Genomic DNA, 279069 nt, shown 5'->3' on the forward strand with positions numbered 1-279069 from the left:
TCGTATACTTGTTCCTAGCAAGTATTATTGATGTTGTAAGCTCGACTGGTGGTCGTATATTTGTTCTATGCAATGGTGGTGTACACTTGCTACCGCGACTGGTGGTCGCATACTTGTTCATAGTAACTGCTATTGATGTTGTTAACTCGACTGGTGGTCGTATACTTGTTCCTAGCAAGTATTATTGATGTTGTAAGCTCCACTGGTGGTCGTATATTTGTTCTATGCAATGGTGGTGTATACTTACTACCGCGACTGGTGGTCGCATATTTGTTCATAGTACCTGCTATTGATGTTGTTCACTCGACTGGTGGTCGTATACTTGTTCCTAGCAAGTATTATTGATGTTGTAAGCTCGACTGGTGGTCGTATATTTGTTCTATGCAATGGTGGTGTACACTTGCTACCGCGACTGGTGGTCGCATACTTGTTCATAGTAACTGCTATTGATGTTGTTAACTCGACTGGTGGTCGTATACTTGTTCCTAGCAAGTATTATTGATGTTGTAAGCTTCACTGGTGGTCGTATATTTGTTCTATGCAATGGTGGTGTATACTTACTACCGCGACTGGTGGTCGCATATTTGTTCATAGTACCTGCTATTGATGTTGTTCACTCGACTGGTGGTCGTATACTTGTTCCTAGCAAGTATTATTGATGTTGTAAGCTCGACTGGTGGTCGTATATTTGTTCTATGCAATGGTGGTGTACACTTGCAACCGCGACTGGTGGTCGCATACTTGTTCATAGTAACTGCTATTGATGTTGTTCACTCGACTTGTGGTCGTATACTTGTTCCTAGCAAGTATTATTGATGTTGTAAGCTCGACTGGTGGTCGTATATTTGTTCTATGCAATGGTGGTGTACACTTGCTACCGCGACTGGTGGTCGCATACTTGTTCATAGTAACTGCTATTGATGTTGTTAACTCGACTGGTGGTCGTATACTTGTTCCTAGCAAGTATTATTGATGTTGTAAGCTCCACTGGTGGTCGTATATTTGTTCTATGCAATGGTGGTGTATACTTACTACCGCGACTGGTGGTCGCATATTTGTTCATAGTACCTGCTATTGATGTTGTTCACTCGACTGGTGGTCGTATACTTGTTCCTAGCAAGTATTATTGATGTTGTAAGCTCGACTGGTGGTCGTATATTTGTTCTATGCAATGGTGGTGTACACTTGCTACCGCGACTGGTGGTCGCATACTTGTTCATAGTAACTGCTATTGATGTTGTTAACTCGACTGGTGGTCGTATACTTGTTCCTAGCAAGTATTATTGATGTTGTGAGCTCCACTGGTGGTCGTATATTTGTTCTATGCAATGGTGGTGTACACTTGTTACCGCGACTGGTGGTCGCATACTTGTTCATAGTAACTGCTATTGATGTTGTTAACTCGACTGGTGGTCGTATACTTGTTCCTAGCAAGTATTATTGATGTTGTAAGCTCGACTGGTGGTCGTATATTTGTTCTATGCAATGGTGGTGTACACTTGCTACCGCGACTGGTGGTCGCATACTTGTTCATAGTAACTGCTATTGATGTTGTTAACTCGACTGGTGGTCGTATACTTGTTCCTAGCAAGTATTATTGATGTTGTAAGCTCCACTGGTGGTCGTATATTTGTTCTATGCAATGGTGGTGTACACTTGCTACCGCGACTGGTGGTCGCATACTTGTTCATAGTAACTGCTATTGATGTTGTTAACTCGACTGGTGGTCGTATACTTGTTCCTAGCAAGTATTATTGATGTTGTAAGCTCCACTGGTGGTCGTATATTTGTTCTATGCAATGGTGGTGTACACTTGCTACCGCGACTGGTGGTCGCATACTTGTTCATAGTAACTGCTATTGATGTTGTTAACTCGACTGGTGGTCGTATACTTGTTCCTAGCAAGTATTATTGATGTTGTAAGCTCCACTGGTGGTCGTATATTTGTTCTATGCAATGGTGGTGTACACTTGCTACCGCGACTGGTGGTCGCATACTTGTTCATAGTAACTGCTATTGATGTTGTTAACTCGACTGGTGGTCGTATACTTGTTCCTAGCCAGTATTATTGATGTTGTAAGCTCGACTGGTGGTCGTATATTTGTTCTATGCAATGGTGGTGTACACTTGCAACCGCGACTGGTGGTCGCATACTTGTTCATAGTAACTGCTATTGATGTTGTTCACTCGACTGGTGGTCGTATACTTGTTCCTAGCAAGTATTATTGATGTTGTAAGCTCGACTGGTGGTCGTATATTTGTTCTATGCAATGGTGGTGTACACTTGCAACCGCGACTGGTGGTCGCATACTTGTTCATAGTAACTGCTATTGATGTTGTTCACTCGACTGGTGGTCGTATACTTGTTCCTAGCAAGTATTATTGATGTTGTAAGCTCGACTGGTGGTCGTATATTTGTTCTATGCAATGGTGGTGTACACTTGCTACCGCGACTGGTGGTCGCATACTTGTTCATAGTAACTGCTATTGATGTTGTTAACTCGACTGGTGGTCGTATACTTGTTCCTAGCAAGTATTATTGATGTTGTAAGCTCGACTGGTGGTCGTATATTTGTTTTATGCAATGGTGGTGTACACTTGCTACCGCGACTGGTGGTCGCATACTTGTTCATAGTAACTGCTATTGATGTTGTTAACTCGACTGGTGGTCGTATACTTGTTCCTAGCAAGTATTATTGATGTTGTAAGCTCGACTGGTGGTCGTATATTTGTTCTATGCAATGGTGGTGTACACTTGTTACCGCGACTGGTGGTCGCATACTTGTTCATAGTAACTGCTATTGATGTTGTTAACTCGACTGGTGGTCGTATACTTGTTCCTAGCAAGTATTATTGATGTTGTAAGCTCGACTGGTGGTCGTATATTTGTTCTATGCAATGGTGGTGTACACTTGCTACCACGACTGGTGGTCGCATACTTGTTCATAGTAACTGCTATTGATGTTGTTAACTCGACTGGTGGTCGTATACTTGTTCCTAGCAAGTATTATTGATGTTGTAAGCTCGACTGGTGGTCGTATATTTGTTCTTTGCAAAGGTGGTGTACACTTGCTACCGCGACTGGTGGTCGCATACTTGTTCATAGTAACTGCTATTGATGTTGTTAACTCGACTGGTGGTCGTATACTTGTTCCTAGCAAGTATTATTGATGTTGTAAGCTCGACTGGTGGTCGTATATTTGTTCTTTGCAAAGGTGGTGTACACTTGCTACCGCGACTGGTGGTCGCATACTTGTTCATAGTAACTGCTATTGATGTTGTTAACTCGACTGGTGGTCGTATACTTGTTCCTAGCAAGTATTATTGATGTTGTAAGCTCGACTGGTGGTCGTATATTTGTTCTATGCAATGGTGGTGTACACTTGTTACCGCGACTGGTGGTCGCATACTTGTTCATAGTAACTGCTATTGATGTTGTTAACTCGACTGGTGGTCGTATACTTGTTCCTAGCAAGTATTATTGATGTTGTAAGCTCGACTGGTGGTCGTATATTTGTTCTATGCAATGGTGGTGTACACTTGCTACCACGACTGGTGGTCGCATACTTGTTCATAGTAACTGCTATTGATGTTGTTAACTCGACTGGTGGTCGTATACTTGTTCCTAGCAAGTATTATTGATGTTGTAAGCTCGACTGGTGGTCGTATATTTGTTCTTTGCAATGGTGGTGTACACTTGCTACCGCGACTGGTGGTCGCATACTTGTTCATAGTAACTGCTATTGATGTTGTTAACTCGACTGGTGGTCGTATACTTGTTCCTAGCAAGTATTATTGATGTTGTAAGCTCGACTGGTGGTCGTATATTTGTTCTATGCAATGGTGGTGTACACTTGTTACCGCGACTGGTGGTCGCATACTTGTTCATAGTAACTGCTATTGATGTTGTTAACTCGACTGGTGGTCGTATACTTGTTCCTAGCAAGTATTATTGATGTTGTAAGCTCGACTGGTGGTCGTATATTTGTTCTATGCAATGGTGGTGTACACTTGCTACCACGACTGGTGGTCGCATACTTGTTCATAGTAACTGCTATTGATGTTGTTAACTCGAATGGTGGTCGTATACTTGTTCCTAGCAAGTATTATTGATGTTGTAAGCTCGACTGGTGGTCGTATATTTGTTCTTTGCAATGGTGGTGTACACTTGCTACCGCGACTGGTGGTCGCATACTTGTTCATAGTAACTGCTATTGATGTTGTTAACTCGACTGGTGGTCGTATATTTGCTCTAAGTAATGGTGGTGTACACTTACTATCGCGACTAGTGGTCACAAATTGGTTCCTAATAAAAGTGATGTTCACATGCATGCGCGACTGTATCTATAGAATAAGATATGTAAGCCCAATGATGGCTAGTAACTTAGTAGATATGTTATATCAAAACAAGTAATAACAGTCAAACAAGTCTTTGAGTGAGTAATTCCGTGAAAGTACGGTGGATTGAATGTACAACAAGATGAAATTCAAACACTGATGCTACTCTGTTGAACGCATATATGTCAGTTTATTAATAGCAATATTTTGTCCAAAATTCATCTTAGATATGTCATTTCATATAATTAGCTTGCCGTTTCTAATGTATGGAACGACATTCGACCGATCAATAATTTCAACGCCGTTCTGATTGCGTATTCTACAGCGGAAAAATGTTTCAAAGTCGCATGTACAAGTGAACAGTTGAAATATGAAACAGTATACATCGGTGAAGTTCTTAGCGATGTGAAATATACTTCCTGAATTCCTGAAAGCTTTCGTGATGACGGAAACGATGTGAAAACTCATCACTTCAAATTTTTTTTTTCCTGAGAAGAGGGAGGATGTGTGGTACTGAATGAACATTGTCATAGATCTTGTCTTCCAACCCTGTTATGATGGTTGACAATCAAAAGCCTGTTGAAAGAACTCCGAGAATGTAACATCGGATCGGACATCAAACGATCTAGTAGGCATGGCACAACTTCGACGCCTCACTCCTATAGTAATGTCAGAATGGAATGCAAGGTTCTTCGTGGTGCTCCCGCTTGCCAACAACGATTCTGAGCTTCACAATGCTACAACTAGATAACTCGAAATTTTGAGTTTTTGAGTTGATTCTACCAAAATATTGGACTTTACTAGCTGGAGAACAGAGAGGGCAATAATGCACAGTCCGTCTTTGAGTCCTTCTCTGGTACTCGCACGATGATCAGCCGCCCCTGACATGGGGAACAGAAGCTGTTGTGAGCCGCTCCTAACATGGAGTACAAACACTCCAGGTTTGCAGAAGCAAACCCTCCTTCCCTGTCACCATACAAACAAAGTTTCTGGGTTTGCTACTCGATCTTCCCTAAGATTGCTCATCCCCCGGCCAGTACCGTGAGAGGGAGGGGATTGTAGTTGCTGGGCAGAAGGTTGAGGATCCAACGAAGGGGTCTATTTCTCGCGCTTAGTATCATACAGGCGTATCTGCAGTGATCGATTTCTCTTCATCGACTTTCTCTTTGGATTAGTACGGGGTGTTCGATCGATTTTCGGAATATTTTACGATGCAGTATGACGAAGGATGATGAGTACTGTCTATTGAACCAAAAATATTAAATGAGAACATTCTCACGGCCAAGTAATAAGCTAAAGAGAAAATCGATGAAGAGAAATCGATCACTGCAGGTACGCCCTTATGATACTAAACGCGAGAATTTATTCCTGCAGGTACGCGAGGTACCACTGGGACCCCATGTTCTGCATTTACAACCCTATTTAGTTCAAGAACACATTTTCTAAATCAACTTATGCCTAGAATCACTATAATCTCCTGTGAAACTAAACTGTGAAAAAAATTGCTTGGATGGAAGGCCAACCCTTCCAAATTTAAGTCTAACTTTCTTCAATCAAAGTTTACAGATTTCGGTTTCCAATAAAATACTTTGCCCGGCGTCAACTTAAAAGGATTGCTGTATTTTTCAAATAAACTTTTATGTCGAAACCAATGTTCGGTGGGTGGTTCACTGCTGGTTTCATTCCAAACATGTACTCACATAAGCAATTTCAGCTGTAGTGTAGCAGATGTGATTGAACTTCGAACCCCATTCCACTTCCGCTCAGAATCGATTCCACCAGCCTGACACAGACAGTGGAGAAAGTCTGGAAACAAAGCATAAAAGTCAGAGAAAAAATAAAAAATGGCAGGAAAATCTGTTCCACCGAGACAGGTTGAAACAGAACAGAGGCCACAAAAGCAACTCAGCAGGAAGGATGAACGCGCCAGGCCAGATACGGTTTTATAAATTTGTCCCCTCATACATTATGCAATTTTCCATTTGACATACTTTGAGAATGATGAGGCAACACAACTCCAGCGTTACTCGTCGGAGGAGTGCCGGATGAGGCGTGAGAGGATAAACTGCAGTATTTTCCGCGTTTCACTTCTTCACATTTGTGCACTTATATGCATGCATCTGTATGGAGTGAAAGATCCAGCTGGGCTCTGACCAGTTTCATCATTTTTCACTGTCTAGCGAGAGCTAGCCGGGATGCTTGTGTAAAATGTATAAGTTGGAAAATACTATGCAGCGAAATACCATGATTGTCGATGAAGAACATTTGACTTACCATATACAGTTCAATTGCTATTAAATTGAAGGTCAAGAAATAATACAATACTTCAAATCAACAGAACAAGAACAATTAAAATCAACCCATTATGGCCTAGCACACAAAATCATATTGCAAGTGTTTAAAACATTTTGGTTATCCTTGTGAACATTTTTCGAATCTTTATAAACGAGATGTTTAGTCTTGGTCATTTCCGAAGAAAGTCGTCACTACAACTTTTAACTAATAACCCAAGTAACCCTGCTTCTTATGCCACATATTAAGCATTTCAACGGTGTACATAAAGCAAGGATTGCAGTAGTTGTAGCTAAACGTTGATATAAAGTGGAAGAAGGCCTCGTGCGAGTTCTACCCACGGTGATTCCAAGGATCCTTAGACGGTTGGTCTTCGGAACAGCGATCCGATCGATGGTGATTTCTCGTGCTGGCCCTCGGCGTGCATTTGGACTACAATAGAAATTGTGCGACTTTGTTGCAGACATGGTAAGTCATACACTCTTTGACTGCCCTTCTACGCCTACTTGTTGCATGTTCTATGTAAACCTAATGGGCCGCGGAACAAATACCGTTTTGTCTCAAATTCCGAACAGACTCATATTCCGAACACTCGGTTTTTGTATGGCGATTTGGTTGAAATATTTCGCTGAAATATGTCATCAAATAACCAGAAAATGGCAGTCAATTGCAATTATTTTTTAACGTCTTAAATATAATTTATACCGCGGGAGTAGTGCTGATTCTCTAGTTTGAGACCAGTAGAATCAGCTCAGATAAATTTATTTGCGAAATTATTCATTTGAATACGGGTTTTTCGTGCTGTTCGGAATTTGAATCAAGGTGTTCGGAATATGAGACAGAATCAATACAGTGTTCGGCATTTGAATCAAAATATTGTTCCATACTTTTACGTAAAAACAATGCTAAAACTAATTAAATCAATATTAGTATCGGTACACCCACCAGCTAACAGTTAGGCTTTGCGAAGAAATTAAAATTCACACAAATATCAGCTAATTTATGCCAATCAGATGCATTTGAAGTCACTGTTGGCCTTAAGTGTTCGGAATATGAGTCAAAACGGTATGCGTAGAACGGCAGTTGAACACTTGTCTACTGCTTCGTCAGCAGCCTGTTGTTTTCTATGTAACCCTTCGGTTTTTGGTCGTCGTACAACAAGAAGATTATCGTCGGCATAAAGGAGGACGTCGCCTGCGGTGGGTACAACTCGGAAGATGGGCTGCATCGCGACGAGGAACAGTGTTACGGATAGCTGGTGTTCACGGGACAGATGTCCTCCTACAGTTCCTAGTTCCTTAATCAAACGACGATTGATGGTGCGCTCAAACAACTTCGCCATGCAGCTGGTGAGTGAGATAGGCCGGAATCCAGGCAATTCGGTTTCAGAATTGGAATGATAATAGAATTCCACCAGCTGGCAGGAAACTGGCCACTTCGCCAGATTTTATTAAGCAGCTCATGAAGTGTCATCTTTACAGACAGGGGAAGACGTTGAAGAAGAGGGTACCCTAATGAATCGGCACCTGTTGAGGCACCTAGCCCTTTGTCGAGAGCCTTCAGAAGTTCGGCTAGGGTGATGTCGATGTTATACACATCGCTGCACAGAAAAAAAAACCGTTCTCGTATCCGTGAACAGCAGACGAGAACTCGTCAACAAGCAAAAATACACCGTGAGCTAGATCATGTTTATGTGATCATTGGTGATAGTTCATGGTGTATTTTTGACAGTTCACGTTTTCCAGAACTCATTTTTGAGCGTGTGGTGTTGGGCGAAAAATCCATGGACTTTCATTCAGCTACCGTTTTTGCCATCTGGAAAGATGGAGGGTAGCTTGAAGTCGCTGATCTCTCGCTATAGTACTTTGCTAGTTCTTCCTCTGCTTCTTCGGGGTTGTCTGTAAATCCGTTCACCTTCATGAGTACTACCGGTTGATGTTGCCGGTCGCCACGCAATGTGTTGACCGTGCACTACAGTTCGGTCGTCATGCTGCTTGATGATATTATCCCACGACTGCTGCTTAGCTTGTTTCACCGCTTTTATCGCATCTGCTTTAGCTTCCTGGAAACTCGCCAATGCTTCGGGTTGGTTCGGATTAGAATGCTGAAGACGTCGAAGGGAGCGCAGACATTTTCGTCGCCAACGAATTGCCGCCTTTACGTCAGGACACCACCACAGCCCGATGCGGCCGCTAGAACGCGGTGAGGCCTTCTTTGCTGCTGCTATAATCTTCTCCGTGAAGCAGTCTACGTCCCACTCGACATTTGAGCGAATCGTTTCGTTTCGGTGTGGTCACCGTTATCGAAATCTGGTCGCTGTTATTTGTTTCCGATAAGGTAGGTACCTCAGGTGAACTGTCGCACTTAGCTTTCAGAGCAGATGGATATGTCGATTGCTGAGGTGTTTCCCGTTGCCGAGTCTATACGAGTAGGGGAACCGTCGTTTAGAATCACCAGTTGTTTGGTCAACGTCGTTTCGGCAGTGAATCGGCCAAGTGCATTCGACTGGTGAGACCTGAAAAAAGCGGACCTTCTAGCTGCTCAAAAAGATCTCCCAAAGCGGTATGGCATTGAACTGCACTCGGCGGCATACACATCGAAACGACGGTCACCTGGATAGGTGTGAAGATGCGTACAGCGACGAGATGCTAAGTGGTGTCAATCAGTACACGCTCGAAGGGTATACCTTCCCGAAAAGCAAGGCCTACCCCGTGTTGTCAGTGTGTACGGTGTAAAATGCTAGCAACAACATGTATTGCTTGCTGAAGTAGTCGGGAGAAAGTACGTGCTGGCCGACTTTGATTTCTTGTAGTGCTATCACGCAAGGTTCCAGGTCGGCGATGAGGAGCTTTATTTCGCTGATATTGGCCCTCAGACCACGAAGACTCCATTGCAGAGCGAAGCAGTCGCCAGGGCTACAATCAATGGTTGAACGAGAGCTGGACGATGATGTTGATGCCCTTCGTGGGATCGGATCCACTCGAGAAGAAAGGGGTGCCGCAGTAACCTCTGTTAGGCATTGAACGGGATTACAACTTGCCTGTGGGACGCTTTGTCCCACAGTGCCAGCCGCTGTCGAAACTATTACACTAGATCCACCAACACCGACAACAGCCGACACTGGGGAAAAGCATTGTGGAATGTTAGTTCGATGGATTCCGGAAGGACCATCTCCTGGAGACAGAAGTGATACGTGATGATCTGTAGAACGTCTTGTCCCACAATGCCAGCCATTGCCGAAACTACTACCGATTGCTTCCAGAAGCACTGGCAATAGCCGACACTGGGAAAAGACAGTGCACTATGGTCCAGGAATCAGTTTTACGCGGAAAGATGCATTTTGAGCTTTAAAATGAAACATTAGACAAAAACGGTCTTCTACAAAGTTGTTTGTATTAGTTGAGCCCTTTGTTTGGTGTTATTGAAAATTAGGGTGGACCACATTTTCATAGAAATTATGTAACTAACTTTCTTATTTGTAGAAATTATATTATACATGCTTCAGCAAAGTTGTAGACCATTCAATTTCAAGCAACTTTGCCAAAAAAAGTTTTTTTGTATCTCTTAAATTGACCGATTTAGAGCTTTTTTCCTACGGTGACATAGGGTGGTCCGAACAAAACTGGTTTTCTGGCTCTAGAGTTTTCCATTCAAATTTCTCATCAAAGTAGTCTAAGAAACACTTTTGGAGCTTTGAAAATTGCGTAATTTGGTGAGTGAAGAAACTCGCTATCTCCTTCCGTTTAGGAGTTATTGTTGTTTTTCTCTCAAAATCATGCCTACTTTGATTGTGAATATCTCTGATTGGGGCAAACATAAAAAATATCTTTTGACGGCGTTCAAAAGACAAAACAAAATTGTATATTATGTCAAAAAATTACAGATGTGTTATTTTTGTAACTCTAATAAAACGTCTTGAAAATCAAATATTTTTTATCACAAAAACTTTAATAACTTTTGATCTAAAATAGATATCATCAATATTTTTGCATGAAAATTTGCGTTTTGTTAAGTTCTAAAAGTCGTTCATAGACGACTTTGACGAGAAAATAATATTAGAAAAACTAGAGTTGAAAAACTTATTTTTGTTGGACCACCCTGCGATGATTAGGAAAAAATGCTCTAGATTGGTCAAATTTTGAGCTACAGAAAAACTTTTTTTGGCAAAGTTGATCAAAATTTCAAGTTCTACCGCTTTGTCTAAGAGCATATACCAGTAATTTTGCAAATAAAAAAGATGATAATAAAATATGTGTGATATTGTGGACCACCCTAGTTTCAAATGACACAGTATGTAAGCTTACATTTTGAGAAACAATTTTGTAGAAGATCATTTTTGTCTAAAATTTCATTTTCATGCTCAAAATGCAAAATAGTAAAGAAATACATACTATGAAAATCTTCAAAATAGTTTTAGAGCCCTATCTTTCTTATTTCGGATTTCTCGTCAAAGCGGTCTATGAACGACTTTAAGAACTTAACAAAACGCAAATTTTCATGCAAAAATATTGATGATATCTATTTTAGTTCAAAAGTTATTAAAGTTTTTCTGCTTAAAATCCTTTGTCTTTCAAGGCATTTTATTAGAGTTACAAAAATAACACATCTGTAATTTTTTGATATATTATACAATTTTGTTTTTTCTTTTGAACGCCGTCAAAAGATATTTTTTGTATTTGCCCCAATCAGAGATATTCACAATCAAAGTAGGATGTTTTTGAGAGAAAAACAACAATAACTTTTAAACGGAAGGAGATAGCGAGTTTCTTCACTCACCAAATTACGCAATTTTCAAAGCTCTAAAAGTGTTTCTTAGACTACTTTGATCAGAAATTTGAATTGAAAACTCTAGAGCCAGAAAACCAGTTTTGTTCGGACCACCCTATGTCACCGTAGGAAAAAAGCTCTAAATCGGTCAATTTAAGAGATACAAAAAAACTTTTTTTGGCAAAGTTGCTTGAAATTGAATGGTCTACAACTTTGCTGAAGCATGTATAATATAATTTCAACAAATAAGAAAGTTAGTTACACAATTTCTATGAAAATGTGGTCCACCCTAATTTTCAATAACACCAAACAAAGGGCTTAACTAATACAAACAACTTTGTAGAAGACCGTTTTTGTCTAATGTTCATTCTAAAGCTCAAAATGCATCTTTCCGCGTAAAACTGATTCCTGGACCACTGTGCAGTGTAGTATCGTCTGTGTTCTCGTTGTGCTTGCGTTGCTGTTGGTGGATTATGGTGGTTGGTGGAGATAGGCTGATGTTTTGGTGGATTTGCGATATCGTGGTGTGATATAAGGTTCCATCGGCTACGGAGGAGAATTCGTCACCTACGGGTTGGGGTACGACGCACAGTGCGTTGAATGTATGGGGACGCAGGACAAAAATCAAAACTGGAAGATCAAGCTATTTGAGCACCTTGGTATGGAAGGGAAAGTTGTTTCTGGTCAAAAGAGCTTCTTCTTCTTCTTTCTGGCGTTACGTCCCAACTGGGACAAAGCCTGCTTCTCAGATTAATGTTCTTATGAGCACTTCCACAGTTATTAACTGAGAGCTTTCTTTGCCGATTGACCATTTTTGCATGTGTATATCGTTTGGCAGGTACGAAGATATTCTATGCCCTGGGAATCGAGAAAATTTCCTTTACGAAAAGATCCTCGACCAACGGGATTCGAATCCACGACCCTTAGCATGGTCATGCTGAATAGCTGCGCGTTTACCGCTACGGCTATCTGGGCCCCAGATACAATTTACATATGACTTATAATATACGCATAGTCGCAAAAATGTCCCAAGCGCCAATTTTATTATTTTTGAAGAAAACCCATGCAATTTGTACTTTCATTGTCCATAATGATGTAAAAAGTTATTTGCAAATATGTCTCTTCTCACTCGTAGCTGCAAAAGTGACTTATACGCCTTCATAAAGAAAATTCGATTTGTTATTCAATGTTTTCAGTTTTTATATAAAATTTGAATAACCGTAGACCTCCAGCGTAATATCGTCGGCAAAGCAAATGATGACCACACTTACCGGGAATTTAATCTCAAAACCTCGTCGTACATGGCATTCCATAACACCGGACCCAGAATGGAACCTTGTGGGACTCCTGAGGTTATGTGAAAGCACTTCCGACCCACCTCTGTGTCATAGATTAATACCTGATTCTGGAAGTAAATCCCGAGAATCTTGTACAGGTACTCTGGTATCCCCAGACGCAGGAGCGCATCAGCAATAGCCGCCCAACTAGCACTATTAAATGCGTTCCTTACATCCAGAGTCACTACTGCGTAGTAGCGAATCCCCCTCCTTACGTTGGAGTGCTATATCACCGGTTTTCTTAACCGTCAGAATAGCGTCTACGGTGGATCTCCCTTTCCGGAAACCGAACTGGTTGCTTGAAACACCATTTTCACCCTCGGTGTACCTCAACAGTCTGTTGAGGATGATCTTCTCGAGCACCTTCTCCGCCGTGTCGATCAAGCATATTGGTCTATACGCCGACGGATCACCGGGTGGTTTTCCCGCCTTTGGCAATAGTACCAGGCTCTGCCTCTTCCACACATCTGGAAATACTCCCTCGTCCAGGCATATCTGCATAGCAGATCTGAACATCCCGAGAGCCTCTAAGATTGTGACTTTGAGGGCCAAGTTTGGAACTCCTTCCGGACCTGGTGCCTTACCTATACTGAGGGATTTTGCAATCCCTACAAGTTCCTCATCGGTTACCCTCTCCTTATCGCCAGCCCCAATCCCCGGCTGTTCTACGAAAGGAGGCCAAGGGCTAGGGTTGTGGCGCGGAAAGCGCCCCTCGATGATCCCCTCCAGCATCTCTGGAGATTGCTCTGTAGGAGCCATTGCACCTCTTGTCTTCGCCATAACGATCCTGTAGGCATCGCCCCACGGATTCGCATTGGCACTCTGACAGAGTCCCTCAAAGCAGGCCTTTTTGCTTTCCCTTATCTCAGACTTCAGGGCGACTTTGGCAACGGTGAACACCACCCGTCGTTCTTCACGCTCCTCTTCGGTACGTGCTCGCTGCATCCGCCTCCTGGCCCGTAGGCAAGCACGGCACAGGTTCGCAATCGCTTGAGTCCACCAGTACGTCGGTGGTCTCCCATTCCTAGGGTGGACTTTCCTAGGCATGGTCGCATCGCATGCACGCGAGAGCACCGCTACCAGTTCGTCCCCGCTTAGACCAAGTAGGTTACGCTCACGGCGGAGCGCCTCTCTAAGTACTTCGTCATTGAAGTACGATGTCTTCCACCTTGGCCTCGACCTAGCCGCTTCCTCTACTCGCTGCCTGCTGTTCGGCTAAAGGTACTTTTAGTACCAACATTAGCCAGATCGACATCTAGCACGGCCAGTGCCTCTAGCAGGATTTGAGCCCGCTGGTTCGTGATACGGCTTCCCCATTCCACGGCCCAGGCATTGAAGTCACCCGTTATTACTACTGGCCTTCGCCCTGTCAGCACGGTCGTCATACAGTCCAGCATCTGCGTGAACCGCTCGGTCGACCAACTCGGAGGCGCAAAGCAGCTACAGAAGAGGACCCCGTTTACCTTGGCGATCACGAAGCCCTCGTAGGTAGTAGACACCAACTCCTGAACGGGGTATTTACCCGTCGTCCATATCGCCGCCATTTTTCCGGATCCATCCACGACCCAGTTGCCGTTTCCGGCGGGTACTCGGTATGGGTCCGATATGATGGCGATATCCGTCCCCCACTTAGCAACTGCCTGATACAGCAATTGCTGAGCTGCGTCACAGTGGTTCAGGTTCAGCTGCGTTACCTGCACTGTGACTTTTCATTTATGGCTCTTTTAAAGGTCGGGCAATCAATCGATTATTGATGTAACGTTTTGTAGTCCTAACCTCATAGGCATTATGAACTGACGCGATGATGACGGCTATACTCATAGTGATCATCAAGCGATTCGCTATAGTATAACGTTTGGCGGGCGGAGGGCACTGGGATGTAACTCTTATTAAGTCCGAGGTTAGAAAACAGCGCGCCATGATTACGACGTATTCTCTGAAACCCTGAGGCGCGAACGGAACACTCTGGACTAAAACGGTGAAGAGCTAGTTGCTGTGATATCACGAGCATGTGATGCTTTCATGTGAGAAAAGGCAAGTGTTCCTACCGGTACCGTCGGAGAAAACCCTAGTTCGGACTTACAGAAATTCGTTTCTGTCCACTCTAAACTGCACACGCGATGTACTGATTGAACGAAACACTTTATTGAATATGAGAGAAAACTACAACTTTAATTCTGAGCTCGACAGATTTGTAACAACTTCAAATTTATTGGATGCTCATGCGCGCACGGGCGTCTTTTCTTAAGTTTTATGATAATAATATAATTGAATCCTAAATATCTTGAAAACGGCTAGTTTTAGGAAGATCATTGTTATTAGCATTTTGAATTGTTTTTGGGTGAAGAATCATATTATAGCATCAAAACGTCTTTTCTACGGCCAGAAATTGAATTTTCCCTTTTTAACCTCTCCTATGGTCGGTGGGTCCACAGCTTGATCGTCATCATCTATGTTCATCCTGTTCCTGCGTTATATATGGGATTTCATCTTCGACAATATTCCCAGAATATCTGATATGTATTAGAAGATAGTTCAGTACTGTCTTTGACGATGTTTTAGTACATGATACGACCTACCTTGAAGAGTTGAGGATTATCCTTTTAGCTGAGACCTTGGCCAGAAGAGTGCTGCTTCTAAATGGATTAATGTGAACCTTACAGAAGAAGTATGTTCTTCTTTTTCCTGGCGTAACATTCCAACTGTGAGAGTGCCTGCTTTTCAGCTTAGTGTTCTTTTGAGCACTTTTACAGTTATTAACTAAGAGCTGTCCTCGCCATTTGACCATTTTTGCATGTCCATATCGGTGGAATGTACGAAGATACTCGATGCCTTTGCAAGTAGAGAAAATGTCCAACCCGAAAAGATCCTCCACCGGTGGGATTTGCACCCACGATCCTCAGCTTAGTCTTGCTGAATAGCTGCGCGTTTACCGCTACGGCTATCTGGACTCCCACAAATATGTAACATAGGATTTCCTTTGGGGTTGTCCATTAATTATGTAATACAATTTTTCCGATTTTGAAACACACATTGAAGAATGGTAAGCTAATCCCAAGCCCCATTCATTAATTCCCTGTGCAACTTCGATTGCTCTAGTCAATCACGGAGTAGCAACTACGAATTGTACGGTCATATATGCTCATGCTCAATACAATTTTTCCGATTTTGAAACAAAATATAAAAAAATCAAAAGGCGGAAATTCCAAAATGCGGAAAATACTTAGGCCAAAAATACCATAATAGGTAGAAAAAAAAAGAATGGCAAAATTTTCCAATAAACAGGAACCGCTACAAGGCAGAAAACCATGGGGGTGTAGAAGGGTTACAGAAAAGTGAGTTATCAATTCTGACTCCACTGACACCCCTACAAGAATCTTACATGCCTCTCCTAAAAATACTTAACTAAACTCGATGTTAAGAAGGGGCTAGAGGTATTACTGAAAAGTGTGTTATGAGTTCTAACCACATTGGATGCTCAGACTAGAATACAGCATGTTCCTCTGAAAAAACACCGAACACAGGCTTGAAACTCAATTCGACGAGATCTCACAATGCGTGATGTTTGTTTGCAGAAAATATTTTACTGAAAGCCAGCTGACAAACGTCATTTATTGCTATTATATATGGATTCGTCCGTTCCACGCTGTAAGGAAATGGTTTCATGTATTGAAAAAAAAGGTGTAAATCGTTCAAATACGATGAGCTAACGGCGGAGACAATAAAATTCTTGTACAGTTCTTATGCAGAGATTGTAGTAGGTAAAACCATGCATCTTTTGTAGGTAACAGTGGAATAAGTGAAAATGATATGAATATTTTACTGAATATGTGAATTACGGTTTAAAATCATGAGTAGACCGTTGAGGCCATTCATATCATTACGAAGGGTAAGTGATTCCTGAGATTGTTCAACCACTATTGCATAATTGTATAAAACCTGTCAACTATTTTTCCGTAACAGTTTTAAACTGAAATAAAAAAAAAGTTTTTGGAATTAATTTGACGTTGAACTAAAAATAACTAGGTTGACACACCGTCAATTTTCTAATAACGTGGGGCAAGTGAAAAGTTTAGCATTAGAGATTGAATTTGTGTTTGCTCTTTAGGTAGCTATAAGTAAACTAAGTTTGCTATTATTGTATAAAAAAAAGTACGTGCTGATCAAACAAACACTTAACTCAAAGCCTTAAAAGCTTTAAGAAATCATGGAACTTCTCTAAAAGAGGTTGCCAAACATTACGATATTAATGTGTCTACCTCGGACAACCAAATGAAAGGAAGGCGTTAATTGAAATGATCCAATATAAGAACACATGTAAATCTCGTAAAGCCATTTCAAAACATAAAAATAGGGTATAGGTCTATCAACTTAAAAAAAGGTTCTGAGTACTTTATTTAATGATTCCGTTCCAAGAAACGATTAAAGAGTTATCCGACGTTATCTCCAACTTTCGTAAAAACAAATAACAGATTAATAATAAATCTACAGAGCAGGAATGCAATTGCTGTCTCATGATGTAAAATTCAACATTGAAATTGTTGTAGTTATATTATTGTCGAATCATTTAAACGAACATTCAAATTGCTTCATTTGTGACACAAGCGAAAAGGATAAATACATTTTTCAAAAAATTGGCTGTATTTTTTTTCAATTTTACATAAAAATCAATTGAGCATACCGCTTATATTTGGCGGTAGTCAAGTTAAAAAATATACCTTATTTATTTCAATTTAAAGTCTTTAGAATTTGAAGATACTCAACTATACACTTTCCATTACCCACTTGCGTGTACATGTTCCTTTCTTTCTTTCTTTACTGACATTACGTCCCCACTGGGACATAGCCAACTTCGTAGCTTAGCGTTCGTATTAGCACTTTCACAGTTATTAACTGAGAGCTTTTTTTGCCAAAGTTGCCCATTTTACATTCGTATATCGTATGGCAAGGTACGGTGATTCTTTATGCCCAGCGAAGTCGAAGAAATTTCCATTGCGAAAAAATCCATCCCCGATACCATCAACTTGGCTTTAATTGGTAGCTGCGGACTTAACCACTTGGCTAAGGAAGGTCCCATACATATACATTGTGGTTATATAAATTATGTTGGGAACACTGGCCAAGTTCTCAATTAAAAGGATGATCATTAACTCTTTAAGGTAGATTTAAAGAGTACTGAAACTCCGTCGAAGACAGCATTGAGCTATCTCTTAGCACATACGAGATATTCAATAACACAGCGTAACAAAAATAACATTTTTGCGTGTCTCAAGGATCAAATTATGAGTCTCTAGTAGATTTGGAGTTGCTGAATCTGATGCCGTTCTCAGAAATGTTCCAGCACGTCACAATTTTTAGCCAAAGTTGTATAAAACACTGATGTTTACATGCAATTTAAAGTACAATCTATCGAACTTTTTTGTAACCTAATCCACCAATCATGCAAAATAGAACTTAAACTTTAATTTCAGATATAATTTGATTGAAATTGCACGATTAAATTTCGTTTAAACCGATTTTTTCAACAAGCTTGAATTCACCATACAAAATTCTTCGTTTCTCTTATATGGCAAAATACAATAATATTCTAAACCATCAAAAAATATGTTTTCCGCATTGAAAGTATAATGGACTTTGATGAAAAGTATTGTTATACACATAAATTTTGAATTCTGTAGCAAATTAAGCAAATAAATTGCCGTACAAGCTGGCAAACTTGCATGCAAGTTGGCTGAAATAGTGATTTTTCGCATTTTCAACAGTAAATATCTCAAAAACTAGACGTGCTATGATATTTCTGAAAACGGCAATGGATTCAGCTAGCCTCAATTGAGTGAATAGCGGTATATTGGTGCTGGAGACAAAATCGTGTTCCGCAGTGTAATACCTCAAAAAATGCATTCTCATAAGTTCTAATGTTCGCGCAGTAGTAGTACACCTAATTGGAGACCCGACTGTATTCGCATGTCAACTGGACACGAAAGGAGAAAAGCATACTGTGGAGCTGATGTATCACATAATGCTATCCCACTTCGTCCAGAAGAGTATCGAAGTTATTTTTAGACATGGCTGCGTGCGTTTAAGTTTAAAGGGGGATGTTTGCATGTGTTGGATAAAATGAAGTAAAACGTTATAATACAATGAGCTGCCGGTAGGCACAATACAATTATTGTATTGTTCTTATGCAGAGATTGTATTAGGTAGGACCTTGCAATTTTTGGAAGAGATTTCTATTTTGCGTGTACGTTTTCAATTTTTAGCGAAGAAAAATAGAAATTAAAATTCTCAAATCATGAAGCATTTATGCTGGAACCATGAATAAAATTCATGGAAACATAAACATCATTCATGGATTTAGTCATCTGTCATTTATGATTCCTGTTTTTGATACGAAAAGTGGCAATTTCGGTAATGAAATCATGAAGCAGGATCTGATTTCATGAACACAGGTCATGCAAACATAAGCACTTTTCATGTATTCAGATGCCTGTCATTTATGATTCCAATTTTGGTGCTGAAAAATGGCAAGTTGAGTCATGAAATCATGAAGCAGGATCCCTGAATCATGAACTCAGTTCATGAAAACGAAACATTATACGTCAATTTAGATCCCAGTTTATATTTGCCATAGGTAAACAAATAAAATAAAGATTATTTTTTACTACTTTTGTGCTGATAGTTTCGTAATAAACCATGGAAACATTCCACAAAGGGGCTGTCCATTAATTATGTAAGGGTTTATGGGGGGAGGGGAGGGGGGGTTGAGATTTCTTACGCGCCATACAACTTATTTCTAATTTTCATACAAAAAATCTTACCATGGGGGGAGGGGGGATGAAAAACCCCGAAAATTGTCTTACGTAATTAATGGATCGCCCCAAATGTCAACCTAACGAGTGTGACATCTTTAGCAGGAACGCGAGCATTCGGGTGTTAGGTTTGTACGCAAAATGTTGTTTCGAGCATCAATTGAATTGGTAAATGGTCCCTGGGCTGGTGGATTGCATGAGTCATGAAACACTCCTTAACAACTCTGCGGATGTAGAAAGTGGAACTGGATCATCCGGCTGCCGAAGGCCTTTTGTGACCTGCTCTGTTATAGGACGTGGGGTATGCATCACTTCCGAACAGTTAAAATCGCCGACGAGCTTGTCAAGCAAAATCTTCGCTCAGAGTGAAACATTGCCCGGTTCTGCAATACTGACTTTAAGTAAGTACATTGATTGTGTCGTGAAACAATGTTGGAACTCACGAGAATTTCACCAAGAATGTCATCGATATGATGACAAGGTTCCGAAGAATTTGAACTTTTTCAGAACAAAACTCTTTTTTATAATTTCACAAGAAAAGATCACCGATCGCCACGAGACACGTTGACTAAGGTGAAGAAAGTGACACTTAAATTTGTGTAACGTCCTGAGCATACGAATTCTTGCATAATAGTCACGATTTCATGACTTTTAGTCATGATATCACGAAACATAAAATTTTATGAAATCATGACATGAATTTTTGTTTATGAATCCGGCAACGGATTTTTTTTCCGTGTGGGTTCTCAGTAAAAAATAATGCATAAGTAAATTACAGAGAAATGGAGCCTCCAATGGCATGTTTCGTTGCTGCCACGAGAACGAATAAAAGTTCTTCGAATTCCTACGACAAGTATCCCAGCAGTTATTTCGCGTTTCTTTTATTTCCTTCACGACACTATAAAAAAGGTATCAAGACTTTCATCGGTCTTTGCGATGCATTCCGTACCATTATCGATTGCAGTAGACATCCTATTTATGTTCGGACAAGAATGCTTCTTCTCTGCGTTTTTGCTATTTTCGTTATGCTGGGTAGTAAACATATATATTGCATCAAAGCCGGTCAACCACAAACCAAATGATGTGACCTCATGAAGTATATTTACTACTTTTTCTGAAATTCGTCTGTCAATTGAATAATGTTTACACAGCGAACCGGAAAATTCGTACTTCAGTTATGTCTATGTTTATTTTCATGAAAAGTAGGGCAATCATTTTTTGAAGACACAAGTCATCAACATGATTTAAGTACATATTTGAAATTGGAATATAAACAAATACTCCCATTCCTGCTGTGGTCAATTTGAAAATGATCGTTATCTCTTCTACTACCAAGCGGGTGAAAACTTATGCCAACTACCTTCTTCTTCTTCTTGGCATTAACGTCCCCACTCGGACAGAGCCTGCTTCTCAGCTTAGTGTTCAATGAGCACTTCTACAGTTATTAACTGAGAGCTTTCTTTGCCAAAGCTGCCATTTTCGCATGCGTATATCGTGTGGAAGATGATACACTATGCCCAGGGAAGTCAAGGAAATTTCCGTCAATGTCAAGGAAAACCAACAGGGCATCGAACCCAGACACCTTCAGCATGGCTTTACTTTGTAGCCGCGGACTCTAACCACTCGGCTAAGGAAGGCCCCTACCTGCCAACTACCTAGGGTATGCTAAAAGTCAGGAGTCAATCTCCGTCGTTTCAAAGCGATTTTCAGTAATAGAACACATTGTCGACTAAATTTGTACTAATTGCCTACATCACACTGGGAGCTTTCCTGGAAAGCTGCTCTTATTTATGACATTCCATAGCATTAATCGTTTGATACTCACTGTTGGGGAACCGGGGAATCACCTCCTTCGACTGGGTGGGATGGCTCCTCAGCACTCGACCAGTGTATGTGGTTGGATTGGGTGGGCAACAATTATCCTTTGCGGTAGAAGGCTTCCTTTAAGCGAACACTGAGCATTCTTCTTCCTTGGCAATAAAGAACTCGCGGTACAATTAAAACACTATATTTGTTCTAAAAAACACACAAAACTACAACGGACTACATTTATTGGACTTATTCTAACATCGATTTCTTAAACTTAAACACGTAACATTCAGATACGGCCGTGCGTAGGCCTCTAACCGGCGCGCCTGCTATCGGAGGGAAGGTTCAATCTAAAACTGATTTCTACGACACCAAAAGGTCATTCCTAAACCTGCTGTAGGGATCTCAAATGATCGAATTCGGAGATGAGAGTCGTAACATGAGAGAGGCATCTCCTGAAGCATATCCACCACTGCGATATCAAATGGACAGCTCTCCAACGATCTCACATGCTATCATCAGCTATCTCGCAAGCTATGGCAGTGGTCATCCAGCAAGGCAGGTAGCCACGAATGGTTGTTTACCATCAGCTTGTCTGGTCTCTTTCCACTGCTATCTATAGCCTTCCTGGCTGATCTGCAGCTATTGTGTGGTTCAGGCTGATGTTCGCAGTTGGTTTGTCTTATCCAGTGATGTAGTTCGAATGGGCTTGGGGGTGCGATACTACTTCCCTACATCCTCACCCACCCAGGAATTGCTTCAATTTCTGAAAAGAAAAAATGAAATCTCCTCTTCGACAGGGAAGGAAAGGGTAGGGTTTCGCTCATTGATATTGATGAGTAGACGTTGACTCCGGAAATGGCAAAAGACAAAGTTTCTCCACAGGACGTTTGAAGTTGCCTGAAGCTGTTTTTAACGTAACTACCCTCACGATACCATCGGTGCCTGGGTGCACCTCGCTTATACGACCTAGTTTCCACCGCATGGGGGGTTGATTCTCGTCCCGAATGATGACCAGCTTGCCAATCTCGATTGCAACCGATGGCTTCCAGCGTTTGCTTCTCCCTTGAAGTTGGCACAAGTATTCACGCCGCCATCTCTTCCAAAAATCTTGGGCAATCTTCTGGGTCAGTTGAAAACGGTCGAGACGATTCATTGGCACGTCTTCCAATTCTGTATCCGGTAGGGACTGAAGGCTTGAGTTAATCAAGAAATGCGCCGGCGTTAACGGTTCCAAATCATTTGGATCGTCCGACATGGGCGTCAACGGTCGGGAATTTAAACAGGCCTCCACCTGTACGAGCAGCGTGTTCAAATCCTCCGGCGAGAGTGGTGTTTCTCCTATAGCCTTCAGAAGGTGGGATTTCGCAGACCGAACCGCGGCCTCCCATAGGCCTCCAAAGTGCGGGGCGCTAGGCGGATTGAAGTGCCATTGAATCCTCTCTTCTAGGCAGCAATTTGTAACGCTTTCTTGGTGATTCTTTGAATCCACCAAATTGTAGAGTTCCCGTAACACGTTTCGCGCTCCAACGAAGTTGGTACCATTGTCCGAGTACATGTCCTTCGGTCTTCCTCTCCTAGCAGTGAATCTACGTAGGGCTTGGATGAATCGATCGGTAGTCAGATCGGACACGATCTCGAGGTGTACCGCCTTTGTACACAGGCAGATGAATAGCGCAACGTACATCTTGACGACTGGTCGCCGGGGTGCTGGTCGAACATAAAACGGTCCACAATAATCCACTCCGGTTTGCGAAAAAGGTCGCGACAAGGTGACTCGTGGCGCTGGCAGCTCTCCCATAAACTGCTCAATGGACGATGGTTTAGACCGAAAGCATTTCATGCACCGGTGTACTATATTCCGCGCTACACTTCTTCCCCCCAACGGCCAGAAATGTAAGCGAACGTTAGCTAGCAGTAACTGCGGCCCAGCGTGCAGCAGTTTTTCGTGGTAATATCGAAGGATCATCTTGGTAAGCTCATGACGAGCTGGCAAAACCATCGGGTGTTTGGTGTCCTCAGCTTCTTGGGAATGTCGCAGTCTTCCTCCTACTCGAATAACTAGGTCCTTGGATATAAATGGATTATACCACCGCAATGGCGACTTCCTTGGAATAGGTTTCCCTTCAGCTAGCACCTTCCACTCCTCAACGAAGAACTCCTGTTGAACATTCCGAACCAGGGTGATCTCCGCTTCTCTTAACTCCACAGACGTCAGGAACTTCGATGGATTTCGCTGATCTCGAGGAGTACGTAGTTGTTTTAGGTACCGTAAGCAGTACGCCGTGATTCGTACGAGTTTGGTATACGATGAAGTTCGTCCTAGATACCAGCTGTTGAACTCCGCCTCTGGAGAACTGGTGCAAGCGACCGCTGTACGTCGCCTTTCTTTATCGACCTTCTCAACGTCCTCTTCATTCCATGATTCCGGTAGTTTTGGCCACCCTTCCGGATTTTCCGCGAGCCATCGTGGTCCATTCCACCAGAAATCATTGTGGATGATGTCCTCCGGCAAGACGCCCCTTGAAATAAGATCGGCCGGATTCTCCACGCCAGGAACATGTCTCCACCTTTCCGGATTGGTTAGTGTGTGGATCTTGGAGACTCGATTGGCCACGTAAGTGGTCCAGTTCGTTGGTGAAGCTTGGATCCAACGAAGAACGCAAGTAGAGTCTGTCCAGAAGTACCTCTGCAAGGGAATTTTGAGGGATTCTTGAACCTTTTCGAAGAGTTCCGCCGATAGAACAGCTCCGCATAGCTCCAATCGAGGAATTGTTTGGCAATTCAAGGGTGCCACTCGCGATTTCGACGAAAGAAGCCGAACCTTGATTCCCCCTGCTGCATCTACACTCTTCACGTAAATACAACAGCCATACGCCTTCTCCGAGGCATCCGAAAAACAGTGGATTTCCATGGAAACTGCGTTGGGTATGATGACGCAGCGATCAATCCTGATCTCGTTTAGCAGAGGAAGTTGTTGAAGGTACTTTCTCCAATCCTCACCCACCGTCGAAGGTATCGGGTCGTCCCAACCCAGCGGACGATCGTCGATATCGCGATATTTCCATAGAAATTGCATCACGATTTTCCCAGTGACTACTGCTGCTCCGAGCAGCCCTAAAGGATCGAAGAGAGTGGCTATGATGGATAGCATTTCCCTTTTGGTGAATTGCTGGTTTGGTAGCACCGCTGGAACGTCGAACTTGAACTTCAACTGATCACTCTTCGGCATCCATGTTAGTCCGAGGGTCTTCACAGACGGGTCAGGATCCAAATTGATTCCGTCTGCCGCTCTAATTGCCAGGTTGTCCTCAGTAAGCCCTTCCAAAACCTTGGAGCAGTTTGAAGCCCACTTTCTGAGCCAGAATCCACCTCTGTTTGTCATTTCGCTTATTTGCTGCCGTAGTTCGCAAGCTTCGTCCACAGAATTCGCACCCGTGATGACATCATCCATGTAGGTATCTTCACTTGCCGCCTGTGCTCCTAGGGGAAAAGTTGTTGCTTCGTCTATCGCCAACTGTTTGAGGGTTCTTGTGGCTAGATATGGTGCCGGCTTGGTTCCGTACGTAACGGTCTTGAGCTCATATACGCTGACATCTTCCTGGGGATTGGAGCGCCACAAGATGCACTGTAGGTGTCTGTCGTCCGGATGCACCCATATTTGCCGGAACATCTTTTCGACGTCTGAGACGAGCATGATCTGCTTGGTACGACTCCGCAAAATGATCGACCTTAAATCCTCCTGTATTACTGGCCCAGTCAGTAACATATCGTTAAGTGACACGCCGGATGACGTAGCGCAGGAAGCGTCAAACACCACCCTGACCTTCGTGGTAGTGCTGTCCTCTTTGAAAACAGGATGATGAGGTAGAAAACACCGCCGTTTCGCATCTACATCCGTCACATCGATCCTTTCCATATGTCCCATTGACTCGTATTCCTTCATGAAATCGTGGTAACTCTTGTGGAGGTTTGCGTTTCGAGCCAATCTTCGTTCGCTTCCTTGAAGACGCCGGGTTGCGATTTCCTTGGACTCGCCCAACCGTGTGACAGCGCTTTCTTCTTTAGGGAGTGTAACAGTATATCTACCATCCGGATTCCTTTGGACTGTATTTTGGAAAAGGTCCTCACACCGTTTTTCCTCCGGTGAGAGTACTCGAAGCGATCCAACCTCTTCACTGGACCAGAACCGTGTAACCAGAGACTCCAGTTTCTCCGTTGCTGAAACGTTGCAAGTGATGCGCAAATCCTGACTTGTGTTAGATAAGCCTCCACACACCACCCATCCAAAAACCGATTCGTTCAACGTTGGCAGTTGGTTGCCTAACGTCATCCTTTTCCCAGTTTCGAAAAAGTCGAAGAACGACTCTATTCCAAGCACCATGTCTACTCGTCTGGACTCGAAGAAAGCGGGATCAGCCAGTTTGATCCCTGGAGGTATCGACCAACCATCCGTGTTGATTGTAGCAGTTGGAAGATTCACGGTTACCTTGGGGAGAACGAGGAAACTCATCGATTGCGAGAATGGAGAAACTCGCGAGCGCACCACCGCTTCGATTTTGTGCCTGACCTTGGTCCCTGCTTGACCGATTCCACGCACCGCTATGTCCACCTTCTGTTTTTGAGTCTTCAATCGTTGACTTAGCCACTCCGTGATGAAGTTGCTCTCTGAACCCGAGTCTAAGAGAGCCCGTGCAGGGAATCGTATTCCTTCATCGTCTTCCACGACGACGACTGCAGTTGCTAATAAGACTTGCGACGAATACTGTTGAGCCGCACTGGAAACCGAGATGTCCGTGGCCACCATGTTGACCACTTGAGATGAACTAGTTCCCGATGTTTCGCCGACTTCGGAGGACTTCCTTTGATGTGAAGGATGGTTGTTCCCAGCAGCCGCTGCGACCCTTGCCGAACTATCCTTCTCCGACTTGAAACACACCAGAGTGTGGTGACGACCCTTGCAGTTCCAGCAGTTGAACTTGGACTGGCATTCCCTGGAGATGTGACCCGTTTTGAAGCAGTTTCTGCACAGCGCATGGGTTTTCAGCACTGCATCCCTGTCAGCTATAGACATCCGTTGGAATGTTGCACATTGGTAGAGAAAGTGATCTTCCTTACAAGCTACGCATCGCTTCGTTGATGATGATTGCGTAGTGTTGTAGCTGACCTTCACCGATGATTGCTTCTGCTTCTGGAAGTGTGGCTGCGACTGTTGAGCTCCCTTTGACTCAGCAACTTTCGGTGGAAGAGACTCGAGAATACGAATCCTTCGTTGCAGGAATTCCGTTAGATCCTTCAAGGTATCCTGTTCCTTTGTGGACGAAAACTCTTCCCATCCTCTGCGGGTGACCGGGTCCAAACGATTGGTGAGAATATTCACTAGTAGCAGGTCCTTGTAGTCCCCTGGTTGGACTATTTGATCGAGTGTTTGTACAATTCTCTCGAACCCGTCGACTAGAAGGTGCAAATCGACGATCGACTCCTTGGAAAGCGAAGGTAAACTAAACAACGACTGAACCTGCCTCTTTTTAAGCTGCTTGCTGTTATTATAACGCTTAGTAAGAGTATCCCACGCGATTTGATAATTAGCCTGCGTAATCTTCAACGGATCGATTAGAGCCTTTGGTTCCCCCTGAAGACACCCTTTTAAATAATGTAACTTCTCCACCTCTGGTAGATCGGCTCTCCAGTGGATCAGAGAGGTGAACAAATCCCGAAAACTAATCCACTCGTCGATGTTGCCGTCAAATTTCTGCAAATTGATCTGTGGTAGCCGCACATGTTCGAGGACACCATTCAGCACAGACTCATTAGCACGGTTTGTTGAACGATCCAGGTCTGGTGTAAGCTGCAATGCCTTCGCCTTGTCCGTGAGGGATGACTTCGATCGGTAGTAGCGGTCACTGTAGACCACACGTTGGCTACTGAAGGTTTCGTCGTCAGAATCGTAGTCTTCGTGGCATTTAAGTTCGATTAACGTCTCGCTATACTTCGTCCAGAGCTCGTCCACCCTAGACAAGGGCATGTAGACGTCGGTAGCTGTGACATCTCCGGGGTAATTTTGGGCGAATCTCCAAATATCGTCCAACTCGATTTGGATCTCCTGTAGCTTGACGGTGAGGATCTTCAGCGGTGACTTCTTCGGTGCCATGTTGGTAGACGTCACTCAGGCAGGAAACGAAAGTAAGGTGGGGTAGAAGGTGTAGTGATCCACGTGATTCCTTGCTTCGGCTGGCATATACTGTGTATATTTACCTGGCACAGTGAAATGCAGCACCAAATCGAACGAAAAGTTAAACAGAAACACGTAGTCTCTAACGAATGATCGATGACGTCACGAGAATCGTAATACAGCAAGGCTCACGATCCACCAGTGTATATGGAAGAAGGGGAGAGGGCACTTATGTAGTATCCAACAGACCTAGCCACGGCAGGCCATATACTATAGTGTTTACCTTCACAAACTATCAGCAATACCCAATTCGAAATTGTAAAATCGTAATCCAAAGTTCCAGCTTGCAGGTAATTAGCAGCAAGGCTCAACGTCAATCAATGATAGGGCGTGGTAGCAGGAAGAGGAGAAACGAGGGTGTAATATCCAAAATGTTTGCTTCGGCTGGACATATACTGTAATGGCTTACCTGGGAAACCAACCAGCAGCGCAAATGTCCAAGTCTATCGCAGTTCCCCCCAGATCGGGTTCCAAAATTGTAAAACGGCACAAAATGTGCACTCAGGGAATCGTCGCAATGAATTGTCGAAGAGGATTTCAAATTAATTAAAAAACGTGTATTTTCAGTCGTCCCGCTTCGGTGACATATACGTTCTTTGTGACTCACCTGGGCAGGTAACTGATGGCGCGACCTCTTCTATCATTCGTCCTCACACGTATGCACACGTAGCCAGCGATGATTCGTACAGGTGGTAGTCCAAATCGATCGTAATAACGGGCATTCAATCGTTACGTCGGGGTTTGCAAGCAGGATCCTCGAAATCCATTAAACGGTAGAACAGGTGGGCAGGACCAGTACCAATTACCGATCCGATCCGTGGCAATCACCAGGTAGCCTTGCCGGTAATAGGTGTCGCTCCTGAGAGAAAAACCACGTCACTAATTCAGCTGTTCGGGAAGCAGACACATCCAAAGGGCGATGAAGTATCGATGCAGGCAATTCCGGGATGATTTCTAGTTTAAGGCATGTACATAGGGTTCACGAAGAATTCCAGGTCGGAATATTTCGCATCCAGCATCAACCACCGTTGTGGATGCTCGGTAGATCCAAAAAACGCACTCCTCAGGTTCAGTGACAATATATCACCATCACTCACAGGCAGTTTCACATGCAAGAATTTGAAAGACCACTTGTTAGTAACGAATATTTCGTCCAAGCTTCGGCAGGACATATAAATGGGTTCCACTCACCAGCAGAAACAGTTCAATCGACGGATGTCCAAAACCGAAGCCAAGCCAGTGGGATGAAGCGCGCAATCCAATTGTGTAGCTTCTAAAAGGTCCAATCTGATTGTCCGCGAGTGTGATGGCGGGTTGACAATTGTTCGCCTGGGGAATGGCGATTGTCTCCTTGAGCCCGTCCAGCAATGATGGCGCGATGTCACGCGGGTTTCGGCTACTAGCAATCCAGAAGCTAGTTCCTGTCCTTCCAGGGTCCTGACCACATCCGGCTCGAAGGACCATAAATGTTGGGGAACCGGGGAATCACCTCCTTCGACTGGGTGGGATGGCTCCTCAGCACTCGACCAGTGTATGTGGTTGGATTGGGTGGGCAACAATTATCCTTTGCGGTAGAAGGCTTCCTTTAAGCGAACACTGAGCATTCTTCTTCCTTGGCAATAAAGAACTCGCGGTACAATTAAAACACTATATTTGTTCTAAAAAACACACAAAACTACAACGGACTACATTTATTGGACTTATTCTAACATCGATTTCTTAAACTTAAACACGTAACATTCAGATACGGCCGTGCGTAGGCCTCTAACCGGCGCGCCTGCTATCGGAGGGAAGGTTCAATCTAAAACTGATTTCTACGACACCAAAAGGTCATTCCTAAACCTGCTGTAGGGATCTCAAATGATCGAATTCGGAGATGAGAGTCGTAACATGAGAGAGGCATCTCCTGAAGCATATCCACCACTGCGATATCAAATGGACAGCTCTCCAACGATCTCACATGCTATCATCAGCTATCTCGCAAGCTATGGCAGTGGTCATCCAGCAAGGCAGGTAGCCACGAATGGTTGTTTACCATCAGCTTGTCTGGTCTCTTTCCACTGCTATCTATAGCCTTCCTGGCTGATCTGCAGCTATTGTGTGGTTCAGGCTGATGTTCGCAGTTGGTTTGTCTTATCCAGTGATGTAGTTCGAATGGGCTTGGGGGTGCGATACTACTTCCCTACACTCACTATACACATACACTATACATAAATTTCCCGAAGATTAGCTACGTATAAAATATCCTAATAGTTTGATAGCTCAATAATTTTCAGGTGGCTTTTTGACCATCTCCTACATTTTATCATACCTTGTCAAAGCTCATAAAGATTGATAGTTACTTGATTTATTCATAACTACATCATCATATCATACACTCAGGCAAATTAATTAACGAATTCCATAAATTTTCCCTTATGAAGCATTGAAAAATCTATAAAAACCTATTTCAGAAGGCTAATATGGATTTCATATCGTAAAAATGGTAATCATAATTGAGAAATTAGGTAATTATAATGAACATTTACAAATTTCATTGCGCGCCTTATGATTTCCATTGCCGTCATTAGTCATTTCCTCAATGATACCATCTTTCATAAGGCTATTATGGATTTCATATTAGTTCGATGAAAAGCATAATTGTGAAGCATGATAGACCTCATTAACATGTATCAATTTCATTAGGCTACCTTATGATTCACATAGCTGTGACTAGTGTGAAAAACTCATAAGGTTGTTATTATGAAAATTTGCAATTGGAAGCATTGTATTGGACGCTGATTGCGGATTTATGTACGGAAGCACCATCATTTTGTTCGGATGTTTTCAAAGGTAATAAGTTGTCTAGTTACGGGGGAAGGAACTATGGCAATGCACAAAGGTGGAAATTGTAAAAAAAAAAATAGAAAAAGAAAAATTAGTTGAATAAAAGGAGAATGAGGGTTCTGATGTATTGCATATTTCATTATTATCTGTTTTGCTTTGGCTGTTAAAACGTGTTAAAATCGAATTTTTATCCTTCGTCGCGTCGCAGCTCAATATGCATCAGTACTTTACTACGTATTGTTGTAAATCGAGTAGCAACACGACAAAGTAGGTGGAAATTCGATTTCCACACGTTAGGAAATCAGTTACCTAATATTAAGTAGATGAACACATAGGAAATTCTGTAAATATTCAGAATGAAAATTGTTGTATTGTCCACGAGGTATAAAAAACGAACTGTGGAATAATAATTAGTGTCATAAAAACTAATGTAGTTTATACTGCTAATAGAAGAAATTCTTAAATTATCATTTCAATTTTCATAATGCTGTTTTATGAAATGAGCAAGACACCCCATTGGCATGATTCAGATCAATTCATAAGGTGAATCAATGAAATACTTACCGATTTCTTGTGGCAAATAAACATAAGGGAAAATAATGGATATTCATAGTATTTTTGCCTGAGTGTACAATCTACTTCGATCTCATACTATAACAAAGAAAATGAAGGGACAAACAGGAGAACCTAAATTCCACCCTATCCACACGGATGCTGCAGCCGATCTGAAACAATAATGAAAATTATAACGTTTTGTGTTGGGGAGAACTTTCTACCCTCGTATGAGACGAAAGAATGAAAACAATGGCTGTAACCCAGAGAGCTTGATTCAATGTTTGAGATTAGTTGCTCCTGGCGTCTGAAGTAAAAAACATCCCCCTTGTTGCGTTATTCTTCTCTCTTTTGATCGATGCACCCAGGACACACGGAAAGTTTTACAGAATTAAAATTTTGTTGCGATTGATTCGTAACACTCCCAGCGGCGGGAACCGAAAGCTTATTCAATTATTGATACATCCGTATAGCGAAGGAGAATAACAAAACCTTGAATCGGGATACAATATGCTTTGCTATTCAAAAGTGTACGAGTGATATTTGGCCTTCGAAAATTATTTCTACCTGAATTGTACGATCTGGATAGTTTTATCCAAAACCTGTTTTTGTTCAGCCAACATTTTATTCTTTTTGGTAAAACGTTCCATTTCCGGGATAAACATACCGGCACTAGATGGCGCAAGCAACGAAAGCGCAGGATAACAGTCAATGTTCAAACCAGAAGGATATTTTATCTGTTCTAGTACAACATTAACCACCCCTGTTTCAATCACTTCCACATAGGCGGCATCCACAAATTACGTAACGCTCTAGGGGGAGGGGGGGGGTAGGCTCAAGCGTTACGGCTCATACACAAATTTTAAATTTTTCATACAAAAAGCGTTACGGAGGGGGGGAGGGGGTCAAAAATTTCCAATTTTAGCGTTACGTAATAAATGGACGCCGCCATATAGCTAATCCTTCAAATGGGACGGTGCTACCCACTATCCTCCCATCACGGAACAAAATACTCCATAAAGGGGTGGCTAGTTCGTTACCGGGTACCCCCGTTGGTTTGACCACTTTTAATCTGAAAACTTTTTAATTTGTACCCCGCTGATATGCGCATCGTTCAGAATAAAAAAGGTTCAAACGTCATTTAGCTCATGGACGGAGTAAAGTGGAATGGAACGTTGTGGAACGAAACGCAGAATCAAAACAAAACAGTTCAGTGCGCATCGTACCTTCGTGCTGTGCGTACACGAATTCTCTCTGCTCTTGGAAGTTTTCTTAAAAACTACCTAAAGCAATAAAACAGTACTTTTCAGTGCTACAAAAACAGTACTTTTCAGTGCTAAAATTCAAAACAGTACTTTTCAGTGCTACTAAAACAGTACTTTTCAGTACTATTTTTCTACTATTGATCCCTTTACGATCCTTGTTTGGACCCGTGCCTTCGAATTTTCGTTGGACCCGTTGGCGAAAGCTAGCGGTGGTAATCCTTCTTGGACACCGTCTTGGGAAAAAACCTCTCGAAGGTCACGTCTTCTTATTCACTAAACATGGTTGCAACAACAAATAAAAGGAAGGGTGAATCTCTGAATTCACAACTTCCTTCCAAAAAAGTGGGATTTAAAACTGTCACTAAACGTGGCAAGAATGGAAGAAAGGACGTTTCTCCGGAATGCGAACTTTCTTCCAAGGGTGAAATGAATAATTGTATCGAAATGAGCAATCAGTTTGATGCTCTAGACAAATTTTCCGAACACCAAATCGAAGCAGCCTCTAGCCCAGGCTCTTTGATTCAAGCGAGGAAGCAAAGAGTGCCGCCTATCGTGGTCAGTTGTTCCGAATTTGCGGGATTTAGGCAGGAGATCTTGAACTCCATTAAGGGAATCAAGGTTTCCTTCCAAATCGCAAAGAAAGGAGACTGTCGCGTTTTGCCGGAAACTCTTAAAGATCGCGAAATTCTTCTCAAACATCTTGAAGAGAAGAAGCACAATTTTTTTACTTATGATGACAAAACTAAACGTTTGTTCAAAATTGTCTTGAAAGGTCTCTCAAGTGACTATAAGTCACCTGAAGAGATCAAAAATGGAATAAATGATTTACTTGGATTTTCCCCAGTTCAAGTAATCATTATGAAAAAGAGAACCCAATCTGGCATTGTTCGGAAAGGGCTTTCTCAAGAATTTTATTTAGTTCACTTTAACAAAAAAGAACTAAATAATATTAAAGCTTTAGAAAAAGCTAAACTTTTGTTTGATGTCCGTGTGACATGGGAACATTTCCAGAAACCTGGAGGAAATTACCAGAGCCCCACTCAGTGCCGTCGGTGCCAAAAGTGGTACAAAAAAATGTCTCATGGATGCTAAATGCATGATTTGCGGAGGTTCTTCTCACGCTAAGGACGTCTGTCCTGTGAAAGAAGATACCAGAGAGTTTGAATGCGCCAATTGCAAGGGCCCTCATAAAGCTAACTTTTGGGAATGCCCTTCACGCAAGAGAGTCATTGAGGCTCGTGCCAGGCAGATGAAGGATAATATCCGTTACGATAACGGTCGTTTCCGGAATTTGCCTGGTAGAGTATCGAACAATGCTCATTTTTCAGTTAACGATCGCTTGATCATGAATCATACCCATTAGGAAGATCATAATCATGCTCATTCACAAACTAATTTTAATCCGTCGGGTAGCCTTTCGAATCTTTCAATTTCGAATGTATCTACCCACGAGAAATCCTTTGCCGACATCGTAGCAGGAAATTCGAACTCCTCCCATGTTCAATCCATGGGTACCCATTCTACTTGTTTCAAATCAAATGAAAAAAAAACCCTACCGCCACAGGTAACTCCGCATCTTCGTCTACCGGTAATTCTAATGGGAAATGACATGACATGTCTGCCTCTGATTTTAATTTTCTAACTGAACAATTGAATCTAATGATTGATGCAATGTTCAAAGCCACCACTATGACTGAAGCAGTCCAAGTAGGTGTAAAATTTACAAATCAAATTGTTATTGGATTACGTTTTTCTAATGGATCCAAATAATAATTTAAATATTTTAAATTGGGATGCTCGTTCTCTGAATGGTAAAGAGGACGAGCTGTTTAATTTTCTTACGGTTAATAACGTGCATATAGCAGTTATTACCGAAACGTATTTAAAACCTGGATCTAAACTCAAAAGAGATCCTAACTTTTTTGTTTATCGTAATGATCGACTTGATGGAGCATGTGGGGGAGTTGCAATCATCATTCATAGGCGTATAAAACATCAACTGTTTTCATCATTTGAAACTAAAGTTTTTGAAACTTTAGGTGTTTCTGTTGAAACACAGTTTGGTAAATATACTTTCATAGCTGCCTATTTGCCTTTTCAATGCTCTGGACAGCAAGTTAATTTGCTCCAAACTGACTTGCGTAAATTTGAATTGCAATAAGTCAAAAAATTTTGTCATTGGTGACTTTAATGCCAAACATCGGTCATGGAATACTTCTCAAAGTAATTCCAACGGCAGAATTTTATTTGATGAGTGCTCTTCAGGATATTTCTCAATTAAAAACCCTGTTAGCCCCAAACGTGAGGAGAAGGCAATTTCAACGCACTCGCGATCCTGCTATGAAAATTATATGGCAGGGTTTGCAGAAAGAAATCAAGAAACGTTTTGCTTAATTAAGAAGAAAATAAAATTTCTCAATTGGACCCTGGCTCTAAGCCCTTTTGGAAATTATTTAAAATCTTGAAAAAAACCTCAGAAGCCAATACCGGCATTGAAAGGGGAAAACAAATTATTACTAACTAATTGCGAAAAAGCTCAAAAACTTGCTATGTAATTTGAAAGTGCGCACAATTTTAATTTAGGACTTACTAGTCCAATTGAAAATCAAGTTACTCAGGAGTTCGAAAATATTCTCAATCAAGAGAACGTTTTCGAAAATGCCTGATGGGAGACTGATTTGGAAGAAGTGAGAACTATTATTAAAAACTTCAAAAATATGAAAGCTCCTGGCGATGATGGAATTTTCTACATCCTCATCAAGAAACTTCCAGAAAGTAGCTTATCATTTTTAGTTGATATATTCAACAAATGTTTTCAATTAGCATATTTTCCTGACAAATGGAAAAATGCTAAGGTTGTTCCAATTTTAAAACCAGACAAAAATCCTGCAGAAGCTTCTAGCTATCGTCCAATCAGTTTGCTTTCCTCCATCAGTAAACTTTTTGAAAAGGTTATTTTGAACAGAATGATGGCCCACATCAACGAAAATTCAATTTTTGCCTATGAACAGTTCGGATTCCGCCATGGACATTCGACCACTCATCAACTTTTACGTGTAACAAATTTGATCCGTTCCAACAAATCTGAAGGCTACTCTACTGGTCTTGCTCTTCTAGACATAGAAAAAGCATTCGACAGTGTTTGGCATGAAGGTTTGATTGTAAAATTAAAAAACTTTAATTTTCCAACATACATTGTTAGAATAATTCAAAGTTATCTGTCAAATCGTACACTTCAGGTTAATTATCAGAACTCCAGATCTGAAAGACTTCCTGTAAGAGCTGGTGTTCCTCAAGGCAGCATTTTGGGACCAATATTATACAATATTTTCACATCTGACTTACCTGAGTTACCTCAGGGATGCCAAAAATCTTTGTTTGCGGATGACACAGGCCTCTCCGCCAAAGGACGAAGCCTGCGTGTCATCTGTAGTCGATTGCAAAGAAGTTTGGATATTTTTTCCTCATACTTGCAAAAATGGAAGATTTCTCCTAATGCTTCCAAAACTCAACTAATAATATTCCCACATAAACCAAAAGCTCTTTATTTGAAACCTTCAAGTAGACATGTTGTCACGATGAGAGGGGTTCCAATAAATTGGTCAGATGAAATTAAATATCTAGGGCTCATGCTAGATAAGAATTTAGCTTTCAAAAATCACATTGAGGGCATTCAAGCCAAATGTAATAAATATGTAAAATTTCTCTATCCCCTTATTAATAGAAAATCAAAACTTTGTCCTAAGAACAAGCTTTTGATATTCAAACAAATTTTCAGGCCAGCCATGTTGTATGTTGTACCAATATGGACTAGCTGTTGTAATACCAGGAAGAAAGCTCTGCAGAGAATTCAAAATAAAATTTGGAAAATGATTCTGAAGCTTCCTCCCTGGTATAGTACCAATGAGTTACATAGAATATCCAATGTTGAAACATTGGAACAAATGTCAAATAAAATAATAAATAATTTCAGGCAAAAATCGTTACAATCTTCTATTGCCACGATTAATGCGTTATATGTTTAGGTTAAGTTAGGTTAAGTATATTCAAAGCGTTTTTTTCTCTTATAAACAGGTGAAATCTACTCACCTGTAAAAAATCTGAACTGCTACGGCAAATGAAATGTAATATGTTATTAACAAAATGTTAATTAATTCTTAAATTTGTTTTACCAAATTAGGATGATAGTGTTGTCTAATAACACAGAACACCTAGATATAAGAAATGAATGTAATGTTTGGAATGATACTAATAAAGAAAAAAAAAAAAACAAAATAGTGAAAGCGGCAACCAGAAACACGTTTCTAGGGTGACTTGATGTTCAACCTAAAAATGAACCCCTATGGTTTGCATGAGGTACCGTTCAAACTAACGGGGGTGTACGGTATATGCACAACTGTAAATTTAAATGACTCCAACCTACTACTTTCGGTTTTATTATGGGTCCTAAACAAGGGTTAAGAGTGCGCGAATCGCATTTAAATGTGTATGTAACACTATCATCCTAATTTGGTCAAACAATATTAAGTTTTTATTAACATTTTGTTAACAACATATTAGGGGCCGTCCATAAATGACGTAGCATTTTTTCACTGATTTTTACACCCCCCTCCCCCCTCGTAGCATTTCGTCACAAATGCTGATACCCCCCTTGGAAAATACGTAGCATATCAAGCAACACCCAAACCCCCCCCCCCCCCCTATCATTTTTTAATTTGTTTTCTTTAACAATTGAGTCAAAACAAAAAAAGTTTAATACAAAGTTTGATATCCATTACTGACTGAAACGTAAGGATAATCTTACGGATAATTGTTTGATATACAGTAGCGCTCAAGAGTAACTTGCAAAATAGTTTTGAATAAAAGATGTTGGCTGAATTGTACTACTTTTGCTGTTGTTACCACAAAAAACTAGTTTACAACAGAAAATGTAGAAAAAAAAGGAAAAATCTTTAATTGGTTTGATGAACCTAACAATAACGAATAAAATAGATTGTTTTTAAATTATTCTCTGTTTGGAAATAGATTGCAATGCAAATGATCATTATTATTGAAACATCTAAGGTACCCCGGGGCAAGTGAGAATCCGGGGTAAGTGGGGCGTTTCGTCATAGCTCAACTAGGAAAAGTTTTTCATGGGGGTATTCTTCTAGAAAGTTGAAGATACAATGAAAAGGAATGTATTTAGTACTAAACATATTGTTATTTTTATTACCATGTTGTTCATGTAACAGTTGTCAATTCAGCGCCATTTTCAACTTGCATGATAAATTGTGACACGTTTCACGTCTAGCATTGACTCGCAAAAAATAAATGTGTTTTTAATCGAATTTCCATCAGTCAGCTATATTTTTAAGTATTATTACAAGCTGCTAACGATAAACCAGTATTTTGTTTTCATTTCATATGAAATTTTCGATGGTCTGTCTTACCCCAAAATATATTTGTACCTGGGGTAAGTGGGACCTATCAAAACAAAAACCAGAATCAAAACATTTCGTACACGTTTCATACATTTTCCTAAAGAGTAGCACTAAAACATTCAAAAATAATAAAAATCATTTGATTTTTATAAAAAAGATCAACCTCAAATTACGTAATTGCATAAAAGGGAGAAGAAACGTGTTATTATTCTTCATTTTTTAATTTATTTTTTATTTTTGAAATACGACTTCAAAATTGAACAAACACACAGCTGAAATTTGAAATACATCATGATAAAAATTACTTTTCTATTTTATTTGAACTTTATTTGTTATTTCTATCAAAATTAAGTAGTGATGGAAAACAATTCCATCCCATAAGGTGGTTTTCTGCCATGCATATAAATAATAACAAAACATATTTATAATTTCGTCAATTATTGATTGTTTTGAGCTACATTTCAATTAACAACTTATAAATGATATATTTTGAACATGTTTAATTCCTCTTTACGCTTTTAGTAAGGAATTTTCAGTTCATATTAAATGTGAGGTAACATACTATTAAATAAAGGGTTTCTTCCTAAAACGTAACGTATTTTACGGTTGATCCCTTATGTACATCGAATATGTACTTAACATTAAAAAGCTATGACTTATCAATCCTATTATTGTAATGCTTGACTTACTGATATGGATTGACGCATGAAACTGGATGTGTCCCACTTGCCCCGTTTAGCGAGGCAACTGCGTCCAATGGCTCATTCTAAAACTTTCTTCCAAGGTTTTCACAATTTCGAAATTATTCGATTAGTTTCATGCACACACCAGCAAATATGTTGCCAAAACGTGATTGTGTTGTTGGATTTGAAAAATATTGACATTTGAAAATGTTATTGAACAATTTGTTTGAACTATCGTTTATTTCGTTCCCACTTGCCCCGCGGTACCTTATATTTGAAATGGATATTCATCATTATTATTCAAATGCAATTCGATTCAGCAATCAGTGGCCAGATATATAAAATATTACACTTATAATAATTGGAAACTTAGCGATTATTGTACAAATTATTCATCTTTATTAATATGTCAGCTAAACTTCATTATCGTTCCCCATACTGAAATAATGTTGCACAACATATATGAAACAATTATATAATGAAACTAATCTTTCTTCAAATTACCGAGTTTTTAAGAAAATTGAATGATAGAACAATTTCGATAACACTCGAATCTATTGTTCAGGCTATTTCATCAAGATTATTGATTATTGATTGATCAAAACAAATTGATGAGTTGATAGGGTGAAGATCTTCTACAACATTGAAAGCATAAATCACGGAATAAATATCTTGTTTTCATGTTATATTAGCAAGAATGAACATATGTTTTTTAAAGCTTTGTCAGAAAATCTGAATAAAATAATAACAAAGTGATCCAAGTCGTTTAAGCATTGATTTTTAATTAATTTATTTAACTTTTAATTTGTTTATTTATAAATAAATTTATTAGGACATAAATAAAATATAATGTTTACATGATTATTTGAAGCTTTAAAGAAATTTGTTTGATCGCATTTCATCAGAGCAGCCATGGACCGAGTTAGTTGGCGAAACATTGTGGTGCAGGTCATGTCTTGAAGGACGTAGAGCCAGTAAAAGTAAAAGTAAGTTGATGGCATTTATCAAGAAAATCTGAAATTTCTTAGATTTTCTTCAATCTTGTCATATGAATGTTATGAAGCTGAATCATCATTTAGTAACCCAACTTTATAGGTAAAAAAAAAAACAAGTTTGATAAAAAATAATTGTGTGTCATTTTTCAGCGCCTCTTATTTTACCAAAGTGATTTAGAATGCTACGTCCACTAGCTAGGCCCCTTCCCTCCCCCTCGTCACACATCGTCACAAATTCGTGAAGACCCCCCTCCCCCCTAAAAAGCTACGTCATTTATGGACGACCCCTTAGGGATCGTTCAAATATTACGTAACGCAACAGGGGGAGGGAGGGGGTCTAACATAGTGTTTCGGTCCATACAAAATTTTAAAATTTCCCTACAAAAGCTGTTACGTGGGGGTGGGAGGGGGTCTAAAATTGACAAATTTTGCGTTACGTAATATTTGAATGAACCCTTACATTTCATTTGCCGTTGCAGTTCAGAATTTTACAGGTAAGTTGATTTCACCTGTTTATAAGAGAGACGAAAAACAGCTTTTAATTTACTCAATCTAATTTTACCTAAATATATTAAGCATTAATGGTGGTAATAGAAGATTGCAACGATTTTTGTCTAAAACTATTGAGTATTTTATTTGACATTTGTTCCAATGTTTCAACCTTGGATATTCTTTGTAACTCATTAATGTTTTACCAGGGAGGGGGCTTCAGAATAATTTTCAAAAGTTTATTTTGTAGCTAGTCCATATTGGTACAGCATACAACATGGCTGGCCTGAAAATGTGTTTGGCGATCAAAAGCTTGTTCGTAAGACAAAGTTTCGATGTTCCATCAACGTCGGTTGTTATTATTTTGAGTGCGGCTTTGGAGTGGTTATGAGCTTCCGTTTGATACATTTTCAATACAAGTTTATCCTTCTTTCAAACATTGGCCGTTTTTTGGAACTAGATGTTATAGGGATTTTATACAGTTGTGTTGCTTATATCGACTTGTATATTCTTTTAAATATCGACTGTGCTTCATAGATTCCTTTATACCGTATTTACATTATACGTTTTTCAAATTAAGCTTTGCACTCTTATAAATATCGGCCGTTCTTTATGTTCTGGAGTGCATGTTTTAATGGAGGATTTTTCTTCTTTTGAAGTTTTGCTGTTCTTCAGGGTGTTGCATCATAGTACTATCTGTACTATCTAGCATCAGGGACTAATCATCATCCTTTTTCTGGCAACTGGGACAACGTCAAATTCTCCTGACATGCAACTGACTGAGGAGCTTTGCTTGTCATTCGATCATTTTTCCATTTGTGCATTGTGTTTCTTATACGGAAAATGGTCCAACCGGCGAACTCCAGATTGGTGCTGCGAAGTCAATATGTGGTGAGTAGCAAAACAGGTCAAGCATGTAAACCATTTTACCAAAACATGGCCAACACCACCACACAAGAAAATATAGTAATCTTGTCAGATTTCTGTAGTCGGTTGAAAATTGTATGTGCAGTTCTTAATTTTACCTTATTTTTTTATTTTAAGTCACTACAATCAAATGGGACCATGAATTCGGTATGTACAACAATATTTGTTTGCGTTTGCCCTAATGCTTGCTTGGTACATGTGAAAGGTACAAAGAAAAGCAGTTCTATAAAATAAATTATTTATAGCATCGTTCTTCTCTGATTTGAAAACTCAGAGGATGTTTTCATATATGGATAACTCACATCCTATATTTGGCTTGTACTAAAACACGTCTTTAAGAGCATAACGCATACCTCACATGTAATTTCCTACTAGTTACAGCTTTAATGCAAGCTATGTCACTCCATCAAATGCATATAATCTTGCTTGCAAGTTATTGCATAGAAGATTCTATCGATATTTTATAGCTACACTGAAACAAGCTTTGAGGTAAAAAAATACCATTTTGGGGGTTACTATTGACAGAACAGCACCAACGATTTTCAACTGAAGTTATTTAAGCTTTAAAACAACAAGATGTAATGTATATTTTACTACCATTGCAGTTTTTTATAAAGATAGTAATTTTGACCACATTGTAGTAAAATTAACTGTTAGTTGTACTATTAGCTAGTTCATTTAACCATATCAAATTGTTAACATGAATAGCCAAAAATTGTAATATATTGTTCGTTTAGTTGAGGAATAGATTATCGTACACATCATCAACGAGGAAAAATAAATACTCACACGTCAGTTTATATGGCACTTTCATAGAAGCACGCACCTTGCATTCAATGTACAATCCAACATAATGCGTTACATGTGCGTTACTTGTTGATTTTGTTAGCTACGACGCCATCCAATATATGGCAAACATGGTGGGAGAATATTTTGGTGGGACAAAATTATTTAGGTGTGAGTCTATTGGAGGGCAAAATCCTCAATACAAGTAATTATATTTAATTTATACCATGTTGCAGTAAATTTAAGAATGGATATTTCTACAGAAATACTACAGCATAGTAAAAAAGATTTCTTGATAGTAATTTTATGGTAAAATAAAAAACCACGATGATTTTAGTTTTTTTCTTTCTTTATTTTTGTTACAAACACAAAATACTTCTTCATTCGCACAAACTTATTTTCCCCTACTGTATACATATGAATGGAAGGACCATCGAAACAGTTTGTGTTTCTAATACTATATTTATTGAGTGGATTTTGAACTAAAAATGAAGCATAATGATTGGAGTATCCTAAAACCTCCCATTCGCGACAAATAACAAACAGCTCATCTTGAGAAGTTATTAACATATCATGAATCTCGCAGAGTTTAATGTTCTGCATGTTCACGGTGGATTGCGTCAAAAAGTGGCCTTTTCTATACTGTATACCCCTGAATTTTACTTTGTTGACTGCCCTTAACGATAAGGTCATTAGCTTACTACTGACATCAATAAATGGAAAATAGGGCATGTCTATTAATTTAATTTGTATGGCATTTTTAAACACGAGTTCATCGTGGAAGAATTTTGAATTATTTAAGTTTTCGAAAAATATTAGGTTTGCTTTCGTACAATGGGTTGAACAAATATTTTTTCGTGAAGTTATGTTTCGACAATAACGTTTGAAAACTTGATGGAATGCTTCATAACAGAAGCTCCACGTATATTGAGGAGGCCCTACTGTTCTTATAGTATCAACATAATGAATCAAAATATGGTATTTTGGCTTGAATTTTTCGTTAAACAATTTTTTGTACAATGTATGATGTTAGATTATTTGTTCCCTCAATGTTTCTAGGGTGTCGTTATCAAATGCTGGTAATAAGATCAAATCTGTCAATTCCACTAATGACATCACAAAGTTCCAAACATCATTGTGCTCTGGAAACATATCACCAAATAAGAGAGGGAAATAGTGAACGAACAGTTGTATTTCTCTTGCAGTCATTTTAAATGAAGCATTTTTTTATGTTTTCACGAGTAATATTTCGGAACATATTTCTCTTTTCTGTGTCACCGTAGTCAAACATCTGAATTCGATAGTTGATAGTATGAAGCGAAATGTTTAGATTGTTCATCATGTAACGAATCACAAGTGCTAAATCGTACCCACATATACCATGCAAATATAAATCATGCATCGGATCTACAACTGAATGTTCGGCCACGTGATAAAACTTCAACTTATTGAATGCCGATTCTTCTTTTATGCCAGTTTCCTTGAAATCTCTAAGCAAATCGTTTTCATAGTTTTGTTTTGTTCGTTTAAGGTCGTCGCTCAACTGAATCGAGGCCTGTGCATCGTATTTATTCATTTTACAAAATCTGCAATACAATAAAGCGCTAAACGATGGACTAAATCCCATCAAAATATTTATTCCAACACTCTTAAAAATAATGAAAATTACTGTGGACGTAATTCTGGTTATGACTGAATGACACATGATGTAAGTGATGGAACAACACAAAAATATGTCCATGAAGATGTATTGAACAAAAAATGTAATTTTACATGCTAATGGACACGAAAACGATAGAATTGTGATCGATATTTCCCGAATCAGACACTAACGTATTTTAAATTCGACACAAATTTACGTCATTCGGCTCGCTTCTTTTATGTGCATCCTAAAAGACGTAAATCACATGAATTTTTCGTAGTGTGAAGATTATCTCCTAAAATTCCGGCTAACACGAAATGTACTTTGATGGTTTCATTTGAAATTGTCAATAATAAGCCATTTTCTTCTAAATCGATAAAAATATCGATTAGATCATTGAGCGCCTTTGAGGGCCCATGGTGTGACATATCACTGGCTTTGACGAATCCCGCGACAAACATATTGTCTAATTTTCCGAGATACTGAGGTGGGATGGTTGGAAACTAATAATAAATGCCCCATACTTTATGTGTTCCAGAGTGTGCTCCAATTGCGTCATTCATTTCCGCTTCATCACTGAATAAGAAAAAAGGTATGACAAACTATTTTCAAACTGCATTTTGGTGGCTTTCCACATATTTCCATTGATAACATTTGCAATTACATTATTCGCTTCTAATTTTTCCATGTGCTCTACTGTTTCTTTAAATACTGTCCCTGATTCGAAATACTGTTGGAACTGATTTTTGAGTGGCATCAGACATCCTTTAGAAATACTTCACCTGAATCATCCTCGAACTCAATCGTATGCGTCGCGTTATCTAAGCCTATTTTCTTCATTTGCGTTTTTAATTTTTGTTCTGTTGAAATAAACTGCCACGGATCACAAATATCATCAATCAGACAACTATATTTCGTACTCTCAGGAAAATGAACGATTTGCTTGATAGCTTCACAAATTGGTTTAATTATAAGGTTTGTTATGTTTTGTTGCAATTCAAATACATCTTTCCTCGTAAAGTGTTTCTTACTACACAGGTGCATCGAAAATTTCATAAATGATTGTTTTAAACTGTTGCTTAAATCTAATATTTCTTCTTCATTGTCCATTACATTGTTTTGCGATTTCTCTATATTATCATCATTACATCGATTCAAATCTTCTATTAGTTGAGCAGTTTCTTCGGAGTTTTGATGGTGCATTCCCGACGGACAGCTACTTGGTGCCATTGATGGAGCTTCATTGACTTCTTCGATTGCTTTTCCCGTTTCATGTGCTGCATAAAACTCATTATGTAAAATTTTTACATGCCTTTTGAAACAGTTCACATCAGGAAATGTTGTAGACGGTTGACAAGCCGTGCACTTGTAAAAAAAGATGGACGGTGTGCTATGAAATATTGTAAGATGATCCATGAGGTTTTGGAATGTTGTCATAAGCTCCATACATAGAAAGCACTTCATTTTTCGCATGAATTTAGGAATGCAATCAACTGTAATATTTGAGTGTTCTTCGATTTCTGCGTGTACTCAATATCGTAAAAATATTTGCTGATAAACACCCAGAACAGTTCACTGCTTTCTGGGAACTGCAGATCTAATGTAAACTTAAGCTTCACGACTACATCCAGGCAACGTACTAGCGATGGTAGTCTATACCGCAGTTTATTCGTTGCTACATAGAAGTATTCGAAATTTTCGATTGCGCCGACTGCGTATATTCTTGGCGAGAATTGTGTGCCGTTCGACTCTAATTCTTGTCGTTGAGAATTCAGTGCATCCGTAAATTCCGCTTCAGTTTCACAAACATGGCATGTATCAATTTGCGCTTGAAGGATCGTAGGCAGCTTTTTAGCGGACGTTCTCACTGGCTTGAGTAAACCAAGGTACCTTTAGGTACAGGTACAGCAATCTAAGCAGTCAGTGGATGCGGGGAGTGGTAAACAGCGAGGGGAGGAAAATGACAGCTGGTGAGTCGGCGAGCTGGCGAGTTTGTTAATACAATTTTCCCCTCCATCGATTGCTATCGTCTCCATAGTGCCGTAATGTTTATTATTACGTGTTGAAAATTCAAAAGGAACATTTTCTGCAGGTACCAACGACAGTTTCAGAGTACAGGTAAAATATAAGTTTATTCCTTAGATTAGGTCTAAGTATTAATTCTATTTTTCTGTTGTTCAGGATGCTGTGATTCCACCACGCGAGAAATTAATTGGAAATAAAACAAATTCCTAATATGAGGATGACACAGACGATTGCGTAGCCCAGCTCATGATTCGTTCGGCTCGAAAAGGACAATTTCAATTACGGAGGATATTATGTACCTACTACAGAAAACCAAATAATTTCATATGCTTCTTCACAACGTGCGTTTTGAAGATGGGAATTGGAGCAAAACAAGCATTTGTTTTTATGGAGAGTTGTGCTATTCCCGTGTAGTTCCAGTGATATAGTGACACAATTCATAATGTGTCGAAAGTATATGAATAAAAATTTTATGCTAGAAAAGAAACTTAAAGTTACCAGAATTGTTTGAATGAGCACACCTTCATTATATTTTTATTCAAAAACCAGAGGTTGAGGAAAAATCCTTATTCTCTTTATGTCGACGATAGACAGCTGTAAAAATGACGAATGTGATTCCTGTGACTTTTTCCAACCTAATTCTCATGTTGTCATCATAATGAATAATTGCTTTTGATTTTAATATTAATCAAAGTTTTACACATGGGTTGTTGATTGACATGTTGATTGACGTTCACGAAACAAAATAAAAATTGAGGGGAAAAAGTTGCTAGGATCTCAAGGCTTGCTAACCTGATGGAGCAACACAAACTTGCCAGGTGTCAAATATCTTTCCAATATGGTGGAATGATCTAAATGTCAGATTGCATTACCTCCCTTATAAATACCTTGGAGTAAACCATGAAATGCTGCACACACCACGAAATCCCTTGTACCATGGTGAATCAAAATCCGGACGGTACCAATATCCGGACACTTAGATAATATTGATTAATTTATGCATATTTAGAATGTTTTTATGTTTGGGATTTTTTCATAGTCTATACTTTAAACATTGAAGATTATTATACTATAATTTTCAATCTAGTTAACATTGCCAAATAATTAATAAAAATAACAACATCTTAATCGTTGCTGTCGGACGTCATTTCGTCGTGGTAAATGTTAATTGAAGATTAACGATCTTTGAACGCACAACCCAAACCAAAGGTTGAAGAAAGAGTGTGTGAACTAGTGTAGTGGAGTGTTTTGAACACAATTTAAAACAGAAACATATTTTCAATGTTTCGCAACAAAGCTGTTGTGGATTATGAAGCAAATGTGTATTTAAAGGACTACAAAGAGACTGTCCGGGATTATGGGTCAGTGTTTTGAAACCCGGACATCGTGTGGAAGAACTACTTTTTACTAGTGTAAATGATTTTTTGGATATATAAAACAAGAGAAGACTTGAAATATATACATATGAAGTGTTGTGAGTTATAAGAAAATGGTGTACTGTAAGATTAATTGTGTATATCTGAGATTCCAGCCACACGTTCACGAGTTCAAGCCACACTCGCTGCAGTTCAGGTAATGAAACCACTAATATTAGTTACATGTTGTTCTCTGTGACATTATAGGGAAACATATACGCCCAATTGACTAAAAAATATTATTTCGACGAGTTTGTATGATTTTCTTGAAAATATATGCAAAACTATCAAATAAAAACACAGTTGTCCGGATTTTGATCCAAAAGTGTCCGGATTTAAAAACATCATTTGATCAGGTGTCCGGATTTAAAGACAAGACACGCTCCAATATTTCGTTGATTTACTTGTAAAAATCATGAATAATATCGAAAATTTGGTCACTTTCATGAAGATCTGAAGTGTAAAAACATGTTCAATAATAGCACTTCAAGAATATTTTAACCAAACATACCTAAATCTAAGTTTGAGCATTTCTGTCGACTTAAGCGTCCGGGTATTGATGCAGCACGGTATCTGAAAAAAAAAACGGTTAATTTATAAAATCATTTAGTATCACTTTGTAAAGTACAATCTGACTTGAACATTTCAAACCATTTTGTCTTACAATAGAGTCAATTCTCTTTAACTCAATATTAATCTCGACATCAAATTATGGAAACATCGTTCAAGTTAGTTTCCATGACTACCTCGGTGGTTAATATGGAAAATTTACTATGTGGAATACAAAACCAGGGCAACTGAGATCCAAGAAATCATCGAAATAGCAATGGAAATCAATGGACAATTGAGACCGTCAAAAGAAATGTACTAAACATGGCTGTAAATAGTTTTTTAAAATATAAAAAATATCAAAATTTTAACCTGCTTGCCCACAAATTAAAATTTAAATTGAAAAAATGTAGCTTTTTTTACATTGAATTGATTGTAGAAGTCAAGCAAATGAGTTTAAGTAAAACTATTTTTTTAATACATATATTTAAAATTTATTATTTAAAATAACACAAAACTCCAATTTCTTAAAACTAGTTTTATGTAAACAAAATTTAAAGCGATGACATATAGTTTTGGCGGATATTGACCGTTGCACGATTTTTTAGACTCTAATGAGATTGTTCATTTGCTAGGTATAATTTACACACTCACTAACAACAGCAGGCGTATGCTTTGAAAACTATCTATGACGTTTCAAAATAGTTCAAAACTGTTCACGGCAGTCAAGCCAAGCGTTACAGTTCTTACAAATTTTTCAGAAGGCTTGTTGCATCGCTTACGAATCGTAAGTTACGATAATCATTCGCACAAAATCAAAGCAAAGATGAAAAAAGTTAGTATCGAAGCATGCTGCAAAACTGTAATGTGAGTGTAAGTGTGCGGTGTGCAAATGTTCACTGTGCAAAAATGTTCAAGGAATTTCCTTACTTTTCTTGAGCGAAACAGCATACTTAGCTTTAAGGGTTTATTCACAAATTTCATAACCGCCAAAAATGACCATTTTCGACACCCATCCTCCCCCTCGTAACACTTTTTGTATGAATATTTTAAAGATTTTGTATGATCCGTAACATCACGAGGACACCCACCCACCCCCTTTAGCGTTATAAAATTTGTGAATGGGCCCTTAACCCTCTCTTTCCCATGGTAGCACAGGTGATCGATCGATTTTCGACGAACGCTAACTAAAGCGAATTGCTACGATTAGCTTAATAATCATTGGAATAAACTTATACGCTCATTTGTCTCATCAAACATCGAAATAAGTGACCTAAGTGTCAAACTATTGAAAAACAATCAAAATTTTTTATGATGATCTATATAAATAAAAATGGAATGGTGTTTGTATGTCACGAAATGGCTTACGAACGGGTCAATTGATCTGAATGATTATTTCTCCGTTTTGTTCGTCAAGGGTTCCGACGTGTTTGTGTGTATAAAAATCCCAATATATTCACCGGGAAAGTCGGAAAAAAGAGAATGGCCGGAACTGTCATTTTGTATGGGACGATCCATAGCGTTTATCAACAGCCTACTTGATGGCAACTTGCCATTGGCAAGACGAAGTTTGCCGGGACCACTAGTTTTGAATAATATAGCTCATTTGCAACAACTTTTGTTCAAGCACTTTTTTTTTTGAAACCCCATTTTGGCATTTAAATTGTTGAACAAAGCTGTGGGAAAGAAAAAGTTAAAGATCAAATAAATAATAAAAAAGGTTTATTCAAACTTCTACCTGATATATTTAGTTTTAAATATTTAGTTTAATTAATAGTTCTACGACAGTTATATTTAAGTAATCAAACAAGTTTTTCTATCGAACTCAAAAGAAGTTTTCAGTGAACCTGGCAATCAACTTGTGTGGAACATAAGGTGATACAGACAAGTTAACTTTTACAATTTGTTCTGTATTATTGTTAGAATAATTCAGAATAATTGTTTCAGAGACGAACCAGCTCAGGGCTGAAAGTCTCTATAATAAGGCAAAAAAAATAATAATTGTAGAATAATTCGATAAGGGCTAACCCGTTAACTTGTTAGGTCATATGGTCGTTAAATGAAGAATTGAAAAACAATATTTGCATTTTGCATTTTGTGAATAGGGACCACATTCACAAGGAACCTCAACTTGCTGATACAAACCAATAATTATTTAGCTGTCGAAACATTTACTGGATCAAGAATGTCTGCGTCAGAATGCCCAAACTCTAACTTTAGGTGAGAATTATAAACGGTTCCTTCACCACCGCTTAGATTTTAAACTTTATGGGAAAAGGTAATTTACGGCTTGAGCGAAGGTGAAGATTTTTTTTTTTTGTTTAGAGAGACTTTACCCAGAAGGGGCATTCGTCTCTATGGTGAAGATATTAGCTCTTACAAATATAAATGTCGTACACAGAGTTGGATAATGTTGAATTGCGTGTAATGATTCCAACTATATTACTAAATTAATCCTTTTGATACCATGGTTGACCACTCTACCCCCACGAGAAAAAAAAAGTATGCTTTCGGACATGACTTTATAAAAAGTGTGAACTAACAAGTTATCATAAGAATAGATAAACAAATGGGGCCTTCCTTAGCCGTGTGGTTAGAGTCCGCGGCTACAAAGCAAAGTCGTGCTGAAGGTGCCTGGTTTCGAATCCCGGTCGGCCCAGGATCTTTTCGTAAAGGAAATTTCCTTGACTTCCCTGAGCATAGAGATCATCGTACCTGCCACACGATATACAAATGCGAAAATGGTAACTTTGGCAAAGAAAGCTCTCAGTTAATAACTGTGGAAGTGCTCATAAGAACACTACGCTGAGAAGCAGGCTGTGTCCCAGTGAGGACGTTAATGCCAAGCAGAAAAAGAAGAAGATAAACAAATGACAAATTAAAAACAAACAATTTCTATTATAAATTTGAAAAATAATGATTAGGTAGGTCTAGACAGCTTGTATGTCAAGCAACAATGTATAATCATTTAAAATCTAAACTACTTAGCTGTCCCTGATCTTAAGGTGAACATGAATCGAAGCCAAACCTCAAATTTTCAAGAGCCCAAACCTGTAGAGCCAAACAACAGTTTAAGCTGAAAACTTAATCGATTGGTCGCTAGCTGGTGGTGACCAATTTTTTAAGTTTTCAGCTCAAACCGATGTTCGGTTCTCCAGATTTGTGCTCTTGAAAATTTGAAATTTAGCTTAGATTCATCTTTACCTTAAGGTGGTCACTTAACCTCCACTACCCCTATGTAGAATATTTTCATTTATCAGTTGAAGAGTCAAAATATACGACTGTTAAATAAAGTTTTAAAACCGAATGGCCTTTTTTAAGGCGAATGACGTTCAAAAATATTTGTAACGTTTTCTGACAGTTAAACATAATAATATAATTTATGAATATTTTTTGTATATTATGGTTTATTCACAAATTTCATTACCGTAAAATGGGGTGTTAAGGGATGAAAAAAAAATTTCACTTAAAATTCGAGCAACTTCTAGTATGCCAATAATTGAACAAAATACAGTCCTACCATTCTCCCGGCGGGTATTTTAAAAGCCAATTACAATGAAGACGATTCTATGGCAAATTTCTGAGATAATCATAAAAATGTGTGATTTTGGCGAAAATGCAAAATGGGGTGTTAAGGAATTTGAGCTTTGTATTGTTCGTTTTGTTGAGGAATAGATTCCCGTTCACATTTTGAACGTGAAAAAATAAATACTCACACGTCAGTTTATATGGTACTTTGATAGAAGCACGCACCTTGCATTCAATGTACAATCCAACAGAATGCGTTACATGTGCGTTACTTGTTGGTTTTGTCAGCTACGACGCCATTCAATATATGGCAAACATGGTGGGAGAATATTTTGGTATGACAAAATTATTTAAGTGTGAGTCTATTAGAGGGCAAACTCCTCAATATATAAAACTATATTTTGCCAACAGCAACAAAAATATTTTGGTCAACATCGTTGATGTGTTCCTTCAACTCTAAAGGTCTTATTCAATCTAAAGATGATATTACTTCAATATAATTCAAGTTGGAACTCCTGAAAACGCAAATCGTTTGATTTTAACTGCTAAATCTCTCATACCTATTGATTCTATTTTCAAGCATGCAGTGCATCGCACAATTGTCTTGAAAAGATTTTTCTACTTATATGCAGTATTCGTATCCTAAAACAGTGCAGAGCAATCTTGTCATAACTTGTCAAAAGAAGGATAATTTCAACAAGTTTTAAGTGTGAATAGGGTAAGTGTCCAATTTGCCTTTTAAATAAAGCACCTCACCAAATTCAGAGTTTCTTAATATCAAAAGTATCAGCTCTAAAACTATCAATATCACTTGCGAGCTATCAATATCACTTTGATTTGACAACCAACAACATTAAAGCGAGATAGCAATTTAGATCATAATCACTGCAGAATGAGTGATTACGTGGTAATTATCCATGCTTTTAAGGTTTTTTAGTGACCAAAACGTAATTTCAATCTGTTTGCAGCACTGTCAAAAAATCATACTAATAAATTGCCATTTTATTTGCCTAATTTTAGGTTAAACTTAACCCATCAGTGATATCCATAGTCTATCGCCATCAATGCACTGGTGATGGAGTAGACAGCATGATGTTGATGTGATATGGAATGATCCGAATAGTATCGCATTCGGCCTGTACAAATCAACAAATTTTAAACGTTGATAGTGACAGCGAGCAACTCTGCACCAAATAACGGATTTGAATGTAACACCTAGTGGCATGATCGAAGAAAATCCTGACGAAAATTTTCCAATATAGAGCGGAAATCGCTCACACTATATATTTTCCAAAAAGAGCTCGGAAATAATCTTATATTATAATTGTTTATCTATGTCCTAGCTAATGCTTAAAAGAATTAATAGCTCCAAAACCATCTCAAATAAGATAATCATTCTTATATGCAAACTTTTCATAAATGTGAACAGCTTTTGAAAATATTATCATGAAAAACCCACATTCACATTAATCAGTTTTTATCTACATTTTCCTGGCAATTTTACCAAATTTTGAAATAAGTCATTTTTGGAGATATTTAGTGACTTACTAAATAGATCCCTTAACTTTACGTTGTAGTTCAACTTCACGGAACAACTCAAAACTATATTGAAATATATTACGGCATAAATTTAATGAGTTAAGTTACTTAGAAAAGTCAGAATAGATAATTCCTTAACACCCCACTTATTTTCAAAACGAGACTTTTTTCATAAAAGTTTCTAAAAATCGAAACCCAGACATAATTTTAAGAAACTTCTGTCTGTACTATAATCTCAATTAAATTTCCTTATCATCTCCCTTACTCGCGAATTTTTCTCAAATATATTTCATGGTTTTGTAGGTAAATGTTTTTGGATCATAAAATTTGAACAAAAATGTTTTGAAAAGTTTCCAATTTCTAGAAACCACAATACTTCATATTAATAGACAGCTCCTATTACATAATGCAGTTCACAATCCTCTGAACAAACGAGCATTTCAGATGACTTATATATCGACTTTCTAGGATTCTATGATTTGTCGAACTTGGTTGAGAAGTTCAATCCCTTAAAACCCCAAGAGTCCTTAACACCCCATTTTACGGTAACGCCAAAAATGACCATTTTAGACACCCACCCACCCCCTCGTAACGCTTTTTATATGAGTGTTCAACACATTTTGCATGAGCTGTAACACGATAAGGACAACCCCCCCCCACCCCTTCAGCGTTATGAAATTTGTGAATGGGCCCTTAAATATTATTTATAATTACCTTGTGTACAATCACCGTCTTCAATAGAGGTAATTAACTGACGTGAATAATCATCTTTGACATCAGCTGACGAAAGGTATTTGAGAAAATGGGTACAAAACCATTCCCATTCGTCGAACAGTTTGCTCTTCTCATTTGCCTTCTGGAAATCGAAGGAAATCGAAGTCCACATCAACCTGAAAAAATCGTATGTTTTTTGCAATGATGCATGTATATACATAGATAGCCCGATTTTGTCAACCCCTTTTTTTGAGACGTGTTTCAGCTACCCTTAAAAAAGTAATCAATTCAGTTTTGTTTCTTTTCTAAGACACGCACATTCATTGTCTCTTCCACCTGGTCGTAAAAGGTTTGTAGGAAATTTGTTTTAAAAATTATGGTAGCCAAAAGTTTGCCATGAAGAGATGCTGACAAAATCGGGTCAGCACTGTATTAGGTTTTCGGAAATTTTACAATTGTTGCGCGATGTACCATTTCCAGCGAACCAGCAGCCGATACTATTACATTCAACTAGATATTTACCAGTAAGTATCCGTCTTCGTCCAAATAACGAGGCCACTCAGAAAGAACGGTTGGTTTGTTTTTATCCTTATCGTGTTGAATGCTTCTCAACCGCAGTTGAACGGACTGCTTCCACCGACTCAAAACTTGTTCACCGGGCGCACAATTATTCCGCAACCATACTTTGTTAGACTCCATATGACGAATTTCTACAAATAAGTTCAATTTTAGTTTAAGACAACACAAAATTTTAGATGTTAGGCTTACTAAATAATATCGGTATACAATTAAAGCACAGCTGTCAATTTACTACAACACACGGAAAAAATGATGTCTAAAATTTAGAGAGTCTACAAAAGAGTGTCTACAAAAGAGGGAGGCTAGTTTTTTTTTGAATCTTTCCTTATATTTGTATAAAGTACCATCGTAAGCAATCTAATTTAATGAGTGCAAAAGGCGAGGTTGAAACGCTTTACAAGGGAGTGGGTGGGCGTCAAAAATGTCTATATTTTGTGTCTTCAGCGCACTTTTTATGGGGCCATGCATGTCTTGACAGCTTGACAAGTCCTATACATAATTTTCACATGCCTCATACACAAAGCTTTACAAGGAGAAGTGTGGGGGGCGAAAAAGTTTAAGTTTAGCGTGACATAATTTGTGTGCCATCCCTATAAAGAATGAATACTCTGAAAATACCTCTTCGGTTTGATGCAATCGTGCACTCTTGAAAAGTGAATGCATAAAATGCACAATAATGTTTCTCGTTTGTTTTGAATCCGTACTACGTGCTGAACTAATTGTTGACCAATATGTATAGATAAGTTTTAATATTTTACCTGTCTCAGATATCTTCAAAGCAGCTTGCTCTGAATGGATGGTTGGTTCAATTAATGGAACACTTGAAATTGTTGACGCAGATGTTTTCTTCCTATTGTAGAACCGGTCGTATAGCATACCTGATGGATGCTTCTTATTTGCCGAGTTGCTGCGGGGATTGTAATACGTAACCTAAAACGATATCATGAAGAGATTTAACTAAACAGTTGAATGATTACTCTCATATGACGTACAGCTATTTCAGATGGAAAACGTTCAGCGATTAGTTCTGCAAATCTGGACATGTCCGGAAGTGCGAAATACTTCTGATTCGCAATATAGTAGTCAACAATGGTATGTGACAAAAACTTTCGATGCTGTTTGTCAAGTCGACTGTGTAATTGATAATACTTTGCCACGATCTTTTCTTTCTCGTTTCGCTCCAAAATATTATCCAATAACGCTCTCGAAACACTTGTCGGAATCAGCTTACGTTGCGGTGATACGGCTGCCGATGAAGTTGCCATGTTATGAACTGGAACTTGGTAGCTACAGCTTGCTACAGGTTCTGTGTCGCCTTCACGGAAAAGTACACTTTCTTTCCAAAGCGTTAGTTTTTGGCGGAGTGCATGTTTATGAGCCGTCCATTTTGTGATTGAAAACACATCATTCAGAGCCTTTTCGTCCAGAGTTTTTGCATACTCCAAAGTATATCCATGGGCTGAAAATATAGCTTGTAAAAAATAGTGCATTTAGAGTATTTTTCAACTAAATTACCAATCAGTATGTCATAAACTACTCGATCCAAACACCAAGTTTCGGTTATCAACTGCAGAAGCTCGTAATTGTCCCCAGCGTCCGAACCAGCATCTAAAAAAACAACAAAAGCGAAGTAATCTTAAAATGTAAAAGAAATGATAATTTTTAGCCTTACCATCGGTTAATTCGATATCCTCCGGATTAGTAATAATCAGCTCCACCAATTTTCCGTCAGAATCGTCTTTTATATCCATTTTCGCATGAATTTACGCAACTTTTAAAGGAGTTAAAGAAAATGTCCGCACGGTTTTACTAGCAAATGAGAGTGAATGATAAAATGGTGGCTCGTGCGTAACAAAACACTGAGATAAATTACTACCTTGATACAGTTGATTTGACTGTCAAGCCACTTCGGTTGAATTTTGTTGGTCACATATTCTTGATTGTACTATGAATATGGTAAAATTTACAACAACGAATATTCAAACAATGATGCATGCTCAAATTTAAAACTAATGTAGTTGTTTATACTATAAAATGTTGTCAAATTGCATGTTTGTTTTGACTACAGCTTGTCGTTAGGTTTAACATATTTAGATGATTATAAACATTCTCAATACAATGAAATGGCAGTTAATTTTAATGATTTTATGCTATTTTTAACGACAACCATGTAATGTAAGTTTAACTACTCAAATAACGTGCGGCTTACAATGCAATTCATTTCAGTGTACGATTTGAATCACGGTCTGATCCTTACTGTAGGGGTAGGCGGGACAGTGAGAACCCTGCATTATAACCGTGAATTTCCTTTCAGTGTACCGTTTTGACTCATATTCCGAACACTTGAGGCCAACAGTGACTTCAAATGCATCTGGTAGGCATAAATAAACTGAGATTTGTAGAAATTATAATTTCTCCGCAAAGTCTAACTGTTAACTGTTGGATGTGTCCACAAAATTATTCATTTAAGCTGGTTTAGCATTGACGTAAAACGTTTAACGTAAAAGTTTGAAACAACATTTTGTTTCAAATACCTAACACTGTGTTCATTTTGTGAACATATGAATCAGCACTTTTAATATAAATTTCTCGAAAACCGTTTATGAGTTTTTATCTAGTATAACGATTGTTGAAATACATCAGATTTTTCACTGCACCAGATATACCTTGTCCTTAACTGAGCGAAGATATAAAACCTTTTAGCTTAATAGGATCTCGAGATATGGATCATTGAAGAATATTTGTTACTAATGATACCGGCTAGAAAGGGGTGGTACACAAATTATGTCACGCTAAATTTTAACTTTTTTTGAGCACCTACAACAACCACCCCCCCCCCCCCCCCCCCACACCTTTGTCACGTATTTTGGATGAGTCCTCCAAAATTTTTGTAAGGCTTGTCAAGCTTTGCTTGATCCCCTCTCCCCCCTCGGAGCGTGACGTAATTTGTACATGACCCCATAGCCCTTGGTCTGTTAAACATCTTTGACGAAGACATTACACTTCTAACGTATCAGTATCTCAAGATATAGAAAATTGAAAGAAATTTGTTACTAGAGTCTCCTAGCCAATCGGATTTATCATTGACAGATAGCCTTTGATCTACTGATCTGAACAAATGTGCAGAAGACATCAATCTTCTACACTGAGGCAAAAAAACTTAATGGTTTCTTAAGGAATAATTATGATTTGGCGCCACAACGATTATTGTTGAAATATTTAAGTTTTACTTATGATTTTTATGAAATATTACATTACCAAAACTCAAAAGTCAATCAATGAAAATTTGTATTAAACGCAATGATAATAGCCTAATTAAAATTATCATTCGTTAATAGAGTCCTTAAGTATTTAATGAAATCTTGTTTTTATTTAATAACACGAAAGTGCATGTTACTGCAACTGCTTTAGCAATTTTTCCTGCTTAATTAACGGCTATATCATATTTAAACTTTAATTTATAAATTGGGTCCATAAATGAACCTTGACCCATTTGATCATGTTTGACGTTCGCTTAGTCGACAAAAAACCACAGGGCTTTTAGTTTTAACACTGCACGGAGAAATATTTTTACCTAATTTTTTAGTTTACTTTACCGAAAATTAAGTATATCGATTATAGTTTCAACCCAAAATCTCTCGGTTTTCTATTTCTCCCACACGAATGTTGTCAAAAATAGAGAGAGCTGCATCTACCCAATGGAAGTACTTTGGCCCAATAAGCCAAATTTGGGTAAATGTACCTTTTCTTATGTTTGGGTTGAAAGAACTCAATTTTGCGTTAAATCAACCCAAATATCGATTAACTTGCACCCAACATCGAAAACGGAGCAGTTCCTCTAGTGATTGCTAGGAAAATAATTTCAAGATATGGTTCTTAAACATTTCAAAGCTCTCACTTATGAAACTTATGATCCCATTTTTGAAATGGTTAAGCGTGAATAATTTATTACTGAGTCTGACATAAATCGATTCGTAGTTCCGCAAGTCGTAATAAAATGTATATTTAAAAATAAAACATTTCTGTACACTTTATTTATAAAACATGTTTATATTTTGAAGGGGGTTTCTTTCCATTGAAACTAATTATTAATTTTCTCCATTATCACTATTTATTAGAAAGCACTAAACATAAGTTTAACATCAAAAGACAATAAATACAGAAAGGAAACATCTAACACTGGACTGACTACCTACATTAGTAGCACCTCTAAACCATCAAATGGTCAACACTGGTGATGAGAATAAACTTTAAAAACATCTAGCTTACACCTAAGGAGTATATTTAAATAGCTAACTCTACAAAAGCTGTATACTCCAATCCATCCATTGTTACAAGAATTGTGTGAATTAAAATAAAATAACATCATCCATCACTAGAATTTCCGTTTTCGTTTCCGTTTGTATTTGGCAGAAAAAAAATAAGGAAACAATATCCTTCACTCTCACCCACAAATGTGTGTGAAAAGTGTTGTTATTCCTATCGATACAATTCTGAGAGCTTTTATTCAGTTCACCGACTGAATAAAAGCTCTCAGAATTTTATCGATAGGAATAACAACACTTTTCACACACATTTGTGGGTGAGAGTGAAGGATATTGTTTCCTAAATTTTTTTCTGCCAAATACACCCTATTATTCAATGCGGTTCTCTATTTTAAATATCTAGGGGGATTAGGGGCATAATGAACATACGGGGCGAAATGGACACCCTCTCAATATCTGATAATACACATATTTCATCAAAAGTTCATTCACTGCATGAAATCTGTAATGCATTTGAAATGCTTGACGGTAAAAAAAAATATTTTTTGCTTCAATTGTTCTTTAAAATTTGACTTAAAATTTTTCTCAGTTTCAAATTGGCATATAAGCAAGACCGTGGAAGAATCTAATTTTTGAGCAAAGTAACGAACCCAGAAAGGTTCTTTTTAGCTATTATGATTGAGGGGGAGTCCTTTTGCATATCGGAATGATTGACAGTCATTGAATATGTTAGAATAACTGAATTTCATACAGGTGTTCATTTCGCCCCGATACCTTTTTACCAGCCTTGTTTTCGACCCAATTTTCTATCTCGCTTTTCTGACATATGATATGATTTTATCACTATGAATGAATGTGGCACGTCGTACTAACATCAAACTTGAAAACTAGCCGGGGGTAAATTAAAAACATTGCCATTTAAGGGTCTTAAAACGAACATTTGCTTAACGTGTCCATTATGCCCCTAATTCCCCTACTGGCTCACTGGGCTTCTCAATCGATATGAACTACACTGGAAATGATTTTCAACATATTGTGTGGCGTCAGAAAAACCAGAACATTAAGTAAATATTACCATGTCTGATCGAGTGGAAGTTTTTGTTGCTCAAGGAAATGGTCTATTGTTATCACTAGATGTTTGTTGCATTTATGACTGCTTTCTATGGATGATTTAGTTCAATTTCAAAAGAGTTTGGTGGTTAAACAAACAACTTTAACGGAATGAATTCAAATGATCGATGTAAGTGGTGAGTATTCCTTTTTTACAGATTTATGGACGGCAATGAAATCTCTTGTTACGGATGTTGACGGTGGTTGACAGTAACTGGAACGACTTAAGCTACATTGATTTTACCATAGCCTTTATCTGTAAAGATAGAAAAAAAATGAATTAGTTAAGATAGTTGTTTGACATACAGAACAATGAAACAATGATTCATGAGATGTGATACAGTGAGCTAAAAACTACCCTCTAAGATAAGACCAAATGAAAGTCAGTACTGCATATTAAATTAATTGACACATTCATGTTTAGTTGCTCATTAGTTAATCAATTAGTGATCTAATTAACTAGTTAAATTGTTGATTTTTACATGGAATTCATGAATTGGTTAGATAATGATATGGTGAGGACAAAGCATGACTTCAAGAGTCATAATCATGTTTCACTATAAACGTCATAGCTAGAGTGGCGATGATCTTTTCCTTAACTCATTTGCATCAATCACCTACATTCACATACGATGAAGTGGTTGTGTGGTGGTGTTCTTGGCTCCAAACTGGAGGGATCTTAAATTGGATTTCCTTCTTGCATTACACTGTGTATTATTTTGTTGATTTCATGCGCGTCAAAACCGTTGATTTTAGCGATATATTTTGTTCGAAGAAGTTTCTTGGTATATTGAAGCGCATCATTTGAAGCAAAAAGTTTTGTGAGAAATCCACCTACCAGTGAGATAGAAAAACTATTGTTTTATAACAGTTAGATAGACATTTGGTTGTAGTACTGGCAATTTAAAAAAAAAATTGTCGAAGACACGATTTTTCTATCTTTTATACTTTTTGAGGTATAACCTGTAGCATGTGAAGGGCCTCTTAAAATCATATTTTTCATCATAACTTTTTTCCAAGGTTTTTAACTTTTTTTTTGTGTTTTCTACAAATATGTGTGTCATCAAAAAAAGATGTGTTTTTGCTGATCGTTAATTCCTTTACTTTAAGAGATAGAGGGGTGCGATATTCAGCAAAAACATGCGTTTTAAGATATCTAACAACTTTGTACCGTGGTGCATCAATACACGGACGCTTAAGACGACATGAATGTTCAAACTACGATTTAAGTATGTTTAGTTAGAATTTTCGTAATGTTTTATTATGTAACACATTCTTACATTTCAGATCTTCATCAAAGTCATGGAATTATTGGAATTATTCAAGGTTTTTACAAATAAATCATAAAATATTGGAGTCTATCTTGTCTTTAAATCTGGACACCTAATGCAAATGATATTTTTAAATCCGAACACTTTCGAATCGAAATCCGGACACATATGATATAATATGAAATATCAGTATATCTTTTCAGGGAAACTTCACAAACTTATTTAAATATCTTTCTTATATCAATTCGATGTATGTATTTTCCCTATAATGTCACGAAGAACATAACGTAAGTATAATTAGAGCTTTAATTACCTGAACCAAAGCGCGTGTTGTTCGAGCCTTTTTACGTGTGGCTTGATTGTGATAACGAAAGATGTACACGATTAATCTTAAATTGTCCCGTCTTCTTATAACTCACAACTGTTTATGTATACTTTTCAAATCTTCTCTTATTTTATCTTCCATGGAAAAAACAGTTCCACTAGTGAAAAGTGGGTCTTTCACACGCTTTCCGGATTTAAAATCACTGGCTCGTTATCCCGGACAGTCCCTTTATACACTGTTAAGGCGAAGTAGGCCGTCATTGAAATTTGTATGCATCGTTGATGATTGTTGCTAATTCATCTCACGATTTCGAATCAAAGAAAATCAGTTGGTTTTGCACTGACACAGCTGAAAAAGTATCAGCATACTTTATGCATGTAAGCGCGTACAGTGATACATTTTCAAGTCAATATAAACTATCAAGACTGAGTTTTATCACTTTAAAATGCAAGCTGAAAAGTCACCATTGTTGCCAAAACGAATGACGGGCTATTTAGCCTTAAATACACATTTGCATCATTTTTCACACCAGTAGTGTTATCGAACATTGAAAGTATCACTTTGCACTTAATTTTGTTCAAACACTCCACAAAACTGTACTTCACGCACTTTTCATTTAACTAAACGTTGTTCGTGCCTTGGCTCATGCGTGCAGAGATCATTAAACTTGAACTAAAATGAACCGCGATGGAATGACGTCCGACAGAAACATCTAACTTATTGTTATTTTTAATAATTATTTGGCAATGTTAACTAGATTGAAATTATAGTGAATAATCTTCAGTGTTTAAAGTAAAGAGTAAGAATAAATTTCAAACATATTAACATTCAAATTAAGCTGAATTTGATGAATATTAACAGAGTGTCCGGATATTAGTACCGTCTGGATTTTGATTCACCACGGTAGAAGACATGAAAAAACGTAAAAAAATCTTGTAAGAGAGTTGCGAATTTTTGAACAGAATGTACACTAATTTGTACGAAAGAACTCGTTTAAAACCGTTTTTGTTCTTTACTTTTCACTAAGATTTATTGAATTTTTTATGTTATCTACAAAGTTGTTAGATATCTTAAAACGCGTGTTTTTCCTGAACATCGCACTTCTCTATCTCTCAAAGTAATAGAATTATCGGTCGTATTCGTTTTGATAGGGCTTATTTGTTTGATAGTAAAAACCCATGAAAAGACGCTTATAGACAATCGTTTTTATCACATGCCGACAGGGAGTGAAAAAAACGATACGCCATTTTGCGGCGAAAGCAGTTATAGGGACCAAAACTACCCCTTGAGAAAAGAGTAACTCATAAACAGATTTGTTACTTCAAAGCATACGGTGCATACGATGCAGGATGACGAATGACGATGAGAACATTCTACTGAATCAAAAATAACAGTCGACAAGAGAGTCGAAGAGAAATCGATAATTGCAGTAACGCTCTTATTATACTGAACGCGACATTTGCAAGATACAATAGTTTACCAAATCTTCGGAAAGCATCTTTTTGATAACTAAATTATTAACATTTTCGTTGATTATTTCATACTAAAATCAGATTTCTGTAGTAAATTGAGCACATCAATTAGCATACAAGTTGGTAAACTTTCATGTAAGTTGACTGATATCGATAAATAATGTAATTTTCAACAGTCAATATTCAAAAACAGACTTGCTTGGATATTTTTTTAATGCGACAAAAGATTCTGCAATATTGCTGTGTGCGTTTGAAATGCAAATATCAAATGCGGGAACACCAAACGCGGTAAGATTTTTCACAAGAAATGCGGTGTCAAAGAAAGATTTTTCTTGCTAGGGCGGCGGTGATTTATACAATCGTTGCTAGGTGTTCTTTGATTGCTTTGAGTTACCGCATTTGGAGGACGTTTAGTTAAGATTTGCATTTCAAATGCAAACAGCAATATCAAATTAACAACTACCGAAAAGCTAAACATAACATATAATTTGCAATTGGATTAGATGGACAAATTGCAAATTATATGTAATGTTTAGCTTTTCGGTAGTTGTTAAACTTCCACTCGGCTGGTTAGCCGTAAACCACGATTCATAATTAAAAACAAGTATAATATCAAATTATGTAAACAGCGGTATAATGGTGCTTAAGACAAAAATTTGTGCCTCAGTATTATTAGCATCATAGCGCTGCAGGAGGTGTGCTCGACAGGAGCAATGGTGCGAACGTTTAGAAGTAACTACCCGCCTATTCCAGGACAAAAAATGAAAGAGATGGAATGCCAAAAGATGGAGTTGCTGTACCGTTCTCAAGAAACGCGGAAGCTCTATCAGAAGCTCAACAGATCCCACAAAGGCTTCGTGCCGCGAACTGAAATGTGCCGGGATAAGGATGGGAGCATTTTGACGGACGGACGCGAAGCAGTACTACGATGAACACCTGAATGGCACAGAGAACACATACACAAAAGGTCAGGGCTAGAGATGTGCAAAACGACTCATTTTAGTGATCGTTACAATCTTCTATTGCCACGATTAATGCGTTATATGTTTAGGTTAAGTTAGGTTAAGTATATTAAAAACTTTTTTTTTCCTCTTATAAGCAGGTGAAATCAACTCACCTGTAAAAAATCTGAACTGCTACGGCAAATGAAATGTAATATGTTGTTAACAAAATGTTAATAAAATCTTAAATTTGTTTTACCAAATTAGGATGATAGTGTTGTCTACTAACACAGAACACCTAGATATAAGAAATGAATGAAAAAGAGAAAAGAAAAAAAAAAGAAAAAGAAAAAAAAAAAAAAAAAAAAAAAATCATTTTAGTGAATGGATCAGATCCGAATCACCCATTTTGGTGAACCGTATCTTTAGAACGGTTAAGTGGCTCAGCGGCTTGCAAAGGAAGAGCGAACCGAACCGAGCGAACGGGAAAAAGAGCGGTTCACTCCCTGTTGCGCGACATACGTCGTCTCGTGCCTTTCATATCTTTCGTTCTCTCATTCTTCGCACATTCTTTCTTCCAGCTCACGATTACTTGGCCAATTACTCCTACCCAAACCAAGAGGAAGAAGCAAAAGCGTTTTGCTATTCATGTGGGATTTCTCTCTTCTCTATGCAAGTTGGCGGGGCTGAGTATGCTGAGTGTACTGAGAGTGCAGAATTGCAACAACCTGTGTTTACATGTGTGACGTGGCGTGCAGAGCAAGGAACATGTCAAGCCAAGAAACGAACGAAGGAAAATAGAGAAAATAATAGCTTCGTTCTAATACTGGGTTACTTTTTGTCTGATCCGTGCTGATCAAATGAACTGACTCTCACTAAAAAAGAGCCACGGATCACTCGTTCTTTTGAGTGATCCGGATATTTTAAACGGTTCTGATTTTTTATTGCCCATCTCTAGTCAGAGCAGCGAATTCGATGGCTACCGCAGCACAGCGGACAGTAGAAATCAACCAGCTCTCACGATGGGGGAAGTTAAGGATGCCATTCAACAGCTCAAGAACAGTCATGAACCGAGTAAATTGGGGAAATATTGTTGGCGAGGTTTTATCAAGTCAATTGATGTAATACCCAATAAATGGAAGTAATACCCTTCAGCTAAAATTATCAATTTGGTTCGACAAATAAGTTTGAGCATGAGCATGATTGACCGCCCGCAGTTGCTACTCCGAAATAGGGTAACGACTGTTTATTTCGTTCTTAAACGCTAACAGTTGGCGCTAGCGGCAAAAAGTACAGGCAACAACCTTTCGAACATTCAGTTTCTTTCACTGGCCGCCGAGCGACGACACTGTTGTTTGTATTCCACTCACTGATCGCTCTACGATGGATTCCCAAATTTCTCAAACTTCCAACACAAGCGCATGGAAAAATGGTAGTCGAATGCTGTCAAAACGTATGGAAAATAATGAAAAACGTAAATTACTAGCAATTAGGAAACTGGATCAAAAATGTAGTGATTAGAAATCAAGTGCAAAGTGAATACATAACTTTTTGTGTTTAGTTCATCTTCCGTGGTGTTTTCTGTGCTTCAGGATTTCGTTCTTACTACCACTGAAAAAGTTTTAAATATCTCCCTATTGCAAGAACAGCTGTACTAACACAGGGAACCAACAGACGCTACTCAGGATCAGTAGCATCTTCAATGTGTAAGTACTGGTGCTCTCATTATTATAACAAGCAATACCGGCGCTAGCTGCGTCCGAATGCAGGTCAATTTGGGAATGGGAGGAAAATGTTGACGTGTTACTTGCTTTACGGAAGCCGAGGAGTCCTCTGCACTTCCACAAGAAAACCCTGGGAGTTTGGATATAAGAAAGGATCCATTTCGGTAAACAATGAAGATATAATTTTAAATGGATACATGATTATATACACGAATGATCGTTACCGATAGTGCGGTTACTACGCGAACCGGACACAATTGATCCGGATTCCGTCTCTCGCCCACAAAGGAACATGTAACAGATTCAACGGACCAAACATTCTTTGGTTCGATAAAAAAGTTTGTAGAATTACGCTTATTCAATTAAATTGGTTACTTAAAAATCATTTTAAATGCATAATATTTCGAAGTAAATAGGTTGTGTTTGATGTGGCAATGGGCGATTCGTACTTTATACTGTTTAGTACTTTATGGACATTTATATTCGATATGATTAAAATGGATGTACAGTCGACTCTCCACAACTCGATGTTCTATAACTCGATATACTCTATAACTCGATGGATTTATCGGTCCCTTCAAATTTCCATACATCGTGCTCTCCATAAGTCGATATTTCTTTAACTCGATATCTCCACTAGTCGATGTCACGTGAGAGGGAAATTTCTCTCCATAACTCGATATCTATTTTAAAATCTATCTTATTTGGGGAAACGTGGTCTAATTCTTGTTTGGAGATGAAAAATACTTGCAAGTTGTAATAAAAGTTGAAAAAACATGAAAATAAAAAAAGTTTTCAAACAATAGTTAGTAAAGTACAATCAACAAAATAATATTACTTTCTTACATAGGCGATCATTTATGTATTAGAAATAAAAAAAAATGTTCCTTCGATTCTGTAATTTTTTGTTTCGATACATTCTATAACTCAATAATTCTATAAGTCGATGGTCCCTTGAATATCGAGTTATGAAGAGTCGACTGTATATAAATATAAATTCGATTTTGGTGCGTTTTCTAAAGTTATAAAAGTTTTTCATAGACTAGCTTAAAAATTATGAAATTAGCGCTCGAGACATTCTCGCGATTGTCATACATGCAAATCACAGAAGACCAAGAACATATTTATTTTCCATTCAATGGTGTTGAAACAGCTTGGTCTTCCAGTTCTATTTTTTGTCCCGCATCTCTTTACACACGCAGCATCGTTAGTTTCTGACGAACTCCATCCACAAGAAGTCGAAACTATCGGAAATCTTCATCGAAAATCTTAAATTTGAGTTTATTTTAAACATGCACAGTAGAATAAATGTTACTCATAGATAAATCGATCATTTTGACTCCTGAATATTTTCTGAAACGGCCCTAGAAGGTTCTACATGCAATTTATTTGAAACATTCTAGCTCCGAAATGATTGATTTTAGAGGAAAACGTTCTATGGAGAAGTTGTAGTAAAACGTTTGGGCAAGAAGAAAAAATATACATTGGAAAATATTTTATTTTAAGTCATGAAAAACTTAGAAATAAAACGAACAATTATGTTTTAATACACTTGAAATTTTTATATACCAATTTTTGAGTAATTCCAAGTTTAATGCAACTATTTATTAAGTTAATTATATAACAGGCCATTTTCGTTAGTAATGTGCAATTCTTCATCAAGAACAACAAGTTTCCTAGGCTCTAGGGTTTAAATCATATTTCCTAATGACTCATTATTATTGACAGAGAATCGCGATTTACTAATAAAAAAGGCATATTTTGTTATTTAAATAATGCATTTTTACATTAAACTTAAAATAACTTGAAAATAGTTACTTCTAGAAAAGTTATCATGATATTCATTATGGTTCACAAATATTTCAAGATTCTTATTTTATCGCCAAAACGTGTTTATTTATATAAAACATCATATTTTTTTAGGAAAAAATATCAATAAAGTTTAAAATCAATAAAATTTTTTTAATGTACGTTTTAATGACAAAATAAGAATCTTGAAATGATTGTATACCAAAATAATCAGCATCATTTTTGAGTAATTACAAGTTTAATTATTGACTGATTCTCGTATACTCTGAGATAACGCCCTAAAAGCCATTGGTAACCACGAGCGTAGCTCGTTGCTTCTGAGCAAATGAAAGAAATAGCATCCAAACCAACATCACGGGCTGGTAGATATTGATCCTTTCTTCCCCATAGCGTTGTTAAATAACATGAAAATCCATTCAAATGCTCAGAAACAACGAGCTACACACATGGTTACCAATGGCCTTTAGGGCGAGATCAGAAGTTATGCGAGAATTATATTAATTAAATAATAAAATAGTCCACTTTCATAAGTAATTCGCGATTCTCCATCAAAAAGAATGGGTTTTCTAGGGAAAATGACAGTTTTCCTTTTACTGACTTATTGTTCTTGATGGAGAATTGCGATTAACTATTGAAAATGGCCTATGTTGTTATTTAAACAGTATTTTTTTTTTGCATTAAGCTTGTAATAACTCGAATATGGATATTGATCGAGAAGTAATAATGATTATCAATTAAGTTCCGAATAATTTTAAAATTCTTATATTATCATCAAAATTTTGAAAATCGACTTTAGGTTGTTCCCAAAAAAAAACTTTTGTTCTAGACTCTATTATGAAATTTTGTTCTAAGCATCCTATTCCTATCAAGACTTTATGCTAAAAATTCGAAAAATGTTGAAACTTGTTTTTTTATTGCAACTTCAATTTTAGTTTTATTTTGAATTGTTCGTGATATAAATCAAAAACATTTAATCCAAATCGATGGTGATCGAGCACGATTTTTGATAATTTCGACCAATTGTGGATGGAATTAGTCATATTTTTTTTTTAATATATGAAATTGCATTAGCCATTTGTCAAAATACTAAAACTGATTTTAATAAAAAAAAATCAAAAATGAAAACTAAATTTTAAACTACACTAAACCTCCATTTTTTTTCAAATTTTTATTACACTTGAAATAACGTTTTTAACAAGAAATTTGTTTTAAAACACCATTTGGTCGATTTTTAAAATGTTTTATTTTTGTTTCTGTTAATATAAATACGTTTTATTAATAAAATACCAATCTTTTTTTAATGACAAAATAAGAATCTTGAAATGATTGTATACCAAAATAATCAGCATCATTTTTGAGTAATTACAAGTTTAATTATTGACTGATTCTCGCATACTCTGAGATAACGCCCTAAAAGCCATTGGTAACCACGAGCGTAGCTCGTTGCTTCTGAGCAAATGAAAGAAATAGCATCCAAACCAACATCACGGGCTGGTAGATATTGATCCTTTCTTCCCCATAGCGTTGTTAAATAACATGAAAATCCATTCAAATGCTCATAAACAACGAGCTACACACATGGTTACCAATGGCCTTTAGGGCGAGATCAGAAGTTATGCGAGAATTATATTAATTAAATAATAAAAAATCCACTTTCATAAATAATTCGCGATTCTCCATCAAAAAGAATAGGTTTTCTAGGGAAAATGACAGTTTTCCTTTTACTGACTTATTGTTCTTGATGGAGAATTGCGATTAACTATTGAAAATGGCCTATGTTGTTATTTAAACAGTATTTTTTTTTTGAATTAAGCTTGTAATAACTCGAATATGGATATGGATATTGATAGAGAAGTAATAATGATTATCAATTAAGTTCCGAATAATTTTAAAATTCTTATATTATCATCAAAATTTTGAAAATCGACTTTATGTTGTTCCCAAAAAAAACTTTTGTTCTAGACTCTATTATGAAATTTTGTTCTAAGCATCCTATTCCTATCAAGACTTTATGCTAAAAATTCGAAAAATATTGAAACTTGTTTTTTTTTATTGCAACTTCAATTTTAGTTTTATTTTGAATTGTTCGTGATATAAATCAAAAACATTTAATCCAAATCGATGGTTATCGAGCACGATTTTTGATAATTTCGACCAATTGTGGATGGAATTAGTCATATATTTTTTTATATATGAAATTGCATTAGCCACTTGTCAAAATACTAAAACTGATCTTAATAAAAAAAAAAAAATCAAAAATGAAAACTAAATTTTAAACTACACTAAACCTCCATTTTTTTCAAATTTTTATTACACTTGAAATAACTTTTTTTAAAAGAAATTTGTTTTGAAACACCATTTGGTCGATTTTTAAAATTTGTTTTATTTTTGTTTCTGTTAATATAAATACGTTTTATTAATAAAATACCAATCTTGACATTATTTCGATTGATAATGAAATTCATAATCACTTCTCTTGATGTAGTTATTTCAAGTATAATGCAAAAATGAATTTATTAAATAATAAAATAGGCAATTTTTGTTTGCTGATAGTGCTTCTTGTTCTTGATTCAAAACGATCGATTTATCTATGGGAAACACCTATGCTACCATACCGCAAACAAGTGTAAAGTTTATCGCAAATCGATATTGTTGGAGTTCTTCAACCTACCGATTCGACATGCACTTCATTCCGTGTTCTTTCGACGAATGCGATTTGTGTTGCATTTGTTTGTTTGAAATTCAATTGTAATAAATAATTATAAAGTAAGTCATGAAAATAACTTCAAGTTAAGCATAATCATACATATTCTTTTTTTCACTGTGAAAATAATCACGAATTAAATAAACCATTTTCAAACTTGATAAACCTTCAAACGGCCCACAGAAACATTTTGATTAATAGGATAGGTGAATGACCAATAATTAATTTGCTTGTATGAATGTTTCCGTAGTCTTGAGAGACAATTGAGTGATTTAATAAACAACAAAAAAAAGAAACGTGTTGCTAAAATCGAACCTTGCCAACGGGCACTGTACTTCTTTCCATATCAAGAGTTAGGGGAATATCAACTTACAAAACATAAAATCGGTGCAACTATCTACTGCGCAACTACAGTTCAGGCCATCGGAGTAGTCATGAGAATAAACTTTAAATAAGTATCTATAACTCGATATCGAGAAACAGAATATCGAGTTGTTGAGAAATACCTGGATGTACGTAAAATACATTTCCAAGACTTATTCAAGAAGTTTTTGGTCTACCGATATACATTAGATTCAATACTTAATAGTGCATATATTGTTGATGATTTGGGATCTAAACAACATGTATCATCTTCCATGATAATCAATGTATGGCTTGTGGATAGAGATGTAGAATTCTTTGACAACTTGAGAAAGTTGATCAACGCAAGACTTGAAAAATAGTCAGGTCTCCTATTAAACGCTGCCACCCAGTTTACGCCCACCGCAATTTCTCACCTACTGTCCCATGGATTATGATAAAATTTGGTTGAAAAAAGCTCCATCCCATGAGATACTGCTGAAAGATTTCCGAGGGATTAAAGTGAGTGACAGCGTTTTATTGGAAACCAGACTAATAGTAACCTTTTTCAGTAATCTCCAAGAAGTTAGTAATTACGAAAACTGTTAGAAGACCTCAGTTTTCAGTAATATAACGATCGGTTAACAATATTAGCGTATTTCCACTTGTGTGTTCTCCATGGTAAATATTATCCTGAATGTAGATCAACAATAAAATCTAAATAAGTCTGTGAACCATGCTTTCATGAGATATCAATTAATTCTAGGAAAAATAGCATTTGTTCAAACTACTAGGCGGAATGGACATCAGCCGTTTTATAGCTATGTTATATTGCTATGAAGTGATATTTTTTGTGTTAATAATCACACTACATTCTCTCTTTAACAGCATAACTACGCAATAATGCCATCCCATCGCGTTTTATCAGAAGAATGACAATAATTGAAATAACAAACATTAATCTTTCAATGGTAATGCATAATGCTTATTCCTTATGATAAATCGCAAAGGGTGGCGCACGCGTGCTATGATAGATTCTTGTATTACTTGGTGTGCTACTCTATCTACGTTGCTTCTAGCTACCAGCAAAAAAAAGTGTGTTAGTCAAACAGTCACGCTCTACGAACATCAACAGTGCTGTGAACACAAATTCTCTTCAGACATTACCTGGAGTTTGGTGCCCAATGTGTTGGGGAATGCACTAGATCCTACTACATAGTGTTTTGGTCAGTCTTTACGTCTTGGTGAAAGTCTTGCTGTCACTGTCACCGCTACTGCTGCTGCTTGAGGCTTTGTCACTTTGTAACAGCTCTCGCTTGTCGTCAGATCGTCGACTCAAGTCATGGATAGAAGATGCCAGGCTGGAGACGTCCACTGGGTCGTTAATTTCGTAGGTCAATGATTTTTGCACCTCAATACCGGGTCCGAATTTTGAGCTCAAGTCGTGGAGTTGTTGTCGATGGATTTCTTCGTCGTCCAGGTGTTGAAGGTGTTTTTGTTCGGTAGTCAGTGCCGTCGGCTTGGGAGGGGAAAGATAATGGGATACGGAATAGGTATGTGGATGGGTCGAAGAACTACCATAGGTTTTCTTCGACCGGGGGTCGGGGAAATTGGAATGTGATTGGTGAACTGTTTTGTCTTTCTTACCGGCCATTTTGACACTCATGGAATGGTAGATATCGTAGGAAGGTGGATACTGGGGTTGTTGCTCAACTTCTTCCACTTGTGGTGAGTTGTACGCAGCGCCAAAAGAGGTCGTTATGGACTGGGAATGGGTAACGGATTCAATTGGACCATGGGGGAGGCCATAGAGCGGTGGCAGGTATTTGTTGGTGTTTAGTGGCTTGAATGGTGGGGGATAGGATTCGACTGGGATGTCATGCTGGGAGACGACCTTCTTCTCGTACTTTCCAGGTCCCGTCGCTTGCTGGTAGCTGTTATAGCTGTAGCCCGTCTGTGGCACTTTTTTATTCAGAATTTGCCGCAGCACATCGGATGCCTCCACGACATTGGATTTGCTGGGAGTTGGCAGAAAATGTGGGCCCGTTGGGTATGCTGAGAAGATAATTGTGTTATTAATTGGTCAAAACAATTCTGAAAATCAATGATATATATCCAAAAAAAAAAAACATAATTATAGCAATAAAAACTTAGGAATCATTCTAAATTAAAAAAAAAAAAACATTCACAAACCATTATTCACTGTCACTTGTGAAATAACATAACAATTTTGGAACAAATTTCAATATAAGATGATGTCTATAATCCAAGTGACTTTATTTTTAAATATCCCCTCTTACCATCTCTCTCGAAGACTTTTCATTATCCCGATATTTGAAAAATATAGATCGACCTTGATTCATGGCGCATCTTGGGTTATAAACTCCCTCGATAATTCTGATAAGATAATTGGCTGCCATTATCTTTAAAAGCTTATTTCTTATACGCGTAATAGTACAGCGGTTATACTATTACGGATCACCCACTATTAAAGGTCATTTCTATTCGAATAGCATGTGAAACAGATTGACGAATAATCGTGACTAGGTGACATACACTACCCATCAAAGGTATGCAATCGTTGCTATACTGAGTATCGCAGCACTAAAGTTTAGCATCACCAAAAACATAGTGAAAAAAGTTTTCTCAACTTAAATTAAAAATATTAGTGACTATGCATAGGCCGCATATAAAAAGACAATTTCGAAAACCATATTAAAATTTCTCTTTGCAGTCTCGGAATAATCTCGCATAATCTTTTAAAAACGCTTTTAACTGATTATAGTTTATTCTGTTTGTTCTCATTCAGTTATGAAATTCAATTTTCAAAATTAAACCACCAATTACATTAAACGCTATCTACTGTCATACCTGCTACTAAGTCAGTTTCATTACTTGAACCTTAAACAACCAAAATGGCTAAAACCTTAAACAGCAAAAGAAAATTGGGAAGAAGATCATAGAGATGGAGTCCTCAGAGTTATATCTTGAAGGACCAGGTAGCGTCACGGAATCAATATTGATAAATGATTTTACAACTTACGTACGTAAGCCACATACGAGCATGTAAACCTTCTCAATGAGTTCCTCCTGAGGGTTTTTAATTTAGGCATGTTTTCGCACACATCACCACACATTCGTGTAATTATTCAACCAGCCAGCCCACCAATGATTCCTTCACGGGTTACTTTATGAACCTAATTTTATAGATTACCTAAATATTCTACAAGAGTTTTAAAAAGGTCAACTAAGAAATTTCTCAGGAATATTTATGGGATATGAGATAGAGAGAAATAATGAGTTTGTATTTCCATATTGAGTAATTTTGTACAGGTATACTAACCAAAGGTCGTAAGAAAAACAGGACGACTCAAAAAAAAAAAAACTAGCTAAACTACCAAGGTTTGCTTCAAGAGCGCTAACTCATTGTGAAAAAGAAAAAAAATAAACAAAAAAACAAGGAAAAAAGCGGTGTTTACACAACATTTTTGAATCAAAATCCGGACGGCACCAATATCCAATATTGTCTAATGTTCGTTATGTTCAGTCTGTGCAGCCTATGGCTGAAGATGGTGTAAATTGTCTTTTTCTTTTTTAGATTCACTCTTCTGAATTCAGTTTCACTTAATAAGTGTAGACAGTGGACAGATACTTATCAGGTGATATAAAGTTCCATAATCGGAGTCACAACTATCACACACAAATGAGTCAGCACGCTGAATATTTACCATTTGATAGTTTCGTTCACTTGGAAATCCTTAGATTTTGCAAGGATTTTGTTCAGCCGACTGACTTCACTCAAATTGGAAACATTTGTACAAAGGTTTTTCCAGCCGAATCGTTCATCAGAACGGATAGGCTTCTTGTAAACCTTGCGAGCCGATTTGAACGACTCTGAACCAGCTGAACGGCGTCCGTTCCAACTCCTTCTACATTGTTGCCTCAGTCTAGTCAGATCGGAATTCCACCATGGGGTCCCTCTTGTAGTATTCACAGACCGCAGAGGACATGCTTCTTCAAAAGCTTCCATTATACAGGATATTGTAGGATCAACGGCATCATCCAAATCACTTGGATTTTCAATGGACGGAGAATATCCATAAAAATTGGTCGCAATCAATTCAGTGTAGAGTGCCCAGTTTGTTGACCGGAGATTCCTTGAACGCAAAGTCCACGCAGTTACATTTGAATGATTAAAGAAGATGTAGTGATGATCAGATGCTGATTACTCATCTGATACGTGCCAATTCGTTAACTCGTGACTGATTCTATTCGAGCAGAGCGTTATGTCTAACACTTCTTCTCTAGAAGATACCGATTGCCTATATTAACCTTTCGTTCGTCGCGCGAATTTTTGTAACGCGAGTAGTCGCGAATTGTACTTTGTACAACACCCTTGGTTTTGCAAATATCCCAGGAGTCTGACAACTTAGAAAGATGGCGTCTTCGACAAAATTGTTCAGTAGCTTAAGGGCTATTATTATTATAGCCAAGAAATTCGCAATTTTGCCACTAGGCGGCGCTAGTGAGCATGAAACTTTTGTTTCTCAGATCTCATGATCCTGACCACTTAGAAAGATGACGTCTTCGGCAAAGTTGTTCGGTAACTCAAGGACTATCATTGTTTGAGCTAGTTGATTCAAAATTTTGCCACTAGGCGGCGCTAATGAGCATAAAACATTTGTGTTGCAAATATCTTAGGAGCCTGATCACTTAGAAAGATGGTGTCTTCGGCAGAGTTGTTCAGTAGCTCAAATTCTTTCTTTGTTTAATCCTTAAAGTACGAGACTTTCTAAAATAATGATAGTCCCTGAGCTTCTGAACAACTTTCCCGAAGGTGCCTGTCTAAAAAGTCGAGATCCTGCAGTATCCGCAAAACAAAAATGTCATGCTCACTAGCGCCGCCTGGTGGTAAAATACCCTATTTCTTGGCTCAAATAATGATAGCCCATGAGCTACTGAACTACTTTGCCGAAGGCACTATCTTTCTAAGTGGCCAGGCTCCTGAGATATCTGCAAACAAAAGTATCATGCTCACTAGCGCCGCCTAGTGGCAAAATTTTGAATCAACTAGCTCGAAAAATGACAGTCCTTAACTTACTAAAAAACTTTGCCGAAGACGACATCCTTCTAAATACTCAGGATTCTGGAATATCTGCAAAACAAAAATAAACCTACCATGCCCACTAGTGCCACTTAGCGGTCAAATTCCGAATTCAATAAGGTACCATCAGATAGCGCTTCACCTCCAGAACAACTTTAATAAAGACCCCCACGTTCCTATATTATCTGAATTTTAAGATATGACGATTTCAAACTGTGGTTTCCTCGAACCGTCCATAGTGCGTTAATTCTTATGCGACTTCCATGTACATTTGTTGATTTTACCGTATTATAATGGGCCATACTGTAAATAAAAACTGTCGAGTATTGTTCTTAAGAAGATTCTTGAGGAATACATTTTGGTTTGGTGTCGATAGATATCTTTGTTGCAAAATGATAGCATATAAATCACAACTGTTGTACAAAGTACAACAGCGCGACAGCCCGAAGGTTAAGTAAACCACGATCTGTACTACTTAAAAATTCTACCAGACCTGAGCCTCTCAAATCAATATATGAGCTGCCTCAGATGCTGCGATGAGCATTGGTATCACTACCCACAATCAGTGGAAGGCCTTTTGTTACGCAGTTTACGGAAACTCGTTTTAAATCATCAGTTCTGGATGATTCATCATCCCAAGTAGCACACATGTTATAATTGAAGCAGAATAACTCTTATATGGCCAGATCTGGTCATATAAGAGTTATTCTGCCTCAATTATATGTAACATGTGTGCTACTTGAGATGTGGTAAATATACCAATCAATAGACGTATTTCCTATTGAGCTTACCAACAGAAACAACGATTGTGAAAGCACAAACATCTCTGCACAGAATCATACATCAAGCACAGAATGCACTGTGTAAAACGCATAATGCGAAACCATATAGGTGATAATTCAAATTAAATAACAACATATTCATAATACCTCCCTTATTTAGTCTCAGGGTGGATATTGAAGGGCAGTGGATTATTTCAGAGAAATACCTACACCATTGCTCCATGTAACACAAGAAGAGCACACTACTGCAGAGGGCGCCCTGGTACTTCACAGGATCCGTTTGCGGATAGGTTTTATTTAGAACCCCCTAATCATTCTATTCTATGCAGGGTATGCATCACACCATAAATTAGGGGTCACTTGTGAGGTGGACTTTTACCACCGAAATAGGCAGACCGTAGTGTTAATTCTTAGCCAATTGAAACAACCACTAGCGATACTACGTTACACTCTAGGCTCCAGAAATGGAGGTTCGTGCTCTAGCAGCCCTACACTAGGGTTGTGAGGGAGCCGAAAAAATCCTCAATGGGACGGCACTGGAGCAAATTGATTGGGTTTGGAGCGCAAAGTAACTTTCGTCGTCCGTGCTGGACGACGTCCCGCGATAGCTCTTTGTCATCCATCGGGGGACCGAGTTTTCTTCCGACAGATGATGCCCTCCATATTGAGGGTTCCGTGAATCAAAGTATGGGAGCAGTGATTTTTGCGACCAGCGTCATGCAAACTCGTTCCGTCCTTGTTGTCGAACAGCTTTTTCAACGCTTCTTACATCCTTTCCATCCAGGTTCCCAGGTTGCCAGGTTCCGGTAAACTGGTCTCACGTGTTTTCGCCTCGAAAGTGGTATACCGTAAACTTTTTTTTCTAAGATGACCATGAGTTTTGTATAACCGTACAACACGCTCGCGGAGCACTAGATGTTTCCATGCCATCTTCTATTGAATGGACAGAACCAGAGCGAAAACACACATGCCCCTCATTTTTAGCGAATCCAGAGAGCAATCCTCTTGGTGAGAAAAAAAAAATAACACAGCGTGTCTCAAGGATCAAATTATGCGCCTCTAGTAGATTTGGGGTTGCTGCATCTGACGCTGTTCTCAGAAATATTCCAGTACGTCACAATTTTTAGCTGCAGGTCGCCAAAGTTGTATGAAATACTGCTTTCATTGATGTTTACATGAAATTTAAAGAAGGAATTATCAAACTTTTTTGTAATCTAATCCACTGAGCAGAATATGACTTAAGCTTTCATTACAGATATAATTTGGTTGAAATTGCACGATTAAAGTAAGATTCAATCGATTTTTTCAACATGCACAAAATTCTTTGTTTCTCTTATATGAAAAAATACAATACTTTTTGAAACCATCAAAAAATATTTTTAGAGCATCGAAATTATTATGAACTTGATTGATAAGTATTATTATACACATGAACATTGAGTCAAATAGTCAAATTTTGCATTTTCAACAGTAAATATTCCAAACACTAAACGTGGTATGATATGTTTGAAAACGGCAATGGATTCAGCAACTCTTAATCAAGTGAATAGCGCTATTTTGGTGCTTGAGACAAAAACGTGTTTCGCTGTGTAACGCTCTTTACTCTGATTAAAGAAAGGTATCGAAATCATTCTCATTTTAAACTGAACACCCGTTAGCAGTACTTTTCTAACCATGCGCCACGGCGCTCTGGGGCAAGTTGATCCAAAACTCAAAGTACTAACAAAATTTCAATAAAAATCAATTTTGGCGAAATAAGCATCATCATTTTATATATTCAATAATCATTCAAAAAGATTCTCTACAAAATTACAAAAAATGTAAGCATGGATTTATTATCACACAAAAATGATCCATTGTTTAAGGACAGTTCATTTTATAAAGTGGACACTTTTGAAGGGCTTAATATCAAATTAAGGAAAAATGCTATTTCCGTCTATCTGGATCAGGGACGAAATTATCAATCTACCCCGCCTATTCTGTCACTCGCCGGGTTGAATCTTTTTATATTTTTATTTGAATTCACAATAAAGAATGTCGAAGTGCTTGTCAAAAGATTGTGAGTTCCATTTCAATTTGCTGTTCCTCCATCGCCTATGAAACTTCATTTTTTACCGCAATAAACATATGCAAACCTTGATAACTTTTTTGTTTCTCGATATGTTTGCACCATTTTTTCACAAGTTCTCGAAAAACACTTCTAATTTGAGAATCTTTGACGATATCTGTCATTGGTGTTCTGGTTTTAAAGATATTTCGATGTTTCTTGGGGGACCGACATTCTCCATATAATATGATAACCGTTTTGTTTTACGTCAGTTCATAAATATATATGAAATGTGGGCTACACAAAGCTGGGTAACAATAAGCTGCTCTGAAAAAATCATACAAATCAGTTTAGTATTCTAGGATATATCTGAAAATTACGATATGATATTTTTTTAAGATTTTAAGATTTTAATTAGGTCAGCGTGGTACCAGACACATGAATGCTTATTACACAAAGACGGATGCACCAAATTGCTTCATTTTTCCACAACAAATTATCATTAATGAATTGTTCCGAGGAGTGAATATCCTAATAGGATAAAAATTCTGTAGCCTGAGATATTTACGTGGGTAATAGCTACGCGTCGGTCCCCCAAGGAATTTTGGAATATCTCAGGATCCAGTTGACCAATGAACAATATTGACACAGATTCTAAAACTAGAAGAGTTATTTGAGAACTTGTTAAATAGTGTTGCGAAAGTATCGAGAAACAAAAAACAGTTGGAGGTTTGAATATTTTAATTGCGTAAAAATATGCAGCTGCCGGTAGAGGGGCTAAGCTCATTCCAGCCAGTTTGACTTTTTTCATTTCGCTTCAGGAAGTTTTTAAATGAAATTGAAAAAAAAATGGGAAAATCTGCTCAGATACTATCTATACATTATTTTCGACGCCTCGCATATGTTCAATTAACAGATACCTTTTCAAGTCGCTTGTGGTTCAATGAACCTCAGGATATCATCAGAAGGTAACCGTCAAAATCATGAGCCAAAGGCATTGCCATACGAACCACTTATAATGCCGCAATGTGTAAATATCATTATTACTTGGTATAAATTATTATGAGCATACAAAACAACATGAAGTACGTATGAAATAAACCTAGTCAAACACCTAAATGCTAATCACGGAGAAACCACCAACTGATCTATCATTTTTCATGAATAATGTGATTAAAAAACGATTTGCAAAACAGCCGGAAACCACATTTTCGCAACAGATTAGCTTGATTTGAATATGGCATGGTTAACTTCACATGCATTGCTTATGTCAACAATATTGAACGATCATCAAACTGTCTTCTAATCATTTCCGCTGATGTTAAGGGTTTTCAACACCAATGCGACAGCTTTACAGCGATGTTAGGCTTTCAAACTGTCAACCGTTGAATAAAAGTCTAATCCAAATCAAGTAGATACGTGTTTCTGTGTCGAATTTAGCATACAAGTTAGACAAAGTTTTTTTTTCAACGGATATCGCATTGGTTTGAAGACACTTTTTCCGACATGGATCGTTGCTTTATGATTCATGCCGTGAGTAGGTTCATTAGATATCAGTTGATTATTAGGGTGTTCCAGAAAAAAATGGGTGAAAAGTTAAGGTGGTCAAGTATTAAATAAAGATTTGATTATTTATAGCGTTTTTGTAGAACATATGAACCTTAGGAAAAAATTGTTTATAGGTTTTAATATTTTTTCTATGTTAAATATACAATTTAAAATGCATGTATGATATGCTATTCCAGAACTTGAAACCTTTATCCGAAAGCACTTTTTATAACGAACGCTTTTGTAAACAAAAAAACTTGGACACCCTATTGGTATGCTGCTTCAAAGAAAAACAAAAAAAGTTGGCTTGATGCACCACCATGCATCACAACCACTCCCACTTGTATGATACGGTAGACCTTTGATTACAGTAAACGGTATTGCAGTTCTACGGTTCATTGCGTCCAATGGTCAGTGGTCAGCACAAACGATTCATTCAGCAACCGAAAAGGTTTGTCATTGGAAATGGATAAGTGCTACCCACGCATCCAGGAACTATATTGCACGAATGACACATGTGGTACAGCTTCATTCATAAAACGTTCGGTTTTCACCAATATCGTTCGGACAATCCCATGACATTTTCAACTGGACGGCTTGGTGTGGATGATACAAATGCTCATTCCAATCAGCAGCGTGCAGGCAATATGATATGCACAATTTCAGTTTGTTTGCATGAGAGGAACATTTCATGCTTCTTTTCGTTTTTGGATCTCCACCCATCCATCAAAACTGGCTGTGTAAATGTGCAACATTATTTGATTTGTGTCGATTACATATTGACATATTATAGACACAAACAAACATAATCTATCAACTTTTGATTGCAACGGCTGTTTGAGATTATTAACCCCTTTACCGGCAGCTTACTTTTGTCACCACAAAACCATATTCAAATCGCGATAACTTTTTTGTTTCTCAATATATTTGCACTATTTCTTCACAAGTTCCCAAAAAAAAACTCTTCTATTTTTGGATTCTGTGTCGGTTTTAAAAATTGATCATCTAGTTTTGAAGATATTCCGGTATTCCTTGGGGGACCGACATATCCCATATAAAATTTCTTTGTCCTCCATTTTGTTTTTAGTTGATTTATCAAAAAAAAAAAATGCAGGCTAAACAATGTCAAGTAATAAGTAGCTTCTCTGAAAAAAAATCATTCAAATCGGTTAAGTTGTCTCCGAGAAATCCAAAAATTACAACATGATGTTTTTTGAAGCTTTTACGATCTTGTCACGGCCGGAGTGGTACCAAAACATAAAAGCTTATTACTCAAAAAAGGTTGCACCGATTTATTTAATTTTTTCACAACAGACTCTCTTCAAAGTAAAGCCAATAACCGAACATGAGAAAAAATCTGTAGAAATTTTGGAATGTCTCCGCATTCAGATGACCAATGATCAAAATGTTTTGGTTTTATTATTATTATTAAAATAGGAGAGTTTTTTGAAAACTTATGAAAAATAGTGCAAATATATTGAGAAACAAAAATGTTATAGCGATTTGAATATTTTCTTATGGCAGAAAGTTGAAGCTGCTGGTAAAGGGGTTGAAGAACTTCGTTGAATACAGGACTTCAGATCAACAAACGTTATTATAAATTCTTTGAACAAAAAAATATAAACACTCATGTCTGCTCATAATATTATGTTCGACCAAGTGACCGGAAAGTGCGACTACCTTTTCCGGTTATCATGGAGCACCTTTGTGCAATGGTTTCTAGACGAAAAAGCAGTAGTTAGTGGTGATCATGTACAGGCAAGATTAACGAGTCAGAATAATACTCGAACAGCCGTAGTAAAATAAGTTCTACTCAAGTTCAAAGAGAATGCGAGCTTCTTCAAGAACTTTAACTCTCAAGCGCCCAAAAGTGAAATGTTATAGATAAAAATGGAGGTCCCAAGGGGAGGTGAAACGTTATGCTTAATCTTGTTTTATGATGAACCGGTTCACTTTCGAACAGGTAAAATCTTTTTTTTTTATTTCAGGAGATAACCGCTGAAGTTTGCTGCTATAATTTGGAAGCCGTTTAATCGTAAACTCAAATGTGTAACTTTTTGAACCATTTCATTCTACCGATTCACTTTTGAACGGGTTGAAAAATGTATTTTTAGTTCAGAAAATGTTCCGTGAAGTTAACTGTTAACATTTGATAGAAGATTATTCCTACAAATGTAATGTGTAATTTATTGCACCGGTTCATTTTACCGATCAATTTTTGAACCGGTAAAATATTGTATACAAGATAATTAGAAAAAAATACTGTTTTATCATTATGGATGAAAAGTCGTTCGACTGAAATGTGTCATATTTTGTACCGGTTCATTTAACCGATTCACTTTTCAGCCAGCATATAAGGAAACTTATGCAGTAAGTGATCACCAAACCAAAGTTTGCTGCTATAATTTGTAACTTTTTGAACCGATTCATTTCTCAGATGCACTTGTTAAGCAATAAGTTTTTTTTTTTTCATTTCAGAAAATAACCCGTAAAATTTACTGTTATCAATTGATAGCAGATTATTCGTACAACTGAAATGTGTTGTTTTTAAACCGGTTCATTGTACCGATTCACTTTAAAGCTGGCATATAAAAAAACTTGTGCAATTAGTAATTCTTCAGTTAGACGATAATGATGAAATATGTTTATAATAATGAAATCGAAGTATAATGATAAATCTTGTTATTGGATGAACCGTTTTAGTAGGTGAAATGTTGAGAAAACCTTTCTTTTTGTATCGGTTTACTTTTGAAGCGGAGTTGGTAGATTAAGCGGATTAGCCAACTCATCCATGATATTTTACGTTTTGGCTGTTCTTCAGTTAGACGATAATGATGAAATATGTTTATAATAATGAAATCGAAGTATAATGATAAATCTTGTTATTAGATGAACCGTTTCAGTAGGTGAAATGTTGAGAAAAACCTTTCTTTTTGAATCGGTTTACTTTTGAAGCGGAGTTGGTAGATTAAGCGGATTAGCCAACTCATCCATGATATTTTACGTTTTGGCTGTTGAGTTGCGTGAGCTACAATCAATTCGTGAAAAATCTCAAGTAAAAGGTATGAGCATTTGAGAGTTTTTGCAACGCTGTTTAGACGATAATCGTTGTACTTTGCTGCTATAATTTAGTATACGTTTTATCGTACAACTGAAATGTGTAACTTTTGAACCGGTAATTTTTATTTTGCAGAAGATAACCCGTCAAATTTACAGTTATCATTGGATAGCAAATTAATCATACAACTGTAATGTTGTACTCTTTGTATTAGCTCATCATTTCTGATTCTATATATTTTTCATTTTTAGTTTTTAAGATACTCAGTAAAGTTTGCTGTTTTATTGTGATGGAAGTTTGTAATTTATATGTAACTTTTTGAACTGGTTCATATTACCGTTTCGCTTTTGAACCGGTCACACCATTCATTTCTTATATCAGAAGATTTCTTCCAGAATAAGTAAAGTTACTGGCATTATTTGATGGATATTTAGTCGTACAACTGAAACCTTTTTGATCGGTTCATTTTACCGATTCCCTTTAGATTCAGTAATATCATTTTTATTTCAGAAGACGACAGCTAAAATTTGCTGTTATAATTTGAAAACAGTTAAGTCGTACAAATGTAATGTGTAACTTTTTGAACCGGTTCATTTTACCAATTCACTTTTGAACCAGTAAAATAACAATATCGGCATTGAAGGGAAGTTGTGCAGTTTGTGATTTCGTATTTTCATAATAGTAATGTAATAACATCTTGTTATTTGATGAACTGGTTGTTTAGTCATGCCGATTTACTCTTGATTTGGTATTATTGTTCTGTTTGCTAAAAGAAATTTGATTGTTCGACTGGAATGCGTACTGAAATGCGTTACTGATATGTTTATGAAACGGTTTAAACAAATATGCCATTATAAAATTATATAAATCATGTTTATGATTCTATTTTTAATATATTTTTAAATTTTCACCATAGAGTCTTGATAGTAAAGAGATGTTTGGGACAACGTTTCATGATGGAGAAGTTTTTAGTAAACAAGTTTTAATATGAATAACGTTTGGCCGATTTTCAAAATTTTGTGTTTTTGTCAAAATAAATACGTTTTGATAAAACAATAAGAATCTTTACATGATTCTAAACCATTATGATTATAACGATAATTTCTCTAGAAGTAGCCATTTTGGAATTATATCGAGTTTAATGAAAAAAAATAGTTATTAAAATATTAAAATAGGTCATTTTCATTAGTTGTTCGCGATTCTCCATCATTAGTAATACGTTTTCAAGAGTAAAGACCATATTTCTTTCCATTTACATATTTTCCTTGATGGAGAATCAGGAATAACTAATGAAAATGGCCTATTTTATTATTTAAACAATATTTTTTTCATTATATATAATTCGAAAATTGTTACTTCTAGAGAAATTAGTCATGTAATCATTATGGTTCAGAAAAATTTCAAGACTCGTGATGTATCATCAAAACGTATTTATTTTGTCAAAAAATCAATATTTTAAAAATTGACCAAAAGTGGTTCTTAGAAAAACTTTTTTATTAAAAATTTCTCCATCATGAAACTTTGTCCCAAACATCTGTTTACTATCAAGATTCTATGGTGAAAATTTAAAAAAATATTAAAATTAAGGTTTGGTGTAATTTAAAATTTAAGTTTAATTTTTGATTTTTTATGAAAATAAATGAATAACTTTTTCAGTGTGTATTTTTTTCTTATAGTCCCAACGGTTCACAACAACTTTTTCATAAAACATTTTTCTTTAAAATCAACAATTTCGGAGTTAGAATTTTTCAAATAATTAGCTTGCAAAAATTCATAGGCTATTTTCAAAAGTGATTCTTGAGTCAAAATGATCAATTTTTCTATGGAAAACACTTATTCTACCACAGCAAAAACATACGTATAAAATCTAACCCCAACTCATTCTGGATGGAAGTCGTCTTTTGGGACCCTGAGGTGCTTCCCAAAACAGGTTCTGGGTAGTATAATAAAGACCGCGGTGACCATTTCTGATTTTTCTCGACATCTTACAACTATTATTCATCGCTTCTTACAGTTACTTTTTGAATATTATTGCAATCCATTGCCATGTTAAATGCATAGACGAAAATTTGTCAGAGATGAAAAAATCAGAATAAAAAGAACATACTGTGTTCAAAAATTTAATACCTCAAATATATTTGAAGCACAGTTGAAAACAATGCAAACCACGTTTGTTTTGAAATAAAATTTCGTTTTGATTTCCTGTTATAATAGAAAACAGAAATTGGACTTTTTCTGCTTGGAGTCGATTTCCGGCGGCCACTCCGGATTGATGTGGACCACTTCAAGCAAAAATCAAACTAGATAAGTATAGCTTTCATTTACATCTGATTTCACGGAAATCAAAGAAGAATTAGATTTTTGACAAGCAAAACAAAACAGGTGTCACCTAGAGGTGACACTGGGCGGTGGGGGGGTTAATGATAACAGAACATCGAATTTACAGGTGTATCGTTATCGAATAAGTTTCAAATTTAGGCCATCTCGAAAAAAACATAACCAATCATATTTCAAGTTTAAACGATTCGTTGTTAAAATCTTTTTTGAGTGGAAACCTTTAAATCTACAAGAATAATCTAAGGAGTTATAGAATAAATAAGCAGTTTTTGAATAATCTCAAATTATCGCTGAACCATAAACTGGAACGAACTTAACTGTATGAGTCCTTATGGGTATTATCATGGTTCGCATTGTTTTGAAAAATCACTCGTTATGCTAGTATTTCTAATATCCTGTACTCCAAGTAGTTTTTTCAAGACCCGAAGGACTCGTTGTTTTAAAATATTATCAAATTATGGGTATCGATTTTGTCTGCAATGCTTCGGTAACGCTAAATATGAAGGCATACATTTAAAAGACGTTTTATAAGCTGCCTATTTCTATAATAAGACTTTTTGGCTCTTGAACTTAAAACTTGACAGAATATATTTTCATAATAGTTTTTGGGTTAAAACACTATTCATAAACCCTCGATACATCACTGGTTACGTTTAGAGATCTGAAGACCTACCATAAGGAGTTATCGGATAAACTTAAATTACCGTTGTACTCAAAACTTGGTATAAATTAACTTATATGAGTCTGTATGGATATTATCACTAGTCACTCGTTACGCGTCACTCGTTACGCGTCACTCGTTACGCGTCTAGACCTGGTTTTCACAGTGGTGTTCGGAAAACCTTAAAGAGTTTTTGTACTAAAATCTTGGTACAATATAAATAAATCAACTCGTCAGGGTACAGTCTTGTCCGAAATCTCTCGACAGATAATATGTTATGCTTGTATATCTGAAGTCCTGTATTCAGGGATGCTCGTGTACAACCTTAAACAGTCGTTGTACATAAAACTTTATATAATATATTTTCATGAGCCTTTTTCGACATTGGTATTGTTCAGACGCGTATAATACACCGATTATTAGGGGTCGTCCATTAATAGTCCATTAAAGGGTTTAGGGGGGGGGGGTTTGAGATTTCTTATGTGCCATAGAAAAAAATTTCGGTTTTCATACAAAAAATCTTACTATGGGGGGAGGGGGGTGTCTAAAAACCGCCAAAACTGTCTTACGTAATTATGGACCACCCTTTAGACTTGTAGATCTGAAGGCTTGTTTTCTATGGAATTCGTTGCTTATCTAGAATACTACAAATTGTAAATTAGCATATGAACTCAAACCTCTTTCTACGACCATTTTTTTTAGGATGGTTCTTTTTACGAGCACTTTTTTACGACAGAAATTCAGATTGACGATAAGTTTCATAAATGATCAATATCTTAAGGTGAAGATGAATCGAAGCCAAATTTTCAAGAGCACGGATCTGGAGAACCAAACATCCGATTATGCTGGAAACTTAATCGATTGGTCACCAGCTGGTGGTGACCAGTCGATTAGGTTTTCAGCTTAAACGGATGTTTGGTTCTCCAGATCCGTGCTCTTGAAAATTTGAACTTTGGCTTCGATTCATCTTCACCTTAAAAAGACATCATAATAGAGTTCAGAAGATAAATGGCTAACATGCTGCCATCATTAGAATGCGGAATTCTGCCACTAAGTGGCGCTAGTGGGCATCGATGGCACACCTATCTAGTTTCTTAAAGTGGCCAGAGAAACTTGAAAATGTTCCTGTGGCCGGAGTCATTCCGGTGGGTCACTGGGTCAGGTCGGGAAAAAGGGCTATTTTTGGGATATGCCAAGTTATCTTCATTTATTTGTAATGACTATAGTTTTAATTTGCATAAATCGTTAAAATCTCATATTCAACATTATACTTGAACAGTCTTGCTCCATTTAGAATGTACCAGAGATGCCACTTGGACTTAATGGCCTGAAGAACCGGTTTTAGATTTGTTGGATAATACGCTGTTTCAATTCTCGAATAGAAAATATCAAACATAATAGATCACTAAAATGCATTTCCTTAACCTTCCTTAGTCCCTAACAAAAAGTTACAAATTGTGACATAGGGTCGTTTTCGACCCGAAAACTTAAACAGCTTGCAAAAATCAGTGTGTTGATTGAATTTGGTTCTGTTGGGCTTAAATAAAAGGCACACATGTTTAGAAACCCTCCCGGAGATCCGGATTCGGTCACTGTGGCCACCGGGAACCTACTACATCTGAAAAATGTCCCTTTAGAGACCCTTATTTTGACAACCTGTAGTTTCGTAACTAAACAAGTAATCTAAACCGTCTTCATATTGTTGAATAGCTATTCACGTGGACTTTGAATAGAGATTCTCAAATCACTTAGTAATTCCACCCGTTTCCGGAAACCAGGAACATCCGAAAAGTAAGTTTCCTACGCAGATTTGTATGTGTAATTCACATCGGTACTATTCGGTTGATGAATATTTTGGCATATTTTTCCCCTGAAAAATTCGGTCCAGTATGTTCCATGCGGAACCGGTTCTTGGTGTCCCGGAAGGTGGCCAATCTGGACAATCGGATGAAATTACTCAGATTTATGCCCAAAACCAAATGAATTGTGCCAAATTCTTTACGATTTTTATGTTTGGATGTATTTTGCTAAAAGAATGAATGGATGGTTATTCTGGTCCTTTAGGTGCACCGGAATGGCCACCGGGAAACCCGTAATATGGGACCACAAAGTTTTAGTACCAAAAGTAGGCATGCTACGGCTCAATCTTCATGATTTTGGATACCTGTGATTCTGCTAAATCAATTATAGATAAATGGCCACTTTGGTTCTTCTGGGCTACCGAAATAACCCAGAAATGACCAATGGAGATACCCGTGTTGTATATCAGTGATAAATTTACGGATTTTTATAATTTCATTGGATTTTCAAGCATGGGTCCCACTAAAAGTTGGAAGCTAAGGTTTTGGCAGGGTGAATTGATAAATCCAGCACACGGAAAGTTAGCTGGTATCCAGACGAAGCGATTGATGTTAAGAAATCTAAAATCCGTTGATATTTACTCAACTTTTTAGGAAATCTACGGCGTTGCTATTCCCATCACTCCGAGTATACTAAACAGCTATGAGAACGTACCAAACTAAAGAATTAAGAAGAATTAAGAAAACATTTAAGTAATAATCCGTGAATGGAATAACGTTAAAAGAGATTACGTGGGAAGAGGTAATTAAGTACACTACAAACATCGCACCATCAAAAGTACCATGACCCCACAGTTATGGATCAAATAGTGTGGAGTCCAACCTATAAAATTCAATAAAACAACATGGAAAACGTAAAATGATAATTTAAAAGCACGAATCGAATCGTTTCAAATTGGAACTTCGGTTAGTAAACTATTTTGAGTATAATATTTACATAGGATTGCATAAAAAATTAAAATTGTATCGGTTTCTGAAAACCATATTATGGATCAACGTTCATATTATGGATCAAATTGTGACATATTACGGATCAGTGCGCAAAACCAAGACATTTTCAACTCAATTTATATGTGTTGCATGTTTTGACGAAAGTTAACAATGCGTCATATATTACTGCAAAAAATAGCAGTGTTCGAGCTGGAAACAAGGGTAAAATGCCTTTTGTTTGTGATGCTGCATTGTAATAACTGAGACATGAACTGTTTTCGCTCCACACCAAGCTTTTCACCCATTTTTGTCGGCTAAAAAATGAGATTTACAAACCTTGATGTTTTATCCTTAGTGCTATTGTCTGAAAATGTTGAATCCAATGCTTAAAATGGCAGAAATCTAGATTCTTTGGAAGTGATCCATAACCGTGGTAAACAATCATTTCCTGATCCATATTATGGATCACTAGTTAGAAGTGCATGTTTTCCAAAGATGAATTCATACTCAATCGAAACGAATGAGTATGTTTTATGCTATAATATTTGAATTTTACCACCTGTGCACAGCTGTGGGAGCTTATGAATGCTGGCGGCACTTCTTACAGAAAACGAACATATAATGATAGCTGTGTGGTACCAACTAAACATTTGTCAAATACACCGCTATTTAGCGGTTGAACGTTATGCTTAACACTACAAATGATAGAAGACAAATAGTATAACATGGGAAAAATATGTTTTACGTCATCTTTTATGTTTTGAGCGAGTTATCCGATGTTGAACGCCAAAGTGATCCGTCACTGTGGGTGATCCGTAACTGTGTGGGCATGGTATCATCCAATTCCAAAAATACATCCCTTTTAACTAATGCTTCTTATATATTTTATACAACAATTGAAATATGACAGCAATTTCAACTAGAATGTTTTCACAATTGCCAAACTAAACTGTAATAAACAACTCTAGGACCAATATGTAGGAGTGATTTAAACGATCATGTTCTCACTTGTTTATGTCCGAAGTCATTGCCATCTGACGCAGAAAGAAGTCTATGCATATATTATAATGCATTCATACCGAGCAGGGGTCATTAAGCGATTGCGTTGCATGGAAGGTTTTTATTCATGCTTGAAAATTGCATCATCCGTCTGCAATGAATCTATCCATCACATTATCGTGATAGGTAAGCGCGAATCAATGTCAACCACTATCGTTTGCCCATTTTGTTTTTCCATCGATGATGATGGTAATAGATCTCCTGCTGACATGATACGTTAAGATTTTAAATTTATTAATAATCTGTATAGCATATTTGCATAACAATTATGCCAGCACAATTTAGCAAAAAAAAAACGCTTTTAACTAAAAACAACAGTCAGTTGCGATACGAATAATCTATTTTAGTGAACTATTCCACTTGCCAATAAAGCTGATTTCGAAAAATCGAACCCACAATACTTTATCATCAAAATACAGCTCATAATGACTTTTGGAAGCGTTTTTTAATCACTTACAGCTGGTATTGACATGATGTTACATGTTTTTAATGAGATTATGCCATTTTCGCTGAAGCAATTAGCAATTTGGGGTGAAACAGAAATGAGCCCAGGTATTAACCCTCAGAGCCAGTTCGGTATTTATCTAGCTGCTTACAATGTAATTGAATTTCGATTTTCCGTATGAACGAGATCCACATGAAATGTAATAAAAAATATTAAACTGATGCAGCACAAAAACGATTAATTAGCATTATTTTGCGGAGCAAGGCTTTCACTACATGTGTCTGAAATTTACATGGATCTGATTATGGCACTCAATATTGTTAATGAAATTACTACAATTTATAAGCTTTATCCTGTTGCAATCGAATTTTTATTTGTAATTTTCATTTATTGTTGTATATACAACGCTCTGTTTAAACGTTGTTGTGCAGGAATTTTAACGAGCATCTCTCGTACAATTGACAAACAAACTTGGATAATCTATTTGAAGTCTCTGTGAATACAATTAGTGAGGAAAAAACGTCTGTTCTAATTCCTGGCAAAATATCTGGAGCTTGGAAAAGTTTTTAGTTGATCACTTGGTGGAATTTTTGGAAGAATTCCTGGGGTAATCCTAAGAGAAAATGGTAGATTGATACTTGAATATTTTTACCGAAGTCCTCCAAGAAAATATAGGTACAATCAGAGCCGAAACTCCTAGAAATATTCCTAGATAAATTACTTAATAATAACTTAATACTAATTAATAAAACTTAATAATAATTCCTCGCGCAATCCAGGATCCAGGGCAATTCCTTTAAAAATGATTCAAAGGTTTAATAAAGATCTTTCAGATGCACTTATCAAATTTATAATATTTTCTTGGTTGAATCACTAAAATACTTGCAGGAGTGGATCCGAGCAGAAATCCCGTAAGAATCTCTAAAGGAACTTCTGTTAAACAATTTGGTCTTCCTAAAAGAATATTTGTAAGAATTGAAGAAAACTGTAAAATTGAATACCAGGAAGAATTTTTTTGAAGAACTTTTTGGAGAAATTCCAATAGATATTCTAAGAGGCATATTCGGAATAATCCGTAAAATGAATTATGTTGGAATCCTTGGAAGGATTCTTCGAAAAATTCCCGAAATAAATTGGAATAATTCCTGCACGAACCACTACAGCAATCTCTTTGAAATATCAGTATAGCAACCATTAAATAAACGAATAGAGTTACGACTAGAGGAATCCTTAGATAAAATCGGGAGCAATACTTGCAGCAATCTCAAAAGCAGGGAATATTAATTTAAGAATTCCTAGAGTAAAGCTAAGAAGAAAAATGAGTAAAAAACAATAAATAAATAAAATGCCAATTGAATCTCTACAGGCATCCCTGGTTGTGGACCTCTTCGAGGAATGCGTCAAAATAACATTGAAGGAATCGATGGATTAAGGAGGAGTTATTAGAAGAATCTTTGTAGCAACCCGACTAGCATAAAATAGGGTAGGTGAACCAGTTATGGACATTGTGGTTCCCTATATGGCCATACGTAATTATTTCAAAGTCTTCCAATTTTGAAAATTTGTATGTGTTGTAGTAGTTAGATTTAAGATAAATGGTAATGTTGAAACATTCAAAAAGATTTGAAATGTAAAAATTATCAAAATTTCACATATGTCCAGATAGGAAACCACTATGGCCATAACTGGTACACTTTCCCTATAAGAATAATTACTTGATTTGGAATCAAGTTACGCTCATTTTTTGTAACGACGGTTGTTATACATTAGATGCAGAAGGCTGATAATAACTATAATTTTGCACTACAGCATATCGAAATTGTATCATATGTTGTTCCAAATAACACTTTGGATAAAAATCTATTATGGTTCAATCTATATAAATTTTTCTCTTACTTTTTAGAAAATATTCCTAAGTGTTCAAGTTTTTTTTAGAATAGAACTGAGATAAAATTAGAATGCTTTTATATTGTTCCTAAATAAAATTTACCGGGAATCGAGCCAAGATATGTACTAATCCTCCGAAATGGTCTTAACCATTGAGTGAAAGGTGATACAAGATTAACTTCACTCTTTTTAAGTAAAGTTACAAGTCACCCGTGCGGTTAGCGTCGTCTGTAATTAAGGCGTATTGAGAGTGCCGCGAAGCGTGGGTTCGATTCCCGCTCTTGTCAGTGGAAACTTTTCGTCAAACGAAAAATTCATCACTGAGCTACTGGGTGTTTCGTGTTGTCCGTTGCCTAATGAACGTGATTGTTCAGTCTGTACAGCATTTGGTTGAAGACGGTGTAAACTGTTGAGATAGAGTAGTGGCAGCTCCCTGGTAGCACATTTGAAAAAGCCAGTAAGCTTAACCTCCTGGTTGATTACATGACAACTGACATTTGCATAGGTGTTGAGTGTGTGAGTGTGTTACTTAATTTAACAAAGCAGTTATGCTGGTGGATATGTATTTTTTGCTATTGTTTATTTTAGTCCGTACTGCTTACTCGTCATGAATAGATGTGAAACGAGAATGTAATCGTTGTAATTTACTTTCATCCGATCACGTGAATCCAGGGATGGGTATGGTTTGTTTTGCGTAACCGTGTCCACTGCGCTGGGATCCAACATAAACTGTCTTTTTTATATACAATCGGGCTTTTCTGGACCAGAACAACGCACTTTGGGCCTTTAAGTGACCAATAAACGAAAACCTGATTTTCTGATAGGTATTTCTTGTACATCATTACATAGTAAACACTTCTATTAAGGTATTCCTGCAATATAAGAGCAAGATCTTTTGTAGTTTCATTGATACAGTATATCAAAGTTAGAGGTATACTTTGAATGAAATATACTGCGTAATCTTTTTTTTTTTCTATCTTTATTAACGAGATTTTTAGCCCTGGGCTAGTTCATCTCGGGACCAACGGCTTTGCTTCCCTTCCGAAGGAAGTCGTCACTGAAATTTTTAGTGACTATCTCTGGGATGGGATTCGATCCCAGGTCCTCGGCGTGAGAGGCGTGTGTTCAAACCCCTACACCAGGTCCGTCCCCGTACTGCGTAATCGTAATATTTCATACAGAGCTTTATAAACTGTTTGAAATGCTATCTTAAAAAAGTGAAATGAAATGAAAATTCGGGTAATTGCGAGGAAAACAATTTACACATCTCATACTTTTTTGTCCCAAGCTTAAACTTATTTTGAGGAGAAGGGAAAAAGTACTAATTTTCGACCTACAAGAAATCTGTGCCTATTTTCGGATTTATGTATGAACAAAATAGGCCAAAACCTATAAATAGGTCGAAATATAGCGCTACGTTGAAAATAACAACTCTTACCCTACAATAAAGTGTAAACAAAAGGATTATGAATAATTTAGCTGCACACATTTACACTTTTTTCATCAATTTCTTTTTGACTTTTTCCAATAATTTTCCTTTTATAACAGCAAAATATTATTCCAGGGGATAATTTAATATCGCAATATGATTCATATCATCAAATGGCTCATATGCATCTCTAGTAACATAACTCATAATTTTACTATAGACTCTTTTCAAAAGGTTGTCTCGAAAATTTGGTTTTTGAAAACAAAACATTACATTTGCATAATTATTCTTTACATTACGTCCTCACTGGGACAGAGCCTACTTTACACACACCTTAAGCATGGCTTTGCTTTGTAACCGCGAACTCTAACCACTCGGCTTGGGAAGGCCCCTAAGATTTGCAACATAAAACTCATGTATTTGACTGCCAGCCTATATGGAAGGACAAAAGGTCGAAGTACAAATACGAAGTGACAGAAGGTCGAAAATCTTTTTCCAAAGGAAAGATCCCCCACCATGCAAATAATTTTCGATCTTTTGTTTTTTCGATCCTTTGTCCTTTCGACGTTTTTTTTCGACCGTTTGTTCATGAACCCATAACCAGCTACGATATAATTTTGTTGTAATGATAATAATTTAAAATTCTGTTCCAATTATAACAAAATTGTAACAAGATTTTTATGTGTCATGACGTGATATTGAAATGATTGTAACTAATTGCACCTAATATTGCACCTTGTTATGAAGCATTAAAAAAACATGTGATATCTACGTGTTATCAACGGTAATCATATCTCAACATGATATAATTTTAAAATGATCTGCTATTCGGGGATGCTTTCAAATATCCTTCTTTGAGCTAAGGAAGATGCATGAATGAGTTTCTTCAGCAGTCTAATTGAACACTAGAATCAATGGAATGGTAAAAGTAACTACCCGTAATTTTTAAATGAAAATGGTTTGATGAACATTCTTTAATTTTGATACTGGCTATTATATTGAAAAATCTACACCGATTATGAGGGGGATCATATTATGGTTTATATAAAAAAATCTTCTGGAGAAGTATTATCGTACCTGCTACACGATACACAAATGCAAAAATAGTCAATTGGCATATAAATCTTTCAGTTAATAACTGTGAAAGTGTTCATAAGAACACTAAGCTGAGAAGCAGGCATTGTCCCAGTTGGAATGTTAAGCAAGAAAAAAGAAGAAGAATTCCAGTCTATCATTCCTTATGAGTCCTCAAGAAGATACAATGCACTAAAGTTTGTGTTTGATTCTAATAGGTTAGATTTCCCATATACTTAGAGCAGTAAAGAACTACCTTTCATTACAAAAAAGCATCCACTTTCAGTTCATTATGATTTCGGAACTGCATCCGCTATAACCTAGACTTTTTAAGTCCGGACATGAAAGAGAAATACCTTTGTCCCATCCCTGGAAAGAAGCAAAAAAAGAGTGTGCATTTACATTCTTAGCAACGCCACTTCCAACGATTTTACTCACTTCCCCTTAAATTAAACGGTTGGTATGGTTGTCCCTGTTTCTTCTCTCATAAAATTGAAAAAAAAAAAATCGTCTATCGCGTTATTCATACGTGAATAATTTGATCGCCGTTGATTTTTTTGATTATCTTCAAACCCAAGTCTGCACAGTGGGCCTGGCCATTTTAATATTTGTAACATATTGACGATATGCTGCAAATATTAATGATGCCAAGAAAATACTGGAATAATTTCCATTTCATTATTGGCTGTGCAAGCGCTTAGATTAGATTAGATTAGATTATGATTTCGGAACTGCAACGATTTTTTTTTTTTTTTATTTTCGAGTTAGATCTAATACTAGACTATTACCTGTTAAGGTGAAGATAAATCGAAGCCAAACTTCAAATTTTCAAGAGCACGGATCTGGAGAACCAAACATCCGTTTAAGCTGAAAACTTAATCGATTGGTCACTAGCTGGTGGTGCTCTTGAAAATTTGAAGTTTGGCTTCGATTCATCTTCATCTTAAATCAAGGGAACGATGTATGGTCTATTTGTGACACAATTAAAAAAAAATGGGAGGACAAGACTCATCCAATGCCATTCAACTGAACATTAATTCAAATCCTAACTATATCGTTGAATTAACGATTTGCTCAGAGTTGTTCGTGGTTGCATTTGTTTGCATTAATTCCACAACAATGTTACATGCACCATGTATATTGGGCAAACACTTCTTTTTATAAGCTGCTATGAATGGCAAATACCATTCATTGATTGTATTTGGAGGCTCTGGGGAAGGTGATTGTTCCCATATAATATGCATGAGCAAACACAATTTGAATGAGATTTATGTTTTTGTTATCAAGTTCGACAAGCACACAATGTAAAACAAAGCTTATTTTTTCAATTTTTTGTTTTGCTTGCTGAACAATTCTTTCAAAAGTACAATACAAAGAGTGAGCATTCGATATGTTATCCAGTATATTTTTCACCAGTGCATCCATAATTAAAATATATATTTTTTATTGGTTAACAAGGGCCTTCCTTAGCCGAGTGGTTAGAGTCCGCGGCTACAAAGCAAAGCCATGCTAAAGGTGTCTGGGTTCGATTCCCGGTCGGTCCAGGATATTTTCGTAATGGAAATTTCCTTGACTTTTCCTGGGCATAGAGTATCATCGTACCTGCCACGCAATATACGAATGCGAAAATGGCAACTTAGGCAAAGAAAGCTCTCAGTTAATAACTGTGGAAGTGCTCATAAAAACACTAAGCTGAGTAGCCGGCTCTGTCCCAGTGGGGATGTTAATGCCAAGAAGAAAAATAATTGGTTAACAAAGGCAACTTTTTGAATGAAATTGAGCTCTATTACAAAACAATTTGTTCGGATATGAAACCAATCTCTATCTGATAACAATTTTGCGACAGTGTAAGTCAAAATTGACACATTGTAGAACAATTTCGAAGATGGAATCGGTTTCAGTGACTTAAAATTTCTAGGTAAGAAAATGTTTCGTACCAAACCAATTTCAATTTAAGCAACATATGAAAATGTTACTCGGTTTCCTGTAATACTTGAATTAAACATCCACTATCTATAGTACTTAATCTTACCTTCTCCTTCAATTTCTGTTCCGTAAGAAGTCAGCGGTGTCTTGTAGTGCGATTGCTTCGGTGGAATGTAGGCTGCACTTGAGGGGACACTCACGTGACCGTGAGACTCGTAATGAGGTGCTTCATAGCTAGTGAAACCTGGAAGGGCGCAACCAAAAATGAGTTACTAAGAGTAAAATCAAATAATAAAATGGATGAATGCTTGACATTTCTGTAATATGTAAACTTCAAAACCTTACAACAGCATTATGATTTGTAAGTTCTATTTATTTTTATGCGGCATTTATTGCACATATTGTTTTTCAACATGATTTAAATCCAAGGAAAACAAGTTTCTAAAGGTTCAAAATCATAGAGCAGAATTTTCCTAGTATCAATGTCTACTAATAGTGATTGCAGCAATATTTACTTTCACCCGATGGTCCGGTGTGATGTCCAGACGATGACGACGAGCCCGACGAAGACGACGACGCACCGGAGACCAAACCGGCCGAACCGGACGACAGCGAACCACTTAGCTTGGCGAATGGGTGCACAGCTGAGTGGGAAGACGGTACCAGATGGGCCGATGTTGTAATCTTTTTGCCAACGTTTGAAACGGCATCGCCACCGGCAGCGATTACTTTTCCGACGCCGCTAACCGCGTAACCGGAGCCCTTGATTAGCTGACCCTTCAGTATCGTTACGCCACCGGTGATGGCCTTCACCGCCTGAAACAGCGTGTTGAGGATGGACTTTTTTAAGCCCCAGCCATCGAAGTGGGAATCGTCCTGGAAAGAGATTCGAAGTAGTGACGGTGTTCTCTGCATAGTTTTTTTTTTTTATTTTGTATTTTATAGATATTTATTTTTATTGAAATAGTCTCCAACATGCTTTAATCATAAAATCTTGACGATTGATATGTCGCAAGCCATGTTTCATGTCTGGTCCATGTATGGGTACTTTTCCAGATAGAATATGATATTGGTAGCATGGTTCCTCATGACTATTTGAATTAATTATTAAATTAAAAAAATGCTCCCAAAAAAACGGAGGTATGATTTTGAGACGTGTTTTGAATGCCTAAAATGTATCAAGAGATGATAAGGGTCGAGAAGCTAAGTGGCGTCCTTTTAGTGCACAGAGTATATTTTGTGAGCAGATTTATGTGAAAGGTGTTCAAATGAAAATGTCCGGAAATGGTGTAATGAAACGTGCAACTTACGTGAGGCTTTTCGTACGAGTGCGGACTATCGTAGGAGTGTGGCTTTTCGTACGAGTGTCCTCCACTGGAGCCTCCGCTCGAAGAGTGCATTGCAATGCTAGAAGATGCCGTCCCGGCGCTGCTAGCTGCTAGCGAGGCCGACGCTCGTCCTATTCCCGATAGAAGTGTCTGGAAAGGTGCGAATGGTGATTTTGAGGGGTGCACTGGTCTTTAATCGGTCATCAGGTGGTATGATTGTAGTCCGGAGAGGTGATTTATGAAAATAGGGGAAATACTTACGTTTTTAAGACCGGAAACAAGACTGAAACCGGAACGTTTGGCTCGCGTGAGATCGGATCTATCGATGTCTTCTACGGAGGCATTGCTTGAGGAATCGATTGGCGTTGATAGCACCAGCAATGGTAGGGTTACAAGTAATATTAGAGTTATCTGCAAAGAAAAAAAAATAAAGCGCAAAAAGTTATAATCATGTAACTTTTAAGTTTCATATTTTATTTAGATTCAAGTTTTAATTGAACTGCTTCTTAATCGGGATCAGTGCTGTTGGAAGTCAAAACTTAAGTCAATTTTAAAATGCTTACAGCGAATTATAGCATCAGGAAATATTACCTACAGAGAATAATTTGAAATAGGTCACCGTGGAAAACATTTTCAGAATAGAAGGATGATATTGACAATATTCAATAGTCGAAGTCAAGTGACATTCAAGGTTTGGGATTAATTTTTTTTTCGTTTGTTTTAATCGGTTGATTGTTTAGCATTTTGTTGAAAATAACGATGCTTTGATTATATTTCCCGAAACAAATCATGTTTTCAAACGAAGGTCCGTTCAACTTGAAGAGAATAAATTGGAGTATGTTTGTTTTATTGCTGATGGTAATCGATAGGACGGTAGTTTGGAAAGCTATTTTGAAAACTTCATCTGCTGTTTTTGTTTTACTGTCAGCCCATTATCTCACACGACTATTACTACCATTGGAAAGTAGAGTGTTAACTTTGCTACACTTTTCACAATATGGAAATTATGTGCTGTAATATAAAAGATATGTTAAAGCCTTTAATATTATACATCTTCACCAACGCAAATGAAGTTTGTATTATTTATGTAATTGATAGTGCTAGAAAAAAATGACGATAATTTAGTAATTCACACTTCATGATACTAAAATTAACTATTTGGGTTGTAAATGACTAGGCATGGCGAACCATTGGTGCCTCGCATACCTGAAGGAATAAGCCTTCTGCCCAGCAACTCATATCCCTAACAAATTCCGGTACTGGCCAGGGTACGAGCAACCTAAGAGAAAATCGGGTAACAACGCCGGTGGGAACTTAAATCGTATGCTGACAGGGAAGGGAGGGCATGCTTTAGCTTTTGCTTCTGCGAACATGGAGCATATGTACTCCAGAGCCACTTAGTGACCCAATAACTGAGTTGGTTACAACTTAAGAATTCAAATCCCTACAGACCACGCGGACCCTTTTCAGATGTAGCTGCTTTAGGCAAACAGTTTCAACACTAAATAAATCGCACTCGTTCTTTCCGCGTGTGTAGTAACATGAGATGGATGGATATGGGTTATGAAAGGGGTCCACGTGGTCTGTAGGGATTTGAATTCTAAACTTGTAACCAACTCAGTTATTGGGTCACCAAGTGGCTCGGTAGCTTAGTTGGTAAAGTGCTCGTCTAGCATACAAGAGTCCTGGGTTCAAATCCCAGCCGAGCACGTAGTTTTTTTTCATAATTTCACCCATAATTTGTCCATCTTTACCACGCGTAATGAGTTAATTAATTTGATTCAGTGCTATTTGTTTAGATGTTAACTAAATTAATGAATGTATCCGTCCCATCTACAAGAGCTGGTAAGAAATCACCCGCAGATATCAAATTGAAGTGGGTCGACTATAAAGATGCTGCAGAAGTAATGGATCTAGGTGTATTCGGAGAGTTCATGGCCGACATTACCAGAAAGGCAAGTGAGATAACAGTGTATTGTCCCGGAGTATGCTCAACGGGAAAAGGAAAAGGAGAAAGATCGCTCAGCAGTGGATAAACCGTCAAGGGCAACTACCATCATGACACCAAGGAATGGAACGAAAGATTTGCGTAATATGTGCCAAGGCAGTTTGTCCTGTGGAACAGTGTGTCAAATCCTACGGATTTTTTGCAGATGAGAGATGGAAAACTGTTGGACTACACGATTTGTGCAGATCCTGCCTGAAAAGTCTTGCCCCGTGGCCGTGTCGTCGTCCTAAAGAATGTTCCATATCTGGTTGCAGAATCCGTCACCATCCCTCATTGCACTACCCAACAAAGTTGGAGTTACCGATTTATTCCATTAAACTGCGCAAACTCATCGAAGTCTATCCGCATCTCTACGGCTTACCCATTGAAGACTATGAAAACGCTCGACTATTGTTGCTTATAGGTATCGAAAAACTGTTCTTGATAGCTCTCCTTAAGGTTCACGAAGGGCCACGCGGATACCCTATAGCGACCAAAACGAGACTAGGCTGGTGTATTTACGGTGGTTAATCGTCGATTCAAATCGACTTGGCTCGTCATGCATTTCACATGAAGCGTGCGAACAAGAATCACGATCTCCACGATTTAGTAAAGCAGTATATTCTCGCTGATAGTTTGCGAATCGTGCCATCGACCGTCATATTGAAATCCAACGAAGGCAAGAGAACCCGATCACTGTTGTCGTCTACAACGTGCCGTATTTCAGGGGGTTTCGAAACAAGCTTTTTGTGGAAACACGATGAAACATGTTTTCCCAACAGCTACCCTATGGCTCTAAACCATTAGAAAAGCCGCAAGCGAAAGATCAACAAAGATCTGATACTGGCAGGGTTACGCGAGACGTGCAACAGGTAATAAATCGATAGAGTTTTATCAAGACAATATATGATTCTTTTCACTGGGACTCGTGTTACATTTACTACATTTACATTTACCAAATTTGCCGTCGACTGCTTCCAGATGCATCCAATTTCATTCATTTTTCATAAAGTTATAAGCATTTGAATTTGGGCAAAATTTTGCCTATCTCAATCATTTTGCCTATCCCCTGTAAAGTCGAAGAAGCCAGAAAAACTCCGGTTTATTGGGGATGTTGCCGCTGAAGTTCGTGGCACATCAACACGATTGTTCTTAAGGGCCCTGATCTGCTAACACCATTACCGTAAGTCATATATACGCAAATTCCGGAGACATCAAACAGATGTATCATCGATACAGGATTCACCCTGAAGAGTAATTAGCTCAAGTTTTTCTTTCTCTCCATGTTCGGTGCGCTACATCAAAAATCTCAATGCTAAGGAACTGCCCAATATCCAGAAGCAGAGGAAGCAATTAAATGGATACTATGTTAATGATTTTTAGACAGTCTCGACATAACTGTTCAACTATCACCCGAAGCTCGTACATCAACAAGAAAAGATTGAAATTCGGAACTTTGTCTCGAATTGTCTGGAAGTCAGACTCCGTTTAGGACAGTCTGATATGACATCTGTAAAGGAATGGAAGCCAGATAATCACGAGCAAGCCGAATCTATTTTGGGATTGCGTTGGTTACCACACGTATACCAGCTTACTGGTCATGCGACAGTTTTCGACTGCTGTTTTTGTTTGAGTAGAAAGTAGTCATCGTCATTCGTCATCCAGCATTGTAAAATGTTCCGAAAATCAATAGAGTTTCGTGCACTAAGCCAAAGAGAAAATAGACGAAGAAAAATCTATCAAAACAAAAAAACAAAAAATAAAACAAATAGCTCTCGATTTAGATTAAATATAGAAAAAAAAAAACATTTTCAACAATCAAGAGCTGACATGAAGTGGTCACTCATATACGCATTTCTCCAACCAGGCGGCGCTATTGAGCATGGAAGTTTTGTTTTGTAATATCTGTTTTGTAACCACTTAGGAAGATGGCGTCCTCGGCAAAGTTGTTCAGTAGCTGAAGGGCTATCATTGTTCAAGCTAGCTTGTTTTAAAATTTTGCCACTAGGTGGCGCTAGTGAGCATGAAACATTTTTTGCTGATATCTCAGTATCCTGACCAATTAGGACCAAGTGAACATGAAACTTTTGTTTTGCAGGTATCTCATGAGCCTGATTACTTAGAATGATGGAGTCTTCGGCAAAGTTGTTTTAAAAGCCAGAAGCAATTATTGATCGAGCCAGTTCATTCTAAATTTTGCACCAAGCGCCGCTAGTGAGCATGAAACATTTGTTTTGTAAATATCTCAGGAGTCTGATTATTTAATAAGATGACGTTTTCGGCAGAGTTATTCGACAGCTCAAGGGGCATCAATATTCTAGCCAACAAATTCAAGATTTTGCCACCTGGCGGCACTAGTGTGCATTAAACTTCTGGTTTAAAAATACACTAAAGTCTTTTTTACACGGTTTTTTTTTGCACGCTTTATTTTTACACGGCTTTTTTTACACGCATTTCGGAATTAACACGGTACTTTTTTTGCACAAAATTCGGAAATAACACGGTTTTTTACTTATTTCCACGGATTTCGGAATTAACACGGCTTTTTTTTCCTATTCACACGAATTTCAGGATTAACACGGTACTTTTTCCACGGATTCTAGAATTACCACGGTTTATTTTTACACAAATTCCAGAATTAGCACGGTTTTTTTTGCACGGAATTTTTTTGCACGGCACGGGGGACCGTGTAAAAAAAAACCTTAGTGTATCTCAGAATCCTGACCATTTAGAAGAAAGCGTCTACGGCAAAGTTGTATGATAAGCCAAGGGCAATCATTGATCGAGCTGGTTGATACTACATTTTGCAACCAGGTGATGCTAGTGAGCATGAAACATTTGTTTTGCAAACATCTTAGGAGCCTGACCACTGAGAAAGATGGCGTCTTCGGCAGAGTTGTTCACTAGATCGAAACCTATCTTTATTTGAGCTTTGATATTCGAGATTGGCTTAAATAATGAAAGCGTTTGTGCTATTGAACAATTTTGCCGAAGGTGTCATCGTTTTTACTGGTCAGGATCCTGAACCATCCTCAAAAAAAAGTTTCATTCTCACTAGCGCCTGGTGGCCATGGTGAATTTCTTGCCTCAATTAATGATTGCTTTTGAGCTACCTAATAACTTTGCAAAAGACGCCATATTTATGAGTGGTCAGGCTCCTGAAATATCTGCGCAACAATAGTTTCATGATCAAAGTTTTAAATCAACTAGCTCTAAAAATGATTCCCCCTAACTAACTGAACAGTTTTATCGATGGCGCCATCTTGCTATATAATCAGGATCCTGAAATATCCGCAAAATAATAATTTATGTTCACTAGCGCCACCTGGTGACAAAATCGAGAACTTCTTGGCTACTGAACAACTTCGCCGAAGACGCCATCTCTCTAGATGAACTAGCTCTTGAGATATCCGCGAAATAAAAGCTTTATGCCCAATAGTGCCTAGAAGCAAATTCTCGAATTTCTTGGATCAAATCATGATACCCCTTGAGCTTCTAAACAACTTTGCCGAAGAAGCCATCTTTCTAGATGAACAAGCTCCTGAGATATCTACGAAACAAAAGTTAAAGTTTCATACTCACTAGTGCCACTAGAAGCCGAATTTCGAATTAAATGAGGTGCAATCAGATAGCGCTCCATCTCCAGAATAACTTTACTGAAGACCCCAAGTTTCGAAATTTTTTGAATTTTTAGATATACCGGTTTCAAATTGTGGTATACTCGAACCGTATGTAGTGCGTTCATTATTATGCAAAGTCTATATACATTTGTTGGTTTTACCGCATTATAAAGGGATATACTGCAAACAAAAACTGTTGAGTATTGTTCTTAAGCAGATTCTTATCGATTGATATCTTTGTTACAAAATGGTAACATATCAATCACAACTGTTGTACAAAGTACAACAGCGTGACAGCCCGAAGGTTAACATTCTTCAATCCAGGTCTGACTTCAATGATGTCAAGCAGTAATTTCGGTGTGAATTTCGATGTATTTTAATACCCACTATCGAAGTTACCCCAAAACCGAAAATATACCTTTGATTAAATGATAATTTATAGGTACATTAAAATGAATCGTTATGCAATCTTTTATCTGCAATCGTTTGCACTTGTTAAAAAAACAGAATGCAGAAATAATCAGATTTTCTTTCAAACGATTGATGTTCCTAGTTACCCAGTTTTACGGTACTCATTATAGCATGTATGTTGCTTTGGTAATTATGATCTGAATTTCATAAGGCTTTCATACATTTAAACAAAAGTGTTCGAATGGTACATGATGATATTAAGCCTATAAAAGTTGCTCCTGTCTGTATTGAATAAAATCTGATCCACAAGCATATCCATTAGTTAGTCATCTAACGAGAGATGATTGAAAAAGTTTTCCATAATACATCCTCTGTCGTTATATATATCTGCATATCGACTGCAAACAACACCAACAGAAAAGCAGGAAGTAGAAAAATCCATGATTCAATCTTGCCGCTATCCGTTCTGCATTCGATGGAAAAGTTAAATACCGATGCTCTGAATCAGTGGTCAGTTTTGAAAACTTTTCATTTCGACTAGTTCCTAGATCAACTAATCAGCTCTTTCGTATCAGATTGCACTTTTTTGAATGATTTAAAAAATAAAAAAAAAACAATGCTTTCTCAACCCAGTTGGATTATCGCACGTGGACTCACATAATAAGCATCTTATCAGAAGCATAACACAATTCAGAGCATATCCCTGAATGGCCTTAAACATAATATTACATTATTCCTCGTTTTCTCCTACTTACTGATGCTTCATCCTTCCATGCTAGCCAACAATATTGCGAGAAAATTTTGCATTGATGATATGTGTGAACAGGATCGCAACTAAATCCTTACGAAGGAGAAATTGTTTACCATGCAGATATAATGGTATACCATGATTGATGCAGGTGTGGCGCACCCATGAAGTAGCTATGCATTATTCGTGAACTATGTGGATCCGTTTCAGGCAGTGGTTAAAACTGGAAAGTGTACCATCGTTGTAATATAAAGTAGATATGTAGTTGATAACACAGAGCGATGAGATAACTTTTGAGTTTTATCTACTATTAGCCACTGGAAATATTCCCAAAATAAAACTACACTAAAGTTCTCTTAAGGGTATTATTTAAAAAAATCTTATTATTCATGTGGAAAAACTAACTGTGGGCCTTCCTCGCACCATTAATCGCTCTTCTTTTCCAGAAGAACACCTTCGAAATTTAAATCTGAGAAAGATTACACACTCCGCTGAGTGTAAAATCGGGACAGTAGCTTCCTGGAGAAAACTCAGAAAGTCGTGCTGGAACGAGCGAAATTTATTGCCCCTCGATCGGTATGCAGTTTGCGTGAAAGAAGACGGGAGTATTGCTTGTGCTTTCCTTGCTTGAGAATTTTACATGTCAGGACAAACTTTTAGTGGATAATGCAGTTCGTACTGTTTGGTGTAGAAGACGAGATAGTTAAATATCCTACCATCGGCTGCTTGGCTGAGTAGCTGAGTTCAAATGGCACGTGTCTTAATTTGAGTCACGTCGCAGAGATACGTTTCAAGATTCATGATACTCATTTTTTTTTCTAGAGGGTTTGACATGAGGATCTAGCAAAGGTTTCTTTTATAAGATAGTTTAATTAGTGGGGCAATTTACATTGCTGTAGCTGCAAGAGCTGAATTCAAAGAAAACTGAGTATTGGATTCCGTGGGAGGGAGCAGAAAAATCTTCAGAAACTTATCGATCAGCTTCTCAAATAGCCGATACTTTCAAATACAGCTGTTTAACAGATCCAGATTTTCTGTTGAGAATCGCGCCGATTGAGAATCTTTTCGTGTTGGAAATTTCCTCAACTAGTCAAAATACCTTCATGCTTGCCATTCTATTTATGGCTCTACTAGGGACTTTGGTCTGAAATGACAAGTATTAATATTATTGTTCAGGAGGTCGAAGATCAGCAGTCGTTGTAGAAGTTCCCGTCTTTTTTGTAGAGTTTGCATTTTTCTAAGTACACATCGTTATTCGTATGACGTAAAGCAAATCGCAGAAAACATTTCTGTACACGTTGTATGCAAGCCATTTGGACGGAATGATATGGTTCCCAAGCGGTGACGCCGTATTCTGGTATACTGCGTACAAGCGAAACGTAGGTAATGATTTCAGGAAATCTACATCACCAACTGCTTGGGTATTACGTCTTAATATGCCCAAAACTGCAAATGCCTCTGCGGTTACATAACGGTTGTGACTCTTTGAATTACGTTAGTGTAATCAAAAGTAGTTGTTGATTGCTACCTGGAGAATTTAATAGAGTTGCACTTCTTAATATTCACTTCCATTCCATTTTATCTGCACCACTTCAATAGTGCGTCTACATCAATTTGAAGTGCGCAGCAATCAACAAGTGACGTCACCATAAGGAAGAATTTCAAATCGTCTGCATACGTCATCTTGGGGGATTTGATTGCGATCGATAGATCGAGAGCAAAGAGCACAAAAAGGAGCGGCCCTAGATGGCTGCCTTTCGGGACACCAGAAATAACGGCAAAAGGAGCCGAGTTTGCCGAACCAAGTCATTACCCTATAATGACTGTTTATTTTGTTCTCAAACGCTAACAGTTGGCGCCAGCAGCAAAAATTACAGACAACAACCTTCTGAACATTCAGTTTCTCTTACCGGCCGCCGAGCGACGACACTGTTGTTTGTATGTTACCCCGCGCTACGCTGGATTCTCAAATTTCTCAAACTTTCAACACAAGCGCATGGAAGAATGGTAGTCGGAGAACTGTCAAAACGTATGAAAAATAATGAAAATCGTAAATTGCTTGCAATGGATCATTAAAATAACCAAAACGGCCGCTATGGAAAGCATAGATAGCGCCACCGTAGCCTTGTGTGTTTGACAGAACAGCAATGCTGACACAATGTTAAATCCTATATACAGTGGCGCCTTTGTTTTGATGCAGTGAGCACTGACAAAAACTATCTTCAATGATCCATTAGGGAAACTGGATCAAAAAAAATGTGATTAGAAATCAAGTGTAAAGTGAATACATATCTTTTTGTGTTTAGTTTATCTTCCGTGGTGCTTTCTTTACTTCAGGATTTCGTTTTTACTACCATTGAAAAAGGGCTATCAATTGCCTTTTCAGTTTTGAATATCGCCCTAATAGTTTCAGTTGCTCAACTGCAAGATCGTGGGGGACAAGGTCAAACGCTTTTGAAACGTCGATTTTCTGCCGTTGATAAAGCAAGGTTTCAGCTTATCCGGACCTGGACTTTTCGAATCATCGATGAGAAGCAGTTTCGAAATCGAAGGCATGTTGAAATCAAACATCAGCACACTATTCAAGTATTGTTCATTCAAAGGATATTACTCGACAAGCCTTGAAAAACACGAGATACGTTTTGTGCACTCGGCTGATGACGATGACGTAGTATTCTCGTAGAACATGTTTGAAGGTAGGTATTCCGTAATTTGTTGATCGCTGCTGAATGTGTTTCCAAAGATTCTGTGGCTTCTCCTTGACATCGTTTTCTACACGGAGCACGTAATTTACCAATATGGACTAGCAGTTGTAATACCAGGAAAAAACCTCTGCAGAGAATTCAAAATAAAATTTTGAAAATGAATCTGAGGCTTCCTCCCTGCTATAGTACCAATGAGTTACATAGAATATCCAATGTTGAAACATTGGAACAAATGTAAAATAAAATAATTAATAATTTCAGGCAAAAATCGTTGCAATCTTCTATTGCCACGATTAATGCGTTATATATTCAGGTTAGGTTAAGTAAATTGAAAACGTTTTTTTTTTCTTTTATAAGCAGGTGAAATCAACTCACCTGTAAAAAATCTAAACTGCTACGGCAAATAAAATGTAATTTGTTGTTAAAATGTTAATAAAAGCTTAAATTTGTTTTACCAAATTAGGATGATAGTGTTGTTTAACACATAACACCTAGATATAAGAAATGAATGTAATGTTTGGAATGATACTAACAAAGAAATTAAAAAAAAAACGGAGCACGTAATACCTAAAGCATGCTTAGTTCAAAGAGTTGAATTGGAGCCCTAATTCCCGTTCAAGTGCCTTTTGGTCTTCGTCTCTCGACCGAAATTATCGTTTTCGTGCCTTCCTCAATCGATTTCGCAATTTACATAGTTGACCAGAACTGGGTTGTCTATTTCTACATTGAAAAAAGTTTCCGCAATCCTATTTCTCGATGAATGATCCTGTCCAGCTCCAGATAAAATCTGCTCGCAGCGTCGTCCACAGTTCCAAAAATTAAGAAATTCAGCCTAGTCAATTGCACCAATTCGCCTGTTCGATTCATTAATGGCAAAGGAGGCTCATAAATTTCACAATTCCCAGTGTCATTCACAAAAAAATAATCAAGCATTCGACCGCTGGCATTCGTCAAGTGGTTGATTTGCAGCAGTCCAGTTGTGAGGATCGATTCCAGTAAAATAAGAATGCGAAAAATGGCAACTTTGGCAAAGAAAGATCTCAGTTAATAACTGTGGAATAGGGCGATATTCAAAACTGAAAAGGCAATTGATGGCTCTTTTTCAATGGTAGTAAAAACGAAATCCTGAAGCAAAGAAAGCACCATGGAAGATGAACTAAACACAAAAAGTTATGTATTCACTTTACACTTGATTTCTAATCTCTATTTTTTTGATCCAGTTTCCTAATTGCAAGCAATTTACGATTTTCATTATTTTTCATACGTTTTGACAGTTGTCCGACTACCAATCTCGGCCGGTAAGAGAAGCTAAATGTTCGAAAGGTTGTTGTCTGTAATTTTTGCTGCTGGCGCCAACTGTTAGCGTTTGAGAACAAAATAAACAGTCATTACCCTATTGCTCATAAAATGCAGGCTCTGTTCCAGTGAGGACGTATGCCAAGAAGAAGGACAATGCAAAGACGAAGAAGAAGATGCTTGAAACGCTTCCACCATGCCTTTCGTAGTCGGTTGGTTCGGTGTTGGGTAGAAGGTATATCGCATAAACAAATAGTGCACTGTTCCCTTCAGCCTCACGCACAACGATTTGTTCCAGATGGGAAGCATCATCAACGTGTACGGTATCGACACCGATCAGCATGTAACGTTCTATTTTGCTCCTAAGCAACGGCTTAAGCGCCACCTTTGACTTTCGAAGGACCGTTACAGTGTCTGAGCCCGGTATGAGACCACCCTTTTTCTTAAACACTCAATCTCATAACAAACACGCCCTCCTAGACTCACTTTGTGTCCAATGCTTTCCTTTTCAGAATACCGAGAGAAAACATAAAAACTGAGAGAGAGTGAGAGTAAGTAAAAATGTAGCAAAACAAATAACTGTCAAAGTGGTCGTCAAGATTGGCAACGATAGTGTCCAAAAGTGGAAATTTAACTTGATTTCAGCTGTTTTAATTTCTGTTCAGGTTTGAGCCTTTTCGGTTTGCATACGAGAACAGAGTGCACGATGGGAGGTCCCGTAGCCTCGAGGTTACACTTTCGCTTTGTAAGCGGAAGGTCATGGGTTCGATTCTCAGCCCTTCCACAAAAAAAAAAAACTACGTCCTGCCACCGGACGACGCAGCACGGAGGACTGTGCACTGGGGGACACATCCATCCTTCGTCAGCATCGGATGGTGACTGAGACAAACTGACCCTCTTTGCAAGCAACAATGCCTCACTCGATACTGGAAGCACGGCACACTGAACTACCGCACAAACAATGAACTGGATATATGGACATGGATCGGACCAACTGCAGTGATAAACACAAGGGCTTTCTCCTACTTACTCGGTAGATGTGTTATTCAGAGCGAAATAGCAATAAAAATTAGGTTAAAAATAGATTCCGTAGTAGTGTGGCTACAGAATACTATGATACTCGGCACAGTAGCGGCCAAGTGCACGGTGTGCCTACCAAATAAATATAAGGAATAAAAAAAAAACAGAGTGCAAGAAGAGTACGAAAAACCGCCCGAACCAACGTGTTCGGTGTTCGTTTAGGAAATCTGCTTGTGTCCAAGAAAACTTGCGACGGTCCTTCTGAAGGATGGTTACTAATCGAGGTGACGATTTCCGAGTCCTTGGCGATACATTATAGTAAAATCTTGCCAACCCGAGGAGTCGACGGATGTCCTTCGGGGTAGGATAGCCCAATGAAGAGTCGGTCGGAAGAGTATAAGAGAGTAACAAGCCACTAAGACCCACCTATTTGTCCTAGATGAGGTCGAGGTGGAAAAATGGCTTAATCAGCATCTGAGGTTGGTTTCAACGCATGAGACAATTTCTTTCCAAGTTCAAGAGTTTATCTTTCGATATCTAGGAGGGAAACGATTCCGAATCAGTGGAGTAGCGGACCTCTTAACTTCTAAAATAAGCTTTTTGTTTCAAGGAATCTAAATGTCTCATGCGATGAAACCTGTTCACAGTTTCAAAAAACGACTTTGAACCTTATACGTAGAAGCAATAATTTAATACGCTAGAGTACCGATGCATGGTCAAAATCAGTATCATTCAACCAGCTTAGTGGCTGAACCTGATTAAGGGGCGCGCTTTTGAGAGTTTAATGGTGACAAACTGTTTTCTTCAAAAGGTGTAAATAGCGGTACCGTAAAACGGGGTAACTTTGATAGTTTTTTCGAAGAAAACTTGAATATTTATGCATGCTGTTTCAAAGAATAATAATTTATATTTTTAAAACAAGTACTGGCATCCTAGCTATCGATTGCAGTCGATAGATTTCCAAAAGATTTATTATGAATGGATATATAATTTTTCATATATTCGAAAGTTGGTTTTCTGTTTTGGGGTAACTTTGATAATGGAGTATGAATCGAACAAAATTGAATGAATAACGAACATTTGTAGGGTATTGCATACCTCTAGGCGTTTAACGTTATATGGAAATTTCTGACTTAGATTACAAAAATCATCCCAGTTTGTGAAAATGCTATTCGCTAAGAGTTTTGAGACCGTATTCAAGTTCTATGATAACTAAGCTGTCAAAGATAAGTGGCCAACTATTCAAAACTACATCAAATAGTGATCGTAGAACAGATTGTTTGTAAGCGTTTCGAAAATGCTAAAATTGTGTCAATTTTCAATATTCGTATAAAAAGCCTCAAATGCACTTGATTCCAATGGAAATAGCTTTGACATGAAGTGTTATACTAATACTCTTTACTTTTGCATTTGTTTTGCTTAACTGATGAACAGAAACTTCGTTATTTCGTTTAATATGTTGTGGGTCTCGCACTATCAAAGTTACCCGCATTATCAAAGTTACCCCGTTTTACGGTATATTTTTCTAAAGAGGCTTTATGCAAAATGGTAAAGAATGATATTTGTATAAAAAACGACTACTTCATTATTTCTCAATAGTAATGAAGTAGAACGACATGCACTAAACAAAAGACACGGGTATACCACAAAAGATCAGAGAAAACTGGTCGCAGTGGTTCATCCCGAAAAAAAAGGATAATCCAAAACTGGCTGAATTTTACTCGCGTCCATAGAAAGTCCTTGTTCTCATGAGACGTATCCAAGTTACTGTATTGGTGATGGTTAGATGAGCCTGTGTCACCCGTTCTGCAGCCATTCTTGTTAGTCGCAGATGTTCATCGAGGTAATCGGATACGATAATAATATCGTCCAAGTAGACGTACACCCAAGGTTCTAAATCATGTCTTATTACACGTGGCATCAATCTTGTCATGATCACTGGGGCATTTGTGAGCCCAAATGTCATAACCGTGAATCGAAACAGTCCTTTATATGTTCTGAATGCGGTTTTATCCTTGGTGCCTTCCATTTCACGAGAAGTACTTGGTAATATGATTCAGATAAATCGGTAACGTAAAAGTACTTCCATCGCTGGATTCTTTGAAGGATGCCCATCATGTTTGGGAATAGATAATCATCCTTTTTAGTACTCTAGTTTAGACAGTCTCAAATTCCGAACACTCCGTTTTTGTATGGCGATTCGGTTGAAATGTTTCGCTGAAATATGTCATCAAATAACAAGGAAATTCAATTTTAACGTCTTACAATATATTTTAAACCTCGGGAGTAGTTATGATTCTTTAGTTCGAGACCAGTAAAACTAGCTTTGATAAATTTATTTACAAAATTATTCATTTGAATACGCTTTATTCGTGCTGTTCGGAATTTGAATCAAGGTTTTCGGAATATGAGACAGAATGAACACAGTGTTCGGCATTTGAATCAAAATGTTGTTTCATACTTTTACGTAAAAACAATACAAAACAAGTTTAAATTAACCATTTTCCCGGCACACCCAACAACTAACAGTTAGGCTTTGCGGAGAAATTGATTTTTTCACAAATATCAGCTCATTAATGCATATTAGATGCATGTGAAGTCACTGTTGGCCTCAAATGTTCGGAATATGAGTTAAAACGGTATAAACATATACGCCATTTGCCATTAGATTTCTTGATTGGCAGAAGAGGATTTAAGAAATCTGTCGGCTCTGGACACTCTTTGATCACGTCTAATCTTTGACTTCGCTGAACTTCTGCATTGATTACTTCTTCAACGGTGAGAGATCATCGGTATGACGGAAATCTTTTGGGTTTTGACCCAGGAAAAAGTTCAATCGTTTGTTCAATAAGGGATGTACGTCCTAGGGTTCTATCTTTCGTGACAGGTAGTTTTTGAACTGTACAAAAAAGGGCTTGATGTTCCGTAGCTGTGAGAGAATGTTCGGACTCTGATTTTGGAGACTATATTCAGACATTTCAATTGTGGGAATTTCCAAGCTTTTGGTTGTTCAGGAGTCGTTTCAACAACAGATGAGTCAGGAGTTAAAGTTGAAAACCTTCAGCAGCTTAAGCGCCACTCTCCAATGGGAGAGTCTGCTGAGGCTGTTCGGGGACCAGGACTCGCTAAGGACTCGCTCATTCATTACAAGTACTCCACCACCATACTAGAATTGGGTTGTAATAGGGCTTCGATCGCAGCGGTGAATTTCGTACTCGTCAGTCAACTCCGTGTTAAATATGTTGTCGTGCATCATATTCTGATACTACAGAATGAGTGGGTGGTGTACGGAAGATTGGTAAGAAATCTCAGACGTGAGATCGAGACGTGAGAAATTGTGATCGGTGATGGGCTAATGCATATTGTGTCGTCAGTCGTATTCGGGTTTACTTTGAGTGCGGACGAGTCTGGTACCGTGTGTTAAGATTGTCGATTTTCTTCATCGTCCGAATTTATACGTGTTTCGTGAGTGGGAATCGAATTCACGGAAAATAATTCCTTTTTGCAATGTTTCAGTGGATAGTGCGGTGTTTTTTCCTCAGTCGCTTTGGGGTCGTAACCAGATAAGTACAACCAAGGTATTTATAAAGGAGGTTATTTAATGTGTCAATTAGTACAATCCACCATATTGGAAAAGAATCTGACAGCTGGCGAGTTTGTTTTGCTTCAATAGGTCATCAGGCCTTGAGATCCTAGCAACTGTTTTCCCTCATTATTTTATGTTTTGTAAACGCTCGTAAATGTCATTCAATCAACGAATGTGAAAATTTACGGTTTTGATCTTTGGAAATATTGCTTATTTTTTTCACTACTGCACTGCGAAGTGCGGCTCCATAAGTGCGAAAATGCGAATAAAAGTGCGGGATTGCATTGAATCATGTTGGTGTCTTCAGAGCACTTATTCTTTGAACTGCGAGGAACAACCTCGCTGGAGACACCTTTTCGATTTGATGCAATCGCACACTTTTATTAACATTCCCGCATTTGAAAAAACTTCTGCGATAGTTCAGTGGTGAAAGAAATGCACAATAATTACTAAGAACCCATAATGCGATAATATAATTAGAATGGCATCGATCGTTAGAATCTCGTAGGAAGAAGACACATGGGAGTCAAAAAAAATTAACTGTATGAAAACAAGCATGGTTTTTTTCGATAGCTCGTTTCCGAGGACGATAAAATCAAGGAGCACACTTTCACAAAATTTCTTACTGATTGATGGTAGTAAGCTTCTGAGATTTCTTACGCGCCATACACTGCGTCTGATCGTATGGTTAAGAATTTTCCAAGTAAATACAAAGAATATCTTTCCACACCCCATACCATAGCCAAGGCTTCCTTTTGGGTGTGTGGATACTTTTTGTCTGCATTCGTAATTGATTTTGAGGCATAGGCTATAACCCGAGCTTTTGATTCACCATCAAACTGAACGAGAACGGCACCTGTGAGGCAATTATTATTTTAAAAATTATTAAACAAACTGTAATAAATATAACCCATACGGAGATGCATCAACATACAATTCAGTGCGATCTTCCTTACTGAAATATCCCAGCGTATTGATTCCTTCCCATGCCTTGTGCTTTAGATTTTGGAATTCATCCTCCAATTCTTGATTCCAGTAGAAAACATCACCATTTGCCAGTTCGCGTAGACGCCTTGTCTTATCCGCTCTTTGATGGATGAACTTTTCAACGAAAGTGATTAATCTAAGAAAACTTTTGACTTCCGCCAAGGATTGGGAAGCCCGAAAATTTTGTATTGCTCTAATTTTGTCGTCTTCAATTTGCCAACCATTTTCAGAAAGCCGGAAACCCAAAAATCTTACAGATTTTCGTCCAATAGCACATTTTGATAGATTAATTCTCCAGCCGTTTCATCACCTCTGCTAAATTTTCGTTATGCTCTTGTTTTTTTTCCGTGAATTAAAACATCATCTAAATAATTTACTATTCATTTGCAAAATGATTGATTGAAGAATTTCTTGAAAAATTTCTGGGCATCGCATAACCCAAAAGGCAGTCTGCAGTATCTATACAAGGCATCACCGGCAAAAAAATAGTTAGATGTCATGAATCTTCATCAAGTTCGATATGGAAATATGCACCCGTTAAGGTGAAACATCTCGGAATACAAAGATGGCCGGCACAATGGCCGACTTGAGCATCTACTCACGTTTTCAAAGGCACAAAACTGGAGTAATAGTTGGAAAACGTTTCTGATCTTCTTATTTTAAGCTTTCTGTCAGTGCACAAAGCCAAAATAAAAAGTGCACTGTTGTTGAATCTTTTCTTCGTGAGATTTGTGCCTTTGAAGTTTTAGTGTAATCTTAGAAGTTGATTCCAAACTGTTTCACCTTAAATCAATCGTTGAGTTGACCCATGCAATCGAGTCAAACGTAGGCATCTTAAATGGCGTTCTAAAAATACACTTATTCTTGCCTCTCAGATCTATGACCAGTGAATCAATTGTCACCCAACACGGAGCAAAGAATACATTGTCATCTCCTATTCTTGTTGCAACAATTTTATTCCGCAACATCAGTTTATCACCACTAGAACAAAATATGACAATGATCGCTCATCACGTGCGCAACGATTTTCTGGACTTCGCATTTTAATTTTCGAGAACTTTCTCCGTGTTGGTAAGCATTGACACATTATCGAACAGCATCCGTAAAACAAATTTGGGTTTGTGTTTAAAGTTACTGATTAATCGCGAGTTGAAAGTGTAGCAACAATGTTGCAACCTGTGATTGTCATGAAAATTTTGCTTTTGATTGTATCCCTATCCGCAAAAATTGGTACACACGGTTGTGAGCGAGCTTGCTTTGCTGTTTGTTTTTCGTATGTTTAGATGACAATTTGATTCACTGTCTATAACCAAACGAATGCCATGCTTTCCTTTTGGAACCATAAATAGTAACAAACAGAATGATCTATCCATAGACTCGTTAACTTCTTCGATTATTTCTAACAAAATATTATTCATCAATAAAAAAATGAGTACTAATCTGATGTATTCATTTAAATGACACAAGCAAATCATCGATCTTCCTTTTAACTAGATCTTCAAAAGGTGGCGGCATGTGACCATATACATTACGAGATGGAGGCATATTTTTATCATATTTTAATGAAACCGGAGGAACATTGAATCTAGGGAATTCTTTCGACTATAATCGAAGTTGCATGCGCCTCAGATTTTTTTTCGATCCTGAAGGATACTTCCACACCCTGAAACTTTGAAAATGTTCTGTCGGAAAAAATAGATATTTTCAAATTAAAGTCTTATTTTAAATAGTTAATTCAAGAAAAAAAAAACAATTTTGCAGCTAAAACTTTCTCCGACAGAATATTTTTGAACCTTACAACTAAAAAATCTTAGCCCAAATTCTAAACTTTTTCGTCAAAAATCGGAGAAACATGAAGGTTCTATAATAATTTCGATTTTGACACCGTGAGCCTTACTAAAGCCTTATTGGCTGCTGGAAAGTAAATTCTTGGCATATCTTGATGCATGGAAAATTCCTGCAACGAATCGTTCGAGGAAGCACTTTTTCTGATCGCATTGCACAGTTCAAAAAATGGCAGTTCAAACAGGAATCGCTTCAGAAAATTTCTACAAGGCCTTAAAATTAACAAAAAAATTGACTACTATGATGCTCCTCACAAACAACTTCCCAAAAATATTTTTTACATTACTCGATATTTCCATAGGCCGATAATCTCTTCGACTCATGGAAGTTCGACTGTAGAATAAGTATGGTTTATTTAAAAAGACCAACCAAAGAAGGCTGTTAGTGGTTCTATAGTAGACGCCCTTTGATTCAATAATTATTCAAATATTTTAGCCTGGAATGGAAAAAAAAACTGTTAAGTGTTTAAATAAGAATATGATGAATAAATTCCAACCAGTGTCCAACATAAAAAAAACTTTGTAAATCAATTCATATTTTGGACTTTTTCGCGACCCACCAACGACTGGCTCACGACCCCCCAAGGGGTCGCGACCCACTGTTTGGAAAACTATGCCCTCCTAGAGGGATCGGTTCTGCTTCGTATTTCCTTCTGAGCAGGAAAAAAACATCAGAATCATCATAGCAAGTGCCTAATAATCAATCCTGTTAAATTTAAAAAAATGTTATGTTTTGATTGCCAGCATTCAAAAGAATAAATTTACAACACTTAACCACAAATGCCCTTTCTCTATCGCTAGCTTTTCAGGCAAATCCTGACGTCAAACCTCTCCTATTCTCCACCTCCGTAGCACTTATGAGGGTATCGCTGAGTCGGTGGCCTCTCATTAAGTAAGTGCTACATCAAAATTTCCTTCCCCAATCCCAAGTTACGGTAAAGATGGGCGTGGTCGAGAATAGCAATATTCATGCTTTTGGTAATATTGTCCTAGATTGGGCCAAGGTTTACTCCCCAGCTTTGTTCCTGAAAGCAGTCTGTGTAAAATTATCAAATTACACATGAATGTTACAAGTATCCAATCTACGAAGTATACCGTAACTACGCTAACGCTAATGCTAACGCTAACGGTAATGCTCACGCTTAAAATAAGTTTTTCATAATTCATCCTTTCAAATACATAATACATAACGAACGCAATAAGTCACATTACTTTCTAATGAGAAGTGTAAACGATCATTGCCAAGAGACAACCATAATAAGCCCTGATCAATCTAACCTAAGCATCAACACTCCACTAAAATTAAAGTTACATCATAATACAGCGTTGAAACGATACGAACAATTGCTCAATGACCCGCTACCACTAAGGATTGAAGGAACAAATTATTCTTCAATCATGGGACTGAATCTACACCAAGCAAGCACCGTCATCATTGTGGTGCAGCAGCCACTCCGAAGGAGAAAGCGCAAGAAAAAGTGAAAGATTTGAAAAATTGCACCTCAGCATCAAGTGCACCAGACGGGTCTGAGCTGCGAGACCGTTTATCTGAATTGGGGTTCGATGCATAGCGACCGAAAGACCCACTGACTGACGGTGATCCACTTTTGTATTGCATAACTAACTGGTACGTACAGTAGTTGCAGCCAAATTGCTGTTGTTGATGTTCCAGTGCAATCATGAAATGGTCACCAATATATCGGGCCGGTATGGTCGAAAATGAGCTTGCTTCCGATCAGCGTTAACGTTTTTTTTGTTTTTGTTGAATGTTTCGTAGACCACTTTTTCGTGCGTGGAATGCCATATCGGCACACGGCGTCGTCTTTGAAGGTTATTGTACTTCGAGTCGGTCATTTATATCAAATTGGTTCACCAAAATTGAGTCAGTCAAGGTAATCTAGTTAATGGATCGATTAATGTTGAAAGTAGTGATGTTTTCTTTCCAAACTTACACCGTTTGAGAATTTGTTTTTAAGTTTATTCACATTTATTGTTTTTAATGATATCTGTACATTTATCACGTTTGTGTTGTCGAAAATATATAAGGTAGCTCGAGGCAACAAATTGTTCGTCTTCTTTTTGGCATGACGTCTTCACTGGAACAGAGCCTGCTTTTCAGCTTAGTGTTCTTATGAGCACTTCCTCAGTTATTAACTGAAAGCTTTCTTTACCAAAATCGCCATTTTCGCATTCGTATATCGTGTGTCATGTCGATACTCTATGCCCAGGGAAGTCAAGGAAATTTCCATTACGAAAGATCCTGGACCGACATGGAATCAAACCCAGACACTTTCTCGGCTAAGAAAAGCTCCAAAAAATAGTTCAATATAATTTTCAAATGTCAATGTTGTCAACGGTCATAATTTGGCAACATATTTACTGGTGTGTGTATGAATTTGTTCGAATAATTTCGAAATTGTGGAAAGCTCAGAAGAAAGTTGTAAGATTAGCCATTAGACGCAGTTACCTCGCTAAACGGGGAAAGTGGGACCCATCCAATTTCAAGCGTCAATCAACATCAATAAGTCAACTGTTGCAGTAAAAGGAATAATGTGGCATTCGTAGCCGTGTGATTTGAGGCGTCAGTAATTTGTCTAATGTTAGTTATGATCAGTCTGTGCAGCCTCTGGCTGAAGACGGTGGAAATTGTCTTTTAAAAAATCATAGATTTTTAATTTTGAAGACATATTTGTTGCACATAAGGGGTCATCCATAAACTGTAAATTCTTCACTATAAGTGTAAAGAGGAGTAAAACATGTGCAAAATATCTTGTTTATAATTAATAATCAATGGTTTGTAAATGCTGGGCATCGCGTACCATTGGTACTTGGCATACCTGAAGGAATAAAATAGACCCTTTTGTGTGATCCTTATCCTCCGGTCCAGCAACTCCTATCCCTACCTCCTCGTGGTACAGGTCGGGGTACGAGCAACCTTAGAGACTGATAGATTTCGCCACCTCCAAGAACATAGCCATGCGTAGCACCTATTGGGCACACCTGGAGATCACTTCAGTAGACAGAATCGCAAATCGACCACGTTTTGATCGATGTACGGCACTTCTGCGACATATCCGACAACCCAGACAACCAGAAGTCGCATCAAAGTTAACGCAATAATTCGTTTATTCATACACATTACATCAAACCCGCAAAACACGGTGGATAAAATCGCCAGATTGATGAGTTTCCTCGCATAAAACGTCTTTTTTCTGAGTTTATTTGTACATTTTGTTTCGTTCCGTACACTCGTACAAAGTAAGTCGCATCAAACCGTAGCATTGACAGCTCAACATTTGTTATCATAAGTTACGTCGCATAAGATTACAGGTTAGTTCGGTAGGAAATGTCTACACTCGCATTGTATGCTATTATTCATCACACAATAAATGCACGTATATCGCCTTCACTTTTGTACGTAGAAGGCCTTTTCGCGTCATCAAAGTGAATTTTTGCACGAGCATGAGCATGAGCATGATTGACCGCCCGCAGTTGCTACTCCGTCATTGCAAGAACAGCTGTACTTACACAGGGAACCAACAGACGCTACTCGGGATCAGTATCATCCTCAAATCCTCAATACCAGCGCCGGCTGCGTCCGAATGCAGGTCAATTTGGAAATGGGAGGGAAATGTTGACGTGTTACTTGCTTTACAGAAGCCGAGGAGTCCTCTGCACTTCCACAAGAAAACACTGGGAGTTTGGATATGGGAAAGGATTCGTTTTGGTAAACGATAAATATATAATTCGAAATGAATACGTGAGCATATACACGATACTGAATTCGTTGCTCGCTCGATAGGAGCATACAACAGGTTCAACGTATCAAACTCTACTGACGCGTTTTTTTTTGTTCTTCACCGGCGCATTTCGGTTTCCGGACACAATGGATCCGGATTCCGTCGCTCGCCCACAAGGAGCATGCTACAAATTCAACGGATCCAACACTACTGGCCATCAAAGTGAATTTTTGCACATACAAAGCCTCCAGGTGATTTAGTTATACGTACATTTTGGTTGTCTGAGAATAGAACCTATCGTGGCGCTTGCATTGACTCCGATCACTACCTGGTGATAGCAAAACTGTGCCCACAACTAACCATCATCAACGATGTACACACCAAAAAAATCTATGATTTACACGCAACGTAATTTTGGTGCATTATTTTTGACAAAATATTCAGCGTACAATCATGCAAACCGCGCATTCTTGTTTGCAATTTCATTTTCAAGCTGCAAGAAAGCATGCAATTTTGGCGAATGTTGGATGTAAGATCCTGAAATGTTTCAGTTTCACTCAAGATTGCAAGCATTTTCGAATGCCATGAGACAGTTTAATTAATTATCGTTGAATTTTCAGTTGCAACTCCTTTTACCGTACACCCCCGTCAATTTGAACGGTACCTCATGCAAACCATCGGGGTTCATTTTTAATTTGAACATCTAGTCACCCTAGAAACGTGTTTCTGGTCACCTCTTTCACTGTTTTGTTTTGATTCTGCGTTCCGTTCCACAGCGTTCCATCTCACTTCACTCCATTCCATGAGCTAAATGATGTTTGAACCATTTTTAATCTGAATGATGTGCAAATTAGCAGGGTACAGATTAAAAAGTGTTCAGATTAAATGTGGTCAAACCAACGGGGGTACCCGGTACATGATTATCATAAAATATTACGTGCCATGTAAATTTGAGATTTTGTTTCTGTGTACGGTACCGACGCTTGCTTCGATGCAGTCTAGCGCAACTGAAACAACTGGACGCTGAAACAAAGCAGCTATCAACGACGCTGATCAAAGCATTGTCGGATACGTGGAACGGAGTTCAATAAACGATTGGTTCGACGAAGGGTGCCAGAAGGTTGTGGAGGAGAAAAATGCATCGTGGGCTGCAATGCTGCAAACATACATATACAGCAAACCCGCCTATTCCGGGGCAAAAAGCGTCGCCTGGAAAAGATGGAATGCCAAGAAATGGAGTTGCTGTACCGTTCTTCAGAATCGCGGAAGTTCTATCAAAAGCTCAACGCATCCGGCAAAAACTTCATGCCACGAGATGAAATGTACAGGGATAAGAATGGAAGCATCTTGACGGATGGACGCGAGGTGATCGAAAGGGTGAATCAGCTCTACGATGAACACCTGAATGGCGCAGAGGATACATACATACAAGGTCAGGACAGCGAAGGAGGTGGCTATGTAGCACACCGGACAGTGGAAACCAACCAACACCCACGATGGAGGTAGTCAAGGATGCCATTCAACAGCTTGTAACGAATGAACAAGTTCCTGACCTTCAGCAGCTTAAGCGCCACTCTCCGAAGGAAGAGATTGCTGAGGCTGTTTGGAGGCCCGGCAGAGGCTCTTCAAATAGGGCGAGTTAATAGACTGCTCAAACACTCAAATACATTCCAACTAATCCCAAAATGCGACCAAAAACTTGTAAACTAAGAATTCAAGGACAAAATCTAATATGAAACCCAAAACAAACTTACTAATCTATGAAGATAACAAATTCAAAACGATAGCCAATTCGGAATCGTAGGGTAAATCGCCAAATGTTGAACGGTTAAGATAGACGTTTTTTTTGTTATTTGATTTTCATGGAAATTTTGATAGAAAGGTTGCTAAAAAAGCATTCAACACCGTAGACGATTGTTTAACATTATTTCTGTAACATTTTTAGCCCGGTAATGTCCATTTTTAATTGAAAAAATATATATTTAAAAAGATAGTTCTATACCCAATTGTTGAACACATACAAAACCCATCTTATCCTAATGTTGAATGATTGTCGCTAAATGTTGACCGTTTTTCTCCCGCATTCATTTCCAGATGCGTGGAGCCTGGTACTATTGCCAAAGGCGGGGAAACCACCTAATGACCCGTCGGCGTATAGACCAATATGCTTGATTGACACGGCGGGGAAGGTGCTCGAGAAGATCATCCTCAACAGACTGTTGAGGTACACTGAGAGTGTAAATGGTCTCTCAAGCAACCAGTTCGGCTTCCGGAAAGGGAAGTCCACCGTAGACGCTATTCTGACGGTTAAGAAAACCGCTGAGATAGCACTCCAGCGTAAGAGGAGGGGGATTCGCTACTGCGCAGTAGTGACTCTGGATGTAAGGAACGCATTTAATAGTGCCAGTTGGGCGGCTATTGCCGATGCGCTCCTGCGTCTGGGGATACCCGAGTACCTGTACAAGATTCTCGGAAGTTACTTCCAGAATCGGGTATTAGTCTATGACACAGAGGTGGGTCGGAAGTGCTTTCACATAACCTCAGGAGTCCCGCAAGGTTCCATCCTGGGCCCGGTGTTATGGAATGTCATGTACGACGAGGTGTTGAGATTAAAATTCCCGGCGGGTGTGGTCATCGTTGGCTTTGCCGACGATATTACGCTGGAGGTCTACGGTGAATCGATCGAAGAAGTGGAATTGACTGCAGCCCACTCGATCACAATTGTGGAGGAGTGGATGAGCTCCAGGAAACTGGAATTGGCTCACCACAAAACTGAGGCGGTTGTTGTCAACAACCGAAAGTCGGTGCAGCAAGCGGTGATCAGTGTAGGCGACTGCACGATCACTTCGAAGCGCTCCGTCAAACACTTGGGGGTGATGATCGACGATAAGCTTACCTTCGGTAGCCACGTCGATTATGCCTGCAAGAGAGCCTCCACAGCTATTGTGGCACTGTCCCGGATGATGTCCAATAGCTCTGCGGTGTACGCCAGCAAGCAAAAGCTTCTGGCCAGTGTCGCCTCGTCCATACTGAGGTATGGTGGCCGGGCTTGGGGCACGGCCTTAAGTACCAAGAGCTACCGTAGCAAGCTAGAGAGTACTTATAGGCTAATGTGCCTGAGGGTTGCGAGCGCGTACCGTACCGTGTCACACGATGCACTCTGCGTCATCACCGGTATGGTGCCTATTGGTATCCTTATCATGGAAGACATAGAGTGCTTCGAAATGCGCGGCACAAGAGGCATACGCAGGACTGCCAGACTGGCCTCCATGGTCAAATGGCAGCGTGCGTGGGACAGTTCCACCAAGGGAGTGTGGACTCACAGGTTGATTCCGAGGTTAGATATCTGGGTCAATAGGCGCCATGGGGAACTAACATTCCACCTAACACAGGTCCTTTCGGGCCATGGTTGCTTTAGACAGTATCTACACCGTTTCGGTCATGCGGGTTCTCCCGAATGTCCAGTTTGTGCAGGTTTAGAGGAAACGGCGGAACACGTTTTGTTCGTGTGCCCGCGTTTCCGCACAATGCGTGACCGCATGTTAGTCACATGCGGTCGGGACACGACTCCGGACAATTTGGTCCAGAGGATGTGTGAAGACGAGTTTGGCTGGAATGCCGTTTCATCGGCTATCACCCACATCGTCTCGGAACTGCAAAGGAGGTGGCGAGTGGACTCGAGGAGTGGCTAGTGCAGACGCTAAACAACAGGTGGTCCAAGGGTTCGCAGTCGGCTACGTAGGTCATACCGGTGCCCTACGGTCGAAATCGACCCTTACAGCGATTAAGTGGCCGCGGGGAGAACATCCTGGTAACGCTGCTGTCGTGGCGCCGGCCTACTGGGTGGATACGAGCCTCTGGTTGTTCGGGGCAGGTGGAGGCCCCTTCGTCAGCAATCCCAGCTGGTGCTAGCTGATAGGGCCTGAGCCTTCAGTAGGTCAAATTGCGAAGCCCGCAGTATCAGTTCTTGATACCTGCGGTGCAGCTGGGCGCGGGCGTAGTGGTCGACCCTGCCCGCTTTCAGCGGACAACGGGAGGTGAGGACCACCTGGGAAGCTGGCAAAGCGCCAGCATGCTACCTTGGTGGACCCCCCTAAGCGTGTCATCGATGTTCGTTGCTGCATGGCTACGCAGCTAACCTGGAGGATGCGATGTGCAATAGCCCCTCTCCGAAGCAATGCCTTCTTGGTGGTCCCGGAGAGACGAAGGGTTTGGCGGCAATGGAAATGGTTTAGTGGGTCGGGGGTGTAGTCCTGTTTACTGCTTGCATGTAGTAAATGGTCCCTAACCCCACACGGCGTCTGTTGAGCGGATTATCCCCCCATTGCTTAGAAGAAAAAAAAAAAAAAGGGACTACGACAGGCAGCGGGTTGAGGAAGCGGCTAGGTCAAGGCCAAGCCCTCGTAGGTGGAAGACATCGTACTTCAATGATGAAGTACTTAGGGAGGCGCTCCGCCGTGAGCGTAACCTACTCGGCCTAAGCGGGGACGAACTGGTAGCGGTGCTTACGCGTGCATGCGATGCGACCATGCCTAGAAAAGTCCACCCTAGGAATGGGAGACCACCGACGTACTGGTGGACTCAAGCTATTGCTAACCTGCGCCGTGCCTGCCTACGGGCCTGGCGACGGATGCAGCGAGCACGTACCGAGCAGGAGCGTGAAGAACGACGGGCGGTGTTCACCGCTGCCAAAGTCGCGCTGAAGTCCGAGATAAGGGCAAGCAAAAAGGCCTGCTTCGAGGGACTCTGTCAGAGTGCCAACGCGAACCCGTGGGGAGATGCCTACAGGATCGTTATGGCGAAGACAAGAGGTGCAATTGCTCCTACGGAGCAATCTCCACAGATGCTGGAGGGGATCATCGAGGGGCTCTTTCCGCGCCACAACCCCAGCCCATGGCCTGCTTTTGTAGAACAGCCGGGGATTGGGGCTGGCGATGAGGATAGAGTAACCGATGAGGAACTTTTAGGGATTGCAAAATCCCTAAGCATGGGGAAGGCACCAGGTCCGGACGGAGTTCCAAACCTGGCCCTCAAAGTCGCAATCTTGGAGGCTCCCTGTATGTTCAGATCTGCTATGCAGATATGCCTGAACGAGGGAGTATTTCCAGATGCGTGGAAGAGGCAGAGCCTGGTACTATTGCCAAAGGCGGGGAAACCACCCGGTGACCCGTCGGCGTATAGACCAATATGCTTGATTGACACGGTGGGGAAAGTGCTCGAGAAGATCATCCTCAACAGACTGTCAGGTACCCCTAGGGTGTAAATGGTTTCTCAAGCAACCAGTTCGGCTTCCGGAAAGGGAGGTCCACCGTAGACGCTATTCTGACGGTTAAGAAAACCGCTGAGATAGCACTCCAGCGTAAGAGGAGGGTGCGCAGTAGTGACTCTAGATGTAAGGAACGCATTTAATAGTGCCAGTTGGGCGGCTTTTGCTGATGCGCTCCTGCGTCTGGGGATACCCGAGTACCTGTACAAGATTCTCGGAAGTTACTTCCAGAATCGGGTATTAGTCTACGACACAGAGGTGGGTCGGAAGTGCTTTCACATAACCTCAGGAGTCCCGCAAGGTTCCATCCTGGGTACGGTGTTATGGAATGTCATGTACGACGAGGTGGTGAGATTAAAATTCCCGGCGGATGTGGTCATCGTTGGCTTTGCCGACGATATTACGCTGGAGGTCTACGGTGAATCGATCGAAGAAGTGGAATTGACTGCAGCCCACTCGATCGCATTTGTGGAGGAGTGGATGAGCTCCAGGAAACTGGAATTGGCTCACCACAAAACTGAGGCGGTTGTTGTCAACAACCGAAAGTCGGTGCAGCAAGCGGTGATCAGTGTAGGCGACTGCACAATCACTTCGAAGCGCTCCGTCAAACACTTGGGGGTGATGATCGACGACAAGCTTACCTTCGGTAGCCATGTCGATTATGCCTGCAAGAGAGCCTCCACAGCTATTGTGGCACTGTCCCGGATGATGTCCAATAGCTCTGCGGTGTACGCCAGTAAGCATAAGCTTTTGGCCAGTGTCGCCTCGTCCATACTGAGGTATGGTGGCCCGGCTTGGGGCACGGCTTTGAGTACCGATAGCTACCGTAGCAAGCTAGAGAGTACTTATAGGCTAATGTGCCTGAGGGTTGCGAGCGCGTACCGTACCGTGTCACACAATGCACTCTGTGTCATCACCGGTATGATGCCTATTGGTATCCTTATCATGGTAGACATAGTGTGCTTCGAAATGCGCGGCACAAGAGGCATACGCAGGACTGCCAGACTGGCCTCCATGGTCAAATGGCAGCGTGCGTGGGACAGTTCCACCAAGGGAGCGTGGACTCACAGGTTGATTCCGAGGTTAGATATCTGGGTCAATAGGCGCCATGGAGAACTAACATTCCACCTAACACAGGTCCTTTCGGGCCATGGATGCTTTAGACAGTATCTACACCGTTTCGGTCATGCGGGTTCTCCCGAATGTCCAGTTTGTGCAGGTTTAGAGGAAACGGCGGAACACGTTTTGTTCGTGTGCCCGCGTTTCCGCACAATGCGTGACCGCATGTTAGCCACATGCGGTCGGGACATGACTCCGGACAATTTGGTCCAGAGGATGTGTGAAGACGAGTTTGGCTGGAATGCCGTTTCATCGGCTATCACCCACATCGTCTCGGAACTGCAAAGGAGGTGGCGAGTGGACTCGAGGAGTGGCTAGTGCAGACGCTAAACAACAGGTGGTCCAAGGGTTCGCAGTCGGCTACGTAGGTCATACCGGTGCCCTACGGTCGAAATCGACCCTTACAGCGATTAAGTGGCCGCGGGGAGAACATCCTGGTAACGCTGCTGTCGTGGCGCCGGCCTACTGGGTGGATACGAGCCTCTGGTTGTTCGGGGCAGGTGGAGGCCCCTTCGTCAGCAATCCCAGCTGGTGCTAGCTGATAGGGCCTGAGCCTTCAGTAGGTCAAATTGCGAAGCCCGCAGTATCAGTTCTTGATACCTGCGGTGCAGCTGGGCGCGGGCGTAGTGGTCGACCCTGCCCGCTTTCAGCGGACAACGGGAGGTGAGGACCACCTGGGAAGCTGGCAAAGCGCCAGCATGCTACCTTGGTGGACCCCCCTAAGCGTGTCATCGATGTTCGTTGCTGCAGAGCTACGCAGCTAACCTGGAGGATGCGATGTGCAATAGCCCCTCTCCGAACCAATGCCTTCTTGGTGGTCCCGGAGAGACGAAGGGTTTGGCCGCAAAGGAAATGGTTTAGTGGGTCGGGGGTGTAGTCCTGTTTACTGCTTGCACGTAGTAAATGGTCCCCAACCCCACACTCCCGGACCTCGGTCCGGAGTCTGTTGAGCAGATTATCCCCCCATTGCTTAGAAGGAAAAAAAGGGGCTACGACAAGGTGGTGACTGTTGTTCAATATTGCATCTGAAGGTGTCATGCAGAGAGCCGGATTTGTCAGCCACGGTACTATTTTCACGAGATCCTGACAATTTGTCTGCTTTGTCGTTCATGACATTGGAAGAAAATTTGAAACGGTGTTCACCCGCCTGAAAAGCGAAGCAACATGAGTCGGACTGATGGTGAATGCGTTGAAAACAAAGTACATGGTGGTAGGCGGAAATGGGCGCAACATGGGCTTGCCTAGAAAGCAGTGTCACGATAGACGAGGATTCTTTCGAGATAATTGTCGAGTTCGTCTATCTCAGATCCTTGCTGACGATATTGAACAGGCCGACGATAACGTTAGTCGGTAAATATGAAGACGCATCATCTGTGGAAGTCGTGGCTATTATGGGCTCCAGAAGAAACTGCGGTCAAGAAAGATTCACCCCTGCACCAAATGCACGATGTAAAAAACGCTCATTAGACCGGTAGTCCTCTACGGGCGTGGAAGGTGGGTTTTCGAACGCCAACACATACAGACCGCTAAAAAGCGACCACACATCCGTACACCAACAGCAGAATTGTAAAACTTCTACAAGACCTCCAGCTGATCGACTACCGTACTGCCGCTACCCTCAAAACTACTACCGCCACCTGTCCACGCATCTACGGACAGCCTAAAGCTTAGCTTAGCTTAGCTTAGACTGACTACACATATCAATGGTTGCTATTCCGTGATTGACCGAAGTCAGTGAAAATGCACAAAGAATCAACTAGAAGTTCAGCTGGGATTGGCCATAATCTTCTTCAGTGTGCATAATTCAGTGCCTCTATTTATACAAGGTCAATAACGGCGCCGGCCACGTCCTTGCAGTCAGGTGGGATTGAGGGAAGGAATGTTAGTGTGTAACCTTTGCTATTTGGAGACCGTGTTTGCCTCTGCATCTCCACAAAGGTTACTGGGAGGGATGTTTGTTAATGGGGAGGATCGTTGGGTCACAGGATTCACTTTGATAAGCGATTAGACCATGATAAACAATGATTTGTGAGATATATACATGCTTATACGTAAATATAATTGTTCATATAATTTCTATGTAGAGGAAAATTATGCCGACACTTGAGGTGACGAACCATTCAAAGTTTGTTGAACAAATACCTAAATGTAACATTCCTACAGCTGTCAGTACGAAAGCATGTGTTATTATATTTTACTCATTTGAAAAGAAACAAGAGACTCAATTGGTTGGGACATCATAGAACACTCTTATTCTTATGCCGACACTTACAGTGGCGAACCATCCAAAGTTTGTTGAATAAAGTGAACCTTTCGCAAGTCTACACTTGTAGTGTCGAACCATTCAAAGTTTTTTTAATTACAAAAATAAAGGTATATAAGGGGTGTTCTGAAAAAAAAAAATGTTAAACATAAATAAATCATGAATCAGAATTTGTGTCGACACTCACAGTGACGAACCATCCATAGTTTGTTGAAACATCATATTTACATCCCACCATTGTAACGATTAAATGTGCAGTCATACATATTTTACAGATTAAAAAAAAGTAGCATGAAACGAGCTCACCAATTGATCCGTTATCCTTGACTGAGCAGCCACAATCCACTTTCAGCTTCACTCGTTTGCTCGGCTAGCACTCAGAAAAAAAAAAAGGCGCGCGACCCGAAAAAAAAACACGGACGACAGCTCGGGCTTTCTTGACGCACTGCCCAGGAGCAAGCGTCAAGGTCGTCGAAAGATCAAAAAGAACGAACCGATCGCGGCTTTTTTTAACTTACTCCAACCGAACTCCCCGATCACGCCACTTTTTCACTTACGAGATCGACGCGCGACATGTTTGATCCTGCCCTCGTCGCTCGCTCCGGCAAAAGCAAGCGTCAAGGTCGAAAGATCAAACAGAACTCTGTCCACGCATCTACGGACAGCCTAAAGCACATAAACCCAACCTCCCACTCCGACCCGTTGTCCCTGGAATGACAAGCCCTAGTTACTACATAGCCAAGTATGTATGTTCCATACTACAATTAGCCATAGATGCCGAACACAACGTAAGAGACTCTAATGGTTTCTGTACATACATCAACACGATAGACATTCCCCCTGGTTTTGTAATGGTGACTTTTAATGCGGTTTCACTCTTCACTAACATTCCACGGGAACTAGTAAGAAGTGATATCATAAACAACTGGGATAGAATCCAACCCAATACTACGACATGTTTGGATCTGTTCTAAGAAGTAGTGGAAATCTGCATGTCATCTGGCTACTTCGTTTTTCGAAACAAGTACTATGAGCAAATCTCTGAAGCCACCATGGGGAATCTTTTATCCCCTGTATTAGCTGACTTGGTCATGGGAACACTCATCACGAATGTCATGTTTAAAATAGGAAAGCACATCAAAGTCCTGAAAAAGTATGTAGATGACCTCTTCCTCATCGTACAAGCTGACCGACTACATGAAGTACTACAAGTTTTCAACTCATACCACAACAGTATACTGCTTAATTTCCACTCGATGCATCCTATGAACCAAAAAATCAACGTAGTACACAACTTCATCCATCGTGTCTACTCACTGTCCACCAACCTGACCGACGTTGAAAAACATGAAATAGTAAAAACAAACCTACTGATGAAGATTACCCCACAAGCCTAATCAACAGATGTTTAGCCCGAGCAAACAGTACTCAGCGAAATGATACCGTCACCTCTACGGAATACAGCAACATTGAAACCGTATACAGATCATTATCGTACATCGCAACACTCACATTCAGAATCATCAAACTTATAAAAAAGAACTACCCCGACATATCCGAAACAGCAAGAAACATCAACACGATCAGTAACCTGTACACACGCTTCAAAGATCCCTTGCCAATGAACCACCAACACAACGTAGTATACCGTCTGCAGTGCAAAGACTGCGATGGCACCTACACAGGAATGACGAGTAATCTCCTGAAAACAAGAATGTGTGGTCATCAAAGTGACCAAAACAAACTTGAGAGACTACTCACAACTAGACGCTCATACGCAGTGACCGCTCTCAGGGAGAAAACAGCCCTCATCGCTCATAGTATTGACTATGAATATAGATTTGATCTCACCAATCCAACAATAAGAGACGAAACGCACAAGAAAAGTACATTACCATTCTTAGAGATGATCTGGATACACAACGAAGAAACAAATGTAAACAAATGAACAGATACAGAAGGACTCAACACAAATTATACCGAAATTATGAATAAAATACATACACTGTCACAACACAAAAATAGACATAGACAAACCAACAGAACCCTACAGTAAACAGAACAGAGTGCACCTAGAACCAACAATGATAGACCAAAATTAGTGAAATTTATTCAATGACACTGATACGAATACGACAGATTGACGGACATATGTTAAGACAGACATTATTGACAATAAACAGATCACTATTTTTTCATTGAAGAAGGCAAAATACAGTTGCCGAAACGTCGGACAGTAGAAAAACACTGTTTTAATTAAGGATTAAAGACTGCAAACCAGACATTCCTTCAATTATCAAGTTCCAGTCGATTCTTCACTAATATTAAAGGAAAACGGAGTGTGACGGCGTATGATGAACCACGAGATCGTCCAGCTATACGGCGAAACCTAGAATCCAGAAGGTGGCCAAAGCTGGAAGGACACGCAGGACAGGGCATGTTGCTACAATGCCGGACAACAGCCCTATAAAGATGGTGTTTGCTTCGAATCTGGTAGAAACACGAAGACGTGGTGCGCAGCGTGCTAGGAGGATTGACCAGGTGCACCAGAACCTGGAGAGGTGGGTTGAAGTGGAGGATGGAGAGAGGCGGCCGCCGTGTGAATTGGCGAGGATTTGTCAAGTTAATTGATGTAGAATCTTGGATCGATGTGGCTAAATGCTTGGTTACACTAACCACACGGCCACAAAGCCCACGTGCTGTTCATCAGCAACTGCAAGGCAGTTAAGTGGATGGTGGTCGACGGAGGAGGGCATGCAATTGCATTGAAGCGTGGAAGTTAACCCATCAGATGGACATCAACAGTCACATTTCATACGAAATCCGTAAAACTTGTTCGGTCCGGATTTCGGTTTTGTGTCGTCATCGATAATGCGGCATAAGATCAGCCTTGAATCAAACCTCTGTAGGCGATACCGCAACCTTGTGCGTTTGACTGCCCAAACATCGCTGCAGTACGGGAATGCTACGAGATAATGACGGAGGCTTAAACCCCGATAATACCGTGCAGAAAATGTGTCACCATGAAAGCACAAGATAAACAGTGAGACGATGCACATTATGTCATCGCTGCAACGGAAACGACAGGAAGACCCACTGGTTGCTGGTTACGATCGAATTAGGCTAGATCCACCCTCGGGCACAAGCATTGCGTCGTCAAGTCATCTGCGAACCGGGTATTTTGCTCCAACGAATTTGTAGGTCTTCTTGAGAGAACTTTCGTTGTCAGGAAAGTATACCACCGGAGTATGAGGACGGCCAGGAAAAGATTATAAATTTAAAGAGAAAAGTGGGAAATGGAAATGATCGAAAAGCGAAGTACCATTGATGTATTATTGTTAAGGCACCTGTGAATCGGAAGTCAATCTGCATTGGAATCGCTAGAGCTGACCTTGGCATCTGCTAGGACTGTATCAGTTCGGAAGATTATCGACCACCGGGGAATTTTACATTGTGATAGGATAGAGTTACCGCTAAGGACCGAAAGTATGATAGCTTTATCGTCGGGGACTTCAAAAAGTTATCTATATCGTGACGAATTGCGATTCTGGATTGACTTCTATCCTGTCTGCCAGGAAAAAAAATTATGCGACATATTCTCGCACCTGAAGATGTTATGCAGAACCACTGAGTGAAGCTGGCATCTAGATGTATCGTTGGTGTGATACAGAGTTGGTTTAACATTTTTTTTCTCTGTTATCACATTCAAGAGGTACACATGAAGTAGACCTAGTGATCCTTTATATAGAGATAAGCGGAAATAAAATGGAATGATTTGGCAACAGACCAGCAGTGCTGATGTTGCTCGGCGTCGAGAATAATATTGTAACACGGACATGACTTCCTCATTGCTATGAAGTGTATTTTGTTTCATTATAGATCTTTGAGCTACATATCAAAACTAATAAACAGCCGAAAAAATCAAAAACTAAAAATCGCATTGACAAAAATTCAAAAAGTAAAACATTTCATTTTTTTGCTTCATGCAAAATTACTTTTACCGAAATAATTTCAAGCGGATTACATTTCTCTTCAAGAAAAGTTCAAAACAAACATAACGCATGTTCGTTTGGCTCACACTTTGACAGGTCTCGCTGCTCGATTGGCTCACACTTTGACAGAAATGTCAGCTTCCGCGAATCTCTCTTATAAAGGATTTCTAAGTAGACCGTTTAACGAAAACCACTGAGTCTAACCCCTTCAGTTCTCAGATAGCTGGGGATGGTAGAAGTTTCTAGCTTATTTACTAGAAGTGCGACTTATCTATAGAAAAACGTCAGTAATTCACTGCAGAGTTAAGATTCGGTTGATAAATGAGACTTGATCTTCTATCGGAAAATAAGTTGTGGAATCAAAACACATTTCGGTAATTACAACAAACGAAACGTATCAAATTTATATTGTCTTGTAAAGTGTAATTCATTGCGTTAGATAATCTCCGTTTTCTGATTTCCTGCTGTACACAAAAATATGTTCTGATATCTAAAATTTGAGAGATTGGGTTATTGATGAAATACAAAGCTTGCTAAATTATACTTATTTTCTACTACTTACATACATACATTTTCATCTAGCAAATGATGATTATTTCATACCTGGAAAAAAGAAAGAGAGGTGTGAATTATTAGTTAGCATTCAGATATGGATGGATCAGATGGGGAATTTTTATCAATTTTATATACATGTTATTGATTGAATCTTTTTTTGCTAAGATGTGCGCAGCGAAAATTTTCACGCAGTCCCCTTTCTTTTCTGTCTAATTGAAACAATAAACTTCATATTCCCAGCAACTCATTGATCTGTGTGCATTAAAGGAGTATTCAAGCTGGGAAATCATTCATCACACCATATGGAGGAGATTTCTTTCCTCTTGGAGCTATACTTCCGAGAAGAAATTAGCAGCCATTATCCGTCATCGACTCCGACAAGCATTGCACCCACGAGACTCATCTGTCTCAAGCTTTGGTTACCCAAGTTTTCCGGTCGCACATTTAATGCTGAAGTGCACATTGATAGCTAATTCAGCAGAAAACGAAAATAACGGAGCATGTTAGTTTAGTGTCGTTTCTGGGGGCTGTAACATAGCCAAGAGATCCTATACGCTTTGACACAAATCTGTAATAGATACGTTTCAAACAAAATCACTTCGAGGGGGTGGTGACCTTGGCATTAGATGAAATCATACAACCATCAGTTAGGTATCACTTGCAATTTTTTCTACTTCTGGAAATTACACTGCAACTGAAAAAAATCGGAATTTTAACTTATTGCTGCGGGAAGAACACTTCTTCTTCTTCTTTCTGGCGGCGTTACGTCCCAACTGGGACAAAGCCTGCTTCTCAGATTAGTGTTCTTATGAGCACTTCCGCAGTTATTAACTGAGAGCTTTCTTTGCCGATTGACCATTTTTGCATGTGTATATCGTGTGGCAGGTACGAAGATACTCTATGCCCTGAGAATCGAGAAAATTTCCATTACGAAAAGATCCTCGACCAGTGGGATTCGAACCCACAACCCTCAGCATGGTCATGCTGAATAGCTGCGCGTTTACCGCTACGGCTATCTGGGCCCCCGGGAAGAACACCTCTCAGTAATTTAGTTGATGATTTGTTTACATTTCTAATTGTAGTCGCATACAGGATGACATTGTATTATCTATTGGAGAGTCTATAATACTGATAATACATATATACGATTCGATAAATTACTTTGGATAATTCTAACAATGTATGTGGGGAAATTGATATTTAAATTTTCAATCAAGCCTTCATGCCAAACAATTGTCAAATGCTTTTTCTATGTCAAGAAGAGCAAGACTAGTAGAAAAGCCTTCAAATGTTGAAAAAGTTGATGAGTGGTCGAATGTCTATCGGCAAAAATTGAATTTTCGTTTTTGTGGACCATCATTCTATTCCGAATGACTTTTCCATAAGATTGACTGATTAACATGTTAAATATTTCAAACAAGAATAACAAGCTACTCCTGGAAGTTTCTTGATAAAGATGTAGAATAATCTATCATCACCAGGGGCTTTCATATTTTTTAATTTTTCAATAATTGTTCTCACTTCTACCAAATCAGTCTACCAGGAATTTTCGAAAACGTTCTCTTGATTGATAATGTTTTCGAAGTCCTGAGTAACTCGATTTTCTATTAGACTAGTGAGCCCTTAAATACAATTGTGCGCGTTCAATTTGCATAGCAAATTTTTGAGCTTTTTCGCAATTATATTACTATATATAATAGAAGTCGGTTCTAATTATATTATATATTGTTTTCCTCTTTGGCTTATGAAGTTTTTTCAATGTTTAAGATAATTTCCAAATGGCCTTAGAGGTAGGGAATGATAGAGAAATTTTATTTTCAAAACTTTGGTTTCTTAATTGAGAAAACCATTTTCGATTTATTTTTGCAATCCTGCTACATAGTTTGGGCCTGAATCGATTTGTGTGCGCTACTTTAAAGCATTTTCAAAGTAGACAGACACCATTATACCCAGGAACGGAGATTTCTTTAAGAATGCATTGCGCATTAAGTGGCATCTATCGTTCTCTGAACTGAGCCGTAAAAGAAATGAATACCGAACAGCGACGACAAGGAGCGTCTTCCATTTCCGGGGAATTCCGGAACGTGTAACCATTTTATCGCTGCTCGCACTTCGTTGTTTGCAAGTTAAGGGTAAAGATATGGCTGATCAAAAGTAAATTGGTACTTTCCTATTGATGGAGCCCATCAGCGCCCGCACATTGAAAATAAGCACATATCTTACATTTTCCAATTGGTCGAAATGCCGTAATTGATTATGAATGATATTATTTGACATTTACCATTTTACTATAAGTCAGTCCTCAGGTATGGTTATGGATAAGTACAGCACCCCTGAAAAGTAGGGGTTCCTGGGGTAATATGCACCACTTAAGGAAAATGTGCCGAAATGAATACTAAATGTATGTATGTATGTAGTGTTTTAATACACGAATCTAGTTAGTTTGGGTTCACCCTACATGGTGTTGAGCGAATTTTCATCATAATTAATTTAGATTGTTGGAAAATTTAACTTTTTTCAAACACTACTTTTGCGTGAATTAGGATCTATGCGGGGCACGATGCACCGCTTTTTGGGGCAGAACGCACCACAACATTGAGGCAAGACGCACCTAAACAAAGGGGCATGATGCACCACAACAATGAGGCAAAATGCACCATCGTGTTTTAAACGTAATTTTATTTATCGTAAAAACACGAGTTTTTGATAGTTTTCGTGTATAAGATGATATAATTGTGCATAAATACGTTAGTAAAGACTTCAAATAACCTAACTTTCGTGATTGTAGTTTATTTTGGACTGGATCGTTCTGCCCCAACCGATGGAGTGCATGTTGCCCCAACCGGGCGCTTAACAGAAAATGTTATGTAAAATAGAAATCGTTGTGTTATTTCGCCAAATCATGTAATCAACAACTTACCCAGACTCTAATCATCTGTTTTATGGTGAAAGGTTTTAAAAATTATCAATTCATCGCTTTCAAAACAACAAGTGAAATGATCTGGAAAGTTACATCAGAATCGTGCTTTTCGAATTTATTGCTCTATCTCCTTGTTAAGTTTTCCAAAATGTATCAAATTCTCAGGGTGTCAACAATTTGCAACGTTTCATCGATCCGCATAGTGTTTTTCTTTCAAAACTCGTTTATTTCAGAGAAACTGACAGGGTGCGTTTTGCCTCGGCAGTGCATATTACCCCAGGAGCCCCTACCCAACGCGGAGCGTCGTTGTCACAATAGGAAGGATGTGCTGCCGGCCGTCAGGAAATGGTAAAAACGAGTAAGCACCAGCAAACAAAACGTCTCATGCTCGTTGCGTTTGTTGTTGGTGGCGGTGGTGGTGGAGCGGGATAATGGCAAACGGAAACTGGTAAAGGATAATATTGGCTCAATTGTATGTTTCTGTTGGTTTCCTGTCGTTTGGAACTGATTCATTTTTTTCTGGGTTCCGGGTACTAGAAAAAATATTCAACCAAAAAGAAAACCTGAAAATCGAATAAAGAAGCAAGATTGAACCCGAAATGGTGTAGGTATGAAGGAGATTTTTAGGGTTTGATTGCATTATTTCTATTACTTAAACGTTATAGTACAATAGATTGAAAAGAGTGTTAGTATCTTCTTCTTCTTCTTGGCAATATGTCCTCACTGGGACAGAGCCTGCTTCTCAGCTCAGTGTTCCAATGAGCACTTCCACAGTTATTAACTGAGAGTTTTCTTCGCAAAAGTTTCCATTTCGTATATTGTGTGGCGAGTACGACGATACTCTATGTCCAGGGAAGTCAATGAAATTTCTATTACGAAAAGATCTTGGACCGACAGGAAATCAAATTTAGACACCTTCAGCATGGCTTTGGTTTGCAGCAGCGGACTCTAACAGCACGACTCAGAGAGTGTTAAGTATACAGTATGTAATATTAAGTTACAAATACATTTGGCGTTCATTTATTATTGTACTAGATCGACATATGTGCGTCCACGTTCGAAATTCTGGGTAGGACAAACGTTGGCAAATATTTTGTGCACAGTGAAAGTAAGACAAATTTTAACCCTGGACTGGAAATTGATAGTTACTATATTTAAGGGGCTAAAACGCATACAGAATTAAAATATATAAATAAAATATATTTTCCCAAAACTAGCTTTTTGTCACTAACACCTTTTTGCTTCAAACTCCCTCAGTTCATGCCAATTGTTAAAAATTTACCCCGTGAGGTATTTCTGAAGAAAATCCTCTGATAAAATTTAGCTTATTATTAAAGTCTTCCTAAATTAACAAGGATCTCTGAAATAACTCCTGGCATCTTGGAGAAGTTTTAGAAGATTTGCTGGATAATTTGCTAAGATAATCGAAAAAAAAATCGAATCTCGGGATAGTATTCCGCAGGATTTTCCAAAGAAATTTATAGAAAAACGATGGAAAGAATCTCTATAGAAATTTGTGTAGGAATGATCAGAGGAATTGTTGAAAAAACAACCGTTGTAGTATAAACTGGTGGGAAAATTGCATGGGAATTTTTCGATAAACTTCTTAAGAAACGTTTAGTAAAACCCCAGGAGTAATACTTGGATAAAATGCTGGAAAAAATCATAGAAAAAATAGGTTTGTTCGAAAAACAACGCAAGGAATTTTGGATTTCCGCAAAAAAACGTGGATGAATTCTTGAACAAACCCACAGGAATAGGCCGAAAAAAAATAGTAGGGTTTAAAAAAAAAAACACTGCGCTACCCGACGAGAAGATCATATAAAAAATATATCATTAATATCTCCCTATGATGAAATTTTGATATGATGTGTTATTTTCCCAATGATTCATAACAAGACTATATCAGAACGTGTTACTATTCATTTTATAACACATCATGTTACAAAAAGTTATAATAAACCTTCTTACAATCTTGTTATAACAGGAAACAGAATTTAAGCTACAGTCATCATCATAACTAAATTATATCATAGGTTATTATGACAACAGGACAGGATATAATTGTGTTTTATTGTATGAAGAACATTTACCAAGAACGAGTGTGTCGTTCATATGCGTCATTAACCGTGACGTCATGTTTTTTAGTTCAGACGCAGGAGCAATTTAAAAAACACCGGGTTTTTTTTTTTTTTAATTTCTTTATTAGTATCATTCCAAACATTACATTCATTATTTCTTATATCTAGGTGTTCTGTGTTATTAGACAACACTATCATCCTAATTTGGTAAAACAAATCTAAGATTTTATTAACATTTTGCTAACAACATATTACATTTCATTTGCCGTAGCAGTTCAGATTTTTTACAGGTGAGTTGATTTCACCTGCTTATAAGAGAAAAAAAAAAGTTTTTAATATACTTTACCTAACTTAATCTAAACATATAACGCATTAATCGTGGCAATAGAAGATTGTAACGATTTTTGCCTGAAATTATTGATTATTTTATTTGACATTTGTTCCAATGTTTCAACTTTGGATATCCTATGTAACTCATTGGTACTATACCAGGGAGGAAGCCTCAGAATCATTTTCAAAATTTTATTTTGAATTCTCTGCAGAGCTTTCTTCCTGGTATTACAACAGCTAGTCCATATTGGTACAGCATACAACATGGCTGGCCTGAAAATTTGTTTGAATATCAAAAGCTTGTTCTTAAGACAAAGTTTTGATTTTCTATTAATAAGGGGATAGAGACATTTTACATATTTGTTACATTTGGCTTGAATGCCCTCAATGTGATTTTTGAAAGTTAAATTCTTATCTAGCATGAGTCCTAGATACTTAACTTCATCTGAACAATTTATTGGAACCCCTCTCATCGTGACAACATGTCTACTTGAAGGTTTCAAATAAAGAGCTTTTGGTTTATGTGGGAATATTATTAGTTGAGTTTTGGAAGCATTAGGAGAAATCTTCCATTTTTGCAAGTATGAAGAAAAAATATCCAAACTTTTTTGCAATCGACTACAGATGACACGCAGGCTTCGTCCTTTGGCGGAGAGGCCTGTGTCATCCGCAAACAAAGATTTTTGACATCCCTGAGGTAACTCAGGTAAGTCAGATGTGAAAATATTGTATAATATTGGTCCCAAAATGCTGCCTTGGGGAACACCAGCTCTTACAGGAAGTCTTTCAGATCTGGAGTTCTGATAATTAACCTGAAGTGTACGATTTGACTGATAACTTTGAATTATTCTAACAATGTATGTTGGAAAATTAAAATTTTTCAATTTTACAATCAAACCTTCATGCCAAACACTGTCGAATGCTTTTTCTATGTCTAGAAGAGCAAGACCAGTAGAGTAGCCTTCAGATTTGTTGGAACGGATCAAATTTGTTACACGTAAAAGTTGATGAGTGGTCGAATGTCCATGGCGGAATCCGAACTGTTCATTGGCAAAAATTGAATTCTCGTTGATGTGGGCCATCATTCTGTTCAAAATAACCTTTTCAAAAAGTTTACTGATGGAGGAAAGCAAACTGATTGGACGATAGCTAGAAGCTTCTGCAGGATTTTTGTCTGGTTTTAAAATTGGAACAACCTTAGCATTTTTCCATTTGTCAGGAAAATATGTTAATTGAAAACATTTGTTAAATATATCAACTAAAAATGATAAGCTACTTTCTGGAAGTTTCTTGATGAGGATGTAGAAAATTCCATCATCGCCAGGAGCTTTCATATTTTTGAATTTTTTAATAATAGTTCTCACTTCTTCCAAATCAGTCTCCCAGGCATTTTCGAAAACGTTCTCTTGATTGAGAATATTTTCGAACTCCTGAGTAACTTCATTTTCAATTGGACTAGTAAGTCCTAAATTTAAATTGTGCGCACTTTCAAACTGCATAGCAAGTTTTTGAGCTTTTTCGCAATTAGTTAGTAATAATTTGTTTTCCTCTTTCAATGCCGGTATAGGCTTCTGAGGTTTTTTCAAGATTTTAGATAATTTCCAAAAGGGCTTAGAGCCGGGGTCCAATTGAGAAATTTTATTTTCAAAATTTTTGTTTCTTAAATCTGCAAAACGTTTCTTGATTTCTTTCTGCAAATCCTGCCATATAATTTTCATAGCAGGATCACGAGTGCGTTGAAATTGCCTTCTCCTCACGTTTTTAAGACGGATCAAGAGTTTAAGATCATCGTCTATAATCACGGATTCAAATTTTACTTCACATTTTGGAATTGCAATGTTTCTAGCTTCAACAATGGAATTTGTTAAAGTTTCAAGAGCATTGTCAATATCAATTTTAGTTTCTAAAGAAATGTTAACATCAAGATTAGAGTCAACATACGTTTCATATATATTCCAGTCGGCTCGTAAATAATTGAAAGTGGAGCTGATAGGATTGAGAATCGCTTCATGCGATATTTGAAATGTAACAGGGACATGATCAGAATCAAAATCAGCATGAGTAACTAATTGACTACAAAGATGACTAGAGTCGGTTAAGACCAAGTCAATCGTAGATGGATTTCTAGAAGAGGAAAAACATGTAGGGCTATCAGGGTATTGAATTGAGAAATATCCTGAAGAGCACTCATCAAATAAAATTCTGCCGTTGGAATTACTTTGAGAATTATTCCATGACCGATGTTTGGCATTAAAGTCACCAATGACAAAAAATTTTGACTTATTGCGAGTTAATTTTCGCAAGTCAGTTTGAAGCCAATTAACTTGCTGTCCAGAGCATTGAAAAGGCAAATAGGCAGCTATGAAAGTATATTTACCAAACTGTGTTTCAACAGAAACACCTAAAGTTTCAAAAACTTTAGTTTCAAATGATGAAAACAGTTGATGTTTTATACGCCTATGGATGATGATTGCAACTCCCCCACATGCCCCATCAAGTCGATCATTACGATAAACAAAAAAGTTAGGATCTTTTTTAAATTTGGATCCAGGTTTTAAATAAGTTTCGGTAATAACTGCTATATGCACGTTATTAGCTGTAAGAAAATTAAACAGCTCGTCCTCTTTACCATTCAGAGAACGAGCATTCCAATTTAAAATATTTAAATTATTATTTGGATCCATTAGAAAAACGTAATCCAATAACAATTTTATTTGTAAATTTTACACCTACTTGGACTGCTTCAGTCATAGTGGTGGCTTTGAATATTGCATCAATCATTAGATTCAATTGTTCAGTTAGATAATTAAAATCAGAGGCAGACATGTCATGTGATTTCCCATTAGAATTTCCGGTAGACGAAGAAGCGGAGTTACCTGTGGCGGTAGGGTTTTTTCCATTTGATTTGAAACAAGTAGAATGGGTACCCATTGATCGAACAGGGGAGGAGTTCGAATTTCCTGCTACGATATCGGCAAAGGATTTACCGTGGGTAGATACATTCGAAATTGAAAGATTCGAACGGCTACCCGACGGATTAAAATTAGTTTGTGAATGAGCATGATTACGATCTTCCTGATGGGTATGATTCATGATCAAGCGATCGTTAACTGAAAAATGAGCATTATTCGATACTCTACCAGGCAAATTCCGGAAACGACCGTTATCGTAACGGATATTATCTTTCATCTGCCTGGCACGAGCCTCAATGACCCTTTTGCGTGAAGGACAATTCCAAAAATTGGACTTATGATTAGCCCCGCAATTACAGCATATGAATTTGGTGGTATCATCCTTCACTGGACAGACGTCCTTAGCGTGAGAAGAACCTCCGCAAATCATGCATTTAGCATCCATGCGACAATTTTTTGTACCATGACCCCACTTTTGGCACCGACGGCACTGAGTGGGGTTCTGGTAATTTCCTCCAGGTTTCTGGAAATGTTCCCATGTCACACGGACATCAAACAAAAGTTTTGCTTTTTCTAAAGCTTTAATATTATTTAGTTCTTTTTTGTTAAAGTGAACTAAATAAAATTCTTGAGAAAGCCCTTTCCGAACAATGCCAGATTGGGTTCTCTTTTTCATAATGATTACTTGGACTGGGGAAAATCCAAGTATATCATTTATTCCATTTTTGATCTCTTCAGGTGATTTATAGTCACTTGAGAGACCTTTCAAGACAACTTTGAACAAACGTTCAGTTTTGTCGTCATAAGTAAAAAATTTGTGCTTCTTCTCTTCAAGATGTTTGAGAAGAAGTTCACGATCTTTAAGAGTTTCCGGCAAAACGCGACAGTCTCCTTTCTTTGCGATTTGGAAGGAAACCTTGATTCCCCTAATGGAGTTCAAGATCTCCTGCCTAAATCCCGCAAATTCGGAATAACTGACCACGATAGGCGGCACTCTTTGCTTCCTCACTTGAATCAAAGAGCCTGGGCTAGAGGCTGCTTCGATTTGGTGTTCGGAAAATTTGTCTAGAGCATCAAACTGATTGCTCATTTCGATACAATTATTCATTTCACCCTTGGAAGAAAGTTCGCATTCCGGGGAAACGTCCTTTCTTCCATTCTTGCCACGTGTAGTGACAGTTTTAAAACCCACTTTTTTGGAAGGAAGTAGTGAATTCAGAGATTCACCCTTCCTTTTGTTAGTTGTTGATACCATGTTTAGTTAATAAACGAGAAAGACGTGACCTTCGAGAGGTTTTTTCCCTAGACGGTGTCCAAGAAGGATTACCACCGCTAGCTTTCGCCAACGGGTCCAACGAAAAATCGAAGGCACGGGTCCAAACAAGGATCGTAAAGGGATCAATAGTAGAAAAAATAGTACTGAAAAGTACTGTTTAAGTAGCACTGAAAAGTACCGTTTTTAATTTTAGCACTGAAAAGTACTGTTTGTGTAGCACTGAAAAGTACTGTTTTATTGCTTTAGGTAGTTTTTAAGAAAACTTCCAAGAGCAGAGAAAATTCGTGTACGCACAGCACGAAGGTACGATGCGCACTGAAAAAAAAAAACACCGGGTTTATTCATATGAGCTTAGAAGACGTAGTAGCAGTTGAGCTTCCATCGCCCTTTACTTCAAGTGTGCCAATAGTCTCAATGGTTCGGGCATCAGGTCCAGTGGTTTGGTATATGTCTCGGTTCGATTCCCATGAATTACTTGGTTTTTAGAATGTCACATTCTTAGCATAAACTTACACACTTAAAAATTTACCCGAAAAATAAAAAAAATATATAGCTTTTACCCTAATTGTGTAACAAAATATGTTACAATTTTGATATTCTGTAGTGCAAAAATTTAGTTATTTAAGCAACATCCTGCATAACAACCGGTGTTACAAAGAAAGATCGTTACTAAATAACACGTCAAGTTATAATTTTGAAAGCTTCAGCTAGTCGGGTATTTTTTCAAACAGTATAGAAGAAACCTTTGTATATTTTATTGGAATAAATTTTGTAGAAATCTTTGGATGATCTCCTAGATTAACAATAGAAGAATTCGGTTGAAGGATTAATGGAAAATTATCTGGATGAGATTCTAGGATAGATTCTAAATATGTTCACTATGATTCCTAAAGCTGAACTAGTTTGTATATTGAATAGAAGATAAAACATTTAATTTATTTTTCAAGCTTTCTGATAATCTTGTTTTGTTTTGTGTTGAAACATGGGTAGGGTAACCCTTTGACTGTCCTACTCAGGTGTTTGTGCGTAGTACATGTCCTACCTGTCCCGCGCCATTGTAGATTAATGACATGCACAATAAACCAAGGATATTGAGCCGTCAAATGCTTGGTTTTTGTGTGAGATAACCCAGACGCTCAAAAAAATTGGAGGATTAAGTACTTGATTCTCTTGTGTTGGCACAAAAACTTAACTATTCCGGAATATGGGCTTCTGTGGTGCTCGTCCCTAGACAGAAAGAAAAATCCGTGTAAATATCAGCGTAAAATCATCGCTTTATGCGTGTCAAAATTGTTGAAAGACTCAAACCCAAAACTCCATCAATGAGCTGTCCCTTGAGTAAACGATTGTTTAGTGCTATACCATTCAAATCGAACTAATAGTGTCGCGTACTACTTCTTGTAATAGAGTGCTCTTCTTCTTATTCTTGGCATTACGTCCTCACTGGGACAGAGCCTGCTTCTCAGCTGCTTTGAGATATATTCCCAGTCGAACCAGGATCTTTTCGCAGTGGAAATTTCCTTGACCTCCCTGAGCGTAGAGTATCATCGAACCTGCCTCACGATATACGAATGCTAAGATGGCCACTTTGGCAAATAATGCTCTTATTTAATAACTGTGGAAAAGCTCACAAAAAGACTAAGCTGCAGGCTTTCTCTGTCCCAGTGAGAAAGTAATACCAAGAAAAAGAAGAACATATTTCTTACCTCATTTATTTAGTTAACATATAGGGTCGGTGTTCCCTTAGTGGACAGTCCACTATAGTGGCTTTTTACGGCTGTTTTGCTATAAACCTTTTCAAAACATTTTTTGACATGAAGGTCAGGAGCTATTTATCCAAGTACCATTGATACACAGCTTGATTTTGTTCAAAAAATGATCGAAATTTTCATTTCGATTCGTGGTCGCATCTCTCCATCCTCGGTTCTGCCGCACGCTCGCCAAATCGATACGCACTTGATCCGCCCACCTAGCTCGCTGCGCTCCACGCCTTCTTGTACCAACTGGATCCGACGCGGACACCATCTTTGCAGGGTTTCTGTTCGGCATTCTTGCAACATGCCCTGCCCATCGTATCCTTCCAGCTTTGGCCACCTTCTGAATATTGGGTTCGCCGTAGAGTTGAGCGATTTCGTGGTTCATCCTTTGTCGCCACACATCGTATTCCTGCACACCGCCAAAGATCGTCCTAAGCACCCGACGTTCTAAGACTCCAAGTACTTGCAAGTCCTCCTCGAGCATCGTCCACGTTTCATGCCCGTAGAGGACTACCGGCCTTATGAGCGTTTTGTACAAGGACAATTTGGTGCGCGCGTGAATCTTTTTTGACCGCAGCGTCTTGTGGAGACCATAGTAGGCCAGACTTTCACAGATGGTCGGCGTTAAGTCAGAGAGGACCAAGTACAAAATTTGGGAAAATTGGATTATTCGCTCATTAGATGCGATATTACCTTACCTCCGTATCACTTTGATCAGATTTTAAGAATGCTGTAAACTGCGAGAGATATGTAACAAATTTACTTTGGATGATCAAAAAAATCGATAAAAGTGTGCAGTCAGAGTGGACTAAGTGCTTATTACCATATCAGCGAAAATGATCAGCGCGCTGTGGAATGCGAGGAAATGAAAAACATTTCAAGAGATTTGTCAGATTTCTCGACATCGAATAATTGTTTTACTTATCCATCAACAGAAAATTATTAATATTACTTAATTCGATGCATTTGATTTTGTTTTTTGACCATTTACCATATTTGGATGTGTGGTTAGAAATTGCAACAATTTCTGTGCAGACAGAGTGGACCAAGTGTTAAAAAGCAATAAACTGATTGATTATTGCATTTTTTGAGTCAATTCCGGAGTCCGATAGAAGTTTATGGTAGTTCTATGGTGTATGTATGGAATGTGCTAGAATCCGCTTATTGGACCAGTACATTTTGGTCGGTACTCAAGATTTTCACTTGGTCCGCTCTGACTGAACACATATTTGAATATTTCCGGCCTTCAATACTCTGACGCTGCAAAACTTTAATTTTCAAGCTATCGTAATGCCACTGATTTCGGTATTGACGATATGGATTATTTAAAAATTTACGATACTGGTGTCGAAGAGTCTTGATAATTTGTTCTTCTTAGAGATATGCACCCAGTTTGACCATGCAAGCATTGAATGATTGTTATCTTCCTAGAAATTGTTCAGTCAGAGTGAACCAACTCACTGAACGGTGGTCTTTAGTTCAGACAGAGTGGACCAAGTACTCATAGTCCATCAGAAAATCGTTCTATGAGAGGTTTGGATTCTGATTTTTCATGATTATCGCTTCACATTATATTGTTTGAAAGTAGCACGAAGATGTGTAGAAATATTGAACCAAATTTTAAACGAGTGCAAAAATTACAGAGCGTTAGACTTTAAACCCATTTTTCTCAAAATGTGAAAAATGTCACTTGGTCCACTCTGACTTAACGCCGACCAGATGATGCGCCTCCGTATTTCACTGCTAACGTTGTTCTCAGCCGTCAGCAAGGATCCAAGGTAGACGAACACGTATCCCCGTCTATCGTAACATGGCTACCTAGGCGAGCCCTGTCGCGCTCGGCCTCACCAGCTAGCATGTACTTTGTCTTGGTCGCATTTACCACCAGTCCAACTTTTGCTGCCTCGCGTTTCAGGCGGGTGTACAGATCTGCCACCTTTTCAAATGTTCGACGGACAATGTCCATATAATCCGCGAAGCAAACAAATTGGCTGGATCTCGTAAAAATCGTACCCCGGCTCTCCGCATAACACTTTCTAGCGCAATATTGAACAACAGGCACGAGAGTCCATCACCTTGTCGTAGTCCCCGGCGGGATCCAAACGAACTAGAATGTTCGCCTGAAATCTTCGCACAATTTTGCACACCTTCAATAGTCCTTCTTATCATTCTCGTGAGCTTACCGGGAAAGCTGTTCTCGTCCATGATTTTCCATAGCTCTACGTGGTCTATACTATCGTATGCCGCCTTGAAATCGATGAAAAGATGATGCGTTGGGACCTGGTATTCACGACATTTTTGGAAGATTTTCCGTACAGATCTGGTCCGTTGTCTATCGGCCGTCAACGAAGTCGGCTTGATAAATTCCCACGAACTCGTTCACTACAGGTGACAGACGAAGAAAGATAATCTGGGATAATGTTTTGTATGCCGCGTTTAGCATAGTGATCGCTCGAAAGTTCTCACAATTTTACTTGTCGCCTTTCTTGAAGATGGGGTATATTACCCCTTCCTTCCACTCCTCCGTTAGCTGTTCCGTTTACCAGATTGTGCCTATCAGCACAGACAAATGACCAGCTTCTTCGGGCCAATCTCTATGAGTTCAGCTCCAATACCATCCTTACCAGCAGCTTTATTGTACTTGAGCTGATAAATGGCATCCTTAACCTCCCTCAAAGTGGGGGCTGGTTGGTTTCCATCTTCCGCAGTACTGACAAAGGTATTTCCTCCGTTGTTTCGTTCTTCATTGTCTGTGCTCTCAGCGCCATTCAGATGTTCATAAAAGTGCTGCTACCACCTTTCGATCACCTCACGCTCGTCCGTCAAAATGCTCCGATCCTTATCCCTGCACATCTTGGCTCGCGGCACGAAGCCGTTGCGGGATGCGTTGAGCTTCTGATAGAACTTACGTAATTCTTGACACCGGCGCAGCTGTTCCATCTCCTCGCACTCCGTCTCCTCTAGGCGGCGTTTTTTTCTCCCGAAGGAGGCGGGTCTGCTGTTGCCGTTTTCGTCTATAACGTTTCACGTTCAGCAAGGGAGCTGCTGCACGACCGCCCGCGCTGCATTCTTCTCCTCAAAAATCTGCCTACTTTCCTCGTCGAATCAATCGTTCCGTCGACTCTGTCCCACGTACCCGACGTTGCTCTCAGCTGCATTATTGATAGCTGCGTTCACTGTTCTCCAGCAGTTCTCAAGAGGGGCTTCATCCAGCTCACCCTCTTCCGGTAATGCAGCCTCGAGGTACTGCGCGTATGCCGCTGCGACATCCGGTTGCTTGAACCGCTCTAGGTCATACCGTGGCGGCCGTCGGTACAGTACGTTATTAACGACGAAGAGTTTTGGGCACAGCTTAACCATCCTGACATCGATAATGTCGGAGAATTGCCGTCGATCAATCAGAACGGGGTCGATTTGTGATTCTGTCTGCTGCGGTGATCTCCAGGTGTTTCGGTATGGAAGGCTGTGCTGGAAGTAGGTGCTAAGAATGGCCATATTCTTGGAGGCGGCGAAATCAATTAGTCGTAAGCCGTTTTCGTTCGTCAGCCGATGGGCGCTGAATTTTCCAATAGTCGGTCTGAACTCCTCCTCCTGGTCAACCTGAGTGTTTAGATATCCTATGATGATTTTAACGTCATGGTTGGGCAGCTGTCGTATTTCGAGCTGCGCATAAAAAGCGTCTTTATCATCATCAGTGCTTCCGGAGTGAGGGCTGTGTACGTTTATGATGCTGAAGTTGAAGAACCGGCCTTTGAGCCTCAACTTGCACATTCTCTCATTGATCGGCCATCACTCCCCAGACAACCAGAAATCGCATGAAAGTTCACGTTGCAACTCGTTTATTCATACTAATTACATCAAATCCGCAAAACACCGTGGATAAACTCGTCAGATTGATGAGCTTCCTCGCATAAAACACTTCTGTTCTGAGTTCATTTGTACATTTTGTTTCGTCCCGTACACTCGTACAAAGTAAGTCGAATCAATCCGTAGCAGCTGTCAAATCAACATTTGTTATCGTAAGTTAAGTCGCATAAGATCACAGGTTAGTTCGGTAGAATATTTATACACTCGCATTGTATGTTATTATTCATCACATAATATATGCACTAGACTGATGCAAATTTTGAAGTTCTTGCTCCCCTATGCTTAAACGATGTCAATTATGATGAAAATGATCCTCCTAAAATTTGAAGTGATTCGGAAGAAATTTGGTTGTGCACACGCTATTTGAAGTTTATATGGAAATTACTATGGAAAAGGCAAACCTTTTGTGTTCAGTCCCCTAACTGATCGTCAAAATAATTTATGGAAAAGTGAACACACTCCTCTCATGTGAAAACTTCCCAGCTAAAACTTTGCCGAAGACCACATTTCGATGGGACGTAAGGATAATTTGGTATTATTGATAACAAAGTCTTAATCATGCTGAGATGATCATTCAATTACTTTCAGAGCAACACTGCTTTTTTGCTATAGAACATAGTAGCCTGGATTACTTTGATCTATTCTTCCCGCAAGGAGCACCACTGTTGCCTGCCGAACAGTTGAAGAAGCATGCTACATGCAAACCAACTTTATGATGATGAATAACAATTTATCCTGAGGTCCGATCAAAAAGTTGTCTTCGGCAAAGTTGTAGCTGGGAGAATTTCACATAAGAAGAATTTGTTCATTTTTTCATAAAATATTATGACGGAGAGATAGAGAGCTGAACACAAAAGATTGGCGTTTTCCATAGTAATCTCCATATAAACTTCAAATGGCGTGTGCACAGTCAAATTTCTTCCCAATCACTTCAAACTTTGGGAGGATGCTATTTACCATAATTACAATCGTTTAAGCATAGGGGAGCAAAGATTTCAAAATTTGCATCACTCTAATATGCACGCATATCGCCTCCACGTTTGTACGTAGAAGGCCTTTTCGCGACATCTTATAAGTGAAATTTTGCACATATAAAGCCTCCTGGTGATTTCGATATACGTACATTTTGGTTGTCTGGGTCGATCACGTGCCTCTGCATCACTATAAAAGCTGTTCACAGCTCGTGTGTGTTTCCGCAGCTCTGGTAGATGGTATGGTTACGTCAAAACGTTCGCGCCATTGATCCCTTCCAACACACTTCATGCAACGCTACGATGCCAAATCAGCGGTCTTTCAGCACGTCGGCGAGTATGCGTGTGCTCCCGATGAAGTTGAGAGATTTACAGTTCCACTTACCAAGCTTCCAATCGCTAGTCTCTAGTGCAGGGCCTGACACCAACACCCTAGATTTCCAGAGGACCATTCCCCCCAAATGTTCGGAGGACCATAGTGCACAGTTTAGCTTAGAGTCCTTTTCTGGCACTCGGACGATGATCAGCCGCCCCTGACATGGGGAACAGACGCTGTTGCGAGCCGCTCCTAACATGGACAGACGCTCAAGGTTTGCAGTAGCAAACCCTCAGTCTTACCTTAGTGATGCCAAAAATCTTTGTTTGCAGATGACACAGGCCTCTGCCTCAAAGGAAGATGAAAGTGGAAATAAAACACGACGAGTTAAATAGACGAGCCAACTAACTATGATTTTTCGGCTTCTGGGTTGCGTGAGCCCATTTGTGGAAAATCTAAAGCATGAGATATGAGAATTTTAGATTTCCCCACTGCTTCCTGGTGAAATTCAAATTCATTCCTTCTGCCTACTGACTGGCTGATACGCTGACAACTACAACACGAGATTTTTCAAACTGTATCGTAACCGGACTGAATGTTGAGTACTACTCTCTATTAATCGATAAGTCACACATGCTTTTGAAATTAGTTTAGAGTCAAATTTTTAAAAGCTTAGTAAATTTAAAATTATAATTTATCACTACCAACCGAATCCATAAAAAGAGAATTTTTCACTTACATCGCAATGTCTTGGGATAAAGCCAATAGGTTATCCCAGTGGTTTGTTCAAACCACTCTGATAGAAACTCAGGATCATTTTCGGAGGCTATTCATTTTCATTAAGATAAAATTTGAAAACTTCTAGCTTCACTTTTTTTCAGCATTTAATGTACGACTGGACCACACTAGTGTGCATTGATTTTATTAACTTGGTCGAAAATCAGCGGAAATGCAATTGTTGCAAATCAACATTTATTTTAGGATTACGTTTTCTGTCAACTAAAACGTCACCTTAAAATTCAGTTTCGCAATAATAGAACGGAACATCAATTCCCAGCTGACTGCCATTCAATCCGACGACAGTGTTCAATTTTCATTCATCGCTATTCTCACGAGATCCTTGTTCTGTTTAGGATGGAACAGAAAAGGGGTAAATTTATAGAGGCCATGTCAGCAGACGACGTAAAGCACGCTATCATCATCAAACGATAAGATCCGGGGTAAACACAATCCACGTTTGCTTTTATATTTTAATTTCACTGCTTTGGGATAACATATTGCTTTAGGATCCTTTGAGCTGGACTATCTTGCATTTTAAACAGTCGCAGTGAGTAACCTGGGATGACTTAAAACATAGAGAGTGGCATCCATAGAATGTGTTTCAATATTTAATACGTTTTTTGGATCGACATGAACTCAAGACCACAAAAATATCACAAAAAATATTCATAAAGCTTTCGATTAGAAGAAGGCATAATTTAACGAAAACTCAATATGTTATATGTATGTTTGTTTTTTGCATTTGATAACGTGAGTTAGATTTCTAAAAGCAAAACATCAGAACCATGATGAACATGAACATTGAGATTAGACAACACTGTCTGAATAATGCAATTTTCTTCAAGGTTTATTTATTTTTCAAACTTGAATATACTCCTAACAAGTTTCGGCGATCAAACTATTGAACTTAGCTCGCCAAACATTGAAGGTGGGAAATGCATGAATGATTCATTGCAAAGAAGAGAATCGGAATAATTTTCGCAGAAGATTGGATGATTGAACACAATTTGCCGCCACCGTCATTGTTGGTCACATTTGGAAATGAAACCCATTCGAGGACTTAAGGTAAAAATGAACCGAAGCCACGAATAACAATTTTAAGAGTACAAATCTAGAGAACCAAAAAGTGCTGTTTACTAAAAATTTGATCGATTTGTCTCGACCAGCAAATGACCAATCAATATAAATTTCAGCGAAAACAAATACTTAGTTCTAAAAATTTGTATTCTTGAAATTTCGTGTAGTAGCTCCGGTACATCTTCTCACCTTAAAACGCGTTGTTCGTTGACGGCGCTGTCAGTGGGGACAATGTAATGGTTTGCTTACCGAAGAGCACATCAATGAAGGGTCGCCGCGTCGCGTCGGTTAGCAATCGTCGTCCAGTCACGTACCCAATTCAAGTCGCATCGTCCGAGAGTCATTCGTTCAAGAAAGGATTTATGTCCACTGCACAATGGTCCAGATAGCAAGTTTAGGCGGACATGAACTTGTTGACGTCATTTTATGGTTTTAGAGTATAGGTTGCTTCCCAGAAGTGTCTCGAAATTAGTTGTACTGCAATTTGTACGAAAGGGATTTTTTTTCTGCGCCATGCCAACTTTTTTATGTTAATAGATAGCAAGTTGGTATATTCAGCAAAGTTGTAGCATATTTTAATACAAAAAACTTTGTAGAACAAACTCTTATACTTTCCGAGATAATTGACTTTTTATATGAAAAAAAGAAGAAAATCATTTTTCCACTCATAAGTCATTTACTTACAAATTTTAGCAGCCTACTATGTTCTACCAAGTTTTTGGTACTATTATATTCTACAACTTTGGTGAATATACCACAGTTGTATTTCTTCTAGTTTTCTTATTGTCTTCTTCTTCTTCTTCCTGGCGTAACGTCCCAAAGAAGATATTAATTTAAAATCATGCCGTATTAAAAGTTATAAATGGTAATATGTTGCAAGAGTTGAGAGGCATTTAATTTATTTATCTTGAGTCTTTGATTTATTAATAGCAGTAATTATTACAGTAGTTAAAGTCGTATTGACACCAGTCATAGTAGCCATGTCAAAAAATACAATTGTTAAAGATCAGTAGGCGTTGACGCGCAGAAGGTTGGTGCAATCCCGAGCCGTAAATTTGACCCGGCTGTTCCGTTTCCGTGTGTGACCGTGAGTGAGTGACCCTGTCGGTCAAATAGCCTTAAAAATATATATAAACACATAATATATTCACCAAATTTCACTCAAATACTCTTTCAGGGGTGTAGAGCCACGGTGTGACAGGTAGGTTCATTTTCAAGTGCATCTTTGCGAGTTATTTGGCCTGTAATACTTAATATCTCCTACAATAAGAAAACCAGAAGCAATACAACTGTGGTATATTTACCAAAGTTGTAGAATATAATAGTACCAAAAACTTGGTAGAACATAGTAGGCTGCTAAAATTTGTAAATAAATGACTTATGAGTAAAAAAATGATTTTCTTCATTTTTTTCATATAAAAAGTCAATTATCTCAGAAAGTATAAGAGATAGAGAAAAGGTTTGTTCTACAAAGCTTGTGTATTAAAATATGCTACAACTTTGCTGAATATACCAACTTGCTATCTATTAGCATAAAAAAGTTGACGTATAGGACACTATTGCGATTAGTGCAGAAAAAAATCCCTTTCGTACGAATTGTAGTACAACTAATTTCGAGACACTTCTGGAAGCAACCTATACTCTAAAACCACAAAATGACGTCGAAAAGTTCATGTCCGCGTAAACTTGCTATCTGGACCACTGTGCACTGTTTGCTCTGTTTTAGTGGCACGCATCCTGGATCCGGCTGGGTAGAGAATCACTTTGACTTGCGTTATCCAACATATCTTTGTTTTTATTTATTGTTGATGTAGCTAGACATTCAAGAAAAGGGGTAAGTTGTGGAAAATATTCTTTAAATTCAATTGTGAGAGAATGAGCTTGTTTCGATCTGAGAGATCGTTTTTTTTTTTTTTGAGGTACGTACATTTCTAGTTTAGGCAACTTATTTTTAAATTAATTAACCCATTACGCGTGGTAAAGATGGACAAATTATGAGTGAAATTATGAAAAAAAAATCCACGTGCTCGGTTGGGATTTGAATCCAGGACTCTTGTAGGCTAGACGAGCGCTTTACCAACTAAGCTACCGAGCCACTTGGTGACCCAATAACTGAGTTGGTAGCAAGTTTAGAATTCAAATCCCTACAGACCACGCGGACCCCTTTCATAACCCATATCCATCCATCTCATTTTACTACACACGCGGAAAGAGCGAGTGCGATTTATTTAGTGTTGAAACTGTTTGCCTATCGTACCTACATCGCTTCCACAACAACTGTATTGAGGGAAGGCTATCAACGTGTCGTTCTCACTCAACTTATTTTTACTGGATTCGGTCACAAGCGAATCTCAGTGAATATATTTACTCAAATCAAATCGGATCTGCTCCAAATAGTTGTGTGCTTGATCCGCCCGCCTAACTCACTGTTATTTACACCATATTGTACCAAACGGATCCAAAACGAACACCACCTTTTCATGGTTACTGTGCCTCTTTCTTACAACATGCCCCGCCCATCATATTCTTCCAGCTTTCGCCATCTTCTGTATGCTGGGATTGCATTTTAGTTAGACTAGACGTGCTCGAGCTTTATTCTTCGACGCCATACAATGGTCGAAGATGGTCTCAAACCCAGAGTATCATCGTACCTGCCACACGATATACAAATGCAAAAATGGTCAATTGGCAAAGAAAGATCTCAGTTCATAACTGTGGAAGTGCTCATGAGAGTTAAGGAGCAGGCTTTGTCCCAGTTGAGACGTAACGTCAGAAAGAAGAAGAAGATGGTCTTAAACACTCGGCGTTCGAAAACCTCAAGAGCTTGTATGTCCTCTTCGAATGTAGTCACGGCCGTACAGAACTAACCGGTCTTCTCAGCGTTTTGTACATGTTATACATGTAGTACATTATGCTAGAGTGGACCTCGTAATGTACCGACTTCTACTAACGAGGCACCTCCGCATTTCACTATTAACATTGTCAACAGCTACCATCAGATGCATTCATCCACCTCGAACGTAACCCCACCTACCGTGACACTTTTTCCTAGGCGAACCCTCTCGCGATTGTCTCCGCACAATATCATGTAGGGTCAAATGGTCCAAAATGCCACTTTAAGGATTTGTGTCGTTTTCTCCTAATGAGATCCACATTTTAACGCCATTCAAAGTCCTAACAGTAACTTTACAATATTTGCTAGCTACCATCATGAAAACATTTCCCAAATTTGAGTTTTCTAACGGATTTAAATCATGTAGAAAAGTTGGTTATTTTGGGTGGTTCAAAATGACCAAATGGATGGGGTAGCATGCCATTTAGTATGGAGAACTAGTAGGAAGCAACCATGTTTCTCCATGAGTTGGCTCTGTGGTATGGAAACGCTTCTTCCTTAATGAAATCATCTGAAAACCTTAATGTTTAGGCAAAAATGGGAAAAATGTTGAATTTCACCGGAAAATTAAGGACAAATCTATGAGTTTATGTCCAAGGGTTGTGGTGGCAGCTCTTGGGTAAACATATTTTAACATCTTTTGGCAAAGAATACAAATTGCAACGTTCTAGGAATGATTTAGTGAGGTGGGCCATTTTACCCCATCAGTGCGTCTTGGACCATGTTCCCCTACTTTGTCTTCGACGTGTGCATCACCAGCCCCGACATTTGATACTTCAAGTTCTAGGTGAGTGTACAGATCTGCCAGTTTTTTTAAAGTTCGACTGACAATGTGTATATCATCCGCGAAGCATACAAACTCACTGGAGCTGTTCAAAAAGGTTAATCGAAATTAACATGGCTCTCTGCACAACACCCTCTGGAACGATATTGAAAAACACGGGTGCGAAAATTTATCACTGTGTCGTAGCCCCCGTAGGTTTTCGCACGACTTGGAACGTTCGCCTAAAATCTTCTCATAATTTCGAACACATACTCGTTCATTATTTTCCATAGCTCTACTGTGGTCTATTATCGATCTTCCGGAGCCAGATTGTTAACTTTTAACGAACTCGTTTACTACGAGTATCAGATGACGGAAGATGATATGGGATGACACGTTGAGGTCTTCGGATCTACAAGCGTAACTAGTGATCTCTCGAAGGTTTATGAACAAGTTTTACATCCATATAGGCCCAAGAAAATATATTCCGCCAAGTTTTGAGTTAAATGATCGTTCAAGGTTATACAAGATCTTCTTCAAGCATAGGCCTTCAGATCTACAAGCGTAACCGGTGATCTATCGAAGGATTAGCAACAAGGTTGATACCTATTCCGGCTTATACAGTCACACGCTACCAGGATTTAAGTTCAATGACTATTTAGAACTACTCGGAGTGCAATCCATCAGATCTACAAATGTAACGAAAGACATTCCAGAATTTTGCGAACTAAAATAATATCCATGCAGACTCACATAGATGGGCTGTACCAAGTGCAAAGATACTAAGATACGAAAACCTTCACTCACAGAAGCTCTTGGATTACCGTAAACAGTTGTTGATTTTGAAACTTGATGGTATATGTTTTGTTTATTCTGTTTGGCTGTTAAGCTTATTTATTAACGTCAGTAAGGTTGCAAGTTACGCTTATAGATCTAAAGCTAATTAAATTACTCAAAGGAGTTCAATAATTACCGGACAATGTTAAATTTGGTTTGCCACAACTGTGTGAGCCCACATGAGTGTAAACCTTGTTGATTTCTTGTCGAGAGGTTTCGTAAGTTAATCTGAAGGCCCAGGCTTAATGGAGTCCTTGAATAACCCTAGAATGCCGTTGGACTCTAAACTTGCATTAATTTGTTTGTTTGAGTCTGTTTGGGTATGCAATTAATTCATAAACGGTCGAAAGATCTCTGGTTACGCGTGTAGATACAAAAGCCTTCACTGAAAGGCATTTTGGATAAATGTTTCGGTGCTCTCACTTATCGGCCGCTCGGCTGAAGAGAGTTGCTTATCGTTGATGTTTCGACACGCACGTGGCCAGTCGATCGCTGGATGACTTTGTTGCACCTTGGGCAGGTCCGTCTGCGAGACGTAATGCCGGTGGATTAGATCCACGAAGGGGTTCTGTTGGATGAGGGGTGGAATTTGGGAATAGTTTGACAGGTGGGCAGAGATGATCGAGGAAAATAAGGGATTTGTAGTAGGGAAGGAAATCGATCTCGTTCAGATGCCGGCTGATGGCCAGCGATTTCACTTTGAAAGCCGGCAGATGGAGATCCAAACCTTCATACTCCTTGCTGCGTACCAACTGCACCATCGAGAAGCGAGCGGATATTCCTCCTCAGAGAAACGCGTCCATCGTGGAGGTTACTTTCGCCGTGTGTACTCCAAGCGGTGGCAACACCGACGAAACGTACCACAGCTTGCTGCTGCAGAACATGTTGAGCATTATCACCTTCTGGTGAGGGGTCAGCATGCCCATCGAGGGTAGCCACAGTTGTCGCGCAAGCCTCATCACTAGCGCATTCATTAATCTTATCGAATTTGTGAAGGTAATATTCAAATTATGAACCACATTTGCTGTTTTGCAACCACTGGGTGTTAATTTGATTATCTTCGCCAAACATCGATCGCCACTGTTTTGCGCAGAAACCACCGTGCGCTGGCGACATCTTCCAAGCGAACGAATATCCCATTCATCAGCTCGATCTGCCCAGCTGACTTAACGATGACGTTGATATCGTCGGCATACGCAAACAACAAAATCATTGCCACGTACTTCTTCGAGCCTGCGTACTAAGGGATGCATGTAGAGCACGGAGAGATGCATGTATAACAACGAGTCACCCTACCGGACCGAACGTTGAATTTCGAACGACCGTTAGAGACGCCCATTGGCAATGTTGGCTGGCATTGCGCGAGAGAAGAGTGAGGAGATCCCGACTGAAGCCGAGCGAGTACATGGTGTCGAACAGGAATGAGTGCCGGACCCGTTCAAACGCGTTCTTCAAATCAAAGCTGATAAGCTTGCCGGTGCGCCGGTGGTGACGGAGACTCGCATTGCAACCCCATCTTTCAGAGCAAGAGTGGCCTTAAAAATGTTGCGCTCCGAGTTGGAACATTTCTGTCCGTGCTCAGCACGGGGTGGGATCGCATGACGCTCTCTACTCTGAATTTCAGAATGCGCGAAAGAAGCTATTGAGCAGTGAAATGAGCCGATACAATCGGGACGTGTTGTCGGCTCCCTTCTTCTTCACCAGCACGATGATGCCTTCCACAAAGCCAGGAGGAAAGTTGCCTTCTAGAGATTCGTTGTGCAAGAGATTGAGCTCCCGAACACATCGAACATACGGAGATATGTGTCTCATTCTCCTCCGTTCGCAACTGGGTGATGACGGTCCTTCTACTTCGTCTTGCGCTAAAGCGCCAACATCTTTCTGCCACGGCCTGACTTCAGCCTCGAATTGATCAAGCAAACCCTTGGCTCAGTTGACGTCTCGAAAGGTCCTGGCCCAGATCGCATTCCGCCGTCCTTCATCAAGAACTGTGCATCTTCGTTGACATTACCTGTCGCATGCATTTCAACCGCTCGCTTCAGGATGGAGTTTTTCCAGATGCCTCAATCACGCCGATCTTCAAGTCCAGAAACTTTCACAGAGTGGATAGGACTATCGTCCTATCTCTATTCTCAACTATCTTTCTAAAGTTTTAGAAAGCCTTCTGCATGACAAGTTGTATCCCGCAGTTCAAGGTATCATCTCGGAATTCCAGCATGGATTTGTGAAAAAGCGCTCGACAATTACGAACTTGATGAGCTTCACCAATACTGTTACCCGCAGCAATGAGAAACGTCAACAAACAGACGCCGTTTACATAGACCTTTCCAAGACTTTTGACAAAATACCAAAAGCTATCGCTATAGAAAAAACTGAGCCGCCTCGGCTTCCAGCATGGGTTTTTAGCTGGATAAAACCATATTTATCGTCAAGGAAAGCATTCGTCAAGATTCACGGCGCAAAGTCCGACGTGTTTGACATTCCTTCAGATATCCCGCAAGGTAGTATCCTGGGGTCTCTAATTTTCGTACTTTTCGTCAACGATATTTGTGATCAGCGACACTGTTGTAAATTACTGTATGCCGACGATCTGAAAATTTACCGTGTGATCAAAGCGATTATTGATTGTTGTGCACACCAGGAGGATATTAATCGATTAACTTCATGGTGTCGAATCAACGGGATGTTAGCCAATGCTGCCAAGTGTAATGTTATCACTTACGCACGTGTGAATAGCTCAATCAAATTCGATCGACCATGCCCCGCCTGAAAGAGTTGATGCCATCGAGGATCTTGGGTTCATTTTGGACGACAAATTGCGATTCAACAAGCACATGTCTATGACCCTCGCGAAGGCTTTTTGTGTCGCAACAGTATGGAATTAACGCTAACGCTAATAGGTCTACACTTCTTGTCAAATCGTCGCACTTTTCTGCGAAGGCTATTTATTTTTGATATTGCCAAGTTGAATAAAGATGTCGTTTTAAGAAGGTTTTATTGTAACGACGCGCGTTTAAATTTGTTAAATATCCGCGTCTATTTATTGTGGTTTCGTGTCTATTATTCGCGTTCGCGAGTTCGGCCACCTTAGGTCCGAAATCATAAAAAATTGATTGAATGTAGCAGTGCGTTAATTTTCACGCGCCCACTCGACAACTTCGCAACTTCAACTCCGGAGGTCCACAGGACATCGTGCTGCATACGGATTTCACAACCCGTTTTACAGATGTTGCAGATTATTCAATGATGTGTATGACGCCTTCGATTTTAACATAAGTAGGCTAGTTTTTAAAAATAGGATTAAGGATCTTTAAGCAGTCTGTGTGCCTTTTTTGTCAAAGATGTAGAACAAATAAACTAAAACTAAGATTTCGCCTTCTGAACGGCAGTTTTGAGTGCAGGGCTTGTGTTTGAGCTAGACGAATCACATAAGCGAAGAATGCAATTGAAGTCGCCAGCGATGATGACGTGCTGAGTGGAATGACGGAGATAGTAGGCGTGAGTGCCGTTGGAGAAATGTTCCGTTTTGCGCGCTGCACAGTGCTGGCGAAGGAGTAGATGCTACAAATTGTGGTATCATGCACTCGCAGAGCGGTTAGGCGGCTATCCTGGATTTTTTCTACGTGAGATATGAGAATGTACTCCTCCAGAGCAACATCTGTTCCTCTTCACGTGTGGTCTACATTCGTGTATACGACGAAGTCAGGCAAGATGAGCTGGTCGTTTTCTACTTCTTGCAGACACATAATATCGAGATTGTTGGCTGTGAGAGTCATTACGGTTGATAATCCACATAATGCACGATCCAAGAATACTTATATTGAATGGGATTTCAACGATTTTCCCAAGCCGAGGGGCACCAGCTTGGATTACAAAATGGCGTCGGATACCGATTTTCGCAATCCCCTCGCCGTGCCCGATCCCAAAATTCCCAGCAAGGGTTTCCAACGATTTTCCTAAACTGAAGGTTGCCATCTTGCATTTCAAAATGTTATCTGATATCAATTGTGTGTAAAGAACTAGCCATTGTGTGTTAAAAATCACATTAATGAGCATGAGCATGAGCATGATTGACCGCCCGCAGTTGTTACTCCGTTATTGCAAGAACAGCTGTACTTACACAGGAAACCAACAGACGCTACTCGGGATCAGTACCATCCTCAATATGTAACTGGTGCTCTTATTATTATAATAAACAATACCGGCGCCGGCTGTGTGCAGGTCAATTTGGGAATGGGAGGGAAATGTTGACGTGTTACTTGCTTTACAGAAGCCGAGGAGTCCTCTGCACATCCACAAGAAAACACTAGTAGTTTGGATATAGGAAAGGATTCGTTTTGGTAAACGATAAAGATATAATTTTAAATGAATACGTGAACATATGACCGATACCGATAGTCCGGTTACTATGCGTATCGGACTCGATCCAAATTCCGTCGCACGCCCACAAAGGAGCATGCAACAGATTCAACGGATCAAACACTACTAACGCCACGGCATAAAAATTAACAAGGCAGTCTCTTTACTGATGTAAATATCAAGTTTCATTGTAAACATGTGACGTCACTCCTATCGTACCATATACCTTCCGGACCACTAGATCATTTTTTTCGAAAATTTGTTCGAGGTGGATAGGAATGACGTCGTCAAGTAGCTGTCAGTTTTCGGAATATATCACCTTCTTAATTTTAGTACACCGTGACTAACGCGTTTGTTTTTTTTATTCACTGGCACACTTCGTTTTTTCTTCCGCGCAGCGCAAACTGGACACAATGGATCCGAATTCCGTTGCTCGCTCACAAAAAGCATGCAACAGATTCAACAGATTCAACAGATCTAACACTACTGACGCGTTTATTTTTCTTTTCACCGGCACACTTCGTTTTTTCTTCCGCAAAACGCAAACCGGACACAATGGATCTTTGTTAAAAATCACATTAATGAAGATAAAAAAGGATATCCATTTCCGTAACCCCCTTACCGTGCCCGTTCAAAAACTACCCATATTTCATGGGTTTTCAATGATCTTCGCAGGAGGTCGCCATCGTGAATTGCTAAATTTGGAATTCGAAAATTTGTCTATGCCAATATTTTTATACGGCTAAATTGTATTTTTCTTTCTATCCCATCAACTCAAATATCGAAAGATTCCAAGCATCAGAGCACCTCTACAGCACGATGACAATCTAACAGTGCATTCTACCTAGCGATGGGAAAATTTGACCATAACATCGATGTAACTGAATCGATTCAAATTTAAACTGTCGAATCGATTCACCGATATAATCGAATCCTTTGAGCAGATGTTTTTGAATCGTTTTGAATGGAATCGAATAAAATATGATGAATTTTGAAGTGAGAACAAAATTATTTGCATTCGTTTCAACATCTTTCAATCAAATCAGTTTGGAATTCCATACAACATACTAAATATATAATGTGGGGTATAAAATCCTGTTTCTTTCTCATCAAATTTTTGAGAAATACTTAGTAATTTCACCAAATGAATCAAATCAAAAAATCGAAAGAAGAATAACGATTTACCCGATTTTTGGTGCCCCAAACATCGATTCAAAAAATCAATTTGAGCAAGTGTACCATTAGTGGTGCACCTAAAGGAAAACTGCTAAAACATGGTGTTAAAATTATAAAATATATGATTTTAACGTATCATTCGATAGATCTTAAATCCTTCTATCATTCAAATGTATAAAAATCACGATTTTTTTAAATTTCCCTGCAAAAAGCCTTTCACCAATAATAGGAACACTGTTCCTTTAGTCGAGGTATGTTTTAAGAATGGTTCCTTTAGTGGCGCAATCCATTAATTTCTTTTGGGACCCTCCGCTATGGGTACTGATGCACCACCATAGGTGCAAAGGAGCAGAAAAATTAAGCAAAATAATTGTTTTAAATAGTTTTACGGTTAAATTTCATGAATACTATTCGATTACTTGTATCATTTTTGCATCGAACATAATAGAAAAATATCACATAATCATTTATCAGCGCGAAACATGCTAAAACACACTACCTCCACTATTGGAGCAACCTCCACTAAGGGAGCGTTTGCCCTAATCGGAATGAAAACATCGATTTTTCAAAATTGCCCCACGTTAATTCTACCCCAACATTTTGGTGCGTCCCACCCCAATGTTTTGGTTCGTTCTGTCACGTCTATTTGGCATTTTGAGTAAATATTGTTTTTGAGTGCTTTCCAAAAATCAATATTTGACGTCGAACAAACAGTTTTTCTGGAAAAAATATTTGATTCGGCCATAGAAAATATTGTATACTACTGTGTTACGTAACAAGTTTCTAGTAAAACCTTGTTATGTTCCCTGTAAGATGAGAAGTTGGCATTTTAGACCATCTTCCCCTAATCACCACTCACGTGACACGGTACAACGGAATATCGATAGAACGATCTGAAAAAAAATAATGCCTGACTAATAAGGAGCACAATCGCCAACACGTATGTGCGTCTCAAAAGCTGGACGATAATTTGGAGCTTCCGATGAGCTTTGGTTACAACCTATTTTTAAGGAGTTCACGAGTCCAAAAGGACATATCACATAAAATCACTGAGCCACCAAAATGTTCCCTTAGCTTAGCACAAGCTACAATGATCTGAGTATACAAAACATTCATATTTATTTTGTCAAATTAAAGCTGCGTTGCCTCAAATATTTAACATTCATTTTACGTAAATGGTGTTTGGGTGAGCTTCCTACTAATTATCCCAAATCTTCAATGATAATCAATCCAATATTCTGGAAGATCACAACAGTCTGCCGTCAATGCATCACCGTCCCACCTGCCACTGCCTATGCTCCTGATCCAGCGTGGGTGTGCGTAATTCTAGCTCCCAAGGGTTATCCGTCGTCAGAAAGTGGTTTCCAATTCCAATTGAGCAAACATCCCCGTAGCACAGTCATTGGCTTTGGGTAAATCACAAAATGCGCAACAGACGGATGACCCACAGCATATAGGTATAGCTGGAGAATGATGACGGAGGCGTCGGGCAACACGTCAATCGTTTTCATCTAGGTGTAATAGAGTATCTCCACTATCTGTGACTGCCTACTGTCCAGATGGTGAAATGTTGCTCCGGGGAGGATTAAAGCTATTTTCACACCCGTATAAAATGTATCGATTTCTATGTTCTATGTCATTATGGGGATGACTAGTTCAAGTTTAAGATTGAATTTAAAATTATATTCTGCACATAAGTAATTGTCCAATCAGTATATTATAGAGAATTGCTCTCAGTAGCCAATTCCGGCATTGAAAGAGGAATATATATTATTTCTAACTAATTTTGAAAAAGCTCAAAAACTACATAGCAAGCGCACATAATTTTAAAGTAGGGCTCACTAGCCCATTTGAAAATCAAGTAACTCAGTATTTTGAAAGTACCGTAATCCGGGGTATCATTGATCAGCGGGCTAACATTAATCGGAATGACCCATCTCGTGAAAAGTTCGTATCATCATTTATTGATGACATATTACCAAAGCATGGATTGCGCTTGTCCTTCTCATATTCATGAGCTAATGAAAATTAAGATGTTTTCGCAAATTGCATTTACTTCATGCGTAAATTTAACAACTTTTTGAAACAACGATTTCAATGGTTAAGGAAGACACTATCGAAGATGCATGTCTCACATAAGTTGTGCAAGCGATATGAGCAAGGAAAATGTGATTCTGATCAAAAATGGCATCGCCAAAAACGATTCTATTGTCAAAACATTCATAAGAATTTTCAATTGAGCAACATTAACGAATTACTGTTAAGAATGTAGAATTTCCTACGGAAATTGACTTTGGGCGTATTCCGCTGTTCGAGGTGTTTTTATTTTTGAAATAACTCAAAAAGTAAATGATTTGTAAGAGTTTGATTTTCATATTCGACTTCAGGGGCCATGATTTAAGTAAGTAACGACATTTTCAATATAACCGAACATTGTTTACATGTGTAATCAATGTTACCCCATATAAGCTAAATCAAAAAATCATTTTAAACATTTATTTAAACATACTTAAATCTTTTGAAAACAAAAATACAGTATATCGACACGAGCGCTGGGTACCAGTACTTGTTTTAAAAATACAAGCTTGCGACATTTGGATTTTCAAAATGAAAAATTTAAGAAATATCTCAAAAACTGTTCCATGTTACCCTGGATTACGGTAATTTCAATCAAAAGAAGGTTTTTTTAAAGGTTGATTTGGAACAGAATGAAAATTCACATCAACGAAAATTCTAGTTTTGACAATGAACAGTTCGGATTCGGGTATGGACATTCGACCACTCATCAACTTTTACGTGTAACGAATTTGATTGCTTCCAACTAATTTGAACGCTATTCAACTGGTCTTGATCTTCTAGACATCGAAAAATCATTGAACAATGTTTGACATAAAGGTTTGATTGGGAAATAAAAAAAACTTAAGTTTTCCAATATACATTGTAAGAATACCCCAAAGTTATCTGTTAAATCATACATCGTAGGGTAATTACCAGAAACCTGATCTAACAGACTTCCTGTAAGAGCTGGTGTTCCTCAAGGCAACTTTTTTCTGTCCAATATTGTATAATAGTTCAGCATATAACATCTGAAATGGGATAGAAGAGAAGAATTCTATTGCCCTATTTCCATCATCGAAAACCCCACTTTATTACCTAATTGATGACCTCGAATTTCACCCGCGGTCCATCAATAATTTAAGTGCATAATTGTAACCGCAGCAATAAACTTCATTTAATGCAATTTCATTACCGGTTTCAATTTGCTCCTCCGTATTAGCTATTACAGCACACCCTTGATCAGACGACGATGTCTTCCTGCTTCGAAGAAGTTGCTAATGTGTATTTATAGCCATCCATATCACCAGCTAAGGAGGATTGCGAAACACCCAACAGTCGCTTTCTCCCACTGACTAGCATGGCGCGCGCGTGAAGCTTCACGCAATGCGCACACAAAAACAAATCCGTGACAGTAAACCGCAGCACAGTGGCCCAAAGTACCAAAATTCCAATAAACTTCGATGTTGATATAGTTTCATCGATTTTTTGTGTCTGTGACTATTTCTATCATCTTCTTTTTCATTCTGGCGTTACGTCCCAACTGGGACAAAGTATGCTTCTCAGATTAGTGTTCTTATGAGCACTTCCACAGTTATTAACTGAGAGCTTTCTTTGCCGATTGACCATTTTTGCATATGTATATCGTTTGGCAGGTACGAAGATACTCTATGCCCTGGGAATCGAGAAAATTTCCTTTACGAAAAGATCCCCGACCAGCGGGATTCGAACCCACGACCCTCAGCATGTTAGTTCCATAAATTTTAAACGATATAAGTAAGTTTTTACTTCTGGTCAACAGTTGTATAAAGTGCGGCCACTGTGCGCAGCCTGACGCAGGGTGTTCAAGTATAGGGGAAAACAACACACATTCAGTGGGTCTTTGCGATAAGCACCGAGGTACAACTACAGGAAGCCTAACTCGAGCCTTACACACGCAATGCATATCACCATTAATTTTCTCACTTCCTAAACGTTGTCCCTGACAGAGAAAACCACTCTTCGAAACCAACCGGCTTCACCATTTGACCAGACGTATGGGGCAAACCGGGCGATGTGATAATGCCTTAGCAGGAGTTTGTACTACTGCGACGGTACCTATAGACAACTTCATACGATGTTTGGAATTTTCTGTGTTGTGGTCTGGTCAGGAACTGATGGCAAGTTGCCAGTCTTGAGTGCGACACAAACGCAACAAAACAACGCATGCAAGCTGAGGCCCAATAAGGGTTTCGAAGTTTTTTGTCGTATTGGTTGGATGTTCGTTTGTGCGAAATTGATATGTTACTTGAACAATGCAGGAGTACTAGACACAAGCAAGACGCTTTAACGTTTGAATTGAATACTGTTGACGGACAAAAAGCATGAAACGTAATTTGTATACTGATATGTTGTTGTACAGGAATTTACTTTTGTTAACGGTTCTGCCTCTTCTTTCTTAGGTTACGTCACAACTGCGGTAGAACATGTCTACTTATAAGCTTAGTGTTCTTATGAACACATCCACGGTTATTAGCTAAGAGTTTTATGTGATAGTTGTAATTTAATGCATTTTTCAGCTTCACATTTCTATACCATGTGTCTAGGCATACAGGGTGTCCGCAAATTATCCGAACAGTAAAATTTTGGAAAAATGATCTCGCATTGAAATCAATGAAAAATCAACGTCCATGTACCTTCTATAATACATCTATATGTTAACACAAATTACAATATTAAAAGATTTCGAAATGTTTGCTTGTTACTGAGATAGGCAAATTTTAATTTTTCTGAGGCATTCTTCCTGAGAGCCGCTAGTCATACTGGAGATGTGTTATCCCTAAAACCTAAAAGAGATGAATCTAAATGTCCCCTTATTATTTGAAGTAATCTACAGGTTAGTTGCTTCAAGTTAGACTGGAAATATAAAATTGTACGGTTCAAATCCAGTGAGTTCTATGGACATTTCCTTTCCGTCATAAAGTTCGGAAAACAGCTGCCTTCAAGACACCTCAATACATTTGGGTTGGTTTTGCAATTATTTGAAATCGGAAATGTGTCAAACTTACCTCTTAAGAATATAATAAGCCAATGTTTAAAACCATGCAAGAATATTGAATTTATTATGCTTGATTGTATAGAGCCATGTCTTCAAAGTTTGTACGGATAATTTGCGGACACCATGTACGAAGATAGCTTAGCATAAATTAGGCTGACTGCACTTGTGGTGCTCATCAAATATCCTTTCACATTTGATATGTGACAGACATTGATTGATGTAGCACACTGTCCCAACTGAGCGCAACTCGTTTTATAAAGTCTATTATCCTATTAGGATTCTACTCCATTACCCCGACATCCATTTCCTGAATTACATCTCCCAGAATGCCACTACCCGAATGCTCAAACACATTGTATGTCATTGCCTCGTGATATTGAAATTCGGGGTAATGGCATTCGGGATTATGGGTTGGCCTGGGAAATGGAATTCGGGGTAATGGCATTTGGAGTAATGGGGTAGAATCTTAATAGGGTAATCTACTCCATTACTCCGAATGCCATCACCCCGAATGGCAAATTTCCAAGGCTCTAATACGACTCTCTGGGACTCTCGGCCAGCGTGTTAGCGAATACTCCGAGTATTCATAGGTATATACATACGAGTAATCACGAGTACAAACTAGTGGCCACAAGTGTTTTTGGATACTCATGGGGTTTTCTAGGAACTAATGAACATTAACGAATAATCATCATTAGTATTCATCGGTATTCTCGTTTTCGTTTGGGTACTCATGGGTAATCTGGGATATTCCATGTATTTACGGATAAGTGCCAATTTATGGGTGACACGTAACAACAACTGACGGATACTCTCGGGCTTCAGTAGGAATAGCCATAACTACCTATGAGGATATTCATAGGTAGTTAAAACTATTCAAATACGAATAGTTATTAGTTCTCATGGGTGTTCCAGGGTACGCACGGATATTCATGAGTATCAAATATATTCATCCTATAGTACTTGTGACACACATTGCTTATAAATTTGAAAACACCGTGTGTAGCAAATGTGAATAGCATGCGTTTTTCTCTGGAAGTGATAAGTTTTTTCAAGGACTATCCATTTTACTTATCTCTAGGTTGATTAGCAAATATGAACATAAAACACAATTTTATATGATGCACCTTGTATGGGTTGCTATGAAGCTTTTATATACATTTCTTTCATTTATGACTTTTGTTACATAGAGTGTTGGTCTAGAAATGTCGATTTAAAAAAATAAATTTATTAAAGTGCTATTTCTTTTCCATACCGAATACAGTATCACCAACATTGACAACTGATAATAATTTAGAAATGATCACAGGAAAAAACATCTGACCAAGTTTTCCACATGGAGGTAAAATATATGCAATATTTGATTGCCAAAGTCACGTGATATTAATAACATTTAACAGCACTATCCTCAAAATTTTAAGAGTACTCAGGAATACCCATAGTACCAATAAATATTCATGAGTATCGGTGCATTCAGACTTCAATCTCGCCGGTTTTCTTTTCTCTGATCGATATTTAAGAGCAGGGGATAGCTATATGTGAGTGACGATAAGTAAGAGAAGTTCATTCGCGATAATTTAGCTTTTCCATCCATCGACTTTCAAATGAGGAACATCTTCGGTTGCGAGGTCGCTGAATTAATCATCTATACCTGTAGTAAAAGCAGATAATTCCCATAACTTTTCGACCCAAGGTCAACGTTAAAAACTATTTTAATGGTAGGATTCTACTGTATGACACAGAGGAGGGGCAGAAAAGCTTTTGAATTACCACGGGAGTACCTTAAGGTTGAATCCTGGGCCCACTGTTATGGAATGCGATTTACGATGACGTACTGAGGAATGGATGAAGTCTAGGAAACTAGGACTGGCCTGTCACAAGACTGAGGTGGTGGTGGTCAACAACCGCAAGCCCGGGCAACGGGCGCTTATCTCGGTTGGTGAACGCACCATAGAGTTCAAGCGATCCCTCAGGCATCTTGGGGTAATGATCGATGACAAGTTCAGCTTCGCTTGCCACGTTGAATATGCCTGTAAAAAAGGATCTACGGCTATAGCGGCGCTTCGCTATCAATGTCTGTGCCTGAGAAGCACGTCCGGTCAGAGCAAGCGATCCAAGCGGAGAGTGAAAAGCAAATAACGTCAACTTTTCTCTAGCACCCCTATTTATAGATTTGCTTGAAATTAACGTTTTAGTTTAAAACAGTTATTCAAAATATTTGAACAGGTATGTGGGATTCAGTTAGTAAACGACATGAATCTTTGATGCCTTGTCTTTCGATTGAGGTGATAATCAGATAATCAAGGAATTTCGTGAAGATGGGCTTTTTCCTTCTCCGGGATATTAATTATTACAGTTCGTTTTTCCAAGCTAGAAAATTTGCCACAATAGGCTCCACCCCAACAAAAATCATATACACATTTCTTTTTCGCGAGTCTTGCTATAACAAAACTGCGCGGGCCATTCATTTCCGCAAGGTTACATTCTTCGATGTTGTTTTGGGTCAACCGTGGTGTCGCGAAGTCCCCAAGTCCAAAATAAATTACACATCAGCGGATGTTTGCAAAGAAACCCGCTGTTCTCGAAGCATATTGAACTCCGTGTTTTGAAAGCCTCATTGTTTTTCTAGGGTCGAATTACTCTGAAATTGTTTACTGTTTCCATGGTGCCTATTGAAGATTTCACAACTTCCACTGGGCCAGAACTCACACCAGCAGTTTGTTCTATATGAAATATGAGAATGTGTTCCCATTGGAATGCATCTCTCATCAAAAAATTATTGAACCAAAGCGAGATTTGTCGAGTCCCATGTTTTTGGCAAGTCATCACAGTTTTGATTTATTGAATTTCTTGAAGTTGTTTTTCTAGGTCACGTTCGAAGTCTCCCGTGGACTTCGTGAATTCTGCGGGTTTGGCAAAATTGTTTCGGCTTGCAGCTGTTCGCCGTGGGCCACAAATATTTGTATCAGCGGAATTCAAGACTGATAGGAATTGATCTTGGGATCAGAAATCTGGGCGCTACACAAGATCCTGAAGAGCTACTTCCAGAGCAGAATACTCGTGTACGAAACAGATGGAGGGCAGAAGACAGCGGACGTCTGTCAAACTGCAGATGTGTCAAACTGCAGATAGCCCAGCACAAAACAGAGGTACCTACTGCTAGTCAGCAACTGCAAGGCGGTTCAGTAGATGGAGGTCAACCTCGGAAGATATTCAATTGCATCGAATTGCGTGTTGAAGCACCTGGGAGTAATGATCAACGATCGGCTGAATTTCAACAGCCACGTTGATTACGCAAGCGAAAAGTCCGAGAAGGCAATGAACGCAATAGGGCGAACCATGCCAAATTTAGGCTGTCCAAGCAGCAATACGAGGCGTCTGCTAGCTAACTAAGCTGCTTGGGGCAATGAACTAGAAACAAAGCGAAACCGCGGAAGTGCGGAACGAAATGCTCGGAAGCAGCGACGGAGATTTAAACCTCGACAACATCGTACAGAAAATGTGTCAACTAGTAAGTACGTAGCACGCGGTGAACAGAGCGATAACGCATAACATGTCGTCGTTGCAACAGAAATGGCGAGGAGATCAGACGGCGTCCGGCTGCGTTCGGAGTAGGCTAGATCCTCCGTCAGGAACTAGGCTGAGTAGTTCGAGCGTCACGTACTATCGATGATAGGTAGTCGGGGTACCTGCAAACCGAAAGCTTCCTCCACCGAAATAGCAGGACTGACCTCGGCACCATACCGACCACCATCGAATCGGAGTTGACTAGATCCTCCACCGGGGACTGGCTAAGTAGATCGCGAAACAGCACCGGAAAATGATCGTCGGGATACCTGTATACCGGGAGCTTCTTCCCACCTGAATCGCAGGACCAACCTCAGCATTTGTCCGGCCAGCTTCGGTCAACTCAATTGTCTGGGACTAACTGAGTAGATCGGGTAGTTGCACCGGCAAATGGTCGTTGGAGCGCCTGTGAACTGGAAGCTTCCCTCCACCGGAATCGCAGGAATCTGGCCGGATAGCATCGGTTCGGGAGATCTTCGGCATCCAACCGATCCACCCAACGCAGTAAAGTCCAGAGAACCAACAAGCACAGGAGCATCACATGGCCCTGGCGTGTGGCCGGCCCCAAAATGTAAGTGACGGAGCAGAGACAAATCGCAGCCTGAGCGAATAGAGCCAGGTGTGACGAAATGGCGTAGAGGCGTCAACAAGCCCTCAGCCCCTGAAGTAATACCATGAGGTAGTTCCAGGGGGATTCGGACTTGTAGCCCAAGCCAAATACAGGTGGCGTCCCAGCAACACACATGTTATAATTGTGTATTATCAACTGATATATGATCAAAACTAGTCATTTATAAGTTGATAATATACAATTTTAACATGTGTGTTGCTCGGGGTAGTACAGATCCGTTTTCCCCATTTTTCTTTGTACCACACTCAGAAACGTGCATCCGTAATAGACCGTCGAATGAGAAATACAGAGCTTAAACCCCACTATCATCCCAGATAGCCGGGGTAGGTGTAAGTTTATAGCTATGTCAAAAGTGAGAAAATTCTATAATAAAAAAGGTCCACCCCTGTAATATAAGTTTAATTTTTGAATAAAATGCTGATGTTGACGTTAAAAGGGTTAATGTATCCCATATTCTTATGACTTTTGAAGAATAGTTAAAAAATCCGATTTTCGAAAAAAAAGACAGAATTTCTTTTGGCTATTCATAGTTATTCTAAGCAGTGTTGAAACCGAGCGTCCAACATTACATAATTCAAACATTCGAAACCTTAAAAATTGGTTCAACTCGAACAAATCCCAATGCATTAGATCGAAATAGAATATAAAATTTACCATTGTTAAGCGTCTATACATTCCTGCAAGCATACTGACAAAGCCAATTTTAATTCTAATATCCTCTCAATGGTACTGCTGCCGAAGGGAGTTGACTAACGATATGGCATCGGTCATTTCCGGAGACTATTTTTAGGGTTCCGGGTCATTTGGCCGAATGCCATTTGGCCGAATGCCGTTTGGCCGAATGCCATTTGGCCGAAAGGGTCATTTGGCCGAAAGGGTCATTTGGCCGAACGCCATTTGACCGAATGCCGTTTGGCCGAAATAGTAAATAATAGTGAATTATAGTTAGCATGTTATTATAGTGAGTTTCGAAGCTGAATTCCAAAGAACTTATTTAACTTATTTTTAAAGAAGGTTAATGATCATTGATATACAATAATTGGCACTTTGATGTTAGTTCAACAAACAGTCAGTGCTGAAAGAAGAACATCCTAAATGTAAGCAAATATTTACTTTTCTGCTAGCGGTAATAGCTGCCAGCAGAAGTTTTTGCATTGTGTTTGTAGTCAGCTTTTTACAGTAACTAAAATGGTTCACGACTTATTAATCCTACTGCAGGACTGGATTGCTTCGATCCCTCGAATCGTACTATGTATATATTTCTAGTAACCGCAAACTTTGGCTCCTTCTTTTCACAACGGAGAAACTGTGATCTTTTTCCACGTAATTGTTCACCGAGTCAATCGGTTTACTGCTATTGGCAAGCAACGGTGCAGAGCTCTGTCCACACGTTGCAATCCTAATATTGAAGAAGAAACAGAAAGAACAGCCTATGATCAAAAGAAGGAAAAATCTCTTATGAAAATTTAAGCAAGTGCGATACAAACAATTTTTATATTAGTATAACTACAAAGAACTACCGATGATCTAAAGAAGGTTAAATTCCCAATTAAAATATAAGCTGAATTATTGCCAATAGCAACGAAACCAGTATAACTCAAAAGAATAGCCTATGCTTAAAAGAAGGAAAAACTTGTAATGAAATCATTAAAAAACTGGAACCCTATCATACAGCTGGTAGCCCCAGATGAAACAACCATGAGCTTTAAGTCTTGATGTAATGAGTGGAGTTCACAACTTAGTCCTAAATGAACGGGTAAATTTTAGCATTCTCTTGGAGCACTTATATAGTGACAAACATGACAATTTTTTGTTCGTAATTCGGCCAAACGGCATTCGGCCAAATGACCCGTTCGGCCAAATGGCATTCGGCCAAATGGCGTTCGGCCAAATGGCGTTCGGCCAAACGGCATTCGGCCAAACGGCGTTCGGCCAAATGGCCGGACACCATTTTTAGCTACCAAAGTTCTGTCGCTCTTCCCCCCATTCGATATCTCATTTGCGATATTTGCATCGCATCATTAAAGAACGTCATATAAAACTTACTGATTGGTGCCGCGCCACTGACTGTCTCGGTCGGGAGCTTATTAACTTGCGGTTCAAACTTCCTAGCGATGAACTGTGTGAGTGTGTGTTTTTTTGAAAATTCTCGTAATGTCCCTCGAGACAAGCTGTCAAGAGCACAAATGGATGCAAATCAGGGAAAGATGACGAACTTCCCTTCGATGGTGCTATTTGGGTGGGGGAAGCCACTACGAGTGAGGTATCCTGCCAAGTCAATGTCAATAATAGAATGGAACTAGAATGTGGGAGATATACTTATTCACAACGCTTTCACAAAAGCGTATAGATACAAATCATAACGAAGAAGTATTATGGATATGAGGATATGATGGGCAATGCCTAATTGAACTATAACCAGTGCATTGACTTTCTATTTTACTTACAAAGCTCTTGAGTTTTAATCAAATCAACTTGTACATTCGATATATTTTTTTAACTAATTTGATTTTTTTTTTCAAGGGTTCATCTGAAGTATTCATCAAAAGAGTGCCCCTGATAACGTCTCCATCAAGTTCAGTTCCATATATTCCTTTAGGAATAACAACTAAATTACCATTGGCATTTATTCAAGAGCATTTCCAAAGATTTTTTTTAAATTACTAGTTTAAGTTTAAAAATATGTTTCATTATTCATCCATTGTTTTTATAATAGCTCCATTTTATATATTGGGTGGAAAAAAAATGTAGTAGAGTTGAGTCAAATAATCCCGGTAGTAAATGCTACTTTTGGAGCACTATACCTTTCGAACATACTACAAATTTAAGTAGCATTTACTACAAGCTACTGGCAGTTAACTCCAGAGGTTGCTTCTTTGTCTTTGTGATTGCGAAGTCGAGTGGAATAATCTACTGAGAGAATTGAAAGATTACCCAGATGAAAGAAATTTTCGTGAGAGTGTTGGCAATACAATAATTAATTTATGATTTTCGTAGGAATCCTGGGACCTCGGTGATAATTTTGAGACTTCCATTCAAACTTTGAAACTGACGAGATTTTCTTCAGAACTCCGGAAGCCCTGTATTAGATGTTGAATTCCGATAGCCATTCCGAAGCTCTGATAAGAATTCTTCCACTTTGATATTTGTTTTAGGATTCTTGTAGGAATTTTAGGAGTCCGCAAAACTTCTGGGATTCCGGGGAAATGTATTGGGATTTGGGTGGGAATGTATGGGCTTACGGTTATAAATCTTTTGTAATCCTGTGTGAATCTTGGTGACTCCGAAAAAAAAAATCATTGGCATTTCGTGAGGAATTTTCAAGATTTCGAACCCTGTCACCTGTTGTGATTCTTTGTATTTGCCAACTTGTAGTTCTAGTATAACTCCCTGCACCTCCAATAATCTTAGGGATCCAGAGGTAAATCATTGATTCAGATAAGATCTTTTGAACACCAACAGAAATATTCAAAGCTTCGAAGAAATATATGAAGTTAGGGAAAGAGTCCTGGGGATTCACTGTATTCCAGCGATTATTACCAGGAGTCATTACAATTTCCATTAAAATCTCAACATTCCCTTGCAAATTTCAGAATTCTCTCCAAATTGTCGGGATGCTCACCAGCACTTAAAAGGATCTCACAAAAACCGAAACATGTCCATTAGAAGATATTCAGTAAAATCAAAAATTACAAGAATACCCCAACAAACAGTAGAGTCATATGTATTTGAGAGATGAATAGTAGCTTAGCTTAGCTTAGCTTAGACTGACTACACATATCAATGGTTGCTATTTCGTGATTGACCGAAGTTCGAAAATTCACAAAGAATCAACTGGAAGTTCGGCTGGGATTGGTCATAACCTTCGTCAGTGTGCATAATTCAGTGACTCTATTTATATAGAGTCAATAATGGCGCCGGCCACGTCCTTGCAGTCAGGTGGGATTGGGGGAAGGAATGTTAGTGTGTAACCTTTGCTATTTGGAGACCGTGTTTGCCTCTGCATTTCCACAAAGGTTACTGGGAGGGATATTTGTTAATAGGGAGGATCATTGGGTCACAGGATTCACCTTGATAAGCGATTAGACCATGATAAATAATTATGTGTGAGATATAAACATGCTTATATGTAAATATAATATTTTCATTTGATATGAACAATTTCTATCTAGAGGAAAATTATGCCGACACTTGAGGTGACGAACCATTCAAAGTTTGTTGAACAAATTTCTAAATGTAACATTCCTATCACTCTTATTCTTATGCCGACACTTACAGTGACGAACCATCCAAAGTTTGTTGAATAAAGTGAACCTTTCGCAAGTCTACACTTGTACTGTCGAACCATTCAGTTTTTTTAATTATAAAAATAAAGGTAAAAAGAAAAGTGTTTTGAAAAAAAAATGTTAAACATAAATAATTCATGAATCATAGTTTATGTCGACACTCACAGTGACGAACCATTCATAGTTTGTTGAAAAATAATATTTACGGTTAAATGTGCAGTCATATTTTATAGTTTAGAAATAGTTGCATGAAACAAGCTCACCAATTGATTCGTCATCCTTGACTGAGCAGCAACTATCCACTTTCAGCTTAACTCGTTTGCTCGGCAATATAAAAGCACTCAGGTAAAATAGGCGCGCGACCCAAGAGGGAAAACAACTGACGACTTCTCGGGCTTTCTTGAAGAACTGCCCAGGAGCAAGCGTCAAAGTAGAAGGGTCAATAAGAACTAATCGAACGCGGCACTTTTTCACTTTACTCGTCCGACGCGTGACATGTTTGATCCTGCCCTCCCATATGTATTTGAGAAATGATTCAGATTTCAATCTGAAGTCCCCAAAGTTCATTAAACACAAGTAGTGGCGAAGAAAAGCGCATTAATTGTTTGATAGTTTTTTTGTAATAAACTCTGCAACAAAGGAGGTGGAAAAAATCCCGTCCGTCAAATTCAAGAATTTAAATTATTTGTAATGTTTAATATTCCATTATTTGCAGCATCAATGACGTAATTAAGAACAATTGATTTGAAGTGCTGCTGTTTCTCCTGCTGCTGAACTTCCATCAAAGTGTGAGCCCAATTTCAGACGGAGGAAATAGCTTATGGATAGATCAACAAGAAGTACAATTTATTGTCAGCTTTAGCGTCCGAGTACATATGTAGCAGGTGGGATAATGCGACAATACCCCAAGGCTTCTAGAAATGAAATAATGCTGTTGTTTTTGACTACTGAAAAGCTACCATTGATTGCCTCAAGCGCAAGACGCAACCAATGGTGGTAACAACGGGATCCACAATCCAGGAGCAAAAAAAAAAAACAGATGTTGGTATGCTACTGAAATTTGGTGAGATTGTTCTTGATACTCTATATCAAAATTTTTGATCAAGTTACACACATGTTATTTGTAAAGATGAATTATGTATCCATATTCATGGTATTCCTAATCTGGTTTTCTATCAACATTATAGATTATTGTTTTTGAAATCATGTTTTTTTTTATTTTGCACAAGTTTTTATAATTTATTGGAAACAGTTTTGGTTCCTGTATTGCGGGAAAGGGTCAAAATAATCTTTCATTTCATTTCAGAGAGCGAGCAAAGGCGCTTAAACCAAGGCTCTTGAGTCAGGACATGAGGAAGAAATCCCAACCCAGGAGAACTACAATGGAGTGTAAATTAACTTTCTTAGCAACGCTACTTCCAACGATTTTACCAATAATCCTAAATCGAAACGATTGGTGCGGTTGTCCCCGTTTCTTCTTTAGGGTAGAAGCACCGGTTTTGGCCATACGTCAGTTGTAGCCACAGTGGATTATACCCCGTTTTACATAGCCAATCAGCATGAAACCTTTTGTGTTCAATAGATCACATCCACATGATAGAGCTACATTCATTTACTCGTCCGAATTGATTCAAAACATAAGAAAAACAATTAATTTTCCTTAAAATTTGAACTCCCATATACCTTACTTGGCCAGGGTACTCCTAATTGGGCCACTCTCATAAAAAATCAATGTAATTGGCCAATTTAGGAACCGAATTTAAGTCTCTGGCCGAAACTGGTTGTTGTGGCCTATATTGACCAACGATATTTTCGAAGCAAAACGATGGTTTTAGCTCAGTTTTGATATTTTACACACATTTCCATATAATATTCATTGCCATTTTCTCTTAGGTTGGCCAAAAACGGTGCTTTTACCCTACTTGAATTAAAATTTGTTGTCGAATAGTTTATTCCTGCACGAATAACCTAATTTCCATGATTTTTTTTCAATTATCTTCAATCCCAAAGTCTGCACAGTGGGCCTGGTCATTTTATTAATTGAGTATTTCCAGGATGGCTGTGCAAGCACTTAGATTAGATTAGATTAGACTAGATACCAACAATGTAATGATCTCTAGACTATGGTTTTGAGTAGATGCTACAAAACTATATGTAGTGCCGATTGCTATTTAATTTAAATGCACTAAAAGTTATCAGGGATTCCGAGTTTTTTTTAATTATATGAAGGATATTTTAAAATTTCTTATATGTTTGAAAGATTGTATGGTAAATTCCTTAGAAAATACAATTTAGATTCTTCTAGGGATTTCTAAAGTATTCTGCTTTTAATTCTTTCGTATTCATTTTCTTTATTCAGAAACATTAGAAGTATGCACTAGCCCACTATGCTCTTTTGGGCTTATAGAGCAATTATACAGCCAATATACTGCCCATAACTGCATAACAGTCACATTCGACATTTTTGACAAATTGGAGTTAATACCATGGAGAATCATCAAATGATAAATACTTTCGATCAACTTACTGAAATCTGTAAGTTTGTTCTAGAAAATTCGAAAAAAAAATACCAAGTTGTTTTGTCACATTGGCAATTGTAACCGCATAACAGTCACATTGAGATTATACATGAGCCTCATAATTTAGTAGCAACGAAATTTCTATCAGAATTATTTGCTGACTATTCAACCAATATGCGATATGAGTTGTACAAAATTTCAGCCTCAAATAATCTCTTTTGGATTCTTAATGATTTTTTGCAATTTGAGTTTCCTCTCATACTGCAATGAAATGCAAACTTGGTATCCCATTTACTCAATGCCTACTTTTGTGGAATGTTACAAATATGCAGTTATGGGCAGTATAGGGAATGTCTATTATTAATTAGCACGGTATTAGCAGGCAAGACGAGTTAAATTGCTATTTATTGCTTGGGATCCTCAGAAATTCTCCGTACGTCTCTTCTAGTTTTCACCGAGAATGCCAAATAAGATCCCTCCTAAGAGCTTGGAAAGGATTACTCGGATAAGAATTATCATATCTTTAATATTCGTTCTGAATTTTTCCTAGGCATACCCTCTCAGACCAGAATCCAGGAAGAATTGATCATTGAAGTTAAATCTTGCGAACCTCACTGCATCAGAGCAGCGTTGCCACCATTGGAATTTAACATTGAAACAGTTTTGCTGTTCTGTCCAACACACTCCCACAAGACTACGGTGGTGTTATCTGTGCTTTTCATAGCGGCCATTTTGGTTATTTTAGTGATCCATTCCTTCTTTATCGCCATTTTTTCGTGGCATTTCGTCTACACTAGAGCAGAGCCTACTTCTCAGCTTCTCAGTGTTCTATCAGCGCTTCTTATATCGTGTGGCAGTTTTTAGAGAAGCTCAAGGCATCCCAGGAAAGCTTCGGGTAAGGTCTTAACGGATAGATGTGAGGTGGTTGAAAGGCAAAAGCAACACTACGACAAACACCTGAATGTCACGAAAGACAGAGGCACATATGATTACGTATCGGATGAAATGACTACGTCAGAACGGCGAATGAATGAAACCAACCTGATTTAGTATTGAGTGAAGGTAAGGAGCCATATACCAAATCAACACAAAGGAGGTAAAGATGACGATGGAACTGAACTCATCAAAATGGGACAGGAGAGGTTGCCCCAAATTAAATGTGATGGACTATCATGCCTGTTGTTCAACGTTGTACCGGAAGGTGTTAGGCGGAGAGCTGGGAAGAACAGTTTTCATAAGATTCAGCTAATATGTTTGCTTTGCAGGTGATATGGGTATCGTCGGCTTAACATTTTAAACGGTGATAGATCTGTAAACCCGCCTGTAGTATGAAGCAACAAAACCCAAATTGGTGTTGAATGTGGGCAAAACAAAGTTCATGCTAGGGTTTCGTTCTACTTCGTCGTGAGCGCTATTATTCGTCGTATCAAACTTAAAATGTGCCACTACAGCGCATATTCCAACGTACCTGCAACATAGATTCATTTTCCAAGTGTATTTTTGTGAAAACTGTCATGGTTTGTACACTTGTACACTAAACATGCAATAAAACTACTGTATTTCGTTAAATAATTTCTGTTCAATGATCCACTTTGCACTTTTTTACCGAAACCGCATGGACGAACACGATTTGAGAGAAATGCTTAACGAACGACACGAGTCACACCACCTTATGATACATGTTTCTTTCCGCCCCCTGTGTGACTTACTTCGCCAGGCACTTATTTTTACCTTGGAAAACCTTTGTACTTCTTCACTGAAGGATTTCATTCCAATCACACGCCGTAAAGTTATATAATTCACGAAATTTTATGAAATTTCCTCAACGACCGCGTAAACGTGACAATGTAAACAAAGTTCAATCCGTCTTACTGAGAAAAAAAGCTTGTGCGCATCAATGTGTACGCGATGCTCGACAAAAATACGATTCCTTTGATTGTGTTGTTTTTGCTGCACTGTGAGCAAATGCCATACCTGTTCGGTTAAAAGGAATTGTGGTAATAAGTTTGGGCTGAATTTTGATGACGAACAATGAATTTTAAAGGAAATTAGTATGTTCCATCATGCTGAAAGAATGGAGGGAAGAGCCCGTTGATCTACATTTTCTAGTAAAACAGTTCATTATAGCGTTGATATGTTGTGTTTTGACTACTCACTATATCACAGTGAGCCGTAATTACGCGTAAGTTGTGAGACGAATCTGGAAACTGATTGTGACAAGAATGAACGACGGATTGAGAATACAGGAAGATGCATTTTCTTTGCATTATTTCCAAAAAGAGATCAAGATTTATCAAAATCTTATTGTACAATGCTAAAGCCATTTTGAGAAAGAATTGTTTGGCATCGGTTTGTATCGGCATCATTCACTGCAATACTGGGAAAATTGCAGTGTTCACTGATCAATGCTTAATACGATGGATACAAGCACTTTACCCTAGTGAAATCGAACACGACAGGGCTCGCCTTGAAAGCAGTGTTACGATAGAAGGGCATTTGTTCATCTACCTCGGATCTTTGTTAAGGTGAAGATAAATCGAATTCAAATCTAAAATTTTTAAGAGCAAAAATCTAAAGAACCAAACATTCGTTTAGCTGAAAACTCGATCGATTAGTCACTAGTTGGTGGTGACCAATCGGTCAAGCTTTCAGCTCTACGGGTTCTCCATGGACATGAAGCATGGGCCATGCTGGAAGAGGGTAAGGAAGCATTTCTTGCGTTTAGTATCATAAGGGCGTAACTGCAATGATCGATTTCTCTTCATCGATTTTCTCTTTAGCTGATTACTCGGCCGGAAGACTACTTTTGACTGCTTTTTTCGATAAAGTAGAAAAAACTTATCGTCCTTCGTAATATTTCATCGAAAAATGTTACCAAAATCAATTGAATTCCCTATACTAGTTCAAAGTGTCGAAGCCGATTTGAATAAGAAGGCGTGGATCGCATCGAGCGGTGTGGCTTGAAAAGGTGCAACAAAACCTGAAGAGCATCGAGGTTGGAATGACCAAGTCATGGACCGAGTACATTGACGCACTACAGTCAAACCTCCATAAATCGATATTGAAGGGACCATCGACTCACGGAAATATCTAGTCATTGAACAGATATTCCATGGAAAGCTATTTATGTAGCTATCATAGTAATTATGATATCTAGTTTGAGTATGGTTCCATGAGTCGATATCGCGTAATGGAACATCGAACTCTTGGAATTTTGACTGTATTTTAACTGAGGTTTTATAAATTTAATTGATACTAAGGAAATAAATAATACCATGTGACAAGAAGTGAAGAACATTTGTAGTACGTTAATAATTTGAATCATCCGGGATTCAAGCCTAGACACCTTCAGCATAGCTTTGCTTTATAATCGTAGATGCTTCAACAAGGCTTTAGTAGGGTTTAACTCCAAAATTACTCCAAAGAATTCCTTCAACTGTTCATGAAGAGATTGCTCAAACGATTTATAACCGGTCCGGACAGAAGTTTATTTGGAAATCCGCCAAGAATTATTATAGTGGACTTTTCAACTTGTTAAGAATCCTTCTTCTGAATCCAAATATTTTATAAAAAAAATACAGTCGACTCTTCCTTATTCGATATTCCGAATCTCAATATCGAGTTAGAGAACCATAGTAAAAGTTGGTTTTCGTTGCTAACTCGATAATCCATTGGATCGCAGTTGAACTGGTTTTGTGTTCTGTAACTCGAAATCTTCCTAACTCGATGGTCCCATCAATATATAAATTAATGAAAATTTGAGCCAGAGACTCCTTTTAGAAATCCAGTTAAGATACGTGTTTGGACATTGAAATTGTTGACCTTTTTATTAATATATGGATTGGCCTTATTTTAGGACACTGTTTCAAAATGCAATGGAATAACAGTATGAAAAACAAGTGAAGATCAACTGAGTTGTCTTGAACGCTTCCTTATTGATGAAAAATCCGGTTTGGTGCCTGATGCAGATGTATTAATCGCCAACGAACAAATATTATCATCATGAGTATACAGCTTATCGCGAACACAGATTTCAACATATCGGCATCACCTTCACCATAAAAAGTAAAAACCATCTCTCATCCATTTCACCTCCTGATTTCAAGTAGCTTCGTAATGTTTACTAAGCGTGAACGAGTCAAGTTGAGATATCATACGGATGTCGACGACGATAATTACAAAACCATGGCAAACGACGGTGGCGGCAGTATAACCAAACCAAATATCCCAAAGGCCAACTATTCGTTATCAACGGGAGTGAAATGGAAAGCCCCCCTCACATTCACTAATGTGTTCGTCACTTTTATCTGTATTGGTCAATGGAGCTTGAAAGTGATCCGCAAACCAGCTGATTCAATTTAGGCTTTAAAGAATCAAAGCCTTTGAAAAACAATACTGGCATTGAGTAATCTTCCTCAAAAATACATCTTTGTTAAGATAGATGATTAAGAGGAATAATTTGTAAAACATCTGTATTACATTTATATTCAATACAATTCAACTTTAAACTCCCCATATAAGCCGTTAATTTTCCGCACTTGCACTCTTCAATGACCTACCTTCATCCGAAGTGCCTGACTTCGCCCATCCAAGCATCGAAACCGGTTATGGCAGAGAAATGCGCATTGATGCCAACTCTACATGCCAAGTTGCTCGAGATCAATTGTGGCACATTTCGTCAGTTTGGCGCTCTTAATAAATAGCGCCTAAGTTATATGCACATTTATTTACTGAAAAACTTTCTACAAGACGCCAAAAATGCTAGTAAGCATTAATAAAGCGCTATTTATTAAAATCACTAAAATTACTATTGAAACATATATTGACATGTTCGGTAATCCAATTCACACTCATTACGCGTCTTAAAAATGGATAAACTATACGTGAAATGAGCAAATTAATTTACTGAAATGACAATATCTCTCACTGTTGGCTCTGGTGTACTGTAATCTGCCAGCACTGCCATATCGCATTTGGTGTCGTTCGTTACTCTTTCACACAGTTCCAGCTAAGAAGATCTATCTCGTCTCTCGTTCGCGATCAGTATTACCTCACACCTGGCAAGAAACACGTGCTCTGTCGTACGCGACCGGAATGGCCGGTTACCACCCCGGCATTATTACGTGGTTACCGTGGATGGTTGGGAAGAGAGGTAGGTATACAAACATTTCGATGTGGTTCACTCAAACGCAGACCTGAATGGGTGTTTGATACACTTTAGATGCAGCGGGTTGAGGTGGTGATGCTCAACGGTGTCAACGGACAAGACATTTCTTTTTTTGCTTTGAAATGATGTCAGAGAAAACAATTTATGTAGAGTGGGTTGTGGCATGGATTTTCGGCACACTTATTTTAAATTTTCGGCATTCTGTACAGTTTGCGTTCATTATAGTCATTTTCAGAACAAACATATTTTTTATCAATAGGAGTGTTGGTTCTTTAACAAATTAATAAATAATCATATGTTTTATGGCTCTTAAGGTGAAGATGAATCGAAGCCAAACCTCACATTTTCAAGAGCACAAATCTGGAGAACCGAACAACTGTGTAAGCTGAAAACTTAATCAATTGGTCACCATCAGCTAGTGACCAATCGATTAAGTTTTCAGCTTAAACGTATGTTTGGTTCTCCAGATTTGTGCTCTTGAAAATTTGAGGTTTCATTCGATTCATCTTCACCTCAAATAAATTAATTTCAAATTTTCGAAAAACATTAATGCCCAAGAAGTGCATATTTTAGGCTTCAAATATGAGAATTTATTGGGTAAAGGGATAACTGTTTATTTGCAACACAACAATTAGCCTATCTTGGATTACATTTTTTACGTCGCACATTGAGTATAATTGCAAACATTTTCAATTGATCTTGAAATTGATCAATAAAATTGTTTTCAATTATACTCGTCAACTCAAGAGGTAACGATTGTTTGTTTCCTTATACATCACAATTTTGACACTTATAATACTCCATATACATATACAGCATATACAGTGCTGCTCGGAATAATCGCAGTGCATTCATCTCGTTATGGTTCTGCCTTCAATTTGTTGAGTTATGTCTAAAATGCACTTAAGTTGAACCGTAGTTGTTTTTGAACTCGTGACTCCATCAATTATGAATTTTTCGATGCTAGTTTCATACAGATGTATTATCAAATAGATAAGTACCATTTTTACAACAAACAATGCAAATATTTTGATATTTCTAATGCCTGCAGTATGTTTTCCTGAAACCATTAAAAAGCACTTAGTCCAGTCTGTCTGAACAGCCAACCTTTGAAAAATTGTAAACTCAGATCTAACCCTCTAAAGTTGACTATTTTGTATGAAAAATCAAAAAAGTTGCAAATGTATATTGTCCGATACTGTAAGTCAAACTTGAGATATATAAGTTAGAAATACGTGATGCTCATCAGCGCTTCCAAGCGGCAGTTTGTTGAGCTTATCCGTTATACAGCGTACAGCCCTTAATCCGATAAGCAATATTGTTTAAGTATTTTTTTTTAATTTTCTCATTAATATCATTCCAAACATTACATTCATTTCTTATATCCAGGTGTTCTGTGTTAGACAACACTATCATCCTAATTTGGTAAAACAAGTTTAAGATTTTATTAACACTTTGTTAACAACATATTACTTTTCATTTGCCGTAGCAGTTAAGATCTTTTACAGGTGAATTGATTTCACCTGCTTATAAGAGAAAAAAACACGTTTTCAATTTACTTAACCTAACTTAACCTAAATATATAACGTATTAATCGTGGCAATAGAAGATTGTAACAACTTTTACCTGAAATTATCAATTATTTCATTTGACATTTGTTCCAATGTTTCAACATTGGATATTTTATGTAATTCATTGGTACTATACCAGGGAGGAAGCTTCAGAATCATTTTCAAAATTTGCTTGTTCAAGCTTGTTCTTAAGACAAAGTTTTGATTTTCTATTAATAATGGGATAGAGACATTTTACATATTTATTACATTTGGCTTGAATGCCCTCAACGTGATTTTTGAAAATTAAATTCTTATCTAGCTTTTGGTTTATGTGGGAAAATTATTAGTTAAGTTTTGGAAGCATTAGGAGAAATCTTCCATTTCTGTAAGTATGAAGATAAAATATCCAAACTTCTTTGCAATCTACACGCAGGCTTCGTCCTTTGGCGGAAAGGCCTAAGTCATCCGCAAACAAGAATTTTTGACATCCCTGAGGTAACTCAAGTAAGTCAGATGTGAAAATATTGTATAATATTGGTCCCAAAATGCTGCCTTGGGAAACAGCTCTTACAGGAAGTCTTTCAGATCTGGAGTTCTGATAACACAGCGAAACAAAAATGACACTTTCGCGTGTCTCAAGGATCAAATTATGTGTCTCTAGTAGATTTTGGGTCGCTGAATCTGATGCCGTTCTCAGAAATGTTCCAGCCCGTCACAATTTTTAGCTACAGGTCGCCAAAGTTGTATAATACACTGGTTTTATTGATGTTTACATGAAATTTAAAGTATGATTTATCAAATTTTTTGTGATATCATCTACCAAACATGCTAAATAGGACTTGAACTTTCAATTTAGATAGAAATCAGTTCAAATTTTACGATAAAATTTAGGTTAAATCTATTAATTTCAACATGTTTGCAGTCTTCATATAAAATTCTTCATTTCTCTTATATGGCATAATACAACACTTTTCTGAACCACCAAAAAATAACATTTTACCATCGAAAATATTATGAACTTCGTTGATAATTATTGTTCTATGCATTAAGTTTAAATTCTGTGACAAATTGAGCAAACGAATTGCCGTACAAGTTGGAAAACTTGCATGCAAGTTGGCTTAAACAGTCAAATTTAGCATTTTCAACCGTCAATATCTCGAAAACTAGACGTGCCATGATATTTCTGAAAACGGCAATGTACTCAGCAGCCCTTAATTTAGTAAATAGCGGTATTTTGGCTCTTGAGACAAAACCGTGTTCCGCAGTGTAATTAATCTAAAGTGTACGATTTGATAAATAACTTTGAATTATTCTAACAATGTATGTTGGAAAATCAAAGTTTTTTAAATTTTACAATCAAACCTTCATGCCAAACACTGTCGAATGGTTTTTTTATGTATAAAGATAAAGATCAAGACCAGTAGAATAGCCTTCAAATTTGTTGGAACGGATCAATCATTCTGTTCAAAAAGTTTACTGATGGAGAAAAGCAAACTGATTAGGCGACAGCTAGAAGCTTCTGCAGGATATTTACCTGGTTTTAAAATTGGTACAACCTTAGCAGTTTTCCATTTGTCAGGAATATATGCTAATTGGAAATATTTGTTAAATATATTAACTAAGAATGATAAGCTTCTTTCTGGAAGTTTCTTGATGAGGATGTAGAAAATTCCATCATCGCTAAGACCTTTCATATTTTTGGATTTTTTAATAATAGTTCTCACTTCTTCCAAATCGGTCTCTCAGGAATTAACGAAAATGTTCTCTTGATTGAGAATATTTTCGACATCCTGAGTAACTTAATTTGCAATTGGACTAGTAAGTCCTAAAATAAAATTGTGCGTGCTTTCAAACTGCATAGCAAGTTTTTGATTTTTTTCGTAATTAGGTAGTTATAGTTTGTATTCCTCTTTCAATGCCGGTATTGGCTTCTAAGGTATATTCAAAATTTTAGATAATTTGCAAAAGGGCTTAGAGCCAGGGTCCAATTTAGAAATTTTATTTTCAACATTTTTGTTTCTTAACCTATCAGTCGTCGCGCGATTCGGCACTGTCAGAACCACCACGCTGATGTTGGGAGCGAAAAGCGTGCTTTTTTCACCAGTGTTGTACAAAACACAACAGCGCGGCGACTGAAGTGTTAATTGCGAAAAACGCCTTTTGGTTTCTTTCTGCAAATCCTGTCATATAATTTTCATAGCAGGATCGCGAGTGCGTGGAAATTGTCTTCTCCTCACTTTTTTAAGGCGGATCAAGAGTTTAAGATCATCGTCTATAATCACGAATTCAAATTTCACTTCACATTTTGGAATTGCAATGCTTCTGGCTTCAACAATGTAATTTGTTAAAGTTTTAAGAGCATTGTCAATTTCAAGTTTTGTTTGTAAAGACATGTTAACATCAAGATTAGAGTCAATATACGTTTCATATATATTACAGTCGGCTCGAAAATAATTGAAAGTGGAGCTGATAGGATTGAGAATCGCTTCATGGGATATTTGAAACGTAAAAGGGACATGACAGACTCAAAATCAGCATGAGTAACTAATTGGCTACAAAGATGACTAGAGTCGGTTAAGACCAAATCAATCGTAGGAGGATTTCTAGAAGAGGAAAAATACGTAGGGCTATCAGGGTATTGAATTGAGAAATATCCTGAAGAGCATTCATCAAATAAAATCCTGCCGTTGGAATTACTTTGAGAATTATTCCATGACCGATGTTTGGCATTAAAGTCACCAATGACAAAAATATTGACTTATTGCGAGTCAATTTTCGCAAGTCAGTTTGGAGCAAATTAACTTGCTGTCCAGAGCATTGAAAAGGCAAATAGGCAGCTATGAAAGTATATTTGCCAAGCTGTGTTGCAATAGAAACACCTAGCCAGGTTCTCAATATGTTTCAGTAATAATTGTTATATGCACGTTATTAGCTGTAAGAAAATTAAACAGCTCGTTCTCTTAACCATTCAGAGAACGAACATTCCAATTTAAAATATTTAAATTATTATTTATTGGATCCATTAGAAAAATGTAATCCAAATAAAAAAACGTAATATTTGATTCGTAAATTTTACACCAACTTGGACTGCTTCAGTTATAGTGGTGGCTTTGAACATTGCATCAATCATTAGATTCAATTGTTCAGTTAGAAAATTAAAATCAGAGGCATTTGATGATTTTCCGTTAGAATTTTCGGGGGTTTTTACGTTCGATTTCATACAAGTGGAATGGGTACTCATAGTACGATTAGGGGAGGAGTTCAAATTACCTGCTACGATACCATCAAAGGATTTTCCGTGGGTTTTCGTATTCGGTATTCGAACGGCTACTGACGGATTAAAGTAAGTTTGTGAACGAGCATGATTATGATCTTCCTGATGATCAAGCGATCGTTAACTGAAAAATGAGCATTGTTCAATACGTAACGGATATTATCTTTCATCTGCCTGGCACAAGCCTCAACGACTCTCTTGCGCGAAGGGCAAGACCAAAAATTTGACTTATGATTGCCCTTGCAATTGGCGCAAAAGAACTTATCGGTAACTTCCTTCACTGGACAGACGTCCTTGGCGTGAGATGAACCTCGGCAAATCATGCATTTAGCATCCATGCGACAATTTTTTGTACCATGACCCCACTTTTGGCACCGACGGCACTGAGTGGGGTTCTGAAAATTTTCTCCAGGTTTCTGGAAATGTTCCCATGTCACACGGACATCTGCTTTTTCTTAAGCTTTGATATTATGTTGATCTTTTTTGTTAAAGTGAACTAAATGATATTCTTGAGAAAGCCAGATTGGGTTCTCTTTTTCATAATGATTGCTTGAACTGGTACGGTATGAAACCGTCACGATACACATCAAGGCACTTTTGAATTAAACGGTCATTGCTTTGGCTTCAAATGGGAAAGGCCCATCGCAATGTGCTCATTATTTCCTCTCCGCCTTTGGTTTGGAACCTAAAACCAAGTTACTTTCTGTTTCGCGCAAAGTTGCAACAGTCTTTCAAATTTTATTGCGTTGAACTATTCGCGCTCTATTTGTGTTGCCAAACTTTTGGCCCCAGTTGTCCAGTTGCATATTGGATAATTTGTCGAAAAAAGATGTCGATTAACCTTAGAGAATCGGTTGGAAGCCAATCTTAGCAAAGAGCAAGCACCGAACCTAATAAACTTGTCTCGCACGTTTTGTCCACTCCAAATTGCATTTCGTACCCAGCTAATGAATGTGTGCAACCGATCAAACATTTCAACAGTCAGTAGGTAAGTAGTGTTCGACATTTTTTTTGCCATCGTCAATTTTCCAATTACCGAAACGAGGCAAACGACGTGTAAGATCGAACCGCATCGGTACCCGATAACCGAATGCACTTATGAAATTTGATTGTTCAATTCGAGTAGAGAAATCCCACTTGGTTACGCATGCAAGTAGTAAATAGCATGTAGTGGCACTTGTAGGGAATAGTCCGTGATTGAGTCCGTGATTGAGTCCGTGATTCAATCGACACCTGCAAAAAGCTTCCTTACATTGAATTTGTCGTTGAGTTCGATTTTTGCGCCGGGTGCAATGTAATATTTTTTTTGGCTGCTTGAGGACGTAAGGAGTTGTTCATAGATATCAACTTATTTTTCCCGATCAGCCTAGATAGCCACGTAGTGTCGGTAGCACCTGTTTCAATTGGCTAAGAATGGACACTAGGGACTGTTGGTTCTGGTGGTAAAAGTCCACTTCACAGGTGACCCCTGATTCATGGTGTGATGAGGCTTCATGCTTACCATGCCTAGGAATGAATGGTTAGGAGGATCTAAACAAAACCTAACCTCTGATGGACTCTGTGGCGTTACACGGTGTCGTACAGTGCATTGTTCCCTTCCTCTGCTTCTTCTTCTTCTTCTTTCTGGCATTATGTCCCCACTGTGACAGAGCCTGCTTCTCCGTTTAGTGTTCTTATGAGCACTTCCACAGTTATTAACTGAGAGCTTGCTGTGCCAATGACCATTTTTGCATGCGTATATCGTGTGGCAGGTACGAAGATACTCTATGTCCTAGGAAGTCGAGAAAATTTCCAACCCGAAAAGATCCTCGATCAGTGGGATTGGAACCCACGACCCTCAGCTTGGTCTTGCTGAATAGCTGCGCGTTTATCACTACAGCTATTTGGGCCCCTATTCCCTCCCTGTGCTACCCGGAGCTATTGTGACCTTGTGTTTCTCCTGTATAACCGACTGCGCTTCTTCACTTTAACGCCTGAGGCTAAAGAAGCGTATGAATATGCTGTTATTTGAATTAAACTAAATTATTAGCTATATGGTTCCACATTATACATTTACATAGTGTATTCTGTTCTTTTTCGCATTTGGAGACTTTCAATAGTTAACGATCTGGTTTTTTCACTGCTGGTCTTTTTCGTGCTGAGTTTGCCAAAAGCTTAATCCTGCCTAGTTTGGGTAGTGACTTTGATTAGGATTTTTCAGATCAATCTTCAGCATAAAAGAACAGCAACGATCAATCTTTGCAGACTCATGCAAAACGGTACAACCTAAATGGCGCTAGTTCAAGAACCTTACTTTCGTAAGGGGAACTTCTATCAAGGTTACCTTGTGGACCCAGTTTTTGCTACTTTCAGCAAACTTGGCAAGGCAAACTCGCGCTCCATGCCCCGTGCATGTGTGCTCGTTAATAAAGCAACCGTGGCTACACTCGTTTCTGACTTAACTACTTAACTGTCACAATCGATGTTTCCAATGGGTGACCTCAACAGGAAATACGTTTATTGTTCGGTATATGAACCATCCCCAACGGATGACTTCAAACGAGGTGTCACGCACTGCGTAACAAAAGGGCTTTCGCTGATTGTGGCCAGTGATTCCAATGCTCATCACATCATCTGGGGCAGCTCAGATATCAATTTGAGAGGCTCCAGGCTGATGGAATTCTTAAGAAGTACAGATCCTGGATTAACATAGCCAATCGCCCAACCTTCATGGTAGCTTCTAGGGAAGAAGTGTTAGACATGAAGCTCTGCTCGAATAAAATCTGTTACAAGTTGACGAATTGGCATGTATCAGATGAGGAATCATTATCTGATCATCGCTACATCTTCATTGAACATTTAAATGTACCTGCGCAGACTTTGCGTTTTAGGAATCCCCGGTGAACAAACTGGAAACTCTATATTGAATTGGTTGCGATCAAATTTCATGGATACTCTCCGTCTATTGAAAATCCAAATGATTTGGATGATGCTGTTGATACTAGAACATCCTACATTATGGAAGCTTTTGGAGAAACAGGTCCTCTGCAGTCTGTGAAGACTACAAAAGGGACCCCATGGTGAAATTCTGATCGGCTCAGGAAACAATGTCAAAGGTGTTGGAACAACTGTCGTGTAGCGAGCCAACTTGAATGACTCAGATCTAGCTGAACGGCATCTGAGTCATTCAAGTTGGCTCTCAAGGCTTTCAAGAAGGCTCTTCGTTCTGCTGAACGATCCGGCTGGATAAACTTTTGTACAAATGTTTCCAGTTTGAGTGAAGTTAGTCGGCTGAACAAAATCGTTGCAAAATCTAAGGATTTCCAAACGAACGAAATTCGCTTACCTAATGGTGACTTTAATTCTTCTGATGAAGAAGTTTTAGAATGTTTATTCAATACACATTTCCCTGGACATAGCATCTACGGATGAACCAAATGTCTTTTCATGTAGTTATGAGTCTCTGGCTTCGCAATATCGTAACTACTGAATCGATTCCCTCAATAGTGAATCGGGTACTCAATAGTTTTACTTATTTCAAATCTCCAGGAACAGATGGGATTTATCCTGTTCTGCTCCAGAAAGAATTTGAGTTTATCAAACATGTTTTGAAAAAACTACTTGTAAGCAGTTTTGCTACCGGGTATATTCCCAGATCCTGGCGTTATATTATTGTAAAGTTTATCCCAAAAGGAGGACGTGCGTCATATGAGGAAGGAAGCGAAGAGTTTTAGACCAATCAGTCTGACTTCTTTTCTTCTGAAATGCCTCTTCATGTGAATCAACATGCTTACCAATCTGGAATGTCCACTGTGACTCTTTTACACAAAGTTGTATGCGATATCGAGAAAGCATTCGCTCAGAAGCAATCCTGCTTGTTTTTTTTTGGATATTGAGGGTGCCTTTGATAACGTGTCCTTCGATGTCATATTGGAAGCTGCACGAAACCATGGGCTAACTACAATGATTACCATTTGGTTCATCAAATGCTCACAAAACCGATATCTCTTCTCGACATTGCGTCAAGCAGCGATTCGTGAATTGAGTGTGTGCGGATGCCCTCAAGGGGGAGTCTTGTCACCACTTTTGTGGAAACTCGTAGCAGATACGCTATTGAGGCAACTCAATAATAGCGATTTTCCAACTTATGGATTTGCCGACGACTTGATAGTTGGTATGTGCATAAGCACCCTATTCGACCTGATGCAAAGTGCTCTTCAGGTAGTCGAGAGTTGGTGTCGCCAATATGGCTTTTCGGTTAACCCGAATAAAACATCTATTGTTTTTTTTTACGGAGAGACGAAACTGCGATTGAATTCGACCTTTACGTCTTTTTGGCACTGAGATTCATGTAACTGATCAGATAAAGTATGTCGGAGTCGTTCTGGATTCCAAACTTCTTGGCCACCTCACATTGATTTCAGAGTCCAGCGAACCTTTGGTAAAACATGGGGCCTCAAACCCAAGTATATTAAATGGATTTACACAGCAGTTGTTCGACCAATATTAGTTAATGGATGTCTTGTGTGGTGGCAAAATGGCGAAGTGAGAACAATCCAATCAAAATTGGGCCATCTCCAAAGGATATGCTTGGTGGCAATGTCTGGTGCGTTCTCTAAGACTCCCACGGCAGCGCTCGAGGCTCTTTTCGACGCTGTGCCACTACACATACAAGCACTTTCTTGCTCTTACCGTTTTGATTCAAATTGCGGAGATCTTCTAATTCCGGACACTCTACTTTGTATGGGAGAGGTTTCAATTGAAATGTTTCAAAATTTCCTGTTTAAAAGTACCCAACTTTCAGGCGCGTTTTAATATGAATTTCAAATAGCAATCCATGAAAATTTATAATGCGCAACTTGTTTTGACGTTGCTTTTATGAATGCGGGAGTTTAATTATAATTTAACTATTAAAGTTTTTCTTTTCGTGAGTTGTCCGGAATTTGAAACAAGGTGTCCGTAAAATGAAGCAAAAGTGATGATGCGTCCGGAATAAGAATCATGGAAAGATCATTAATTTCTATTTATTTTAGGTAATTAAAGCTTTGGAATCCAAATCTTCGCACACCGTTCGGAAGTTGAGTGTTTCAAAAGTCTGATAACGCACAGGTATCATGCAATATGTTTCAATTTATATGCTTTTCAATCGGTTATACTTCACAGGGGCCTTAAGTGTCCGTAATATGAATCAAAACGGTATTGAGAAATCCAGTGTATCATAGATCTGCACACAATTCTTTGTTTGCCACTTTTGGTGAATTCGGAAAGCAGCATATCAAACAATATAGTATGTTGCACTGATGGTAATGGCTTGTGACGCAACTATGACGTGAAAACACACTCAGCACGCTTTGCGGTACTTGGTTCAGAGCTAGAAGGCGGGCTCAGAGAGCAGGAACGGAATTGGAGATAAGAGAGCAAAGGACGGCTTTTAGAGAAGCTTGGACTGCACTCAAACGGAAGATAAGTTAATCTTATTGCTACAAAGAGTTGTGCCGAGATGCAGACACCAATCCATGAAGTAATGCGTATCGAGCCGTTATGACAAAGATCAAGAGCCCTTCAAAATTAGCTCACATCTCAGACAAGCTGAAGTTGATCGTGGAGGGTCTCTTCCCGAAGCACGATTTAACGTCCTAGTCACCAACGCCGTACTATGAAGACGCAGAAGCAATCGCTGAGAAATGGCAAGTGTCTGACGACGGGAAGCAGGGAAACGACTAAAATCGAAGAAAGTCCCTGGTTCGGATTAGAGATGGGCAAAACGGCTTGTTTCAGTGAACGGATCCAATTCGAATCACTCGTTGAATGAACCGAATCTTTTGAACGGTTCAGTGGCTCAGCGGCTCGCAAAGGAAGAGCGAACTAAATCGAGCTATTCACTCCGGCAACATGCGTCGTTCCTTTCCTATCTTTTTCTCTCTCATTCTTCGTAAATTTTTCCCAAGAAACTAACGATACACTTGGTCAATTTCCCCTACTACAACCAAAAGGAAGAAGCAAAATGTGCTTTGCCATTCAAATGGGCACTTTTTCTTTCTATCTTACATCCCAAGTGGGTGGGGCAAATTTGTCTGTTTATGTTGAGAGCGCAGAGAGCACGGAGCAGCAGAAAACTTTGCTTGCACGTGTGGCGTGGCGCGCAAAGCAAGGCACGTTTCAAGCGTTATAATAAAGCGAAAAACGAACGAAAGAGAATAAAGGAAAAGAATCGGTTCGTTCTTTTTCCGAGTCACTTTTTTCTGATCCGTGCTGGTCAAATGAACCTAATCTCGCAAAAACAGACCCGCGGATTACTCGTGCTGTTGAGTGATCCGGATCTTTTGAACGGCTCCGATTCTTTTTGCCTCAGATTATCTAGTCCAGATGGAATACCGAACGTAACGCTAAATGCTGCCATCCTAGCATATCCGGACATATTTAGGAAGGTGTTGCAGAAGCGCCTTGGTGAAGGTAACGTTCTAGGAACATGGAATATCCAGAAACTGGTGCTGCTACGAAAACCAGGAAAGCCACTGGGAGATCCAGCCTCGCTTAGGCCCATTTGCCTGCTGGATACGCTCGGAAAACTCCTGGAAAGAATCATCCTTAACAGGCTGACGAAGTGCGCGGAGAGTGAGCACGGGTTGTCGCAAATGCAGTTTGGATTCCGCTAAGGCTTATCGACGGTAGACGCAATTCGAGCAGTGCTCGAGTGAGCTGAAAAGGCGGCGAAGCATAAACGAGGAGGAAATCGACACTGCAAACGCATTCAACAGCGCCATCTGGGAGGCCATCACCGCAGCCCTATACAGAATGCAGGCTCCTGACTACTATCTGTGCAAGATCCTGAAGATCTACTTCCAAATCCAGAATCCTAGTGTACGAAACAAGTGAAGGGCAGAAGTCAATACAAGTGACAGCGGGCGTCCCTCAAAGTTCCATTTTCGGTCCAACTATGGGCGAGACGCTGGAAGAGGTGGAGATTTCAGTGTTGGAAACAATTGACACAATCGAGGGTTGGATGAGCGGAATCAAACTGCAGATAGCTCACCACAAAACAGAGATCATAGGAGCCTTGGCGTGTGGCCGGCCCCAAATTGCAAGTGAAGAAACAGAGACAAATCGCAGCCAGAGCGAATAGAGTCAGAAGCTAAATGGAGTAGAGGCATCAACAAGCCCTCAGCCCCCTGTAGTAATATCTTAATGTAGTTCCAGGGGGACATCGGACTTGTCGCTCAAGCCAAATAAAGGTGGCGTGGTACAGAGTCATTTTTCCCTTTTTTCTCTGTACCGCACTCGAAACGTGCATCCGTAATAGACCGTTGAGCCTAAACCCCATTAGCATCCCAGATAGCACAGGTAGGTGAAAGTTTCTAGCTTTGCTAGAAGTGCAAAAATTCTATTTAATAAACACTGATGGCTTCCTTCTTGAAGGTAGAGCTTATGCTGGTGTATATTCTCGTGAGCTTGGGCTGAATTAGTTTTACTCACTTGGTAGACACTGTGTGGAATAGAATTAGCACTTCAATAGCGCGTAATGGGTAAAGTGGTATACAGTGGCCCAATTTCATATTCGTACAGGATACTGATTCCACATCAAGTTAGCAAAAAACTATTAAATGAAGTATTGAGCTACAAATACTTTATCCACATTGAAGGTAATAGGTGTCATCTATTGTTTGCCAATCACAAAATGTTTCCATTTACATTCATCTTTGGATTAATAGAAAAGTATTGAATTGATGTCTAAAATTCACCCAATTCCATATTCGTACACCTGCCAAAATTCAAACGCACAACGTTCAAAACTAAATTTAGAAGCTCTATTTGATTACTGAAGTGCTTTATTATGATGTTCAGATGTAGTGAAATACATTTGGACAATTTATGAGTGGACATATATAAAATTTAGGTAAAATTATGAGAATTGCCAGTTTTCCAATGATTTTTGCTATAAAATCCAATGATTCGAACAATAACGTTTATTTTTGTCATTGGATCCAATCTATAGATTATACTCGTAAGCTCTTATAGAAATTTAGTTGAAATATATACAGTTTACAGAAATCATAAACAGTTTTTATTCATTTTGAGTTCAGAAAATTGTTGTGCCATAAGTTCAAAACTCTTCTAAAATGATATTTTTAATCAATGTAAACCAAATTTTTATTCTAAACAACAGGTAAATGTTAATTTTGAATTTGTCTGTAAAAATAATTTGAACTACGAACTTCGTTTTACAATAAAGTACCCTAAGCTACGCTGTACATACCTCCACATAACTGATGTCATCGTAATATTCAATTATCTTTGAAATAATATTTAAATTATATTCAAAATAGCACCCTATTTTGCAATTTATTGATTTTATAAGAAAAATACAAAATAACTTGAATCAGCAGAGAGCATTGATACACTAATTAATAGAATATATCCTGTTGTTTTCATCATTTTAAAAACACGTTTGTGTTGCGGTTATGGCAATAATATTTATTCTATAAATCTCTATAATCATGTATGGTAGTAAAATGTAAATTAAAAATGATAATTACGCAATGTTTTGATAGGAACATTAACTATGGATTATGTATATACATTTAGGAGCCAAACATAGAGAAATTGACTAAAATTTTTGGTTTTGGATTTGTTATAAATATTATATTACCTAAGATTCAAAAGTATAAGTTGTCGATATCCACTCTTAGCTACTCTAAAACTGATTATATTTTTTTGAAACTTGTGCAATATTCGCAATTATCATTCCTAAGGAAGTGATGTTGAAAAAAATGCCATTTATTGTTCGACTTACCGAATATTTTAGCAAAAAACATGGGAAAACTGGTATTTTTCTTAAATTTACTTAAGTTTCAAATATATCTGGTTATAAATTTTCCAAATGGATTCTACTGCATCTGAACAACACAACGAAGAGCTTAAGTAGTCATGTAGTCCATTAAAAAATAGTTTTGAATGCTGTATATTTCTTTTTGTTAGGTGTACGAATATGGAATTGGGTCAATTATAGACACAATCTCAATACTTTTCCATTATTCCAAAGATTTAAGCAAATGAATACAGTTTGTCATTGCCAAACAATAGATGACACCTATAACCTTCATTATTGATAAAGTATATCGAAGTCCATGCACCATATAATAGTTTTATACCAACTTGATATGAAAACAGTGCCCCGTACGAAAATGAAATTGAGCCACTGTACTTCTGTTCAGATGGTCAGGCTGCTATAAAAGTTCTTGCTTTAGATAACTCAAGGTCTAGGCAATTTATCGTATGTCAAACTCCAATAGAGGAGCTGAATTTTTCAACTCTGTAAATGTTGTATGAATTGGCTGATAGACCTGAGCCAGCTATTCCAGTTTCGAAGTGCTGAATGAAGCTTCAGATGAACTCGTTAACACAATACAAGCAATACCGGAATAGTTTTGAATTGTGTCGATAAACAAAATTGTACATTACTGTATTTTACAAATTCGTCAAAGCAAAGGCAATTAGTAATACTATGTAGTGGCACAATAGGGCATAGCTATGTTTATTCCGTGATTCAATCGACACCTGGAAAAAAGCTTCCTTACCTTCATGTTGTCGTTGAGTCCGCTTTTCGGAACCTGGGTGCAATGTGATGTCGTTTGGCGGTGCTTGGTTACGCGTGTCCTAATTTGATCCTTGTCCCGGAAGGTAGTAATCCTCTTACTACCCGGTGACGTTCTTCTGCTTGTCAACTAGCAGGCAAAGCCCGCAGCAGCAGCAGCAGTAGTAGCCGTAAACAATGGCAGGTGATTAATTACAGGCGATGACAGAATTAGTTTGCAGCACTTCCTTCGCGACTAAAGTCGACCGTATTTTTTTTTGTTCGAGGGTGGGATGCGATGACGAGGACACTTTGTACTGGTAAAATGTACTGGCACACCACTTTCTCGAACTTTATCCTTTCGCTGTGCGCTCGGGACTCTCTGCAACACTCTTCGTGCCAAAAAATAATCGGAATTTCACTGACTTAACGCTCGAACATAAAACGAACTAAAACCAAGAGGAAACAAAGAAGATGAAATGAGAGCAATAAGCATCACAGCGTGCTGTTGGAGCTTATGCTTGGGGAAATGCATTGGTACTTAGTACGCTTTGGGGTGGTCCAAATTTGTGCTAACGAAATCACGTTCAGTTTTCAAGTCAACGCTCATTTCAAATTGTGGAAAATCTGGGCCACCCTAAATCGTGTCTTTATTTCCCAAGATTTGATTTTATGTCGTTGTTTTCCCAGTTGCGCATTTTATGGGTTTGAGGTTTTGTTCCGGCATTGAATGAAATTATCATTTCTGTTCATTAGACACAGCCATGTCGAAGTGAGCATTAGTCTCAGAAAAGTTTGTCATTCATCACTAGTGCATTGTATTATTTCACAGTATTTTTCCGGTGCGGATGGGTTGTTGCATTACACTCAGTCAGATACGGTGCCTCCATACAAGTTGCAACGAAAATGCGCACTGTCCCCCTTGAGGGCCTTTGGGTCGACGACGAAATGAAGTGTGTTGCTGTGTTGTGATGCGATTTATAGCAAAGAGATTGAATTTCTCCATCACGAATGAGTTACTCTTCTCTAGGTGGCTATTTAAGGTTAATATTGGATAACATAAGTAGAATTTGTGTTCTGAGAGTTGTTTTATCCATGTTTAAGGGTCAATTAAGGTTCAGATTTATTGCGCTGCGGAACACGTTTTTGTGTCAAGCACCAAAATACCGATATTTATTGAATTACGAGTTGCTGAATCCTTTACTATCTTCAAAAATATAACAGGACGTCTAGTTTTTGAGATATTGACTGTTGAAAACGCAAAATTTGACTATTTAGCCAACTTGCATGCAAGTTTGCAAGCTTGTATGGCAATTCATTCATTGCTTCAGAATTCAAATTTCATGTGTATAACACTATTTGGTATTGTCATATAAGAGAAACGAAAAAAAAATCGTATGGAAGCTGCAAGCATGTTGAAAAAATCGATTCAATCTAAATTTAATCGTGCAATATCAACCAAATTATATCTGAAATTAAAACTAAGGTCCTATTTTTCATGCTTGGTGGATAAGATCTCGAAAAAGTTTGATATAACATGTTTTTAAATTTATGTAAACATCAATGAAACCAATGTTTGATACAACTTTGGCGACCTCCAACTCCAGCAACCTCCGACTAGCAACTCCAAATCTACCGGAGACACATAATTTGATTCTTGGGACACGCAAAAATGTCTTCTTGTTACGCTGTGTAATTGATCAAACTTTTCGCAGTTATGCACACATATCAACATTTCAAATGCATTGCACCCATTTGAAACTGATAAATTAATTTACGTTACACCTGAAATGACTCGTTCATATGTGTAAAACAACAGACAGCTCGTACATCGACTTTTTTTTTATTACACGATTCAACAGGTTTAACCATCGATTATTACGCAATGTGTTATGCATCGCGCGCTGCAACATCCTAGTTAATGCGAAGTGAGGGCATCAATTACGGCTCCGAATCTAGTGATAAAACAAAGGAAAAATATTGCACTCCTATCCTAGTTTCGATCTGTGGCAGCAAACACAAAAAACAAAGCTCATACGCAGCTTCAATATTTGATCATTGAGTCACGCCAAACCCATATCTGCGCTATCCGTTTCACCGTTCGCCGAAATGTTAAGTAACACTAAATGCAGCCCATGGGAAATGAGCAGCACGGTGTGTTGGAAATCGTTATTGACGAAAAAAAAATGTCGACATATATGATACCCACCACTCAAAAGATGTATTATTCAAGCATCATCTTGAATTTGAAAACATTTTAACGAGGAGATCGAAAGTAATCGCATTTTGAAGATTTTAAGTATTTTGAATTTTGAAAGGATAAGCACATACTTTACAATATTCCCTAGCAGTGCATCATTATCAGCTTGTAAACTAAGTAAGTTATCATCAGAATTGCATTAAGAATTCATAAGATTTAATTTTCAATCATCTTACTTGTCAATTTTAAATGATTACATCGAGAGAATCACGAGTTCCACTGATTTGCACATGTAAATTTTTTCAGAGAATTTTTAATCTGAAGCTCATTTATATGACTTTGTTATATATTAATGGACACTTTTTGCAAATCTCTCCACTTAGAGTTGAAAATATATTGTTTGAGCATTTTTTCAGTTATTTGAAGAAAATTTTATCAAAGGACTATACTGCCGTGAATCACAAGTTAGTCCCATCTGTAAAAAGTAGGCATTGAGAAAATGGAATGTGAAGTTTCCAAACTCGTTTTCCATATTCAAAAATTCTAGCGGATTGGAACATGTTCAAATCCTCATGAATCTTTCACAATTTACTGTTCACTACGATATCTCTCTGAGAAGAATATAAAAATGATCAGAAAACGATTCATTTTTGTGTTACACGGTGCAGAAATCTGTAGTGGGACTGATTTGCGGTTACTTTTCATTATGGGACAATTTGACTTGCTGTTTTTTCTTACTTTTTTCGTACAAAACTTATTATCTTCAGCGGTAAAGAGAAGTTTTAGTGAGATTTTTCGAACATAGTAGGTTTATTTAAGGTAGAGTTAGCTTAATTTAAGAATTTATGTTAGTTTTAATTCATCATTTTTTGTGATTGTATTATTCTGTTGATGAGAAAAGATGAGAAGGTTTTGCGCCCATTTGAGAGAGAGCTAAAATGATAGCTCTACTCAAACGGGCTTTTCTCTTCTCCTAAATAAAATAAATAAATAAATAAATAAAATATCTCATTAGGGCAGCTAAAAGAGCATTGGAAGATGGGTTGAAAATTGAACTCAACTCAATTTTGATGAAAATACAGATCAAACTGACTGCAGGGCAGTATACTGCCGAAAACTGCATATTTGTAACATTCGACAAAAGTAGGCATTGAGTAAATGTAGTACCATTTGTAGCAGTGTGGGAAGGAACTAAAATTTCTTAATATTTCCAAGAACTCAAATATGCTTATTTGAGGCTGAAATTTCGTACAGCTCATATCGCATATTGGGTGAATTATTGCAAAATAATTCTGATAGAAATTTTATTGGCAATACATTACGAGGCTCATGTATAATCTCAATGTGACTGTTATGCGGTTACCATGGCCAATATGACAAAACATCTTGGTATTCTTTTTTCGATTTTTCTAGAACAATCTCAAAGATTTCTGGAAGTGAATTGAAAGTATTCATCATTTGATGACCGTGCACGGTATTAACTCGAAATTGTCAAAAATGTCAAATGTGACAAATATGCTGTTATGGGCAGTATAAAGTGCAGAATTTAAAGACCTTTAAAAGCACATTTTTGAATGTTTAATTTGCTAGTTCAGCATTTTACTCATATCTATATACAACAGCGGTTTACAATTCGTGATCCGCGAAGCTTTGGCAGATGCCCTGCAACAATTTTGAAAATTTGTATCAATGTCTTGAAGTATCTCAACTTTTTGCTTTCAAATACTGTTTTAATCATACCAAACCAAGTCATAACTAGCATTTTTAATAGTACAAGCTTAAAAAACAAAACAACCGACCGCGCCTAAAATTTGATCGATTAGTAACTCGTTTAATGCGATTAACCAATCGAGTTTTCATTCAGGATCACTGTTTGGATCTTTAGATTTGTACTCCTAAAAATTAAGTGGAGGTTCAATTCATTTTGACCTTATTTTTCGACCTTGTGGTGGATGAGAGCACGGTAAAAAGAAGCAAGGTATTATACTCCGAAAAATGACATTTGACAGTGACGTCATTCCTATCGCAAACTCGAACGAGTGCAAAAGAAAGCAAGGCCTGCTCTCCTGTACTATCATCAAGGCCTCATGCTTGACGATAGGAATGACGACACATGTTTTGATGGAAAATCGTTGTTTACACGTGGGAATAGCCTACCTTGTTGTGTATACCGTGGTCGAGAGCTTGGCTGTGCAAATGTTGGTTTCATAATTTAAACCAAGATTCAGCCAAAAAAAACGCCAGGTTGCTTAGTAACGAAGTAGAATCTACTGATAGTCGGCTTTCTTTTGCTGAGCCCTCATAAAATTTGTTTGCCGACTACTCGGCTGTGCAAATCTTGGTTTAAATAAGCCGAGATTTGGCATTCCAAATTAAATGTGTAAGGTGAAGATGCTTCTTCTTCTTCTTCTTCTTTCTGGCGTTACGTCCCCACTGGGACAGAGCCTGTTTCTCAGCTTAGTGTTCTTATGAGCACTTCCACAGTTATTCACTGAGAGCTTACTATGCCAATGACCATTTTTGCATGTGTACATCGTGTGGCAGGTACGAAGATACTCTATGCCCTGGGAAGTCGAGAAAATTTCCAACCCGAAAAGATCCTCGACCGGTGGGATTCGAACCCACGAACCTCAGCTTGGTCATGCTGAATAGCTGCGCGTTAACCGCTACGGCTATCTGGGCCCACCCTGCATCGAAGTCAATCCTCGATTATTGCGAGCACAATCTGAAGAACCTCAAATCTGTTTGAGCTAAAAACCTGATCGATTAGGCAACAACAGCAAGTGTCCAATCGATAAAATTTTCAGCTCAAACAAATGCTTGGTCTTGCTGAATAGCTGCGCGTTTACCGCTACGGCTATCTGGGCCCCTGGGTAGGAATTATAAGGTCAATTTAAACGTATTAAAATCTTGATTTCAAACGGAGTGGTGATGAAGAATAGGGAGCACGCTTCAATTTTATTTCAAAGTGCTCCGCGAACCAAAAAGGCTGATAATCTCTGATATACATCAAATCCTCGAGATTCTTCAAATTCTACCAACGGGACTTCAGAAATACATCAAGTTTTTTTTTCTAAAATGCATTTTAGGAATCCTACAAAACACAAGTGAATAATAGTTTAGTTCAAGAGAACCAGCCTGTCTAGTGTTAGTAGTAACACTACAACATTTAGCCGTTCAAGACCAGGACGTTAGGCAACGATTTGTCGTTTCGATTGTGTTGTTCACACATATGGCCCTCTGTTTAAACAAATTTTCAACTTCTATTCATTTCTCTCGTCGCTCGCTTGCGATTCTATCCATCTTGTCATTTCATTATTTTCGTTACTCCCTTTCACTCTGAGTATAGGTATAGTATTCACCGAAAAAAGCCAATAAATTTTCATAATAAAAAAGTTCATACTATATTCGACGCTCAAAAGTTATTTTCTGATGATTTTGATAAGTATTGCATTTTGCCATATGAGAGAAACAAAGAATTTTATACGAAGTTGCGGACCACAAAATTCAGTCGTACAATTTTAACCAAAATATATTTTGAATGAAAGTTGAATAGAACTTCATACTTGGTGGTTTAGATCCCTTGAAAGCTTAATAAGTAATATTTTAATTTTATTGAAACATAAAAAAAAAACAGACTTTTAGCGAAAAACTCAGGGGGTTAGAAGCAAAGGGGTGTAAGTGACAAAAACCTAGTTTCGAAGAAATCGATTTCGAAGTTTTTCAGCCATTTTTCACTCCATACATATTGTATGGGAGCCAAAAAAACCAAGCCGATCTTCTACGAATTATGTTATTTTTCCTACTGGACGGAAAAATCACCAAAAAATACCAAAAACTGATCAAAATGTCACACCCCTTTGCGTTTGGGCCCCACAATTGTGACATGTTTTAACATGTGTGATCAGATTCAGTAGCCTCAAACTAACTAGGGACACTTTATTTGATCCTTGAGACATGCAATGATGTTATTTTTGTTACAGTGTTCTAGTTAACTAATATCGTTCAATTACACAGCGTAACAAAAATGACATTTTTGCGTGTCTCAAGGATCAAGTTATGTGTCTCTTGTAGATTTTTGGTAGGTGAATCTAATGCCGTTCTCAGAAATGTTCCAGCACGCCACAATTTTTAGCTACAGGTCGCCAAAGTAGCATAAAACATTGGTTTTATTGATGTTAACATGAAATTTAAAGTATGATTTATCAAACTTTTTTGTGATATACTCTATCAAACATGCTTAATAGGACTTGAAATTTCAATGTAGATACAATTTAGTTGAAATTTCACGATAAAATTTAATTTAAATCTATTTTTTCCAACATACTTGCAGTCTTCATATAAAATTCTTCGTTTCTCTTATATGGCAAAATACAATACCTTTCTTAACGACCAAAAAATAACATTTTACCATCAAAAATATAATGAGCTTTATTGATAAAGTTTGTTTTATACATGAAGTTTGAATTCTGTGACAAATTAAGCAAATAAATTGCCGTACAAGCTGGTAAACTTGCATGCAAGTTGGCTGAAACAGTCAAATTCTGCATTTTCAACAGTCAATATTTCAAAAAACCTAGACGTGCTATGATATTTCTGAAAACGGCAATGGACTCAGCAACCCTTAAATTAGTAAATAAAGGTATTTTGGTGCTTGAGACAAAAATATGTTCCGCAGTGTTATTTTTTATTTAATTTTGAAGGTTTTTATATTATTTTTTGATCTCTCTGTAGTTGTAAGTAAATTGTATTAAGTTCATAGACACGGATTCTCGCCTAAAACTTTCTTGGACAACTATTTAATGGACGAAGCTGATTTTCTAGCAAGTCCGAACAAGTATTGCCGACAAAAAGTTTAAATCCAAACACATTCTCACTGAATCATAGGGGTGATTCTCGCATGCTCCTTATCATAAATTAAATATATAAGGAAGATTTTAACAAATATTAGACAGATGAATAACATACACAATTTTATACAGGATTCTTACATAAAATTCATGGAAACTTTTGCAAGATTCTCTCAAAATGTTCAACATGATATCGTTCTAAGTTGTAAAGGTAATCCTTGCCATGATTATCATTGAATCCGGAACATTATACTAGACAAGGTTCTCATGCTCAAGTATTCTTAGTGAATTAATTGTATAAAGCTTAGCAAGCTTAGAAACATTTCTCAAGATTCTAGAATGAAATGAAATGAGTTTTAGGTGGGAATTGATCGGAATACTAAGGACAATTTTCCCAGATTTCGGTGCAAGATTTTTGTAAAATCCGGGAGTTTCATGAGAATACCCTGGAAAGGATTTTTAAATAGAACTGGATGAGATTTTGAGAGAATGCTTTGAAAATTTTTGATTGAATTCAAAGAATGATTCTTATTGAATCCTGGACAATATTCTTACAGAATACAGAAAATACTTTGAAAAAAAAATGCTGGGCTGCATAAAAGCGTAATCATCAGCAGAACACTCACATCATGTTCGGCAAGACTATCAGAGATGCAAATATCTATTTTCAATTTCTCCTAAATAAAATTTAAATCAAACACTGTCGAATGTTTTTTTTTTTTTGTATCTAGAAGAGCAAGATCAGGAGAATGTTTCTTCAGGTTTGTTCAAACGAATCAAATTTGTTACACATAAAAGTTGATGAGTGGTCGAATGTCCATGTCGGAATCCAAAATGTTCATTGACAAAAATTGAATTTCCACTGATGTGGACCATTATACTGTTCAAGATGACCTTTTCAAAAAATACTGATGGAGGAAAGCAAACTCATTGGACGATAGCTAAAAGATTTTAAAAATGATATATTCTTGACTTTTTTCCATTTGTCGGGAAAATATGCTAACTGAAAACATTTGTTAAATATGTCAACTAAAAATGATAAGATACTTTCTGTAAATTCTTGATGATGATGTGAAAACATTCATCATCACCAGGTGCTTTCATATGTATGATTTTTTAATAATAGTTCTCACTTCTTCCAAATCAGTTTCCCAGGAATTTTCGATAACGTTCTCTTGATTGAGAATGTTTTCGAAGTCCTGAGTGACTTGATTTTCTATTGAACTAGTAAGTCCTAAATTCAAATTGTGCACGCTTTCAAACTACATAGCAAGTTTTTGAGCTTTTTTGCAATTAGTTAGTAATAATTTGATTTCCTCTTTCAATAACGGTATTGGCTTTTGAGGTTTTTTCAAAATTTTAGATAAGTTCCAAAAGGGCTTAGAACCAAGGTCCAATTGAGAAATTTCATTTTCAATATTTTTGTTTCTTAATTGAGCAAAATGTTTCTTGATTTCTTTCTGCGAATCCTGCCATATAATTTTCATAGCAGGATAGCGAGTGCGTTGAAATTGCCTTCTCCTCACGTTTTTTAGACGAATCTAGAGTTTAAAATCATCGTCTATAATCACGGATTCAAATTTTGGAATTGCAATGCTCCTGGCTTCAACAATGGAATTTGTTAAAGTTTCAAGAGCATTGTCAATATCAAGTTTTGTTTGTAGAGAAATGTTAACATCACGATTAGAGTCAATATATGTTTCATATATAATCCAGTCGGATCGAAAATAATTTAAATTGGAGCTGATATGACTGAGAATCGCTTCATGGGATATTTGAAATGTAACAGGGACATGATCAGAATCAAAATCAGCATGAGTAACTAATTGGCTACAAAGATGGCTAGAGGCGGTTAAGACCAAGGCAATAGTAGAAGGATTTTTAGAACAGAAAAACACAAGTAGGGCTATCAAGGTATTGAATTGAGAAATATTCTGAAGGGCACTCGTCAAATACAATTCTGCCGTTGGAATTACTAAACGAATTATTCCATGACCTATGTTTGGATTGACAAAAAAATTTGACTTATTGCGAGTAAATTTTCGCAAGTCATTTTAAAGCAAATTAACTTGCTGCCCAGAACATTGGAAAGGCAAATTGACAGCTATGAAAGTATATCTACCAAGCTGTGTTTCAACAGTAACACCTAAAGTTTCAAAAACTTTAGTTTCAAATGACAAAAAAGTTAAAGTGATATACGTCTATGAATGAAACTCAACATCACGTCGATCATTGCGATAAACAAAAAATAGTATCTGCTATGTGTATGTTATTAGCTGCAATCATATTTTAAAATATTGAAAAAAATTTTGGTATCTTCCTTCACAGGACAGACGTTGTGAATTCAGAATCTATCTATGTAATGATTACAAATTTATGAAATAGATACTTGGACATCGCATTTGTTTGAATGCTTAACGTAATCCTGATGATTACTTGGTTGGTTTACAAATTGATAATGATGCACACCTTTGAGGAATATTTGAATATCCCATCAAAATAGTCCAAAACTTTGTAATCTCGATTACTTTAGATTCCCTCGGTAAAATTTCTTCAATTTCACGGAGACGGTGATCGAATACTATGTCTTTCGAACAGAAGGAGCCAAACTTTTCAACATTTTTTCGTCATGAATGGTTCCGGTCACACCTTGAGAGCACATTTCTCTTTCTGCTTCGAAAATCAGGCACCGCGATTATCAACAGCACAACACAAGCACACACAGTTCTTCGTGACCGACCGTGGAGCCGCCAGCCGTCTAAAGAGAAAGAGGGAAGCGCAGCGCAGTTTGGTAAATTTTCTTCACTTCGCCCACCCGCACACAACGTGAAGCGCGCCCCCTGTGTTACAATGTTCCGTTCCCGCCCGGCAATCGTCTTCGCACTTGGCGAATTGGCTTCACAGCACTGCTCAGCTGGAACTTCAAAAGGGGTGAAGCCCACGTTGCGCAGTCCACTGCACAACGCAGCCACTGAATAACACACTAACCGTCACTGTGACTTGGCGATCGCGTAGTATTTGGTTTCCTGAGTAGCGGATCGCTACTCCGCACGCGGCAACTGGTCGAACGAAAATGAAAGTGGTCTCTTGCTTGTGGTTCCGAGCCCCCTTTCGGATGGCTGGCTGGCTGTGTAATTTGCTCACTTTGCAGAAGTATTTTTCCCCACGCCAAAACGAACTTCCCCTACTTAAGGCCGCGGTTATGATTGACGTTTATAATGTTGGCGATTCGCAAAATGACCCGCGTAGACTCGGGGCCCCCCAAACTGACCTGTGCGAAAAAATGTCCACTGAAGACTGAGGACTGAAGCACGGCGCCTAACGCAACTGACGACGACGGACGATCAAAATCGCGTTTCGTGACAAACTACGTACTGAACGATGGCTGGACCAGAGTACCCTACTTTATAGACTGTGCGGTGGTGGTGCATCGGTAAAGTGGAAAACCTACAAAGGAGTTGACAGTTTTCGGACGGGCTGGATCACCTAACAGGGATGGATGCATAGCTGTCGAGTTCTAACGCGATCATATTTTGGCCAATATTTAATTCTGGCAATCAAATATGGAACAATTTCTGGAATTCCAAATACTATTGATAGGACAGGCTGCAAAAATTGACACTTCATTACTGATATGATTAAACTTATTGAATAAAATTATTGTTTCCGAATGCTCGGAACCATATCTCCCGAAATAGCTCTAGGAATTTCTCCAGAAATTCCTCCAGAATATTCTCCTGATATTTTTACAAAAACTTCTTCACGGACTCTTCCAGGAATCTCTCCAGGTATTCCTCCGAAGATTCCTCCAGGGATTTTACCAGAAATTTCTCCATTCTATCGTATCTTCTCAATGATTTTTCATGAAATTTCACTAGGGATTCAACCAGATTCAACCTGCAGGGATTTCTCCAGGACGAATTTTTGATCACTACCAGATTTTTTTTAGATCGGTTCCGATAAGTCTTTCAGCAATTTTCCGGAATTTCTGCCAGAAGTTCCTCCAGGGCTTTCATCAAGGAATATTCTAATTTTTTACAGGGATTCCTCAACAAATTTCGCGAAGAGTTTTTCAATGAATCCCTCTAGGACTGATTCCAGTGGTTCAGTCAGGTTCCTACAGTAAGTTCCAGGGATTAGGGATACTTCCAGAAATTCCTTCAAGTGTTCTTCAAGAGACTTTTGCTGATATTCCATTACTCCAGTGATTTTCTGAGAAAATCCTCCAAAGATACTTTAAGAGCTACAAGAAACTCCTCAAGAGATTCCAACACGAATTCTCCAGAGATTCCACCAGGAATACTGCAGAGATTCCATTAGGATTTCCTCCGCGGATTCCATAAAAAACTACGTTACTGCAAGGATTTTTTTTGGCAATCCTTCTCTGATTCCACCTGTATTTCTCCAGTGATATGGTATGGCCCTCCAGGGTTTCCTCAAACATATCCTTAAGAAATCTCTCTGGAGATTTCACCTAGGAATTTCATCAGAAATTACCCTATGAGTTCCTTCAGGGACTCCTCCAAATAAATTCAAACCTCGAGCTTTTATTTTGAAGATTGAAAAAAAGCGCCTGGATAAATTCCTTGAGAAATTCCTGGTTAAATACCGAGCGAAAATCTTGCAGGCCCTTTGTAGGCATAGACAAGAAATCTTTCTAGAAATTGCTGAAAAAAATCCCTGGAATAATATTCCGAGAAACCCATGTAGGTATTTTTGTGGAATAATCCTTGGTAAAAATCCTGACGAAATTGCTGGAGTTTTTTCTGGAGGAATCCCTGTAGATGATTCTACCCCATTACCCCGAATCCCATTTCCCCGAATGCCATCACCCCGAATTCCATTGCCCCGAATGTGCCATTACCCCGAATTCCATCACCCCGAATGCTATTTCCCCGAATTTAAAATTATCTTGACATGATGATACTGATAACATTTCCCCATGATATTGGAATTCGGGGTAATGTCATTCGGGGTGATGGGTCGTTCGGGGTTTTGGAATTCGGGGTAATGGCCTTCGGGTTAATGACATTCGGGGTAATGGGATTCGGGGTAATGGGGTAGAATCTACTGAAGGAATCTCTGGAGGAATCTTTGGACTAGGCATCCATGGAAGATTCACTGTAGAGATTTCGGCGGAGGATTCCCGGCGGCGTCAAAATTCAAGATGGCCGCCAGATTTTTTCACTCAAAATAACACTCCTGTCCTTCACCTGACTTGAATAATACACCAACGATTGGAAACTTGTATCTTTGTTGTACAAAAAATGATGGTTGCATTGATTGCACTCGCCATATACGTCAATCGTAGAACATGATTTAGAAAATCGTCAAATACCATTGCTCACCTAGTTTTTTTTAGACGGGGTTGGTGGTCTGATGGCTACCGCTTCTGCTTCATATGCAGAAGGTCATGGGTTCAATCCCAGGCCCGTCCCTTTCCTCGTACTTTGTAGTTGTATATGTCTCACTTGCTTCTATCTTCCATTCTAAATAAATCACACTCAAACTATTCGTTCATAGCAAACGCTAGAACCAGAGACGGACAAGAAACCGTTTCCCTAACGCTTCCTACTTCCACGCGCACGCCTTTCTTACGCCAGATACATAGGCAGTCTGCTAACCACAAAAGCAAACCTCTCTGCCATGCCTTTCCCCCAATCCATACACTCCCGCATGAACTGACGTGGATGCAGTGGAATATACGGTCTACGTGGGAGTCAGTTCAATGCATCATCAATTCCTCCCCCTTCCCCTCATTGGTCTGCATTCTGACGTGGCAGGTGCCATTGTTGCCTAAAAATAGAAGATCACCAGCACTTATACACTGAGGATGCCTGTTAGTCCCAAGCAGTCATTCGGTTGGTTCCTTGTGTAAGTGCAGCTGATCTGGCGATACTGGAGTGCATCCACGGGCGGCCAATCAAGCTCAAGCTCAAGCTCAAATACCATTGCTCACCTAGTTTTTGTAGCCTATCTTACGAAATTTTTTCTCAGCTTTCTGATGGTAATATCAGATTTCAAAACGAGCGGTGCGCAAATGGTGAAAAAACGATTTTTCTAACAAAATTCAAGATGGCGGCCAAATTCAAAATGGCCGCCAAATTTCTTTTAACTTCAAATGAAAGCTATATCCTTTCTCTTTTCGATGCCACTTAGTTTGCTATATGTTCCAAAGGAAATATGAGACATATCACGTGAAGAAATACCCAAGAATTATATAAAATGTGCTTTTTCGCAAACTGTTTAGCTAGCTGGCGTACGAGGGGTCCACCAATTTGTGGAAACCGAAGGAACCACCCTTAAGTTTAATCGAAAACCAGCAATCAGTGGGTGCCGATGGCGGCCTGGTTTCAGCGAGAATTGCTCATATAACTTTTTAACAAAACAAAACATACACCTCTGATTTTTTTCATACTTTGTGTAAAACTAGCTCGCCTTTCCAATGAGGCAACAACTTTTAAAATCGGTGGTTGCGAACTCCATGAAAAGTCAGTTTGTCTGATAAAATCCAATATGGCCGTCAAATATGTTTATTTTTTGCAAATGAAGCTCCTATGTTTTTTTTTTTTCAAAACTATGTTAGGCCAGAACAAATGTAAAATTTTACTTTTGCCATCTCCCCCCCTTAAAGTTTTTCAAAAATTCAGAGGGGGGAAATAAATAAAATATTTTATTTTGAGTATTGGTTTTTACTATTATTCGTTTTTTTTTTTTTTTGCTAGTTTTGTATCTTATCCTTACGATATTACATGAGATAACAGGTGTTATTGGTTGGTCATAAATCTGTTTGTTGGTGCCAATAGGTTTTTGATTTTTCTTGAACGTTATTCTTTTAGAATAATGTTTGCGTATTTTTTACTGCAACAGCGTAGCCTTAGAAAATAGAATATTTCAGTGATTCACATGAATTATCATTTCTATAAATCTTCAAAGACAATCTTGTCAAATCAATACAGCAATTGATTCTTAAAATTTATTTGAATACATGTTTTCCAATGATATTCTTTTTTTTCTGGATATATACATATTGAAAGCGTAATCATCAACCACAAGCTGCGTATCAAATGTGTTTCTATACCTTGTTTTCATTGTGTTGTGTAAGCGTTATGAATCTATTTGTTGTTAAAGAATACAATTATATTTATGGAGAAAATTGTTCCATAAATATAAAAATTGAATGTAGGAAAAGTATCTCACAATCGTTAAGGTTGGAAAGAACATGACACAAGTGGGCGTAGAAGGGCAAAAGATCTAACATTGCCAATTTTCTTCAATTTTATTCAAAACTAGTGAAATATTTTTACAAACTGAAGAATATGGCGTAAATGTTATATCAAATTAAAACAATCTTAGTTCAATTTCATGTTCTTAAGGCAACATTTTCGTAGTGCTTGTAGATTTCTCTCGTTGATTTTATCAATTTAGTATTTTCTGTCATCAAAACCCAAGATTATGGGTAAGAAACCTGGAGATTGCTGTTATGAAAATTCAAATTATAAAAAATGTTAAATGTATATTCAAAGTTATGAAAAAAAAATGACATGATAATAGTTCAAAACATTTTGATTGGCGGGTATATGTTTCAGAAACATGGTTTTGGAGCATATGAGAATAAAAAACTATAAATTTACCTGAATTTAAAAACCTCCCCACCCCTCGTCATATTTTGATGGAAAGTGACGAAAGAAGATTTAAAGATTTGTTCCGGCCTTATTGTGAAAGGGTTGTTGAACAAAATTTCCGAATTATGACAGTTTGAGTGATCCAAGAATTGTCAAAAACCGAGGGATCCTCCAAAAACTGATTTAGTTATAACAACCGAGGGGTCCATTTACACGACTGGAGCTTTCGAATGAGCATAAATTTGAACATTTTGAAAGACCAAGTTGGAATAGTGGGCCGGTCTCAGCGAGAATTACTCATTATGAAAAGATCCTGGACCGACCGGGAATCGAACCCAATGACCTTCAGCATGGCTTTGCTTTGTAGCCGTGGACTCTAACCACTCAGCTACGAGGCCTTTCGTACGGTTCCAAAAGGCGGGACAGCCTACCTACCGATCTTGAGGTAGATCATGAGTTGCTTTTGAGCAACTTAGAGTAACTCGATTTGCTTGGCTTCATGTAGACATAGCAACCATAAGTATTTGGTTATTTGGTTCACACGGAAAAACGAATTCATATCGTGTCATAGGTCTTCTTCTTCTTCTTCTTTCTGGCGCTACGTCCCTACTGGGACAGAGCCTGCTTCTCAGCTTAGTGTTCTTATGAGCACTTCCACAGTTATTAACTGAGAGCTTACTATGCCGATGACCATTTTTGCATGCGTATATCGTGTGGCAGGTACGAAGATACTCTATGCCCTGGGAAGTCGAGAAAATTTCCAACCCGAAAAGATCCTCGACCGGTGGGATTCGAACCCACGACCCTCAGCTTGGTCTTGCTGAATAGCTGCGCGTTTACCGCTACGGCTATCTGGGCCCCTATCGTGTCATAGGTGTCATTGATGTGGGCTTCGTAGCCGTGCGGTTAGCGGCGTCAGTCGTTTAGGCGTATTGCGCTACGGAGTGTGGGTTTGATTCCCGCCCCAGTCGGAGAAAACTTTTCGTCAAACGAAAAATTCTTCACTGGTCCACTGGTCGTTCCATGTGTCCGTTGTCTAATGTTAGTAATGTTCAGTCTGTGCAGCCTTTGGCTGAAGACGGTGTAAAATTGTCTTTTTTTTTTCTTTTTAGGTATGCGGAAGGAATTCCTTATCAGAGGTCTAGTTTAGAATTAAAAACTGGAATCAAACAAATTCTTTAAGTTTTGCGTGTGAAGTTTAGCCACATCAAATAGGTAAAGTGATGTAGCTTATAAGTGCCCATTGAGTTATTTATTTACATTATATCTTCCTCAACCCGAAATGAACCTTGTAATGTCTATGTTGCCATCCTTGCCTATGTAAGGACCATCCTTGCACCATCGCGTCAAAGCAAAACTACAGTAAGAAACATATATGCAGATAATTTGTTCTAAAACGGATCAGAAATGACACAAAAATTGCCTTCGATTTTGGGGGGTGTTTAATCACTTATTTGATTCAAGAGAGTATTAAACCACATTGCTTTATTCACTCTTAAAATGTAAAGTAGTGTACATAGTTATTTGTACGAAGGCCACGGTTCTCAGGACTAGGTCAAAACTAGTAAGAGGTTAAGCTGAGAAAATAACAGCCACACTCCAAATCTTCCAGAGCACAAATCTAGAAAACCAGAAAGGCAGTCCTCTCAAGTTGAAAATTTTATCGATTGATAATCACTAGCAAGTGACCAACAATCAAAAAAAATCTGCTTGAACGGCTATCTGATTCCCTACATTTGTGCTTTTAAAGTTTCGAGGTTTGATACAAGTTTACTTTGAATTAGGCAAAAATATATTCCAGCTTAATATTTTCCATCTCTCGAACATTTTCACAACTGGTATGATGGCATTTTCTTCGTAACATTCTGAACTTCTAACATCGCTGAAAAACTGTCCTATCCTACATTTGTAAAACCCGATCACAGCAAAATTGACATCTGACTGATTTTGCTGCTTTCTGAGCAAAAGTGAGTAACTAAAAGTGTTACTTGATGCGCATAGCCTGCTGAGAGCAAAGCTGTCCCTAGGGAAAATCGCTTTAAGAATCTCTGGAGGAATCCCTGAAGCAATCCTTGGAAGAATTCGTGTAAAATTTTCCGAAAGAATTCTTGAAGGAAATCGTGGAGGAATATTTGTAGAAGTTTTACTGGATGTATCTATAAAAGGATTATTGGGGTAATTACTGCAAAAACTGCTTGCGAAATCTATAGAGCAATCTTTTTGGAGTTTTTTCCAAAAGAATCCCCGTGTCATTGCAAAAATGTTTGGATATAAATTCTTCTTACTTGCAATAATATACGATTTCTCATAACCAAAATTCCCAAATTCCAACTTCCAACTTAATATTCCCACCTGAAGCAAAAGCTCGTTTTTTGAATCCTTCAAGTGGACATGTAATCACCATGCTTGAGTTTTCGTTATATAGGTTAGATTGCACCCCCGCTAATTTGAACGATGCCTTTTGCAAACCATCAGGATTCATTTTTATTTTGAGCATTTACTCACCCTACTGTTGTGTTTCTGGTCATCCTTTTGGCTGTTTCGATTTGATACCTTTTTTTTTCATGATGTAACATTTCGCTTTTGCCAATTTCATTTTTTTGCTCAAGATAAGTTTTTTTTAATATTTAGATTAACCCCACTAATCCACAATTGTCGAAAAATAATGAAATTTGGCCAAAACTTGTTTTTTCGTCTTAATCGAAGAACTGTTTAATCTGAATATAGAGTTTTATTGTTTCACATATTGCATAACTTTTTTAACTGTTTTAAATGCCTTTTTTATTAAAAATGCAATAAAATTTGGCTGAAATCACAAATTATGTCTGGATTTGATCGAATTTGATCAAAATGTGTCTGAAGAGTGGATAAATATATTTTGAACGAACTTTGCATAAAAACACCGTCAAAATATTAGTAAAATTTCGAATTAATCAAACAGCTCTTAAAACAAATTTCTGAAAAACAAATTTAAACATATTTTGAAAGATTTAAGGATTCTTCCTATATTTCTATAAGAATGTGGACTATTCGAATCGAACCGCAAATATGAATTTTGTTTTTTATTTTAGTATCATCCTTTCAAATTTTTGACTTCAGCCAATGCGAAGGCAAAAAAATCAATGAAATTTAAATTTTAGTTCAATTTAAATCAAGAATCATTGTAACGTAATACATTGAGTATACGAGGCTGGTGCACGCTATGTCTAAACCTGCAGATTATGCAAATCGAATGTATCTCGGATTTTTTCCCACTAGATATCAGTATTTGGTCTATTATTTTATAATCGGAAGGTTACAAAATATTCTACCGGTGAAATTTTTCCCATACATTTTGTATGGGCTGAAATGTGTAGGAAAACGTGATTTTTATTGATTTTCATATTATGTATATGGAAAAAATCAAAATTTCACCGATGGAATATTTTAAAACCTTTCGATTATGAAAATATAACATAATTTCTGAACTCTAGTGAAAAAAAAATCCGAGGTACATTCGATTTGCATAATCTGCTGGTTTAGACATAGCGTGTGGTGCAGTATTTGAAAAACAAATGTCTATAGCGAAAATATGTCGATTTATTATGCACGCATTCTACTGGGTATTGCTTCGCTAAAGCCCAAGCAGAAGGTGAAGATGCATTGAAGCCAAACCTTAGGTTTTCAGGAGCACGGGTCTGAAGAGCCGGACAGCGGATCGGGCTGAAGGCTTGATTCGTTTGAGTTTGGGATTCGTTGCATCTTCACCAGAAAAAAATCGTTTTTTTTTTGCGTCGTCGCCGAAGTTTTGTCTCATTTTAGTTTCAACGCGTTCTGAGTGAAATCGAGTTCAGGTTTTCGCCAAAGTGATATTTTGGTTAGCTCGTTTCATGCTCTTATTTTAAATTTTCAATACATTATGAAACGTATTTTTATCTTGACAACGGTGTTACTTAAATGAATTTATTCAACAAAATATGAATTTCGTCACTATAAGTGTCGATATAGACTCTTGTACATTAACATTTAAAACCCCATACATTTCTTTTTACCTGATGTTTAAAATTATAATCAATAATCTTTCAATGGTTCGACGCTAAAAGTTTCGGCTTACCGTATGTTTACGTTGTCTTTAGAGTACTGATAGGTGATATGTTGAACTGAGGTTGGATGAAGCGCATCACTTACCAAGGTGAATCCTGATCATGTAGCTATGATCCCTTTCGTTTTGAAAAAAAACCTCCTTTCCATGACAACCATGGATATGCAGAGATAATCTCGGTATCAAGTAACAATGGATGTCACACTAACATTCCTTCCCTTCACCGAAGGCCGGCGGCATTTTTTATTTTTTTAATGTTTGAAGTTCTCTAAAGTGTACATTGACGATGAAAAGCTATTCCCAAGATACATCTCTTGGTTCTTGTACAACTTCGATTATTCTGGTCAAATTGTACGGTATTCAATGTTTATACTTATGCTTTTTCTTTTGCACATTTGTTTTTAAAAGTTTGTTAAGAACTCTTCTATTTTAAAATCTGTTTGTGGTGCAAAAAGAAAATGGTGAGACCGTTTTTGAGTAATGAATATTAATGTTTCTTTTCTCTGGCCATTCAAATTCTGGACTACTTCAAACTAATATCGTTTGTGGTTTTGAGCAGTGAATCAAATTGTCATTGACACAGACGCAAAATTAACAACAAAACATGCGCGTTCCCAATCAATTGTCCCAACTTTTGCAGATTAGGATACAATCTCAAGAGAAATTGTAATGACAAACACAAGGGACAACATTGTTGCAACCTTTTCAACTCGTGACTAATCTGTTGTTTTACACACAGAATCAAATTTGTTTGATGGTTGTCAGCCGATAATGTGACAGTGTTTACCAACACGGAGAAAGTTCTCCAAAATTGCAATGCAAAGATTAAAAAATCGTTACGGAAGCGGTGAGCAATCATTTTCATATTTTGTTATACAGTTGCCTCTCCACATCTCGATATCAAAGGGACCATCGAGATAGGGAGAGATCGAGACAAAGAACAAATTTGTAACGAATACTAGATTGAAAATCAAACCCCGTTACCTGGAAAACTAAAAACAAACAGATGTCATTTCGTCTTCGCAAATTGTTTTGAATCTCTAAAATCTAGTCTAGTAACCTTTGATAATGGGCATATCGACATACGGAGAGAAAATTGGGAACGAAAATCACATCGAGATAGGGAGATATCGAGACAAGGAGGATATCGAGATATGGAGAGTGAAAATGTATGCAGAATGAAGGGACCGGAAAAATCATCGACATAGGGAGAGATATCGAGATGTAGAACATCGAGATGTGGAGAGTCGACTGTAGTTGTGATAAACTGCTGTTGCGGGATAAGATTGTTGCAACAATAACAGAAGAGGATAATGTCTTCATTGCTGTGTGATGGTTGACAACTGATTCACTGGTTTTGAGAGCTTATAAGCAAATGGTGCAAATATTGAAAAACGATAGCCATTTGAATATGTTTTTGTGGTGCAAATTAAAGCTACCGATAGAGGGATACAGTAAAGTTAAACTTATTTTAAAGTACTTTTTTATGTAGTAATGGTAAATTAAACTCGCCTGTACAAATTCCGAACTGGTGCAGCAAATGAATTCTAATGTGTTTTAACGACATGGAAGTAACAGTTATACAAAATTGGGATGATATTGCTCACTATCACTGCTGCACAACAATGAGCAATTCTCGCTGAAGCCAGTCCGCCATCGGCACCCATCATTAGAATTCCAATTTTATGACACTGATCGCTAGTATATGCTAAAACTGAAGGGTGGTCCTTTCGGTTTTCTCACATTAGCGCCAGCTAGTTAAACAATTTGCAAAAAGCCAATTTTTTTGAATAAATCTTCACGTGATACGTCGCATATTTCTCTTGGAATAAATAGCAAACTTAGTGGAATCATATAGAGGAAGGATATAGCTTGCATCTGAGACTTTTCGCGGAAAATTTAGGCGGTTATTTTGAATTTGGCCATCTTGTATTTTGTTAGAACAAACCGTTTTTTCTCCATTGGCGCACCGCTCGTTTAGTATGCTGAGGTCACCAAAGCTAAGAAAGTGTGCAATGGTATTTACTCTATGAAGTGAACGATTTCTAAATTATGTTCTACGATTTTGACGTATATGGCGAGTGCAATCTATGAAAACATATTTTTTGTACAATAAAGAAAAAAGTTTTAAATCGTTTTTTTTTTTTCAAGTGGAGTGAAAAATAATTGAAGGGAAAAAATCTGGCGGCCATCTTGGATTTTGACACCAATATTGATTTTAAGTAGTAGAATGAGTTTTTCACCTTGTTAGCACTCAACATTGAATTGGAATTTATTCAGATTACGCATACACTTATTATTCTTATTCCGGGCGTTACGTCCCTACTGGAACCGAGCCTGTTACTCAGCCTAATTAGCTATAAAAACAGGTTATTAATTAGAAATATTAATTTGTAGTGGGTTTCTTTATAACAAAATGATTCTTTGACATATCTTTGTAATCAGGAATAATGATTAAATAAATTCAATGAATTAAAACTGTCTATAAACATTGTTTGAAATAAACAAACATTTGTTTAACCATATGCATTGTTTTTCATTGAATGAAATTTTTAGATTGCGCGTTGGGACATTAGTAAGTCTTGTGATGATATCTGTAGTTTAATGTAAACATCGCCAAAGGTGCATTCATTTATAGAGGAAATCTTAAGTTTTGAGCTAAAAATTCCTTCCTGTGCCATAAAGCATTTCTATAATTTCATCAATTTTCTGTGGCATGAGACATCGCTTTATCTGCCGCCCAACATACAAGTGAAAAAATAGCGAAATTGAACAACTGAGAGTCAGGCTGACCCAATGTGGACGTAATGCCAATACTCAGGAGTATCATTTTGAGTATTTAAGAAGCGTAGGGCATGAGGAAACGGCAGTTCCACTGTAAGAATTTCAACAACATAGCTCGCATTTATTTGACAAACGTCATTCATCTCCACCTTCTTGGTCTTGTTTCGTCCATGTACTAGAGAGAAGAGAGTCTAACATGTCACATTTTTAGCAGCACTGGTTGTAGTTCTGTATCTTAAGTTCTCTAACATCTGTTGGTTTGTCCATTGGCAATGAACGTCAGACAACTTGTTGTAGCGATCAGTTAATGAGTGCACGACGGAATAGCACCCACAATTAACGATAGTTTTCCATAGCGGTACAAGCTGTGTGATACTCATGCAATGTAATTGGCATCAGGCGAGATAAGCGTCATTAGAAACGGAAGTGATAGAACGTTTTGATCTCTTATGTAATATCGCATTTTATATAAGAATATATATTTTCCATAGTTGAATATCGAAACAAGAGCGTTTTTATCATGTCAATTTTTGTCGATCAGTGTTTATTGTTTATAGCTTCTTTAAAGTTTACAGTTTACAACAAACGCCACTTATTAAATTTTGTATTCATTACATCACATTTGGTCATGAAACTCAAATTTTATACCTAAGTTTGTCTAGCTCGCATACAGAAGTACCGGACGTCCACTACATCTTAATTAGAGCTTTTTACAACACTCAGCCTTGAGTGCAATCCAGATCCGACCATTACATATCACATTTGTAATGATGACAAAGTTTATGTGTCTTTTGAAGTGAAAAACATCTGCATTATCTGGCGGAAGACGCTCTGTGACATTGACCTTGCCGGTGTTTTTTTTTCTATGTTAAGGCCATTTTAGTCGTTACTCTTACCACGAGTTAGGCACTCCCACGTCATTCTAACTTGTACGCGTGTGATTGCTTTGAAGGGTGCAAGATCCGTCATTGATTTGAGATTTTCAAAAAGTGTTTTTTCTTTCATAATCAAGAAAGTCTACATGAAAATGTGTTTACTGTATCATGTTCTTCAACCAAAATACTGTGAACACATTTTAATCGAATAAATTAAGCATGGCATAAGCTTAAGCATCGATGACCGTACAATTCGTAGTTGCTACTCCATGATTGATCAGAATAATCGAAGCTGCACAAGGAACCAAGAGATGTAGCTTGGGAGTAGCTTTCCGTTTTCAATGTACACTTTCGAGAACTCCAAACATTAAAAAGGTCAAAGACGACACCGGCCAAGTCTTTACAGTCATCAAGGAATGAAAGAGATGTTAGTGTGACATCCATTGGTACTAGAGACCGAGATCACATCTGCATCTCCATGGTTGTCACGGGAAGGAGTTTTGATCATAACTGTATGATCAGGATACCAAAGTGAATGCGATTCATGCAACCTAAGTTCAAAAATAAAAACTCATCAATACTCTATGCAGTTTTTTCAAAACCTGCAGAAGCCGTCTCACCAGCCGAATCTAAAAATTTGCGGAGACGATAAAAACGCGACAAATCAATTTTCAGTATCTGCCCAGCAGAACGCGTGCAATCTGAGAAAAAAAATCGACGCCACGACAAAGCAAAACCAAAACACGATTGCTTGGACTTCCAAGACGCACTGCCCAGAAGAACGCATCACGATTCATTGTTTTGAATTATCAACACATTTTCATCGAATACATTTCAGACATTTTAATATTTTCAGAAAACAAAATACTGTATATTGTCACAAGCGATAGGTGCCAGTACATGTTTTAAAAGTATAAAACTTTTGTATTTTTTCTGCAGTAATGCAAAGAGAGCAGCGCTTAAAATAAATCGATCAATGCATATAAGCCTTATGAAAAATCAATGCCGAATTGCATGAGCCTATGAAAATTGAACCTTATTGAACTAATCATTAAAAAATATGCAGATCGCGATAAGCTTTTTGATTTTCGATATTAAGGGTTTTTTTTTATAAGTTCTCTTGAAACGCTTTTTAACAATAAAGAACTTATTCTTAAAAAATAAAACAAGGAAAAAAATATGGACTATTGAAACATACAAATCGGCTTGGTGGTCTTCAAGAAATGTGGAAATCACAAAATGATATTCAACTTTTTTCTAGTTTCCTAATAAGATCAGAGTCACACGATGTCCCAATATCTTTAATTACACTGTGGAACACGTTTTTGTCTCAAGCACTAAAATACCGCTATTCACAGAATTAAGGGTTGCAGAATCCATTGCCTTATTCAAAAATACCATAGCATGTCTTGTTTTTAAGTTATTGACTGCTGAAAATGCAAAATATGACTATTTTAGCCACCTTGCATGCAATTTTTCCAGATTGTATGGCAATTAATTTGCTAAATTTGCCACAGAATTCAAACCTCATGGGTTTAACAATTATTATCAACAAACTTCATAATATTTTGAATGCTCAAAAGTTATTTTTTGATGGTTTCGAAAAGTATTGTATTTTGCCATATGTAAATGAAGAATATTGTATGGAGACTACAGCATGTTGGAAAAATCCCTTTAACCTTATTTTAATCGTGCAATTTCAACCAAATTATATCTGAAATGTAAGTTAAAGGCATATATTGCATGCTTGGTTAATTAGGTCATAAAAAAGTTTGAAAAATCATAATTCAAATTTCAAGTAAACACCTATGAAAACAGTTTTTTATACAACTTTTGCGACCTGTAGCTAAAATTGTGACGTGAAGGAACATTTCGGAGAACATCAGCAGAAACAGCAACCCCAAATCTACTAGAGACACATAGTTTGATGCTTGAGACACGCAGAAGCGTAATTTTAGTTACGCTGTGTTATTGTTATAAAAAAGCCAATTATATGGGGGTGTTATATGCCGATATCATTAAATTTTAAAGATAACTATACCGAATGTTCATCGAAGTTGAAGGAAGATTTACATGCCATACAGTCGGCTGAAGCACAAATGGTAATATGGCTGGCAACACTGTTTAAGAAGAATCAAAAGAAGTGCCAAATCATTAAATTTGAGCGGAATAGAAAAAATAGAATGCTTGGCAAGATAGGAATACTCTACAACTGTATTCCAGTTTTTCACAAATAGTTCAAAGATATGCTGTAGTTGGCAACACTGCTCAAGTAATATCAATACTTTTCAATTTTCTGCACGTTATTTAAGACGAATCTTGAGCAAAATTTAGGTATGCATTTTTTGTTACACATTGTGTTCGGGAAAGCGAAACACAATCATTTTTTGATAACATTGTACAGTCAGGTCACCTATTAGACACATGGTTGGGGGTACGTTATGGGAATCCGTACTATATGCGGTGGTCACTTGAACACGGAATTAAGCCACCACACAGTGGCCCAAAGCAGGCTAAATATGAGAAGGTTTAATTTTCCTGATATTTTCCCTGGCTTTTTTCAGTACTGAATAATAATTCCTCAAAGGCTCAGATGGTTTGATGCATTTTTTGATTTTTCACATCATGTGAACTCTAGAGATGTTAGCCCGAATTGATCATTTTTAAATTTTTCAAAATTCGCTCTTTCAATACTAAAACTCAAATAGCACAACCTTTCCCATTCAAAATAATTGACTTTTTTTTTATTTTGAAGATGTTTTGTATCGTATTTGACATAATTACCACTTCAGAGTGTCAACAAGCGTATAACATGGAATTTATAAACCATTGGTTTAAGGAAAAACATCTCGAAATCCAGAGATGGCCACCACAAGAGCCGACTTGTGTCCCTATTCACGTTTTCAAATTTCTCTCTTTCTTTCAAATTGATAAGAATCGTAAGATATTTGCAAAACAAAAACTTTATGCTCACAAGCGCCACCGGCTTATAGATAGCGATGGGCGATTTTTAATCAATGTTTTAAAATCGAATTTTTCGATCCGATTAGTCGATTTTTGAATCGATGTTGAGAGCACTCAAAATCAAGCGAATCGATTTTCTTCATTCGATTTTTTGTTTCCATTCAAAACAATGGAATTTATCAGATTTTTTTAAGAGTTGATAAACCATAAACCTAGTTTTGAATCAGCCTTAAGGTGTTTAATATATTTTTTTAAATTCCAATGAAGTGAAAATCACATACAAATGCATTAATAAATAAGAATAAATGCATTTGTTAAGCATGTTTTCGAAATTTGTTCATTTTAGCTTGAAAATCGAATTGATTCAAAAAAAAAATCATTCAAATGATACGATTAAACCGGTGAATCGATTCGACATATCAAATTTGAATCGATTCAGTAACATCGATGTTCTGGTCAACTTTGCCCAACGCTACTAATAGTATTTGACTAACGAAACAAGTAGTCAGGATCCTGAGACATCCACAAAACAAAAAAAATCATGCTCAGTAGCGCTGGCTGGTGGCAAAATTCTGAATCTCCTGACATTTATAACTATAGCGCTTGAGCTGATGAGCAACTTTGTCGAAGACGCCATTTTTCTAAGTAGTCAGGATCCTAAGATATCAGAAAATGCCCACTAGCACCGCCTGTTAGCCCTCTATTCACTGAACAATTTATCTGAACATTATGACCAGGACCAGATTTACAAATGAGGGGGCCCTGGGGCCAGAGTCTTGTGGGGGCCTTTTTCTCAGAAAACAATTTTGATGATATAGTAATTTCTCTTTGATAATTTTCCTTATAACTTTCATACTTAATGTTCTGGGTTTAATTAATTTAAGTTATGTTTAGACTCCTGGGACCAATTCGATTCAATTTTTTTAATTCACCTCAAAATATTAATGGTTACTAAAAACTGAATAATCAATCTTAATATTTTATATTGGGCACAAATATGATATAATTAATATATCAATAATAATATATGTAACGTTTCTGGATGAAAATGTTCATTAGATAAAATGCACATCATACTTAAGATTAGCAAAAAATTTCTAATGAAAAGCGTTAAGGGAAGCATGAAATGGTTATTTTTTTTATGAGTTTAAGAGTTTTTAAGAATAAAATTGAAAAAACTATAGGTAAATTACGATCGTAATTACAAAAATGCCCTGTTATTACTGTTATGTTTGTCGGAAAACAATTTATTGATTGGAATAACGGTTAACAGTACCTTAAAAGTAGAAAACTGTTAGTAAAGTATGACTAAACAGAAAAATTAATAACATTATTTTAATTCACCAAAAGCTTTATATTCGTATTTTGTTTAATTTGAAAATTATATTTTGAAAACATCACAATGTTGTTAATGTTATGAAGAGACATCTAATTTACACTTACCCCCTTCAAATTATTACGGAATTATAGAAGGATCCTTTTTCAAAATATGGTTTGTTTGAATATTTAAATACTACTCAGAATAACAATGATTGAAACTTGTGGATGTATTTTATAATTCCATTGTTTGTTTTGGCAGGTCCAACTTCCCCCGGATATACAGAAATACAGGGGTAATTTAGACCAATTAAAACTTAATTTGTAAAGAAATAAAAATGTTTATTGAAAGTAACCAACTTTCAATAATACTCAAACTTTGTGTTTCCTGATGATAATTCAGGCAAGACATTAAACATGACGCAATTTTCTACGCAAGTTTAAAATGACGCTGAAATTACAATTGTTACTAAGTATACGTGCTAGTAGAAAAACAAATATTCTTAGTATGTTCTTTTTAATTATGGCTTCAACTTTTAAGAAGAATACCCCCTTCAAAGTCTTCAAACTAAATTTTCATATTTATGTAAATGAATTCCAAACAAATGTCTTAGAGACAATCAACAACTGAAATTCTTAGATCCAAAACAATAGGGCAAATATACTGCACACAACTGACAGGCCTTAACATTATTTAGATTGCAATCCAAAGGATTACACTCTAATTAAAAAAAAACCTAAAATTTTCAAATCTTTTGATGTGATTCCAAAAGTTGACACCATGCATTGCTTTTTATAGTGATTCTAAAATGATAAGTAATGATCAATTTAGTCGTATTTGATGGGGGCCCCTTAAATGTGGGAGCCCGGGGGCCATGGCCCCCTTGGACCCCCCCGTAAATACGGCTCTGATTATGATCCTCTATTTTGATTACTTTTGAGATATTGATCATTTATAAAAAAAATGGTCGTTAATCTGAATTCTGAACCATCGTAAAAAGAGGTTGGAGTGTATTATGTTGTAATAAAACATGTTTGAATATTGACTCATTAGTAGCTTAAACGGCAGACTGCTTCTAAAATAAACGAAAGTTTAAAAAATTTAGTAATTATTGATAGGAAAAAAAGGCTTATTGTATTATTTTTCAATCATTCAAACCTCCATGAGTCGATATCAGAAATAACCATCGACTCATGGAAATATCTAGTCATGGAGCCGAAATACTTTGGAAAGCTGATTGAGGGGACCATCATAGTAACCATGGTATCCTGTTTTTAGTATCGAGTCCAGGGAATGTCTGAAAACTTAGTGCTGTGCTAAACACATGCATGCCACTCAAAAACTAGCAGTGAATCTCCCATTCTTAGCGAGTAAACTCAAAGCAAGGTGCTGGAGACAGTTTGTTTTTGTGTGAGACAAAATAAAGCACAATCTCTACTCTTTCAATCTCTCATGTGAAAGCACAAAAATTTACTCTAGAAAAATTTAAGCGAGGTATGCTTTGAAAACAGATAAACTTAATGAGTGCTTTGTAAAAACTCATAGTTGTGGATAGTAATATATTTGGTGATGAATCATGTCCATCGTGTTTATGATTTTTGACAGTCAAATATTAATGAAATGAATTCAAGTAGAATTTTTTACACGTGTAAGAAACGCAAAAAGTGAAAATGAGACAACTCAATACCACGCAGCCCAATGCACATTGCACTATGGGCCAGGAACGCAATATGGCAGGACAAAATTAATAACTCGGTAACGAAGCGTTTCCGGTATTTGGCGTCTTCGGCAATGTTTTTTGTAACAACGAGGACCATCTACTGACATAAACGGATAGTTCGTAAATCGTCCGCATAGGTGGTGCCACAATCTAAATTTTTACTGTGACGTTCTAGAGACTTTGCATGTTCGACAAAGTAGTTCATTGTGATAAAATAAACAACTCTCTCGAAAACGTCAAAATTCCACAGCCTACTGTTTTCGAGTTATTGGCAAAATTGGAGAAAATGAGTGAAAAAACGATTTTTTTTCACCGAATTTGACATTTTTCCTAAGAACCATGTCATATAATATTTTTTGCTGATAAATATATAACAAACACATATTAACACCAAAATATACCTCTCTGAAATTTTTATGTCCGTTTCATCAAGTATTGTTCTAAGTTGCCTGAAAATTTGAGCTTGCGATTTTTTACGCTTTTGGAGATATTAAGGTTAAAAAATTGCTCTATTGTTCAAGTTTTTTCATAATTTCTTAATTTTTATGCGTCGTATTATTATTTTTTTTCCACCAGAGCTTGTGTTTGTTATATATTTATCAGCAAAAAATATTATATGACATGGTTCTTAGGAAAAATATCATATTCGGTGAAAAAATCGTTTTTTCACTCATTTTTTCCAATTTTGCTAATAACTCGAAAACAGTAGGCTGTGGAATTTTGACGTTTTCGAGAGAGTTGTTTATGTTATCAAATTAAACAACTTTGTCGAACATGCCAAGTCTCTAGATCGTCACAGTAAAAAGTTAGATTGTGGCGCCAACTATGCGGACGATTTACGAACTATCCGAACTTTGCCGAAGACACCAAATACCGGAAACGCTTCGTTACCGAGTAATTAATTTTGTCCCACCAGATTGCGTTCCTGGCCCATAGTGCATTGCGAGTAAGCACTGCCAGGGTGCAATGCAGAAGAATTACTCGTGCACGACTCCTTTGTCTCACAGCAGTGCGTGTGGGACCGAAACCCTGACTCCATCCCTGATCGAGTCATGATACAACTATTCATGGAGGTTAATAAATGTTCAAAAATACATTTTTTTTAAGTTTCAGATATAGTGATATATCTAAAACTTACAAAAATGTTATTTTGAAACATTTGTTCAGTAGAAAAGTTGGGCCAAATTTAGGACGCGCAATGATGACGGTTCACTGATAACTTGCTCACTTCTCACCATCTAATTGATTTAAATCTTGTTGTTCTGTTGCGACCAAGGGATTGCTACGATGATCTTTTTTTGTTGCCTCTTATAAAACGATAGCAGAGCTCATCCATACGAATGTGCACATCAACAAAGCAGCTGGTGCAAATGAGGGGAAATGATCCACGGAACACAAATTCGACTCATTAGCGGAATTTGGGGCAAGTGTGCCATAGGGGCAAGTGTGCCACCCCTGATTTTTTGTAAAAACTACAAACTAGATTTTTTATTTGAGCTTAACAATATGTTCCCTTATAGTCCATAATACAATGGTCAAAATATGACGCAAATTGCTCTATTTTTCACGTATTTACATCGACTTTTGTGAAAAGCATAAAATTTCAGTGTTTTTTTTATAAGATTTCGTTGTTTCTAAATAGCATGGTGAGAGGTAAATAAATAACGAATTTTTCAAACGTACTGTACATTGTGAAGCTATACAAATGTGTAAGTAATTGTAGCATTTTAACGAAAAAAATATTTAGTTTTACATGCAAAATCCATTTTGGTTGAAATCTATACTTTTTGGGGCAAGTGTGCCACCTATTTGGTAAACAAAAATGGTTGGGGTGAAATTCATAAAAATGTAAACATCATCAACAAAATCATGATAATGAACCAAAATGAGGCGCCAGTAGTGGTTTTTGAAGTGTAGAAAAAGAATAGCGAACATTTTTGCTCCCACAATGATTTTTTCTCCAAATATTCGATAATAACATGGTTTTAGGCGTTTTAAAAACTATTTTACTTATTTTCATCAATATTTTACCTTTATTTAGTGCTGATCTAGTGTAATATTATACAGATCCTCCATAATGAAAGAGTAATTCATATATCGCATTGAATGGAGACAAAAAAAACGATTTTAGTTATTCGAATTGACTAGTAGAGAGTTCCACATGTGATGAACCTTGTTATAAAGCATCCCTTCATGACGGTAAACCTAAAAATATTTTTAAAATTGTCAATTAGGCTCTGTTTGTTAGCAATATTAACAGGAAATAATGAAAATTTCATTACAAGTAGAATTACATGAATGTTCATTCGATGGCCGTCTTGCCCCATAAGGGTGGCACACTTGCCCCATAGTGTTGAAAATCAGCGTATTTTGGATGATATTTGAGGAGCTCCCAAACTAATACTTTTTGAAATTATTTTCTTTTTAAATGGCACAGTGCTTATGAAAAGATGTGAAACTAACATCGTGAGGCTGAATTGGCGGTTTTTTTAAGCTTTAGACAAAGTTAGAGAACAATTTGCTTAAGGTGGCACACTTGCCCCAAATCCCGCTACTTGCGCTTCATTCTAAAGAAATTGATTCACACCTCCGTTTTGTGTCTGTTATCTATGGTTTAATTTTTCGAAGAAACATTTGCTTTTCTGCAGCTCATTATCATCAAACAGCTTTAGCAGATTTCGTTGCGCTCCATGCGTTTTGTACTGTTTTCTCTCGTAGGAGAAGGTAAACATCCCAAAAATATACGTGTGTGAGTGGAATTTGATTCTGGAGTATAAATTATGCTCCCGATAAGGAGGCACAACTCAAGCTGTCAAATTCCATAGTGAAAAAAAAGGTCGTCATCCCTCTAGTTGCGACGAATAAACACATATTCATTATATTTACAAAAATCTTCTACAGACTCCCTTTCTTTGACTCCCATGGCCGACATAGGTAACAGTCGAATATCGACATATTTAATTCCAACGATAAGTTCCGGTGGTGGCCTGGTTTCACCGGGAATTACTCACCATGAATAGTGTAGGAGAATCAATTATTGATATGGTATCAATTATGGCAATAGTGGCAACATAATGATATTTATGTCATTGTTCCACTAGACCTTGATAAGAACATTCGGGAAATATCCTTCAAAAAAACGAATATTCCGAAACATTGCATCACGCACATGTCTCCTTCCTAGCATTTAACTTAACTAAAGGAGACCCGTATCGAAATTCATATTTTCGTCCGGTAAAACTATTCCAACTGATGAAAGGATGCTGCCTACTGAGAATTAATAACCAACTTTAGCTGCTGAGCAATCAAATTTACCATTTTCAGTTGGAAATCATGTTATATCCACTATGATGATACAGTCGCCTCTCCACATCTCGATATTGAAGGGAGCATCGAGATAGGGAGAGATCGAGACAAAGAACAAATTTTTGATGATGCTTGACAGAACAGAACTGCTGTCATAATGTTAAATCCCATATACAGTGGCGCCTTTGTTTTGCTGCGGCGAGCACTGACAAAAACTACCATTAATGATCCATTAGGGTACCGGTACCGAAGAGTTGACTGTTGAATAAAACGTACATTTTTCGATAAAAATCACATGCGCTATTTTTGTCGGATAGATCTCTCAAGTGGTTTATGGACAAAAGGTCGAAAGGACAAAAAGTCGAAGAACAAAAACCCAGTTCAGTTCATTTCATGCAAATAATCAATAATCCATAATGGGGACTCTTTTATGGCTAATGTAAGGAACACTATTGCCATAATTGGTGCAAAGACAACGATTTTTAAACCAATTTTAAGATGATTTAAGTCAATTTAACACTGAAATAGTTTAGTACATCTGTTTCACAAGGCTTCAAACTAGTAATCAACATCAACAAATCATGCTTACGATTAAGAGAGGCGGTTAAAATCTGATTTTCTTCCAAACTGCTAGATGCAAAATTATTTCCATCAACATAATAATTCCATTTACGCACTTTCAACCCATATCGTTTTCAGTATGCAGCAACCACATGATTTAAATTATCATTTTCGCAGAAGAAAAGAGCCAGCCATCTAACTCGTTAGTTTTTTTCAACCTTAAGGTGATTATATAACGAAGCCACACCTCAAATTTTCAAGAGCACAAGACTTGAGAACCAAAAAGCGCTCCGCGTTAAAAATCTATCCCATTGGTCACCACCAGGAAGCAAGCAAGTTGATTGGTTTTCCATGCGATCTGTTGTCAGATACTCTCGTCTTGTGCACTTGAAAATTCAAAGTTTGGCTTCGTTTTATAATCACCTTAAACTGCGCTCAAAGTGTTTATCGGAAATTATGAACGAGTCGGTTTTACATTTTTGGCAAAACCAGTCCAAGCCTCTCCAGGGGTGGCATGTAGTCCAACTTGATTGAATACCAAGGTGAAGTTCAGCGGAACCTTAGGCGTATCCCAAAAGTTGTTTAGCACATGCGTGAATGAAAGTTTATTAGATTTCGCAACAAACTGCGGCAAACGTCAATCAATCAGCGGATCCAGTTTTAAGTTGAGCGTTGACAATATATTAGATGGTAGGATTTGATGGCCATCTAAGATATGTGCACCTGACACTGTTAGGTCCTTGATCGATAAAATGCTCACTCAAGTTCACTAGTGTTCGAAAGGGGTGGGAACGATACAACTGAATTCCGTGATAAAAAAAAAAACTCTGTAATTACATTTCATTTGTGAATGACAAACATTATCGTGACGTTTGAACCAAATAACAATTATTTAAGCCAAAGAAAATATGAAGTAAGCAAAATAATTGCAAACAGTTATGTCACAGAAAATTTCCAACGATGGACTGTGTGGAATGATCGCATTATCATGCAACAGGTACTTAAAACTGTCGTTTGCTCTTGAGTCACATTTAATCCATCCCATATCCTTAGGGCGTTAGCCTACATTCACGTCATGCCGAAAGAACAACGACCTACCTTGAAATAATTACCCGTGCTGTTTCAAGAGCCGCTAGCAGAAGTACTAAAACGTATCTAGGAATTTCATAAGTCGCCGTTGCTGTATCATTCGACTAAATGCACAAAAAAGGTAATATCATCCACTCTGAAAAATGTTTTTCTCTTCAATGATATCACTGTGCCTTGGTGTTCATCAATCTTGTCCACACACTCCAATGGGGCAAAAAATGCAAAAACATTTAAGGCAACTTGTACGCCGGCACACCTAATTACCAACTAGGAGACGGCACAGAAGAAGCATCGTAAAACGATACTTTTATTGGTAATAAGAAGAATGAAAAACAGAATGGTTTTTCTCTCAGTATATGAAGCGGCAAAGCTGCAATGTGCCAAAAAAGGACTATTTCGGTGTGTTGTGTCAATAGTTTTATGAAAGTAGCGCGTCAAAGATCCAAATGTTATATTAACTTGAAAATCTATTGATTGTCTCCACAAACGTCAGACTGCCAATTGTAGGTACTGAAATCTTATTCTTGGTACCGTTATACGGAGTAACTTTGATAGTTTTTGGAAGAATATTTAGTTTCTCATGCCCGTAGAAGACTACCGGTTTTATCAGCGTCTTGTACATGGTACACTTAGTACGGAGGTGAAGTTCAACAGACCACAAGGTCTTGAGGAGTCCGTAGTAAGCACGACTTGATACGTCTTCGAATTTCTCTGCTGCAGTTGTTATCCAACGTTACTAATGATCCAAGGTAGACAAATTCGTCCATCACCTCAAACTCATCTCCGTCGATCATCACGCGTCTGCCAATGCGAGCTCCATCGCGCTCGGTTCCTCCAGTCAGCAGATATTTCGTCTTCGACGTATTTACCTTCAATCCAACCCGGTCTGCTTCACGTTTCAGCCTGATATACTGTTCAGAAACCACCTGGAACGTTCTTTCGACAATGTCCACGTCGTCAGCGAAGCAGATGAATTTCCTGGATTTATTGAAGATCGTGCCCCGCATGCTGAAGCCCGCCCGTTTCATAACACCTTCTAGCGCATTATTGAACAAGAGGCAGAAAAGATCATCGCCTTGTCAAAGTCCTTTGCGTGTCTCAAACGGATCCGATAATGTGCCCGATATCTTCACACAGCACTGTACGCTCTCCATCGTTGCCTTGATCAGTCTAGTCAGTTTCCCGGGAAAATCATTCTCGTCCATAATCTTCCATAGGCCGCTTTGAAATCGATGAATAGGTGGTGCGTAGGGACTTGATATTCGCTTCTGTTTTTATTGTTCCACTTTTGACGGGTGCCTTGCTGCAGCATAATTGCCCGCACTGCATTCTTCTCGTCCAAAACCGTTTGACACTCCTCGTCGCACCAACCGTTCCGTCGATTTCCTTCCACGAACCCAATCGCAACTTCCGCTGCGTTGTTAATGGCTGCTTTGACACTACACCAGCACTCTTCAAGAGGGGCTTCGGTGAGCTCTCTCTCTTCTGACTACTCTGCTTCAAGGTTTTGCGCGTAATCACTTGCAACTTCGGGTAGGTTGAATCGTCCCAGATTGTACCGTGGCGCGTGTCGGTACCGAATGTTGTTCACAAAGGAAAGTCTTTGGCGCACTTTAAGCATCACAAGGTATTGGGTGCGAATCGATGTTTGCCCCGCGATATTTTCTGACGTCGATAATATGCTAAAAGTGTCTTCCATCAATTAAAACGTGGTCGATTTGCGATTCAGTCTGTTGGGGTGATCTTCAGGTGAACCGATACGGGAGGCTGTGCTGGAACTAGGTACTACGCATGGCCATGTTCTTGGAAGCGGCGAAATCAATCAGTCTAAGGCCGTTTTAGTTCGTAAGCTGGTTAGCGCTGAACTTCCCTATAATCGATCTGAATTCCTCCTCCTGGCCAACCTGATCATTGAGATCTCCGATAATGATTTTGACATCATGGCTTGGGCAGCTGTCGCATTCACGTTCCACCTGCACGTAGAAATCGTCCTTATCGTCATCGTCACTTGCTAGGTGAGGGCTGTGTACGTTGATTATGCTGATATTGAAGAAACGTATTATGCACATTATATTGTTGATTGGGCACCAGCTAACCACGCGCCTCTGAATTTCACCAATCACAATAAAAGCTGTGCCCAGCTCATGTATGTTGCCGCAGCTCTGGAAGAAGGTATAACCATCCCTATACGTATGTACCGTTGACCCTTTCCAGCAAACCTCCTGCAGCGCTACGATGTCGAACTTGCGGACCCTCAATAATTCGGAAAGAATGCGGGTACTTCCCAACGCTGACACCAGGACGATGATCAGCCGCTCCTAACATGGAGAACAGACGCTGTTTTGAGCCGCTCCTAACAAGGAGAACAGACGCTCTGATAAGCTACACCCTCAGAAGAGAGGAGCCCCCCTTCCCTGTCAGCATACGACCAAGGTTCTACGGGGTTGGTTACCCAATCTTCCCTACGATTACTCGTACCCCAGGTGGAACCACGGGGAGGTAGGGATAGGAGTTACTGGACAAGAGGCATAGGACCACAAAAGGGGTATATTTTATACCTGCACCACCTATTTACCACCTATTTGGAATACAAATACCTTCAAAAAAAGTTATACCAGTTTTAGCGTTAATAAAAAATTTTGTAGTAAATCCAACAAATCCCACTTAAGTATTTCTGTGAGGTATATCTTTAGAAATTTCACCAAAAAGTTTCGAACATTCTACGGTGAATTCTCGATTTTTCCGACAGGAATTCAGTATATTTTTTCCGACTTCAATTTAAGCTAAAATTATCCAACAAACTTCTTTGGATGCTCTTTCAAAACTTTGTTTGTATATGTTACTCTAGAAAGCTGATATAAATTGGTATGGAGTGATTCGTAGAGTAACTTGCAAAGAAATTGCTAAAAATATTGGTATAGTTTATGAACCAAAATGGAATGTGGATTGGTTTCTACATTTTATTTATGGATGTACTCCAGGATAAAAATAAAAACAAAAGGAGTTATTCCTAGAACTCGAAAAAATACCTGAAAGGGTTGGGTGACAAAACGTTGAATGCCAAAACGTCAAAAGGACAAAACTTCGAAAAGTAAAAAAAAAAGGAAGGAAACGAAATTTTCTTGGAAGAATGATTATTTTCCGAAAGAATAAATAATTCAGTATGTGCCAAGCTTTACTTTTTAACATATCTAATCGACCCAGTTGTGAAAAAAATAAGTCTGGCAAAGAATGTTGAAAATTCGACGCTTTTAACGTTTTGTCCCTTTCGACTTTTTGGGATTCGACGTGTTGGCATTCGACGTTTTGGCATTCGACGTTTCGGCTTTCGACATCTTGTCCCTAAACCATCTGAAAGAATTGATTTTCTGGTGATGTTTTTTTTTGAGAAGTTTAAGAGTAAAGTGCCAAATATTTGTGTACGTTCTGAGCGTCTTTACACCAGGAGGTGCGGCTCAAACAGCGTCTGTTCTGGCATCCAGCGGCTGAGTATGAAATGCTGTATCACGTCAGTTACGTCCCATCAACGTAATGTAGATAGCGACCCTGGTAAGGTAGCATACCGAATTCATTATCCACCACGAAAAATGGAGAAAGAAGAAGAAACAAACGTTATTTTCGGCAACCGACCTGACAACGAAATAAGGACTATGATTGGAAACTCGGTACCTGGAACGTCAGGCCCTTAAACGAACCTGGACGAGTGAGCCTTTTGGCTAGTGAATTGCAAAAAGTTGGCGTGTGCGTAGCTGCTATTCTGGAAGTGCGTTGGCTAAGATCTGGAGAACGTGAATTCAGAGCGGTAGACCCCGTCACTAACACCGCATTCAAATACAACATCAACCACAGCGGTAGCGATAACGTTGACCACGGAGTCGGTTTCATAGTGATCGGGAAGCAGATGAAGCGCGTTATTAGGTGGAGGCCGATCAACGAGCGGATCTGCGTATTGAGGATTCGGGGCAAGTTATATGTCTATCAACGTCTATGCACCGACCAGTGTTGACCAGACTCATTTCCCCGAAAATCGAATTGTGAAGCCATGAACTGTTATAACTGTGCGTTGTATTCCTGAGATGGAGGGGGAGGTGGTTGGGCTTGAGTGTTGCACATGGGATCCGACAGTTTCGATCTCGGTGGGCCGCAATTCAAGTTTCGGTGAAATGATTCGCACTCACTCACTCACTCATTTCATTTCACCGAAAATTTCACTCATTTCATTTCACCGAAACTTGAATTGTGGCTCTCTGGGATCAAAATTGATCGACTTTGTGTGCAGTACTCAAGCTTAACCATCTGCTTTTTCATCTTAGGAGGATAGAGCATGGTTGTAGTAGTTCGTGGCTTCGTAGTTCGGAAAATGTTATTTTCGGGGAAATGAGTCTGAACAACACTGGCACCGACTAACGACAAACCCGATGACGTGAGGGACGCATTTAACGAATGTTTCGACAAGAGCTATGGAGAATGCCCAAAACACGACGTGAAAATTGTCATCGGCGATGCTAATGCGCAGGTAAAAAAGAGGACTTCTTCCGCCCTATCATTGGTAAAAAGAGCCTTCACTCTGTTACCATTGACAACGCCTTACGTTTAGTGAACTTTGTTGCTACCAGGAGGATGGCCATCAGTAGCACCTACTTTGCATACAAGGATATCCGCAAGTACCGTTTTGACTCATATTCCGAACACTTAAGGCCAACAGTGACTTCAAATGCATCTGATTGGCATAAATTGGATGATATTTGTGTAATATTAAATTTCTTCGCAAAGTCTAACTGTTAGCTGTTGGGTGTACCAATAAAAATGTTGATATAATTTGTTTTAGTATTGTTTTTAAGTAAAAGTATGAAACAACATTTTGATTCAAATGCCGAACACTGTGTTCGTTCTGGCTCATATTCCGAACACCTTGATTCAAATTCCGAACAGCACGCATAAATCGTATTCAAATGAATAATTTCGCAAATAAATATATCTGAGCTTGTTCTACTGGTCTCAAACTAGAGAATCAGCACTACTACCGCGGTAAAAAATATATTGGAGACGTTAAAATTGAATCGCAATTGACTGCCATTTCCTTGTTATTTGGTGACATATTTCAGCGAAACATTTCAACCAGATCGCCATACAAAAACCGAGTGTTCGGAATATGAGTCTGTTCGGAATTTGAGACAAAACGGTACACCTGGCAACACCTAAATGGCGAACTTTGCAACCAAATCGACCATGTTCTGGTAGACGGCCGACATTTTTCCGATGTCATCGATGTTAGAACTTTCAGGGATCCTAGTATCGACTCAGACGACTATCTCGTTGTAAGCAAAATTCAAGCGCGATTATCAACCGTTTCGAGTTCTAGAAATCGACAATCGTTGCGTTTCAATATCCAACGCCTGTCAACAGATGGTGTAGCAGCGGACTACCATCAAAAGCTCGACGAGCGGACTAGCGAAATCGGCGATCTGTGGGAGTCAGTCCACGGAGCGGTGAGCACAGTAGCGCGAGAAGTGGTAGGTACTGCTCAACGAAGACCAAGAACCGGTTGGTTTGACGAAGAGTGCTAGAGAATGACGAACGAGAAGAACTTTGCTAGAAGCCGAATGTTGGTGTCTGGTACCCGTCAGAGCAGAGAGCGGCACAAGGAAGCAAGGGCAGCCGAAAAACAGATCCATCGCAGGAAGAAAAAGGAGCATTAAGAGGCAGTAATTGCTCAGGCGCAAGAAGCTATGGAACAGAACAACATGCGACAGTTCTACGAAACTGTAAATGGGCTGCGGAGAAAAACAGCGCCGTCTCCCGCCATGTGCAAAGACCGCGAAAGAAGCTTTCTGACGGATAAAGCAATGGTGGCCGCCAAGTGGAAAGAGTTCTTCGAGGAGATAACGGAAGTAGATCTGGTAGCAGAATTCAAATCGATGACGATAAACAGGCTGTGAAACCTCCAACGCTAGATGAGATAAAGAAAGCTTTTAATGGGCTGAAGAACAACAAGGCTGTTGGGAAGGACGAGCTCCCGGCCGAACTTCTCAAACACGGAAGTGAGCAGCTGCACGAACTCCCCCACCATATCATTTCGAGGATAAGGGAGGAAGAACAAACGCCTACTAGTTGGTTGGAAGGTCTCATTTGCCCTTTGTACAAGAAAGGGCATCGACTGGAGTGCGCCAATAACCGAGGGATAACACTCCTCGTGCCAAATCCTAGATAAATTCCGGGAGTACAACTGTTTATAGATTTCAAAGCAGCATACGATTCAGTGAAGAAAAACGAGTTGTGGCAAATTGTGTCCGAACATGGCTTTCTGGCGAAGCTGATTAGACTCCCGGTCAACCAGTCAGCGAGTTTCGATAGCGATCGATACCGATTCGTTTTGAATCGTTGGCGATCGGCATCGTTGGACAAAGATCTATAAAGAAATCGGAGGACTGGTTGGTCGGGCTGATTCGTGCAACGCTTGATGTATCGAAATCATGTGTGCGGGTGGTGAACCAAATTTCGTCATCGTTCGTAGCCTTAGATGCATTGAAATAGGGTGACGCTCTTTCTAACTTGCTGTTTAACATAGCGCTCGAAGGTGCTATCAGGAGAGCCGTTGTGCAGAGAAGCGGTACCATTATCACACGTTCTCATATGCTCCTTGGCTTTGCGGACGATATCGACATCATCAAGATTTACTGTCGAGCAGTGGAAGAGGCGTTCGTGCCTTTCAAGAGGGAGCCAGCGAGGATCGGGCTCACGGTCAACACCACAAAAACGAAGTAGGGGAACATGGTCCAAGACGCGCTGATGGGGTGAAATGGCTCACCTCATTAAATCATTCCAAGAAGGTTTCAATTTGTATTCTTCGCCAAACAACCCTTGAGCATGAGCATGAGCATGAGCATTGATGACCGTACAATTCGTAGTTGCTACTCCGTGATTGACAAGAATCATCGAAATTGTACAGAGAACCAAAATATGTAGCTTGGGAGTAACATACCATCTACAATGTCCATTTTCGAGGACTCTGAAATTAGTAATGTCCATAACAGTGCCGGCCACATCCTTACGGTCATCGGGGAAGGGAAGGAATGTTAGTGTGATATCCATTGTTACTAAAGACCGAGTATACCTCTGCATCTTCATGGTTGCCACGGGAAGGAATTTTGTTAGTGGGAGGGCTTCAAAACTACATGATCAGGACCTTAGTAAGTGATGCGGTTCATGTAACCTCTGTTCAAAAAGTTATCTATCAATGTGTCGACATACTAAACATCTAACTATTCAAAGGTTTGTATGTCGAAATTTTATAAAACTTGAATAAGCGCTTATGTCAACACTTAAAGTGACGAACTATTCATAGTTTGTTCAACAAATTCATAAAAAATACATGTTATGATACAAATGTGTTATTACAAGCATGAAACGAGCTCACCAATTGGTAATCCATCCTCGACTGAACAGTTACAATCACAGCGTCAACACGTATAAGCAGGAATGTAACTCCGATGGCGCGCGACTAAAGTGCTAAATAAAAAAAAAACACTCCGAGCGCGCGAAAATCAATCGAACTGCCTTCGCAAAGCACTGGGCAAATGAACGAAGCCAGCGAAAAAACACTCCGAGCGCGCGAAAATGAATCGAACTCCAAGAGTTGCCGCCACAACCCTTGGACATAGACTCATAGAATTTTCCTCAATTTTTCGGTGAAATTCAACATTTTTCACTTTTTTGCCTAAGTATTAAGGTTTTCCGATGATCTCATTAAGTAATAAGCGTTTCCATACCACAGAGCAAACTCATGGAGAAACTTGGTTGCTAACTACTAGTTCTCCATACTAAATGGCATTCTGCAAACGAAAACAAAACTCGCGTTATACAAGACATTGATCCTTCCGATTGTTCGGCGTCGCATGGATCACGAGTTGTACCGAATCTATTAAGAGGTGGATATTGTCAAGCACATAAAACACGGCAGGCTGCGTTGTGCTGGTCACGTTGCCCGTATGCCGGAAGAATGGCAAACAAAGGTAATATTTAACAAATAACCACCCGTACGAGACCGCCGACTTCGTGGTAGGCCGCGCACACGATGGCTTTTTGCAGTTGAGGAGGACTCAACCCAAGTAACCAAATAGCACTTTAATTCGCCCTGCGTGCCAATATAGTGCTATTTCAGGGCTGACATGCCCTATATCAGCTGTACAATGGCCCTATAAGCCCGAAAAGGCGAATTAGCGGGCTAGTGGTTACTTGGGAAGGGCACTTAACGTTCAGGGCGACTGGAAGCGATTGGCCCAGGACCGAGCCCAGTGGAGAAGACTCATCCATTCGGCTCAGATTCATTGTAGCGAATAGTAGCCCATCAAGTATCAAGTAAGTAAGTTGTAAAATTTCTTAAAAAAGCACAGAAGAATCTCTAGTGCTGTTAAAAAAAATCCCTAGAAAATGCTCCGATGAATCTCTGGAGAATTTAGCGGAAGAATTCTTGGACGACATCCCAGGAGAAAATATAATATAAATCTCTGAACAAATTCCTCAGGTTTTTCTTATCAGTATTTTCCCGGAAGAGTTTTTGAAAGAACAGTTGAACTAATTCCGCTAGAAACGACTGAAAATGCTTTAAAATTTCCTTAGGTAAACATCTTTGAAGAAGTTTTCAAATATAATTTTCGAGAGTTTTAGAAAAATGCAGGGATTAACATCCAATTGATTTTTAGGTAAATGTAAAGAAATTCTTAGAGAAAATTCTGTGAAAAAAATGCAGAAAGATCTGTGGCGAACTTCTCTGAGAAACGCTAAGAACCTTTTCTTATTTGAATCATGTTTATTTGCCTATAAAATCCTGTGGAGGAATTCCTGACGATTGTAACACAACAAATATTAATGTTTTTTTTTTTCTCAGAAAATCACTGTTTCGGATATGAGTTAAAGTGGTCGCACATCTTTTCAGCAGCAAATGTAGCTTCAAGCTGTAATTGATTAGTTTCTGGTTATGATCAATTCACGGTTAAATAACACTGGACTTACATTTCATGTCCTTCCTATGTTACCCCGAAACACCGTTAACCGGTCTGAGCTGACTGTAGGAATCGTTTATCTTAATTTAACAAATTTTAGTTTATCAGTTTAGGGCAAAATTCATGACTCACAAACTAAAGTTTTGATTCACGAACAAAGCAATAACTCCGGTATATATTTTTAGAATCTATAACAAATTTAAGTAAGCTACTAAGTTTCAAATTAGAATAAAACAATTTACCTATTTATTTGAAGATATTACTGAGCCAAATCAGACCCAAAATAATGTTCAATAAATTTGACTGTTTGCTCAGCAAAAATTAGTGTTCATGCGTATCGTGAATACAATGACGAAATCTATTTCGACCCCTCCTTCATTCTCTCAATCAACCTTCGTTGACTCCCATACTCGGTCTTATGTCAAATTCATGTCATGTTGGCTCTTTACAGGCCTGAATATTTTTTGTTGGAAATTTTTCAAGAAATCCTTGAAGAATTTTCAAGAGATTTTCTGAATTTTATTTATTGAAGGATTCTGAAGAAAAGCTGTTTGAAGAACCTCTGGTGGAATTCTTCATGAGATTTGAAATGAAATTTGATACAGATTATTCAAGTTTTTTTTTATGAGATCAGAAAGCCTAAAGAAACTTCAGGAATAATCTGTTATATACTGAATAACTAACAATTTTCTGTCGAAATCCCAGGAGAAACTCAGTGAAAACTGGAGTTCTTTGATGAATTATTGAAATAATTTATGAAGAAATCCCCGTTTGAATTTTCAGAGGAATCTTTTAATAGCACATACTTAAATATCCGAAAAGTTCGTGAAAGAATCAAAAGGAACATTCCTCGTAAGTTCTTTGGAAAAATCCTTGAGAGATTGTGTTACTGGAATAGACGAACAATGATTTTTTTTCCATAGAGAAACAGAGCAGGCTCTGTCTCAGTTGGGACATAATGCCAGAAGTATAAAAGTGTTCTGATGTTCCGCACCCAAACCAAGTACATGCAATGGCAGAAATATAGTAAAATATCATTCATGATAAAAAGATCTCACTAGCTTTCTTATTGTTGAGCATTTTTGGAGCGTATCGTCAAGACAAGTGTAAGTAGACACTTATATTCTTTTTTTTCAATTTTTTTATTAGTATCATTCCAAACATTACATTTATTTCTTATATCTAGGTGTTCTGTGTTATTAGACAACACTATCATCCTAATCAATCCTAATTAATATTTTTTGGGGCCCAGATAGCCGTAGCGGTAAACGCGCAGCTATTCAGCAAGACCAAGCTGAGGGTCGTGGGTTCGAATCCCACCAGTCGAGGATTTTTTCGTAAAGGAAATTTTCTCGACATCTCAGGGCACAGAGTATCTTCGTACCCTGCCACACGATATACGCATGCAAAAATGGTCATTGGCATAGAAAGCTCTCAGTTAATAACTGTGGAAGTGCTCATAACACTAAGCTGAGAAGCAGGCTCTATCCCAGTGGGGATGTAACGCCAGAAAGAAGAAGATCATCCTAATTGGTAAAACAAATTTAAGATTTAATTAACATTTTGTTAACAACATATTACATTTCATTTGCCGTAGCAGTTCAGATTTTTTACAGGTGAGTTGATTTCACCTGCTTATAAGAGAATTTTTTTTTAATATACTTAACCTAACTTAACCTAAACATATAACGCATTAATCATTGCAATAGAAGATTGTAACGATGTTTGCCTGAAATTATTAACTATTTTATTCGACATTTGTTCCAATGTTTCAACATTGGATATTCTATATAACTCATTGGTACTATACCAGGGAGGAAGTCTCAGAATCATTTTCAAAATTTTATTTTGAATTCTCTGCAGAGCTTTCTTCCTGGTATTACAACAGCTAGTCCATATTGGTACAGCATACAACATGGCTGGCCTGAAAATTTGTTTGAATATCAAAAGCTTGTTCTTAAGACAAAGTTTTGATTTTCTATTAATAAGGGGATAGAGACATTTTACATATTTATTACATTTGGCTTAAATGCCCTCAATGTGATTTTTGAAAGTTAAATTCTTATCTAGCATGAGCTTCATACTTAACTTCATCTGACCAATTTATTGGAACCCCTCTCATCGTGACAACATGTCTACTTGAAGGTTTCAAATAAAGAGCTTTTGGTTTATGAGGGAATATTATTAGTTGAGTTTTGAAAGCATTAAGAAAAATCTTCCATTTTTGCAAGTATGAAGAAAAAATATCCAAACTTTTTTGCAATCGACTACAGATGACACGCAGGCTTCGTCCTTTGGCGGAGAGGCCTGTGTCATCCGCAAACAAGGATTTTTGACATCCCTGAGGAAACTCAGGTAAGTCAGATGTGAAAATATTGTATAATATTGGTCCCAAAATGCTGCCTTGAGAAACACCAGCTCTTACAGGAAGTCTTTCAGATCTGGAGTTCTGATAATTAAGCTGAAGTGTACGATTTGACAGATAACTTTGAATTATTCTAACAATGTATGTTGTAAAATTAAAGTTTTTTTTATTTTACAATCAAACCTTCATGCCAAACACTGTCGAATGCTTTCTCTATGTCTAGAAGAGCAAGACCAGTAGAATAGCCTTCAGATTTGTTGGAACGGATCAAATTTGTTACTCGTAAAAGTTGATGAGTGGTCGAATGTCCATGGCGGAATCCGAACTGTTCATTGGCAAAAATTGAATTTTCGTTGATGTGGGCCATCATTCTGTTCAAAATAACCTTTTCAAAAAGTTTACTGATGGAGGAAAGCAAACTGATTGGACGATAGCTAGAAGCTTCTGCAGGATTTTTGTCTGGTTTTAAAATTGGAACAACCTTAGCATTTTTCCATTTGTCAGGAAAATATGCTAATTGAAAACTTTTGTTAAATATATCAACTAAAAATGATAAGCTACTTTCTGGAAGTTTCTTGATGAGGATGCAGAAAATTCCATCATCGCCAGGACCTTTAATGTTTTTGATTTTTTTAATAATAGTTCTCACTTCTTCCAAATCAGTCTCCCAGGCATTTTCGAAAACGTTCTCTTGATTGAGAATATTTTCGAACTCCTGAGTAACTTCATTTTCAATTGGACTAGTAAGTCCTGAATTAAAATTGTGCGCACTTTCAAACTGCATAGCAAGTTTTTGAGCTTTTTCGCAATTAGTTAGAGGTTTTTTCAAGATTTTAGATAATTTCCAAAAGGGCTTAGAGCCAGGGTCCAATTGAGAAATTTCATTTTCAAAATTTTTGTTACTTAATTGAGCAAAACGTTTCTTGATTTCTTTCTGCAAATCCTGCCATATAATTTTTATAGCAGGATCGCGAGTGCGTTGAAATTGCCTTCTCCTCACGTTTTTAAGACGGATCAAGAGTTTAAGATCATCGTCTATAATCACGGATTCAAATTTTACTTCACATTTTGGAATTGCAATGCTCCGGGCTTCAACAATGGAATTTGTTAAAGTTTCAAGAGCATTGTCAATATCAAGTTTAGTTTCTAAAGAAATGTTAACATCAAGATAAGAGTCAACATACGTTTTATATATATTCCAGTCGGCTCGTAAATAATTGAAAGTGGAGCTGATAGGATTGAGAATCGCTTCATGGGATATTTGAAATGTAACAGGCACATGATCAGAATCGAAATCAGCATGAGTAATCAGTTGGCTACAAAGATGACTAGAGTCGGTTAAGACCAAATCAATCGTAGATGGATTTCTTGAAAAGGAAAAACATGTGGAGCTATCAGGGTATTGAATTGAGAAATATCCTGAAGAGCACTCATCAAATAAAATTCTGCCGTTGGAATTACTTTGAGAATTATTCCATGACCGATGTTTGGCATTAAAGTCACCAATGACAAAAAAATTTGACTTATTGCGAGTCAATTTTCGCAAGTCAGTTTGGAGCAAATTAACTTGCTGTCCAGAGCATTGAAAAGGCAAATAGGCAGCTATGAAAGTATATTTACCAAACTGTGTTTCAACAGAAACACCTAAAGTTTCAAAAACTTTAGTTTCAAATGATGAAAACAGTTGATGTTTTATACGCCTATGAATGATGATTGCAACTCCCCCACATGCCCCATCAAGTCGATCATTACGATAAACAAAAAAGTTAGGATCTCTTTTGAGTTTAAATCCAGGTTTTAAATACGTTTCGGTAATAACTGCTATATTTTTTTTTTTTTTATTTATTAAAGAGGCTTTAAAATACAATTCATTCGCCTCTGTTTTAGTTTAAAGTTGGTTATATAATCCGGTATTTTTGAGATACTTTATAATTTTGTTTTCTTCATTTTGGTCATTACTTAGAGCTATACTAATATTCGAGCTGATTCCTAATCTCCTTCTGATATCATCAAATTTTCGGCATTCTAATAAAATATGTTTAACATCTAGAGAACTGTTACACAAATCACAAATATCGGGATCATTTTTTGAAAACAAGTGGCATTTTGTTAAGCGCGTATGACCAATCCTACACCTGGTGAGCACTCGTTGATCGCTCTTCTTCATTTTGTCATTCCATTTTCCAATACTTCTCTTTACTAAAGCTAATTGATCGGTAGTATTACCGATCCATCTAGATTGCACAATATCTTTCATCTTATGCTTAGCCCACAATATTAAATCTTTCGCAGGTACTTCAAATTCTAAAGCTAGTCCTGTTCTACCCCTTTTTGCTGCTTGATCGGCTTTTACATTTCCAGATATGTCACAATGACCAGGAATCCAAAGAAAAACTACATGTTTGTTTTCGGAAAATGTCTCAATCGCCTGAATGTACGGATGGAGGATGTTTCCTTTTTCGAGAGCAGAAAGACAGCTTGCAGAATCTGTTAAAATAACTGTTGGTGTGTTATCCGCGTGGTACACGGCAATTGCTAATGCGGCTGCTTCTGCTGAAAATACGGAACTGCTGGAAGGAAGCTGACCTTCGATGATGAAATCGACACCAAATACACCACATCCGACACCTACTTCATCTTTAGATCCATCGGTGTACATTCTCGTATACTGCTTATATTCACTGTTCAAAAGTCCGTTAACGAAAGCACGAGCTTTATGAGCTCCTTCTCCAACTTTGAAATTCCTTTTTATCGTCCAATCAATTTTCGGTCGAGCATAATACCAAGGTCGCTGTCCAAAACGATGGAGTTTACTGATTTGAGTGAAAGCTTCCCCAAAGAAGGTTGTTGAAAGTTGCTCGATGTTTTCGCGAAAGGCTGTTCGATATTGGTGGCTTTTTTCTTCAATTTTACAGTAGCTACGAATGTACGCTAATGCAACCCTTTCTTTGAAAGGAAGTTCCCCACTCTCAATAGCCAAGGCCAGAGATGGTGAAGTCCTAAACGCACTAGAGGCCAAGCGAATCAGTTGATTGAAAGATGATTGGTATGGCTCAATACATCTTAAACCAAAGAGTTCGATCCCGTAAAGTAATTTGGAGATACAAGTTGCATTAGCTATTTTCCAGATCACTTCCCTGTTTGCACGACTTGCTATTGCTTTAAGAAAGTTGATCCGACTTTGTATTGCATTCAAAGTATTTTTAAAATGCTTTTTGAAAGTTACTCGGCTGTCAATCCAAACTCCCAGTATCCTCGCTGTTTTGACGTCAGGTATGCTCTCTCCATTAATCTTAATTTCCTTCCTGTTTTTCTTCCAATTTCTGTGTTTTTCTCGACAAACATGCAGAAGTGAAGACTTGTTGGGTGAGATTTCAAAATGAGTCCATTTTGCCCACTCACAAACGGCTTTAACAGCAAGGCTTAGACGCTTTCTGGTACTGCTGACCTTCTTACCCACAGTGACTAATAAAATATCATCGGCGTAAATAAGTGCTGTCACCCCTGATGGGATCACGTTGAAGACGGTGTCCATTGCTATAATGAAGAGTGTGACGGACAACACCGACCCTTGTGGGACTCCATCTTCTTGAGTCTTTGAAGAAGATAGTGCTCCCCCAAAACTGACACGGAATTTCCTATCTTTCAAGAAGCTTTCAATACTTTTCGTCATATTGATCCCTAGATTCAGTTCTCGTACTCGCTGGATAATATGAGGACGCCATGTCGTGTCGTAAGCTTTTCGTAGATCCAACAGGGCAAACTCACAATGAAGTTTTCTTTTAAGAGCATCGGTCATGATCTCATTCAGGTCAGCAAAATAGGTATTGGTTCCCTTTCCAGTTCGAAACGCATGCTGGTTTTGGTTCAAGAGATCATTTGATTCTAAATGAACCATGAGTCGATGATTGATTAGTCGTTCGTAAATTTTGCCAATGCAACTAAGGAGAGTTATTGGACGATAACTTTCTGCATGTTGTTGTGGTTGTCCAGGTTTAGGAATTGGTATCACTATACCTTCCTTCCATTTCTCAGGAAAACGACCTTCGTTCCATAATGTGTTGTATGCCATCAACATTCGCATTTTTCCGTGCAGCGGCAAATGCCTGATCATTGGATAGCCCACTTCGTCGATCCCCGCTGAGTACCCTTTTGCTGAATCGATTGCACGAAGCAATTCTTGCATTGTGAAATTATTATCCAACACAGATGGTTCTACGGTACAGAAAGATTGTTCATTTGTTCCAGCCTCAGCATGTTCGTTAGAAATGTTGTAGTTTGCTCTGGAATTTAATTCGAAAACTTCCGCAAAGTGCTCCACGATTTCATTTGGATCGGTAACGTGCGTTTTATTGATGATCATAGTTTTAGCAACGGCTTTTTTCTTTCCACAAAGTCTGTTGAAGTTTGTCCAAATTTGTGATGAACTCGTTGAAGGCGTAAATGTTTCGCAAAATTGTTCCCAAGAAGCTTGTTTAGCTCTTAGGATAACTTTTCGGGCATTGGCTCTTGCTATTTGAAACTTTTTCTTCAAAACTTCTTTTAACGGATCGTCAGCATTCAGACGTTTCATGACTCGTAGAGCCTTCCGGCGTAGCTTGACAGCTGTATCGACTTCCTTAGTCCACCAAATTTCGGATTTCCCATTTAGTTTCCCAGAAGATTTTGGAATTGACATTTCTGCGGCTTCCCTAATGAGATTACCTAATTGCACAATGTCCAAATCACAATTTTGTTGAAGGAGTTGGTCTATACATTGTTCAAAATGTTTCCAATTGGCATCTTTGTATAGCCATCGTTTACGGCAACCTTCTTTTGCAGTAGTTGCGTCGAGATAAGTTATAATGGGAAAATGATCGCTTCCCATTGTGTCTTCCAAAACCTCCCAAAGATATCTGGGAGCGAGACATTTGGAAGCAAAAGTTATGTCGATAGAAGAAAAAGAGCAATGCGTATCACTTAGAAAAGTTGGAGCACCATTATTTAGCACTATAAAGTCGTTATCCACAATCCAAGACAGTAACGACCGCCCTCTCACCGATGTTTTGGAGCTGCCCCAAGCCTCGTGAGCAGCATTTGCGTCACCGCCTATGACATACGGAGGATCCGTGGTTTCCAGGACCAGATTCAGCCCATCAATAATATCCTTAACGTTTGCATTGTTTGGAAAATAAAACGCAACAATTGTCACATTATACGGGCTATGTAACCGAACAGCACATATCGGGATGGTGGAGTGCAAATCGTAGAAACAATGAGGCACTTCCTTCAGAACACCCAATCCTACAATTCCTTTTCCGTTGCGAATATTGTGGTCGGCCAGCTTCCAGTCATACTTTCCTTTTAGTGCGATTTCAGTGTTTGATGTCTTCATTTCTTGGAGATTCACAACGATCGGCTTCTTCTGAATGACATAATTGGACAATTCTGCGTGATTGGCCCATAGACCTCTTATATTCCATTGAAGCATTAATTGCTTTTGAGAGGCGTGCGGTACAACAATTCCCAAGAAATTGTCATGAGTTGACTGAACCGTCTCCTGATCACGTTGCGATGTGGGATTCTCTGCATTGGCGGCGTTGCTGCTATCGTTCGAGGGTGATATTGCCACTCCGCTACGATTATTACAACTGCTGGTTGAAGGAAGAACGAATGCCTGTCGGAAATGATCGTATAACTCGGCATTGACCAACGCCTCTCGAGGAAGAGAAGCTAATGCGTCAAGCTGTGTCGGATCTGGAAAAAACCGCATACGAGGAGAGACTATTTGGTCGGGGTTCTGCTAAACCGCACCAAGTGCCAAAATCTTTATTCCGAGATATTTGACTTTAAAGTCTTTTCCTGTACTAGTTTATCGCGGACGATAGTTTTAATTTTTTTATCGCTCACATGCGATTAAAAGTGTCCAATATGTACACCGAGATGAAATATACTAGTAAATCATCAAAAATTTACGATGTAATTGGGTTTCATTAAACAATATGAAGCACTCAGTTCACTCTGGCTGAACAAAAATTGAAAAATATGGTTCTTGGTTCGGTATGGTTGGATGTGTTTCATAGCTTTTAACAACACAAGTAAATTTGAGACAAATGATGTTTATCATCACCGTGCATGTTGGAATCCATGTCATAAGTGTTTATGGGAAGGATTCATATGTATTGAATCAAGGTTCTCACGTGTTCATACATAAATCCTAATGATCGAAGAAAACCATGAATTCGCTCTGCCAAAGTGCACCAAGTTGCTCCCATTTGGTGCACCTTTGCTGATCAAGTTCACAGTTCAATGCGTGAAGTGTTCACCAGGAATGACCATCATTTCAGATGTACATTGACCTGCTGATATTTCACTGCAATATAAAAATAACCACAGAATCTAAAAGTTGTTTGATTTTCATAACCATCGGACAGAACATCAGAAAAAAAGTTTCATTGGGATTCGAACTCGTGCCTTCTGGGTGGTAATCTAGTATGCTACCACTAGGTCATCTTCACTTCTTGAAGGAGTGGTGATGAACTTGAATCAAGTAACGTGCACTTTGTCTGACGGGGTTTGAAGGCGATAATGCCATTTTCTGAACAACTAAAGCGCACTAAGTTCACCTGAGTTGTTCACACAGTATCAGATTAAATTAATTCATTTTTTCATTACGGCTTCTGTGTGGATTGATAAACATATTATATAACAAGCAAATGCAAGTATTTATTGCATGTAAATGCCTTTACTTCATGTCTAAATGTGATTTTTAGATAAACAGTACTTAGTGCGGTGTGGCTGGATAAAATTTCAAAGAAAATTGATCAACGCCACCGAAACAATATTTAATTTTAATTAATCAATTACAGCCCAATTTCACTGGCCTCTGTTTCTATGAGTTGCTTGGAATGGATAAATTGTAAGAATATAGAAGGAAATTGGAAAAATATAGCTTTATATCTGAAAAATGAATTCCCTCTCATGACGTGCATTGGTTTATGGTTCACTCTGGCTGAACAAAATTACAGTTTTACGTGTCCTTCCAAACAAAATTTGTGATCTAAGACTACAAGGAATTGTTCAAATCACTCGATATTTTTATGGTAGAGACGTTATGATTATTTAAGTCCTTTGGTGTAAAAAACTCAATTTGGAAAAAAATGGCTCTTGGTGCGGTTTAGCAGAACCCCGACCATTTCATGGTGAGAATGGAATATTTTACTTGCCTGTGGATAGAGGCAAGCCACGTCGGCTGCCGCCAGGGGCTCATCAGATATATCTGGAACATCCCTGGTCAGGGCCGACGTGGAGAGCCTCGCGCTTGGCGAATCAGATGCTATCCTTACTGCAGTGGTTCGGTAGCAGGAGTTCGGAGAAGGTGCTTGTGAGTTGCATTCATCATGAGAAAGGCCTGGAATAGGTTGAAGACACCGAAAGTTCTCGTCCGTAAAAAACACCGTGTTTGTACTTGCCTGTGTGAGTAGGCAATCCACGTCAGCTGCCGCCAGAGGCTCATCGGACTCGTCCGGAACATCTCTGGTCAGGGCTGACGTGGGAAGCCTCGCGCTTGGCGAATCAGAATTGCTCCTTGATGGAGCAATGAATCTTGAAGAAGCCTTGTGTTCCATAATTGTAGTTTTCGAAAATTGTTCGGTTTGCGTGTCAGTATTCGTTGCATAAATTACATTATTAAACGTTGATGCAGTAGTTGAGTGTGAATTTGTATTGTTGGTTGAGTTATTTATCATAGAGTGTTCCGAAAGTCCAAAAATCGTGTCCGGCTCAATAGCGAAGTTTTGCTTACTGAATGATGGTTCTTGGGCCATTATTTTCTTTTGGTACTGGATGCGACCCCTTTTTTACGTTCTGGAGAGTCCGGTTCAGATTTATTTTTGTTCCCTTTCCGTTTTTTATGCGTAGTCGTTTCAAATTCCATACTTTCGTTCAGATCTATACTTTGGTTCGAGTTAGGACTGGATGATCGTTGTGGTTTTTCAACGCTGTGTGCTTTTATATATAGTTCCATGGCACACAATCGTGTCAGAGCTACAGTAGGAGCCTTCCCAGTCGACGAGTTGTCTTTGCGGACTTGTGCTTGAGTGCTTGTTGAAACGTTGGGTTGGTTGTTGTTGCTGAGGTTGGCTATTTGTGTTTTGAGCTCAAGGATTACGTTACGCAGAGATTCTACCTCTTCCTGCAGCATTTTAATAATTTTATCCTTCTGAGAGTCGTCTTGACGCAATCGATCTTGAACTGTATTGGCATAAGAACGAGATCTGTTGGCTGCACGCCAATCAGCTCGAGCCTCCGCATACGACAAATTGCGATCCACTTTAGTATGAATGATTGCATCCTCTTCCCGATAAATCGGACAAACCCGCGAAATTGGTTTGTGACTCCCTTGACAATTTTTACAATAAGGGGGGTTAGGGCATTCAACAACATCTGTATGAGACTCGGAACATTTTAAACAGATTTGAGGGAACTTGGCGTTGTCGCATGTCTTTTTTGTATGTCCGTAGTTGGCGCAACGAAAACAGAGTAATGGCGACGGATAGTACGTTCTCACGGCTATCCGCAGCAGTCCAAAATAAACATGCTGTGGCACCACAGATCCTTGAAACGATAGAACCAAAAGTGGCGTGTTTCGGTAGGTTTCACCATCACGTTTCTTAATACGCCGAACCTTACAGACGCCCTGCGACTGTAGATTTGTCAGGATATTTTCCTCGGTGTGGTTGACTGTGTCTAGGTCATACACAATTCCCTGCACAAAATTAAGCGTTGGATGAGGAGTGATCTCAACTGGGGTACCGTCAGGTAACTCAGTTATCTTCTGAAGTTTTTCACTGAAGATTTTGGATTTGGTACGCAAAATGTATCTTGCACCTCGAGCCTCTTTTGATGCTGACACTTTTCGAGCATTTGCTGTTCCTAGTGCCAAAAGCACTGCATTGCCAACAACAAACGGGTCGGTAGGGAGTCGAACCTCATTAGCGCCTTCATTATCTTTGGGTCTCACTTTCATTTGCAGTACAATTGTATGCAGTAACTCATCATCCCCAATCATCCATGCCGGGCATCGAGCGAGGTCCGGTGGATCACACGGTGGTGGTCTAGAGTGGCCTTCCATACAACAACTCACTACAACACTACAATCGCTCGCTTCTTTTGGATGGTCCCAGACAGTACCTACAATCCACTGAAAATAACTCAACGACGAGAGCCCACAAATCCAACGGGATCTGTGCTAGTCAAGCACGCCACCTTTTCAGTAAACAAAAACACTAGCAATTTATCGCAAAACTACACCAAAAAGTCTCAAAATCGATGGTTAGCACTTCGAATGTGATGGAATATTACTAATAAGCACAATTTGCTGAAAACTGCGAATAATTCCGACCGTTTACACGCGAATTATCGGTAATATTTTACTAAGTGAAATAGCATACACGACCGTATGGTTCGAGTTGTAATAATTCACTGATGAATATAACTGCTATATGCACGTTATTAACCGTAAGAAAATTAACCAGCTCGTCCTCTTTACCATTCAGAGAACGAGCATTCCAATTTAAAATATTTAAATTATTATTTGGATCCATTAGAAAAACGTAATCCAATAACAATTTGATTTGTAAATTTTACACCTACTTGGACTGCTTCAGTCATAGTGGTGGCTTTGAACATTGCATCAATCATTAGATTCAATTGTTTAGTTAGAAAATTAAAATCAGAGGCAGACATGTCATGTGATTTCCCATTAGAATTTCCGGTAGACGAAGATGCGGAGTTACCTGTGGCGGTAGAGTAAGGTGGGGCAAAAGTTCGACCTTAGTGGTATAATCAAAGTTTCTAGGAAAACAAGAGCAGTTAAAACAAAACAAATACCAATCAGTGAACTTTCAACATATTGGCTATAATTTTGCTGAACAAACTTGTGTCAAAATATTTACCCATTTTTAGTTATAACAGTTTCAAAATTGATTGTCTTATTCGAACTTTTGCCCCACCGGTGGGGCAAGAGTTCGAATCTAGTGTGGGGCAAAAGTTCGCTGGCTAAAACACAAAATATCGATCCTTTTATGACAAGCATACTTTACACCAGCCGTAAACTTAAGTTTGACGCAAAATACACGCTAAATTTTCATCAAAAAATTGCCCAAAACCGGGTTGATTGGAATATACTAAAAAAATAGCAGTTTTTCGCAAAAATAAGTGGAAATGTAAAATTTTGGAGACAGTTTTCACATGATCTGACAAACTTCGCTAAATTTGAAGATAATTTGTGGATTTTAGGCAATTTGCAAATTTTTCCGTGATTTAATACATGGGTCGAACTTTTGCCCCGCTGATTCGAACTTTTGCCCCACTATGGGCCAAAAATTGTTTTCAAGCATTTATGCAAAAACTAATACACCTCAAAGCAACCTTATGATAGGCCTAGAAACGCCCTTACATAAAATATTGAAAAAGATTCTATCTTTATTTGGTTCCATGCAACGAAAGTTTGACCAAAAATTACAATATTCACGTCGAAAAACAACAAATAGCCATAACTTTTCCAAATCTCAATCGATTTTTATGATATTTGGATTGAAAGTCTCTTACTTAAATAGCATTCGAACCACCATGACATTTATAAGATTTGTTTAGAATTGAGCTAGAAATCTTAAAAAGATACTCTTACCCCACTCGAACTTTTGCCCCACTTTACTCTAGGGTTTTTTTCCATTTGATGGAAAAGAATTGGTACCCATGGATCGAACAGGGGAGGAGTTCCAATTTCCTGCTACGATATCGGCAAATATTTACCGTGGGTAGATACATTCGAAATTGAAAGATTCGAACGGCTACCCGACGGATTAAAATTAGTTTGTGAATGAGCATGATTATGATCTTCCTGATGGGTATGATTCATGATCAAGCGATCGTTAGAGTAAAGTGGGGCAAAAGTTCGAGTGGGGCAAGAGTTTCTTTTTAAGATTTCTAGCACAAATCAAATCAAAACTTAGAAATGTCATGGTGGTTCGAATGCTATTCAAGTAAGAGACTTTCACTCCAAATATTATAAAAATCGATTGAGATTTGGAAAAGTTATGGCTATTTGTTGTTTTTCGACGTAAATATTGTAATATTTGGTCAAACTTTCGATGCATGGAACCAAATGAAGATAAAATCTTTTTCAATATTTTATGTAAGGGCGTTTCTAGGCCTATCATAAGGATGCTATGACGTGGATTAGATTTTCCATAAATAGTTGGAATCAATTTTTAGCCCATAGCGGGGCAAAAGTTCGAATCTGCGGGGCAAAATTTCGACCCATGTATATATCCACGGAGAATTTTCCAAATTTCCTGAAATCTACATATTATCTTTAAATTTAGCAAAATTTGCCTGATCGTGCGAAAAATGTCACAAAAATTTTACATTTCCACTTAGTTTTTGCGAAAAACTTCTATTTTTTGGGTGTATTACAATTAACCATGTTTTGGGCATTTTTTGATGAAAATTTAGTGTGTATTTTTCGGCAAACATAAGTTTACGGCTGGTAGAAAGTATGCCTGGCATAAAAGTATTGATATTTTGTGTTTAAGCCAACGAACTTTTGCCCCACACTAGATTAGAACTTTTGCCCCACCGGTGGGGCAAAAGTTCGAATAAGACAATCAATTTTGAAACTGTTATAACTAAAAATGGGTAAATATTTTGACACAAGTTTGTTCAGCAAAGTCATAGCCAATATGATGAAGGTTCGCTGTATGGTATTTGTTTTGTTTCATCTGCTATTATTTTCCTGGAAACTTTGATTATACCACTGAGGTCGAACTTTTGCCCCGCCTTACTCTAACTGAAAAATGAGCATTGTTCGATACTCTACCAGGCAAATTCCGGAAACGACCGTTATCGTAACGGATATTATCCTTCATCTGCCTGGCACGAGCCTCAACGACTCTCTTGCGAGAAGGGCATTCCCAAAAGTTAGCTTTATGAGGGCCCTTGCAATTGGCGCATTCAAACTTTCTGGTATCTTTTTTCACAGGACAGACGTCCTTAGCGTGAGAAGAACCTCCGCAAATCATGCATTTAGCATCCATGCGACAATTTTTTGTACCATGACCCCACTTTTGGCACCGACGGCACTGAGTGGGGTTCTGGTAATTTCCTCCAGGTTTCTGGAAATGTTCCCATGTCACACGGAAATCAAACAAAAGTTTTGCTTTTTCTAAAGCTTTAATATTATTTAGTTCTTTTTTGTTAAAGTGAACTAAATAAAATTCTTGAGAAAGCCCTTTCCGATCAATGCCAGATTGGGTTCTCTTTTTCATAATGATTGCTTGAACTGGGGAAAATCCAAGTAAATCATTTATTCCATTTTTGATCTCTTCAGGTGACTTATAGTCACTTGAGAGACCTTTCAAGACAACTTTGAACAAACGTTCAGTTTTGTCGTCATAAGTAAAAAAAATGTGCTTCTTCTCTTCAAGATGTTTAAGAAGAAGTTCGCGATGTTTAAGAGTTTCCGGCAAAACGCGACAGTCTCCTTTCTTTGCGATTTGGAAGGAGACCTTGATTCCCCTAATGGAGTTCAAGATCTCCTGCCTAAATTCCGCAAATTCGGAGCAACTGACCACGATAGGCGGCACTCTTTGCTTCCTCACTTGAATCAAAGAGCCTGGGCTAGAGGCTGCTTCGATTTGGTGTTCGGAAAATTTGTCTAGAGCATCGAACTGATTGCTCATCTCAATACAATTATTCATTTCCCCCTTGGAAGAAAGTTCGCATTCCGGAGAAACGTCCTTTCTTCCATTCTTGCCACGTTTAGTGACAGTTTTAAATCCCACTTTTTTGGAAGGAAGTAATGAATTCAGAGATTCACCCTTCCTTTTATTTGTTGTTGCAACCATGTTTAGTGAATAAGAAGACGTGACCTTCGAGAGGTTTTTTCCCAAGACGGTGTCCAAGAAGGATTACCACCGCTAGCTTTCGCCAACGGGTCCAACGAAAAATCGAAGGCACGGGTCCAAACAAGGATCGTAAAGGGATCAATAGTAGAAAAATAGTACTGAAAAGTACTGTTTTAGTAGCACTGAAAAGTACTGTTTTGAATTTTAGCAATGAAAAGTACTGTATTTGTAGCACTGAAAAGTACTGTTTTATTGCTTTAGGTAGTTTTTAAGAAAACTTCCAAGAGCAGAGAGAATTCGTGTACGCACAGCACGAAGGTACGATGCGCACTGAGACACTTATATTCTGATTCTCGTCTGTGTTCTGTATTGAAACAATTTTGCCATCTTAAGTCAACCTCCAAAACTTTAGGTAAACATCTGCGCAGAGGCGCGTCCACGTTCTCATCCATGGGTATGACAAACATTGACAAATATAATGTGCACAGTGAAGCGAAGAAAAGTGTTAACCCTATGGAATCCTAGGCTGGAAATTGAAAGTTGCTATATTTAGAGGCTTAAACGCAAAGGGTGCCAGTCGTTATCACAAGACTAAGAAATACTTTCAGTGCTGGTAGCGACTGAGGACCTTAAAAATAGGAAATTAGAGACTGCTTGCCTGAAAAAAGAAACTTAAAAGGAATCAAAAACAGGCCGGGAAAACGCTGAACCAAGAAAACAAAATATGAGCCAGGAGATAAGAGTTTGATTCTTCATACCATCAGAGCAGATATTTTTCTAAGATCTAAAACTTTTTTAGAACTCCTCGTGACATTACGACAAGTTTGTGTATGTTTTTTTCTTGATTTTATCTAGAAATTTCATTTGAAACTATTTTAGGTAGTTCAGATATTACTCTGAACATTTCTAAAGGAATTTAGAATTATTTTAGTAATTATTTCCCAAGTATTTTCTCCACGAAGATTCTAAGTGAATTTCTTAGAGAATTTAGTTAAGAATACCTCAAGAGTACAACCTTAGATTTTCCAAGGAGTACCACAGAAATGGAATTTCTCCTAAGATAAATTTGGAAATCACTGGTATTATTCCAAAAATTCTTAGTCTAGTCTTAACTCCTTCAAGATTTTATCCAGTTATTCGTCCATCGATTTCCCTGGGACATCCTCCAAGATTCCTGGGCAAAACATCTTCTAAAATTTAATCAATAACTTCCCCAGAAAATTTTAGGGATTTCCTTTGATCTCGTCTAAAGATTTCTCTGAAGGTTCAGCAATTGCTCCAGATATTCTCTCAAACATTTCTACAGAAATTCCTCCTTTAATTCTGTGTGATTTTATAAAGCAAGTTTTGAAAGTTTTTTTTTTCATTAATTCTCCCAGCAATGCCTCTAGGGAAATGCCATGCCAAGGGTGCTTTCTTAAGAAAGTAAAGTATTCTCTGATGAATGTGCAAGTTTTAATGTCATCCTTAATAAACAAGGATCTCTGTAAGAGCCCTGGACTTTCGAAGAAGTTTCAGGAGATTTCATAGATAGAATCCATCAATCTTTCATAGATAAATCATTCCAATCTTGAGACGCAGGATTTTCTAGAAGAGTTTTTCGAAAAACACTGGACAGAAAAAAATGTGCAGAATTGATCAAAGAAAGTATTGGAAATAAATCGGTAATATCAACTGGTGCAAACATTTAAATAAACTTTTGAAGATTGCATGGGATTGTTTTGAGAAACTTTTGAAGAAATGTTTAGAAAAACTGCATTGATGGATGAAATGCTGGAGAAATTCTTAGAAAAAAAAAATAGATTTGTTCGAAGAACTCCTCAAGAAATTTTAAATTTTTGGGAGAAACATGGATGAATTTTTGAACGAATCCACATGATCAGGCGGAGGTATTCTTGCAGGGTTTCTTAAAATAAAACCCTGATGCTATTAAAAAAAAAAAACTCTAGAGCAAACCTTTGTGAGCTTCCTCAGGAGAAATTTCGTAGAAATCTTTGGAAAACCTAAGTAGAGTAACAACTGGAGAATTCGCTTGAAAGATTAGTAAAAAATATCTAGAGGAAATTCTAGGATGGTGGATGAAGATTTTGATTCCGTAACTTGAATAATTTAAAATGAATATACTTTTCATGTTTCTTATTCCGGACGCTTCCTCACTTTTGCCTCATATTTCGGACACTTCGATTCGAATTCCGAACAGCTCATGAAAATCATAAATAGAAAAGTCGAATCATGAATTTAAAACCTCAATGATCTATGAAAATTGGTTATTTAAGCAAGCCTCGAAAGGTAGAGCTTTTGAGCAGCTAAAATTGAAACGTTTCGTGTGAAATGTTTCCCATACAAAGTAGTGTGTCCGGAATTTGAAGCTGTCCGTAATATGAATCGAAACAGTATTTAAACTCTAGCCAAAAAAATATTATAAAATTTCGACAAAAATAGAACAAACTGCTTAACTACCTGGTTGTTAACAAAAGGATGAATAAAAAAACATCTGTCAATTTGTGTAGTTTTTTTCTTTCCACTGAAGCGTCCTGGCTAATCGCAAAAGTTTTCAGGAGAAACAAAAGATTATTAAAAAATGTTTCAAAACAAAATCTTTCAGAAAATCTTCATAATCCGCTCTTATCCGGGAATTTGATCCAATCATTTCTAAAGAATTAAACAAAATTGCTTTAGCGATTCCTTTTCATCAGCAAATTAGGCATGATGAGATTCTTATAACAGTTCTTACAGTTAGTTTATCAAGATTTTCAACATAGATATTCTCAAAAGTTCTTTACACGAGCCAGAACTTTTTAAGGGTCATGCAGAAACCATGTCACCCTTCACTAGGCATGAGAAAACAACGGAGCTTATCGTGTCTTCCGTTATACAGTCTTCCATTATCCATAAGAATAGAACAGATGATGAATAGTTTAATTTATTTCTCACGCTGTCTGATGAACTTGTTTTTTTTTAATCGTGGGTAGGACAATTCTTTGACTGTCCTACCCAGTGGTTTTTGTGCCCACTTCCCGCGCCACTGCATCTGTGTCGTAAAAAAGATTCAAAATCTTAACTATTTAAACCAACAAGAACACCTGCCGATATATGGACTGTTCGAGGCATGTTAAGTTAACAATGGTGAATAATGATGAATAATTATTTCTTTATATTCGAAATTCTTTAATAATTCAGAAACAAAAACAAACAGTATAATGGCATTTTTGTTCTAAAACCGCGCCCTAAAGTCGTGCAATATCATAAAACTAAACATATTTTTTAATTAACATGTTGTGTTTTGGTTGCCAATAATGGTAAAGTAGTTCGGAAGCCGTAAATTACCCTACATTCCATTTCTATAAATGTTTGGAATCCTTTTGGGACAAAGCTTCGTTAAGCACTGCTACTCTACATTTTTATGTTATCTACCAAATGATTAGTCATTCGACGTCAGAAACGATGCCAAATTATAATTGCTCAGTAGGTTTCAGATCATTTGGGGACATACCCGTAAATTAGCAGTTTAACCTTGTACCTGATTAAAAACATTTGCCCAGTTTACGCTACTTTAACTAGCGACAGTTAGTACTTATATATAGTGCTTCTAATTGGACAATAGTTGGCAAAACGACCTTAACGAACGAACGCGTTTGGGTTCGCAACATTTGTGATCGAGTCATTTTGGAGTTACCTAGCTGACACCCAGTTGGGATCTTCATCATCGGGTGCATTTCATTATATTTAGCTGGGTTTTGTGCCAACGTTTTCGGCGAGCAATTAATTTGTTTCGGTGCGCAAGCATTCAGTTCGGTAACTGGAACAAAAAGAGCAAAGCAAATTTTGCCTTTGAAGTTGATTTCATGGTGCGTTTGATATGCAACGGCCAGTTTTGTGCAATCTGTTTTTGTCTCACTTTTCAAAACAATGTTTTATGGTATATTCATAGCAAGTAGCGGAAAAGTGCATTTTAAATAACAGTTGAGTGTTTTAACTACAATGTTTAATTTTTTCGTTCTCTAGTTATTGCAGTGAAATTACCCCTGAAATCCAATTTGCCCTGTGATAGGAAGTTCATTTAACGTCAAAGACTCGATTATCCAGAGATTCAATTAATCGAGGCCCGTTAACAAACTGTAACAAAATTTCTGCTTTGCTTCAAAATCTTATTTTGTTTTTTATCTAAGTTCACTCATAACTATATTTTCCCAAGTTCTTCTTTCTGTCATTACGTCCAAACTGTGACAAAGCCTGCTTCTCAGCAAAGTGTTCTTATAAGCACTTCCAAAGTCATTAACTGAAAGCTTTCTGACAATTTTGCATGTGTATATCGTGTGCCCTAAGAAGTTGAGAAAATTTCCAACCCGAAAAAATTCTCGAGTTGTGGGGCTCGAATCATTTAGCTTGGTCTTGCTTGGTAGCTGCGTGTTTGCCCAAACAACCAGAAATCGCATGAAAGTTCATGCTACAACTCGTTTATTCATACTAATTACATCAAACTCGCAAAACACCGTTGATAAACTCGTCAGATTGATGAGTTTCCTCGCATAAAACACTTCTTTTCTGAGTTCATTTGTACATTTTGTTTCGTCCCGTACATTCGTACAAAGTAAGTCGAATCAATCAGTAGCAGCTGTCAAACCGACATTTGTTATCATAAGTTAAGTCGCATAAGATCACAGGTTAGTTCGGTGGAATATTTATACACTCGCATTGTATGGTATTATTCATCACATAATATATGCACGCATATCGCCTCCACTTTTGTACGTAGAAGGCCTTTTCGTGACATCTTATAAGTGAAATGTTGCACATACAAAGCCTCCAAGTGATTTCGTTATACGTACATTTTGGTTGTCTGGGTGTGCTACGGCTATCTGGGCCCCTACTATCCCATGTTATAACTTTTATACCGTTGATTAGTAGAGCAAGGCGATACATTTTCCACTTGCTCAAATTTACGACCCGTCGTTGTTAGAAGAATACGAAACAGCAAATATTTTGAGTTATATCTTTAGATTTTTCCTGCAATTCATTGTAAAAATCCAAGGAAACCATTAAATATATTTCTCTAGAAACGTGTCTGGTGTATCCTTTTTTATTTCTCTAATTTAGCCGTTAGAGCCAGAAAATCAGTTTTGTTTGGACCATCTAGAAGAAGAAACTCGTAATTGATCACTTTAAATGCTACAATAAAACTTTTTTGACAAAGTTGCTAAAAATTGAATACTCTACAACTTCGCCAAAGCATGTATACTATACTTATTACAAAAAAATAAAGTCACTTTTATCATTTCCTTGAAAATGTGGAACAGCCTAATTTTGCGCATTGATTCCTTGAATAACGTAAAGGATATTTCTGAAAGTTTCTCGACGAATTCTTCCAGGAATTTATCCAGAAATATTTCAACCAATACATTTGGGGGTACCTATTTGCTTTAAAACTATAAATGTGGCAATAATTCCATTTTCTAATGATTTTATTGAAAAATACAAAAGCACTTATCAATGTTACCCCGGATTAAGGACTGTTCATTTTATAAAGTGGGCACTTTGCACATGCGATATCTTTTTAATTTATCAATGAAATCATAATCGGTTTTCTGTACATGGGATTGACTAATATTGTGCAATATTGTGATAATAAAAAAGCCACAAAAATAATTAAATTTCACGCTAATAAGGCAAAACGTTTTGAACAGTCGATTTTTGGAGGCTGTCAAAAACAATTATTATTAGAAATTGACTGGAAAATTTGACGATATATATTTTTTATTTTCAAAAAAGGCTTGTTTTTCGAAAGCATCATCAATCAGAAGCCTGCAGAAAAATATCTGGTTATTTTTGGAGCAACATTTTTTCAGATGTCATAAAATCCTTTTTTACTGATTTTTTTTCAAAGAAAAATATTTAAAATGTCAATGGAACTGATGAGTAAAAATTTTAGGTTTGAAGAACGTCCTGATGGAAGTACTAATATAGTATTAGTATGGGAAATAAACTACACCTTCATAGAAGACCCTTTAAAGCACAACGACAATCATCAAAATTGGAAACACTGCTGTAATGAAATCGAATTTATTTTCTATGCATTGTTTTCATAATGTGTTATTCTGAGATAACCCATCAAAATATTTAGAGGAAAACGCTTACAATTTGCAGATGATCGATAAATTTTCGTGCAAGATTTTAAAAGTATGAGATTTTTTAATAAAACGACCATAAAGAGATAAATTTATACCTAAGAATACGGTTAAGACTCGCGATATAGCTTTCTTTTATACAAATATAGTTTCGTTAGTAATATAAACAATTTTTAACACGATTTTCACTTTACTTTTTTGCTGGGAGCAAAAGCATAGTGTTTTAGCAAATTTGTCCATAAAGGAGCAATCACTAGAATGACATAGTGTTAGACGACGATAGAATATTATTAATATTTTTAAAGCGCTATCTTTAGCAGAATTATAAAGGATACCAAGATATAATTTGGCCAAAAAAATTAGGATTTTTTTTATGCGAAAAATAATGCTCAACTTTGACGAACAGTTTTTCTAAGGAGTTTTTGGGAAAACTATTTAGTTTTTCAACCAAAAGCATTTTGTAAGATTTTTTTTTCATAACATTGTGGAATAACAGTTGAACGTTGCACAGAAAACCGATTGCGATTCTATCAATAAATAAAAAATGATACAGCAAAAACAAATTGTCCACTTTATAGAATGAACAGTCCTTACGGCGGTTAGAACACACGCCTCTCACGCCGGGGACCTGAGATCAAAGCCGTCGGTCCCGAGTTGAACTAAACCAGGGCTAAAAATCTCGTAAACAAAGATAGAAAAAAATACTTGGCCAAATCAAGAATTAGATCAGGCGACAAAATTTACCAATAGGGTAACGATTGTTTATTTTGATCTTAATCGCTAACAGTTGGCGCCAATGGCAAAAAGTACAGACAACAACCCTTCGAACATTCAGTTTATCTGTGCTGGCCGCCTAGCGGCGACACTGATGTGTGTATTCCTGTCAGTGATCGCGCTACGCTGGATTCTCAAATTTCTTAAATTTCAAACACAAGCGCATGGAAGAATGCGAGAGGGATTCGCGATAAGGGCCTATCTGACAAATCAATAACAATGAGAAAATAACCAATGAAATTCTCATGTGCAATTTTTAATCCCAATTGGAGAAAATATAGTCAAACTTTAACCTTTCCACTTTAATACACATTTCATAAACCTAGTTTTAAAATCCTCATAAATACCACACACATCTCCTACAATTTCCCTAGCTATTTCGTACTAAAAAAATATTCTAAGGTTTCGCCTTAAACGCACTCAAGGATGCCAGTATCGCCCAATGTTATGAGCCTGTAATCGATATTATTTTCAGTGTCGCCTATTACCTTTGCGCCATGTTTACATTCTGGTTTCAATTAAGCCCGCCATGTACGCCTTGTTTATTTTTTGTTTGCAGTGTCGCCGTTTACTCTCGCCGTGTTTTGATTTAGATTTCAGATGCGCCCATCACTTTGATAAACAAAAACACAGGCGTAATCAATAAAGTGTGTGGTTTGGCACAGACAAACAGACGTCACACTCTCATCATTCTCCATCGACCACCTTTTTAACGGTCGATTCAAAAATATGTTAGGTGGCCAATCCGCCACCCGCAGTGCTCGCATCGTTTTTGTTCGTGTTTGACGTTTACACACTACCGCCATCTGTTGGTCCGTCGGCCAAACACACCCGTTTTAGCATTGGGCGTATATGTTATCGTGACTATGATTTTAATCGAGATTTGTTTTAAGTGTTACGTCTGTTTGTCTGTGGGTTTGGCATGAGGTGAAGTTTCGTCTTCTACAAATTTGCGTTTTTTGAATAGTTAAATTATCAATAGGGGAAAAGTTCAAGTGCAGTGAATAGACAATCGAGCTACAATTTCAACGCTATATTTTCTTCAATTGTGTACATTTTGTCAGTTTCGCCTGATTCGCGAATCTTTCTAGAATGGTAGTCGGTGAACTGTCAAAACGTATGGGAAATAATGAAAAACGTAAATTACTTGCAATTAGGAAACTGGATCGAAAAAGTAGTGATTAGAAATCAAGCGTAATATGAATACATAACTTTTTTGTGTTTAGTTCATCTTCCATTGTGCTTTCTTTGCTTCAGGATTTCGTTTTTACTACCACTAAAAGAGAGTCATCTATTGCCTTTTCAGTTTTGAATATCGCCCTATTAACTTTGTTAACAGTGGCATTATTATTCACCCCCCATGTAAAGCGCATTGTGATTAGAAGTGTTAGATTGAGAATGAAAGGGTGGGATTAGGGGAACTGAGTGTAACATGTACCGTCAGGGTAAAACGTACCACTCTCGATTTGAACGAACGGCGTGTTTTGGAATGCTGTTTTTACCCAATATAATAGAAAATTTGTAAAATTAAAAAAAAACCGAATCCGTAATGCTCGTTAGTATTAGCTGTGTTAGAATTACTTTAGATTAAGTAGATCATGTAGAACAAGTTGTTCGATTATTGTTTAACCACAGACAAACAGACGTAACACTTAAAACAAATCAAGATTAAAATCATAGTCACGATAACATATACGCCCAATGCTAAAACGGGTGTGTTTGGCCGACGGACCAACAGATGGCGGTAGTGTGTAAACGTCAAACACGAACAAAAACGATGCGAGCACTGCGGGTGGCGGATTGGCCACCTAACATATTTTTGAATCGACCGTTAAAAAGGTGGTCGATGGAGAATGATGAGAGTGTGACGTCTGTTTGTCTGTGGTTTAACAATAAATAAATAAATAAATTTCGATAGTACAATTTCCTAAATAAATCAGTGCTGTGAAGACAGCAGATCATTATATCTCACTTTTATCTACCATTTTGGACTTCTATGTGAATACATTTAGCAATGCAATTTAAAATACTCAATGTTTGCATATGCACGCTGAGTTGATCAAAATTCAAAATAGGTAAAACGAATTAAGTTTTTCAATCTCGAAACGAATAAAGGCCGATGAGTAGAAAATTATTGGCGTGTTTTTCATTCCCTCTCCTCCTTAAGTTATGCAACCACAAGTTCTTTAGCTCTATATTTCACCACACCGTACGTTGATGTGTTAGTGAGGTGAAATGATGTACATACTACTAAATTTGTGCGCACTATTTCGCGTCTTCTTCTTCTGGCAAATCAATGATAGATTTAAATAATTACCCACATTCAATCATCAAGAATGTTTAACAATTCAAGGTTGTTATAAAGTTTAGTTTTGGTGGACATATAGGGTGTCCCAGAAGGTATGGGCACGACATTACCATACTGGCATTTCAAGACTAGTGCAGATAAAAATCTGGTTTTCACACATTTTGTTTTTGCACTTATCAAGAGCAGATTTTGAACTTTCAGCGTTTTTTTTTTTCGATACCTGTTTATTGGTATAAACTACCACGGTGCCCCGACAGATCGTAATTTTGAAAAAAAAAAAAAGTGTCTATCAAATATGACCACAGGGTTCTTGAGGTCATTCTGCACCTCTAGGCCAATTTGAAAAAAAAGCTCTACACACTTTATTTAGAATGCTGAATTTCGGCTAATTTTAACCGAAATTCGCACAGCTGAGTAGACGGCAAATAAATTTCCGTGATTCACACAGTCAAGCTAGTGAAAAACAAATCTAAGTATGTAGGAGAAATCTCAAGATATCTTGATTTGAAGTTTTTATCTTAAAAATTCAATATAATCTATAATAAAATAAAGTAATAGCACTGAAAAACCTACAAAAACGCTTAACAAGTTTACCAAACTGTTCTCAATCAATATAGGGAGCCGGATCCTATTCTTGGCACTTTTGATTCACTTCGGCAGCGGGGTTTTTTGAAAGCTACTAATCTCATATTTGGCCACAATATGCGTCCTATTGAAGTGCTTCTTCTTGCAAAGTTTCAGGAAAGTTTGCGGTGAAAAACCCCCCATACCAAAGTGAATCATGGAAGTGCCCAAGTAGCTCTGCACCCTATATTTGTTACCGTTGTTATGATTAGAAATATTTACATCTGGCTTAACTTACCATAGTGGCTTAAGTATATTTTTCCATAGTTTACTGGTTTCAATTTAATTGATTGTTGTTTTCTATGTTGAACCGATTGAAAGGTAAAACAAATATATTAACAAATAACTATGTTGTTCTTTCGAAAAAAAAAAAACAAAAAAAAAGAGATCTGAGAATAAATGTATCACAATAAAAGTTAGAAAATATTTACGGGTTGCTGAATCCATTACCGTTTTCAAACATATCATAGCACGTCAAGTTTTCGAGATATTGGCTGTTGAAACTGCAAAATTTACTTTATGTGTTTAACGATAAACATAACTTTATGTGTTTAACAATGCTTATCAGCAAATTTTTAATACTATCGATGCTCATAAGTTATTTTTTGGTGTTCTAGAAAAATATTGAATTTTTCCATATAAGAGAATGGAGACTGCAAGTATGTTGAAAAAATCAATTTAATCTGAATTTTATCGTGCAATTTAACCAAATGTTACACAGTTCGAACGGAACGTGTAAATTTCTGAGACATATAATGTACATAATTGGAGCGTAGAATATCATGGATATTTACATGATATGTCATGTAAACTTCAATTATATGTCATGTAATCCAGCAGAATTCTGTGTGATTATATGACATATAACACATTTTTACATGATTTCAGACTTAAATTTACATGACGTTATGTTTACATCGCATAAATGAAGTTTACATGACGTGTAATCTTCATTATTTTTAACTGTGTAGCTAAAATGAAAGTTGAAGTCCTATTTTGCATGCTTGCTGGATTAGATCACAAAAAAAGTTTGATAAATCGTACCTTAAATTTCATGTGAACACCAATTAATCCAGTGATTCATACAACTTTGACGACCTGTAGCTAAAAATTGTGACGTGCATGGACAATTCTGAAAACGGCATTAAATTCAACAACCCCAAATCTACTAGAAACACATAGTTTAATCAATGAGACACGCAAAAATGTCATTTTTGTTGTGCTGTGTTATTTATCGATGGGATATTTTCAGTGTATACATGGCGCTACTCTTTCATACATTCATGAGCTAATAAAAATTAAACTTTTTGTAAAAATAAGTTTCGTTTATGAGTAGATTTTTCAAATCTTTGAATTGATGTTTTCCATGATTATGGCTGTCACTACCCAACATTCATGTCTCACATGAGTTCTGCGATGGATGCAAGCAAGAGCAATGTGTTTTTTTTACTAATAATGGCATTGCCAAAAACGATTCCGTTAAAAAAAAATCATAAGTATTTTCAATTCAGCAACATTTACGAATTACTATGACGAATGCATGATTTTCTTAGGGAATTGCCTACCGGCAGACGTATATCGCGGTTCAAGGTGTTTTCATTTTTTTTTAAATAACACAAAAAGTAAATGATTTCTAAAAGTTTGGCCTTCATATTCGGCTTCAGGAGCCATGATTTTAGAACGTAGCGTCATTTTCAATAATACCGATCATTGTTTACTTGGGTGATCAATAGTACCTCATATCAGCTAAATCAAAAAATATCACAAAAGATTTTTTTAACATGCCTTAAACTTTCAGAAAACAGAATAAACAGCCAAGAGCAATGGCTACCAGTGCTTGTTTTGAAAATATAAAACTTGCAACATTAAGCCTGGATTATGGTACCGTAATCCGGGGTAACATTGATCAGTTTTTATGATATTTCTTCAATATTTAATTCAAAAATGCAAATGTTCTGAGTTTTATATTTTTAAAACAAGTACTGTCACCCATAGCTCGTGACTATATACTGTATTTTGGTTTTTGAAAGATTTAAGCATGTTTACAAATATGTTTTATGCGATTTTTTCATTTAGCTGATATGGGGTAACATTGATCATCCATGTATACAACGTTTGGTAATATTGAAAATGTCGTTACTTACTTAAATCATGGCCCCTGAAGCCGAATATGATGAACAAACGCTTACATCCCATTTACTTTTTGAGTTATTTTAAAATTAAAAACACCTCGAACAGTGGAATACGCCTAAGGGTAGGCAATCTCCTAAAGGAATTCTACATTCTTAACGGTAATTCGTTAATGTTGCCTAATTGAACATACTTATATAAGTTTTGACAGCGGAATCGTTTTTGGCGATGCCATTTTTAGTGAGAACCGCATTTTCCTTGCTCATATCGCTTGCAGAACTTATGTGAGACATGAATCTTCGGTAGTGTCATCCTTAACCATTGAAATCATTGTTTCGCAAACTTGACAAATTTACGCATAAAGTTAACGCAATTTTTGTAAAAATAATAATTTTTAATAGCTCATAAATATAAGGAAGAGATGCAACATTCATGCTTTGGAAATGTTTCATCAATAAAAGATGATACCAACTTATAACTAGATGAGTCATTCCGATCAATGTTACCCCGCTGATCAATGATACCCCGGATTACGGTACTCATTAAATTTACATGCTATAACTTGTTCTGATTCTTCTCATGTGCCATTGAAGGTTAAAAACTGCGGTTCACATTTACTATGAGCCTTCCTTAGCTGAGTGGTTAGAATTCGCGGCTATAAAGCAAAGCCATGCTGAAGGTGTCTGGGTTCGATTCCCGATCGGACCAGGATCTTTTCGTAACCGAAATTTCTCTGACTTCCCTGGGTGTCATCGTACCTATCACACGATATACGAATGCGAAAATGGAAATTTTGGAAATGAAAGCTCTCAGTTATCAACTGTGAAACTTCTTGTTGAATGCTAAGCTGAGATGCAGGCTCTGTCCCAGTGAGGACGTAACGCCAAGAAGAAAAAGAAGAAGAAGAAGGTTTTAATAAGGATTTTAAAATTTTCCATAACTCTTTGCTGTTGTTTTGATGCTGACCAATTTTCCTCTGAATATACTCGGAACGAGTTTGTACAACCATTTGCGAGTATTTATCACGCGTGAACTTGTAACTATTCCAATTTCTATTGCAGTTGACTCTCCACATCTCGATATCGAATGGACTATCAAGAAAGGGAGAATCGAGACATAGAACACATTATTCATGGATACTAAATTGAAAATCATTCCGTTACTAGGAAAATCAAAAGCAAACAGATGTTATTTTGTCTTAAAAAATTGAAGAGATATCGAGATGTAAAACATCGCGATACGAAGAGTCGACTGTATCATGGCTTAAAACTTCCCATCTTCGTAATCGAATCAATTTGTTGAAAATATAAGATTCTGCTCATATGATGGAGGAGGTCGTAGAGGATGTGTTTTTTCATGATAATCTTAAAATATTTTGCCAGAATCATAATTTTGAAGGCAGTTTCATCTTATAGGTTTAATGTGCCTTCATTATTGGTCGGAAGCTGAGAGAGAGAAGACAGCTCAATCAGTTGGCATGTTTGCTTGTTTTCTGTGATTTTTATAGTTAATTTTTGGGTTGTGCACAACCGTTACTGCCCATAACTGCATATTTGTAACAGTCGACAAAAATAGGCATTGAGTAAATGGAATACCGTAATTTCGGGTGAAATTGATCATTTTTCACGTTTTTTCTAGTCTGTTTTCTATAATGTTAACAAAGCCAAACAACTAAATGCAGGAAAACAAGTACGAAGGTGAGCCTCATCGACTCATGTATCGAAATTTGCTAACAAATGTCATTTTAGTGTCAACAAATATCTCGAAAATAAGAAATCAGGGGATCTCATTTCGGGGTGAAATTGATCACTTGTCAATGCCATTATTCTTAGTTTTCAAAACAACTCTACATGATAAATTTGAGCTTCCTGAATCCGAATATGCTTGTCAAATTCTGAACAATGCAATATTTATATAAATAACGAATAGTTAGATTTCAAGAATAACGCGGAAAACGCCTAAATGTATGCAATTCCCTAAGGAATTCAATGATATCTAACAGAAATTCAATTATTTCAACCATATGAGCTAATTGGTACGAGTTTTGGTGATGAAATCTGGTTTGGGGATATATCTCAAGCATCCTCACAAACTTTCAGGTTTATACCATGTACAAATCCTTGTTTAGAAATAGAAGTTCATAGGTGTTTATCAATACTGCACCACGCATGATTTTGAAATTTTACATCATTTTCATAGTAGGGTTATTCACTTAACGGCGTAAATCTCCGCGTATCTTGTGCTAAACTGAATAAATTAAATCTTTCACGAAATTGCGTAAAGTATGCAGGAAACATTTCAAATTGTTGAAATTCGACAGTTTTCCAATCTAGGAAGGCATTGTTTATCGTAACAACTGTCGTTAACAAACAAACATTTTTTCCAATTTGGGAAATGAAGCCAGCAAAATAAAAATGGTGTAAGATTGACGAGTAAGAATTTTGATTAATAGGTGGTCTGACGAGGTCTGAATTGCCTGGAGAACAATCATGAAAATAAATTTTACCAATAATTTGTAGAGCCTTTGTAGGAGGTGTCCCTAGCGGGCAACTGACGATGGTGATTGCGCTTCAAGAACTAGTAGTGTGTTAAGTTCTTTATATTCCTAAATAAATGCTCGACCCAATCCATGCCATCCAATTTATCATAATTTGAGTCGAGTAATCTTGCGACACCTTTTTTTTTCATATCTTAAATGCACCTATCACGTTAATGAGTTTTATTAACTTTAATATAGCAGCCAAATCCACACGATAAATCTTCCGTTTTTTCATTTATTCCATTCCATTTTTCAAGCTCAAACAACAAGAATCGTTGAAATGTCATACGTTTGCGGTGGGTGACTAGATTATTGATTACTCTTGACATCTCACTGAGTCTGAAGAGGAATATTTCATTTGAAATATTTCTTCGCTACAATTACGCAAAATCTAACGTTACGCAAGTGAATACCCCTAGTATAAAACATTTTTTAACGCAAAAACTTCACAACACACAATTTGACAATAGTTACGACAAACAATGTTCATTTACTGCAGCTTACATTGATATTTGTGCTCCATTACGAATAAATAAAATCGTGTGATACGAAGATCAATTTCACCCTTCTGATCAATTACACCCGATTTTACGGTACTGATCTTTAGCGAGAAATAATCCAATGTACATTTGATTTTTATAATCAGCTGGTTTAGACATAGCATGTGTAGGTGTTTATTATTTACTAATGGTGGTCTGAAGGATATGGAATTGTGTACCACAGGGGTGTAATTGAACTTGATATTGGGCCAATAATATTTCAACGTACCCATACAGTATTTTGAGGTTCATGTTTAAGCAAAATTGTTAAGGACGTTTATGGTCTCAAAATAGTGATCTGAATATCATGGAATTCTGTGGCACTGAGGAGTCAATATATCAGTTCATAAGGCGAAACTTTGAATACATTTTAACTCATAAAATTCAATTCCTCAATTATTCAAACCGATTGTTTTAGCTTTCATTGAAATAAAATAGTTGTATCAGCTTTAAGCGTTGGTGCCATTCCTCTGAAACCTTCCGCGTTTTTGTGAGACTTGAATATGTATTTTATCTTTCTTCTTTGAACAAAGCTGAATAAATAGCTCTGGTTTTGGTCTGGTTTATAGAAACGACCCAAGTCTTATCAGAAAGGTGCCGGTCAATGAAAAGATAGCCTCACAATTGTTGGGGACTATTTGGCTTTAATGGTAAACAACCTGTTTCACTGTAAAATCCACAATATCCATTTTTATGGATATTGTACATCAATCTATAAAATCATCATAGACAGCAGCAGTTTCCTGCGAACTCATCAGAAATCCTTATTATATAACTTAATAGATTATCGGAACTGCCAAGGACATAAGTGACCACTACAACTTCCTTTGGAAGATTCGCAAAATCGGTCGTAAAAATCATCCTAGACCATCGTGCGTTTTTTTTTTTTTTGAAACGCATCAAAAATTATAATTAAAGAATGTACCGTAAAACGGGGTAACTTTGATAATGCGGGTAACTTTGATAGTGCGTAACCCACCACAAACTAAACGAAATATCATAATTTCTGTTAACCAGTTAAGCAAAACTAATGCAAAACTAAAGCATATTAGTATGACACTTCATGAAAGAGCGGTTTTCATTTGAATCAAGAATATATTAGCCTTTTTATGCGAATTTAAAAAAAAATACACAATTTTAGCATTTTCGAAACGCTTACAAACAATCTGTTCTACGATCACTATTTGATATAGTTTTGAATAGTTGGCCACTTATTTTTGACAGCCTAGTTATCATAGAACTTGCAATCGGTCTCAAATCTCTTAGCGAAAAGCATTTTCACAAACTGGGACCATTTTTGTAATCTAAGTCACAAATTTCCATATAACGTTAGGGATCATCCAAAAATGACGTCCATCATTTAGGGGAGGGGGGGGGGGCTACAAAAGTGTGACAGTACGTGTAGAAGGTATTGGAAAAAGCGTGACACAGGGGGGAGGGGGGGTCTAGAAATCTCAAAAAACGATGGACGTCATATTTGAATCGTCCCTTAAATGCCTAGAGGTATGCAATGCCCTACAAATGTTCGTTATTCATTCAATTTTGTTCGAATCTTACTCCATTATCAAAGTTACCCCAAAACAGAAAACCGACTTTCGATTTTATGAAAAATTATATATCCATTCATAATAAATCTTTTGCCAATCTATCGACTGTAATCGATAGCTAGGATGCCAGTACTTGTTTTAAAAATATAAATTGTACATCTTTGAAACAGCATGCATAAATATTCAAGTTTTCTTCGAAAAAACTATCAAAGTTACCCCGTTTTACGGTATATAATTGATAGTACACGTATTATTTGAATTGTTCATGTCTTAAAACCACCTTGATCACTGAAGTTTATTGCAAAATCAATAAAATTAATTATTAAACAACATAAATGATGAATGTCGTCAACATAGACAAAATTTCATGCCAAAACATCCGGGGGATCTAAAAAAACTACGTTTGTCTAAATTGATTTTCACGAGATAACCATTTTTACGGTTGCTCCAGATCCTCTTAAGAGCTTTTAAGTGGCCACCTATATCCATGAACAATCCTAATAATCCGTTATGTTTAGTAATTGATTTCTGATATGTTTGGAAAAAAAAAAACCGCAGTGATCTAGGATGATTTTCACGGAGTGATCATTTTTATGGATGTTCCGGATCTACCTGAGGCCATTATTGTGACCACCTAGGTCCATGAACAATTCAAATAATCTACTGCGTTCTAGAATAAGGAATTCTGATGAGTTTGAAAAAAAAACACAGCTGTACTGGATTATTTTCATGAATTGACCATTTTTACGGATATTCCGGATTATCCGCTAAGGAATCACGTTGTGTACCATCGAAGCCAAGTATTTTCCAACATATAAGAGACTATTCGGGCCCAGATAGCCGTAGCGGTCAACGCGCAGCTATTCAGCATGACCATGCTGAGGGTCGTGGGTTCGAATCCCGCTGGTCTAGGATCTTTTCGTAAAGGAAATTTTCTCGATTCCCAGGGCATAGAGTATCTTCGTACCTGCCACACGATATACACATGCAAAAATGGTCAATCGGCAAAGAAAAGCTCTCAGTTAATAACTGTGAAAGTGCTCATAAGAACACTAATCTGAGAAGCAGACTTTGTCCCAGTTGGGACGTAACGCCAGAAAGAAGAAGAAGAGACTATTCCTGCACTAAATGGCACCTGTCTGATAAGATTTGGGTCACTAACCTACGAGTTCATTCAAAAACCAGAGCTACTTGAAAAGATTTTAGTGAAAAACAAGAAGAAATAGTCATACTCACATCTCACAAAAACGGGAAGGGTTTCAGCGGGGTGGCACTAATGCTGAAAGCTAGTGTAACTGTTGCCTTCTACTAAAAGCCAAAAATTTCGAAAATCGGTTGTAGCATTGCTGAGAACAAGCATATTGAAATTTGTAGTTTCATCCTGAAAGTTTACGATTAAAATTAACGTAACGCGAAACCATAATTTTGCACCTAGTGTAACTTTTCGAAGAATGATCCGATTTTAAAACTTTTTTTTATGGAAACAAGATACGTAAAAAATCTTAAATATAAGAGTTCTATAAGATGTATTTATTTCACAATGTCAAAAATTAGGCAATTTTCGTAACGCGACACCATAATAATGTGCCTATTTGAAAAAATACGTTTTCAAAGAATCAATAATAAGTTTGAAACAACTAAACCCGCACATAACAATGTCATCTAATACCCTTCTAGTTAACGGATAAGACAGTCATATTACACTTGATAAACTATGTTACAGGACTTTTATAAAAATGTTGTCAAATGTCTCAATTTGTCACCAATAAATTATATCAACTTTATACAACTTTTCAGGAATGTGTTTATGGTGTTTTCAATCAAATTTATGTTTTTCATATAGGTTAACATATTGTCTTTCATGTTCTGCATAGTTTTGGAAATATTTCAGAGTTTGAAGTTTTGATATCTTGGCGTAGATGTGCGTGGAATGTTTCATTAGATGCTCATCCAAATACAAAGCTTTTTTTGTATATGCAATGCTTAGCCGAGAGTGCGGTAGTTTTCCACTTATTAGAAAGTTAATGTGCTGAGGTGTGTACGATTTTATTAAAGAAAAAGTTTGTGTTTTTTTTAATCTGACCAGTGAATTAAATTGTCATTGAAACAGACGGAAACGAACACAAAGCGGAAGATTGTTGCTTGTTGGTTGACAATTGATTCCGTGGCTCTGATACATGTTAGATCACCACCGGCTCAGAGTTTTCCAGCAAAACAAAGACGCACATCACATTTGAATGAAACCTCATTCATGGTTCATCATAATAAACATTTTATTCAAAAATATGTCTCTATGGGTCTCTAACGTTTCAGGTTTAAATCCCTTTCTAAAGCTTTACATGGGCAAATGTATGTGACAAGAACTGTGTGAATCTTACGCCATTGTTGACGTTTTCAAAAGCTTTTATCACAAAGTTATTGAACTTGATGACTTTATGACAAAATTAGACGGTATATATCCAATTTTCGTTCGTAAGATGAAAGTAACAAATAAAACCATGTCTGAAACAAAAAAAAAAAGCCGCAATAAATTGTATGTACACGTAGTTATCACAAAATTAACTTATAGAAAAATGAGGATCTTGCAGTTCTTAAAACTAAATGAAGTATGTTCAAACATATTACCCAGATTAATAATGAAATAGTTGAAATAGTTAGTTGATGTCCTCAGTGTTGTAAAATTTGACTTGACTCCAATCTATATCAAAACTGGGTTAATAGTAATATACTTAAAAATAGCAGTTTTTCGCAAAACTCGCTGACAATTTTCGCATGATCAGGCAAATTTCGCTAAATTTGAAGATATGGATTTGGAGGAAATTTAAAATTTTTCCGTTAGTTTATACATGGGTCGAACTTTTGCCCTGCTGATTCAAACTTTTTCCCGACTAAGGACCAACAATTGTTTCCAAACATTTTTGCAAAAACACCTCAAAGCATCCTTACAATAGGCCTAGAAACGCCCTTACGTAAAAAATCGAAAAACATTTTATCTCTATTTGGTTCCATGCAACGAAAGTGATCGCTTGTGATCGCCTCCTCCTTTGAATAAAGCATTGAATTTATTGTGAAATCCCTCAATAGAGTTTGTAGTACGAGGGATATCATTAAGAGTTGATTTCCGTACCGACCAAAACTCGGGAGGAAATCGAGGCGCTGTTTTGGATTTTTTTTCGAGCCCAATACATAGTTTTTTTCAATGTATTTGAAAAAAGGACGCATGGACGCTGGAGCTGATTTTTTGATCATTAAACCTTAGCAAGTGGCAAGTGCTTCTGTTTGACGGAAGGATTTTTGCAGCTGGAAATTCTTGATATATTCTCCACGCAATCGCAGATCATGAATCTTCTTCCACCAGTTTTTTGCTAGATGGAAGTGGACCAAAAAAGGGGTCGAGTTTGGAAAAACCGGACGTATTGCTGTAATTTCTCCAAGTTCAAAAAATGTGAGAATGATTGATGGGTTCAATCGCAACAGATTTGATCGATGCCAACGCAGCTTTGTACTTTTGCTCGGAAGCAAAATATGGACAAAAGGGACAAATTTCGGGAACGATCCACTGCCAATAGATCCGTGAATCGTAAAAATTTGACGAAATCCTCTGCGTGCCGATGAAAATGTTCCGTCAAGAATCACAGTTTCTGATTTGCTCAGACGCTGCAAGTTTGAAACAGTTGAGAAAATCATGTACCGATCCCCTTATATCTCCACATTTTTCATTAGGAAGTCCTGCCTGTCGAATGTGCGAGTGAATGCCGGATCGATTTCATCGTAACGTATTGGATTATCTGGAAGCCTTTTCGATTTCCTGCATCTTTGAATCACTCTCCGTTGAGCCAGCTTAGAGCTTGAAGCCTGGAACCCATGATAAGACAAATATATGGAGGGAAAATACATGTTGGTTCAAAGACAATTTCGGACTAGATGCGTAAAGAAAACTAAATTCAACGCTCACAGATAGACAAATACTGTCGATTTTAATCCACATCATTAGAGAGCAAATCCATACAATTCATTTTTATTTAGGATTGTTACAATTGATTATATTATATTCCAACATACATGCAAAGCTAGAAGGGACGGACCTGGTGTAGTGGTTAGAACACACGCCGAGGACCTGGGATCGAATCCCATCCCCGAGATAGTCACTAAAAATTTCAGTGATGACTTCCTTCGGAAGGGAAGTAAAGCCGTTGGTCCCGAGATGAACTAGGCCAGGGTTAAAAATCTCGTTAATAAAGATATAAAAAAAATACATGCAAAGTGTATCTACGCTGGTGCATTGCGTCGTCCACAAATTACGTAATGCTCTAGGGGGAGAGAAGAAGTAGGCCAAGCGTTAAGGCTCATACAAGATTTTTATGTTTTTCCATACGAAAAGCGTCACGGAGGGGGAGGGATTCGAAAATTGTCAATTTTAGCATTACGTGATATATGGATGCTGCCTAAAAGCGCTATCATCGTGGTGGGTCTTTACAACCCTTTTAATCAAGTGGCTCATATCATTGTAAGACAAAGTGAGAAAAGTTCCTGATTTGCTCACTTCAGCAGGGAACTCTTAGGAGACCATTCTTATGATTTTCTCTGGTCGTTCTGTGCCACCTTTCTCTTCAGTTTGGCTTGATACCGAGTGGATTGGATCCGCAGAGGCTCCGGAATGTGATTGTGTTGCGTGACAGACAAAAGCGTGTGTTTATCGGCTTGAACACTAGTCCGCGCTCTGCCGCCACACTTGCTGCCTCCATCTTGATCACGCCGCGAAGCACACTGCCAGTAAACCGTTTCGGGAGTCTAAAATATTTACAATGTTGCATAGAAAATTGAACATACCACTGAATTGAAATTTTTGTACTTACCATCTTATCTTTGTGATAAATATATCCACCGTGGAGTAATTTGGTGGATCTTCCGCATTGTAAAATTTCGCACTCTTCAGCTTCTTTTTCGGATGTAGTAAAATACTCGTCCTCGGATGTGTCTGACATCGTTGAAGATCAATAGACAAATGCCATCTATTGTGAAATTCAAAACGCTATTCCACATACACAAACATCATGCACAAGTGTTTGTAGGTGCATATTATTCTTTATACTTGCAACATTTGTACAATAGGGCGATATTTAAAACTGAAAAGGCAATAGATGGCTCTTTTTCAGTGGTAGTAAAAACGAAATCCTAGAGCAAAGAAAGCACCACGGAAGATGAACCAAACTTAAAAAGTGATGTATTCACTTTACACTTGATTTCTAATCAATAATTTTTTGATCCAGTTTTAAAATTGCAAGTAATTTGCGTTTTTCATCATTTTCCATACGTTTTTCTCTGACTACCATTCTTCCATGCGCTTGTGTTGCGTAGCGCGATCAGTGGGTGGAATACAAGCAACAGTGTCGTCGCTCGGCGGCCGGTAAGAGAAACTGAATGTTCGAAAGGTTGTTGTCTGTAATTTTTGCCGCTGGCGCCAACTGTTAGCGTTTGAGAACAAAATAAACAGTCATTACCCTATTGAGTCATAAAAAGGGACTGATCATTCATCACATGATTTTTTTTATGTGTAGGGGCAATATGATGATAAATAATAATATGAAATGCCATGAAAGCGCGTGTATATATATACACTAGATGAGATCCCAGAAAGTTGTTCTTCGAGTTCAAAATTGAAACACATGTTTTCAATTTTATCCTACTCATTTATTGGCTGTTTTCTATTGGTTTCATCCAGATATTCGTATGTTCTATGAGAAACACAATAAGAAAAATATTTTCGTTGTGCACGTTCAGTACCCAAATAGGCCATGAGCGAATATATATCACGTTCATAGCGACGAAACGAGAATCCTTTTACAGCCATTATAAATCTTAAACAGTTGCGCAATGAAAATGCGTTGCGTAATATTCATTACGCAACTAATTTCAGTTGCGTAATGACTATTACCGCACTGAATAACTCAATGCAGGAAAGTAGGCCGTTTAATGACAGATTGGCGTGATGAAAAACAGCCTATTGCGATGAGAAATTAAAATCCAATTATTAATAGCCGCAACACGGCGGTTCTCCGGCGAGAACTTCTACAGGGGTTCACTATATGACCATCGCACGCTGATATTTTCTCGCCACTCGGCCGGAAAATCACTGGCCAAAGTGGTACTCCAGCAAGAGCTTCCCGTGGGATTTCTTCTCGATCAGATCGTTATCACTTCACTTCAAAGCGGGGTCTTACAGCCCGAACAAGACACTGATCACACTGTGTGAGAGAAAGAATACTGTTATTACAAGGCACAGCCTATTAGTCACGATGGCTGATCACCTATTAGAGACCGCTCCAATTATGACAAACAGTTTTATTGATCACTGTTGTCAAACGGCTACCAACGGTTGTGGCTGGTAGCATCGGTGTGCAGTCGGCGTTTTGGGAATAGGGATAGGAATGCTCAAGTGGAAGTTAATTCGATATATTCTTTTTTTTTAAATTTCAGTGTAAACTCTATTTTAAATATTTCAATTTTAAATTCATAATTTTTAAGTTGCCATAATTATAATAATACCGTAAAATCGGGTGTAATTGATCAGAAGGGTGAAATTGATCATCGTATCACACGATTTTATATATTCGTAATGGAGCACAAATATCAATGTAAGCTGCAGTAAATGAACGTTGTTTGTCGTAACTATTGTCAAATTGTGTGTTGTGAAGTTTTTGCGTTAAAAAATGTTTTATACTATGAAAATGATGTAAAATTTCAAAATCATGCGCGGTGCAGTATTGATAAACACCTATGAACTTCTATTTCTAAGCAAGGATTTGAACATGGCATACACCTGAAAGTTTGTGAGGATGCTTGACATATATCCCCAAACCAGATTTCATCACCAAAACTCGTACCAATTAGCTCATATGGTTGATATAATTGAATTTATGTTAGATATCATTGAAATCCTTAGGAAATTGCATACATTTAGGCGTTTTCCGCATAATTCTTGAAATTTAACTACCGTAAAACGGGGTAACTTTGATAGTTTTTTCGAAGAAAACTTGAATATTGATGCATTCTGTTTCAAAGAATTATATTTTACATTTTTAAAACAAGTACTGGCATACTAGCTATCGATTGCAGTTGATAGATTGCCAAAAGATTTATTTTAAAAGGATATATAATTTATCATACAATCGAAAGTCGGCTTTCTGTTTTGGGATAACTTTGATAATGGAGTATAAATCGAACAAAATTGAATGAATAACGAACATTTGTAGGGCATTGCATACCTCTAGGCGTTTAACGTTATATGGAAATTTCTGACTTAGATTACAAAAATGTTCACAGTTTGTGAAAATGCTTTTCGCTAAGAGATTTGATACCGTTTTCAAGTTCTATGATAACTAGGCTGTCAAAGATAAGTGGCCTACTATTCAAAACTACATCAAATAGTGATCGTAGAACAGATTGTTTGTAAGCGTTTCGAAAATGCTAAAATTGTGTCAATTTTTGATATTCGTTTAAAAAGCCTCAAATGTTCTTGATTCAAGTGAAAACCGCTCTTACATGAAGTGTCATACTAATATTCTTTAGTTTTACATTCGTTTTGCTTAACTGGTTAACAGAAATTATGATATTTCGTTTAGTATGTGGTGGGTTACGCACTATCAAAGTTACCCGCATTATCAAAGATACCCCGTTTTACGGTATTCTTTATTTATATAAATATTGCATTGTTCAGAATTTGACAAGCATATTCGGATTCAGGGAGCTCAAATTTATCATGTAGAGTTGTTTTAAAAACTAACAATAATGGCATTGACAAGTGATCAATTTCACCCCGAAATGAGATCCCCTGATTTTTTATTTTCGAGATATTTGTTGACACTAAAATGACATTTGTTAACAAATTTCGATACATGAGTCGATGAGGCTCACCTTCGTACTTGTTTTCCTGCATTTAGTTGTTTGGCTTTGTTAACATTATAGAAAACAGACTAGAAAAAACGTGAAAAATGATCAATTTCACCCGAAATTACGGTAGTAATAATAAGCATAGTAATAAGAAAAATAATAATAGTAAGGATAAAAAAATAATAATAATAAGAATAATAAAAATAATGGGCAAATAAAAGAAGCTATTTACAGCGATTATTTACAAAAGATAAATGTAACCGTTTTGGGAGGTTACATTTATCCTCCACTCCAGAATAAAAAAAAAACGTTGGTTTTTTAATTAACCTTTCAGTCGTCGCGCGGTTTGCTATCGCCAGAGCCTCCACGCTGCTGTTGTGAACCAAGAGCGAGGTTTTTTCAACAGTGTTGTACAAAATACAACAGCACGACGACTGAAGTGTCAAGAGAAGCTGGGAATGGGAATTTGGGTACCGTAAAACGGGGTATCTTTGATAATGCGGGTAACTTTGATAGTGCGTAACCCACCACATACTAAACGAAATATCATAATTTCTATAAATCAGATTTTTGTAAAATTGACTTGACATCCCTGAATCAGAAATTTCCATATAACGTTAAACGCCTAGAGATATGCAATGCCCTACAAATGTTCGTTATTCATTTAATTTTGTTCGATTCATACTCCATTATCAAAGTTACCCCACAACAGAAAACCGACTTTCGATCTATGAAAAATTATATATCCATTCAAAATAAATCTTTCGGCAATCTATCAACTGCAATCGAATGCTAGGATGCCAGTACTTGTTTTAAAAATATAAATTATAATTCTTTGAAACAGCATGCAGAAATATTCAAGTTTTCTTCGAAAAAACTATCAAAGTTACCCCGTTTTACGGTACCAGGATTTTT

The 279069-nt window shown here is 38.1% G+C and overlaps 2 protein-coding genes and 1 long non-coding RNA gene across 9 annotated transcripts; 1 reads left to right on the forward strand and 2 right to left on the reverse strand.

Annotated features, from left to right (window-relative positions):
• Positions 1-29692: 29692 nt before the first annotated feature.
• LOC110677126 lies at positions 29693-55905 on the reverse strand. 3 transcript variants are annotated; one of them, XR_002500970.1, is made up of 7 exons: positions 55194-55905; positions 55037-55129; positions 54514-54980; positions 54280-54451; positions 53465-53652; positions 52943-53118; positions 29693-31135 (listed from the first exon to the last, which is right to left on the reverse strand). XR_002500970.1 is itself a non-coding variant. In XM_021847873.1 (7 exons), the coding sequence occupies exons 2-7, from the start codon at positions 55270-55272 to the stop codon at positions 53074-53076; spliced, it is 1044 nt and encodes a 347-aa protein (XP_021703565.1). In that variant the 5' UTR covers positions 55273-55330; positions 55398-55905; the 3' UTR covers positions 52901-53073. The 3 variants fall into 3 exon arrangements, 1 of the variants encoding a protein (XP_021703565.1); XR_002500968.1 differs by lacking the exon at positions 29693-31135 and adding an exon at positions 46914-47185; XM_021847873.1 differs by lacking the exon at positions 29693-31135 and having other exon boundaries at positions 52901-53118; positions 55194-55330; positions 55398-55905.
• On the forward strand, positions 43365-45876 carry LOC110677131. The gene is made up of 2 exons (XR_002500973.1): positions 43365-45290; positions 45354-45876. It is a non-coding gene; the product is annotated as an uncharacterized LOC110677131 (long non-coding RNA).
• A 3000-nt stretch (positions 55906-58905) lies between the features above and the next one.
• On the reverse strand, positions 58906-206481 carry LOC110677132. Of its 5 annotated transcripts, none has more exons than XR_002500975.1 (8): positions 206373-206481; positions 196056-196500; positions 97220-97369; positions 96941-97108; positions 96146-96506; positions 95737-95874; positions 70652-71539; positions 58906-59152 (listed from the first exon to the last, which is right to left on the reverse strand). XR_002500975.1 is itself a non-coding variant. In XM_021847894.1 (8 exons), exons 2-8 carry the CDS (start codon positions 196059-196061, stop codon positions 59121-59123), a joined length of 1263 nt encoding a protein of 420 aa, XP_021703586.1. In that variant the 5' UTR covers positions 196062-196500; positions 206373-206481; the 3' UTR covers positions 58906-59120. The 5 variants fall into 5 exon arrangements, 2 of the variants coding, with proteins under 2 accessions (XP_021703586.1, XP_021703593.1); XR_002500979.1 differs by lacking the exon at positions 206373-206481 and adding an exon at positions 206090-206339; XM_021847894.1 differs by having other exon boundaries at positions 71132-71539.
• Positions 206482-279069: the final 72588 nt, after the last annotated feature.

The sequence above is a fragment of the Aedes aegypti genome, chromosome 1 (assembly GCF_002204515.2).
Source record: "Aedes aegypti strain LVP_AGWG chromosome 1, AaegL5.0 Primary Assembly, whole genome shotgun sequence".
Taxonomy (NCBI): Eukaryota; Metazoa; Arthropoda; class Insecta; order Diptera; family Culicidae; genus Aedes; species Aedes aegypti.

Excerpts from the sequence above, each read along its gene's own strand:
- LOC110677126 (XM_021847873.1), bottom strand. The coding sequence starts at position 55,272 with ATGGATATAAAAGACGATTCTGACGGAAAATTGGTGGAGCTGATTATT. Across the intron at positions 55,130-55,193 it reads GGATATCGAATTAACCGATG|ATGCTGGTTCGGACGCTGGG; the intron begins GTAAGGCTAAAA and ends TTGTTTTTTTAG. Across the intron at positions 54,981-55,036 it reads AGTTTATGACATACTGATTG|CCCATGGATATACTTTGGAG; the intron begins GTAATTTAGTTG and ends CTATATTTTCAG.
- LOC110677132 (XM_021847894.1), bottom strand. Across the intron at positions 95,875-96,145 it reads CACCGGACCATCGGGTGAAA|GTTTCACTAGCTATGAAGCA; the intron begins GTAAATATTGCT and ends GCGCCCTTCCAG. Across the intron at positions 59,153-71,131 it reads CATGAGTGTCAAAATGGCCG|ATAAAGGCTATGGTAAAATC; the intron begins GTAAGAAAGACA and ends CTATCTTTACAG.